Source organism: Mesoplodon bidens, assembly GCF_964165515.1.
Source record: "Mesoplodon bidens genome assembly, chromosome: 18".
NCBI classification, from domain to species: domain Eukaryota; kingdom Metazoa; phylum Chordata; class Mammalia; order Artiodactyla; family Ziphiidae; genus Mesoplodon; species Mesoplodon bidens.
Genome location: NC_138175.1, coordinates 50,392,037 through 50,680,394, shown reverse-complemented (window position 1 = coordinate 50,680,394; position 288,358 = coordinate 50,392,037). Strand labels below are relative to the sequence as shown.

Below are 288,358 nucleotides of genomic sequence, written 5' to 3'. Positions count from 1 at the left end.
TTGGGGAAGGGATTGACTGCTTAAGTAGGAAGAAAGAATGCAAATGGCAGATGTAATATCTAATAAGTCACTTCTCTTTCATTAGGGTCAAATAGCTTAGTCTACCGTCACTAGTGATATCATGTGAGTACTATGTAGCTCCTAATATGATGTGATAAAAAGGGCACTTCACCTCTATGGTATTTCTTGCCCCCCCCCAACAAACCCATAACTCCAGTCTAAGTATGAGAAAAACTCAGACAAACCCAAATTGAGGGACATTCTACAAAATATCTGACCAGTATTCCTCAAAACTATGACAGCCATGAAAAACAAGGTAAGACTAAGAAACTGTCACAAAGGAGATTCAGGAGTCATGAAAACGACATGTGATATGGTATCTTGGTTGCATCCTGAAATAGTAGAAGGATGTTAGTGGAAATATTGGTGAAATTAGAATAAAGTCGAGAGTTTAATTAACAATTACACGAGTCCCACTTGGAGGAAATAATCATGGCATGACAATTGCTAACATTTACAGAGAACTCAACTCTGAGTGGGGCACTGCTCTAAACACTTTACAGATATTAGTTCATTCATCCCTTCAACAGCCCTCTGAGGCGGGTGCTGCCATTTTCCTATTACAAAGGAGGAAACTGAGGCACAGAGAGGGTAAGCGTCTTACCCAAGGCTACACGGCTGGTGGATGGCTGGGTAGACCCAGCTGTCAGATTCTGGAGTCTGTGATCTTAAACATTATATACAACAATCTTTTAAAGTCATTTGCGGGGACTTCCCTGATGGTCCAGTGGCTAAGAACCTGCCTTCCAATGCAGGGGACTAGGGTTCGATCCCTGGTCGGGGAACTAAGATCCCACATGCCGTGGGGCAACTAAACCTGTGTACCGCAACTAGAGAGCCTGTGTGTTGCAAGGAAAGATCCTGTGTGCCGCAACTAAGACCCGACGCAGCCAAAAATAAATAATAAAGAAACAAAGATTAAAAGAAAGAAAGTCATTTGGGAAACTAACACATTGTAAATCAACTATACTCCAATAAAATTAAAAAAAATAAAGTCACTTGGGCTTTCTAACATCCTTATTATTGTTTTCATCTTTTCATATGAGGAAACAGAGATACATGGATGAGGTTAAATAAATTGTTCAAGGTCACACAGATGTAAGTCACATTCACCCCAAGCCAGCCTCACTTCCTTCCTCCCATCCTCAAGACAATGAGGCACAAGGTCATATCCTGTTTGCTTGGCTCCTTGAGTCCTTGTAGCATCATTTATTTCTCCTGCTCTGTGTGTGTGTGTGAGCATGTGTGTGTGTGATGGTGTGTTGGAGGGGAGCAGTAAAGCATCATTTTATTAATAACATGACAAATAGCCAATGCTGGGCAGTTCTGGACAGAATTGTAACAAAGCAGCTTGAAAGCCAAAAGAACTCCCTGTCCCACCAGGGGCTAAGTTTGGGTGGGGAAAGCCTTATCCCACATGTTTCACATTTCCATGGAGGGATGTCCTGTCATCTGTCAGAGGCATCCACAGCCCCTTCCAGGGGTTTTGGAAATAATCTGCTTACATTTTGGTCGTCACATGCCTGAGGGTGAAACAGTACTGACATTTATTGGGGTAAAGATCCTGCAGTAATAGTTGGGACTGTGCCATACAACAGAGACTTGTCTCACCTGAAAAGCCAACAGCACACCAGTTACAAAGGTGGAGTTAGAGTAAGGCTCCCGGCTTTTGTCCCCACCTTCCTGTTATGAGATTGATGAGTCTGGGAGAGGAAACTAAGCTTGCGTGGCTCTCTGTTTTTTGTCCTGTTTTGTGTCCCTCTCTGTTTTTGGATCTGCATATTTTGGTCTGTTGCCTCCTGCCAGGTGATAAAGAGCCTATTGGAGGTAAGTTTATAAGGAAGAGAAACTAGTGGTGCCCCCACAGCTGATCTGTTAGCCTCCTCTTTCATTTCATTTCAGTTAAAGAAATTTTAGCTGGACCCTTAGTTGCTTGGAATAAGGACTACATTTCCCAGCTTCCCCTGCAGCAAGTGTGGCCATGTGACCAGATTCTGGTCAATGAGATGTGAGCAGAGGTGCAGTTTTTGGGTCATGCCCTTAAAGGAAGAAGGCCTCCCTTTCTCGTTTTCCCTTTCTTCTGGCTAGAGTGGGGACATAGTGCGTTGGCATCCTGGGCCAAGGGGACAAGTGCAACAGGATGGAAGAGCCCAGGCTCCTTGGCACCTTCACAGAGCAGAGCTGCCCACCAGCTTGGGCTGTTGCAGGAGAGAGAAATACATCTCTGTGTAATTTAAGCTATCGTTATTTTGAATCTGTCACACGCAGCTAAATTTTAAGGTCTTCAGTTTGGGGGCAGCAGAAGGAGGGGGAGGTGATGGCAAACCCATTGGGTCACAGGACTCAGCCATGTTCCCTGCTATTGCTTATCGTTCAGGTAATAAATCCATCATGTTATCCTCTCTCTTGCTTACTCCTGCATCTCTTTCTCTCTCTCAATTGTTTCTGCCTGCAGACGAGGACAAGGGGTGATATTTACTGAGATCTTAAATCTCCACCCTGTTGCTGGTAGAAAAATAGGTGCGAAGAAACCAGAAGTCATCTGGACCTTCTTCTGCAAAGCAGGCCCTACCTACGCAGGGGAAAGGCCAGAAGTGGATTTCCCCCTGGATGTAGGAAGCTGAAGAGAAAATGTCCCAGGGGTTTTAGGTTGTGGATTCCTTTGCTCACCATGGGAGCCTTCCCCCTTCTGACGTGCCTTCCAGTACCACAGCTAAAACTACACTTCCTCACTCCCCTTGAAGTCAGTCTGACATACTTGCATGAGATTTGGAAATTGAAAGTGAAATGGAGGTTCTGCTTATGATGCTTCTGCCATGAATTTTGGCAAGCACAGTCACGGACAGGCTGCTGTTTTTTTTCTGAGGTACCACAAGTGACTGGCTTTGTGTGTTTTGAGAGGCTCTCACCTCTGTGAATCCAGCAAATGTGATGTAGTTCTGGAGCTGACAATTCCAGTACAGGCCTACTCGTTTTATTGCGCTTCATAGACATTACGTTTTTCACAAATTGAAGGTTGACAACCCTGTGTTGAGCAAGTCTATTGGTGCCATTTTCCAACAGCATTTGCACACTTCGTGTCTCTTGTGTCACATTTTGGTAATTCTCACAATATCTCAAACTTTCTCATTATTATATTTGTTATGGAGATCTGTGATCGGTGATCTTTGATGTTGCTACTACAACTGGCTGAAGGCTCAGATGATGGTTAGCATTTTTTAGCAATAATGTATTTCTAAATTAAGGTATGTGCATTTTTTTAGGCATAATGCTATTGCACACTTAATAGACTCCAGTATAGTGTAAACATAACTTCTATATGCACTGGGAAACCAAGAAATTCCTGTGACTTGCTTTAGTGTGATATTCCCTTTATTGCAATGGTCTGGAAATGAACCTGTAATATCTGCATGCCTGTAGTAACAGCTTTTTTTTTTTTTTTTTTGTGGTACGCAGGCCTCTCACTGTTGTGGCTTCTCCCATTGCGGAGCACAGGCTCCGGACGTGCAGGCCCAGTGGCCATGGCTCACGGGCCCAGCCGCTCCGCGGCATGTGGGATCTTCCCGGACCGGGGCACGAACCCATGTCCTCTGCATCGGCAGGCGGACTCTCAACCACTGCGCCACCAGGAAAGCCCGTAACAGCTTTTTGATTCCCCACCTTTCTGTGATGGTGGAGGCAGCAGCTCCCCCGGTGGGTCAGTTCTGCAGTTTCAGTTCCACAGTTGTGGGGTCTGATAGAGTCAGCTTCCTTTACCTTTTCCATTAGAGGGCACCTAGCTGTCTTTCTCTGGCATGGGTCTGTCCCTTTCAGCCAATTTAAATTAATCCAATCTTAAGTCAAATCATATGCACAAGAATGTCACAGCACCAGATCTATCCTCCCAACATATATTAAACACAAGTGAAATAGCATCTCTTAAGTGAAAGTAATTTTTCTTACCTTGCTGTTTTCAGTCACAGCCCATATAGCAACAGGAGGTAAAACATTAATTTAAATGACACAACACTATTTGTTTAAATAAAAGGACCTAGCAGAGTTATGGGTGTTGTTTTTAGCTCCATAAGGGTGGAAAAAGAGAGAAGTGACAATGAAAACCGGTCTTTGCACTTTTCAGGAAAAGGGAGTATCAATGTAGATATTATTATCAGGGGCAACAGATTATTATTAATACAGCCAGTCCAGATTTGGGAGGTATTAGCAACTAAATTGTATCACGCCAAATTCATATGTTGAAGTCCTAAACCCCCAAGTAACTGTATTGGAGACAGTTCTTTAAAGAGGTAATTAAGCTTAATGAGGTTATAAGGGTGGAGCCCTAATCCAATAGGCCCAGTGATCTCATAAGAAGAGGAAAAGACACCAGGGATGCCAGTGCACACAGGGAAAAGGTCATCTGAGGACACAGCAAGATGTCACCCATCTGCAAGCCAAAAAGGGAGGCCTCAGGAGAAGCCAACTCTGCTAACACCTTGACTTTGGACTACCAGAACAATGAGGAAAAATTTTTCTGTTGTTTAAGCCACCTAGCCTGTAGTTTATTAAGGCAGCCCTAGCAAACTAATACAGCAGGTTAATGAGGGCTTTCAAAGGATGCAGCAAACATCAATTTTTGAAGTCTGGGTTTCTTATAAGACTCCTTTATTCGAAATACATTTACAAGGAGAATTTCACGAGGCAAAAAGCCTCTGCTTTCCATAAGCTGCAGAAGATTTTCTCCTGTGTGTGTGTGTGTGTGTGTGTGTGTGTGTGGTACGCGGGCCTCTCACTGTTGTGGCCTCTCCCGTTGCGGAGCACAGGCTCCGGACGCGCAGGCTCAGCGGCCATGGCTCACGGGCCCAGCCGCTCTGCGGCATGTGGGATCCTCCCGGACCGGGACACGAACCCGTGTCCCCTGCATCGGCAGGCGGACTCTCAACCACTGCGCCACCAGGGAAGCCCCCATTTTCTCCTTGTGGCTGAGATTTTTGTTACCAGGTAGAACAGCCTAGAGTTTCAAGGCAGTCTTGCAATTCCACCCCCCTCGCTTTTTTTTTTTTTTTTTTAGTGTTAAGAGAACAAAGAAACAGCTTCAATATGGTCAAAACTTACAATGTAAAAGGAAATGGGAATAATATCATTAACAAATAGAACACGAGGCATGCAACGTTTTGCATCCATCAAAGTGAAGAAACGAAGTAGGAGAGAAAAGTAAAAATTTTAGTTTGAGCCGTTCCAGGATGGCTGTGAACCCAGGCCAGTCTTTTGGACTCAATAAACTGTCACTTTAAGCTGTAACCCATTTGGATGTTAATGGTGACATTCCGCTATCCCAAATCTTGGGGGGAAAAGCACAATCGCCTCACTTCTCAGAGAGTTGCATTTGAAAAACCTCTTGTCTTCTTGCAAACTTAAGAAGTCCACAATGGTGACAATTCCAGTCTTCAAGTCTTACTTGGGTTGTGGGTGGGGCTCTTCCCCTTAATGTGCATCTCACATTTTAAAACCTTTTAATAGACATTCCTTCTTGCCGCTCCTCACCCCATCTCACGGTTAATTGAGCCTGGACTATGATCAGTTGAGAAAATCAGCCTCCAAAATATCAGTTTAGATGCTTTTGGTTGCAAAAAATGGATAACCCAACTCAAAATGATATGAAAATCCGACATGTATTATTCTATGTAGCAGGAATTCCAACGAGGGCAGTTCTAGGTTGGTTAACACAGTGGTTCGGTGATAACACCAAAGACCCAGGTTCTGCATCTCCCTTCTCCGCCCTCAGCAGGTTGAACTCTGAGGTAGAATCCCTTCACGGTCCAAGATGGATACCACATGGGCCAAAAACAGCTTCCAAAGGCAGAAAAAAAAATCACCTGTTGCTCGTTCTCTTTAAGATACAGTAAAATCTTTCCCACCAGCCCCCAGGAGCCATCCTCTCATTTGATATTGGCCAGAACCAGGTCACATGTCTGTGGCTGGGAATAGGAGCATCATGATTGGCTCAGCTTTTGACCAATCAGGACTTGTCTTTTCTGGCGGGCTCCTTTCCTTAATTCACCGCCGAGGGTAGGGAGGAAGGTGGCCATTTTTCAGCTCTGCGGCTCCTCCAGCAAGGAACACAGGGAGGAATGGGTGGTACGGGGAGGTGCCCCACCAACCTCCACCAGTCTCCCACACCTGCTACATTTTAGGCGAGCATCCTCCTCTCCAAGCCCAGTTTACAGCCCTCCCTCCCCCCAGTTCCAGCCTCAGGCTCTTCTCTCTGCGTTTCCTCACACTTAAAAGCACCGCTCTAGAGAGGTCCACCTGGCGGGGATCTGAGGCTTCCAGCCAACATCCATGGGAATGAGCCATCTAGAAAGCGGATCTTCTAACCTTTAGTTCACTGCAGCTTCGGCCCTCATCTTGACCGAAACCTCACGAGAGACTCTGAGCCAGAACTACCCAGGTAAGCCGCTCCCAAATTCCTGACGCACAGAAACTGTGCGCTTAATAACTGTTGTTGCTGTTTTTAAGCCATGAATTTTTGGAGTAATTTGTTACACAGCAATAGATACAGTCCTTCACAGGGACACCAGGTGGATTCATAGGATTCAGCGAAGTAGTATCTAAGCACATGTGCTTGGCCTCAGTTTAAATGCTGCCTGTTACTATTTTTATTTTTACTGCACTTTATCAAATTTCCTCCAGTGGTTTAAAACCAATCTCTTTTACATGTAACGTTAGGCTGAACTGAGCCATGTACCAATCCTTGGGAAGTGGGTATCATTACAGTCTGAAGCAGCACTGAACAATGGAAATATAATGCAAGCCATGGATGTATTTTGAAAATTTCTAGGCGTTTCATTAAAAAAAGCAGAAAGACAGGATAATTATTTTCACCTGTTTGCCACTACCTACATAAAATTGGTTTCAGGTTGTCATTCTGGTGGATTTGAATTTATCAGTAATTGTAACTGAAACTAGATGTAGTTAATATAAGCTTTGAGAACCATGGAAAATTATAACTTGAAACTTGGGGATTATGAATTATCAGCTAAAGAAAAACTAGATGAGAATATGGTATTCTTATACATTTAGAGAGTTGCTGATTTAGTGTTTCTTACAAAAAATGGGTTGTCTTGACACATTAATAAAAGTGAATGGTGAATGGTGAATGGTGGAGCTTCCCTGGTGGCGCAGTGGTTGAGAGTCCGCCTGCCGATGCAGGGGATACGGGTTCGTCCCCCGGTCCGGGAAGATCCCACATGCCGCCGAGCAACCAAGCCCGTGAGCCATGGCCGCTGAGCCTGCGCGTCCGGAGCCTGTGCTCCACAACGGGAGAGGCCACAACAGTGAGAGGCCCGTGTACCACAAAAAAAAAAAAAAAAAAGTGAATGGGCACCGTACTCATAGAGATTTCTATCATGTGAGTCAATGCTAGAAAACAGTAACAACAAAGTTGGATGCTTCTTCCTTAAATTATTTTCTGTTGTCCAGAGGAAAACAGTGACATTCTTCGCATGGTATTTGAAGTCCTTCATATTCTGACCTCTACCAACATTTCCATTCTGACTCCCTACCATTCCCTCCATATACTCTCTGCCAGAGCATCTGGAGGCGTATACTCCATATATGGCTACAGCTAAAATAACCCAATTATTTGAGAGTTGGTAAAAATCCAACTCTTTTTTAAAAAAAGATATTTTATTGAAGTATAGCTGATTTACAATGTTGTGTTCATTTCTGCTGTACAGCAAAGTGACTCAGTTATACATATATACATTCTTTTTCATAGTCTTTTCCATTAGGGTTGATCACAGGATATTGAATATAGTTCCCTGTGCTATACAGGAGGACCTTGTTGTTTATCCATTCTATATGTAATAGTTTGCATCTGCTAATCCCAAACTGCTGATACTTCGCTCCCCCAGCCCCCTCCCCCTTGGCAACCACAAGTCTGTTCTCTGTGTCTGTGAGTCTGTTTCTGTTTCGTAGATAAGTTCATTTGTGTGGTATTTTAGATTCTACGGATAAGTGATATCATATGGTATTTCTTTTTCTGCCTTACTTCACTTAGTATGATCATCTCTAGGTCCACCTATGTTATTGCAATATCCAACTCTTCTTCAGGGGCCACCTCAGCTTCCTCCACGGTCTCTCTGGTAACCGTTCACCACTCTCTGTGCTCCCAAAGCACTGGACTCATACCTCCTTCCTAGTGCCCATCACGTTTAGTTGAGGGAACTCTGCAGCTACACTCTGTGCTGTCTGAGCGTAAGGATGCTGCCGTGTACTGTGTATCCCCAAGCAATGTCCCGTAGGCAGCACTGAACACGTGTTTAATGGATTGGTACAGCACTGCACACTCTATGTCAGGGAGGTACTTTTCACTCCTGTGTGTTATCAGAATCGTCAGCAGAGCTTTGTGAACATACAGATACCTGGGCTCCATACCGGAGCCACTAAGTATCTCACAGGGGTGGGTCTGGGTTTGTGCATCTGGGGCAGAAGCTCCACACAGATTCTAATGTGTGAACAATGGAGTTTGTAGAGAGATAGGTCAATATAGACTAGAACTGCCAGGGAAAGTTTGTGGAGGATGGGGCATGCACCAAACTTTGAAGTTTTGGGGAAAGATATACCAGGTCAATTAAAAATAAAAGACAAAAGTACAGACATGAAAGTCAAGATGACAGTAAGGAGACCAGATTTTTGAATAGATGGTTTGTGTGAGAGTGATACCTGCTAACTGTGGATGAGCATGGTAGGGCCAGATCGTGGGGGACTTTGAAAAGCTGTGCAGACTCCAGCAGTCAACAGAGGCTGACAGTCTCAGAGATGGTGCATTGCTGAATCTTGTCATGGCAGCACGTTTTCAGAAAGAGGGTAACTTGTTTATGAAAAAGGATGAGGAAGCCCTCATCCATAAAAAAATATTTCTCTGAAACCTTTCTTGAGAAATTTATCAATTAAAGAATCATAAAATTTTAGAACTAAAAGTACATATTTATCCCTTGCCTTTGAGTAGAATTCCACAGAAAACAAATTCCTCTTTGATAAAAAGAAATGGTTCCATGGTTAAAAGAATTTAGGTGTTAAAAAAACAGCAAAAATAAGCAGGTAAAATTAATTTTAATAGTATATTTTATTTAACCCAATATATCCAGAATGTCATTTCAACATGTATTCAATATAATAAATTACTAATGAGATGCTTTACATTCTTTTCTTCATACAAAGTCTTGCAAGTCCAGTGTGTATTTTACACTTATAGCACATCTCAAAGCAGACCACCTGCGTTTCAAGTGCTCACTAGCCACATGTGGACTGCTGGTAGTAGACAGCTCTGGGTTCTGAAGTATGTACCATAAAGCAGGATCAGAGAGGTTTGGAGTCTAGCTCAAGGGCACACAGCAGGGCCCAGCTCAACTTTCTTCTCAGCCCCTGGTTTTCCCTGGGAGTGGGGCCCAACCCACAGCACATTCTAAGCCAGTTGCTCTCAAGTTCTAGAGAATTCTAGAGCATTGGAGAATCACCTGGGGAGCTTGTTAACATTGTTAAAATGAGGATCCCAGCCCCACCCCAGATGTACAGCATCAGAACCTCCACGGGGGGAAGCCAGGGATCTGCATTAACCAACTCCCTGTGTTTCCGATGCACATCTGCAGGGCACACCTGGAGGACCACTGCTCCCAGACACTTTGGAATCATTTGGGGAGCTTATCAGAATTCCAGTGCCCAGGCTGCACCCCAGATCAACCTAATCTCTAAAGGTGGAGCAGAATACCGATTTACTTTTAAAAATCTACTTTATTGAGGTGTAATTTACAACCATTAAGATGCACCTATTTAAAGTGTAACTTTGTGGGGGCAGGGATAAATTAGAAGTTTGAGATTAACATATACACATTACTCTATATAAAAAATAGATAAGCAACAAGGCCTTGCTATATAGCACAGGGAACTCTACTCAATATCTTGTAATAATCTATAAGGGAAAAGAATCTGAAAAATAATATATATATACATATATGTATATATATATATCTGAATCACTTTGCTGTACACCTGAAACTAACACAACATTGTAAATCAACTATACCTCAATTTTTAAAAAAGTGTATGGCTTCCCTGGTGGCTCAGTGGTTGGGAATCCACCTGCCAATGCAGGGGACAGGGGTTCGAGCCCTGGCCCGGGAAGATCCCACATGCCGCGGAGCAACTAAGCCCGTGCGCCGCAACTACTGAGCCTGAGCTCTAGAGCCCGCAAGCCACAACTACTGAAGCCTGCATGCCTAGAACCCGTGCTCCGCAACAAGAGAAGCCACGAAAATGAAAAAGAAGCCTGCGCACCACAATGAAGAGTAGCCCCCGTTCACCACAACTAGAGAAAGCCCACGTGCAGCAACGAAGACCCACCCAACACAGCCAAAAATAAATAAATAAATCTTAATAAATAAATAAATTTATTTTTTAAAATAAATAAAGCCTGCCTGCCAATGCAGGAGACATGGGTTTGAGCCCTGGTCTGGGAAGATCCCACGTGCCACAGAGCAGCTAAGCCCGTGCACCACAACTTCTGAGCCCACGCTCTAGAGCCCGCAAGCCACAACTACTGAGCCCATGTGCCACATCTACTGAAGCCTGTGTGCCTAGAGCCTGTATTCCGCAACAAGAGAAGCCACTGCAATGAGAAGCCCGCGCACCACAACGAAGAGTAGCACCTGCTCGCCCCAACTAGAGAAAAGCCCATGCGCACCAACGAAGACCCAATGCAGCCAAAAATAAGTAAATTTTTAAGTGTAAATTTTGATATATTTAACCCACGTAACCACCACTACAGTCAAGATACAGAACATTTTCGTGACCCCAAAGATTCCTTTGTGCTCCTTTTGCAGTTAATCCCTCTACCTCAGGCAATCACTGATTGGCCTTTTTGTTTGTTTGTTTTTTTCAGAAAAAAAGGTTAGATTTGTCTCTCTTAGCATTTCTTATCAGTGGAATCGAGTACATTCTGAGCAGTCATTTCACTCAGCATAATGTTTTTGAAATTCAACTATGTGGTTGCCTGTCCCAGTATTTCATTCCTTTTTATTGCTGAGTACAGTTGACCCTTGAATAACATGGGTTTGAACTGCATAGGTCCACTTATATGCAGATTTTTTTCAATAAATATACAAGAATATATGTGTAGAACATCCTGTGCAAGACTTGTTTTGACTTGTTTACATAGGCATGAGGTGAATATATTTATATATTTAATATACAAATATATTTTATATATTATAAAATTAATGTGTTTTCGTACTGTTTTTATGACTTTCAAAGAATTACATTACAGTATGTCCTCCTCCCTCCGTCCCTCCCTCCCCCTCATAATTGGGAAACTGTGTGTCAGGTAAGTGAATTTAAAAAAATTGTGTCAGTGTTTCCAATACTGTATTATGAATATGACTGTAATATTTGTATGCCATTAAAATTTATTGACTTGGCTACCAGGAAGCAACCATATCAGTTAGGCTAGGCTACCATAAAGCAACCATATTGCTGCTGCTTCATTATCAATGCATGATTTGTTATGCCTGTAAGTAAATATGAATGTCTTTTTCACATTATCTTTTCGTTTTTGATGTTGTGTCAGTAAAACGTATAACATCTACACTGTTTTGTATACTGTATTGATATAGGTACTGACAGATGGTTTATCTTGTAAACAGACAGTGGTATCGATAAATATAGTACAGTATTGTAAATGTATTTTCTCTTCCTTATGATTTTCTTAATATTTTCTTTTCTCTAGCTTAGTTTATTGTAAGAATACAGTATATTAATATAATACATATAACATATAGAATATGTGTTTATCAACTGTCGATGTTATCAGTAAGGCTTCTGGTCAATGGTAGGCTATTAGTAGTTAAGCTTTGGGGGAGCCGAAACTTATACGTGGATTTTTGACTGCACAGGGGATCCGTGCCCCTAATCCCCACGTTGTTTGAGGGGCAACCGTATTCCATTGTGTGGATGTACCACAGTTCTCTTATACACTCATCAGTATTTGAAAGTCTCCTCCGGTGTTTCTAATGGATGAACAAGGTTGAGAAGTCTTGCTCTGAGCTTGGGGCTTTTAATCTATAAACCCACAATCCTATAAATGTATGGTCTCCTAAATATGGTCCTGATGTCTTCAACTATTGAGTGTGAGAAAGGCAGGGATGGGGGATGGGATCAAGCCTGTGCCTTCCAAAAGGTAACTCTCCCAGTCACATACCTGCCTTGTGGTTTGGGGATACCAGTGAGAAGGCTACACCCATGTCTTTGCCCCTGCTGGTCCCTTTGTCTGGAACACCCTTCCCATTTTCTCCAAGTATCCAAAGGATGCCTAGTGGTTTCTGCTCTCAGCCCACAATTCCTCCTCCCCAGAGAGCTGGTCAGAACCCTAACAAATATGGCGAAGGGACTAGTTAGTTCTGATAGTTTAGGATGTGCTGTCTGGGTCAGGGCACCCTCTGGTCTTCTCCCGGAGGCTCCAAGACCCCTCAAACTGGTCTGCCTATCCCCCCAGCTCCAGTCCATCATCCACTTGCTACCAGATTCTTCCTGTTGCTTGGCTATGACCCTGCCATACGGGCTGTAGCAGGAACTGTTACTTTCCACTCCATCCGCTCCGCCTGACCATGCTGTTCTCTGGAAGCTGATACGGGGGTGGGGGGTGGGGAATATACCCCCTCAATCTAGTTCTTCTACCCCCTCTTCCCACCCCATGAGGAGGTGGACCAGGGTGCCACTGCCCTGCATAATTCCATTGGATGTACTCCTTGTGAATAGTGCTTCCTGGTGGTAGAGGTGTGTATTTTGAATGACAGTGGTAGGATGGGTGTTTGTCCAGACAGTGGTGGGGGGCTGGGTCTTCTATCTCTGAGGGTTGCAGGAGGCCAGGGCCCCACCCCATTTACAGCTCTTGGGAGTCACAGGTAAGCACTCGCTGTGGTTGCCTCACGGGAAGACTGTATTATCGATTAGTGTCAGCTCCCAGCTTGTCAGGCAGGGACCTTGCCCTGGGTGGAGCAGGGATGGTTTCCTCTCTTGATAAGAAAGGACAAAGCTGGGTTCTAACAGGAGATCAACAGCCTTTTGGCCTTGTGCCTGCTTCCCGGGCCAAGACCTGCCCCCGGTGAGCTGCGTCCACTGGCCCACTGTTGATAGTTTCTTTTTGGTGGAATCAGTTCTCCGAAGGCCTGTCAGGAAACTCCTCAGTTTAGAAGGCTTTGGACTGAAGATGCAGGATGCCCTTCATCTCTGTGGAAGGATAAGATTTTGGAAGAGATTCCCCTGATATCCACAACCCTTTCTTCCTTAGTAATACAAACCTTGATTTTTAAATGGATATATTAGACCAGCAAAAATTACATTGTCTATGTTCCCCTCACCTAAGTGTGGCCAGGTGACTACATTCTGGCCAGTAGATACAAGTATAGAAGTGTTGTGTGGGACTTCTAGGGATTGGCCTTAAAGAGAATGTTTCTAACCCTTTCTTCCTTTGCATTACTGACTGGAATGTGGATGTCATGGCTGGAGCTCCAGCAGCCATCTTGGATCACAAGTTATGTACTGAAGATGACAGAGCAATAGTATGAAAGGAGGCTGGGTCCTCATGATTATGAAGCTGCCACATTAGCCCGGATGCCCTACCTCTAGACTCTGTGTATGTAAAAGTTAATTAAACTTCCAGCTTGTTTATGTCATATGATTTTAGGTTTTTCTGTTACTTGCAGCTGAACCTAGTCTTGACAAAATACTCTCTCATGGAGGAGAAATTCAGGGTACATCCTGTCAAGGCAGGTGTATCTCTTGAAATTCTTTTGGGTCCACATGGCAGGAACCCAACTGGAAGTAGTTTAAGGAAAAAGGGAAATTTGTTGTAAGGGAACTCCAAGATAGGACACCCAGAAACAGAGGCTGAAACCCCTGCAGGGATTTTTTTTCTCTCTCTTTCATGTCTGCCTCTCTCCGTACCCTGGATTCATTCTTCTCTCTTCTTACAGCCTGGCTTTCTCCATGGAGGCAAGAACATAGCTGCTCATAGCCGTAAGCTCTCTTGCATTTTTGGCTGCCCAGAGGGAGACACATTCTCTCAAGCTCCCCTGGTTGTGAATCCAGAGTGGGCACAGATGCAGCCCCTCATTTCAGCAGGGCCAGTGGTGTGCTGGAGGGGTGCTGACCTGAAGGCTTGGACCACTGGGAGGGTCTGAGCTTCCCCACATCGCAGCCTCCCAAGCCATGCCCACTTCCACCTCCAGTATCTATCTTCCCACCCCCACCCCCACCCCCATTCCTTTTTACTGATGTCCTTTGTCCTGATTGTGCCAACTGGAACAATCACGCAGCCACTAAAATCTGGGGTTGCTAGACAGATTGAACAATGGGAGGAAATGTTGGTGACATAATATGGACTGGAATAAAAGCATGTTAAAATTGCTTCCTCCTGAAACTCCTGAGCTCAGCTTCTCAATAAGATTCAATGATCTGAATTGAATTAAGGGTGGAGGATGAAGGCTGTGGGTGGCGTAGCCCAGAGGTTGAGGGCACAGCTTCGGAGCCAGCCTTCCTGGGTACCAGTCCTGCCTTCACCACTAGCCAGCTGTGAGCCATCAGGCAAGCTATTGTTCATTCTACCCATAGCTTCCCTATCTAAAATGGGAATAATAATAGAATCTACCTTGTAGGGTTGTTAGGAATAACAGTCCAAGGACAGTGCCTGCTGGGTGGTGAGTGGCTCAGTTTGGGAAGCTTCTGGGGCACAGCAATTAAAGTATCAACACTTATGCAGCCTAACGCCATACACAAAAATAAACTCAAAATGGATTAAAGATCTCAATGTAAGGTTGGGTACTATAAAACTCTTAGAAGAAAACATAGGCAGAACACTCTCTGACATAAATCGCAGCAAGATCTTTTTGGATCCACCTCCCAGAGTAATGAAAATAAAAACAAAAATAAATGGGACCTAATTAAGCTTAAAAGCTTTTGCACAGCAAAGGAAACCATAAACAAAAGGAAAAGACAACTCACAGAATGGGAGAAAATATTTGCAAACGAATTGACTGACAAGGGATTAATCTCCAAAATATACAAACAGCTTATGCAGCTCAATATCAAGAAAACAACCCAATCAAAAAATGGGTGGAAGATCCAATAGACATTTCTCCAAAGAAGACATACAGATGGCCAAGAGGCACATGAAAAGATGATCAACATCACTAATAATTAGAGAAATGCAAATCAAAACTACAATGAGGTACCACCTCACACCAGTCAGAATGGCCATCATCAAAAAATCTACAAACAATAAGTGCTGGAGAGGGTGTGGAGAAAAGGGAACCCTCCTACACTGTTGGTGGGAATGTAAATTAGTACAACCATTATGGAGAACAGTATGAAGATTCCTTAAAAAATTAAAAATAGAGCTACCTTATGATCCAGCAATCCCACTTCTGGGCTGAAAAAGACAAAAACTCTAATTCGAAAAGATACATGCACCCCAATGTTCATTGCAGCACTATTTACAATAGCCAGGACATGGAAGCAACCTAAATGTCCATCAACAAAGGAATGGATAAAGAAGATGTGGTACATACATACAATGGAATACTACTCAGCCATAAAAAAGAACAAAATAATGCCATTTGCAGCAACATGGATGGACCTAGAGATTGTCATACTGAGTGAAGTAAGTCAGACAGAGAAGGACAAATATCGTATGATATTGCTTATATGTGGAATCTAAAAAAATGGTACAAATGAACTTATTTACAAAACAGAAATAGAGTCACGGATGTAAAAATTTATGGTTACCAAGGGGGAAGGGGGGAGGGTTAAACTAGGAGATTGGGATTGATATATACACACTACTATATATAAAATAGGTAACTAATAAGGACCTACTGTATAGCACAGGGAACTCTACTCTGTAATGATATATATGGGAAAAGAATCTAAAAAAGTGTGGATATATGAATACATATAACTGGTTCACTTTGCTGTACAGCAGAAACTAACACAACATTGTAAATCAACTATACAAAACAAAACAAAACACGTATGCAACATCGCATCTGTCTGCTGGGTTCGAATCCCAGTCTTTCCACTTGCTGGTTGGTGGCTGGGGCTTTGAGTAAAGCCCCTCTCTGTGTCTCCACAGAGTGCATTGTAAGGATTGAACGAGATAGGATGCAATGCCGTTGGGACAAGAGTTAATGTTTGCCAGATGTTAATTATCAGGGTTGTTATTGCCTCCACCCCTTTCGCTGGCTGCTGGAGCCCGCTCCCACCAGCTTCCTTGAGCTGTTAAATATTCAGGAATGCCAGCTCGTTGTTCAGCCATTAATAGCTTGAAATTGGCCATGGTGGGAATATACACGCCATGGAAATTGACAAGCAGGACAAATCAGGGCTTTTACTCTTTTTTTCAGAGAACTAGTTTACTAGCACACACCATTGCCCCCTGCTCCATGTTTCCTGAAAATCCTTCTCTTGTCCACCTCCTTGCTGAGACCCAGAACAATCCATTCAGCTGTCTCCTGCAAGTTGCCATGTACAGACCCACTGGCCCCTCAAACCCCATGTGGGAACTCGACGTTGTCACCTCCACTCTGCCCTGCCCCCAGCACCTCTGTGGTTACCCTCAGCCCTCCCACACCTTGCAGTCATCCCCAGCTCCTGTATCACACACCCCCATCCAATCGGTCATCAAATCCTGTTAACTCTACCTCCAGAATATCTCCCGAATCTCCCATTGCTTTCCCTGTGCACCGCCCTCTTCCCCAGGCATCCACTGGTCAGCTTTCTGTCACTATAGGTTAGTTTACATTTTCTTATCTTTTAGGTAAATGGAATCACATACCGGGTACTCTTTATTTCCACCTGGCTTTTTTTTACTCAGCGTAACTATTTGGAGATTTATCCATGTTATTGGGTTATCAACAGCTTATTCCTTTTCATGGCTGTGTAGTAGTCCATTGTACAGACTTCCCATCATTTGTTTTATCCACTCCCCTGTTGATGGACCCCTGGGTCATTCCAGTTTCAAGAAACGAGGAATACCCTGGTTTGAGCCCTGTCCCCTGTAGTCTGGGTCATCGCAGTCTCCCTGATCTCCCTGCCCCTGCCGTCTTTCCCCCACACATAGCCACAGGGAGTCCATTAAAACAGAAGTCGTGTCTTTGCTCTACTCTGTCTCAAGCAGAGTAAAAGCCAAAGTCCTCACCTCACCCACATATTCACCCCGCCGCTCACTGTTAGCTTTCTGCCCTCATCTCCCACTCTCCCTGCCCCGCCGCCCCACTCATTGTCCTCCGGCTGCCCCCTCTCCTGGCTGTTTGTTCCTTCACCATGCCCTGCCATGCTCCGACTCCGGGTGGACCCCTATCCTCTGCCTGGGCTGCTCCCTCCGTCTGGATGCTCCTCTCCCAGATCTGCATGCAGCTCCTCCTCTCGCCTCCACTGGGTTCCTGCTCCAGCATCTCCTCCTTGGAGGGCCCCCTCCTCCCGAACTCCCAGCACTCCCAGCACTTCTCATCTCCCTTCTCTGCTTTCTTTTCTCCACAGCAGTGATCACGGACTCACCTACCCTATCATTTACTTATTTGCAATGTTCATTGGCTGCCTCCCTCCCCGCCATGGCACCTCCCCAAGGGCAGAGACTTTGCCTTGTTCACGGCTGCAGCCCCAGCACCTAGCACAGTGCCTGGCACATAGTAGCTGCTCAGTTGGTAGCTGTAAGATAGGCTTACTGGCATCCCAGTTCTGAGCAGTCTGAGACCCCACCCAGATCTTCCTTGCCTTCCCCAAAGACAGTCTGCTCTCTCTTCTCCTGGTGAAGCCGCCTCTCCTAAAAGCGCTCCCGAGCACCTAGTTGCTCCCTCCTCTGTGTTCCACGTTGTTTTGTTAATACTCTCATTAAAGCATATTTTCACACTGTAAAAAAGCAAACTATAAAGCTGCCTTCCCGTTGCTCTCCGGGCCACAAGGGAGGGGAAAACAATGTTCTGGGAGTCCTGGGCTGGGGGGTTGCCTCCTGTTTGGTGCAGAAAGGTGGGTCTTCAATCTTTCATTGATTCGTTCATCCATCCATCCATTCATTCACCATTCAGCCATGAAGTGTCAGCTGAATTTCCAGTGGCAGGAGGGGGTCGGGGGTGGAGAACGGGAGGGAGAGGCATCCTGGTGAAGGGAGCTGAGGGGGGAAGTGTCACTGTCAGAGCGGGTGGAGCCTTATCTGGAGGGACAGCATCAGACGGATCTCCATGAGTTCTATCACTGCCGAAACAGAGCTCGTCCTGTTCTTCTGCTTGAAACCCTTCAGTGGCTTCATCTTTGCCACTGAATCAGAATCAGGTCCATCTGTCCCCACATGGCTCCTGAGATCCTATAGGATCCTGGCACATGCACCAGACAGACTGAGCTTCTGGCATTTTCTCAAATGTGCTCTGTTCTTTCCTGCCCCTGGGCCCCGTTCACGGCCATCCTTCAGGTCTCCCCTGAATGTGACTTCTACCTCGAAGCTTGGCTTCCGCCCCAGGTGGGTTGGGGCATCCGCTCTGATGCCATGTCCTCTGTTTTCATGCCTGTCCCAGTTCTCACGAGCGTGTCCCGGGTGGCAAGTTTTCTTACCGTGCACCCACTAGCCTTTGAGAATCCTGAGGGTGGGGTTAGATCTTAGCCATCTTCATAGCCCCAGATGTGCCAGTGTGTCCGTGGGGAAGAGAGGCCAATGTGGACCCAAAGAAGTGAGTCTGGGTGCTTAGAGGTTCACCTTTGACACCTTTGATAAAAACACAACCACACGTAGTTTCCACTCATTTTGTGCCTGTGTAGTGGGTGCTAGGCTGCTTTCCCCAGAACCACTCTTTCAGGGCTGGCACACCATCCCAGCTGCCAGAGATGCCAGCTGCTGAGGCCTCCTGCTCCCTCCCTCCCTAGGAATTACCCCTCTGAAGGGAACTGCCTCGCCCAAGCTCATGCCCCTCCCAGGTGGTCAGCATCCACAGGTCAGTACAGGGGTGCCAAAGCCAACCCTCATATTAATTTCCTGGGGCTGCCGTAATGAAGCACCACCGACTGGGTGGCTTAAGCAGCAGACATTTATATGCTCCTAGTTCTGGAGTCTAGAGGTCTGAAGTCACTGTGGTGGCAGGGTTGGTTCCTTCTGAGGGCTGGGAGGGAGAATCGTTCTAGGCACCTCTCCCAGCGTCTGGTAGCCTCAGAAGTTCCCTGCCCCATAGATGGCGGCCTCCCTGTGTTTTCACTTCATCTTCCCTCTTTGGGTGTCTGTCTCTGTGTCTAAATTTCCCCTTTTATGAGGACACAGTCCTATTGGATGAGGGCCCACCCTAATGACCTCATCTTAGCTGGATGAACGTAAAGACCCTATTTCCAAATAAGGTCACGTTCACAGGTCCTGGGAATCTGGAACTTCAACTTCTTTGTGGGAACACAAGTCAACCCACAATAACCTTTTCGTTTCACTTTGGGCCAGCCCAGTCTCAGAGCTCCCTGTGGGGTCTCAGAGTGGACCGAGGCCTCACTTTCCATCTGTCAGTAGATCAGCTTATCTCTCCACCTAGCCCTGCCTTCCTCACCACCTCACGAGGCTGGATCTGAGAATACTCTCCAGGCAAACCTCTCGCATGCAACTTCCTGTCTCAGAATCTGTTTCTGGGGACCCTGGGGCAAACACAGGGACACAGAAACTCCCTGAATCAGCTTTGCTCACAGTGAAGGCTGATGAGGGATTCTGAAGGGGCCACACGTTGCGACCGCCACCTGGAGCCAGGCCTGTGCCATGTCCTGCTTCTGTAGCAGGATGGTGAAGACCTCGTACTGGATGGCCAGGGTTCACATTTCAGTCTTGCCACTTGTTGGCTGTGTGATCGTGTAAAATTACTAATACCTTCTTCCTAGGGTTAATGTGAGGGTTGAGTTAATCCAATAAAGCTCTAAGCCCAGCACACAGTAAGCACTCAATACATATTAACTTGCATTGTCCAGGTTTAGGTTGAGCTGGTCTGCAGACAACACTTCTACACACCCAAAGGAGGCAGGCTTATGGGTCCTAAACTTCTGCTTCTAAGTCTCTGGTGACTTCTCCGAATGACCAGCTCACCTTAAATTCAACCCCTCTGCAATGTATTTGCATCTGTCAGAGTGTTGTAAAATTTCACATTACATTTCATGGACGATGAAAGCTAAATTTAAATTTTGTTTTAGAAAGGAAAGGTGCTTAGGCGAATTGCTTCAGAAGTCCCCAAAGTCTTACCAAGGTCGATAAACTAGAGGCACAGGTGTGTAAAATAATCCAGTCCTGGGCTTCCCTGGTGGTGCAGTGGTTGAGAGTTCGCCTGCCGATGCAGGGGACACGGGTTCGTGCCCCGGTCCGGGAAGATCCCACATGCCACGGAGCGGCTGGGCCCGTGAGCCATGGCCGCTGAGCCTGCGCGTCCGGAGCCTGTGCTCTGCAACGGGAGAGGCCACAACAGTGAGAGGCCCACATACCGCAAAAAAAACAAAAAACAAAAAAACAAACCCAGTCCTTTGCAAGAGGCTGCAAATTTGAAAAAAGTTTACTGTAAATACAAAATTAAATCCAAGTGCCCTTCACATTGTTTTTTAATTATAACTTTCCATTTTGAAATAGTTTGACTCAAAAGAATTTGCAGAAATAGGAGCGAGAGTTCCTGTGTACACCCTTCACTTACTGTGGTGTTTTTACTCACAGCACTAATACTGAATGTGTGGTTTGCTTTTCTTATAGTGTCTCTGATTCTCTAACACCAACCAGTGTGTCCTGCAGTTCAGTTTGACAGTAGCTGCCCAGAGCCAGTGTCAGATTCCACAGGTTAAGGGCTCAGTCCCACAAGTCGGCCCTCACTTCACAGGCCAGTAGCAATCATTGGGTCCCCAAGTTACCAGAACTTGTGTCAAACTTGGCTACAAAGTTGGGGGTTTCTACACCCCCCCGCCTTTCAGGTTCAATCATGTGCCAGAACAGCTTACAAAACTCAGGGAGCCACTTAACTTGCATTTTGTGGTTTATTCTTTTTTTTTTTTTTTTTTGGCGACGCCGCATGGCATACAGGATCCTAGTTCCCTGACCAGGGATCGAACTCGCACCCCCTGCAGTGGAAGCTCAGAGGCTTAACCTGGACAGCCAGGGAAGTCCCTCTGGCTTATTATAAAGGATGCAACTCAGGAACAGCCAAATAGAAGAGATGCACAAGGCTAGGTATGGGTGTGTGTGTGTGTGTGCAGAACTTCCACACCCTCTCCAGGAGCACCACCCTCCTAGAACCTTGATGTCTTCCTCAACCCGGAAGCTCTCTGAACCCTGCCGTTTAGGGTTTTTATGGAAGTTTCATTACACAGGCATGATTGATTCCATCATTGGCCCTTGGTGTTAATTCAGCCTCCGGTCCCTCTCTCCTCCCCAGTGGTCCAGGGTGGTATGAGGCAGAAAGTTCCAACCCTCTAATCACACCTTGGTCTTTCTGGTGACCAGCGCCAATCCTGAAGCTATCTAGGGGCTCCCGGTGACCATCCACCTCAGCATACACAAGACACTCTCACTTTGGAGATTCCAAGGGTTTCAGGAGCTGTGTGTGTCAGGAACTGGGGTCAAAGACCAAATGTGTAGTTTTTATTGTATCACACCCAGCTTTCCACGATGCTCCTAGTTTATAGAACAATAGCACCTTGTCCCAAATCAGAAAATTGATCTTGGGACAGCACAATCAATTCAGTGTCACACTGTTGTTTAAAAAGCCTGTAAAGTACTTAGAAAAACAAAAAGGAAAGAATGAAAAACCCCTTTCAAGAGGGGGCGAATTGTAGGTACACTACGCAAGATCCTGGCTGGATCTTGAGGAAACCATCTGCCGGGTGCCAGGTTTAGGTAAATTCCCCAGCAGCTGCAGGCTGCTAGACCCAAGTGTAAAGCCCCAGAGGGATGTAGTGCTTGATTGTGAACTGCCAGATTCCTGGGGCCAGCCAGTCTGTCTGCCGTGTAGCAGTTTGATACGATTTCAGATCCATTTGTTTATGACAAAAATGAAGTTGTTTTTAAGAGTGAAGTTGTTTTCAAGAATGAAGTTATTGTTTTGATGTAAAAGTGAAATCGTGTGTCAGGATGTCACCATCTACATCTGTGGTTGCTGATAAGCCCTCAGTAGCTCAGCTGCTCGAGGAGCCCGCTGGGGGGCTTGTCAGTAAGAATATGTGAAAAAGCACCTATGCGGAGGGGGTGTTTAGAGTATAAATAAGCAGAGTTTGTGAGGACCATCCAAGAGTGTCCAGTCTGGGCAGTTACCCTTTGCTGATCTAAATAGCTATCTGTGGAATCTTAAAAAAAAAAAAAAGAGGGTACAAATGAACTTATTTACAAAATGGAAGTAGAGTCACGGATGTAGAAAGCAAACTTATAGTTACCAGGGGATACGGGTGGGGGGAGGGATAAATTGGGAGATTGGGATTGACATATACACACTACTGTATATAAAATAGATAACTAATAAGAACCTGCTGTACGGCACAGGGAACTCCACTCAATACTCTGTAATGGCCTATATGGGCAAAGAGTCAAGAAAAAGAAAAAAGTGTGGTTATATGTATATGTATAACTGATTCACTTTGCTGTACACCTGAAACTAACACAACATTGTAAATCAACTGTATTCCAATAAAAATTTTAAAAAAAGAAAGAAAGAAATAGCTCTCTGAAGACCTTGGGGCATTAGCTCCTGCCGTGGTAAAGGCAACTCTTTTCCCCACAGGGGCAAAAAGCCATCAGCAGCCTGGAGGAAGATCGTCCTGCCTGCCAACGCCTCCTTGGTTCCCTAGCAACGTGCTCAGCTCATGGTTAAGTTGCCTCTCCCGAGAACCAACTTGTATAAAGGTACAGCTCAACTAAATTTGGACTTTATTTCTTTCAACTCCCCTTGCCTGGAACAATAGTGTAGTTCATCTATCATTGATTTGGGGAAGGTTCTTTCTTTATTGGCTTCTTAAGAGACATTATCCTATATGCTACTGCCTTGTGAAATTATTATAATTCCCACAGTGAACCTGTGTTAGATAAAATATTGGTAAAGACCATCTCAGGCTCTAAGCACAATTTGCCCCAAACAAAACACCATCCCACCCTCACTTGCTTCTGAGAAAGAAAACATTTTGTCCCCAGACTGAGACTGAAGCCCACTGTGTGTTCTGTATCTCTGCCCACTAGAGAAATGTATAGATCACTGCTAGTGGAGCCCCTTTGCCTGACAGGCCCCCACCTGACCCTGCTGGAGATGGACTGTTAGTGCCTGGGCGCTAATTGGCTCCTGCTAGGGAATCAACTCCATTGCCTCAGGTTGATTGGCTTATGGTTTGTTTCTCAGAAGTTGCTTATTATTTCTGATTAATGTCTCCTGCCTAAAGATGTCTAACACTACCACTGATGAGAATGTGGTGCTTTGACATCCTCGGGAAATACACAAGACTGTGCCTGGCTGCCCTGCTGTCCACCAGGCTCACGCTATCTGCTGGCTGCCCCCGTTGGCGAGAAATCGACTTTGACACACGCTCAAGACTCATTTAAGAAATTTATGCCTAGCACCTTCCACTTGGATGGATTAGAAGCCTTGGGGTGGGGGAGGGAGGGGATTCTGAGTGCCCCCCTCTGAGTGCCCACACTACAGTCTAGGAAGTATTAGACCCCAGCCTCTGGAGCCAAATAGGTGTGGTTTGCTGCTGATTCAATCATGACTTAGAGCAAGTGACCGATACTGCTGAGCCTCAGTTTCCTCATCTGTGAGATGGGTATTGAATAGTACTTATCTGTGAATCTGTAAAATTGCTTTTGTTAATTAACTTCCAAGGACAAAAGGTAGAGAAACATCATTCTTTAAAATCAATTGTCAGAGACTTGACTATTTGAAATCAAATTAATGAGAATGGGACATCCCACTCTTGCCTGGGGGATCTAAATAGCTCTGATCTGGAGACACAGCCTCCATTCCCAACCCAGGTTCAGAGCTTCAGATAAGGGATTTCCAGACTCAGTATTACATATTTAGCCTAATTTAGTAGCTTCCAAGGAAACGGGGCCCTGAGTTCTCTTCACAGCCCAGGCCTTATTAACCCTCTTGCTCACAGGCCTGCTTTTCTTTGTGTCAGCCAACACCCTGTCAGGAATTCCCTGGTGGTCCAGTGGATAGGTCTCTGTGCGTTCAATCTCTGGTTGGAGAACTAAGATCCCACAAGACTGGGGCGAGGCAAAACAAACAAAAAAAGCCCCGTGTCATTTAAATTTCACCTACACCCTACCCCTTCACCACGTCTCATATAACACTGGGTCTCCTGTTTGGGGAGACAGCCTATGGGGATTCGAACTCCTTTGCTGCAGCATGAATAAATCTGAGTTGTCAAACTGCAGGAAATGTTCCCGGTGTCTTTATAAGATAAATATTTTAAAAAGGATTTATTTATTATTTATTTATTTTATTTTATTTTTGGTTGTGTCGGGTCTTAGTTGCGGTGTGCGGGGTCTTCGTTGTGGTGCATGGGCTTCTCTAGGTGTGGCGCATGGGCTTCTCTAGTTGTGGTGTGCGGGTTTTCTCTTCTCTAGTCGCGGCACGTGGGCTCTAGTTGAGGCGTGTGAGCTCAGTAGTTGTGGCATGTGGGCTTACTTGCCCTGAGGCATGGGGGGGGGTCTTAGTTTCCTGACCAGGGATGGAAGCCTTGTCCTCTGCATTGGAAGGCTGATTGTTTACCACCAGAACAACAGGAAAGTCCCTCAGATAAATTTGATCATGCCTTATATTTTGCTGTGAGGGCTAAAAGAGCTAACGCGGAGAAAGCGCTTAGCAGAGTTTTTGGCTCGTGGATTGTTTTAACTGCATTTAAAAGTTTTCTGTATTATGATGCACCTGAGGCCTTGCTGATCCTGGACGGGCTACAGGGTTGGCTGATTCCTAGAGATAGCAAATGACTTGCCTGCTAGCGGGCCTTTCACATGCAAACTAACCAAGCCAGAGCTCACTACCCCAGCTACTTTCTTTTTCTGGGACTTCCCAGTTTTGGGCCACTATCTCCCTGTCCTAATTACCCGAGGGCCAGGCATCAATGGACTAGGGACAGCCCCTTACGCCCCAGAGCCCACTGAAATGATTCAAACTAGCCAATTTTAAATGTGCTTAACCCTGCTCGCTCCCCACCCCATCCCCCACCGCCAACCCCGTTCCTTCCTGTAAAAACCACAATAAAGGCTCTCGCCCACTCACCCCCCTCCCCACCCAGGCCTGAGACCAACCTCACTGTTCTCTCCTGGGACCCTTCATGCTTGGATTATACCCCCCATCTTGGGACCTGTGAGTCATAAACTATCTTTCTAGTGGCAGTCGTCTCCTGACCTCTTGACCTCACCATGCCTGAATAAAAATAACATCTACATTGTAAAATGTCCCACCTGTGCTCACAGACCCATCGGTCGGCCCAGACTCCATTCGGGTGAGCTCCGATTTTCCCTCCGGCCCAGGATCTGCTTGTTCACATCTGCTCCCTGATGCCCCGCATCGACAGAGCCAGCATCCGTGCAGAAGTGCATCCTCTGGTCGCTTGCAGAGGGAAGCTGGGGGAGCAGCTAGATTCCTGTGGGAGGAAGAGGAAGGCCAGGAACTCTTGCCGGTCCTTGCAGAGCTGCCTGAGCCCAGAGTCTCCCAGGGGCCCCCTGGAGCCAGCTGTAGTTACCTGCTTCCATCCTTTCCCGGAGGAGGTTCATGCCCTGGTGAACTTAAGGGCTGGGAAATCTCTTCAAATTGAGTGGCAACTGTTGGGCGTATCTGCATCTTCAGCTCGGAGAGAGGCCTGGAGAGCTTTCTGCTGATTTTCCTAGGAATCTTTAACCCTCCCCAGAAGATGAACAATCTCATTTCAAACCTGCCCCGACGATGTGGTGTGCCTTTGGGGAGGAGGGTGGAGGTGGTGAGTCGGAGTGAGACACAAAGGCAGCCTCTGTCCCTGGCAGGCTCTAGCTCATGCTTACGTGGGTGTCAGCTTTGTGAGAATTTGAGCTGTCTCTTTAGGTCCTGCATATTTGTCCTCTAAATGCACGAGAAAAATTTTGGAGTGTGTTAAAACGGACGTGGCAAAATGTTAACGATTTGTGAAATCTACGTAAAGAGATATAGATGTTCCTTGTACTGCTCTTACCTGTGAGTAGGCTTGAAATCTTTCCTCATTAAAAGTTGGGTAGAGGGCCTCCCTGGTGGCGCAGTGGTTGAGAGTCCGCCTGCGGATGCAGGGGATACGGGTTCGTGCCCCGGTCTGGGAGGATCCCATATGCCGCGGAGCGGCTGGGCCCGTGAGCCATGGCCGCTGGGCCTGCGCGTCCGGAGCCTGTGCTCCGCAACGGGAGAGGCCACGACAGTGAGAGGCCTGCATACCGCAAAAAGAAAGAAAAAAAAAAAAAAAGTTGGGTAGAATCACAAAGAAACAAACACATACTACACTAAAACTAAAACCAAAAAGCTTTCCCAAAGGAGCAGGCAGGAGTCAGACCACCTTCTATACCCTTGTGTGTGTCTGTCTGTCTTGTTTCAGGGTTCATTCACAAAACTTCCATCCTTCCCTTTCAGGAGATCATTAAATCTGCCCCCTTCCCCAATCGTCACCACCTGCAATCCCCCAAAAGTCTTCCCAGCCCTGCCTGGGCTTGGAGCTTCAATATTTCCTAAGGCGGAAAACACCAGTCTTAGACTCGGATCTCAGTCCAAGCCTCAGCTCTGCCACTTTCTAGGTATATTCATTATCAATTGTTGTGTAAACAAATTATCCCCAAATGTAGTGGCTTAAATAAGAAGGAATTGTCTCACTGCTTGTAGGAGTGGCATGGCTGATTGCACCTGCCTGAGGGGTCCCAAGCTAGAACCACTCCACGGAGCCCTTCCTGCATTCCTGACCCATAGAAGCTGCGAGAGAGAATAATGTGGTTGTTTCAAGCTGCTTGATGTTGGGGTACTTTGTTTTGCAGCAATAGTAGCTGGGGCACTAACCCAGGACACCTTAAAACAGGAAGGAGCGTATCCTAGGACACAGCATATGTTGTGAGAGGGCTCAGCCAGGTCTCAGAAGAGAAAGGAAGCAGAAGTGGACAGCCTCACAGCCTCATCCAAACCCCACACTACCTCACCTCTATGTGTCTCTGTCCATCTTTCTTCTCCTCTCCTGCAGCTCTGCTTCCCCTGCCTCTCAGTGCCCAGCATGGAGAAAGGAGGCTGCCTTCCACTCCTGTTTTCACGTCCTTTCTTTAAGAGGCTGAGCCAGAGTCTCTTGGTCTTGGTCCCAGATTCCCTGGGAAAGAGACTCTTATCAGCCAGCGCTAGTCTGGTGTCCAGACTGGGATTCTGAAGTTGCATGAGATGTGCTTGCCCCTGCCCCAAGGGACGCTGGTATCTGACCACCCCCCTCTCCTACCGCCAGGCTGGGCATCTGGTCCAAGGCTGGAGGTAGGGGCACCGGGTGAGTTCAGGGTCCCAGAAGCAGCTCCTGTGACCACGATTCAAGGCTGTTTGGTTCAGTTGGTTGCACGATCCCAGGAAGCACCCATAACGGGTGGGGAAATGGGAGGAGAAGGAGGCAACCCTGGGGGTATATTGATGAGCAGGTCACTGCTGGGGACCTCTGAGAGTCACTGTGCAACATCCCCTCAGAGTTCCCCTCCTTGGGGGCAGAGCAGTTGTTATGGACCAAATCTTGTCCCCTGCCCCTGAAATTCATAGGTTGAAGTCCTTAACCCCCATGTGACTGTTATTTGGAGATGGGGCCTCTTTAAAGGTTCTTCTTTCCCCCTTTGTAATGAATAACTAACTAGTGGGGAGGTACTTTGAGACTATGTAAATATCATGTTCCTTATCATACATTTACTTTGTGAATGAATTAATTTATATAAATCAGTATTTATATGTCAGTATGGACACGTGGCTTCCTATTTATTCATTGCATTATAATGTTATTGTGTATCGTGGGTTGAGTTGTGTCCCCCTCAAAATTCAAAATCTATTGAAGTCCTAACTCCCTAGGGCCTCAGAATGTGACCTTATTTGGAAATAGGGTCATCGCAGATGTAATTATTTAAGATGAGGTCATACTGAAGTAGGGTGGGTCTCTACTCCAAAATGATTGGTGTCCTTATAAAAAGGGGAGATTTAGTCACAGATTCAGGGGGAGACTGCCATGTGAAAATGAAAGTGGAGATCAGGGTGATGCTTCTACAAGCCAAGGAAAGCAAAGTTTGCTTGCAAACCACCAGAAGCTGAGAGAGAGGCAGGGGGACAGACGACGCTCCCTCACAGACCTCCGAAGGAACCAACCCTGCCGACACCTTGATCTTGGACTCCAGGACCGTGAGACAATCAATTTCTGTTGTTTTAGCCACTCTGTGGCACTTGGTTACCTCAGCCATAGAAAACAAACGCGTTATCATTATTTATTTTGATGCCCCAATTATCCCTTTTTTGGCCATCAGGTGTCAGGTGGCTTCTGCATCCTGCCAACGTGGCCCCATCCTTCCTTGTGCATGTCTTTACTTTCTGGCACAACAAGATGTGACAGGCTCACCTTGAACTTTTGCTGCCCTGTCCTCAGAATGAGCCCTATCTTCAAAGAGCCCTGGTTCCTGTTAGTGGTTAATGGTACTTAGAAGCCAAAATCTGCGTGCTCGGTACCATTTCGTGCACACACACATTTATGTCTGCCTGTATCTCTGACTACCTGGGAAAACCTCAAGTACACACTGATGCCTTCAATTCCAACCCACTGCCACAGTGCCATGCTAGCTTTCTCCCTTCCTGTTTTTGGGCCTCCCCCCTCTGACACTGAGATAACCAGCTCCTGTTATCGTGAATTCATTTGCTTACTTGATGGACCCTCTTAGTGTTATGTGTAATCTTCTCCCATGTGTAACCTTCTCCCATCCCTGCCCCCACGTGTAGACGTCCGCTTCACCCTGGGCAGGTTCCGACTCCCTGCTCTGGGCCAGACAGCTCCCCCTCAACCCCTGCCTACTGGATGCCCCACCTAATGGTTTTTGTCCCAGAGCCTTCAGGGAGGGGCAGGGAATCACCATGGTGGAATCACCACGTCTCCCAAGTGGAGGTATCAGGATTCCAGGGGCACAAGCCCACTTCATATCTGTTTTTTTCCTTCCCCGTCCGTGTAGATTGCTATGTGGGCCAATTCTCCCATGCCCTTTGGACACAACTGCATCAGGCAGGACACATATGTTTCAGATCCTCTTCAGTTATAAGAGATCCTGAAGCCACTTTTTGTCCCAAGAGCTGTCTCGGTTCAGTAATGAAAGTATGCAGCACCATTTCATCATGAAAACTCAGAATGTTACAGAGATTCTTGCTTCCTCCAGTGAAGGCGTTTTCAGGCTGGGAAGCTAAGGGCAGAGCAAAGAGGGTGGGAAATTCTCCTCTATTTTCTCTGCTTGGGATTCTGACCCCCTCCCTCCTCACCCTCTCCCTCTTTTGGGCTGAGCCATGGAGGCTCCTGGAAAGCTCTCCATGGGTGGGCCCAGGTGGGGCAGACCCTGGCACTGCTGTTCTCCCCTCAGCGGTGGCTTTTGTGGGTTGGAGCTGAACCCCGGCATCCAGCACCGGAATCCGTGTGACTTCCTCTGCATGATAATCGCAATGATGAGAAGTGTGCCAGGTACTCTTCCGAGCACTTTACAAGTGTGTCTCAGGCAGGGTTCTCTGGCAAGCAGACACTGAGACCGAGTTAGTGGTGCAAGAGGTTTGCTAGAAAGGCACACCTGTGACAGGAGAGGAGAGGGGGACACACACCATGTGCTGACCTGACCAAGTCCCAGCCACCCAGGGAGGAGCTCTGGAGCCATGACGACCCCTTGGAGAGGTCCTGCACTGGGCAGAAATGTCTAGGCTCCAGTGGCCCCACCAAGTTCAGTCACTGAGGGGGCCATTCCCCAAATAGCATAAATGCAGTTCAAAGCTGAGATAGAGCCTCCACACGAAGACTTGGGCATAAATGTCCAGAGCACTATCTGTATGTTCATGCATTATTCATAACAGCCCCAACTGGAAGTAATCCAAATGTCCATCACCAGAAGAACAGAGAAACAAATTGTGGACCATCCATACAATGGAAGACCCCTTGGCAATAAAACAGAATGAGCTCTTTTTAAAAAAAATTTTATTTTATTGAAGTATAGTTGATTTACAATGTTGTGTTAATTTCTGCTATACAGCAAAGTGATTCAGTTATATATATATATATACATTCTTTTTCATATTCTTTTCCATTATGGTTTATTATAGGATATTGAATATAGTTCCCTGTGCTATACAGTAGGACCTTGTTGTTTATCCATTCTATATACAATAGTTTGCATCCGCTAACCCCAAAGTCCGAATTCTTCCCTCCCGCACCCCCCTGCCCTTGGCAACCACAAGTCTGTTCTCTATGTCTGTGAGTCTGTTTCTGTTTCATAAATAAGTTCATTTGTGTCATATTTTACACTCCACATATAAGTGATATCATATGATATTTATCTTTGTCTGGCTTACTTCACTTAGTATGATAATCTCTAGATCCAGCCATGTTGCTGAAAATGGCATTATTTCATTCTTTTTTTATGGCTAATATTCCATTGTATATATGTACCTCATCTTCTTTATCCATTCATCTGTCAATGAACGTTTAGTTTGCTTCCACATCTTGGCTATTGTGAATAGTGCTGCTATGAACATACGGGTACATGTATCTTTTCAAATTATAGTTTTGTCTGGATATATGCCTAGGAGTGGGACTGCTGGATCATATGGCAACTGTAATTTTAGTGTTTTGAGGAATTTCCGAACTGTTTTCCATAGTGGCTGCAACCAATTTACATAAAACGGAATGAGCTCTTGATCCACACAACTTGGATGCGTCTCAGATGCGTGATGCTGAGCAAAAGAGGTTGGACACGAAAGACCCCATGACATCTGATTCCATTTCCACGAACTTTCTAGAGAAGAGGCCTCAGAATGTCCAAGACTGGCACCAGCAGGCTTCAGGGAGAAGTGGTGTCTGGGACTTAAAACCAGGGAGTCATGCGCCCCCTGGTGGCTGACTTTTGGAGACAAAGTTGGGGTCTGCTGCAGCCATTTTCTCCTGTTGGTGGAGAGGGCTTGTCAGTGAGAGGATTTTATTTTATTTTTAATTATTTTTTTTTTTGTTGGCTGCGTTGGGTCTTTGTTGCTGCGCGTGGGCTTTCTCTAGTTGCGGCAAGCGGGGGCTACTCTTTGTTGCGGTGCGCGGGCTTCTCATTGCGGTGGCTTCTCTTGTTGCAGAGCATGGGCTCTAGGCGCACAGGCTTCAGTAGTTGTGGCTCACGGGGTTAGTTGCTCCGCGGCATGTGGGGTCTTCCCAGACCAAGGCTCAAACCCATGTCCCCTGCATTGGCAGGCGGATTCTTAACCACTGCACCACCAGGGAAGTCCCCAAGAGGATAATTAATATTAAGACTAATAATGCACGTTATACATAACATATATAATTATATGTTATAGTCGCACATAATATATACACATATATGATAACAAACCCAAAGCCACGCTGTGAGCCAGACAGTGTTCCCACAGGAAGGAAAGTTAATATGTTCCCTCTTGTGCGTGAGAACAAGATGAGGACACTGAGGGTCAGAGGGGTCACGCAACTGGAGATCACACAGCTTGTGGGGCATGAAGTGGGATTTGAACCTGGTCCATCTGAGTTCAGGGAAGTGGAGAGAAGCTGCTCTGAGGGTGTGGGGGGCCCTGGATGCTCAGGTGCATGAGACCCAGCCCCATCCTGTCTTTGTTTTGGAGGCAGCCTTTGACCTCTTGATAAAAAACCTCTTCACACTTGAATGATTTCATGTTGGGATTTCCTGCCCTTTGAGGCTAGCAGTGTGTTGGCAGTGCATGGGCCTCCTCAGGGGCCCCAAACCCTGACTTGCTTTGAGTGCCCTTCTTGGGGGTGGTTTGCTTCATTGAATATGGTGTCCATCTAGTGGGGCAGTTTCCTGCTGAGCCTCTTGGGAGTGGTTTTCCTCCCTCATGTGTGGCCTCCTTTGTCCACTGCCCATTGATATCTAGTTCATGTCTCATGACCAAGGGGATGAGGTGGGGGTGACCCACGACACAAAAGCTCAAGCAGAAGGCTCAAGCAGCCTCGGCAGGCACTAAGAGGTAGAGGGCTGTGCCTTTAGCAGTTCTCTTCCACAGCCTCAGGATTGTCACTGAACCAAACTTGGGTCTGCTCTCCGGCTTGCCTTAAAGCCAATCTCCTGACACTGGGTTGTGGTGAAGGAAAATGCAGTGTTTACTGCAGGGCACCAAGCAAGGAGTATGGACATCTAATGTTCAAAAGACCCAAACTCTCCAGTGGCTTTCAGGGAAAGGTTGTAAAGACAGGGTGAGGGAGAGTGTTGCGGGGTGCGTGATCAGCTTGTGGACATTCTTCTGCTTGGTTGGCGGTGAGGTAATTGGGAGTCAACATCATCAACCTTCTGGTTCCAACTAGTTTGGAATCTCTGTGCTTGTGGTCAGCATACAGTTAGCTTCTTCAAGGATATGGCTCAGGATATTATCTATAGTCCTTGTGGAGGAACTAACGGTCCTTGACTTTGTTTAATGGCTAAACTATTGTTGTTTTGTCTTGTTTGACTGTTTTCCTTTGTTTCTGCATTTTTCTCACTTCTCTGATTAAATTGCTCTTTGAAACTTGGGGAGGGCCTAGGAGGCTAAAGCTTTTCTATAAACAAGAGGCAGGCGGAGGACCTGGGGGGGGTGTCTGTCCCAGGAAGACCCCATGGGGTCCTGCTTGGTGAAAACCCCCCTTTCTTTGATACTCCTCAATCTTGATGGGGAGCAGGTTCAGGACAAGAAAGGGAATAAAGTTGTGGATAGACAGGTTAATTATAAACTGGACAGGGGGACTCGGTTTCAGGATCATTCAGACAGCTTGCATGAATTCTTATCCCATTTAGCTGGGTGTAATATTAAAAACGATGGGGGTTTAACATGTGTTTATCACTTAATTAAATGTAAAATTTAAGATGTAAGATATATCTAATATATCTCCATACAGCTTTCAATAGTGTAAATTGAACACTCAAATAACACAAGCTAATGATATGAATTTAAAAAGCAAGGGAAGGCTTAGTTCGTAAGGAAAATGACATTGCAAATGTGAGGTATTCTTTTAAAATACTATTTTTAAAGAGGATTTAAAATTGATTTATATGTATCTTTGATGGGAAGCATTCTCTAACAATTCAGCTAATTCTCAGAGTGAAATGTGATCTAATCACCCACAATCTTATACACATGTATATGCTGTAATGTTTTACTCTGAGACTCATGGAATCATATTTTACATAATTGTAAATATGCTGCCATCCTTTGAATAAAAATGCGAACTGCAAACTTTGATATAGGAAATTTTGAAGATCATAGTGTATTTAACAAGGTATCGTTTGAATATAATTTCAAGTTTTTCCTTTATATACTTATGCTCATAAAAGCGATCTCAAAATGTGGTATATTATTAAAAATACAACATTAAAAAAAAACAACAACAGTTGCAGCAGATGCTCTCAGAGCCTTGCCCATATCCCTCATATGTTCCGTGGCCCTCTAGTGGACTTCCAGTGTGCATCTTGGCACCTGTGAGCTATTTTCTGGAACCACAGAAGGCCACTCTGCCAGCATGGGCCAGACTGGGAGTGCCAGGAAATGAACACCCTGGGGGAGCAGCCCTCAGGTGACAACTGAGGGAAACTGGAGCAAAAACAGCGCCCTCGCCCCTCAGGTGTGCACTCTGTCCCACTTCCCAGACTCGCCCTGTTGGCTTGATGTCTGGTTACCTGAAGTGGCAGCTGGCTTAGTGCCACCCTTTATTATTTAATTTCCCTTCCCTGTATCACCTCCCACCATTGTTCACTGCACTTCCCAGACTAACTAGGAAGTTTCAGGGTCGTGTTCTGGGAGATTCTAAACTAAGACAATAGCTAATACTTTTGAGCCCTTTTTGGTGCCAGGTCTGGTTCCAAGCACTTATGATTTCATTTAATCTTCACCACAACCTCAGAGGTGGGTACTGTTGTTACCCCCATTTTAAGGATGAGGAAACTGAGTCACAGGGAGGCGACATCTATCCAACTGTGGTCGGCTGAGTAATGGTCCCCTAAAGACGTCCACGTCTTACTCTCTTGAACCTGTGAATATGTTACTTCACATGGCAAAAGGGACTTTGCAGATGTAATTAGGCTAATGATCTTGAGATGGAGAGATCATCCTGGCTTATGTAGATGGACCCAGTGTAATCACAAGAGTCCTTATAAGAGGGAAGCAGGGGATCTGAGTCAGAGAAGGAGGCATGATGGTGGAAGCAGAGGTCGGCGTGATGCGGGGAAGGAGCCCGTGAGCTAATCCAAGGAGTGCAGATGGCCTCTAGAATAGGGGAAAGGCAAGGAAGTGGATTCCACCCTAGCACCCGAAGGAATGCAGCACTGCCAAGCCATCGTAAATTTCTGACTTCCAGAACGGTGAAATAATACACTGATGTTTTCTTAAGCCGCTATGGCAGTTGGTTATAGCAGCCACAGGAAGCTAATATACCAAGAGAACTAGATGGAAGCTCCATGGCCTTTTATGACCTCACCAGGAAAGTCATGCAGCATCACTTCTGTCTTACATTATTGGTTGAAACAGTCCCAAGCTGGCCCAGATTCCAGGGGAGGGGTTGTGGTCCCCACCTCTTCGTGGGAGGAGTGACAAAGAATTAGCAGCCATTTTAATATCTTAACAACCTCATGATAAACATATATCGGGACTTCCCCGGTGGCTCAGTGGTTAAGAATCCGCCTGCCAATGCAGGGGACACTGGTTCGAGCCCTGGTTCGGGAAGATCCCACCGTGATCTTAGTTGCCGTGGAGGAACTAAGCCCGTGCGCCACAACTACTGAGCCTACGCTCTAGAGCCTGCGAGCCACAACTACCGAAGCCTGCATGCCTAGAGCCCGTGCTCCGCAACAAAGAGAAGCCACTGCAATGAGAAACCCGCACACCGCAACGAAGAGCAGCCCCCTGCTCGCCGCAACTAGAGAAAGACCTGACGCAGCCAAAAAAAAGAAAAAAAAAAAGTATATAGTAACCTCTATTTATCAGACGAGGAAATGGAGGCTCAGAGAGGTCTAGTAATTTGCCCAAGATCACTCAGCTGGAAAGCAGTGAGTCAGAATTCAAACCCAGAGCCCATATTTGGAAGCATTTCCAATTTGCTTTCTAAATCAGTATGTTCAGAGCCCTTTGCTTCCGGAAGCCAGGCTGTTGACACCTCTCACTTCCTTTTTTTAAAATTTATTTTATTGAAGTCTAGTTGATTTACAATGTTGTATTAATTTCTGCTGTAGAGCAAAGTGATTCAGTTATACACACACATGTATATATTCTTTTTCATGTTCTTTTCCATTATGGTTTGTCACAGGGTATTGAATATAGTTCCCTGTGCTGTACAGTAGGACCTTGTTGTTTATCCATTCTATATACAATAGTTTGCATCTGATAACCCCAAACTCCCAATCCGTTCCTCTCCTCTCTCGCTTCCTTTATTCCTTCCCTCCTAAGTGGATCTGGCCAGGTGCTGATGACACATGATTCTGATGTCAGTTCAGACAGACGAACCTCAATTCCACGTGTATTGTAGGAAAACTAACACTCAAAAGAGCTAACGGCACATAATAAAGAGAAGATGAATCACTATTCCAGACAGCAGAATAACTGGAGCAGACAGAACAAGAAGTGAAAATAAGCTTGATCTCCTCTGGTAGATGAAAGAGTATTGGAAGTGGGAAGCCAGAGGAGCACATTATAAAGACGATGCAACCAGAGGCATTCGTTGTGAAAAGTATAGCAGCTGAAATGAAAAGCTCAATACGTGGACATCATAGAATGCAGGCAGCTAAAGATGAGTAAGTGAGCTGAGATGTCAGGTCAGAGAACCTTCCATGAGGACTTCTGTGGTCTGGAAGCAGCAGTGAAGAGCAAAAGGGCCACCCACCTGCCTCTAATCTCGTTGGCAAAGGGCTGTGGGAGAGAAGAAAATAACCACCCCTAGAGAAGGCTGCGGGGAAGAGATGTTCCCTGGGGGAGAGCAGGTTTCCCTCGGAGCAAAGAGAAGGCAGAAGAGGTTGCCTTCTGTGATCTGGTTGGTACAGAACCTGACTTTCTGGGAGCTCAGTGGAAAGGTTTCAGGAGTTGTGGTGAGAGGTGGGAAAGTTGGGGATGGAAAGTAGAACTTGCTGAGTCATAAGGGGATTAAAGTGTAGAAGATGAAGGGTGATCTAGGCTTCTGGAACCCCTTGTGACTACCAGAAATTGGGATGAAGGTCAGAGTTAGTTCTGGTGGATGCAAAGTTGTGGAGAGAGGTGACTGCCAAGGCTGTGGGTGCTGGAGACAGGGAGGGGTGAGAGTCTGTAGCTTAAGGCCTGACAGTTGGGTTTTCTTTTTTTTGAAATGCAAGTGCCTGATTTAAGCTTTGATTGCTGAGGCATCCACTTCAAAGTTGGCTATCTGGACTAAAAACGTTACCAGCCACATAACTATTGGGTTGGCCAGAATGTTTTGGCCAACCCAATAGATAAGAGCCAGACTACTTCCACACCCCACCACTCTCACCCCACCTCCTGCCCCAGGCTCCTTTGTTTTAGAGATCTTGGTTGGTTTCCATAACTGACCATTCGGTCCACTTGTTTTTTCTCTTCCCATGCTTTAAATTCCCACTCTTGTGCTCTAAATTCACCAATAAAGAGTGAATCCACGAAGCCTTAGGCCTCCACCCTTGACCCCAATGAAAGCAGAACCCCAAGCCTGTGCTGGTTCCCTCTCTCTCTCTCTCTCTTTCTCTACCCATGACCTCACTGTGTGACCCCAGGTGTGCTGTGTAATTTCTAGGACCTGTAATAAAACTTTTCCCCCGAAGTTTCCTGAAGGATATTGCTGAAGGGTGTCTTGCAATCATAATAAAAAGTACAAGGGCCAGTCCGGCCACAGCATTGTTTGTCGATAGGCAAGACCAGCACACGACAAAGTCTGAGGTGTTTAGGACACACCTTCCTGGCCATCCCCGTGTCCTCCAGTTTGCTGGGGTCACCTTGCCCTCTAAGTTTTAACTGTAACTACAATACATTCACCAGTTGACTCAGTTTCTGGGCATTTATTCCACAGATACTCTTGCACAGGTATGAGCTTGGGAACCACTCAAATGTCCCTGCACAGGGGCCTGGCTATATAAGCTATGATATAGTCTTACAGTGGAACACTATGCAGCATTAAAAAGTTAGAGAAACCATGCACGATGTAAAAAAAAAAAATTGGTGTAGAGTAAGGGGAAAAGAGTAAGCTCCAGGACTGTGCTTATTAAATGTAGACCCTCGACGTGGCTTCTGAGCCCTGTTGGCTCAGTCGAGTGTAATCATGTGTCTCCCAATGGTTCCCTCCCTCGTTCCTACCCTGAGCCCACAAGATGGGGGTCTGGGCAACCTCCTGCCTTTCATACACCCCTTTGGGGTGATCAAAACCATCCCTCCACCAGGCTCATCTCCCCCAAACCTGGACCCCACTATTATTTTGTGACAAAGGCAACCCTGTTCTGGGGCCCCCTACGATCTTCAACTGGAAGCCCACCTTGGAGCCTGTTCCTCCAGGTGTCAATAAGCTGCTCAAAACCCAGAATAAATCCAGCCCTGCTTGGACTCACTAGAGTGGACTCTGTTGTCTGCAACTGAGAGCTCTGCCTGCTGCAGTAATAAAGGGGGTCGACATTCAAGAGCACAGCCCCGGGGAACCCTCAGCCTGGGCATCCACAGCGTCCGTCCCGGGGCTGGAACCAGGCTGCTACCTGTGCCTCTGCTCCCCACGTGAAGAATTAATCGTCCTGCTTAAAAAATTGTTTTTTCTTTTGGCTGCACCTCGCGGCTTGTGGGATCTCAGTTCCCCAACCAGGGACTGAAGCTGGGCCACGGCAGTGAAAGTGCAAAATCCTAACCACTAGACCACCAGGGAACCCCCTTGTCCTGCTTCTTTATGTCACTAGCTCTCAATTCAAAGTCCCAGGAGGGCAGGTCAGGTTGCCTGACTCCTGGTCGTGTGTCTGTTTCCTGTCTCAAGGGAGGCTGGGAAAACAAACATCTGAACTTCGAGGCTTCAGTTGGGAAGGATGCGCTCAGCCTATTCCCAAGACCCACATGGTCGGCATTTTTCCAAACAGAGGAAGGGGTGCCAGACAGCTAAAAATTCCAACAGATATACACCATATCGCTTATTAGTTTGGTGTAGATCTTTCTAGAGCTCTCAAAAAATGTTTACATAATCCCGTGGTGGTTGTTTTTTTTGTTATTTGTAGTTTTCTTTCCAATTAATAGTATGTTTTGGGGGATCTTTCCTTATCAGTAGACTTACCTAATTATTTGTAATGACTTTCTAATATCTCACAGTAGAAATTTACTAGCATTTATTTAATCACTCTTATCAATCAACATTCAGCTTGTTTCTAATCCTTTGCAATTAAGAACAAAGCCTCAGTGAACAACCTGGTACCTATACCTTTGTCCACATGTGTGACTATTTCTGTAGGATAGACTCTCAGAAGTGGAATTTCTGGATGAAAAGGGTACACGTATTATACATTTTAATAAATACTGACATCCCAAAGATTTTATCAATTTACTTTCTCTAACAGTGTTTGGAAGGGTCTCTTTTCCCAGTCCTGGATATAATTAATAGTTCACATTTTATTGCCCATCTTTGTGTGAACATTCATTCCTCAATATTGTTTTGTTTTGTTTTTTGTGGTACGCGGGCCTCTCACTGCTGTGGTCTCTCCTGTTGCGGAGCACAGGCTCTGGACGCACAGGCTCAGCAGCCATGGCTCACGGGCCCAGCCGCTCCGCGGCATGTGGTATCTTCCCGGACCGGGGCACGAACCCATGTCCCCTGCATCGGCAGGCGGACACTCAACCACTGCGCCACCAGGGAAGCCCTCAATATTGTTTTAAATTACATTTCTTTCACTAGTGAAGCTGCATCTCTTTTCCGAAGCGCTTTGGTCTTTTGAAGATGGTAGGCTTTGTGAATTGCCTAGCTGCATATTTTACCCATTAAAAAAATTGTGCTGTTTTTCTTTTTCCTATTGCTATTTAGGAGCTTTTTGTATATCAGGGATTTTAAGCATTTGCGTTTTCTAAGTGTTACCCTTGTCAACATTCACGTCCTGGGACACTAATGGGGCAGGGCCCGTGAATGGCCACCAGGGGTCGGAGCTGCCCTCAGCCAGGCATGAAAGACTGCCTTTTGGCATTGGGAGGGATATTCAGGGGATCTCCTTGCAGAAGGGCTTGCTCTGACTTCTTATATCCTTTGCTTCTTATCTTTGAGAGATTTCCTGGTTAACTAAGGGGATATCAAGGCGGACAGCCACTGGCATTTTCTCTGGGCCTCGGCAGTACCACCCCCATGTCTAGGGGCAGTATAGAATGGTAGTTAAAAATATGGGATTTGGGTGGTGGGGGGAGGGAAGGATTGGGAGTTTGGGATTAGCAGATACAAGCTACTATATATAGAATGGATAAACAACAAGGTCCTACTGTAGAGCACAGGGAACTATATTCAATATCCTGTGATAAACCATAATGAAAAAATATGAAAAAGAATATATGTTCTTTTATATATATGTATGTGTGTGTGTATATATATATATATATATATATATATATATAAAACTGAATCACTTTGCTGTACAGCAGAAATTAAACACAACATTGTAAATCAACTATAATAAAATAATAATAAAAAAAAGAATGTGGGCTTTGGCATCAGACAGATGTGGATGCTGCTCCCAGCTCTTCCCCTGCTGAGCTTTGTGTGACTGGAAGGTGACCTGGCCTCTCTGAGCCTCCATTCCTGTCTGTGTGCCATAGGAATGAAAACCCTCACTTAATTTGGATTAACTAAACTGCTGGATGGCAGGATCTCACACATTCAGTCATGAAATATGTATTGAGCACCTACTATATGCCAGGCACTGTCCTAACTTTGGGTGGATGACAAAACAGACAGAAATTCTGGCCTCCTGGAGCTGATTTAGGGGGAGGCAGATAATCCACAGAAAAACACAAGGCAGAGAGAGGGTGTCAGACAGTGATGAATGCTTCGGAGTGAAATCAACCAGAGAGGCGGGACACAGAGAGAGAGCTGGGGTGTGTAGAGAGTGGTCAGGGTGTAACGGGAGGAGACTTGTACCAAACCCAAGTTCAGCAGCTCCCTGCTTGAAAGGCCAATACTCAAGAGACAAGTGTTGGTGGAAAAGGAAAAGTTGCTTTATTCAGGAGGCTAGCAACCTGGGAAAATGTTGGACTAATGTCCTAAGACCATCTCCAAGTTGCCGGTTAGGAGACAAAGGTTTTTTTTTTTCGGCTGCATTGGGTCTTCGTTGCTGTGCGCGGGCTTTCTGTAGTTGTAGCAAGCGGGGGCTACTCTTCTTTGTGGTGTGCAGGCTTATTGCGGAGGCTTCTCTTGTTGCGGAGCATGGGCTCTAGGCGCGTGGTTAACAGCCAAAACCTGGAAATAAATCAAATATCCATCAGTGCTTATAGCCATACAGTTGAAAACTTCTAAGCAATGAAAAGGGATGATTTACTGATACATGCAGTAACATGTGTGAATCTCAAAATAACTATACTGAGTAAAACAAGCCAGATAAAAGGGTACATACTGTGTGATTCCATTCAGCTAAAACCCTAAAAGAGCAAACGGATCTATAGGGACAGAAAGCAGATCAGTTGTTGGCTGGGGTGGGCCTGTGGGGAAGGGCAGGAAGGAGGGATTACCGCGGAGCATGAGGACATGCTTTGGGGTGATGGGTGTGTTTACCATCTTGATTGTGATGATGGTTTCACTGGTATTTAGATACATCACAACCTATCAACATAGACACTTGACATGCAATTTGTTATATGTCAATTGTACTTCAGTAAAGCAATTTAAAAAACAAACCAACAAAAACAGGTCCCCATTTTTCACCTACTAAACTGTTAACATTGCTTGTTGTTGTTTTTAAAGATCACACCCAGGGTGGTTGAGTATGACGTCATTTCAAACACTGAGTTGTAAACTTGATAGAAGGCAACTTGGCCGTGTGTATCAAAACGCCTTGAAATTTACATTCATTGTGACCCGTTCATTCTACTTCTGGGAATATTTTCCAATCATAGACATGTAAAAGATAGAGCTACAAGGGTGGACATCATAGCCTTATTTCTTTTTTCTAAATTGAGATATAATTGGCATATAACATTGTATTCGTTTTCGGTGTACAACATAAAGATTTGATATACGTATATATTGAAGAATGAATTTGCAGTAAGTTTAGTTAACATCCATCACCTCACATAGTTAGAATATTTTTCTTTTTTTAATTAAAAATTATTTTTATTTTTATTTTTTTAACATCTTTATTGGAGTATAATTGCTTTACAGTGGTGTGTTAGTTTCTGCGTTATAACAAAGTGAATCAGTTATACATATACATATGTCCCCATATCTCTTCCCTCTTGCATCTCCCTCCCTCCCACCCTCCCTATCCCACCCCTCTAGGTGGCCACAAAGCACCGAGCTGATCTCCCTGTGCTATGTGGCTGCTTCCCACTAACATATATACAATGGAATATTACTCAGCCATAAAAAGAAATGAAATTGAGTTATTTGTAGTGAGGTGGATGGACCTAGAGTCTGTCATACAGAGTAAGACAGAAGAGAAAAACAAATACGGTATGCTAACACATATATATGGAATCTAGAAAAAAAAATGGTCATGAAGAACCTAGGGGCAAGACAGGAATAAAGACATGAACCTAGTAGAGAATGGGCTTGAGGATATGGGGAGGGGGAAGGGTAAGCTGGGACAGAGTGAGAGAGTGGCATGGACATATATACACTACAATATTTTTCTTGTGATATGAACTTTGAGGATCTAGTCTCTTAGCAACTTCCAAATATAAAATACAGTATTGTCAACTATAGTATATCTTTATTTCTTAATATAAAAATAATCAGAGCTAACAAAAACATCCAATAGTCTAACATTAAAGTGTTGGTTATATTAATTATTTTGCATCTACATAATAACATACTCTGAAGCCCTAAAATGGAATTATTGAACAATGCTTAATGACATAGATAAAGGTACCACGTCTGGTTTTTTTTTTCTTCTATTACCATGTCTGTTTTTTTTTTTTTTTTTTTTTTTTTGCGGTACGTGGGCCTCTCACTGTTGTGGCCTCTCCCGTTGTGGAGCACAGGCTCCGGACACGCAGGCTCAGCGGCCATGGCTCACGGGCCCAGGCGCTCCGTGGCATGTGGGATCTTCCCGGACCGGGGCACGAACCCGTGTCCCCTGCATCGGCAGGCGGACTCTCAACCACTGCGCCACCAGGGAAGCCCACCATGTCTGTTTTATTACTCATCTTCAATCACACTTGTGAACATCTTTTATTTTTATTTATTTATTTTAACATCTTTATTGGGGTATAATTGCTTTACAACGGTGTGTTAGTTTCTGCTTTATAACAAAGTGAATCAGCTATACATATACATATATCCCCATATCTCCTCCCTCTTGTGTCTCCCTCCCACCCTCCCTATCCCACCCCTCTAGGTGGTCACAAAGCACCGAGCTGATCTCCCTGTGCTATGCTTCCGACTAGCAATCTATTTTACATTTGGTAGTGTATATATGTCCATGCCACTCTCTCACTTCATCCCAGCTTACCCTTCCCCCTCCCCGTGTCCTCAAGTCCATTCTCTATGTCTGCGTCTTTATTCCTGTCTTGCCCCTAGGTTCTTCATGACTATTTTTTTCTTTTTAGTTTCCATATATATGTGTTAGCATACGGTATTTGTTTTTCTCTTTCTGACTTACTTCACTCTGTATGACAGTCTCTAGGTCCATCCACCTCACTACAAATAACTCAATTTCATTTCTTTTTATGGCTGAGTAATATGCTATTGTATATATGTGCCACATCTTCTTTATCCATTCATCTGTTGATGGACACTTAGGTTGCTTCCATGTCCTGGCTATTGTAAATAGAGCTGCAATGAACATTGTGGTACGTGAGTCTTTTTGAATTATGGTTTTCTCAGGGTATATGCCCAGTAGTGGGATTGCTGGGTCATATGGTAGTTTTATTTTTAGATTTTTTTTTTTGCGGTACGGGGGCCTCTCACTGTTGTGGCCTTTCCCGTTGCGGAGCACAGGCTCCGGACGCACAGGCTCAGTGGCCATGGCTCACGGGCCCAGCTGCTCCACGGCATGTGGGATCCTCCCAGACCGGGGCACGAACCCGTGTCCCCTGCATAGGCAGGCGGACTCTCAACCACTGCGCCACCAGGAAAGCCCCTATTTTTAGATTTTTAAGGAACCTCCATACTGTTCTCCATAGTGGCTGTATCAATTTACATTCCCACCAACAGTGCAAGAGGGTTCCCTTTTCTCCACACCCTCTCCAGCATTTATGGTTTGTAGATTTTTTGATGATGGCCATTCTGACTGGTATGAGGTGATACCTCATTGTAGTTTTGATTTGCATTTCTCTAATGATTAGTGATGTTGAGCATTCTTTCATGTGTTTGTTGGCAATCTGTATATCTTCTTTGGAGAAATGTCTGTTTAGGTCTTCTGCCCATTTTTGGATTGGGTTGTTTGTTTTTTAGATATGTGAACATATTTTAACGTAAATAAATGTTCTGCTTTAATTTTACTCCTCAGATTTGCAAAATATTCCATTGAATGGGTTTACCACAGTATATTTTCACAAATACTCTGTTTAGGTAGTTTCCATACTTTTTTCTTGCTATAAACAATACTTTTATGATTAGCCCAGAAGTAACTATTTTCATATATCTTGAATGATTGTCTTAAGATAACTATAAGAGGCATTGTGAGTTCAAAGAGCATGCACGTTTTCCTGGCTGTGGACACACCTTGCCTAATTGCTCTCCAGAAAGCTTGCCCCAAAGTACCCTCTCCTTATTCTTGCCAGTACTGGATGCTATCATTAAAAATTCTAAGTCAGTGGTTTTCAAACTTATTTTTTCCTTTGTTTTCTCCCCTACTGATCAGGTAATAATATTTGTCAACCCTCTCTGCAGCTTCACCTTGCTTCCCAAGCAGCCTGCATACTTGGAAAACTCAGGGTCAAGGTGATTTGAAAGCAAGTTTTTTTGTTTGTTCGTTTGTTTTTAATTTATTTTGGCTGTGCCGGGTCTTAGCTGTGGCACGTGGGATCTTTAGTTGCAGCATGTGGGCTTCTTAGTTGCGGCACGCATGCGGGATCTAGTTCCCTGACCAGGGATCAAACCCGAGACCCCTGCATTGGGAGCACGGAGCCTTATCCACTGGACCACGAGCGAAGTCCCAATTTGAAAGCAAGTTGCTTCCCTTGTCATCTCTAGGCCTTTGAACCTGGAAACTGCTGCCAGGCAGAATCTGAGGCGAAGAGGCCACCTTTACCTTTCTCTTGTTATCACTTTTTCTGGTAAGCTCCTGTGCACGGCCTTCAAGGCTGTCCAATGTCAGCACCTCCATACCAGGCTGCAGACGCCTAAGAAAAATTAACCCTGAGACCAGGCTTGTGCCAACAGCGCTGCAATGCCATGCAGGGCCAACACTACATGCCAGCCACACCAGTGGTACCTCTGGGACAACGGAGGCTACCCCGCCTGCCCTGGGGGCACAAGGCCACAAGCCTTGTCAGCAAATGCAGTGCCAAGCTGCTCTTTCTGACCTCGGCAGTGCTGGACCTGGGTAGCTGGGATGTTGCAGAGCCTAGAGGAATCTGCAGAGTTGATGAGACCGCAGCCTGTTGCGAGTGGACCCTGCCTTGCCCCTTCCAGATTCCCAAACCCCCAAGGCCCTGGGGTACTTCTAACTCTTACTGCGAAATCTGGGGTGAACAGGGCTGGAACTCGGGGAGCAGGACTGATGAGCTCTCCTTGGGGATGAGGGAAAACCAAGGACCCTGCAGGGGAGAGGGGCTTCTCAGACACTCTGGCGTTTCTTCTAGGCCTGGACTCTTTGACCGAGGAGACAGACGGACATCCCGAGGCCATCAGACCATTGAGGCATCAGGAAACCATGGCTGGCCCCTGGGAGGGCCCCGCAGAGGTGGTGGGCTTCGGAAATGGCTCTGTCTCACAGGTAACAGCTACAGGACCATAATTCCCGACTCTCTTCCCCAAGCTCCTAAGTCCCCCTGCCTCTTCACGCCTCGGGTATGGCACCTCCATCCTTTCAGGTGCTCGTGCCCCAAACCTCAGAGCCATCTCTGACTTCAGTCTCACACTCACACCCCACATCCTATCTGCCAGCAAATCCTATCGGCTTCAGATTCCCAATCTCACCATTTCTCAGTTTTATTGTTGCAACCGCTTTGGTCCAAATCACTGATGTCTCTTGCCTGGGTGGTTGCAGATACTTCCTAACTGGTCTCCCCTGTTTCTGCCTTGCCTGGAGTTGCCACGTATGGCTGCATGAGTTGTGCCCTGCACCCGTGCTGTCAGTACTGTTTGCATTAACTGTAATGTGAATGGCATTTCACTCTGTGGAGCTGAGTAATGTAGCAACTCTACCCTCAGACTCCGAAATCAATTCACTCTGCAGCCAGAAGGATCATTTCAGAGCAGAAGGCACATCGTGTTACCCCTCAGCTCAAAAGTCTCCAGTGGTTTCCTAAGTCTCTTGGAAACACAATTCTTAAAATGGTCTACAAGTGCCTAAATGAATTGTTCCCAACCAGAGCTAACACTGCCCCGCTGGTGGGTATTTGACAATGTGTGGAGATGTTCTTTGGTTGTCTCAATGCCTTGGAGGGAGGCTCAGAGGTGCTGAACTACTTGCAATGCACAGGACAGTCCTACCTGATGAATGACTGTCTTGCCAAAAATGCCAGTAGCATCCTCTGACCTTACCTACTTCCCTCTCTTTCACTCAGTTCCAGGCCCACTGATCTTTCTGCTGTGCCCTCAAAACAGCAACCTTATGCTGCCTTGGGCCCTGGCACATGCTTTCCCCTCTCTAGGTGTCGAACTCCTATGAGTGAGAATCTAAGAGGGGCTGATTTTAGTGTTGAATGTGGCTAAGTGTCTCCCTCCTCTCTCAGCCTTCTTTCTGAGCTCCTGCTGCAAGCAGGTGTCTGCCCAGTTGACCGTCACCTCCATCCCTCCCCGGACCATGGAAGGGAACAATATCACCCTATCTGTCCAGGGGCGCCCTTTGAATCTCATCTCCTACAACTGGTTCTGAGGAGCAACCACTTCCCAGTATACCCGGATCCTTAATTTTAAATTCACCAACCATGGCCACACTCCAGGACCAGCCCACACCAGCCAGGAGATGGGCAGTGCTGATGGTTCCCTGACCATCACTGATGTGCGAGTGTCAGATGACGGAATCTACACCCTGCAGCTCATCTCTGTGGATGGGACCAGTGGCCATTATGCTATGCTACTTGTCTCTAGTAAGGGCATTCCTGGCGGTGGGGGTGGGGGTGGGAATGCTCTCTGGTGGCACAACTGGCAATTGCAAGCATTTATTAAGTGCTTTCTGTGTACCTGATGCTATTCTATACCCTCTGGAAGTAGGAGGTCATGGGCCCCTCACTACAACTTTTAGACTAGATTATGAACAGGGAAGTTGAGGTTCAAGGATGCTTAACAACATGGCCAGTGGCACCTGTGGAGCTAGGATTTGAATCCAGTCTCTGCTTAACCCTAAAGCCCGTGTTTTTGAGTACTGCCTCAAAGTGTTATTACACATAAGTAATATAATATTACACCCTCTCCTTTATTAAGGTAACACACTCTTAACATGTTCTTTTTCTGAGGAATTATTTTGTATCATTCCCTGTACTAATACTTAATTTTACATAATTATCACATAAAATCCTTTATATACAATATATAAAGAGTTCCCACAAGTAAACAAAAGGGAAAATGCTGCAGTAGAAAAAGGAAGTGCAAGATTTGGATAATAGGTCTGTAGAGGAAGAAATATTAATGGTCAATAATGCTATGGGGCTTCCCTGGTGGCGCAGTGGTTGAGAATCCACCTGCTGATGCAGGGGACACGGGTTCGTGCCCCGGTCTGGGAAGATCCCACATGCCGCAGAGCGGCTAGGCCCGTGAGCCATGGCCGCTGAGCCTGTGCGTCCGGAGCCCGTGCTCCGCAACGGGAGGGCCACAACAGTGAGAGGCCTGCGTACCGCAAAAAAAAAATAAAAAATAAAAAATAAAAAAAATGCTATGAAACAATGCTCAATTTCACTAATAATAAAGGAAATACAAAATAAAGCAAGATACAATTCCTCACCCACAAGGCTGTTAAAATTTTTTTCCAGCTTTATTGAGGTATAATTGACATATATGACAGTATGACATTGGCATTGTGAGATGATTACCACAATCAAATTAACACATCCATAACACGACACATTAACACATAGATGCCTTGTGTGTGTGTGGTAAAATATTTAAGATCTATTCTCTCAGCAAATTTCAAATATACAATACAATATTATTAACTATATTCCCTATGCTGCAATTCAATCCCCGGAATTTATTCATCCTAAAACTGAAAGTTTGTACCCTTTGACCAGCATCTTCCTATTTCCCCCACTTCCTCAGCCCTTGACAACCACCATGCTATTCCCTGGTTCTATGAATTTGTCTATTTTAAATTCCACATGTAAGTGAGATCATACAGTATTTGTCTTTCTGTGTCTGGCTTATTCCACTTGACATAATGTCCCCCATGTTCATCCATGTTGTCACAAATGTCAGGATTTCCTTCTTTTTTATGGCTGAATATCCCAGTGTGTGTATGTATATATATATATATATATATATATATATATATATATATATACATACCACATTTTCTTTATCCATCCATCCCTTTCCATACCTTGGCTATTGTGAATAATGCTGCAGTGAACATGGGCACAGATTACTCTTCAAGATTGTGATTTCATTTTCTTTGGATAGATACCCAGAAGTGGTATTGCTGGATCATATGGTGGTTCTATTTTAAATTTTGGGGGGAAACTCCATACTATTTTCTATAATGGTTGAACCAATTTACATTCTCACCAACAGTGTGCAAGGGTCCCCTTTTATCCACACCCTCCCTGACACTTTTTATCTCTTTTCTTTTTGAGAATAAGGACTGTTAAAAAATTTTAAGGTGTGGAAATAGACTCATAGACACAGAGGCCAAGGGGTCGGGGGAGGGAGAGGGATGGACGGGGAGTTTAGGGTTTGTAGATGCAAAATATTACATTTAGAATGTATAAACAACAAGGTCCTAATGTGTAGCACAGGGAACTATACTCAAGATCCTGTGATAAACCATAATGGAAAAAATATTTTAAAAGAATGTCTATATGTGTATAACTGAGTCACTTTGCTGTACAGCAGAGACTGGCACACCATTGTAAATCAACTATACATCAAATAAAATTAAAAAAAAATTTTAAGTGTGATGCCAATCAATGTTGTCAGGGGCGTGGGAAGTGAGCACTCCCAGGCATGGTTGATGAGGGTGTAAGGGAACTTACAAAAATTGCAAAAATGTAAAAGAATACAAAGAGTGTCCATATATCCTTCACCTAGACTCACCTATTGTTAATACTTACCCCCATTTACTCTATCATTTGTGCTGTCTGTCTCTGTCTCTGTCTCCCCCCTTCCCCAGACTCCATCTAAAAGTAAGTTACAAACATCATGACCCTTCACCCCTAAATACTTCAGTGTGTATTCCCTAAGAACAGGGATATTCTCTTACATAAGCACACTTATGGACTTCATAACTGTACAGGGATGCAATACTTCTATCTAATAGTCCATCCATATTCCAACTTTGTCCATTGACACAAAAAAGTCCTTTTTAGCGTATTTTACCCCAACCAGTACGGGAGTACAGGACCCAGTCTACAGTCAGGTACTGCATTTTGTGTCTCCTCTCTTTGGCCTCCATTAATCTGGAAATTTTCCACTGCCTCTCTTTTTTTTTAAATTGAAGTATAGGTGATTTACAATGTTGTGTTAATTTCTGCTGTACAGCAAGGTGATTCAAAGTGTGTATATACATATTCTTTTTCATATTCTTTTCCATTATGGTTTATCACAGGATATTGCATATTATTTCCTGTGCTATACAGTAGGACCTTGTTGTTTATCCATTCTATATATAATAGTTTGCATCTGCTAACCCTAAACTTCCAATCCATCCCTCCTCCACCCCCCTCTCCCTTGGCAACCACAGTCTGTTCTCTATGTCTGTGAGTCTGTTTCTTTTTCGTACATAAATTCATTTGTGTCATATTTTAGCTTCTATGTATAAGTGATATCATATGGTATTTATCTTTCTCTCTCTGACTTACTTCATTTAGTATGATAATCTCTAGTTCCATCCATATTGCTGCAAATTGCGTTATTCTTTTTTATGGCTGAGTAATATTCCATTGTATATATATACTACATCTCCTTTATCCATTCATCTGTCGATGGACTTTTAGATTGTTTCCATGTCTTGATTATTGTGAATAGTGCTGCTTTGAGCATAGGGGTGCATGTATCTTTTTGAATTATAGTTTTGTCTGGATATATGCCCAGGAGTGGGATTGCTGGATCATATGGTAATTCTATTTTTAGTTTTTTGAGGAACCTTCGTACTGTTTTCCATAGTGGCTGCACCAACTTACATTTCCACACATCATTATCAGAAGAGTGACAGTGCCCTGGTTCCTCAGGGAGAGAACAACTAGAAGCTAGAGGGTTCCCTTTTCTCCACACCTCTCCAGCATTTATTATTTGTAGACTTCTTAATGATGGTCATTCTGGCTGGTGTGAGGTGGTACCTCATTGTAGTTTTGATTTGCACTTCTCTAATAATTAGCGATGTTGAGCATCTTTTCATGTGCCTGTTGGCCATCTGTATGTCTTCTTTGGAGAAACTTCTATTTAGGTCTTCTGCCCCACAGCCTCTCTTCATCTTTAATTGAATTTTTGAAGAACATTCCTCCCCCTTTATAAAATAGAAAATTTCTCATTTTGTGTGTGTCCAGTGTTTCCTCGTGATTAGACTGCAGCGGAGCATTCTTGATCTTGAATACTGCATGAGGGATGCTGTGCTCTTCTCAGGGCATGTCCGTCTGTCCATCATTGTTGATGTAATTTTGATCACCCAGTCAAGGTTTTGCCCACTTACACCACTGCATGAATACTGTTTTCTTTTTCCTCCCTTGCCACAAAAAAGCATTCTGTGGAAAGATACTTTAAGACCACATCCTATCCGTAATCAAAATTCCCTCCGGGATTTATCATCCACTGATGATTCTTGCTTTGGAGGTGTTTACTAAGAGGATTGCAAAGGTGGTTTTCTAGGTCCAGCACTCTTTCCACATTGACCAGTCAGCACTTGGAATTCTTCTGTAAGCAAGAGCCCTCTCCCCCTCTTTCCTATCTATCGTCTCTCATCTCTCTCTCTCTCTCCATATCTAACACCTACCTACGTTCCTACCTACTTATCTATCTGTGTGTCTACCTACCTGTGTATCATCAATCTAAATCTATCTGTCCGTCTATCTTATCTATCTATCTATCTGTCTCCATCCTATCTATCTGTCCATCCTATCTATCTATCCATCTATCTATCTATCTATCTATCTATCCATCCTGTCTATCTATCTATCTCCATCCTATCTATCTATGCATCCTATCTATGTATCTATCATCTATCTATGTAGCTATGTATTTATCCATCTATCTATGTATGTATCTATGTATCTATCTATCTACCTATCTATCCATCCTATCTATCTATCTATCTACACATCTATCTATCCATTCTATCTTATCTATCCATCTATCTTTATCCATCCATCCATCTAATCTCTCTCTTGCTATCGTCTCTATCATCAGTATGGACTCATGAATTTCTATTTTTTAATAGTTTATAACTCATCACTGTATTTAATATTTTGGTGCTTAAAATATTCTAGATTTGGCCAGTAGGAGCCTCTTTAATATTTCTTGTGTCATCCCCCCCTCCCCAGTTTTAGCACCTCTTTCGTTTCTGGCATAAGATATTTCAGGCTCATGTCCATATCCTGCTTCAGTCCTGGATCAGCCATTTTGCGGGGAGGAGCCCTGGTTCCTTTTAGTGGAGAATGGCATCAGGGTGTACTCATTACTACTGGGATGTCTTTCTTTCTAGGACATTTCGGAGAACAGAGCTAGGAAATATATGCATGTACACACACATACATACACATATACACACCTATACACATACATTATATACAAGTGCACTTATGCATACATATACACAAAATTATGCATATTTTCAAAATCATGAGTTTACAACAATACCTCAAATTCCAGGTTCCTTCTTACCTTCCCCCATCCCATATTTGTATGTTTCTTCTTCCGCAGTGAGAACGCTGGCTCCCAACAATATTAACACATTTTCTTATTTGTTCAGTATAATAATTTTCTTATTATAATACATCTAAAATATTTTTGAATTGCTTCACCTATACCACTACAAAAAAGTCCTACTAAAAAGATTTCTGAATGTATTTGCAGTTCTCCTGCCAAAAAGTGTGTGTATATAGACAAATAATATATTCACAAATTACTTGGGTTGTCTCTCCCCCCACTTCCTCCCTTTCTTTCTCCTCAGTATGATTTTGATATTCATTTGAAATACAACTAAGTTTATTTGCTTTAGTTTTCTTTTCAGTTTTATTTCTCCCTTTTCCAATTCTTATTGATTTAATATCTTGAATATGTAGAATAGTAACATGATTCCAGAAATCAACACTACACATAAAGATGTACCCAAAGAACTGTCCCTCCCTCTCAAACCTTTTCCACCTTTATGGGTAACCAACTTCATTGTCTTCTGGTTTATCTTTCCTATATATATATTTTTTTGTAAAAATAAGCAGATATGTGTATGTTTCTTTTTGTCTCATTTTTCTTAAACAGCATATAGTATACTATAAATGTTCTTTGTATTTTGCTTTTTTTCACTTTACAGAATTTCTGGGAAATCACCCCATGTCAGTTCATAGAGCTCTTCCTCATTTTTTTAATAGCTGCATAGTACTCCCTTGTGTAGAGGTACCATAATTTATTCAACAGCTATCCTATGCTTGGGCATTTAGGTAGTTTCCAACATTTTGCAATGATAAATAATGTTGTAACAAATAACCTTCTGCACATGTGTTTTCACATTATTGGAAGTGTTTCTTCAGGCTAATCTCCTAGGAGTAGGATTGCTGGTTTGAAAAGTTAATGCAAAATAACAAGCATTAGTGAGGATGTGGAGAAAAGGAGCCCTTGTGCACTGTTGGTGGGAATGTGAATTGGTGTAGCCGCTATGGAAAATAATATGGAGGTGCCTAAAAAAATTAAAAATAGAACTACCATATGATCCAGTAATTCCACTTCTGGGTATTTATCCAAGGAAAACAAAACACTAATTCGAAAAGATATATGCACCCCAGTGTTCATTGCAGCATTATTTACAATAGCCGAGATATGGAAACAACCTGTGTCCGTCGATGGATGAATGAATAAAGAAAATGTGATATATATGGAATATTATTCAGCCATAAAAAAGAAGGAAATCTTGCCATTTGTGACAATGTGGATAGACCTTGAGGGCATTATGCTAAGTGAAATAAATCAGACAGAGAAAGACAAATACCATATGATCTCATCTATATCTAGAATCTGTTGTGGTCTGAGCGCGGGTTGGAAAAGAATTTCCTAACACGAAGTATTTTAGAAAAGAGTGAGCTTATTGAGAACGAAGAGCAGAGTTAGTGAGGGGCGCTGCAAATACAGCGGGCCCACTTCCTGATAGACCAGGGAGAGCCGACCCCCTTTGTGGGCTAGAAGCCAACTTTTTTTTTTTTTTTTTTTTTTTTTTTTAGGGGTACACAGGCCTCTCACTGCTGTGGCCTCTCCCGTTGCAGAGCACAGGCTCCGGACATGCAGGCTCAGCGGCCATGGCTCATGGGCCCAGCCGCTCCGCGGCATGTGGGATCTTCCCGGACCGGGGCACGAACCCGTGTCCCCTGCATCGGCAGGCAGACTCTCAACCACTGTGCCACCAGGGAAGCCCTAGAAGCCAACTTTTACAGCCTTAAGACAAAGACAGTTCCTGCTGGCAGGGTGGCATTAGATGATTGGTCAGGATGCTACAGGGTTGCTACATGGTGAATATTTTACCTGCTGTGGAGTCGGGGGCTGTCCCGTTTAGATTAGGAGAGCCCATGGCAACGGTTGCTATGGGGGCTTGGTTAATTCCGGAGTTTTTGTCCTGTGTCCTTGATGTAGGGCTCCACAGAATCTAAAAAAATTTTTTTCAAGCTGAGCTACAGATATAGAAAACAGATTGGTGGTTGCCAGACGTGAGGGGTGGGGTGGGCGAAATGAGTGAAGGTGGTCAAAAGGTACAAACTTCCAACCGAAAATAAATAAGTCATGGGGATGTAATGTACAGCATGGTGACTATAGTTAATAATGCTGCATTGCATATTTGAAAGTTGCTTAAAAAGTAGATTTTAAAAGTTCTCATCACAAGAAAAAAAAAGTTTTGGAACTATTGTGGTGATCATTTCACAATATATGCAAATATCGATCCTTATGATATTGAGTTCTTCCATATTCTTGCTGATTTTTCTGTCTAGGTGTCCTGTCAGTTGTTGGGAGTGGTGCTGAAATATCAAATTATAATTGTGGATTTATCTACTTCTCACTTCAATTCTACGAACTTTTTCTTCACATATTTTGCGGCTCTGCTGTTTAGTGTGTACACAGTTACAGTTGCCATGTCTTCTTGGTGGATCAACTCTTTTATTATTTTGTAATGTCCCTCTCTGTCCCTGGTAATTTTCTTAACTCTGAAGTCAACTTTATTTGATATTAATATAGCCAATCTTCCTTTCTTTTTTTCCCCCTTGTGATGAGAGCTCTTAGGATTTACTCTCTTTACTACTTTCATGTGTAACATACAACAGTGTTAATTATGTTTATCATGTTGTACATTACATCCTTAGTACTTATTTATTTTACCATTGGAAGTTTGTACCTTACTCCTGCTTTCTTATGAATAACAATTGCATGTTATATCTTTTCCCATCTTTTTATTTTCAGAAGGATTATATTTGAAATGAGTTTCTTATAGATATTATAGAAGTGGCTCATTTTAAAAAATACAGTCCTCATTGGAAATGGACTCTTTTTAGTTTTCCCTTTCACAAACAATGCTGCCCAGGATATCTTTATAGCTAATTCTTTGTACAAGTTTTCATTTCAAAAGTGGAACCGGGTTTCCCTGGTGGCGCAGTGGTGGAGAGTCTGCCTGCCGATGCAGGGGACGTGGGTTCGTGCCCCGGTCCGGGAAGATCCCACATGCCGCAGAGAGGCTGGGCCCGTGAGCCATGGCCGCTGAGCCTGCGCGTCCGGAGCCTGTGCTCCGCAACGGGAGAGGCCACAACAGTGAGAGGCCCGCGTACTGCAAAAAAAAGTGGAACCACTAGGTCAAAAGGTATATATGTTTTAAAGTTTTTGATCTGTATTGCCAGAGAGAGGTTTTTACTCATTTGTAATCTAAGTGTTAGGAGTTTTCACCTCCAAAGCAGGTCCTCAGGGTGACCCACAACACCTGAAATTAGATGCAAATACATGTGCGCGTGTTTTCTGGGGAGAGGATTGGGATCCCCACACATTTAAGAGCCAGTGCAGTGGAGTGGGTGAGTCCTTGTCGTGTGTCTGTGAGTATGTGTGTGCTTCCATTAGAGGCTGGCGCCAGGCATGTTTATCTTGGGACCAGCAAAGCCAGCAGTGGGGTGTTTCCAAGGCCCCAGGGTATTTTCTGCTCCTGATCATTCCTGGAGCTTCAGATCCCCTCCTGACGTGTCACCGTCTGTCTCTCTTTTCTCCTGCCCAGAGGACCTGCAGCAGCCCTGGATGGCAGCCCAGAGCCTGGCTCCAGTGGAGCAGGTGGACGCGTTTCCCCAAACGGTAATGTGACAGTCTGGTGGTTTCAGACTCTCGAGGTGACTCGGGAGGAGGTGGACCAGCAATCCCCAGGGAGCGCGGGCCCTCGCCATCGCCACAGTCACACGCAGTAACCCTGGCACCCAGCACTGCGGGGCCAGGGGCCACCTGGGATCCAGGCTCAGTGAAGCCCTCATGGTTGACGTGGCCTGTGAGTCTGGGTTTCCCTGCCCCGTAACAGACCCACCTCTGACCCACACGGTACCTCCCGCTCAACCATCCACTGGTTCATCCACTGTTTATAGCTTAGAGCAGGGGCTCCACAGACTGCCTGGGTTCAAATCCTGACTCTGCTATTTCTCAGCTGGGTGACTTTGGGTACGTTACTTCACCTTTCTGTGTGCCTCAGTTCCCTCATCTGCAAAGTGGGACTCACAATAGTATCTATCTCTTTGGGCCATTGTGAGGATTAAATGAGTTAGTTCATATTAAGAACGTAGAACAATGCCTGGCACCTAAGTGCTCATGAGGTGCTTATTATTAACATTCTACAAGTTCATTAATCATTTATGTATTTAACAGGTGTTTATCGAGCCTTTACCATGTACCCATTTAGGGACTTTCAGACTAGCCCTATCTCAAGTCCAAAGTCGGGTGGAGGTCACAGGACTCCAATCTCCCAGAAATTCCAGACCCCAAAGCATAAATGTTTGCAGAACTGGGGCTCCCCTGGTGGCGCAGTGGTTGAGAGTCCGTCTGCCGATGCAGGGGACACGGGTTCCTGCCCTGGTCCGGGAAGATCCCAAATGTCGCGGAGCAGCTAGGCCCGTGAGCCATGGCCGCTGAGCCTGCACGTCCGGAGCCTGTGCTCCGCAACGGGAGAGGCCACAACAGTGAGAGGCCCGCGTACCGTAAAAAAAAAAAAAAAAAAAAAAAAAAAAATTTGCAGAACTGAAAGAATTTTCAGAGAGCCTTCATTTTACAAACAAGGAAACCAAGGATAAGAAAGGAGTTAATAACAACAACAACAAAAAAAGAACAAAGAAAAAAGAAAGGGGAGGATCTTGCCCAGTATCTCATAGTGTCAGGAGTATTGGCTATATTGGCTATATCAGCCATCTGATCTTGGACTTCCAGCCTCCAGAACTGTGAGATATAAATTTCTGTTGTTTATAAGCCACCCAGTGTGTGTTTTGTTATAACAGCACAAATGGACTAAGGTATGAAGCCAGGGTTGAGGGTTATTAGTTAAAGGTGAAATCTCCAAAATTAAAAAAAGAAAAAGAAACCAAGAGAGAAATCATTCCTTGCCCAGGACTTTGTCAATAGAGTTTTGTTTGTTTGTTTTGTTTTTGTTTTTAGGATTCTTTTCTTGGCTCTTCCACTTATCGATATATTCAGCAAGATTTCTCTAACCCATGTTATACAAAATAAGTTTTTACATTCTTAATCCAACAAAGTGACTTGTAATTGGTAGGGGCTGCTTTTTAAAAATATCACTCATATTTTGAGTAAATTGCACATTATTTGTAGAAAATGTAAAGTAGACAGCGGAGCTTCCCAGAGACAACCACATAGCTCCTATAATCCCCCTATTTTCATATCTACATTCAAATATATGTAGTTTTAAACAAAAATAGTATCATACTCTACTTACCATTTTAATTTGTTTTTAAAGTTTAATCTTCTAATCTTCAAAATCCATCTATGTTAATTAATATAGAGCCACATTACATCCTACATTTGGACTCTTTCTTTTTTTTATTTTATTTTTGCCCGCACTGTGCAGCTTGTGGGATCTTAGTTCCCCAACCAGGGATTGAACCCGGGTCCTCAGCAGTGAAAGCTTGGAGTCCTAACCACTGGACCACCAGGGAATTCCCTAGACTGTTTCTTTATTGAACACATACTATATATTCAGTGCAAAAAAAAGTAGACAATGGAGATACTTTTTTAAAGGAAATGAAAATGGAGGAAAACCCTACTATTCCAGAGGTGACCACTGCTCATACTTTGGTATATCATCTGACAGATTCTTTCCCTGTTCCTATTCCTATAAATTAATAAAGACACGTGCATTTTCTGCTACAAAAGGAGAGTGTACTATGCATACTGTTTTGCAACCAGCTTTTTTAGTTTAACAAAATTTCATGAATGCTGCTTTAGAACAATACATATTGATGTGCAGTGCAGCTTTTATATACTATGTATTTCCTTAATGGGTACGGGGCAACCAGCTCGGGCAGCATCCAGCCATAGACCAGATAGGCCACCCTTGTGGGATTTGTCTGGTCTTTCTTTTCCCATTTGTGTGACAAAATCATCTAACTTCAGAGTCTGAAAGGGCCATTCCAGCCCTGATTCAAGGCTGCTCTGCTTGACCTCCAATTTCATGTTTATTCAGTGTTTTTAAATTTCCAGAAATGTTTCATCTCTGAGACAGCACTCTCTGATCTCTTAAAAATATATTTATATAAAATCAAGAAGGCATCACATCCGGTTATCTGTCCTCCACCTTCTTTCTGGGGTGAGGTTGACCATTGTACCACACGAGAAGACCAGAATTTACCAGGAGCAGATTTTAAAAAAATGTTGGTATGAGAGTCATTTGGGGATAAATAATTGTTTTTCTCACTTATTGCACTTTCACCTTCTGAGATCCTTCATTTATTTGTATGTCGTGGTTGTGACTTAGGAGTGTCAAAGGATGTCATTTCACAACGCATCTCAGCATCCGTGTGGTTCAGAGAAGACACAAAGGATGCATCTCAGCTGTGTGGAAAGTCACCCTGGGTGTGATGTCGATCACGGATGAAGGAAAGGTGCATCTCTGAGCCTCAGTTTCCTCATTAACGAAAAGGCGATTTTAATAGCCCTGATCTCTTAGGGTTGTTATGAGGGTCAAGCAAGGTCACACGTATAAAGTATTTAGTACAAAGTATGTACTCGATATATGAAAGGTCTTCTTATTGCTTGCTCAGTTTTATCACCTGTAAAATGGGGTTAAAACCCATCCCTCCTGAAGTATAGGTGTGAGGATTAAATCAGATTATATCTGTAAAGCACTTAGCACTGAGCCTGGGGTGTATTTGGTATTCCAGAAGTGTTTATTTATTAAGTAAGTATATTAGAAGGGATGACCAATGGATGGATTGGTGGGTGAATGAATAAATGAATGAATGAGTAGATGTGTTCCTGTACTAGGTCATATGGACCCCCACTTGGGCTCTAACCAGGCTGAGACCCCCGCCTCAGCGGGGAAGATTCTTTTTCCATTTGGGCTTGCACAGCCAAAAAAGGAAACCGAAGCTGAGACTGAAGCAGCACAAGCTTTATCCAACAGCCAGAGACTGGAGAAGCCAGAACTTAGTTCACAAATCAACTTCTTAACCTTAATGGTGAGAGGGATTTGCCTTTTTTTTTTTTTAATGAATTTTATTTTATTTTTTAAACATCTTTATTGGAGTATAATTGCTTTACAATGTTGTGTTTCTGTTGTATAACAAAGTGAATCAGCTATATGTATACATATATCCCCATATCCCCTCCCTCTTGGGAGGGTGGGAGGGATTTGCTTTTAAGGAGTAAGGACAGTGCTGGGAGGAGTGAGACTAATGATGGGGAGGCATAGGCAGTAGTTTTCTGGGAAAGAGGCAGGGCTTTCCTGGAACGGGGGTGTTACCCCTTTACTGTCCCTTTTTGATCTATGCCTTCTGGTCATGGCTGTTGGGGTAGGTGTGTCATTTAGTTTGCTAATGTAGTAAATTCAGCATAGAATGAGACTCGGGTCTGTTGGAGGTCAGACTCCTCACCATCTTACTTTCATCCGGTTCTGTGTTTTTGTTTTTGTTTTTTTAAATTTTTATCAGAGTATAGTTGCTTTACAATGTTGTGTTAGTTTCTGCCGTACAGCAAAGTGAACCAGTTATACGTATGCATATATCCACTCATTTTTAGATTTCCTTCCCATTTAGGTCACCACAGAGCATTGAGTAGAGTTCCCTGTGCTATAAGTAGGTTCTCATTAGTTATCTGTTTTATACATAGTAGTGTATATATGTCAATCTCAATCTCCCACTTCATCCCAACCCCTCCCCCCTTGGTAACCATAAGTTTGTTCTCTACATCTGTGACTTTATTTCTGCTTTGCAAATAATAACATCGCTTAGATGAATTTATTTGGTTCTATCTGGTTTTTGGTTTTCTCTTCCTATAGCTTCCTTTCTTTGTGTCCAGACCCAGTGACTTAAAGCTATTATGTTAGTTCCTGTTCAAGGGAGGGGTAGGTGGGTTTTGAGCAAGGGTCTGGTGGCAACTCTGGCAACAGATGGATAGGAGCATGTATGGACGGCCGAGCAGGTAGATGGATGGTGGTGCTGGGCAGAGGCTGAATTAGACGTCCAGGGTTTTGTTCTACTCTTCCAGAAGAATTTGGCTGAGGAGTACAAAGGAAAAACACCTAGAGGCTGAGCCATAGAGAGAAACAAAGAAGCAGTTAATTTAGAAACGAAAGCACGCACCGAGGGAAGAATGTGGGCATCCTCCCCTGTGAGGAGCACCCAAGGGGCTTTCTGACCCCCCTTTTTATTTCATTTTAGTTCCTTGAATGGGTGGAGGTGTTTTCAGTTAGGGGTGGGATATTCATTGTTGGGAGGATGGGGTGGGATATTGATGGCACCTGGTTACACCAGCTTCCACTATTGCGGGTCTGGCTCCTGAAGCCACTGCACGGGAGCTCTAAAAGCCATTTTCCCTTAAATTTTTCCTGACTAGTCAAGCTCCGCACGTGGAAGCTTGTAGGGTGGTCATTTGCAGCCCGTGCATTTTTATTGCGCATGCGCGGCCATGCTCTGCAGGTTTTTATGGTCATGGTTCCCTATTCAGGTGTCACAAAGTTTAATCCAAGTCTAATTTATGTTCTTGTTGCTGACGCCATCCCCTCCATGCTTCATGATCCCGTTCAGTGCAAAACAAGGAGGTGCTTTTGGTTTTTTTGTCTAATGCCTATACATGAGGAGACTGTCCTTGGGCCCAGTCTGTTGCCAAAACCTGGCCTCTGTTCACTGGTGCCGAATAGAAATGCGGAGACAAGAGTTTTGGGTGAAGTAGAAAAGAGTAGCTGTATTGCTTTGCCAGGCAAAGGGGGCCACAGGGGGCTAATGCCCTCAAAACTGTGTGTCCCACCCTGGAGGAGGTAGTGTTGCAGCAAAAATAGACATGCAGTTTTGCCTCCCCTGAGAACAAGGAAAATAAAGGGAACGGTGAACAGGCTAGAGAAGAAACATAACCGGGCCTGAAAGAGTTCATCACTCCTAGTTTGTTGTTGTTTTTTTAAACTGTTACTAATGTGTGGCGTCTGCAACTAGATTTGTAATTCACAAAGCTAACCTATTACTCTTTAACACTATGTGAATTACATCCTGCACTCCCTTGTAGCAAATCACCCTTTGTAGCATTTGCATTTCAGAAAAAAGGTCGCAGACCTATAACACTGAGACAAACGGACCCCGTTACCGGGCTGCCTGACGCCAGCTGTGACTGTTTTGAAATAATGCAAGAAGAAGAAGAATGCAAGACCTTCACTACTTTGATCCTTATCATACACCCCTGACTTCGAGCCCCGCATATAAAATCTTCTCCGATTCCCAGAGTGGCGGGGCGGGGGCACAGTTCTTGAGGCGCTAGCCTGCCGTGTCTTCCCTTCTGCCTGGCAGAAAAATAAAGCCATCTCTTTCTTCCTCCAAAATCTCTGTCTCCGTATTTCTATTTGGCATCAGTGCACAGAGAAGCCGAGATTTCGGCAACAGTCGTGAGGAGTTTTCTAGTGTTCAAGGAGCAGGGCATGATCAGCTCGTGGACAATTCTCCGATTGGTTGGCATCAAGGTGAAGTTTCAAGCATCATCAACCTTCTGGTTTCAACCAGTCTGGGGTCTACGTGCTTGCGGCCGGCAGTTTTCATCTGGTGGAGTCTGCTTCCTGTAACAACAAAGTAGGAATGTGTGTCAGGCCTTTATCTCTTTCAGGGAACTGGGAGTTTGGTGATTCTGCAGTGTGGCTTGTTGAGAGTCTAATTTGTTACCAGTTCCCCAGTCAACAGCTATTCTTTGTTTCTACATCCTCACATTTCTCAATCATTAACTTTCTTTCTTTTTTTTTTTTTTTAGCTGCGTTGGGTCTTCGTTGATGGGGCTTTCTCTAGTTGTGGCGAGCGGGGGCTACTCTTCGTTGTGGTTCGCGGGCTTCTCATTGCGGTGGCTTCTCTTGTTGCGAAACACGGGCTCTAGGCGCGTGGGCTTCAGTAGTTGAGGCGCATGGGCTCAGTAGTTGCGGCACGTGCTCTAGAGCGCAGGCTTCGTAGTTGTTGCACGTGGGCTTAGTTGCTCCACGGCATGTGGGATCTTCCCTGACCAGGGATCGAACCTGTGTCCCCTGAATTGGCAGGCGGATTCTTAACCCCTGCGCCACCAGGGAAGTCCCCCCAATCATTAACTCTTGAGTCAGGCTTTTACTTCAAAGGACAAGGACACAGGGGCTTGTACATGGTTTTCAAGTTGTATCTTTTTTGCCTCAGTGGGACAGTGGATTTATGGGTAGGATGGAAGGGAGGGAGGGAGGGAGGAAGGAAGGGTGAACCACTGGGTGGATAGATGTATGAATGGCTGAGCTGGTGGGTAAACAGATGAACTTATGGACAGATGTATGGACAGGTGATTGGGTGGACAGGTTAGCCTATGATCTGTCAGGACTCAACATTCTACCTCTTCCTAATTTTCCTGCAGAGACACTTCCCCAGCCCAGTGTCACAGCCAATAACTTAGCCCCAGTGGAGGATGTGGAATCCATCAGCCTGCACTGCTTCCCCCCAGGGAGCACTGTGGCCCTCCAGTGGTAAGTCAGTGGCCAGAATCTCTTCACTGGAGGCTGCGGGGAGCTGTCCTCAGACCATAGGACACTGACTCTGCAAAACATCACGAGGAACAACATGGGGCTCTACCAGTGTGAGAGCTGGAACTGAGCCACCAGCAGCATCAGCAACCCCATTCTCGTCAAAGTCATTTGTGAGTTGAGGGCCTTGCTAAAGGATGGGTGGGGATACCACGGAGGTGTGGCTGAGGAGTGAAGCAGGGGCTGAAGCCCAGCTGGTTCTGTTGGCCAAGTTGGTGGTGTGTGCCCGAAGGCAGGGGACTTGTATTATTGGCATAAAGGCCTCATATTGGTTGGGGGTCCTGTTTAAGTCTCTCCAGGCCAGAGGTACCCCATCCCATTATGAGACATGTTACCGACTTCCCAGCAGTGGATCCAGCTAGGCATTTAGGAAAGCTTGCAAACCCCATGTGCAGGACGTGAAACCCTAGCTCCATCAGCAATATACAAACTCCACTGGGTGGGAGATTAGCTCACGGATCTCTTTTCAGCACCCAAGTAGGTCCTCAGTAAATATGTGTTAAATGTATGAATTAATGAGCGTGTGGCCTTGGGGAAGTGGTTTTTGTACTCCGAGCTTCCGTTTCCCTATTGTTAAAATGGGAATGATAAAACCTACGCTATAGGATTTGGTGGAGAGTCAAATGAATGCAAACATTTACAGTACCTGAAAATGTATCTGGCACATTGTAGGAGCATGGTAAATGATAGCTGTTGTCATTGCTAATTAACGCATGATGTTTGATTGACTCTTAATTATTCAATAAATTGAAAATATTTAGAGGCTGACTGTGCACCAAAGCACTGCGTTAGATCTGGAGTGTGCAACAGAAAACAAAGCAGATTCCTGGTCCTGTCCTCCTGGGGTTTCTAGTCCAGTGGAGGAGACAGACCTGTCCCAAGACAGTGGCAGCCCAGAGTGGGCAGGGCTGATACGGGGGAATCTAGGAGGCTGGAGGAAACCCAGCAGGGGTGCTTGACCAAGCCTGGGGGTCAAGGAAGGCTTCCTGGAAAAGAAGACCTGAAAGATGAATTTGGAAGAACCAGGTGACAAGGTTAGGGATAATAATGTTCTAGGTGGAGAGAGCAGCTTGTGCAAAGGTCCAGAGGCACAAAGTAGCAAGACAGATCATGGAAACACAGAAAAATAGGAGTAGAGGTGAATAGAGTGAAAGATGAGTCTGGAGACTCAGGGTCGTGTCATGCAAGGTCTTGAAGTCCTTGCCGGTGATTTGTTCTTACCCCTAAAGGCACCGGAGAGCTTTGGAAGGGTTTTAAATAGAGGAGTGACACGGTCAGATTTGCATTTTAATATTTGCATTTAAATATTCTCTAGCCTGTCATGCTGAAGATGGATTGGGGGAAATGAAAAGGCCATTCCGGAGGCTCAGTAACAATCAGGAGGATAGATGATAAAGAACGAACCAGGGTGAGGACCACAGGGAGGGGATGGAGGTGATGCATCCTGAGGCACAAGGGAGGGGGGACTGATGAGACTTCTCCATCTCTGGCCTTAGTGATGGGATAGAGAGCAGTGCCACCTTCTGAGATGGGAAGCCAGAAGGAGAAGCAGTTTTTGAGGGAAGACCCTGTTTTAATATATAGTATGTTCATTTGGAAATTTGAGGTTCCATAAGGCCAACAGATCTGGAGACAGTTGCCATTGACAAGGTAGTTTGTTACAGTTCACAAAAGGAGGGGGCACACTACACCATGAGGGCTACGTGGGGAAGCACCAGGGTCAGCCAGGAGGCAGAGGGAACTGCGAGCAAGATTCTTTACTGCGGTTTCTGTAGGAAGAAATGGGGGAGACAGAGTAAGCAGGTTTAGGATGGGCTAGTTGGAGTAATCTCAGTGGGTTCTGGGGGCATAGAGGCTGCCCCTCGTTGTCTGGGACCTGCCCCAGGGTGGTTAGGGCAGGTGGTTAGTAGCCTGGAGTGTGACAGATGATAAAGGAGGTGATTCAGGTGTGGGCTCTGGTTTGGTTGGTTTGCATTTGAAAAACTTGCTTGTGAGTAAGTTATTTAATATCTCTAGGAATTGGCTAGCCCTGGGAGGGGCAGTCCTCCCAGGATTCAAGTCCTCCCCCACCCCCCAAAAGCTCCAAGATGTCAAAGCATCAGAATATAAAAAAAAAAAAAAAGACATGGTAAATACAGACACCAAGTTCAGCATTGGACCTAGTGAGCTTGGGGTGCTAAGGAGACATCCAGCATCCAGCAAATAGATGAGTGTGAAGCTGAGAAAGAGGAGTTGACCGGAGAAGTCAGTTTGGGACTCAACACACTGGGGGTGGTGATTTTTTTTTTTAATTTAATTTTTATTTTATTTATTTATTTATTTATTTTTTGCTGTGTTGGGTCTTCGTTTCTGTGCGTGGGCTTTCTCTAGTTGCGGCGAGCGGGGGCCACTCTTCATCGCGGTGCATGGGCCTCTCACTGTCGCGGCCTCTCTTGTTGCGGAGCACAAGCTCCAGACGCGCAGGCTCAGTAGTTGTGGCTCACGGGCCTAGTTGCTCCGCAGCATTTGTGATCTTCCCAGACCAGGGCTTGAACCTGTGTCCCCTGCATTGGCAGGCAGATTCTCAACCACTGCGCCACCAGGGAAGCCCCTGGGGGTGGTGATTTAAGCTTTAGGAGTGCATGAGATTGTCTTGAGCGGGGGGTGTATAAAATGAGAAGGGTAGAAAGCCAAGGAGTGTGAGTCCTGAGGTCCACCAGACTCAGGGCTCCAGCGGAGGAAGAGGAGCCCACAGAGGGGTTGACGGGGTATTCAGGGGCAGGGAGTGGAGACTGGTATCTGAGCAGCCAGGGCGGTGGGCTTGAGAGTTATTTAACCAGCATGTGTTGAGCACCAGTTGTGTTCAGCTGTATGACCCTGGAGAAAAACTTCACTCTCCCCTCTGGGCCTCAGTTTCTTCATATAGAATAGATGAGAGCTAGACAGGAATCTCTTTTTAAACAGAGTAATCATTTTGAGTAGGCTTCTTCTCAAAGTAAGTTTTACAAGTTTTATTATCCTCTAGGACAAAGGGCACAAACCCCATGAACTCTAGGCTTCTAAATGATCAGGGTTTTCATCACAAGGTAAGCAGTTCCAATAAACATTTCCAATGGTGACTGGACAGGGTACCAGTTAGGATGCGTTCCACTGCAAACAAAAGATAACCTGGCTCACAGTGGCAAAACCCATAACTGTTACTTTACAAGGTGTCCCAGGCCTCAGTGAAATCCTTCCATTCATCCCTCCATCCTTAGTTTGTTGAATATCCTCCCCAGCTTGCTACCTCATGGTCTCAATATGGCTGCCTCAACTGTAGATATCCTGCCCTCACACCACATCATTGTGGTAGGCAGAAGAGATGCCCATGCCCCAGTCTGTGAATATGTTATGAACCTGTTACATAGCAAAAGGGACTTTGCTGGTGTAATTGAGGTTATGGACTTCAAGATAGGGAGAAGAGTAGCCTGGATTACCCAGGTGGGCCCAGTTGAATGACACGAGCCCTTCAAAGCAGAGAATTTTCTCTAGCTGGAAACAGTGGAGAGGTGCGGCGGAAAGGGAAGTGGAGAGATTCCAAGCGTGGGAGAGATTTGTTGCGTGCTGCTGGCTCTGGGACGCAGGTTTCATGTGCAAGGACAGGGGAGAAGCCTCAGGGGCTAAGAGTGGCCCACAGCTGATAATTGGCGAAATGGGGACCTTGGTTTCGCAACTCCAAGGAATTGGATTCTGCCAACAACCTGAGTGAGCTTGGGAGCAGATTCTTCCTACAGCCTCTACAAAAGAGACCAGCCAGCGATGGCTTGATTTCAGCTGAAGAAACCAGCTGTGCCAACCTGGACTCCTGACCTTCAAAACTGTGAGATCATGAATTTGTGTTGTTTCCAGCCGCTAAGTTTGTAATCATTTGTTACGTCAGCAGTAAGAAACTCATATGGTTATTTAAATGCAGGAAGCAGGGGATGGCTCCTTGGGACCCTGCCTCCATTTTTTCAGAAGTTAATTAATTCCCAGGAACCTCTAGACGTCTGTGTGTTTCACCCTTTCACCTCCTTCAGGTTGTTCTCGATACTGTATGAGGCCGACTCAGACCACCCGATTTAGTCCTGCATCTGGCATGCCCACCCCAGCACTCTGACTCCCTTGCCGGGATCCCCATCACTTTCTAACATCATAGATAATTCAGTTATTATGTATCTTGCTTACTGTTTGTCTCCCTCCATCCCTCCCCCATCCTTGCATAAAATGCAATTTCTTTAAAAGCTGAGGTCTATATTTCGTTGCTAAAAGCAGTACATGTTATCATCTAATTAGGACAAACTTAAAATTGGGCAAATGATGCATATTATATGAAATCAATATTGTGAGGCCTGCTTTTGTAATCAAAACGGAGAGATTCCAGAACGCTGTACCAGTAAATATCTCTCCCTTTTCTAATACCCTGTGTTAACCTGTTTTCATGGAGTGGCTATTCAGAATTGGCAGGTTGCCACATTCTATTCAATTTAACCAATATTGGCTTGTTTTTTTTCCTAGTGAAGGATCGGTTTTAAAGCATTGTGATACTTATACAGGGAACTTGATACAGTATTTGTATCTATTTTTATGATTTTTTTATTGGGGTATAGTTGCTTTACAATGTTGTTAGTTTCTGCTATACAACGAAGTGATCAGCTATATGTATACATATATCACCTCCCTCTTGGACCTCCCTCCTAACCTCCCCTGCCATCCCACCCATCTAGGTCATCACAGAGTACCGAGCTGAGCTCCCAATAAGCACCTAAAATAGTGCCTGGCACTAGTAGAGACAAATAAATCTTTGCTGAGTGAATGGTGGGGGGCAGCCCTAGGGTGGCAATATGTGTTGGAAGGTCAGCAGAAGTCGCGCATGGGAAGACACAGCCAGGAGCCAGCCTGCCCGGCTGAGACTGTTAGGTGAGGGTGTGGAGGCGGGAAAGACCTGGGTTTATTTTCACCTGTTAGAAAGAAAGTGGAAGTTGTGCGACGGGAAGGAAACAGAAAGTCCTTTCTTGGAGGGGCAGGAAAAGACAGAACCTGCCATGGGGAGGGGTGTGGGTAGGTGGGGATTTAGGGAGAGAAAACCTTGTTCCTTATGAAGGGGCAGATATAAGAAGCCCACTCCAATGGCAGCTGTGTCCTCTTGGGTGGGGCGGAGGGGAGGAGGAGAGGGGGCCCCAGGGCAGGTAGGACAGAGCAGAGGTAGTCGGGAGAGAAGCCTGGCTGAGGAGTGGGTGGGTGATCCGAAGACTCAGATTTTTGGGGAGGACCAGGATGGATGGTGGAGACCTTGAATGCCGACTTGTCTACACCAGGTGCCCTCAGCCCAGGAGCCATGGAGTTTGGGAGTGTGCTGGGGTAATGCGGTCACAGGAGTTGATGGATCTGGGTGTACAGAGGAGATGGGACTGAAGGTCTCCAGAAGCCACATTGGGACCTTGGAAGGTGGCACTCACGGAAGTTAAGAGCCAGGTAGACCAGAATCCCTGGCCTGAATCAGGCAAGTCATCACAACTCTGTAAGCTTCAGTGTTCTTAAATGAGATGGAATATTATCGCTTACCCTACTCTACTTTTCATTTTTCCGTAGCATGTATCATTTTCTAATATCTCACATAATTTACGTACTTGTTATGCTTATTGTTTATTGTCTCTTTACCCACTAGAGCAGTATTTTCTGTCTGTTTTGTCCCCTGCGTTCTCCCCAGAGCCTAGAGCAGGTGCAATTGGTGCTCAGGAAGTGTGTGTTGAATGACTGAGTGTATACCTTCCTCACAGGGGCTGCTGTGAGTCTTACAACCCGCAACAGTCAGAACACCTAGAGGGGATTCGCATGTACTGAGCGCTTACTCTGTGCCAGGCGCTGTTCCCGGTACTTTCCCAGCATTAACTCCTTTGATCCTCACAAGCTTCTTATGAGGGGAGATTGTTGTTTATCTCCAGTCTGCAGATGAGAACATTGACACACACGGGGTGACATAACTTTCTAAACAAACCACAGCTGGGGCATGGAGAACTCAGACCACAGCTTTCGAAGAGGTAAAACTGTTACCATCTCCACCTTATAGCTGAGGAAAGTGGCCACCAGAGAGGGGAACTGAGGTGCCCAAGGCCACACGGTTTGCAAGTGGAGGAGCCAGGATTCCAAACCCTGCAGTTTGGCTCCAGAGCCGGTTTGCTCAGCCTCATGCTTCATTGGAGCAGATACTTGGTGACTGCCTGTGACATGAATGAGATCCAAACAGGGGCAGCAATTCAAGGCAGCTGGGCAAGCCGAGATCTCTTTTCCTCCATGCCAAGCTGCCCCTCATGCCCTGTGTAATCACTGTAGAGTTTTCTCAGCCTTGTCTTGAACCACCTACCCTCTCACTCCCTTTCTTCTGGAACCACTTGAATTTCCTTCTGTGCCTTCAACTCAGCACCTTCTCATATGCCGCTCCCTCTGCCCACCAGAGATACCCCCTGGCTCACCCCTGCATCCTCCAGGTCTCAGCTCTGATGCCCCCTCCTCCGGAAAGCCATCTCTGATCCTCAGGCTGGGGCAGGCACCCACTCTGGGTTCCCCCACCCCAGCCCTGCCCACTCTGAGTCATCACTGACTGGGGACAGGTCTGTCTCCCCTGCTGGACCTTGAGTTTGTGCGGGCAGGGCTGGGGATTTCTTGGTCACTGCCGTGTCCCGACACTACTAGGCACAGGAATCAGCCCAGAGGAAGAGTTCGGGGAATATCTGTTATATGAATGAATGAATGAACGAACAAAGGTAAAAAAAAATGGATTAAAGGTAGTTCCCTGACCTGGTTGATTACGTTCAATCTTGGGTTTTTTCATGCTCCCAACAGCTTGCCTTGCCCAAAGGGATTTTTTTTTTCTAAAAAAGAAGAATTAACTGTCATATACTGAGCCTTTTTTATGTCCTCCAGGTCTCAGCTCAGATGTCTCCTCCTCCAGGAAGCCTTCCCTGCCCCCTCCCCACAGGCTGAGTCAGGCACCCCTTGGGGCTCTCCCCGCCCAGCTTGTTCTGTGCCATCCTGCCCTTTTGACTCCAGAGCCTTTGTTTATGACCAGGATTCCAATTCACAAGCATCACTTCAGCTCATTTAATATTTCTAGGTGCTCATAGTGAGCTTGGCACTGTTTTGTTAAGCTCTTGACAGCCAGGAGCCACCATTATTGATTTTATTGTTAGAGCTGTTGACAATGATAATCTTAGTTCCTGGTCCCTTAAACATTCTTGAATTGTCCCACCCTGACACCACCTCCCCCTGACTGCTCCCTCATCCTGGAAAAAACAGTGAGGAGGGGGGCTGGGGGTGGCCAGGGGCATAATTCTCAAGGGGATCCAGGGCCAGAGGGCGGGGCTTTCTTTTTTCCTTTCCCACCTTGGGGGAAACCCCAGGCTTCCCGGGGCTTCTGTTCTCTCTGTGCTGGGAGGAGGAAAGTGAGCCCTTGGGTGGAGGGTGGAGGTGGAGCCAAAGTCTGTCCGGGGAGCCACTGTCATCCAAGTGCCTGTGAGTTTGCAGCAGGGCAGAGGGGAAGAGAGGGGAGCTGGAGGGGCCGCAGCTGGAGTGAGGACGGCATCTGTGTGCACAAGCCGGGGGGACAGTCAGCTTGGTGCCCTGAAGTGAGCCCATGGGGTCCGCTGACCTATGGGGCCACCGCTGGGCAGGAATTCTGTTCTCAGGTGAGTACCCTGCTCCCTTCATGAGGGGCGCGGGGGGTGGGGCGGGGGTGTGTGTGTGTGTGTACATGTGCATGAAAGAGACACAGAGAGAGACACAGAAATAGAGACAGAGACAGAAATAAACACAAATACAGAAGAGATTGACAAAGGGAGACAGAGGCAAAGACAATGACATATGTACAGAGGGATGGAATCGGAACCACAGAACCAGATAGAATCAGAGAGACAGAAATAGAGTGAAAATAACACTAGAAACTGCACCAGAGGGAAAAACAGGGAGAGGCAGAGAGGAGAGAGGGAGACAAAGGATAAAGAGCAAGAAAACTCTTCAAAGACGCACAGAGAGAAATAGATTCAGGAAGAGTCAAGGCAGGAGAGACAGACAGAGACCCAGAAACGGAGCATAACAGAGAGATAGGAGTGAGACAGGCAGAGAGAGGATGTGCCAGCCCTGAGAGGCCAGGGCACGCATCAGGACGGGGGATGGGTGTGAAATTTATGCTTAAAGGGTATCTAAGGCAAAAGGGAGAAACTAGAATATTTTGATTAAAAAACAGAAACAGGGCTTCCCTGGTGGCGCAGTGGTTGCGAGTCCGCCTGCCGATGCGGGGGACACGGGTTCGTGCCCCGGTCCGGGAAGATCCCACATGCCGTGGAGGGGCTGGGCCCGTGAGCCATGGCCGCTGAGCCTGCGCGTCCGGAGCCCGTGCTCCACAACGGGAGGGGCCACAACAGTGAGAGGCCCGTGTAATGCAAAAAAAAAAAAAAAAAAAACAGAAACAGATTCACAGATGTAGAACACAAATTTATGGTTACCAAAGGGGAAAGCAGGGGGAGAGAGATAAATTAGGAGCTTGGGATTAACAGATGCACACTACTATGTATAAAAGACAAAAACAACGGGCTTCCGTGGTGGCACAGTGGTTGAGAGTCCGCCTGCCGATGCAGGGGACACGGGTTCGTGCCCCGATTCGGGAAGATCCCACATGCCGCCGAGCGGCTGGGCCCGTGAGCCATGGCCGCTGAGCCTGCATGTCCGGAGCCTGTGCTGCACAACGGGAGAGGCCACAACAGTGAGAGGCCCGCATACTGCAAAAAAAAAAAAAAAAACAAAGACAAAAACAACAAGGTCCTACTATATAGCACAGGGAACTGTATTCAATATCTTGTAATAACCTATAATGGAAAAGAATCTGAAAAAGAATATATATATTACACATATGTATGTATATGTGTGTGTATATATATATTATACATATATATGTATATGCGTGGGTATATTATATATGTATATGCGTGGGTATATATATATATATATATATATATACTATACATAAACATGTATATGTGTGTGTGTGTGTGTGTGTGTATGAATCACTTTGCTGTACACCAGACCGTAACACAACATTGTAAATCAACTATCCTTCAACTTTTATAAAAGCATCTTGGAGGCAAAGACGTGATTTTGCAATGTGTGGCATGCAGAGGTGAGGGCTCAGCCTGGCTTTGCCGTGTGGCCCTGAGACCAGCTCTTCCCTCCAGTCGGAGCTTCCTGGCTGAGCCCGGCAGGCTGCAGGGGCTTTGCAGTCCTCCTGGGGACGGGGGTCTGACATTTATCAGCCCCATCATCTGTGGGTTTTTCTTTGAAATTTGCCTCCTCCTGGAGAGACAGAAGGCAGGGCCCTCTGGGGAGGGGGCGGGGGAAAGGGTCCAGGTGGAGGACTTGCAGAGAGAGAAGTTTCCCCTTTCAGATGGGTATGATGAGGCCCACTGTTGATGCTTTCACTCACATTCTTTCATTTATCCTATGACAGTTATGAGGCGGGAACTATTATTACCCTTGTTTTACAAATGGGGAAACTGAGACTCAGACAGAGGACATCACTTGCCCAAATAAACAGCAAAGGTGGGATTCAAAACCCAGGGAGTCAGGCTCTGAGCCTATGGGCTTTACCTCTAATAGCACTGAAGATAGAGAAATACAAGCACAGGAAATAATAATGATAATAATAGTGATAATAACAATAGTATAATACTATGGGACTTCGCTGGCAGTCCAGTGGTTAAGACTCTGCACTTCCACTGCAGGGGGCATGGGTTTGATCCCTGGTTGGGAAACTAAGATCCTGCATGCCGTACAGTGCAGCCAACAAACAAACAAACAAACAATAGTACTAATAGTGACTGACACTTACTATGAACTGTCATATCTGATATCAGACCTCACAATAACCTGATAAACTAAGTTCTACGATTCTCCCCATTGTGCAGTTGAAGAAACTGAGGCTCACAAAGAGAAAGCCCCTTGCCCATGATAATAGAGAAAGTAAGCAGCAGAGTCCATATTTGCTCCCAAATATACTAAGAGCCCATGCCCTTAACCTTGACTGAGCAGGGGATGGGGCAGTGCTTGGGCTACACTGGGGTCATTTGAGGGGTAGAGAAGGGCGTAGCTGCCAGCCTCTGTTAATTGGGCTGATGGTTAGGGCAAGGGGGGAATGTCAAGGTCAGCTGCACACGGGCATGGCTGCTGGAGTTGAGGCTCCCCATCTATGCCCACCGTCTTTTAAGTGTCCACAAAACTGTGTGCAAAATGGCCACATGGAAAACTGGAAGCTCCTACTACCTTGTTCCCTTTTCTTCCCCTGTGCAAGGGAAATCTCTGCCTGAGAGCAAGTATGAGGAAGTACGAAAGGTTAGTTTCTCCCATCGAAGATAATAAGAGAAGTTCCCCTTTATCAGGGGTTGGCTCTGTGCCCATCCCTGGACCAGAGGAACTGCACGGCGTTGAGAGCGCAGTCTTTAAGGGCTGGCAGGCCAGGTTTCAGTTAGCTTTTGACACTTACTATCTGGTCTTGGAAAGTGACTTCACCAATCTGAGCATTTGTTTACCTCCCTGTGGAAGGGGGAGGCTGACCATGCATCTCCCACGGAGTGGGCATCGTTGGGGAGGGCACAATAACCCCCAGGAGACCCAGTTAAAGCTTGACCGTGTTCATTCCCACCCACAACAATCCTAGGAGGCAGATGATATTCCTATTTTACAGCTGGGGAAATTGAGGCTCAGGGAAGATAAAAACATGCCTCAAGTCACACGACCAATAAGTAATGGGTAGAAGTCAAGCCTCTAGGGGTGGAGGGCCCCATCCATGACCTCAGACCTCCCTCCACTTAGGAAGACCATAACTGGGCACCCCCAGCACACCTCTCCCTCCCTGAATGCCTCTTTCTCCTCCAGCCTCACTTTTGACCGTGTGGAGCCTGCCAGCTGCAGCCCAGCTCACCCCTGATGCCAACCTGCTTGAAGTCACCCAAAGTGAGAAGGATGTTGTTCCGTCTATATTTGGGACCCCTTGGTCACCCTAGACTCATGGTAGATTCAGGGCACAGAAAACAAGGCTGTCATTCTGATCTCTGTCTCCACACCTCAAGCGCCCATCAGGGTTCCATGCCCAAAATCCCAACATGACAAACCTGATTGGCTCACTCACTCAGCAGCAACTGGTCCGATCATTTGTGTCGAAGCTGGGGAGGGGGCGTGGTAAAGATGTGGGCTGTGGCTATCATGGCTGTGGGTGGGGAAAGTTGGCTAAGAAGTGGGTAGGGGGACCTGGCTGTCATCCATGTTACAAGCTTGATTTCTTTGCATGACCCATTATCATATCCCAGACCCTCCATTTTATTTGTACCATCCCATTTAATGGGCCTTGGAGAGGGGAAGTGAGTGGCCCAAGATCACACCTAGAATGAGAAGTGGATCCAGCATTTGAGCCCAGTCATGGAGCTCCAGGGTGTCTGCATGCAATTCCAATCCACCCTTGTTTCTCTGGGTCCCTCTGTGACTATATCTTGCTTGGTCTTCCTTTATCTGTGTCTCTGCCTCTTGTCTCCCTCTCTCTGTTTCTTCCTCTGTAGAATCGCTGGCCAAGCCCACCGTTTCAGTCAGCCAGGGCACAGCCATAGAGCACAGGGGAAATGTGACCTTCTACTGTGACACCAAAGATGTCAACATTACCATTTACTGGTTCTCCAACAATCAGCCCCTGGTGTTCCATGAGCGCATGCAGCTGTCCACAGATGGCAAGACCCTCACCATCTTCCCTGTCCAGCGCGAAGACACCGGGACTTACCAGTGTGAAGTTTGGGGTGTCCTCCAGGTCATAAGCAGCGACCCCACCCTCCTGGTTGTGATCTGTGAGTCCCTTTCCATTCTCCCAGCCCCTCCCCAGCACCTACTTCCTTGGTGATCTCATTCAGTCTCGCAGCTTTATTGTTTATTTATTTATTTAAATAATTTATGGCTACGTTGGGTCTTCGTTGCTGCGCGCGGGCTTCCTCTAGTTGCGGTGAGCGGGGGCTACTCTTTGTTGCGGTGTGCGGGCTTCTCATTGCGGTGGCTTCTCCTGTTGCAGAGCGCAGGCTCTAGGCGTGCAACCTTTAGCAGTTGCAGCGTGCGGGCTCGGTAGTTGTGACGCACGGGCTTAGCTGCTCCTTAGCATATGGGATCTTCCCGGACCAGGGCTGGAACCCGTGTCTCCCGCATTGGCAGGCGGATTCCCAACCACTGTGCCACCAGGGGAGTCCCCAGTCCCGCAGCTTTAAATACCATCTGAATGCGGACTTGTCCATGCTTTAATTCCAGATGTATAACTGTTTGATGTCTCTACTTGGATTCTCCTGGGAATGTCCAACTTGACATACCTAAAACTGAGCTCCTTAACTTTCGGATGTTTGATCCAAAATACTGCCTAGGTGGTGGTGAGAGAAGAGCATTTGCTGACATGCTTTAGATATTTCTTCCAATCCCGCTTTATCCAGGGGTGAAGCTGACATGTCATCACTGTCAGACTCTTGCATCTCCTTTTTTTTTCTTTTTGCGGTATGCGGGCCTCTCACTCTTGTGGCCTCTCCCGTTGCGGAGCACAGGCTCCGGATGCGCAGGCCCAGCGGCCATGGCTCACGGGCCCAGCCGCTCCGCGGCATATGGGATCCTCCCAGACCGGGGCACGAACCCGTATCCCCTGCATCGGCAGGCGGACTCTCAACCACTGCGCCACCAGGGAGGCCCTGCATCTCCTTTGTAATGTTTCCAGAGCTTGAGTGGGGAGAAGAGAAAAATTAATATTTATTGACTGTCTAGGTCCCCCCAAGAGAGCTGTCACTGATGCTGTTATTACTGCTACAATTGTTCTTGTCCTCCCAGATGGTCCTGACCCCGTGAAAATCAAGGTGGAGTCCGGTGTACCCAACGGGGACGCAGTTGAGGTGATAGAGGGCAGCAACGTGACCTTCTCGGTAGAAACTCAGTCTCTCCCACCCGCTGACTATTTATGGTTTTTCCCCAATGACTCGAAGCCCATCACGAGCTCGTTTCTCACCGCAAGCACATTTACCATCTATGCCGTGTCCAGAGAACACGAGGGCACATACAGCTGCTTGGTGTCCAACAGTGCCACCCAGCTGTCCCACAAGGCTACTCTTGAATTCCACGTCCTTGGTGAGTCTCTTTTCCCTATATTTCTCTCCTTTGTTTCTCTGAGAATCAGAGCTACACCAATATCCTAGAGTTTGAGGAGGACCCAGTGGAGTGGGGATTTCCCATGTGGCTGGTGGCAGATCGTGGCCCTGGCCACAGGCAAGGACCTGGGTCCTGGCTTGACACATCCTCTACAAGGCCTTGTAGGCTCTCTGTGGGGCGTCTGTCACTTGATTCTCTGGAAGTGGGGGAGGCGATTCTCTATACATACAAACACTAACACAACACTCACAGACCCCATACACACATAGGGACACACACACAAATAACAACCACACATGCAGGGGACTTCCCTGTTGGTCCCATGGTTAATACTCCACGCTTCTACTGCAGGGGGCACAGGTTCGATCCCTGGTCAGGGAACTAAGGTCCCACATGCTGCACAGTGCGGCCAAAAAAAAAAAACCAATCACACATGCATAGCACACTCACACATGTGCACCACAGACACATACAACTCACACACAACACACACACAACATACAAAAGCACAGAAAACACACACTCACACAAGATACATATAACACATACCCAACAGATACACACAATACATGAAACACACAGTCCATGACGCATCACAGACACATAACACATACACATACCATACACACAAACCCACAACATGTACATACCATGCACTCACACATATGCACAGCACATACACAATACTCACACACAAAACACAGACACATATCTCACATATGGAGCAAACAGTACCACAGACACACAACATTCTCCCATAAAACACATACACACATAATATGCACACAATAGACGCACACACACACATCATAGACACTCAACATTCTCATGTACAACACAGAAAACACCCCACATACCATGCATTCAACACCGTCAACACATGCACAATGACACAGAACACACACAATGCATAACTGTACTACACACACAATTTAGTGATACACAAAGCATATATGCACACAGTACAATATATACACATACCACATACACTACCACAGACACATAACATATACTCATACACAGAAAATATATACACACACAATACACACTCACTTGCACACAAAGTACCTATATATACACCACCATACCTCACAGTCACAAAACATATACACACAACACACACATATAAATAGACACAAAGCACACACACACAAAACACATCCACATACCACACACTCTCCATACACACAAAACCCATAACACATTCACGTAATTGTCACACAACACACACTCATACACAAAAGACTGAGATATACCACCCACACAATACAGTCATATGCAAAACACATATACACACATACACACCACCCACAACATACGCACACATCCCTGGAAAATTCTGCGGGCCCCATATGGGTGGGAGACTGACAAAGGGACCCTGGACCCCATCCTGTCTCTCTATGTGTTTCCAGAAAGGCTGACCAAGCCTTGCATCATGCCCCCGAACCAGACTCTCGTAGAGAACGCCGGCCTGGTGGCCCTGACCTGCCAGGCCACCCCTAAGGGAGCTGCAGTCCAGTGGTTCCTGTGGGGCCAGCTCCTTCTGCCCAGCAAGCACCTGGTGCTGTCAGCTGACAACAGGACCCTGGTCATCCATGGCCTTCAGCACAATGACACAGGGCCCTATGAGTGTGAGGTCTGGAACTGGAGCAGCTGGGTGCGGAGTGACCCCCTCAAGTTGAACATCAGCTGTGAGTCGCCCCGAGCCTGGGCCTTCTCCTCCTCCCTTCTCCCTCCCCTGCTTAAGTTCTTCCTTCCAGCCACTCACTCCATAATTACTGAATACCTGCTCTGTGCCAGGCATGTCTGGGCACTGGACAAGACAACCCTCATGGACCTTACGTTCTAGTGGGGGAGACAGACCATAAACAGCTAAGCAAAGGAGATTCCTGGTGTGTCAGATGGCACTAGAGGCGGCACAAAAGACAGGCAAGGCTGGGACACTGGGGAGGTGTTGCAGTCCTAGCTGGGGTGGTCAGGGGAGGCTTCCCAGAGGAGGGGGTGTTTCTGGAGGAGGAGGCCGGGAGTGAGCCGTGCAGCTAGACAAGGGAAGTGAGTTCCAGGGGAGGGAACAGCACGTGAGATGGGACTGTGCTTGGCACGTCAGAGGAATTCAAGGAGGCCCAGGTGACCAGAGAGGTCAATTATGGGAACAGAAGAAGCTGGGAGAGTGGGGTAGACCACACAGGGTCCTGTGGGCCATGGTGAGGACACTAGGGGCCACAGAAGGCTCTGAGCAGAGGAGAGATAGGATTAGACTTGTGTTTGCACAGGGTCTCTGTGGCCCTTGTCTAGGGGCTGGAAGCAGGGGAGAGGGACCAGGTGATAGAGTAGAAACAGTTGTGTTTGTCTGGGTCCATGGAGACAGATCTCAGAATGAGATGATACGTGCAAGGATTTTATTAAGGGAATGCTCCTGTAGGGAGGGAACCTAAAAAGGCTGGGAGGGCCATCAGACTGAGATCTAAGCCTGACTCCGAGTGAGGAAGAAAGGGAGAGAGGGTTGGATGGGAGTGTGTGGACTGCCATGTAGTCTAAGGAACATCGTCAAGACTCTCGGGGAGCCCATGTCTCCCAGGAAGTGGTCTGCCTTAGTTTCCCTGACACACTCAGGTACTGGCAGGATGCATCCCAGGAAAGGCCTGGGAGTGAATCTGGGGCTACAGCAGCTGGGCTCTTGGCCAATCACACTCTTACCATGGGAGGTCTGTGAGGCACCCTCTCGTGGTGGCCACAGTCATCCATCAAGAGATGATGGGGCTGAGCCAGTGGCAACTGTGGGTGATGAGAAGTGGTCCGCCGTGAATATATTTTAAATATCAAACTCACAGGATCTGCTGCTCATTGACCTGAAGCAAGAGAGGAAGGGAGGAGTCAGGAATGACTCCAGAGGTTTTTTGGCCTGAGCGACTCCCAAGGATGAAGAAGCCGTGGACTGAGCTCGAGAAGACGGGGGGAGAAGAGGTCTCTGCAGGGAGAGAAAGTAGGGGTCCACTTTACATGTGCACATTAAACAGCATTGCTTTCCCTTCCTTTTTTTTTTTGGCGGGGTGGGGGGCCGTGTTGGGTCTTAGTTGCAGCATGTGGGATCTTTCCTTGCAGCTCGTGGGCCTCTCTCTAGGTGTGTTGTGCGGGTTTTCTCTCTCTAGTTGTCGTGCTGGCGCGCAGGCTCCAGGGCGCGTGGGCTCTGTAGTTGCAGCATGTGGGCTCTCTAGTTGAGGCACGTGAGCTCGGTAGTTGTGGCGCGTGGGCCCAGCTGCCCCGCGGCATGTGGGATCCTAGTTCCCCCATCAGGGATGGAACTGGCATTGCAAGGCGGGTTCTTTACCACGGGACCACCAGGGAAGTCCCCTCCCTTCCTTTCTTGCTCTCTCCTCTTTCTTTCCGACTCTGGTCATGAAACCAAAAATGTCTACTTTGTTCTCTCTGTATGCTGAGCAACAAGTAAGGCACTTGATGAGAGCTGTGACTTTCAGAGCTCACAGCCTACTCAGGATTGGGAGATCAATCATCAGGCAAAGAAAATACAGTGTGATAGGTCCTGCCATGGGACCAGAGATTTGGGGAACCCAAAGGGAGCCCCCACCCAGTCTGGGGGATATGTGGGAAGGCTCACCATGAGAGGTGGTGTCTACCGCAAGACCCGAAGGACATGTAAGTTAGCTAGGTAGAGCAGACTCAGGAGAAGAGCATTCCAGAGAAGGAAGAGAGTATGCGATGACTCTGATGCAATGGAATATCCAAGTAGGATTTTTTTTTTTTTTTTTAAACATCTTTCTTGGAGTATAATTGCTTTACAATGGTGAGTTAGTTTCTGCTTTATAACAAAGTGGATCAGCTACACATATATCCCCATATCTCTTCCCTCTTGCGTCTCCCTCCCTCCCACCCTCCCTATCCAAGTAGGATCTTATTCCAGGATTGAAAGTGGGAGGTGTGGAGAAGTGAGTGGTGGGGCTGGAGGGGTCTACAGGGACCTTGTGAATGAGTTCATCAGCCATGGGCTTTGTCCCAAGGACCCTAGGGAGCTGTGGAAGGTTCTGAGCAGGGGAAGGATAGTGTCAAGCTTGTACTTAGGAAGACACCTCTAGCTGCTGTGTGCAGGATTTGAGACCAGGATGGGGAGACCAGGATGGGGGCAAATGAGGGATCCTGATGGCCATGGGGTTAGGATGGAGAGAAATGAACAGATTCAAAGGATACTTAGGGACAAGGGCAAGATTTTCCTCATCTCCTGGAATGTCCCAACTAGAACCTCTTTGCCTCCTTCTTTCCAGTAGTTCACATTAATTTCAATAAGACGAGACTCAAACTCTTGGTTTGCATGAGAAATCCAACAGCCATTTCCTTTGTTTCCTTCATGTCAGTGGGAGGAGAGCCAAGTACCATTGGTCCCCTTCTGGCTTAACAAAGAAAATCCACAAGCATCTCTACCTTTGTGAATACATGGAGATGTAAATTTAGATATTGTCACCGCGCTGTTTGTTATTAAGAGATTTCATCAGAATTGTAAACATTTTGGAAGTTAGGGGCTACATTCACAGGACACCGCAACAATTTCTGAAGCCTGAATGTCTTATAAGGCTCCTTTGTTAGAATTCACTTTTGCAATGGCAGAGTTTTTGTTTTTGATTTTAATTTTGTTTTGTTTTGAATTTTTCCCCCCTCCATGTTGTGGAATACAGTCTGTTTGCTCGGCCGCTAAGGAGGAAAGGGGAGCTTTTTCTCCTTCTTCTCTTGCTGAGATTCCTTTCAACAGCAGTTGAAGAGCCCTTGTTTTCCAGGCTACAGCCTGGAATTCCCTTAGTTAGAATTGAGAAGAAAAAAAAAAAGGCGGAACTTCCAATGTGGAATTGAATGGGATGAAACAGGACATCCCGCCAGTGGAGGGTGGGTGCATAACATTGGGATCTGCACACAGATGGCCCTGATCGGGTGGACATCACCAGGGGGTCGGCGTCCAAGGTGGTCAGCACCATCAAGGCGGAGCTCAACTCCAGCCTGACCCTGCAGTGTTGGGCTGAATCCCAGCCGGATGCTGAGTTTCACTGGACCCTTGAACCCTCCACGAGTGTCTGTACGGGGGAGCAGCTGGTCATCGAGGCCCTGACGTGGGAACACCAAGGGATTTACAGCTGCACAGCTTTTAACTCTCTCACCTACCTGGCCCACTCTGCCTCAGTCCTGGTCAGAGTGATAGGTGAGTCTTTCAGGTACACCTTCTCCTTGGGTCCAAGTGACTTCTCCTGATGCTGGCCTCAGCAATCTGATCTTCCCTTACCGTGGGCTGGGGTGTGGCAATGACTGTCCTGCAAGGGCAGGTTCCTAATCCACAGCCGTTGAGTCCTAACTGCTAACACTCAGGCTCTAGAACCTCTACTTCCTACCTGTGTGCCCTGGCAAACTCTCCAGGCTGCTCTGAGCCTCAGTTTTCCTATCTGTAAATGGGGTTTATGATGCCTACCTTTCAGAATTGTTTAGAAGTACAGTGAGTCAGGGAGATCACCAATGAGAGAAGGAGTGAGCTGTTAGGTGGGGTCAGGAATTATATTAATAACAACCTGGGTGTGACTGGCAGAGAGCCCCTGTATTTCTGCCTTGAGTTCTTGAGAGGACAACACAGTGTTGCTGTTTGCCAGTCGCTGTTCACATCCCAATGCTGTGTGACCTTGGGCATGCTACTTAACCTCTCTGGGCCTCTGATTCCTTGTCTGTAACACAAACATATTAGTTGTGTTTACATCAAAGCGTTGTTGAAGATTAATTAACATTTGTAAAGTTTTTATGGCAGTGCCTGGCATATTGTGTTTGCTAAATAAAACTGTTCTTTATTGAGCCAGTGTCACATTCTGAAGCAAGCCTTTCCATATATATTATCAGCAAACATTTCTTGGGTACTCTTTGCCAGTCAGCTATGAAGCAGGCCTGTTGGTATTTCCACTGTTCAGGAGAGATTGAGACTTCAAGACTAAAGCCCCATCACTAGGGTTTAAAAAACCGGCTGGCCATCTCAAGAGCAGTGTTACTGTTGTTGTTTGGCCTCAGGATCTTAGTTCCCCGACCAGGGATCGAACCCGGGCCCCTGCAGTGGAAGCGAGGAGTCCTAACCCCTGGACCGCCAGGGGATTCCCACAGGAGCAGTGCTCTTAGTTGTCTGCAAAGTAGAGCGCCCCATACAGCTTTCCAAATCACCTTGTTCAGTCTTCAGAACAACGCTCTGGTCTTGTTAAGATCATGTGATGGGTGAGAAACAGAGGCTCAAAGGAGGAAGCAGTGAGTTTGTTTGATGCTCACAGGGATGTTGTAGGGTTTGAATTAGATCATGTATGAAGGGCTCTTGGAGCTTAGAGCTTGGTAGATGGCAGCTTCTATCATCATCATCATCATCATCATCATCATCATCATCATCATCACCATCATTGCCTTTTATAAAGCACCTCCTAAGTGTCGGGCACTGTGCTGGTACTTTTACATGGGATCCCATTTAATCTTCTCAAAAGCCTGTAGGGTTACAGATTACTATGCTTGTTTGACATTTAAAGAAATGGATACTCAGAGAATAAAACAAAGAACTCCTCAGGCATCTAGGAAGCCCCCTCCTGCCCCTCCAAAGCAGAATCTTTCCCTCATACCCCTGACCCTTGCGTGGCTGCCTTCTTAATTCCTGTGGCTGGACTTCACCCCTTTGAGAAAGGATCTGGGCAAAAGTGGGATGGGTAAACAGTAGGCCAGTGTTCATGATAACAACTGCCATTTATTAATCAGTCACTGAGTGCCAGGCATGAGCATTCATGGTCTCATTTCATCTCTGCAACATCCTTATGCAGTAGGTACCATTTCCCCCACTTTGCAGATGAGGAAATGAGACTCAGGAAGAGTAGTTACTTTTGTCTGTGTCCACAGGGCCCCAGAGAGTCAAAGGTGACTCACTCGGGGGAAAGCCAGGTCTCTGGTTGCCAAAGCCCCTTTCTCTCTCTGAAGGCCATATTTTTTTTTTTTTTTTTTTTTTTTTTTTGCCGTACGTGGGCCTCTCACTGCTGTGGCCTCTCCTGTTGCGGAGCACAGGCTCCGGACGTGCAGGCTCAGCGGCCATGGCTCACGGGCCCAGCCGCTCCACAGCACGTGGGATCTTCCCGGACCGGGGCACAAACCCGTGTCCCCTGTATCGGCAGGCAGACTCTCAACCACTGCGCCACCAGGGAAGCCCTGAAGGCCATATTTGATCCATCATCCTGATTAGTAACATCTTCACACCAACATTGACTGATCCCTGTAGGTCTAAATACTTCACCTACATCGAACATACTGAACATTGCATATATTGAACATGAATACATATATGTTTCATCTTTTCAGCATCCATATAGAATAGGCTTCATATTATCTCTCTTTACAGAAGAGCCAACGGACACACGGAGTGGTTAAGTAGCATGGCATGGCCAAGGTCACCCAGCTGAGATGTGAACTCAGGCTGTTTGACTCCAGAAATGATTCTATTACTACCACAAACTTCAGCTTCCCAATGGCTGAAAAACAAGTGCTCATCAAATTATCAAGTGGAGATAAAGCCACAAACTTGGGAATGGGGCTGGGGACAGGGATGACGGTGTGTCATGCCCAGGTCCTGATTCTCTCTCCTTGCCCAGGTCCTGGGTCATCCCTCTCTGAAGGGGCCATCGCTGGCATTATCATCGGGATCCCGGCTGTCATTGCTCTGGCCGCAGGGCTGGGCTGTTTCCTCTACATCAGAATTGCCAAAGGGTAAACCTGGGAATGGGATAGGGGGTGTGGCCCACAGGGGACCTGACTGGCAGAAGTGTTCCTGACCTCGGTGCTGAGCAGCATCCATGGCACGTGGGGAATTGAGAGGGTTTGGCACATGGACCAAAATGTACCTGGGATATAGGCGGAGCCTGTGCAGATGGGCAAGGACTAGAGGCACAGAAGAACGAGGGTCTTGGGTTTTCAGGCCCTCAAGGAGAACAACAGAGGAATGCATCTATGAGGTCACGACACCCACCTCTGAAGAGGGTCACCTTGCAGAGCCCGGTCGCAGTAAGTGACTCCATAGCTGATGCCCAGGGCAGCAGTGAGGTCTGGAGAAGAGGCTGGTGCAGAGAGCCCAGACCTCTGCCCCCAGCTTACCCCCAAGTCACTCTGACATCACGGGCAAGCCCTGTACTCTTAGAGTCTCCGGGTCCCCATCTGGAAAATGGATGAGATTGGTTCCAACAGCCATAACGCAAATACGGCAACGTGCTGCCATTATTTTCTTCCACACTCTCAGAAAACTTTGTTAATTGAGTGCTATAAACAGAGAGAATCCACAACACTCCTCCCTGCTAAACTCAAAACCAGTCTCAAAGTCCATGTCAACACAGTGCCTCTGTCACCTGCTACTGATGGCTGGGAATTGACCAAAGGCAAAACGAAACATCTTTGTCATGTCTGGCCTACGATTCTGGTATGATGGGCTCATGAAGTGGATGTCCCCTGGAGACTCTCCACTTCAGCTCAGTTTTACAGAGAAGAAAACCAAGGCCAGGGAGGATATATGATAAACCCAGGCTAAAGAGGACCCTGGTACAACTGGGGCTAAGTCTTAGACTTCTGTCCTCATCTGTGTCATCAAACAGCCTTATCTAACCCAGAACTGGATTTCCAGGACATTCCTGGGTTAAGATCACTGGAGATGTGATGGGGAGTCCTGGGGAGAAAGGAAGGAAGGTTTCTGCCACACCCTGGGGATAGAAGTGACCTGGGCAAATTGCCCCTTCCCTCCTATCTCTTCCTAACTCCAGCCTTGGGCTGGCATTCACTTTCTCTAGACTGGTGCATGCCTATGTATGCCAATGTACCCGACACTCAAGGCCAGATCCAAGTCAAAAAGGTGGGTAATGCTCCAGAGGGACCTTTTCTGTTCCCCCGACTGTCGGGCCCTTTCCCAGCCCAGTAGGGCTGTTACAGTCCTACCTCTTGGGGTTGTGTGGGGTTCAGGCATATGCCCTTGAGGATGCCCAGTGGCAGCTTGGGTCTCTCTGCATCTCCTCTGCTTTCTCTGGGGATCTCAAGACCTTCCATGGCTTTTTCATCTCTTCTCCTTGTCTTCTTTCTCTTCAACATGACAATGCCTAACCTGGACCCCCTCTGGGAATCAGAAGGGATGTAACTGCCTCTGAGGCCTAAGCTGTTTCCAAGAACTTCCAGGGGTGGCCTTTATCCCAAGCCCCATGACCTCTTCACTACTTTCTTTTCCCCCAGGTGCTGCCACTAGACCCTCCAGAGCAGTTCTATGAGGTAGGTTGGCCCAGCTTGATTTTATTGATTTTATTAAAGAAGCTGCAAGGGAATACAATCTGAGAATGTTATATTTGACAAGTCTGAGAAGTCATCTTGTCTAGGGCCAGGAATGAGGCAAAAGTGGCTCAAAGCCTCACAGGGAGCTGGGTCAGATTCTAGGACTCTGGCTCCTATACTGTGCTGCTTCCACTTCCAGTGCTTGGAATTGGATTGCAAATGAAGTGGCACTGGCCTAACAAGTGATGGGGTGCAAAGGAAGTTTTGGAGTAGAGATTGCAGAGGTAGCCAGGTGAGAAGGAAGAGTTCGGGGCCAGGGGTAGGATCCTGGGTCCTAAACCTATTTCTGCTTCTGATCCTTTGTAAGAACCGGGTCAAATCTCTTTGTCTCTGGATCTCTGAAGGGTGAAAGTTGGCACTTTTCAGTTGCTGTGATTCTAAGGCAAACTACCTGTGGTCCCTAACTGATCTCTTTGTTCACTTCAAGAAGGAATCACCTTCCACAATCCATGGGGACTATTCTCGTGGCTCCAGGAAGCCATCGCCCAAGCTTGCGTTGCATCCCTTGGTCCCAACTCTACCAAAAGAAAACAGAGTCAAAATATGAGGTACTTTTATGTCACACTGAGTCTTTGGACAGATGGAGAGCTGCCACTAATCTGCTTTTTCCTCCTTGCTAAAGAATCTGTAGGATAAACTATCAAGAGATTTCCTTTCAAAAATCTTTTCAATCCCATTCCACCCATTTCCATTCTATCACTTTCTGGTTCATTTCTTTCCATTCCCTTCCAATCCACTCCATTTTACTCCATCCCACATTTCCATTACATTTATTTTCACTCCATCCATTTCCTTTCTATCCATTTAACTTCATTTCCTTCTCAATTCCAGCTATTTCCTCTCCATTCCAGTTAGTTTTATTTTTCCATTCCATTCCACTCCACTCCTCCCCACTCCATGTCTTTCCATAAAATTCCTCTTATTTCCTTTTCATTTCTTTTATTCCTCTTATTTCTTCCCATTCCAATCCTTGTCATCACTTCCCACCCACCCCACTCAATGCCATTCCTTTGCATTCCATCCCACTCCACTCTGCTTTATCTCATTGTGTTCTGTTCATCTCTTTCTTCTTTCATTCCTTTCCATTCTTTCCCACTCCTCCCTATTACATTTTATTCATTTCTATTTTTCCTTTTAATCCCACCCCATTCATTTCTTCCACATTCCATTACTGTCTATTTTATTCCTGTCACTTTCCATTTCCATACCATCATTTTATTTCATTTCCATTCTTTTCCTTCCCGTCCCATTTCGTTCCTGTTCTTTCCAGCCACATATTTAATCCACTCCATTCATTCTATTTCCTACTATTCCACTCCTTTCTAGTCAGTACCCTACTTGTTTCCATTTTGCATTTCCATTTGATTGGCTTTTGTTTCATCCCACCACGTTCCATTTCTTCTCATTCTGTATATTTCTTTTCCATTCACTTCATTTTCTTTCCATTTCCTTCTTTCTTATCTCTTCATTTCCCCGTCCTCATCCCTTCCCTTTCCATTCAATTCTGCTTCATTGTTTTCTATTTCCTTTCATTGCACTCTCTTCCCTTCTATTTCTACTTTTTAGAAAAAATTATCTTACTGAAGTATAGTTGATGTACAATGTTGTGTTAGTTTCTGGTGTACAGCAAAGTGATTCAGTTATACATATATATAATAGTTTGCATCTGCTAATCCCAAACTCCCAATCCACCCCCCCCACCCTTCTATTTCTTGTTCATTCCTCTTTAATCCATCTCACTCCATTGTATCACATTCCATTCTGCTCTATTACCTGTCAGATGAACCATTCTCAAAAGATGTGAATGTCTATATATCTTAAGGTTCTTTTTTTTTTTTTTTTTTTTTTTTTTGCAGTACGCGGGCCTCTCACTGCTGTGGCCTCTCCCGTTGCGGAGCACAGGCTCCGGACGCACAGGCTCAGCGGCAATGGCTCATGGGCCCAGCCGCTCCGCGGCATGTGAGATCTTCCCGGACCGGGGCACGAACCTGTGTCCCCGGCAGCGGCAGGCGGACTCTCAACCACTGCGCCACCAGGGAAGCCCCTTAGGGTTTTTTTTTTTTAATAAGAAAGGGCTTCCCTATTGGCGCAGTGGTTGAGAATCTGCCTGCCGATGCAGGGGACACGGGTTCGAGCCCTGGTCTGGGAAGATCCCACATGCCGCGGAGCAACTAGCCCCGTGAGCCACAATTACTGAGCCTGCGCGTCTGGAGCCTGTGGTCCGCAACAAGAGAGGCCGTGATAGTGAGAGGCCCGCGCTGCGCGATGAGGAGTGGCCCCCACTCGCTGCAACTAGAGAAAGCCCTCGCACAGAAACGAAGACCCAACACAGCCATAAATAAATAAATAAATAAATTATTTAAAAAAAAGAAAGACAACCCCCTTGAAAGCAGTTCAGTGTGCATTAATTGAGAGAACAGTGGGGAATCTCAGATAATTCAATGTCAGAAATTACTTGTGGGCCTCATGGGGACTGGAATCAGGAAGTTTCTCTCTTATGGTTGCTCATTTTTGCTGATCAATGAATTTGTTCCATTCTCTTTGGTCCAGATTTAATTCCTACACAAGCTTCCTGGTCACTACTCCTCTATAATTTCAGATTATGTATGACAACATCCTCTATTACTATTTAAAGTTTTCTAGGTTCAGATTTTTCAGAGGAGAAGCACACTTACTCCAGCCATTGTATGGATTGTGCTGACATTTGTCAGCTCTCCAATTAGCTGTGAACTGGTACAAATATAGCCTTCTAGGTCCCTCTCTTCATCAGGGTCTGGGGAAAGGAGTCGCGTTTGTTTCCTTTTATCAGTAGAACAAAAGCTCTTCCTGGAAATCTTACCCAATGCACTTCCTCTTGTATCTCCTTGGGTCAGAATGCTGTCACATGGTATTTCTTCTTGCAAGGAAAGCTGAGAAAATGAGATGTTATCCTTCCCAGTCTCTTCAATAGAAGCAGGCAAGGGAGAAGATATGGGGAAGAGTGTCAGGTCAGCCCCCTCAGTGTCTGCTACATTCTGAAGGGATGAGAAGGAGCAAACAATGCAAAGCGTCTGGAGTAGAACATTCTGAGTTGAGGGGCATCAAGTGAAAAGGCCCTGAAGTGAATGTCTTTGTTATCTGTTGCTGTATAACAGATTACCACAGACTTAGTGGCTTAAAATAACACACATTTATTATCTCACAGTTTCCTGGGTCAGGAGTCTAGGCACTGCTTAGATGGGTCTTCTGCAAGGCTGAAATGAAGGTGTTGGCCAATCTCAGGTCTCATCTGAGGCTTGACTGGGGAAGGATCCACGTCCAAGCTCGTATGGTTATTGGAAGCATTCAGTTCCTTGCAAGCTGTCATAAAGAGGGCCTCAGTTTCTTACTGGCTGTCAGCTGGAGGCTGCACTTTACCAAGTAGCCCTCTGCATAGGCAGCTCACAACACTGCATCTTGCTTCTTCGAAGCCATGACAGATGTCATGCTCTTATAGGACAGAATCACATACATGTAAGCATGTACATCCTGTCACCTTTGCCGTATTCCAATGGGTAGATGCAAGTCATAGGTCTTGCCTTCAAGGGGAAGATTACATAAGGGCATGAAGACCAGAAGGTGAGTATAATGGGGGTCACCTTAGAGTCTGTCCTCCACAGTGGGGAAGTGTGCGCCATTCCAGGAATGGAGAGGTGCCAGCATGGCTGACATACAACGAGAAAGGAGGAAGACCTTCAGAATTTTCACGGATGAGGAAGGAGAATGCCAGAAAGTTTGGGTTCCTACAGCAAGTAGCCCAGGAAAGCCCACCTAGAAATGGAACTTACCTTTTCTCTTTGTGTAATAGGTGCTTGTGAGTCCAGAACACAACATGTACTGCCAAATCAACCCCTTCATCTAACAGAAGCAGAGATCTTTTCTCCAGACATCCTAGAGAAGCCATGCTTAATCATACATTCAACGACATTTATTGCGTACATATTATATTCCAGCCATTCTCTTTGTAAACCTTGTGACATCCTGTTTCAGTGTGTTTTTCAGGCTCTGGACCCTAACTCCCACCAAATCTTAAGCTTTTGGCTCATGTTTCTTTAAAAGCAATAGAAACAAGGCAAAAGCAGCCTAGAATTAGAGGGCCAAGTTCTGATACCCAGAAGCAGGGGATGCCATAGTATTCGCTGCGTCCCAAACATGGGCAAAGACTATTGATGGACACAGCAACCAAGGGAGAAGCGTGAGTCTGAGTCAGCCAGAGTAGAGCATGGGATGTATGCACGGGTCAGACAAGCAGTGCCTTTTCAAATCGTGGTAGAGGATAAGGAACAAGGAGCTATTAAGAGATGACAAGAAAAAACATAGAATGAAGCATGGGAATGAGGCACCTGGGGAGGCGTAGACGTGAGATGCTTAGAATCCTGAGGGACTCAAGGATGGAGATGTGAGAATGAGATTTGCTAAAGGTAAAGAGGAGTCAAGGATGACCCCCAGGTTTCTGGCCAGAGCAACTGGATGGCTGGCAGACCACTTTCTGAAGCAACAATGGGGGAGGAGCGAATTTGGGATAGAGAGGGGAAATCAAGAATTTGATTTGACATGTCAAGCATCGGTTGGAGAAGCAAGCAGGTAAATGTTCATAAAAGTCTAGATAGAGCAGGGCTTGTCACTGGGATTTGAAGTTATGGGGCTAGATGAGATCTTGTGTCGGGGGTCCCCAGGACCACCCTCAGGCTCAATGATTTGCTAAAAGAATTCAGAGGACCTAGAAGTTGTCATACTCGTTGTTATGGCTTATTACAGCAAAAGGACAGAGGGTAAAATCAGCAAAGGGAAAAGGTGCAAATGAAGTGGAGTCTGGAGGAAACCATGCATAAGCTTCCAAGGGTCCTTTCTCTGGGGAGTCACATGGGGATTCCCACAATATGTGACAACACATGTGAAGTGTTGCCAACCAGGAAGGCTCACCCTGAATTTAAATGTCCACGGATTTTACAGGGGGTCAGTCACTGAAGCTCCCGACCCCCAGAAGGAAAGCAGGTGTGTTCACTATAGATCACATTGTATAACGATCTGGACAAACTGGTACAGGCACGCAAATACACTTCTACCAGATAGAACATTATAAAAGCTCAGTTCCCTGAAGCTGACCAAGAACTAGTCCTTTGAAATAGGCCTTTTTGGGGGAATGTGCAGGGTTTGAGCAACTCAGGCCTGCTGAGTTAACCCTTCCCCCTACAGATCCCAAAGAGACTAGATAATACAGAGAAGAGTAGGGGCTGACAAACTAAGCACTGGTCCCTCCAACATTTTAGTTTGAGGTAGAGGATCAAGCAAAGGAAAAGGACTGTCCTTTTTTTTTTTTTTTCCTGCCGAGGACTTCTTCCCAGCTTTCCTCCCGAATATCCTAAGGACAGGTCACACTCCCCCTCTCCCTTATCTTTATCTTTAAAGCAAATGAATTTACAACCTCCTTGCTCTTCAGTAGATGTTGAGTCCTCACCCAACTCCTTGCCAGTAGAACCTCAGTAAGAAACTTGGGTCTCAGCCAATTCCCAAACAACTGAGAGAGAAATCTCTGTGTTAGTTGGGCATCTTTGTAGAAGGAGTTCCTGTTCCACAGTAGTGGCTGTTCCAAAGTCCCTATAATATTCAGGTTAGGTCAGGGATTTGGGTGCTCCTGGAAGTAAACATTACCATTTGTTCATTTTGAAAGAAAAAAAAAAAGACCAAACAAAAGACAAAGTCAGTTTTAAGCTATATATTACTAATGCTTTAATGTCTGAATATCTTGAAGTAAACACACACACACACAAACAAGTGAACAGAAAAGAAGGAAGATGAGCTAACACTCAAAGCACCCCATTGTGATTTTGTCCTATTTGTACTGAATCTGTAGATTCTGCAAAATTTGACACCTTTACAACACAACCATTGTAATGTGGCATTTGTACATCTTTTATCTCTCTCAGTAGGGTTCTGAAGGTTTCTTCTAATGTCTCTATACACCTTACTAAATTTATTTGTAAGACTTTTTTTTGCTTCTGTTATGAATAAATGTGAGCCTTTGTCTTGTTTGCAAACGTAGCATTGCTTGTGTAGAGGAAAGATATTGATGTGTAGGCAAGGGGCAAAATAATGTAAAAGTTAAGAGCATGGACTCCAGAGTCAGACTTCCTGAACTCAAATACCAGCTCTGCCCTTACAATACAATCAAAGGTAATGTACTTAATATTATTAGACTTCAGTTTCATCTTCTGTAAAAGGGAATATCTGGTTTAAAATACTGTTAAGGAAGAGATGAAAGTATTATCTGTAGATGACTGTCTCACTAAAGAAGCCAGGAGAATCAAATGGAATACTGTAAGAATTCATAACATTTCAGTAGGTTAACCAGATACAAAATAAATATTGTTTAAAAAAAATCAACCACAATAACCAATTATAAGGAACTTTGGGGTAGAGATTACATTTCAAACAGCAATAATTTTTTCTTGTTAAAAGTCAGATCCACGTGAGGAAAACTACAGGAGTTCTTTGACAGCATTAAAAGAAAAAGCTTAAAAACACCCTGTTTTCATATAGCCGGGCTCCAGTTTTTAGCCTCCTCCCTGATGGGGTGGAAATAACCATCACAGTTTCCTCATAGGGTGATTGTGCTGGTTAACGCGATGATAAGATGTTAAAAGTGTTTAACGGGGGGCCAGGAACCTTTATTCAAAACAAAGTATTTGTTGAGCAGCTATTATGTGCCAGATACCTTAGGTGCTGGGGATACAGCAGTGATCAAAATAGATATAAATCCTTTCCCTTACGGAGCTCACGGTCTCGTGGTGAAGGCAGATAGACAATAGACCAAAAACAAGACCAAAAACAACAACAAAACATCTAAAATATATTCTACGTTAGTGAAAAAAATAACGGTGGGGGGAGGAGGGAGTACGTGGGGAGTGAAGAGTGAGTTTGCAAGTTTACAATGGTTGGTGGGGGAAATGCCTCAAGAGATAACATTCGCCTAACGACCAGACGGTGGGGGAATCCTCAAGAGGAAGAGCCTGCCAGGCAGCATGAACAGCACAGGCTAAGGTCCTGAAGTGGGAGCCTGCTGGAGTTGTTGGAGAAAGTGTAAAGGCCAGCGTGACTGGAACTGAGCCAGGAAAATGCTCAGGAGATGAAGGCGAAAAGAAAAGAGGAGAGGTGGGGAACAGATCCTTAAGTCCTTATAGGTAGGGGAAAAAAAAACCCTCAATTAAAAAAAAAAAGGATTCTTACTATTTTACTATTATCGACTACAAAAACATTTCAGACTCTTGAAGGGCTTGACAGGAGCTCCCTGGACTGTATAACGGGTTTGTAGCAACTATCTTTGCCCACGAGGACCAAAGGAGATGGTGAGCGCAAAGCGCCTGACAAAGGCAGCAGGCGCCCAGGAGGGGGTCCCCGCCGTTTCCCTCCGGATCCCGTTTTCACTGTCACTCCTGGACGTCAAGCCGAGCCCAGGGCCGGCCTTTCCCAAGTCAGCCACTCCCCACGCATCGGTGTCTTGGCCTCGGCCTCCGATCTGGCTCCTCGTCTCGGCGCCCAGCAAAAACTCGGACACGCACACTCTCAGCCCACAGCCGGGACCCCAACCCTAACTCTTCCTGTGTTGCCGCGTCCGGGTGTCCACCTTCCCTGAGGAGCTGGAACCCCGCCCAGTCACCGCCCGCGCCGCCGAGCCTTCTGGGAATTGTAGTCCAGGCTCGCCGAGTCCAAACGTACTTCCGGGTTCGGCCAGAAGCGCAGCCATTGTCCCGCGCGCGGATGTTTTTTGTCTCCGTGCACCTCGGCCCTTCGGAGGTTAAGCCGAGTGGCCCTGCGGACGCTGACTAGGGGAGGGGACAGAAGTAGCTTAACCGGAGTCTGTCGTGTGCAGAATCGGGGCAGAGAGTTGCTTAACCGAGCTCGTCTTCCCGTAGAGCCGTGCTGGTCACTGAGGCTGGGACAGGCCCTGCCTGGCCCTCGACCCGGTGGACGCCCAGGTTGGTGAGGGGCGGGGCAGCGCCGGTGTCTCGTGCGCGCATGCGCAGGGTCTAGGCGGGCCGCTGGGATGGCGAGTGTGGGTGGGCGATCTGGGACCTGCGTGGGCGGTGCTTCAGCTTCGGGTCACAGAAGTTGGTGGTGATTGATACTAGGGCCGCTGCAGATCACGGGACTGTGCTCTGCGCACGTGTGCGGGTACCTGGTCGGGTGTTGCTCTTAGGATGCTCTGGGGATGCCCAGGTTGGTGGAAGACAGGCTGTATGCGCGGGTGTGGGGGAAGATCCTGAGAACCCTGCCTCTCCCTCATCCGAGGCTGGAGGAGCTGAGAACGACTGGGTTGATGAAGTGCCCATTTGCAGATTCTGGTTCTCGGAGGAGAGGGGCTCTGTCATTATTCCTATACTCTTGAGCAGGTGTTTGAGCAGGAAACACGAGATGGGAGGTGAGATTCTGGGTAGTTGACTTTAGGACCCTGGAGCAGACACCACTCTTTTTGCAGACCTGGGGGCGCCTTGGGTAGTGGACAGACTAAGTGGGAGTTGCAGTTTCTTGTTTTAGGAGAGGCAGCGCTACTTCAGCGACCCCCCCGCCGTGAGACTGGCTGATGGACTGCAGACTCCTAGGTTGACGGAGAGACCAGAGCCTAGAGGCAGGTTCTAAGCAGAGGGCTTCCTACACATGTTGGAGATGTCTGAATGGAAAGCAGGAACCTGGACCAGTGATCCTGGGACCCACGTAGGAGAGTGCAGAGTCCTAGGACATTCAAGTTTGGTGAAGACACTGGGTGGCAGGTACAGATTCGGAGCCCAGGAATGACAAGCTGCAACCGCTGCCATCAGATTGACAGCTGTTTGGGAAGGAAGTAGGATGCTGCCAGCATGATTTTGAAGTTAGGTGTTCCCAGGACCTTTGCTTGGGCTGCCTAGCTTGCAGGCGTGAGAATGCTCCAGGTGGTAGAGGAACAGAGTCTGGGCTTCAGATTTGGACCTGGAAGGGGCTGGATGCTAGGTGGCACCCAGGGGTTGACATTTGGGTTGGAGGAAGCAAAAGGACCTGGTTCCCACAGGAGCTGCTCTGTCGTGAGTTTGAGAACCCCCAGGCTGGTGAGTGCCCAGGTCGTAGGCCTGATTCTGGAGTTCTCTGTTCCAGTTACTGTTTGGGTGTTCTGAAGTTATGGCGGTAAGCAGGCAGTGAGGCTGGGGACCTGAGAACCCTCACAGGGGCTGGTGGGTACTTGAGGCATCCCCGGGAGGTTGAGGAACAGATTGGGAAATGCAGCTTCTCGTCTCAGGAGCGGGAACTTGCACAGTGCCCCAGGCTGGCCGAGGGCCCAGGTCCTGGATGCAGATTCTGGGTGTGAGCCTGCTCTGCGTGCGTGGGTATGCCAGCAGGAGGAGGGAACCTCGATGGGTGGCCCCTGTGCGGTGGCTGCTGAGTAGAGGCCTGAGGGCTCCAGTTTGGAGCTTTGGGTTCTGAACTTGGGAGGGCCAAGGCCGCGCTCTGCACACGCACTGGCATTTGGGCAGAATGGGCACATGGGCAGTCCTAGGACCCTGGTACTGCCTGAGGATGTCCAGGTGGGTGGCGGGAGTAGCTGCAGTTACTGGGCTGCAGAGGGGTAGGGCTGTGCCAGGTGCCCTCTGTGCACATGAGCAGGTACTTGGGTGAGAAAGGAGGAGCTGGAGGTGGGTATTAGAGGGCGCTGGGGTCTTTGTGCCCCTGGCGCCCCGCTCACAGCCTGATGATGCCCAGGTTGGTGGAGAGACATGATCTCCCTGAGCTGCAGCTGCCCAGGAAGATGTTTGGGAGGAATCTGGGCAGGTGCGGCTCAAGCAGGGGCCTGGGGAGGTTGGTGGGGGAAGCAGTTTGGGTGCGGGTTCAGGGTACAGCTGTATTGTGAACTCACGCTATACTGTTTGAGTGAGAATCCAGTGGGGCTGAGGGGTGGGTAAGAGGGAGAGATGGGGCAGGGATGGCGTGCGGAGGGGGGGATTTGCCAGGGCCTGTTCTAGTCTCCGACCCAGAAACATCGAGTTGGTACAAAGACAACTGAGGTCCACATTCTGGGACCAGGAGGGGCTGGCAGGTGCTGGTGTTTGTCGGGCAGCCCCCGGTCCCACGTCGGCTTTGTTTCCGACTCAGGCCTGAGGACACCCAAGTTGGTGGAGGGGCCAGATCAGAATTACACATTCGGGGCCCAGGAAGATTTGGGGTGGGGGAGAATCTGGACTGGTGCTCTTCTGGTAGGAGCCCGCCCACCCTAGAATGGTTGACGGACCAGGTCCTGGGTGCAGCTGAGCTCTGTGCTTACACTTGGCTGTTTGAGCAGGAAGTGAGAGGCAATCCACCGGACAGGTGCTGGAGGGTCAGGCTTGTCAGTGGATCCTGGGAGAGGCGGGGCTACATCATGAACTTCATGCAATTAGTCACGCATGGAATTTGAGCCATCAAGCCCAGAGCCCTGCTGTTTGCCTTAGGAGGAAGTGCTGATTTTGGGCTGCAGATTCAGGTTGGGGGTAGCGGGTGCACACCAGGGGGTCCTTGATGTGTTGGGTGTTGTAGGGGTCCCAGGATCCAGTGGGATAGGGAGGGACTGATTCGTGCTGCAGGTTTTGGTGATGGACGGAAGGCCACACTTGGACATGTGTTGGGCTTCCAGGTAGGTGGTCCAGAGGCCCCAGACAGTGGAGGAGCTGCAGGCTAGAGCTGCAGAGCCTTGGCCTGGGAGAGGAACTGAGGGATTCTAGGTGCAAGCACAGCTATTCAGGCAGGAATCTATCTGGGCAGGAGCCTCTAGAAGCACAGTTGCCATGGGTACTGCATCCCGGAAGCAGAGACTAATCCAGGGAGGGGGGAGCCACAGTGGACCTGCACGAAGATGCTGTGCTCAGGGCTTCTCCCTTTGCAGCTCAGGACCTCAGGCCCCTGCCCGTGCCTGGAGGAGAGCATGGAAGGGCGGGATGAGAAGCCCCCGGGACCCCTGAAGGCCAGCGCGCAGGTGAGTAGAGCTTCCCTTCCCTTGGGAGACCCAGAGCTTGTCCCCACCCATGCCCCACAGCCTGATCCCCTGGGTTTGGGACACTGTCCAGCTCTCTTTGCAGTGTTTTGGGGGCTTCTGGTCCCTCCCGATCAGCAGGCTTCTAACACACACTATACATTTTATGGGGCTCCCTGCATTTCCTCACCCTCTTAACCCAAATAACTCTTTCTGGAAGGAATTTGGCATCCTGTATCCAAAGCCGTTAGGGTAGTGTTTATCCTACCCGGCCAGCGACTCACAGCTTTGCTTGAGAATAAGCAATTGGAAAGAATGTTTGAGAATGTGCAATGCAAGAGGAGAGTTAAATGAGTTCTAGTAAAAGACCATGAAATGGAATTCACTGTAGCTATTGTTAGAAAAAGATATTTATGATCTATGTTAAGTAAATAGCATTTTGAAATGATTAAAAAAAGGATGTAGTTTGCATGTGCATAGAAAATACGTTACAATATATCGGTTAACAAAGATTATCTGTAAGTTACGTTCCCAGTGACTTTATGTTTTTATTTACTTATCTATACTTTGGTACTTCTATACAACACATTTTAAGGTTAGGAAATTAATGATTTAAAGCATTTTCTTTGAGAACATTTCATTTCTTAAAGATGTTTCATTAGAATTTCACCTTTCCCTTCCTGGACAGTTCAATCCTGAAGCTGTTAGGTGGGGCAGAGCTAGGTAGGCGTCTGCAGTTGAGGGGGGGCTGCCTGCTGTGGGGCGGCACAGCCTCATCAGGGTGACGAGGGCATCCTCACCCAGTGGGGTGAGGTAAGTGTCCACACGGAGGAGGAAGTGCTGGTTTGGGGTGACAGGGTCAGCGCAGGTGAGAAGAGCATCCAGAGAGGGGATGCCCCGGTGTGGGCAGCCCAAGTGCAGTGAGGGTGTCCACGCAAGGGGTGGTCCAGCTTAGGGTGTCCGAGCCAGAGCCGGGTGAGACGGGCACCCGTGTTGGAGGTGGGGTGCATCCTGTTGTGGCGTTTCACAGCCTGAGCAGGTTGAGGGCATCTGCATGTGAGGGTGACTCGACGTGGAGTATCAGCTCAGGCGAGGGCATCCACACGGAGTCCAAGGCCAAGTGACTCGAGAGTGAGTCCCTGAGAAGAGGCCACCTGGCCTGCAGAGTCAGAGCCCAGGCAGGGTGACGAGGGCCCCTTGGCAGAGGCCGGCCCCGTGTGGGGCGGCAGAGCCCAGGTGGGCCGAGGAGAACTGTGTAGGAGAGGCAGTGGCGGTGGAAGTGGGAGATTAGTTACTTATAGGGGGGTCAGTCAGATAAACAAATCAAATAAGGGTCATGGTGAAACCGCTAGGTGGCGTTTTGCTGGGGCTTCTTGGAGCTCCAGTTCTTTATGTCTCAGCGCAGAAAGAATTCAGCAGGAGGCAAAGTAAGAGATGAGGAGTGATTAGAACAGGACGCTTGTGAGGCTTACAGGTGGGCAGGCAAGAGGGTGCCGTGCCCGCCAAATTTAGTGGGCTACAGTTTTATAATCAGAGGAAAAGTGGGGAGGGGGAAAAGCCCACCTTATTCCTCATTCTTTTCTTTTTTTTTTTTTCTGTACGCGGGCCTCTCACTGTTGTGTCCTCTCCTGTTGCGGAGCACAGGCTCCGGACGCGCAGGCTCAGTGGCCATGGCTCACGGGCCCCGCCGCTCCACGGCATGTGGGATCTTCCCAGACCGGGGCACGAACCCGTGTCCCCTGCATCGGCAGGCGGACTGTCAACCACTGCGCCACCAGGGAAGCCCCATCTTCCTCACTCTTGAGTAGACCTTCCTCCATGTCGGGCAGGGGAGTTTTCTTGTCCCTACGTGGTCAGGCCGGGACTGTTATGGCGCAGTAGAAATGAGCAAAAAAGGCAGTACATATGCTAAAAATAGTAAATCATCTCAGGTTTTAGTATAATGCCACCTTTTCCTCATTTTTTTGTTTTTAGTGCACACAGAGGAGCATGTCCTAGGAATCATTAACTTACTGAGCTCACTGGGCAGGCCGTGGGTCTCATGCCACCATTGTTTTATTGTTTGGGGGCATGTCTCATGCTTCTGTTGCGTGGTTTTGTTGCTAAGCGAGCCCGCTTGGTTTTGTGGTTAAGCAAACCTGTTTTCTTGAGTGATCATCAACTTACAGGGGTCTCCCATACTTCCTTCTTTACTTACAATCCCCTAGTGGCATTAACTATTTAATTACCTACTTTGTCCCTTTACTCTGTCCCTGTCAATCAATGGGAGGCAGGGTTCTTGCCGTCAGCTGTGGAAAGAGAGGACTTTGGAATGAACTTGGTGGTGATCAGTGGAATTGGAGGTATTGGGGTGGCTCCTGGTTTTCAGTATATGTAGATGTAGAAATACATACAGATGTTGTGTGCCTCTGTGTGTGTGTGTGTGTACACACAGTTATACACATATATATTCCCTGTCTCTGTCCACTGTGAGGGCCTGAGAGCAGTGACATTTTCATACCAGTGTGTACCCCTAATGCCCAGATCTCAACTTCTAAATATGCCGCAGGTTTTATGAGTTTACTGTTAATGGATATTTAGTGTTCAGTTTTTGGCTGTTATAGACAGCACTGCTATAAATGGTTTTGCTTATATAAATGATTCCTTGTACACGTACACAAGAGTTTCAGAGAGAGAAGTTAGGCAAATATAAGTGTACATACATTTGCATTCACATCTTTATCAAAAAACAGGTAAAATGAGTTTTGATGCGACCATTGGTACTGTACTTTAAGCGAGTAACTTCAAGTGTTTTCTGGGAGAATGGTCCTTTCACCATCTTCTATGTTATACAACTGAATTAGCAATCTACTCATTATGATTTTTACTTTCATCAAATATTTATTGATGGGCTAACCAATGTAAGGCCCTGTGTGAGGTGCTGGGGAGAAAGATGCCTTAGTTCTCACAGATGGAAAGGCTACCTAGATAGAAAAAGCAAAAACATTTTCCTTCTTGGATTAGTTATCTCTGGTTGCATCTCTCAAACTTAGCAGCTTAAAGCAACCAACATTTTTTATCTCACACAGTATCTGAGGGTCGGGAATCTGGGAGCAGCTTATCGGGATGTTTCTGGCACTCGGGCTCCCTGATGAGGCTTCACTAGGTTGTTGGCTGCGGCTGCTGCCTTTGGAAGGCTTGCCTGGGTAGGGGGTCCACTGGCAAGCTCACTCATGTGGCTGTTGGCGGGAGGCCTCAGTCCCACACCACGTAGACCTCTCCCGAGGGGCTGCTCACAACACAGCAGCTGCTTTCTCCCAGAGCAAATGATCTGAGAGAGATGAGAGAGAGAGAGAGGAAGGGGGGAGGGGGTGCGGAAGCTTGCACGCTTAATTGCACACAGCCAAGATGGAAACCACCGTGTCTTTCATCGTTTGATCTCAGAATGACACACCATCACTTCCTCTGTAGTCTGCTGGTCGCACAGACCCACCCTGGTACCAGGTGGGCAAGGACTACATAAGGCTGTGAATACCAGGAGGCGCGGTGGTCACTGGGGGCCACCTCGGAGGCTGGCTTCCACACTTCTCAACTCTGAACGGCCTCTAGTTCATTTTAATCGTTATCAGAAGACGCACGGGTGCTTTGGGCCTGGAGATGGTAAGCAGGGCCCTGACAGGGAGAGACAACCAGGGAGCCCAAGTCTTGGCTTTGAATGAGGGACACTCAAGAAGAGACTGTATTGGGACATCACCTGAGAGGTTTCAGTGACTTACATACCTGGAAGTAACTCGGCCTTGAGGCGACTCTGAACCCTGCCTGCCTTCAGGGTCCTGCCAGGGTGGTGGCGGAGCCTCGCCCGTTCCCTGCCAGTTTCAACATCAGAGTCGGGCAGGTTGTTGATCAGTTGGTGACCCCTTGCTGGAGGGTCTGTTCTGTCCATTTGAGGAAAGTTGAGAATTTTTCATAGTTAATGGTGTGGGATGGGAGAGAGAATTTTCTTGTGCATGAGAACTAGCGAGACCCTCCCGTCAGGAGGATCTCTGAGAAAATCAGGCAGGGGAACCTTCAGCTTTTGGTTTGAGTAGGGGTTGCTATTACTCCCTCTCAAATTAGTAATTAAGAAACTCTGTGCCCTCCAAATGGACCCTGTACATCACTTCCCTTGAGCTGAAATGTGAACTCTGCCCTACATCTCCTGTGGGCATAAGAGAAATTAACACACCAAGGAGAAATTAACACACCAAGAAATTAACACACCAAGGAGAAATTAACACACCATGAGTTAATATCCTGAACCTCCTCACAGATGTAGGAGTTTCCCAAATACAAAGCTTGGAGAATTGAGTTCAGTAATCATTCTGTGATTTGACTGGAGGCTTTGTTTTTTTCCCCCAAGAACCACCCCGCGCCCCCTGAGTTAGGTGTGTTTGGTCAACTCTTGTTTACAGGAGAGCGAGTAGCAAATAGTCCTAGGACTGATTTGAGCAAGGGTTCACTGTGAAGGGGACAGGCCACTCCATGAGGGCTGTGCTTGTCTCTCTTCCTCGGCCCTGGGTCACACATGGTTCCACTCATGTCGCAGAGAGAACGGTTGTTATCTTTTGCCTGTAACTCTTCTCCACATGGAAGTCAACAGGCTACTTCCTATTCCAATTCTGTAAAGTACACAAAGAAAAAGGAAGCCGTTTCTTCATTACATGGAGAGGTGATTGTTGAACAAAAGGGATACTTTTTAAAATGCTCCAGAAAGACATTATGCTAAGTGAAATAAGCCAGACACAGAAAGGCAAATACTGCATGATCTCACTTACCTGTGGAACCTAAAAGAGTCCAACTCGTAGAAGCAGAGAGTACAGTGGTGGTTGCCAGGCAGTGGGGGAAATGGGAAGATGTTGGTTAGATGTTGCAAAGGGTCAGTTACGTGGGATGAGTAAGTCCTGGGGAATCTAATGTACAGCATGGTGACTAAAGTTAACAATATTGTATTGTGTCCTCGAAATTTGCTGAGAGTTGATCTTAAGTGTTCTGACCATATAAAAAAATCGTAACTATGTATAATTTTTATTTGTCAGGTATACTTCAATAAAGTTGTAGAATAAAATAAATTGTAAATAGTGAAAAAGAATAAAAATAAAAATGCTCCAGAGCACACAGGAGTGGGGGTAAAGGCTTTTCATTCCAGTTATATATCCAAAACTGTGTGCTTATCTCTAGCCTTATCACATTCAGACAACTCACATTGTGCTCCTGGTCAGTACTGAGGAGAATACAAAGGTGGAAAATATACAGTTCTTTACAGTTTAGGATTCATGACCCAGGTATATAGACATGGAATTAATTCGAGGAGAATGATTTTACTGGTACAGTTAGGGTCCAATAAAAACAGCTAAGAGGGCTTCCCTGGTGGCGCAGTGGTTGAGAGTCCGCCTGCTGATGCAGGGGACACGGGTTCGTGCCCCGGTCCGGGAAGGTCCCACATGCCGCAGAGCGGCTGGGCCCGTGAGCCATGGCCGCTGAGCCTGCGCGTCCAGAGCCTGTGCTCCGCAACGGGAGAGGCTGCAACAGTGAGAGGCCTGCGTACCGCAAAAAAAAAAAAAACCAGCTAAGAAGCTAAGGGAAGAAGAGACAAGACTTTGTGCTATCTGGGAATGCTTCATGGAAGAGGTGGCATTTGCTCTGGAGCATGAATGATCAGATTTTGAGTGATGGGGCCATGGAAAGGGGAGGAGTTCACATCAGGCAATCAGTGTTTGGACCCTCTGTGGAGAACTCCATGGACTAAAGTGAGTTTACGAAACTTTATTACCATTTATTTCTGTGTGGGTAAAACTGACGTCACTCCCTTCTTCAAAAGAGTTTAGATAATCGTGTGAGATAGTCTGTGTTGAAGTACTCTGTGTGTTGTTAAACACACTAGCGAATGATAGGTATTACCTGAAGGAAACTGCAGGAGCTAAGATGTAAATACAGGAGACATTCCTAAAATGGTTGGTAATCCGAAGTGGATAGAAGGAGAGAGAGAGAGAGAGAGAGAGAGAGTGTGTGTGTGTGTGTGTGTGTGTGTATGTGTTCACATACTCTTGAGACAACACGGTGGTTTTGTTTTGTTTCTTTGGCCGCGCTGTGCAGCATGCAGGATCCTAGTTCCCCGACTAGGGATCGAACCCAGGCCTCCTGCAGTGGGAGCGTTGGAGTCTTAACCACTGGATTGCCAGGGAAGTCCCGACAACATGGTTTTTGAGCATTTAGTTTGAGAGAGTAAGTTGGAGGTAGGTTCTGGAGGCTGATGCTTTGAATTTTCTGAGAAGAAAGGCGCCCAACAGAGGTTTCTTCTAACCAGAGGAGGGACTTGAACTCAGCAAAGACTTGGTGCCTTTGGGGACCAAAGGACAATGTGAAGGCTCAGGTAGCACATTCCGTGTGGTTGTTTTACTGTCAACACACGTTTATGAAGTGGCTACTATGTGTCAGTACAGTCGGTCCTCCATATCCTAGGGTTCTGCAGATTCAACCAACTCAGGATCAAAAAAAATTTTTTTTAATTCCAGAAAGTTCCAAAAAACAAAACTTGAATTTGTTGCTTGCCTGGCAACTATTTCCATCACATTCGCATGGCATTTACATAGCAGTGACATTGAATAGGGGTATTATAAGCAATCTAGGAGATGATTTAAAGTAGACAGGAGGATATATGTTGGTTATTTGCAAGTACTGCACCATTTTTTTTTTTTTTTTTGCGGTACATGGGCCTCTCACTGTTGTGGCCTCTCCCGTTGTGGAACACAGGCTCCGGACGCGCAGGCTAAGCAGCCATGGCTCACGGGCCCAGCCGCTCTGCGGCATGTGGGATCTTCCCAGACCAGGGCACAAACCCGTGTCCCCTGCATCGGCAGGCGGACTCTCAACCACTGCGCCACCAGGGAAGCCCACTGCGCCACTTTTATATAAGGGACTTGAGCATCAGTGGATTTCGGTATCAGTGGGGGTCCTGGAACCACCCCCCCCGAGGACACTGAGTGATGACTGTGCTGATTGAAGCACAATGAAACCATGGTAAATAGGAGAGAGGAGAGCTCAGCTCTTACGGAGCCCACTCTAGTGGAAGTTGGATTTTTTTAAAAAGGTATAAATATATGTGTGATGCAAAGAAATGAAAGCGAAGTAGCGGAATTGACTGCTGGGCTGGTGGCAGGGAAGGACATTTGGTGCAGAGATGACCGTGAGCAGAAGTGATCTCCCTTTTGTTTTCCTTGTGAAAACTTTTAAATCAAAAGATGTTGAAAACAGTTTTGATTAAAGAGAAGGTGCATCCATATTCCCCAAGTAAAATTGTTTTAGCAGTTGTGGCAGATAAGGAGCATTTTGGGGTTTTGTCTTTACTAGTACCTCCTGAGTTAGAAACATGAAGTTTTTCAGTTCTTGGCATTGTTTCTTAACTGGTCTTAAATGTTAAAAACAAACAAAAACCGTGAAAGATGATGTAATAATTTAAAATACAGTCCAGTGTTTCTAGGTTTTCCTTTCTTGAGAAACTTCTCATTTCCCAGGTAGTTTTAGATTATAGGATGAGTTAACTTCTGGCCCTTAAGTTGTTAGAATTCAACGTCTGCCACTTTTGTAGCAAGAAAAGACACCTTTGGTGGTGTCACACATTTAGAATGCGATTTCTCTTAGTAGCCGAGTTTCCATGATACTTGAGTCTGTTAGCAGTTTGGGGTCAAAACTTGTGGCTCCTTGGGGCTATCTTTAATTTTGTTGTTGTTATTTTAGCCTTGTGAGTTAGATTTGTATGTTTTTGTTCCTTGGCCTTTGGAGCTATTTTGTAATGCCCAGGCAGCCATTTTAAGGCAGTTTAACCATCCTGGCATTTGTACTCAACAGTAATGCAGGCAGTTAGCGGTTAAGCTTTCACATTGGGCCACCTTTACAATGCGACAACTCCAGTTCATTAAATACTCAGCGCTACCCTCAGTACCTGCCCAGGAATTATAGAGAGGTGTTTTTAGGCTTGGAGAAATCCTTTTCTGACTTTAAGCCAGCCACTTTTCATGACCCTTCCCAATGCAATGGTGAAATTTTATCTAGGTTGATAAGGGAGGGAAATTGGCACACCTGTGAAAAGTACAGTAGTTTATCTCCTTTTAGTTTATGATTGAGACTGAATGATAACTGAGTTATAATCAAGAATCAACAGTAAAATCATCCCTTGGTATCTGAGAGGGATTGGTTCCAGGAGTCCCCATGTATACCAACATCCTCAGATGCTCAAGTCCCGTAGTTGGCCCTCCACATCTGTGGTTACACATTCACGGATTCAACCAACCAAGGGTTGGGTAGTACTGTTCGTACTTATTGAAAGAAATTCACATATAAGTGGACCCGGGCAGTTCAAACCCATGTTGTTCATGGGTCAACTGTACTTATTTCTCAGTGTTTGAAGATTTAAGAAGGAACAAAGTGTACAGGCATACGCTGGAGATACTGCAGGTTCGGTTCCAGACCACCGCAGTAAAGTGAATATCGAAATAAAGCGAGTCATGTGAATTTTTTGGTTTCTCAGTGCGTATAAAAGTTACGTTCACGCTATACTGTTGTCTCTTAAGTGTGCCAGAGCGTTATGTCTAAAAAATGTACATACCTTAATTTAAAAATACCTGTTGCTAAAAAATGCTAACCATCATCGGAGCCTTCAACACGTCACACTCTTGTTGCTGCTGGAGGGTTCTGCCTCACTGCTGGTGGCTGCTGACTGATCAGGGTGGTGGGCGCTGAAGGTTCGGGGAGCTGTGGCAATTTCTTAAAATAAGACAACGATGAGGTTTGCCTCATCCATTGACTCTTTCTTTCTCGAACAGTATTTCCATAGCATGGAGTGCTGCTGAGTAGCATTTACCCACAGTAGAACTTCCTTCAGAATTGGAGTCAATTCTCTCGAACCCCCGCTGCTGCTTCATGAACTACGTTTATGTCATATTCTAAATCCTTTGTTGTCATTTCAGCAATCTTCTCAGCATCTTCACCGGGAGTAGATTCCCACTCAGGAAACCACTTCCTCTGCTCATCCGTAAGAAACAACTCCTCATTCATTAACGTTTTTCCATGAGATGGCAGCCATGCAGCACATCTTCCGGCTCCACTTCTAACTCTAGTTCTCTTGCTGTTTTCACTTCATCTGCGGTTACGTCTTCCACTGAAATCTTGAACCCCTCAGAGTCATCCATGACGGTTAGAATCAGCTTCATCCAAACTCTTGTTAATTAGCAGGAACTCCTGTTAACATTAACTCCTGTTAATGTTGGTATTTTGACCTCTTCCCATGAATCACGGATGTTCTTAATGGCATCTGGAATGGTGAACCCTTCCCAGGAGGTTTTCAACTGACTTTCTCCAGATCCACCAGAGGAATCACTATCTATGGCAGCTATAACCTTATGAAATGCATTTCTCAAATAATAAGACTTGCCAGTTGAAATGATTCCTTGCTTCATGGGCTGCAGAAGCAGGCATCAAAACATTCATCTCATTGTACATCTCCATCAGAGCTCTCAGGTGAGCAGTAAATTTTTTTTTTTTTTTTTTTTTTTGCGGTACGCGGGCCTCTCACTGCCGTGGCCTCTCCCGTTGCGGAGCACAGGCTCCGGACGCGCAGGCTCAGCGGCCATGGCTCACGGGCCCAGCCGCTCTGCGGCATGTGGGATCCTCCCAGACCGGGGCACGAACCCGTGTCCCCTGCATCGGCAGGCGGACTCTCAACCACTGCGCCACCAGGGAAGCCCAGCAGTAATATTTTGAAAAGAATCTTTTCTTCTGAGCAATAGGTCTCAACAGCGGGCTTAAAATATTTGGTAAACCATGTTGTAAACAGATGTGCTGTCATCCAAGCTTTGTTCTACCATTTATAGAGCACAAATAGAGTAGATTTAACATAATTCTTAAGGGCCCTACAATTTTCAGAGTGGTAAATGAGCATTGGCTTTAACTTAGTCACCAGCTGCCTTAGCCCCTAACCAGAGACTCAGTCTGCCCTTTGAGGCTTTGAAGCCAGGCATTGACTTCTCCTCTCTAGCTGTGAAAGTCCTAGATGGCATCTTCTTCCAACCTAAGGCTGTTTTGTTTACATTGAAAATCTGTTGTTTAGTGTAGCCTCCTTCGTGAATTACTTAGCTAGATCTTCTGGGTAACTTGCTGCAGCTTCTCCATCAGCACTTGCTGCTTCACTTTGCACTTTTATGTTATGGAGGTGGCTTCTTTCCTTAAACCTCAGGAACCAACCTCTGCTGGCTTCAAACTTTTCTTCTGCAGCTTCTTCACCTCTCTCAGCCTTCACAGAATTCAAGAGAGTTAGGGCCTTGCTCTGGAGGAGGCTTTGGCTTAAGGGAATGTTGTGGTTGGTTTGATCTTCTGTCCAGTTCACTTACACTTTCTCCATATCAGCAATAAAACTTTCTCTTTCTTGTCATTCGCGTGTTCACTGGAGTAGCACTTTTCATTTCCTTCAAGAACTTTTCCTTTGCATTCACACCTTGGCTGACTGTTTGGCGCAAGAGGCCTAGTTTTCAGCCTGTCTCAACTTTCGACATGCCTTTCTCACTAAGCTTAATCCTTTCTAGCTTTTGATTTAAAGTGAGAGATGTATGACTCTTCCTTTCACTTGACCACTTAGAGGCCATTGTAGGGTTATTAACTGGCCTAATTAAATATTGTTGTGTCTCAGGGAATAAGGAGTCCTGAGGAGAGGGAGAGAGATGGAGGAAGGGCTGGTCAGTGGAGCAGTCAGAATATACACAACATTTATGGGTTAAATTTGCCCTCTTATTTGGACACAGTTTGTGACACCTCAAAACAATTACAATAGTAACATCAAAGTTCACTGATCACAGATCACCATGACAAATATAATAATAATGCAGAAGTTTGAAATATTTTGAGAATTAGCAAACTGTGACACATAGACATGAAGTGGGCAAATGCTATTGGGAACATGGCACCAATAGACTTGCTTGATGTAGGGTTGCCACAAACCTTCAATTTGTAAAATGCATATCTGTGAAGAGCAGTAAAGTGCAATAAAATGAGGTATGCTGGGGGAATTCCCTGGCAGTCCAGTGGTTAGGACTGTACCTTCACTGCTGAGGGCGTGGGTTCAATCCCTGGTTGGGGAACTAAGATCCTGCAAGCCGTGGCGAGGCCAAAAAAAAAAAAAAAAAAGTACGCCTGTCCTTGAACAGAGTGTCATTTGACAGGATGAGTCATTGTACTCGGTAGTAAAAACTTTGGGAAGCCACAAAGGAATTATCTTGTTTCAGAGTGATTTTTTCAAGAGGGAAACATTTTTTGCTGTTTGGTAAATACTGAATTAAGGAAAAGAAATGTCATTAAAAAATGGATACCACGTTGAAACACAGACTGTGAACCTGCACCTAAATTCTGCTTTTCCAAAATATAACTGCTTTTAATGCTTTTGAGACTGTCCTTCTGGACTTTTCTGGGCATGTTTATATTTTATAAAAATTTATTCATGGTCTATATACGGTTCTTAATTATTTCACTCCACAATATATTATAGACATCTTTCTGTCCTTTATATGCATCAATCCATGCAAATCTATCTTTTCTTCTCTTGGCTGCTAAATAATATTCAGTTATCTGGATGAAGCATAATTTATTTAACCAGGCACTTACTGATGGACACTTAATCCCCCCTCCCATTTTTGCTATGATAATGTAACTCTTTAATGAGATTTCTTGTACATACATCTAAGTGTTCTTTCTTTACTTCTTTCTCTTTTTCTTCCTTTTCTTTCTCTCTTTCCTTCCTTCCTTCCCTCCTTCCTTCCTTCCTTCCACATGGCTTGGAGGATTTTAGTTCCCTGACCCAGGATTGAACCTGGGCCAGGGCAGTGAAAGCGCTGGGTCCTAACCACTGGACCGCCAGGGAAGTCCCTAAGTGTACTTTCTGTCATTTCCTAAGGAAATACTATCAAGAGATAGTATTATCTCTGGGATAATACATTTTTAAAATATTGCCATTAAAAAAACAAAAATAAAAGCAAAGAGTGTATGTAAAAATGGATGAAATCTGCGTAAAGTTGGTACCTGAGTTAAAAATGTTGAACTGATATCAGTTTCCTGGTTTTGACAATGCACTGTGGTTATGTGTGATAGTGTCATTGGGAGAAACGGGGTGAAGGGTACACAGGAACTCTCTCTGTTCTGTTTTTGTAAATTCTTGTGAGTCTTAAACTATTTCAAAATAAAATGTTATTTTAAGAAATATATTGCCAATCCAGGGAGGTTGTATCAAGTTAAACTTCCACTAGGAGTATATGAAACTCTTGACCCGTGGACCACCAGGGCAGGAGTCATTAGCAACAGGCCGAAGAAACAGTCCATGTGGTTGGGATATTGGTTACATACAGGGGTTTGAGCAGATAAGTAAATATAAATAGGATAATGGGACCCAGAGAAGGAAGGTACAAATATAGAAAGTGGGAAGGCTGGAATAAAATGTGTTGTTGAATTGTAATTGGAATTATTGGTGTGAATTAAATGGTCTCTAATGTATAGAGGTGTCATAGAAATAGAGATGTGATTTTATCTGATTGAAAGAGATGAGCATCTTTTTGTATATTCACTGGCCATTTTATTTCTTCATAGTTGAGTTGCACGTGCATTTTCCTTTGTCTGTTTGTCTTTCTTTCTGATTTGGAGGAAATCTTAACAGCATAGATTCTTACTGGTGGTGCCTTTATCGGTGGTACTTTTTGCCAAACATTTTATGAAGTTAATTTGTTGATCTTTGTCTTTATCATTCTTTGGTCTTGCTGTATTATGTGTTATTTCCTTACAGTTCCGTGATCCAGGAATTCAGGCAGGGCCCAGCTGGACAGTTCTTCTGCATCGTGTCTGGGGTCACTCAGCTCTGTTCAGCTGGTAGCTGGGCTGGTCTGGAAGATGCACAAAGACATCATGCTGTTTCTGATGCCTCTTGCTCTTCCAGATGTCCCCTCTCTCTCCCCACATGCTCACCTTGAGCTTACCAGTGGGAAGGAGCAGAAGTTTGGTAGGTGGGATGTGTTAAAACAGATGGCCTGTCAGATCCTAGCCAACTCACAGTGGGAGTTTTGAGCCATGACTTAGCTCCCTGATTATTTTCCTTTTTCTCATCTGCTTTGCCTTCTCAGGACTGTCTCCTTCCTCAGGAGATTATCGTCAAGGTCGAGAGAGACGATGCTGGGTCACTGGCCGTTGCATCCCAGGTGAGTTGGACAGGGCGTCTCTCTTCACCTCGAGAAATGTACATGGCTGGTGGGTGGCAGAAGCCACATTGAAGTGAGCTGGGAAGTGAGTAGAAAATGGGGAAATAGAGATAAGAGTGGGCAACTTTTTACAAAAAGTTGGTTATCTATAAAAGATTGAAGAGAGTGATAACTGCAAGGAAATCTGAGGTTGAGGGTTGTTGTCTTTTATCCCCTAAAGTTTTGAAAGGATTTGGCTTGGTTTAAATGGTTGCAGGAAAGAGTAAGTGAAGGAAAAGAAGTTAACGGTCAGGAGAGAGCGGAGATAAAACTATAAAGCAGAACTCACAGATACAGAGAACAAACTAGTGGTTACCAGTGTAGGGGGGTGCAGTAGAGGGGTTGGGGGAGTGAGAGATTCAAAGTATTGGGAGTAAGATAGGCTCAAGGATGTATTCTACAATGCAGGGAATAGAGCCAATATGTTGTAATAACTGTAAATGGAAAGTAACCTTTCAAAATTGTACAAAAATTTAAAAAAATAATTAAAAAAGAAGACAAAAGCGATAAAGCAGAATTCTTGATTAGTGCCAGGGGAATTAATTCAGAGCATATGTGAATGCATTGACTCTATTAGAGGAAGAAGGGCTCATATAAGAAAAATGAGGTTGAGGGAATTATCTGAAGGCTTGTGTTTTTCTCTGTGAACAGTCAGGTGAAATTATCTATTGAGCATGTGGGTGGGACTTAGAATGGAGAGATGTTTGACTAGAGAAGGCTTAAAATAGTAATTTGGATTATGAGAGACAGGCTGCTCCAGGAGGTATAATAGGGTTGCTGGTCAGTCTGAAAAGCTCATTCTGAGATAGTGACTGTTTTTAAAATTAATTTATTTAAATGTTTATTGGCCGTGCCACACAGCTTGTGGGATCTTAGTTCCCCAACCAGGGATTGAACCCGGGGCCTCGGCAGTGAGAGCGCAGAGGGATTCCCGATAGTGACTGTTAATAATACTCTATCCAGCTGCTTTTGTGGGTTTTCTTTCCCTGTGGTGTTCCATAACCTACTTCCCATGGAGAGCAGATTTGACATTCAGATTTGTTTAGTTTTTGTAGCCAGGCTATATTCAGTGGAAGCCACATAGGTCAGGGTAATATGTGAAAGAGAATTTTTGAATATATCAAATAGAAAGATTAAGGTGAGTGATACACAGGCTCTCACCTGAATAATGAAGATGGGAAAGATAAAAGAGGATGCTAAACAGAAAGGAAAAGACTACAGACTGGAGGATAGTGATAGTAGATATTTTAGTAAAGGCCCCAAACCAGCAGAGAATGAGAGGAGTAAAGGGAGTGATTAAGCAAGTAAAGTGGAGAATTCTGATGTCATAATGAAAGAGTGAGCGCTTCTGGGTGTGTGACTTGAGAGGTGGAGTACTTTATGGTGATTTCAAGATATGCGGTCTCACACTAAGAGTGAGGGGCTGGGAGTTGGGCTGGCCATATGAGTTGATGACTGAGAACATAGTCTGTGATGTTAGGGAAACTTGAGGTTGCGTCCCAGTCACTAACCTTTGGCCTATGTGTTAATTTCTCTGACCTTCTAGCTCTTCATCTGAAAAATGATGCCGCTAATGGTATTCTATCATAAGGGGCCTTGTGAGAATTAAGTGAGTGATAATTTATGCAACATGCTTAGCACACTGCCTGACACCACACAGTAAGTGCTTCATGAAAGTCAGTTATTTTTATATTATTACCAGAGAACTCTACATGTGGATGCTATAGACTGTGCAAGACAAGACAGTACAAGTTCTTGAATTAGTGGATAAATCCTAGGTATTATAAATCTTCAGTGGTTGGGGGCATGGGTGGTGTTCAAGAAGTTGGTACAACAAAGCTCCAAGAAGTGAGGTAAATGGCATGAGTTTCAGGGTAACTGGGAGCACACACACCCTCCTCCCCCTCTGATGCTGAGACTCCTGGGATGGGAGAGCACGACCACCCTGAGCCTGTGAGGACTGCAGAGGAGGGAGTCCTCAGGGGGGAAGTGTAGGTTTCTATTAACACAGGGATGTAGAGAGAATATTTGGTGAAGATGTAGGATTTCGTTTTTTTTTTGTTGTTGTTGTGCTGGGTCTTTGTTGCTGCATGTGGGCTTTCTGTAGTTGCGGTGTGCGGGCTTCTCATTGAGGTGGCTTCTATTGTTGTGGAGCATGGGCTCTAGGTGCGCGGGCTTCAGTAGTTGCAGCGCGTGGGCCCTAGAGTGTGCGGGCTTCAGCGCGTGAGCTCAGTAGTTGTGGCTCGTGGGCTCTAGAGAGCAGGCTCAGTAGTTGTGGCACACGGGCTTAGTTGCTCCACAGCATGTGGGATCTTCCTGGACCAGGGCTCGAACCCATGTCCCCTGCATTGGCAGGCGGATTCTTAACCACTGTGCCACCAGGGAAGTTCCGGATTTTATTATAGAAGAAGAGTTCCCAAGGGCACAGTTGAAGGGTTTGGGAAGAAATTTTGAGGACTGGGGAGTAGGGGACAGGTGAGAGGAAGACTAGAATAAGAGGGATAGAAGTCCAGAAACAGCCAGTATCCACACGCTGAAGGACCTTTTCAAATGGGTACGTGATGGGCCTTGTGAGATTCAGGTGAGAGGAGAGGATTTCCATCAGAATTTGAACCAGGATTATTTTGATATATTACAGAGTCTACTGATATACTATTGATTCACTTACTGAAATAATTTACCAAATATATAATTAGTCTATACTATACACCAACACTATACTAAGCTCTGGAGTTACTGCCCTCATGGATTACAGCCTAGTGACAAAGATGACCATTATGCAAGTGATAAGAAAGTGTGATGAGTCTTACGATAGAAATTCCTGGAGCTTTGAGAACATAAAGCCTGGGGTGCAGTAGGGGGTGCTAATCTAGTCTAGTATTATTTATTTAACATTTGAAGAAGTTTGATATTAAAGGGACCTACATTAAACAGTGAAGGGGAGTGTTTATTAAAAGGAAGCATGGACTGGAGGTTGAAAAACAGTACGTATAGATCCATGTTCAACACGGGGCAGTTTGCAAGTGATATTTCTTTTTCTTTTTTTTTAAGTATTAGATCAATGTTTTATTAAGATCTTAAAAAAAATATGACCTGAAAGAATAACACATATATTTGTAGGTTCTTCTGGGTGAACTTTCTATTTCTTCAAACTGCTGCTTAAAAATATTTACATAATTGTTATTACCTATAAACAACATTGTGGTTCTGATTATTTTCTTTGACTCAGTTCATCCTTGTAAGATCTTCAATCCTGAAGAAATGGCACAAAACGAATAATGAGAAATAACAAATGATATTTCTGAATCCCATTTTGGGATAACTGTGAAAACCTTTGAGATTTTAGTGAAATTTATGGGCCACGACTTAGAAAAAGGTACAGCAGCATTTTGCATGGAGTTTCTTGGGATTCAGGGACTTTGTGTCCTATGCATGAACCACAGCTTAAGAACACCCCATCTATTTAAAAAGCCTTGGCAAGTGGCATTTGACTTCTGTGGTTTTTGCTGTCTTCGGGTAAGGACAGATCACCTCCAGCACTTTTTTGGAACAAAATTCCTGCCCAAAAGTCTTAGAAGGAGGTTCTTTCCTGCTTAGAGGAGGCAGTCCAAGAGACCCCTTTTACATGGCAGTAATGACAAGTCCTATGATGCAGCTCATAGTGTGGACAAGATAGAAATGTTTTCTGAAGACTTAAGAGTCCAGGATAAAGGTTTCATTGGCTGTCACTTATTTTTTGAGGCTTCTCAAACCTAATCATCCTGATAATAATTCCCAGCCTTTGTTTTTTTTAGTAAACTCTGGTAATGGCTTTTCATATATCATTACAATTAATTCACTCAACAGCACAATGAATTGGTATCATTAAGCCTAATAAATAGAAATGGAATGAACTCACCATTAATAGACAGATGATCAGATTAGATACATTTAAAAAAAAATTCAGACATAGGCTCTTAATAGATGAGAAAACCCACGTCTCTTTTCCATATCCAGTGCTCTAAACCTGTACATACTGCCTTTCATTAAGGCCCACATTTCATTTTCTGTCTCAGGCATCAGTAAAGCCTGTGTGTCAAATCTGGCCCATCACCTGTTTTTTGAAAATAAAGTTTTATTGTAATACAGCCACATCCATTTGTTCATATATTTTCTGTGGCTGCTTTCTTGCTATAGCAGCAGAGCTGAGTAGTTGTAATAGATAGAGACTGTATGGCTTGCCAAGCCTAAAATATTTGCTCTCTGACCATTGAGAGAAAAAGTTTGCTGACCCTGTTCTGTTAGTTTCTTGGGAATTTGGAGGGAATTCCTAAGTAGGAATTCTATATTCACCAATGCAAAAATCAGAATAAGCATTTTCTTTAAGGTCAACAAGAGAGAAAACAGTTTACGTCAGTTCTTAGCTAGTGTTCCTCTTTGGGGTTATATAAATAGGTCCAGCATCCAAAACCCAAAGGGGCTCACCTAGAAGGTACCTGTATCCCTTGACTAGAATCCTTTGAATGTTGATCATTTCAGGACAATTTCCAGGCCATCAGGTTTTCTTTCTTCCACCTGTCAAACCTTTCCTCTGTGAACATTGGAAGGAAATGATACCCAACTGAGCAGGAATGTGTGTCCTGTTTTAGGAAGGAGTGAACTTCCATAGAGTGACTGTGGACTTCACTCAGGAGGAAGAAGGCACTTTGAACCCTGCCCAGAGGACCCTGGACAGAGATGTGATCCTGGAAAACCACAGGCACCTCGCCTCTTGGGGTAAGAGTACAGTCCCCTTTAATGAAGTCTATGTATTGAAATGATTTCTCATTTCCATTGATCAAGAGCTAGGGAATTCAGAGGCCAGAATGATTTTGGCCACACATAGATTGCATTTGTGCTTTTTATTCCCCAGTGAAGATTTAGTTTTAATTTGTAGGGTAGCAAAGGTACAGATTCTTGGGTTTGAGCTCATGCAGTCTTCTTGGCTCCTAAAGGCCAAGGACTGGGACCAAATTCTGCAGTGATTTTCTTTTGTCCCCAGCCCAAATACCCAAAGTCCTGTATCTTTCCCTATCAGCTTTTCAAACCAGATGCAGTCTCCTAGTTGGAACAAGGAGATAAGTATATAAAAAGAGTCTCTCAACATGCATATCCAGGTGAGAAACAGACATTTGGAGTCATTACAGGTATAGAAGATTTGTTTGAAAAATCCCCATAGGGCATGCTGCATATTTCTCCATCTCCCACTCCTGGTGGACTATATACATCACCACTTTTTCCAAGTGTACTTTATATTGCCTGGCCTAATAGCCACCAAGGCTTCTGTTTATGAGCTAATCTTCATCCTCTCTCACTAGGAACTAAAGGAATTCATGGGGCCATATTAGCCCCTAAGGCATTTAGGGAACCTGGGATAACAGTGCCCCCGTTATTTTTTCCTGGTTCACGAAGTAGTTTGACCTTGTCTTACTAACACAGACTGTGCTAGCAAGTTTCATGCCTCCAGAAATTCCTAGAAATGTAGACACTAATTTCTATTTCAGTGAACATATATCTAGCAATAAAGAAGGTAGAAAGGACCCTCTATTTTTTTGCTAAGGATTGCAAAATTGTTTTGCAATTCTATAGATTCTGCATAGGGGATCTTATTTTGGAATATGGAGATATTTGACATCTAAAGTCTTTTTATTCAGCGACACTAAGATTGAAATAGTTTCATATTAATGCCTTGTTACGCTATTGGACTATGGTAGTTCTCTGCTTACTGCTTCATCCCATCCTTTTGCTTTCTCAATTCATGTTATAGGTCCACAGCTGAAAACAAATCCACATATAATTGCATACTTTCTTGTCAGCTTTTACTCCCCTATTCCAGCTCTAACATTTTTTTGGCTAGGGTGTTTTATTTTGCTTCCTTCCAGACTCGGCAACTGCACTTGGAAGAAGAGAATCAACATCAAAGCAGAGCATTTTTGGTGATGAACCATCCCACAGAGTGAAGATAGAAAGGTTGACAAGAGATGATCCTTGGTTATCTTCATGTGAAGAAGTTCAGGATTGTAAGGAGCTTTTGGAGAAGCAACAGGAAAAACAAGAGAGACTTTTGAAGGAAGTGACATTCACTCACAGAAAAGCTGTTTGTCGTGAGAGAGCCTGCAAAAGTGATGACCTTGAGGAGAAGCATGGTCCGAATTCCAGTCTTCTTTCACCACAGATGATACCCATTAGAAACCATTTTCATAAACATGCTTCACATGTTAAAAAATTGCATTATAATTCTATGGTAAACACTCATCAGATGATTAATGATAGTGAGAAACTCTGTGAAAATAAAGAATGTGGAAACCTCCCCCAGAGCATTCATTTTATTCAGTTTACAAAAACTCAAACAGAAGATAAATCCTATGGATTTAGTGACAGTGTTCAACATTTTAGCCATGACAAACCCCTAAATCTACATGAGAAAATACATGCACAAGGAAGATCCTTTGATTTTAAGGAAGGTGGGCAAGTTTTGAACCACAGCATATCCCATAATGAGCAACAGAGAATCCCTGTTGAAGAGAGTCAGTATAAATGTAATAAAACTTCCCAGAGTTCATCCCTTGCTCAAACCATGAGAAATCATTCTGAAGAGAAACCCTTTGAATGTAATCAGTGTGGGAAATCCTTCAGCTGGAGCTCTCATCTTGTTGCACATCAGAGAACTCACACAGGGGAGAAACCTTATGAATGTAACGAATGTGGGAAATCATTCAGCCGCAGCTCTCACCTCGTTTCCCATCAGAGAACTCATACTGGAGAGAAACCTTATAGATGTAATCAGTGTGGGAAATCCTTTAGCCAGAGTTATGTCCTTGTCGTGCATCAGAGAACTCATACTGGAGAGAAGCCTTATGAATGCAGTCAGTGTGGAAAGTCATTCAGGCAGAGCTACAAACTTATTGCACATCAAAGAACTCATACTGGAGAGAAGCCCTACGAATGTAATCAATGTGGGAAATCATTTATCCAGAGCTATAAGCTTATTGCCCATCAAAGAATTCATACTGGAGAAAAGCCCTATGAATGCAATCAATGTGGAAAATCCTTTAGTCAAAGTTACAAACTTGTTGCGCATCAGAGGAGTCACACAGGAGAAAAACCCTTTGAATGTAATCAGTGTGGAAAATCCTTCAGCTGGAGTTCTCAACTGGTTGCACACCAAAGAACTCATACTGGAGAGAAACCCTACGAATGTAATGAGTGTGGGAAATCTTTCAACCGCAGTTCTCACCTTGTTATGCATCAGAGAACTCATACTGGAGAAAAACCCTATGAATGTAATCAGTGTGGGAAGTCCTTCAGCCAGAGTTATGTTCTTGTTGTACATCAGAGAACTCATACTGGAGAAAAGCCCTATGAGTGCAGTCAGTGTGGGAAATCCTTCAGACAGAGTTCATGCCTTACTCAACATCAGAGAACTCATACTGGAGAGAAACCCTATGAATGTAATCAATGTGGAAAAACATTCAGCTTGAGTGCTCGACTTATTGTACATCAAAGAACTCATACTGGAGAGAAACCCTTTACATGTAATCAGTGTGGGAAAGCTTTCATTAATAGTTCTAAACTTATTAGGCATCAGGCAACTCATATTGAAGAGAAACCCTATGAATGTAACTAGTTTGGAAATCTTTCAGCCAGAGTATATTCCTCCCTCCTTCCCTACTTCTCTCCCTCCCTCCCTCCTTCCCTTCCGCCCCTCATTTCCTCCTTCCCTCTTTCCATTCCTCCAGGATTACATGTATTGGAAAGAACTACCATGAAAACAATGTGTGTGGAAAAAGCTTTCAGTTAGCTCTCTGTTATTGTGTATCTGGAAATTTGTTCTGGGGAAGAAATAGAGAAAAGCTATCACATATTTTACTTAGCAGTTCCATGTTAAAAAATCAAACTTGGCCCTTATAATACATTCCCACAAAAGTAATAACATTGGCACTTTTCCTTGCAGAAAGCACTTCGACCTGACTTTGAGAGAATTACCATTAAACAGGCAATATGCTGTGGAGTGATTGCCAGCGAGGTGGACCTCTTTTCCAATAAAGAATAAATGAGAATGCTAATACCGGTGGGCTTGTTGTTGAGAAGGTTGGAAAATTGCTGTAGTTATTAGAACTTAGACTGGAAAACGGCATTTCAGTGTATCATTTTCCAACATGATTTCCCTAACAGCTACTTAGTAATCAGTTTCATACAGCACTTTCTCTTATATGTGAAGATTTTGTAAAAATTAGGGAAATGGCTGTGATATGAACTGAAAAATGCAGTGCAAGAGTATAGAACATTCATTTCTAGAACCATCATGATAAGATATTTGTGTTTGGATCAGGATCTAAAGGGATTCTAGGTGTATCTGTTTTAATTTTAGGTTTGTGCCTGGTTTTTTTGAGTGTATGCTTTTTTATAATTCTAATAAGTGATATGAGTAATAGTCAAAAAAATACAAACATTTCCATCTCTTTGACCATTTAGGAAAGACCTGACAGATAGCAAAGATGCCTCAGGGTTCTGAGAGTTCCATTTGGATTAGCATGAACTCCTTAGGACTTAGATTCCCAGGAATGTTCCTCATTGAGAATAAAATATTTCCCTGGGAATGTGGAACTGGAAATTTAAGCCAGAGGGACTGAGAATGCATGGGCAGTATGGAGGGCATATGGGCTTTTTTTTTTTTTAACCCATATATCAAAAGCAGTATAAAGGAGCTCTATTCTTAAGGTGGTTTTTGTTGTTGTTGTTGTTCCCTCATGTAGTATTGTCTTTTTTTCCTCTGGGATATGTTCCCTAATGTGAAAATCCTCTGAGTGGGAAGGTACTGCCCTGGCTAAGTGCTTGCCATCTAAATTAAGCACACAAGAATGCTTTTAGTGAGGTAATATTTGTAGCTTCTCATTGGTTTTTTAGATTTGGTTCACAAGTCTTTCTGGCCTTTGCCCCTATATCATGAATTCTAATCCTATGGATTGTCATGGACTTGAAACCTCTGATCCCAGCGAGTTATTGAAAAGTAGGCTGAGAGTTGAACTGAGAGACCAGAGAATAGAGGTAAATTCCCTGGAGAAAAAAAATAAACAGCTAAAGTGATATCTAATAGGGGTTACTCTTAGTAAATTCTGTCCCCAGGATATGACCCTAAGTGGATTCATCTTTATGAGGGTTAAGCCAGAGAGTACAACATACCTCGAAGTGACTGAAGTTCTGGGGGAATGGTTGTTGATGGCTGGAAAACTGGCTGCCCACCCCAGGAGAATCTTCAGTCAGTCCATGAATGCGCAGATAGAGGAAGAGAAGGGGTTCTCCATGCACTGTCTTTGGCGGAGGACATAAAATTGTGAAAATGCTAATTTGGTAGTGGGACATGCTTAGGCTTCTTTTCCCCAAAATTATAGATAAAACCAATACCAGTGTTAGGTACAAGTGGATGCTTTTCACTGGGCATGTTGAATCTTACTTTGAACACAGGAGACAGGATTGTACAAATGAGCTTAAAGCCAACTGGGCTAAAAAGGAGGCCTGTGAAGATTTCAAGTTTGGGAAGGGATTTATCTCAAAGTAATCTTTTTAGTATTAAAAATATTTCATTGAAAATGAAATTGATAAAACTGCAATTTGAAGTGAGTATGTGTGGGATTGTGTGTTTCTTGGCCAGGTTGAATATGAGTCATCTGTGTGCACTAAGTCATAAGTATTACATCAGTTCCTAGGTGGTGAATTATGGTTGCCAAGTGTTTTGAAGTAAGGTAGATCCACTAAATAAACATGTTAACTTCATTATTTGCTCAGTAATTTCCCTTGTAGGAAAGGTATTCTTTTAAAAAATGGTCGGTCAATAATGAAGAGAAGTTAAAGTGACAGTGTGCTAAAAATACATAATTAAACCTCTGAACCTAAAATTTAGGTTTAAAAGGGGGAATCAGTAACTTGATTTTAATGACATATGTATGACACATATATAACCACATATGTCCCCTGCATAAAAATTTTTGTTTAAAATTCACAAAGTAAAATTGTACTTTGCCATAGCAAAATGTATAGAGATTTGACAGGCCAAGTTTCTTTCACCATACTCCAGTAAAATTAGAAATAAGTGAAAAGTGACCAAAGCGTTTTAAAATACATGGATGTTAAGGAATACTCTCTCTCCTAGAACTAATTTTTTAAAACATTTTTATAGTTTTATCGAGATATAATTGACATAAGTTTAACGTGTACAGCATAATGACTTGACTTACAAGTATTGTGAAATGGGGGCTTCCCTGGCCGTCCAGTGGTTAGGACTCCACACTGTCACTGCCGGGGCTGCGGGTTCAATCCCTTGGTCAGGGATTAAGATCCCACAAGCGCAGCCAAAAAGTATATATATATTGTGAAATGATTACCACAATGAGTTAACATCCATCATCTCATATAGATACTAGAAAAAGAAAAAAGTGGGGTTTTTTTTCCTTGTGGAGAGAACTCTTAGAATTTGCTCTCTTAGCAGCTTTCAAATGTACCATTCAGCAGCATTAACTGTAGTCATCATGTTTCCTCCCACACTCCTGCTTAGTCTTCAGTACTTTTGTACTTTGTCCACCTTATTTTGTGGTTTGATGTTTCAGTTTACTCCTAGGCCTGACAAAGATAAACGTGCTTTTACTGTTTTTGTTTGTTTTTGTTGTTTTTATAAATCTATTTATTTGTTTATTTATTTATTTTTGGCTGCGTTGGGTCTTCGTTGCTGCACGTGGACTTTCTCTAGTTGCGGCGAGCCGGAGCTACTCTTCGTTGCAGTGCGCGGGCTTCTTATTGCGGTGGCTTCTCTTGTGGAGCATGGGCTCTAGGTGCGTCGGCTTCAGTAGTTGTGGCATGTGGGCTCCAGTAGCTGTGGCTCACAGGCTCTAGAGCGCAGGCTCAGTAGTTGTGGCACAAGGGCTTAGTTGCTTTGTGGCACGTGGGATCTTCCCAGACCAGGGCTCGAACCTGTGTCCCCTGCATTGGCGGATGGATTCTCCACCACTGCGCCACCTGGGAAGCCCCTGTTTTTGTGGTTTTTTTGTCCAAAGAGATTTCAGCGTGGAGCGGGGAGGGAATCCAGACTTTTTGATGCTGTTTTCAGATATGCCTTTTATATTTCTAAATTTCTTTTGGATTTTGTACTTAATCAATACCCTTTATTTTGTATGTCTCATTTAATGTACTTGATAAGACCAGTTAATCTTACCTATGACTTTAGAACTTTATCTTGAGAAATCAGTATTCTTCCTGTTTGCTGAAAGAGGTTGCACATGGACTCAGTTTCCCTTTAGAAGACTTGATGAGTCACATCAGTAACTTGCATATTGCTCTTTACAAATTATAGCAGCCTGGGTTCTTAATTGGAAAGCACATGAGCCAGTTCTAACCAGCTGATTCAGAGCATACTAGGTGGCTTCAAGAACTGGCAAAAAAGACAATGTTCAGGGCTTCACAGAAACAATTGCTGAATCATGCTGCAGAACCATGAGCGTTCCTTAGTATTCCCAAAGTTCTTTGAGATATAGTAAAGAACTAACTATATCTTCGGATTCGAAGTCTGGGCAAGTGCCTGGTTCTGTTGGATCGTAGGCTGTGCCTGCACCTGCGTTGTGTGGAAGGTTAAGATGCCAGGGCCACCAGTGCCTAGTGTTTCCTGGAGAGTCCATAGTTGTAGATGGGCTCTACCTTCTACTCATACTAATTCTTTGGGCAGTTTGTCATTCATAGAATTGTTACTCATTTGCTAAGCAACAGCAAAGGAAAAAACAAAAGATTTCCAGTATAGCAGGCCCTTGCCTAGCCCATGTGTCAACATTTTCTTCACTCTCTACATTTTCACTTACTTTAATATGTATATGCAGCCTCCTATTTAACCTATCACGGCTCTCTTATAACCAAAAACGTGTACTCTCTTCCTCACCCAGGGCTTCACATCTTTGCTTCCACTTCCAAGTCTGGGATCTCTGAGTGGTGTCCATTCCATTTCTAGTGAAAAACTCCTCATGTAAAAAGATGGTTCAGATGCTGGGCATTTAAAAAGGATGGGGGGATTATAAACCAGGTCAAATTACCAAGCAAATATTCAGTAACTTTGGTTGTGAGTAGATATGCAAAAGCTTTCTAAAGCTGCTTTTGTAAAACCACAAACAAGTTGGTGACACGGGCAGTTTTTACTGCTTAGGATAGTTTAATCCTTATTTAGATTTGTTTGGGGGTCTAACTAAATCAATGTCTGTTTTATTATGCTTTGCAGTAAAAATAGTATTGTTAAATTTAAAAATACCACTTTTGGCATTTGCCAAGTGGATCTTCATGTTGGAACAGTAAAGTTGGACCTTCTATCTTCTGGCCAATGTGGTACTGATTTGTAATCCACTGAGGATGGCATTTCAGTGGAAATAGGTTGATAAATAGGATTGATAAACCTTTCCGTAGTAGTTTTATCACCTTTCTGGACTCTTTAACATCTTCTGTGTTCTATTGAGGTCATGACAGTTTTCATGATCACCTTCTCTCTTCTTCAGGGAGGACTCCTGGAATTTAACTGTTGGATCAAGTTTTTGAAACACATATTCCTTTTGAATATTGTTCTTCTTTTCTGCCCAGGCTCTACTAGTTATTCTCTGACAGTGTTTGCTTAGATCTGGACTGTTGATACCTATGCCTGTGGTTCACTGCACAACAGATCCAGCAAGTTGGTGATTCTTCTGACTGGAAGCTCTTCTTGTTCTATATTTGGTTTGTCCACATGTTTTCCCACCATTCCTCGCTTTCTGAAGGGACTAGGACCACACTACCCCTGCCAGATATTTTGTGGAATGCTGGAACTTTCTATGGGTGTAAGTTCCTGATTTTTCTGTACTCTTGAAAATCATGGACATGCCATTAACTTTAATTGATAATTTATTTTTAAGAAGTAATACGTAGCTGTGATCATAAGTGGAATGTGCTGAGATTTTAGTAGTGGGGATTAGGTAATAAAAGAACCAAACCTATGGAAAAACCAGAAGAGGGTTTTCTGATGAAATCTCAAAACTGTTTATCTGTAGTCTCTGGTATTACTATTCTCTACTAATTATATGGGGTTCCATCACTGAAACTCTCTGCTTTAGTATTTATGTTGCACTGGGTAGAGGGAGTTGGAGTCACTTTTTGTAATCTGGTGCTTTAATTAGATACAGCTGATAGTATTGATCATCTAGACCTGTATACAATACAGCCAGTTCCAAGATGTGTCCCCAGAAAACTGGATGCCCAGTCACCACAGGCTACACCCATCCCCGGGTGGTGTAGCCTCTACCTTGTATGAGTATCCAGTCATGGTTCCTATGTTCACATGGGAAGATGGGATGACTACTGTGTTTGGAGTATTGTTCTCTGTTACTGCTGGATAAAGTCCAGTTGCATTTTTTATACAAGGAAAACTGAAGTTTCTAGCTTTAAATGAAACTAAAATTGTTTGTGGGGGGGTGTGTTTATGAAACATTCAAATTGGTCAGAAGACACTGAATGAGAAAAAAAAATGTTTAAGTAAAAGATGGAGACTAGTTTAAAACAAGAGTTAAATTGAAAACAGCAGCATTAGTTCACACCCTTAAAAGCTGAGCAGCCTCTTGGGTTGCACATCGTCCTGGGGATCCATCAGTCATGCAGCAGCAATTTGAAACCAGGGCTCTTTGGTGAGTAGCTTATGTTCAGGCAGAAAGATAGAAATGGGCTTGTACTATCTTGTGGATAATAGGTTAAAAAACACTTTGAGAGACATTTGGGTGGTGTTACATATGCCACAGGGGCCACTAACCTGTGTGGAATTCCTGGCAGCCAAGCAGGAACACTTTGAGCATTGAGAAACCATTAGTCATAGACAGCTGGACCAAGGTAGGTCAATACAGAGCCATGGGTCTTTCGTGAGATGCAGTATCAAGCGTGCTGAAGAAAGGCATTCTTATTCTGTTCAGACTGCTCTAACAAAAATACTTTAAACTTGCTGTATCAGCGTCTGAGGACTCACTTCCTGCTCGTTAGCTGCACATCTTCTTGTTCTGTTCTCACAAGGACTCTGAGGTCTCTAAGGCCTCTTTTATAAGGGCACTAATCCCATTTGTGAGGTACCCTCATGACCTAATCACCTCCCAAAGGCCTTCACCCCCTAATATCACATTGGGGGTTAGGATTTCAACATATGAATTCGGTGAAGGGACACAAGCATTCAGTCCACAACAGGCACAAACTCAACTTCTAATAGCCTTCAAATAAAGGTGCATTATATTGGTCAGTCCCAATTGCCCTGCAGGCAAGTGTTGGTCATCATTAATTTTATAACATATGAAAAATAGGCTTATATGGAGGTCCATACAGAAAAAGGCACCTTCACTAGGATGAAGATCTGGAAACTACACATTTTAATCTCACAATGAAAGGCGCATCTAAAATTCCAGCTTAGGCCCCTCACTGACTGACACTGGAGGTTGATCTCTTCATTACTTGCCTCTGGTGGATAGGCCACGGGCTCTGTAAGGACACATAAATATGCCATTAATAAAGGAGCCCAGCGATGACGTAGAGGGGTGGGATAGGGAGGATAGGAGGGAGTCTCAAGAGGGAGGGGATATGGGGACACATGTATGTATATGGCTGATTCGCTTTGTTGTGCAACAGGAACTAACACAGTCTTGTGAAGCAATTATACTCCAATAAAGATCTATTAAATAAATTAAAAAGTAAAAAATAAGGGAGCCCAGCCCCAGGTGTATTTGGTCATGTTTATCATTGAAGGGAGCAGATAAGGGGGAAAAAGTGATTGGGATTAATGATAACTCACCTTCCATGAGACCCTCGTTTGCTCTTTGGTAAAACTTAGGAAGAAAACAAGAAAAAAATATGTAAATGAATATGGCCCATTTCATGAAATGGGAGTGGAGGTGGGGCAGGCAAAGTGTAGATTATTTATCCGGGAGGCAAACCATAAAGGGGGGGAAATACAAATACCAACTCTAAAGCAACACTAAATATATGGCCGAGGGAGGCTTAGGAACGAAATATCTAGGTAGAATTCTGGTCGATAGTTCTTTTTCTTGTGTGGTTTTCTTAATCCCCTTACTTTTTAACAGTTGCTTCCATTTTTCAAGGTTGGAGGGCCTCACATCACTCAGCCAGATGTGCTAGAACCTGATTGAAATATGGGCTCACTTCCTCTTGTGGAAAACAGTACTCCATCTACCAAACATCTGGGACAAATTAGACTATAATTGGTTTCCTACTGCCCCCCAATTTACACAAGTATAAACAATTTAGTATAATTTAAATAATTAGATGATCTAATAATCTAGAACCATCAAATTCCTAACCTAATCACCCGAGTGCAATCAATCCACCACCTACCTAGCTTCGATTTCCCCAGATGATAAGAACAAAATCTTAATTTATAAAACATATCTCAACTTAAAAAAAAAACACAACTTTTCCTTCACATAGGTGGTTCTTAAACTTTGCCATGCATCAGAATCAGAGGGAGTGCTTCTTATAACACAGATTTCTGGGTCCCGACCCGAGAGTTTCTGATTCAGTAGGTCTGGGGTGGAGTTTGGGGGTTTGCAATGATTCTGCTGGTCCAGGACCACAACCTGAGAACCACAGCGCTAGAACGGTTTTAAGTATTTAAATGGAATTCACTTATAATATGTCTGGCTCACAAAAGTTCTAAGTTCTTGCCTTAAATTGTGCCAAACTTTTAACTTTAAATTAGGAGAGGAAGTTTGTGCTGGGCAGAGTCTGGCAGCCAGAGCTAAGCGAGATGCGTGAGAAGGTGTGAAGCCCCGCCCCTTCCCCCGTCCCCGCCCCACCCCCACCCCTACCCCGCGCTCCTCCCTGGTATTTGAGCCCACCCCGGCTTCTCTCCGCTCAGATCTTCCCAGGGGAGAGCAGCGTTCAGTGTGGGTTGCCTGAGCCGCCTGCACTTGGTCCTTACAGAGTCCCCCCTGTGTGGAACCCGATTCAGAAGACAGAGGACAGAACACTTGGTAAGTCTGTGTCTTTTGTTTGTTTATTATTGCATTTGTTTCGAGACCGTGGTCCACCCACCCCCCCAGCCCACCCCCGTCCTGCCACACACACACAGCACACTACTCTCCATTTGTGGGGTGATAAAAAAAAAGCAGGAGGCTCTGGGAGCTGCAGGCTCCTCAATCATGTCTTCATCTAAAGAGAGTGAAGTCCCATCTGGCTTCTCCCCTGAAGGGTCCCCCAGCCCTGACTCGCCAAACTACATGCTACTCTCTAACCATCCCCACGTTTCTGCAGGAGTCAGCCCATTGCCCACAGGAAACACTAACTCACAGAACTCACCAGCTTCCTCCCCCATGTCCCTTATCTTTTCACCCACAACCCTCAGAGAATCCCCTGTGTCCCCCAGCTATTGTCACACACTTTGCCCGCAGAAGGGACACTTCTAATGGCCGACTTTACCACATTGGCCATTGGCAGCCCTTGGCTGGGCAGTGTGACCCTCCTGCCTGATTCCACAGAGGGTCCCTTAATCCAGAGAGCAGGTGGGAATGACAGAGGTAGGAGCACCTGATACCAAGTACCACCTCATCCTTCTCCCCAATACCGTGGCCTTGAAGCCTAGAACCACAGTGATTGTTTGGGCCAAATAGTAGAGATACATAGTACATACAACTCCAAATGTCATTTGTTGGAGGATGCAGATTACCATGTTAGGCTGACCAATGAAAAGTAAGGAGCAGAAGAAGCGGAGAATGAGAAATGAGCCGAAGGTAGCTGAGTACCCAGTTTTTGACCTTGACACTGGAGGTTTCTTGATCTTTCACAAAGATCCCGAGAATCACTGCTGTGAGTACAGACAAGGAAAGAGCAGTGCAGGCCAGCACCATCCCTACAGTGTCTTCAAAGGCCAGGAAGGTCACGATTTTGGGGAGACAGCGGTCTCTCAGCGTTTGTGTACTAATGACTTGAGCACGCCACACAGTGTTTCATATCTGCAAAAACAAAAGCAAAGAGGATTTCACATTGAACAATTCATGCTTATTCCCATGACATTATCACATTTTTTATCACTGAAAATACTGTCCACCTCTGACATGATTTTTGGACACAAAACTCATGTGTCAGGCCGGAGAACCCATGAGCATGATAAAGTAGTTGTTACAGAGACTATGTCAAGGTTAATACTGTCCACTTCTCTATCGGAAGTAATGCTTTCACCCACAATCATCAGAATGTTTTATTCCACATTTGGGGTGGCTCTTGCTGTTGTTTAGTTGGTGTGTTGGTTTAACAATATCATCAAGGTTCACTTTGATTTCGTCTCTCTGCTGTCCACAAGAAATGCTTCAATGTATGGTTTCTTCTCAGAGTTATGTGATGTGGTCTACAGCTTTATCATTACCATTTGAACTGAGAGAGAAAGGCATCCTGTAACTTTTCCAGAGGAGCAAGGAAGAAATTTTCTAAGAATCCTCTACCACCCGCATCCTTCAATGTGAGGGGCGGATGTAGATATCATTCAGTCAATGAATCAACCTTCAACCTCCGATTTTCCTGCACTCTGATGTTTCTGCGAGGGGGCAGCGGGATTTAGGGAAGAGAACACAAGCTTTGAAGACAAGAATTCCTGATTACAAATTCGTTTCAGCATTTCATTGGCATCTTACTGGCTATGTTACTTGGGTAAGTCATGGCAGATGGAATTAAGGTTGCTCATCTGCTGCTCTTAATGTAAGGAGATTGCCCTGAGTACGGGTGGCCCAACATAATCACAAGTATCCATAAATAGGGAAGAGGTAGGCAGAAGTGTCAGGCCAGAGTGATCCATTGTTGGTTTTAAAGATGGAGGGAGAGGGCCACGTCCCCTAGGCATCAAAGTGAGGTTTCTGAGAATAGGGAGTTAGTATAACTGATTGATACGGTTGCCATGTGGACAGATCCTCATTTGTATTCAAATTCCAAGTGGGCTAAATGGGAAAAGAAAGGGAAGAAAATATAACTTCGGGGGAAGCACCATATGGCAGATTATATTTTCCAACAAATCCTCTAAAATCCGTACTTTTCTTACACTGTGACTTTAACATTCCTCCCACTGAGAGGTTGGGGGAGGCGCATTGATCTTCTTTGCCCTTGAATCTGAACAGGCTTTTGATGATGATGACAGCAACACTATATGTGACTTTTGATGCCAAATCATAAAAAGTGATGCAGCTTTCCCCTTGTTCTCTTGGAGCACTCACACTTGGAACACAGCCGCCGTGCTGTGAAGCAGCCTCGGAAACCACATGGAGAGGCCATGTGTAGGTATTGTAGTTGACAGCCCCAGCTGAGGTCCCAGCTGACTGTCTCCATCAACTACCAGTCATGTAATTCCATTCCCCAGCTGTCAAGTTACCACCCAGCCTGTGGGTCTTCCCAGATGAGGCTCCAGACATCATGGAACAGAGGAAAGCCATCCTTGCTGTGCCCTTTCCAATTCATGACCCAGAGGACCCATGAGCATAATAAAGTAGTTGTTTTAAGGCACTAAGTCTGTGGTCATCTGTTAGACTATAGTAGTAAAGGGGACCTGCCACATAATCACTATGATATATCAGGTTCTTTTTCTAGGCACTCAAGTATATACAAGAAGGCAAGCACATGATCCAGCAGTCCCACTCCTGGGCATATATCCAGATAAAACTCTAATTTGAAAAGATACATGCACCCCTATATTCATAGCAGCGCTATTTACAATAGCCAAGACATGGAAACAACCTAAATGTCCATCGACAGATGAATGGATAAAGAAGATGTGGGGTATATATATATATATATATATATATATATATATATATATATATATATATAATGGAATACTACTCAGCCATAAGAAAATGAAATAATGCCATTTGCAGCAACATGGATGGACCTAGAGATTATCATACTAAGTGAAGTAACCCAGAAAGAGAAAGACAAATAGCATATGATATCACTTATATGTGGAATCTAAAAAAAATGATACAGATGAACTTATTTACAAAACAGAAACAGACAGACATAGAAAACAAACTTATGGTTACCAAAGGGGAAAGGGTGTGAGGAAGGGATAAATTAGGGGTTTGGGATTAGCAGATATAAACTACTGTATATAAAATAGATAAACAACAAGGTCCTACTGTATAGCACAGGGAGCTATATTCACTATTCTATAGTAAATCATAATGGAAAAGTATGAAAAAGAATATATATATACACATATATATAATGTATATTAATATGTGTGTATATATATATATATATATATATATATATATATATGAATCACTTTGCTGTATACCAGAAACTAACACAACTTTGTAAATACTTAAAAAAAAAAAAGAAGGTGCGAGAAGTCCTCTGTAAGGGATCTCAGCAAGGAGTTCGGATATTTGTTTTTAGCCACTCAGGACTTTTAAAAGGTGACCTTTTTTACTTAGGGCAAATGCAAAGACAGAGAAGAACAAATACTGTATGATCTCACTTACGTGTGGAATCTAAAAAGGTTGAACTCATAGAAACAAAGAGTAGATTGGTGGTTGTCAGGGGCTGGGAGGTGGGGGAAATGGGAAGATATTGGCCAAAGAGCACAAACATTCAGTTATAAGATAAATAAGTTCAGGGGATCTAATGGTCAGCATGGTGACCAAAGTTAATACTTTACTGTATACTTGAAATAAGCTAAGAGAGCAAATCTTAATGTTATCACCACAAAAAAGCAAGGTAACTATATGAGGTGATGGATGTGTTCACTAACCTTATATATCACAATGTAGACATATACCAAATCATGACATTGTACACCTTAACTTTACACGATGTTATTTGTCAGTTATATCTCAGTAAAGCTGGTTAAATACATAAACAAAAGACAGCCCCAACCAAAAAAAAAAAATCAAGTCAAGAGCACTAAATAGGAAAAGATCAATGTTTACTGGAAAAAAGTACCAACCATAATGCTTATATAAATATAATAATCATGAACGGTTAGTGATAGAGAAGAATTGGGGGGTAACCACACCTCTTGCATTCAGTAGAAAAAATAAAATACACATAGGAACTGATCCACATATTCAGTCATTTTCATACAATAACATAATGGATAAAATGGTAGAGCTTCAGGAGATGATAACTTATATTGAAATACATATGGCTTGTTTACAGTTTGTAGACCAGAGTTTCCTAAAACAGCCAATTTCAAATTTTCCCTGACTGTCTAAAATTATGCTATTTCCTGTGCCCTAGCCTAGGTTTGTGATTCAGTGGGATAAGAGTAGGACGTTGGGCTGGGAATATATATTTATTATAATTTCTCTGGAAATTCAGCTAAGCAGATTGGATTGTGATCTACTGTCTATGACCAAAAAGCAATGAGGAAACAAAATATTAAATTGTAAAATACACATATATATGTATATATACATATAACAACACAGAAATCATTCAGTTAAAATTTTTATATGTCAAGACACTAAAAATAATTAAAACCATCACTAGCAAGATTAAAATCTCTTACTATTTAATCTTGGTTTATAAGGGAATTTAAACTCACAAAGGATGTTCATGTAAAGTAGAGGAAAGCATCAATCTAAACAGGGAATATTAAATTTTATAGTTTGCCAAAATCTTTAGCAGTTTCCATAACCTTAAATGCTTGTTATCACAACAGCAAAATATAACCAATACATGAATCATAGAACTCAAATTGGGAAGTGGAATGAAAAATAATTGAGGATTAAGAAATCAGTAGGAATGGAGATAAGATGAAAGCAGGATAAACCTACAGGGGAAACAAAACAGAAAAAAAAGAAAGAGCTTAAAACCCAAACAGCTGAAATAATCCCTAGAAGAAAACAGAGCATTCAGAACGTACATTTGAGTATGAACCATAATTAGTATTTGACATGGTAACATTTCAAATCAGTTATGAAAACTGGGCAAAAGATATATAAATAGGCAATTCACCCACCACTGATATATTAACATCTATTCAACATCTCCATAATGAGACACTGTGTTTAGTTTATCAAATTGGGAAAATTTCAAGAAAATTATTATCCCTAGTTTTGATACACTAAGACTGGAAGCATAACTTCACTGGTGGACAAGGCTGTAGCATCTAAAACTAAACAATCCTAAGCAACCACTTAAAATTATTCCATTATTTAGTAATGTGGAAAGATACCCATGATATATAAAGTGAGAGAAAAAATAGTTCCAAAATATGCCAATTTTGTGGGGAGAAAAATATGTTTTAATACATATTTACTCTCATAGAGGATCGAGAAGTAAATGGGCCAAGATGTTAATGATGATTGTTTCTGGGTGCTAGGATTACAGATGACTTTAATTTTATCCTTTTTTCTTACATTTTTCCTTTTTTTTTTCTTACTTTTCTCCCGTGTTTTCTTAACATTGACCATGCACTATTTTGGAATTATATATATATATATATATATATGTAAATATGTAATATAATACAATATGTATACATATATAATACATGATTTTTATATGTGTTATATACTTAATACATATAAATATATAATAATTATATATAGTTTACACCAAAGCATCAGTAATGCTTTGTATCCCCTGTAAGGGAATGTGGATTTGTTGGAGAATATTGTCAGACTTCCTACAATATGAACATGTTAGTAGTGAGTGGTAACTTTTAAAAATTTATTTATTTATGGCTGCGTTGAGTCTTCGTTGCTGCGTGCGGGCTTTCTCTAGTTGTGGTGAGTGAGGGCTACTCTTCCTTGTGGTGCATGGGCTTCTCATTGTGGCTTCTCTTGTTGCAGAGCACGGGCTCTAGGTGCGTGGGCTTCAGTAGTTGTGGCACGCGGGCTCAGTAGTTGTGGCACGCGGGCTCAGTAGTTGTGGCTCGCGGGCTCTAGAGCGCAGGCTCAGTAGTTATGGCGCACGCGCTTAGTTGCTCCGTAGCATGTGGGATCTTTCGGGACCAGGGTTTGAACCTGTGTCCCTTGAACTGGCAGGCGTATTCTTAACCACTGCACCACCAGGGAAGTCCCCAACTTTTTTTGTTTTAAAGAAAGAAAAGTGTAGCGGCGCTCCAAAGCTGAGCGCTGCAACCTTGAGCGCCCCCTGCCCTCCGCCACGCGTCTGGCAAAGCTCCAGGTGGACGCTTATTTCCATCACCATCTGGACTCAAAGACCGAGCGCCGCAGAGGGTTCTGGGAAGTGTAGTCTGGGCCCTTCCTAGTCGCCCACTTCCGCTTCCGGTCGGCGCACCTCTGCCTTGGTTTCTTATGCGATGGTGAGTAGGGAAAGGAACGTGAGTGTTCTTGGAGGCCTTTGTTCCGGCCTCAGGCACAGGGGCCAGATCTCGAGGATCTGAGGGGGAAAGGGCAGCGAATGGCGGAGGGTCGGAACCAGGGAATTTCAACGAGCTCGGCTTGGCGAAGGAAGGGTTTGAGGAGGCGGGTCGCCGAGCATCCCGGGGTGGGATGGGGGGCGAGGCCCGGGCCGGCAGCCCTTGGTACCCCTCAGGCTCGGAAGGAACAGTTTGAGGCCGGCAGCTCCGACTCTGAGACGGGCATCTCCCGTTTGGGAGACTCCAATCCATGCAGTCGCGGATTGATGGTATCTTGAATTCTTTCACGGTAGCCACCCACCCACTTATGTACTAATTTCAGAGATTTCTGTCTGTGAAGGCATTTCTGTATAAAGAGCTGCGGAAGTTGAATCTTCATGTTCTGTATGTGTTCCTTAGAGAATTTTAAAGCACTGTGCAAGTTGTGAAAGATTCTTTTGCCGATGTATTGTTGCTGCATCTGGTTTTTGTCGCGTCTGAGGTACACACAGGTTGAATTCCACTCTGAATGTCACATAGCTGACTGATATAGAGACCAAACTAGTGGTTACCAGTGGGGAGAGGGGTAAGATTGGGGTAGGGGATTAAGAGGTACAAACTGTTGTGTATAAAATAAGCTACAAGGATTTATTACACAACACAGGGAATATAGCCAACATTTTATAACTATAAATGGAGTATAACCTTCAAAAATTGTGAATCACTATATTGTACACCGTGTAACATATAATATTGTACATCAACTATACTTAAATAAAAAAATCTTTCCTCCTCCCCCCAAAATTTAAATGTCACATAGCATGTGGGAGTCACAGCTCTGAATTCAATTCGAGACTGTGTCCTGATTCTTTTTGTCTCCTGGGAGCTACAGTGAGTGCAGGCTTGTAGACAAGGCGCAAAGCAGGACTGGCATGGGTCCTTCTCTCTGAGTCCTGTAGGGGGGGTCGTCCCTTTCCAGGACACCTGAAGGAAGTAATAGGAGTAGATTACAGGAAGGGTAGGTTAAAGGGAGGAGTAGATTACATCCAGCTGGTGCTCAGAGATTTTTCCCTGTGGTGTGTTGGGAATTATGACAAAATCATGTTATCTCATGGCTCATTTCTTTTCTTGCTCTCTTCCTTTGCCAGAGAGAACTGCATCAAAGAGGAAGGAATAATCCCAGGTCTCTTGCTATGGAGCTCCAGGTGAGTAGGACTTTGGTCTCTTGTTGTTTTATGTCAGTGCTTGCTGTCTTCCCAAATGGAGACCTGTTTTTCCGACCTCACTGTTTATCCCATGGTTTTGACACATGTCCCGTTCAGGCCCCTCAGGCTTACCGCCTTCACTCAGAAATGGGTTTCTTCTAAGGTTGGGGAATTTCCTGGTGTCTTATTAGTATGTTCTCTTCTTGGCTCCTAGCAGTGTTTCATTTGATCAGTAGATCGCTCAGGCTTAACACTGTTTCAAGGATGTGCTACGTATAGGAAAGAGGTAATAACAGTAACTAATGGTATGCATTAATTAAGCGCTTATTGTATGACAGTTATTATGTTGAGGGCTTTCACTGCTGTATCCCTGGTCCCTGGAACTGTGTGTGGCATATAGTAGCCTGCCAATAAATATTTGAATGAGTAAATTAAGTTTTCTATTTATTATTTATTTATTTATTTGGCTGCACTGGGGTCTTAGTTGCGGCATGTGGGATCTAGTTCCCTGACCAGGGATCGAACCCAGGCCCCCCCCTGCATTGGGAGTGCAGAGTCTTAGCCACTGGATCACCAGGGAAGTCCCTGAGTAAATTAATATATATTTAATTTGCTCAGCAACTGCAGAAGTTAGATAATATTAGTCCCACATTACAGATAAGAATACTGAGGCTTAGAAAGGTTAAGAAACTTAACAAGTGTCACTTGGCCAGATGTTATCACCAGAAGTCAGGGCCTTTGTCCTTGTACTTCCCTCTGTACTCTTCTCATGCCGGATCTTTACACAACTGATTTTATTTATTTATTTATTTATTTATTTGCTGTACGCGGGCCTCTCACTGTTGTGGCCTCTCCCGTTGTGGAGCACTGGCTCTGGACGTGCAGGCTCAGCGGCCATGGCTCATGGGCCCAGCCGCTCCGCGGCATGTGGGATCTTCCCGGACCAGGGCACGAACCCGTGTCCCCTGCATCGGCAGGTGGACTCTCAACCACTGCACCACCAGGGAAGCCCTAAGCCAGCATTTTAAACAGAGTGTGGCTGGGTCCCAGAGTGGTTCATCCTATCTGGTGCTGGCAGGAGAAGGCTTCGTTAGAAAAGGAGTTCTTGAACTCGAGTCCATGGTGTAATGCAGCAGGTCCATGAACTTGAGTGGGAAAAAAATGTATACTGCTCAAACTGAAAATTAGCATTTCCTTCCATTATGAATGTAGGCTGCAAACTGCAATAGTATTAGCAGAACCTGTGACTCTGTTATCCATGTAAATCATAGATATTCTTTTTTTTATTATTAATTTATTTGTTTTTGGCTGCGTTGGGTCTTCGTTGCTACACATGGGCTTTCTCTTTCTCTAGTTGTGGCAAGTGTGGGCTGCTCTTCGTTGTGGCGCACGGGCTTCTCATTGTGGTGGCTTCTCTTGTGGAGCACAGGCTGTGGGCACGTGGGCTTCAGTAGTTGTGGCATGCGGGCTCAGTAGTTGTGGCTCACGGACTTTAGAGCGCAGGCTTAGTTGTGGTGCATGGGCTTAGTTGCTCCGCGGCATGTGGGATCTTCTCGGACCAGGGATCGAACCCATGTCCCCTGCATTGGCAGGAAGATTCTTAACCACAGCGCCACCAGGGAAGTCCCATAAATCATAGATATTCTTATAATACAGTTGGTGTAGATGTTTCAAAATATTGCTTCTGCTCATTACTATTCTGAAATTACAGTAGTTGATTCATTCTTGATAATTAATAAAGAAGCACACACTTGATGTTTTAATATTTTTGAAGGTTGTCTTTCAGTGTAATTAGCTTTTAAAATCATCCTGTGTTTTATTTTATGCATTTAAAACATTATTCTGAACAGAAGTCCATAAATATCACCCAACTGTCAAAGGAGGTCATGGAACAGGAGAGGTTACAAACTCTGATTTAGAAGACATTTGCTCACCCATATCCTGATTTTTATTTTTATTTTTTAAATTTTATTTTATTGAAGAATAGTTGATTTACAGTGTTGTGTTAATTCCTGCTGTACAGCAAAGCAATTCAGTTACACATTCATATACACTGTTTTTCATATTCTTTTCTTTCTTTAATATTTATTTATTTATTTATTTGGTTGTGCTGGGTCTTAGTTGCAGCAGGCGGGCTTCTTAGTTGTGGTACGTGGGCTCCTTAGTTGCGACACTCAGGCTTCTTAATTGTGGCATGCGAACTCTTAGTTGCAACATGCATGTGGGATCTAGTTCCCTGGCCAGGGATCAAACCCAGGCCCCCTACATTGGGAGCATGGAGTCTTAACCACTGCGCCACCAGGGAAGTCCCTCATATTCTTTTCCATTATGGTTTATCACAGGATATAGGTCCTGTGATATACAGTAGGACCTTGTTGTTTATCCATTCTATATGTAATAGTTTGCATCTGCTAATCCCAAACTCCCACTCCATCCCTCCCCGCCCCCTCCACCAGCAACCACAAATCTGTTCTCTATGTCTGTGAGTCTGTTTCTGTTTCGTAGATAAGTTCATTTGTGTTGTATTTTAGATTCCACATACAAGTGATATCATATGGTATTTGTCTTTCTCTGTCTGACTTATTTCACTTAGTGTGATAATCTCTAGGTCCATCGATGTTGCTGCAACTGGCATTATTTCATTCTTTTTTTATGGCTGAGTAGCATTCCATTGTCATATCCTGATTTTTAGAATCCTTGAGGACAGGGATGTGGATTTTTTATTTTTGCAATCCCCAGACTGTTGCGTTAGTGAAGCTTTTACACTCCAGGTTTTCCTTCACAGGGCACAGGTCCTGTGTGTTTGTTCTGCTGCTGGGCCCTCCCTGCAGACACTCCTCTGACTGTACAGCCATCTGTGACATTCATGGCTCTCTGGACTGTGAGTTCCCCCAGAGCAGGGACTGTGCATATAGCCGCTCAGTACATGTCCTCTGAATCAATGGCATCCAGAGGGTTTGAACTTCGGGGCCAGAAGAAAGAACTCAGATAAAGTCAAGTTCCTTCTTGAGCCCACAGGTCTCTGGAACGTGGAAACCAAGAAGCAGGCTCTGGAGAGTGGAGGTGGAGGTAGGTACTTGGGACCCCAGGTATCCATCTGAAGCTCCTCATCAGAGCTTGGACAGTCTCAAGAATGAAGAACCACTGGATCTTCTGCTTCTCCAGTTTAGGAAGATCAGAGAATAAATAAAACTGCTGATGCTCCAGAAACCTAGGAGGGGTAACCATGGAGACTTTTTCCTCCTCAAGGCAGGAGGAAAGAGGTGAGAGCTTACGAAGAGTGGGGGAAAATCTAAGCCGGGTGTGGAGAGAGGAAACGTGAGGTGGATAAAGAGTTGCGTCCAGTGAACAGAAACCAGTCTGTAAGGGGACAGACATTCCTGAGGTCCAGGTGGGTAGTCAGAGTGCCCAGGCAGGCCCCACCCTTCTTAAGGCTTCTCTCTTCTCCTGCAGCTCTGCGTTCTCAAGCCTCAGCCCTTTCCCAAGATGGGGAAGACAAAACCAAGTTTCAGGTGGGTCGAGTTCTCTTTTCTCTCCAGAAATAACAACATAAGGCATCAGAGAGTAAACATACGTCCCTCACCTGGTAAGAGGAAAAAGAGGGGAAAAACACATATTAGGTGAGCACATTACATCACTCAGTGCATTTATGCCCAAAATAGCTGTGTGAGAGAGGTGGTATGATTCTGCTTTAGAGATGAAGAAATGAGTGGTGAGTCCTGGATTTGAGCCCAGGTCTGTAGGACTCTGTAATGTGCCTGTTTGCTCTACATGCGGCCTGTCAATAATGGTTTCATCTAAGGGCCCTGAGCCTGGGTTATGCAGAGAGGTGACTCCAAATAATGAATCCTCCTTCTCTGCCCAGGTTTTTCTCCTCAGTGGGCCATTTTTTCTTATTCATTTCCAGATGTTGTATTCTCCACGTAATACATGCTGCCAAAACTTATACCATGAACAAAGTTAAAAGACAGCATATTGGGTGAAAAAAGCTTCATGGACAACAAAATTTTAATATCCTTATTTTAAAAACAGGAGCTGGGAATAAAGACCTGAGCCTTCATGTTCAGGAAGGGAGAAAAGAGGAAAAACAAATGACCAATAATCATATGAAAAGATGATCAGCCTCCAGTAATCAAAGTGATGCAGATTGAAACAAGATGTGATTCTTTTCCTAGCAGATGACCAAAGATTTGAAAGATCGGTGTTCACTGTTAGCTACCATATGGAGAAAGGGGTACATCCACACAATTGCAGGGGCATTTCAGCCCTTGTAGAAGTTCTGCAAACCTCTGCTCCAGTATTTCCCACTCCAAGAATTCTAAGTCAGAGCAAGTGTTCAAAGAATGATCATCACAGCATTGTTTATAACAGCAAAAAAAAAAGAAAAAAGATGGTGGAGTGGACTCCATTTCCATCCATTGGATTGGTGTTGGATCGATGGATTATTGTGGTTTCATTCGTCTTCTTGTCTTGATCCTGTGCTGCTATCAAGTGAGATAAAGTGGGTGAAAATATTAGGACGTGGAAATACGTGCATGCGCGCTTTCTCTCTCATTATATATACATGTGTATATTGTAACTTACCTTTAAATTGGGGGAAGAGAAGTCAGAGTGAATGCAGAATTTTAAGTACTTTTTCCAATACATGATACTATTTTATAAAGCTTTCTCTAATGAAAAGAGATTATAGAAAAAAATTTGCAGGCATTCCCTGGCGGTCCAGTGGTTAGGACTTGGTGCTTTCACTGCAGGGGTCCAGGTTCATTCCCTGGTCAGGGAACTAAGATCCTGCAAGCTGGGTTGCATGGCCAAGAAAAAAAAATTTGCAAGTTTGAGTCATTTGCTTTAATTTTAAATATTATTGATGAACTCCCTGTAATGAGAACTGAAGAAATTAGCACTTTTACTTCCCACCGTCTCCTAATATATTATTATTATTATCATGGTTCCCTTCTCATCTGTCACCATCTATTCCCACCATTGGGCTGTCTCAGTTCTCTTTATATAAGTCGCTGCTCACCACTTGTCCTTTTACCACTGTTTCTTCATGCCTGACTAGTTTGATTTATCTGTCAGTTGGCTTAATTTCCTCCACAGTTTGTTGTCTTTTCCAAAGAAGACTTGTGGATGCCATATCCTCTGAGTTTTCCATGCTTAAAAATGTCTGTTGCCTTTATGCTTAAATGGCAGATTGTCTGGGCTTAGAATTCTTTTTTTTTTTTTTTTTTTTTTTTTTTTTTTTTTTTTTTTTTTTTTATTTATTTATTTATTTATTTATTTATTTATTTATTTATTTATTTATTTATTTATTTATTTATTTATTTATTTATTTATTTATTTATTTATTTATTTATTTATTTATTTATTTATTTATTTATTTATTTATTTATTTATTTATTTATTTATTTATTTATTTATTTATTTATTTATTTATTTATTTATTTATTTATTTATTTATTTATTTATTTATTTATTTATTTATTTATTTATTTATTTATTTATTTATTTATTTATTTATTTATTTATTTATTTATTTATTTATTTATTTATTTATTTATTTATTTATTTATTTATTTATTTATTTATTTATTTATTTATTTATTTATTTATTTATTTATTTATTTATTTATTTATTTATTTATTTATTTATTTATTTATTTATTTATTTATTTATTTATTTATTTATTTATTTATTTATTTATTTATTTATTTATTTATTTATTTATTTATTTATTTATGGCTGTATTGACTCTTCGTTTCTGTGTGAGGGCTTTCTCTAGTTGCGGCAAGTGGGGTCCACTCCTCATCGCGGTGTGCACGCCTCTGACTATCGCGGCCTTTCTTGTTGCGGAGCACAGGCTCCAGACACGCAGGCTCAGTAATTGTGGCTCACGGGGCTAGCTGCTCCGCGGCATGTGGGATCTTCCCAGACCAGGGCTCGAACCCGTGTCCCCTGCATTGGCAGGCAGATTCTCAACCACTGTGCCACCAGGGAAGCCCTGGGCTTAGAATTCTTAAGTTCACTCTCAGAACTTTGTATAAGTTGCTTCATTTCCTACTGGCATTAAATCCAGTGCTGGCCTTTTTATCATTCCTTCTCCATTCATCTTCTGGTGAGCTAAGTTTATTCTGGTCATTTTCCCCAGAAAGGTCTGTCGTGTTTATACTTGACAATATTTTGGCTGGGTGTCATCTAATTGTTTCCTATATGACTGGGAGCCAGTGGCAACTTCTCATCCCATCCTACTTCATTTCCTCAAAGCCTTTGGATAGATGATCTACTTGTTCACTTAGCCAAATTCTCTTTCTCCTCATAGGAGACAGGATGAAAAAGAACATTTCGAACCTTCAGGAAAAAGGGTTGAGTTACCTCTCACCAGAATGCTGTACTTTGGGCAGATTTGGAAACGAAGGATCAGTGAATTGAGTGTGAGTCAGGATTATGTCATGAATCTTCAAGGAGATTGTCCCCAATATTTAGAAGGAGATGTTTCCCTCTGTGAAGAGTGGGCAGGAGTGTCTGAAAATGAAAGGTATGTAATAAATGCCATTAATTTAGAAAATCAAGACATCACAGCTTGGAAAGGCCTGACACAGGTCCTTACCCCAGAATCTTGGAAGAAAGCCAACATAATGAGTGAGCCTGAGAATTCTCAGGTAAAGTATACAAGAGAATTCATATGGAAGAGAAATTGGATGGATGTGCTCAGTGTGATGGCAGCTCCTTTCAGACCTCACATGATTGTAATGATTTCCAAGAATGTAAAGGAGAGGAACCTTACAGATGCACCGGCTGTGGGAAACACTTGGTTATGAAGTCAACAGTCAAACACAGTCACGTGGTCTATGCAGTGTGGCAACCTTTCAGGTGTAATAACTATAGAATGGGTTTCATAGATGTCGCAAATGCTCATGTTCATCACAGCGCTCACACAGGAGAAAAATCTTATAAATATGACCAGTGTGGAAAGGACTTTAGTCAGAGCTCAGGACTTACTGTTCACTATAACACCCATTCAGGGGAGAAAACTTGTGAGGGTCAGGAGTGGGCTAAGGGCTGCAAACAGAGCTCAGACCTTCCCAGGAATCAGAAAGGCCCCTTGGGAGACAAACCCTATAAAGGCATTGAATGTGGCAAAGCGCAGTTCTCTTCACAACCATCACCGAGTCCACACGGGGGAGATGCCCTACACGTGTGACGTGTGTGGGAAGGGGTTCGGATTCAGGTCGCTTCTGTGTATCCACCAGGGAGTCCACACAGGGAAAAGGCCCTATATATGCACAGAGTGTGGGAAGGGCTTCGATCAGAGCTCCAGACTTGTCCATCAGAGGGTCCACACTGGAGAGAAACTACAAATGCAGCAAGTGCAGCAAATGCTTCAGCTCCAGCTCCGTCCTCCAAGTCCACTGGAGGCTGCACGTGGGGGAGAAGCCTTATAGGTGTGGCAAGTGTGGAAAGGGCTTCAGCCAAAGCACACACCTGCACATTCACCAGAGGTCCACACGGGGGAGAAACCCTACAAATGCGACGTGTGCAGGAAGGCTTTCGCCTACAGCTCGTTTCTGCACACTCACTGGAGAGTTCACACGGGAGAAAAGCCTTACACGTGCCAAGTGTGTGGTAAGGGCTTCAGTTACAGCTCCTATTTTCACTTACATCAGAGAGATCACACCCGAGAGAAACCGCATAAATGTGATGAGTGTGGGAAGGGCTTCATTCGGAACTCCGATCTTCACGTTCATCTCAGAGTCCGCACAGGAGAGAGGCCCTGTAAGTGTAAAGAAAGCGGGAAGGGCTTCGGTCATAACTCTTTATCCTCTTGCCCGTCAGACAGCACATAGGGATGAGATGGACTGTGCATGTCATGAGCATGGCAAGACTCGGGAAATATGTAGCTCAGACCTTCTTACTCAGCCAAGACTGCACAAGAGAACAGAAACATAAATGTAGTCAGTCTGTGTTCAATCAGGAAAACAGAAGCCACAGATGACAGAGGCTTACTCAGCCATTGGGAGGGCCAGGGGGAGCAAAGAACAGAGACACGACCACCCATGATGTCAGCTGGCAGCACTGAAGCACATGGTTCTTAAGGGCACTCCAGGAAACCACTGTGGATCTCAACACCACTGTGGATCTCAACACCTTCCTTGAAGCTCTCGTCAACTGCCATCTGCTGTCATGGCAAAGAAAGTGATTCTTTTTTTTTTTTTTTTTTAGGTTTTGAAGCTTTATTTATTTATTTACTTATTTTTTGAATTTAGAAAGTGATTCTTGACAAATGGGTTGTTTGTGGCAATAGTTACAGGTCAAGTTTCCATTAATGGGTATGCCCAGGAAGGAAATTCTAATTGGGATGAGGAGAGTAAGAACTTCAGTCCAGCCATAATCTTTAGGTGATTTTGTGTTTTTTTGTTTTGTTTTTGGAGTCTCCTCTAGAAAGATAGTCTCCGTTAAGAACATTCAAAATAATACTCAAAACATGAGAGCTATGTTATTAGTATGGTAAGAATTAGGCCATACTCAGGTTTTCAAATCCATTAGAATTTCCACACAGGAGAAGCTCTGTAGAAGTGATATTTTTAGGGTGTGGCAGAGATAGTGATACGTATTCATATTTGTACTGGTTATATTTCCTGGGCACATAGGAAGACTCCATTTCCCAGCAGGCCTTGCAGTTAAGGGTGGGCCCATGTGATTGAGTTTCAACCAATGGAGTGTGTGCAAAAGTGATATATGTTACTTCCAGGGCTGGCCCTTACAAGCATCTGGCGATGTCCTCCAGGCTTCTCTTTCCTGTCGTGGTGATTTTGGAGGATGTTTCTTCCAGACAGGAATGATGGGGAAGGTGGCTATCTGTGTTGGACTTTTTTTTTTTTTTTTTTGAGTGAGAAATAAACATTTATTGTGTTACACTACTGGGATTTGGGCAGTTTATTTGTTACAACATTGCCTAGGCTGTACTGCCTATTACAGAGGGATTTAATAGCAACATATTTCACAGTCACTGGCGTCCACATAAGGAAGCAACATTAGAATTCGAGTTCAAAACTTTAAAAATATACTTATTTATTTTGGCTGTGTGGGGCCTTAGTTGCGGTGCGCAGGATCTTCATTGTGGCATGAGGGATCTTTAGTTCCGGCATGCGGACTTCTTAGTTGCAGCATGTGAACTCTTAGTTGCTACATGCATGCGGGCTCTAGTTCCCCGACCAGGGCTCGAACCTGGGCTCCTGCATTGGGAGCGTGGAGTCTTACCCACTGGACCAACAGGGAGGTCCCTAAAACTTTTAAATCTTTGAGGCGCTCTGTGGCAGTGCAGGCATTTAAGTGGTGTAGGTAGGACTTTTTTTTTTTTTTTTCGGTACGCGGGCCTCTCACTGTTGTGGCCTCTCCCACTGCGGAGCAACAGGCTCTGGATGCGCAGGCTCAGCGGCCATGGCTCACGGGCCCAGCCGCTCCGCGGCATGTGGGATCTTCCCAGACCGGGGCACGAACTCGTGTCCCCTGCATCGGCAGGCGGACTCTCAACCACTGTGCCACCAGGGAAGCCCGGTAGGGCTTCTTTTTTTTTTTTTTTTTTTTTGTGGTATGTGGGCCTCTCACTGTCGTGGCATCTCCCGTTGTGGAGCACAGGCCCCGGACGCGCAGGCCCAGCAGCCACAGCTCACGGACCCAGCCTCTCCGCGGCACGCGGGATCCTCCCAGACCGGGGCACGAACCCGTGTCCCCTGCATCGGCAGGCGGACTCTCAACCACTGCGCCACCAGGGAAGCCCCCGGTAGGGGCTTCTTTAGTGAGAATCTTCATTCATTGGTCTGTACATAAAAGAGACCTGTTCCAGGTGGTGTGCATGTGATAAAACTTTACCAAAAATGCAATCTATGGACATAAGAAATCCCATGCAGTAGAGAACCTCCGTAACGTGTAGTGAAAAAGTTTGTCAGCTCACATCTTAAATGCAATTTAAAAAAATGGTGTCCTGCAAATAGTCTTAATAAAATTAAGTAAAACTAACATTTACTGAAGTAACAACTATAGAAGGCCAAGCCAAAGTGTTCATTGTCAGAAGCAGACACCACTGTTTCTCAGCAGTCTTGTTTAATGATGGGTTTTTAGAAGGCGCTCATTTTGTCAAGTTTCTACCAAAATAGTGATTTAGTTTCGGATTATAGTTGGATTTGGGAGGAGGAGATGCCTTTACAATATCTTTATTCATCTTCAATAACAATGTATTTTTTTGTATCTTAGTTTATTTATAGGTTTCTTCGTTTGGATCATATTCCTAGTTTTTCTTAACATTACATTTTCATACTAGTTATTGTCTGTATCGGAAACAGCCATTCAAATGCAAATAAAACCATCCCTGAAGTATTACTTTCTTACCGATTCAGGTGTGAAAGATTAACAAAGCTTATTGTCAGTAAGGGAGTAGAAAAAAGTTAGCATCCTCACTTAAGTTAGTGGGGGAAAAAAACGTGTAACATTTCTGGAGAGGATTTTGTATATATGTATCAAAGTGTATAAGGAGCATTGTCTTTGATCCACTAATCCTACTGCTCAGAATTTATCTTTCAGACATAATTGCACAAGTTGGAAAAGATGGTTTCAGAAGGGAACATCTAGGAATTTTGCAGTAATAAAAATTGCAAAGAACCTAAAGATCCATGAATAAGAGGTTGAGCAAGGATTTCCCTGGCAGTCCAGTGGTTAAGACTCTGTGCTTCCACTGCAGGGGATGCCGGTTCGATCCCTAGTCAGGAAACTAAGATTCCCACATGCTGCTCAGTGTGGCCAAAAAAAAAAAAGAGTCATATTTAAAAAAAAAAAAAGATTGAGCAAATTATGGCATCCCCATGTAATGGAATAATATACACCATTAAAAATGATCTAGACCTACAAATTTTTTTTACATATTGTTTGGAGGAAAAAAAATGAAGTTATAAAAGATCAAGTACAATCTGTGACTAATAGAAAAGATTTTTAGAATGCAGAGCAACACTGGGAACTATCCCCCTCCACCGCTCTAGACTTCACTTTTCAGTGTTGTAATGCTTTCCCCAAATTATTTTCCTCATCTGAAAAATCTTTGCTTTTATCTTATCCTGTTTAATATATGTGAAATTTCAAAACTGAGATTACCAAATATTCTTTTTCCTCTCACAAAGATAGAATCTGTTACATAGGAGATCATGTGATGTGATTTGTGATAGTGGTTTCCTTGTTTTAAGCCATGTATGTTTTTTTTACATATTTGCTGTTATGTCTTTTTGTTTTTCTCTTTGTTGGAGAGAAACTGGCCCAGGATTTGCAGTGGTTTTGGCTGAACGGAATGTTTCTGTTCAAATACTTTCAGTCCCTTCTATGAAGTATTCTTGCCAAAACAAAAACAAAAACAAAAAAGCCTGTATCTAATCTAGCCTTTAAATCAAAATTCTTCTTTACAGGAAATTTATAAGATAGAGGAGAAAGTATGAGAAGCCGTTAGAGAAATCCAGAATTCAGACACCTAACTTGACATCTTGATTTCTCCAACAGTTCAAGGACATTAAAAAATGGCAGTGCTTGTGTATGTATGTAGGATATAGTTCTAGAATAAATGAGCCTCAGCTGAGATAACAATCAAATATAATGAATTGATCTACTTGGATAGTGACTGGAATAAACCAGCTGTAAAATATTATTATTTTTAAGCAATAAGGTATTTAGAAGGAAATGATAATGTCAAAGACTGTTTTAAAATCCTTTAGTAACAAAATTTTAAAATGATAAGTGAAGCCAGTGTGGCATGTTGATAAGTTAAATTTAAGGTATATGTATTTAGTATTGATATTTCATATTACTATTCTCCATACTTTCATATTATTTTTAGAAGTTTCATTTTTAAAAATTATTTCCTGTCCAGAAGGAAAGCGGTAAGTACATACTTCCTGTAGTTTCACTTGTTATAGTTATATGAGTTCATCTCCTACATCAACCTACCTACCCCACAGCCTCAAATAATCATGACCTCCCTTTGTTTAAACAGATCTGTAGAAAAGAAATATTCTTAGCAAATAGATGATGTCAAAGAGAACAACACAGGAGTAGTCAAAGGGAAGCCTGAGTTGGAACTCAAAAAACTTCGAGGAAAGAGACCTTTTCCCTAAAACAATATTTTCTCCAGTTCCTTGCCAGTGGAACTCCTCTCATTTGTCAGAAACAACACTGCAGTTTCTGTTTTACGGCCTGAACAGTGCGTGAAACTCCTTGTGGATTCTTGGCATCTTGCAGTAAATAGTTTATACCAGACAGCAAAGTCAGAAGTAGATGAAGACAGGCATAAATAAAGAGACAATGGAGTCAAACCAAGTCTGAAATTCCATGTTCCTTAAGGTCGATATCCAGTGCAGCACAGACCAAGTCCCTTGTCTTTTGTCATAGGCATAGCTTTCCTGCTAAAATGTGTTAATTTTCTTTTAATGTGAAATGATTCTCTTTTTTCCCCCTAAATATCCATATTTCCTTTAAATTCCCACGTTCTAGTTTTTTCTTGGAAAAAAAAAAATACAAGGTTGAATTTTACCAAAAGAAATAGTGGAGGGAAGGCGGAAGCACTATCGCGCAGAGCATTCTGGGAGTTGTAGTCTGAAGCAGTTCCACCCCAGACAGGCAGGGCTGTAGACCCATTGGGAATTCTGGGAATTCTGGGAAGTGTAGTCCAGAAGCTGCGTGCAATCGACAACAGTTCCTCTTCAGGAGTGCGGGGTGCGGCCCCTCTCGGATGGTCTCCGGATCCAGGGAAGTGAGTTGCAGGAACATCCGCTCCAGGGGAGGTTGCGGCCATCATTCACCATGGGGAGTGGAGACTTGAGTCCCAGCAACTACTCCGAACCTCCTCAGCCTGGACGAGGGACCAACAGTGGCCCGGCCCCCTGCCTTGAGGAAGAGAAGCGATGGTCGGCGGAGGATAAGGGGTAGAGGTATTTGCGCCTCCCTCTCGGCAGAGCCTCCTAGCGTTTTCAGCGGTTAGCGCGTCCCAGGTTGGGGTAGTGCATCGCTGGTTTGATGGTCTGTGGGTTCTGTGCTGCCCCAGCCTCTCCTTGACTCGCAGTCAGCAGAGCCACTTCCTAGTGTTATAATTTTGGGCGAGTTAATCTCTCTGAATCAGTTGCCAGGGTATAATTATATAGTACTTACTGGGATTGTGAAAGTTAAATGAAATTAATACTTTTAAAACGTGTGGAATAGTAATGGAGCACAGAAAAGGTTGCTTGTTATGGATGCACAGAGTTCTAAGCAAAGCAAATATAACAATGATTAAGTCTGTATGGAAAAAAGTTAATTTCCCTATGTTAAAAAGGCAACATACATAAAGGTAGAAGACATAGTAAACTGGGCTGAAAATATTGACCTATTTGACATATATTGACATATATGCTAGAAAATGGCTTAAAATCCTTAACAGGAATCTTAAGATAATGAAACCTCAATGGGAATATGGATATGAATACAGCAAAGGATATGAATAGTCAAGTTTTTAAAAGAAGCAATCGCTATAGCAAGTAAATACATGGAAAAAATGTGATTAATTATCAAATAAGTGAACATGTTTAAACAAGTAGTTCTTCACTGATTCCTCTGGAATCGTGTGAAATATAATCTAGGCTCTAAGGGTAGTAGCCAACCTTCCGCCTTAGGAGGGCAATGACGTGAGGGTTCTGGGAAGTGTAGTCTAACAGCTCTGTAGGCGGCGAACTTCCGCTACAGGGGGGCGTGGCTGTGACTAGTATCTTGTCGGGAATTCTGGGAGCGTAACTAAGGATTGTGGGTAGAGTCACTTCCTCCAGGGAAGTGAGGTCGTGGCAGTCCTTCTGGAGAAACTCAGGCACGGGACGGCAATCCTTCTTTGCTTGGCTGGGGTCAACTGTGACATGTCCTTGGCCTTATGAGAGGGAATGTGCAGCCAGAGGCAGAGGGTGGGGTTGGGCCCTACTGGAGTGAGCCTTCTTGAGTGCCACGACTGGTGGTCGAGGGTTGAGTCTCCTGTATCCTGTGCTGTCTGTTCCGAATCGCCAACTGAGCCGGCAGCTCTGCCACCTCCTAGGGGTGTGAGATTAAGCAGCTAACTTAATTTGTTTGTGCCTTGCATTCCTTTTCTGTAAGAAGAGGGAAATAATAGTACTTACCTAATAGAGTTGTTTGGAGAGTTAAGTGGGATAGTCACAAATAGAAGGTTTAAAGCCAAAGGTAATTGTATCTTTTGGTTAATGTATTTAATTTCCTGAGAAATGTTCAGTTACCTGACAACTTACATGAGGCCAGGAAGAGATGAGTCCCACTTGCAGTGCTACCAGCCCTTTTCTCTGATCCCTGCAGGAATCCAGGCTATTCCTGAATTTCGTCTGGGTTCATTTTCTCTCTCCCTCTTTCAGAAGTGTGTGTGTGTGTGTGTGTGTGTGTGTGTGTGTGTTCTGTGATTCGTGCAGAAGGGAGACACAGTTCTGATTCCCCCAGCCTCCTTCCCAGCCTTAACTTTTTAAAAAATTAATTAATTTATTTTATTTTTGGCCATGTTGCTGCGCGGGGGCTTTCCCTAGTTGCGGGGAGTGGGGGCTACTCTTCGTTGCGGTGCGCGGGCTTTTCATTGCGGTGGCTTCTCTTGTTACGGAGCACGGGCTCTGGGCGTGTCGGCTTCAGTAGTTGTGGCACGCGGGCTCTAGAGCGCAGGCTCAATAGTTGCGGCGCATGGGTTTAGTTGCTCCGCAGCATGTGGGATCTTCGCGGACAAGGGCTCGAACCCGTGTCACCCTGCATTGGCAGGCGGATTCTTAACCACTGCACCACCAGGGAAGTCTCTCTTCAGACGATTCTGATACACATGACTTTAAAATCCTGATACCAAGTATGTGAATCACTGTCGCCCTCTATTGGCAGAGCCTAACATTTGGCAGAGCCTAACATAGACCCAGATGGCAAAGTAAAGAGAATAGCTGCAGATTTCCCTCTCATTCCAGCCCCATAAAGCAATGTAAAGAAGGTTGGGTTTGGAGCTAAGAGATAATTTATTGAATGAATACATGGAAATTTTAAAATTATCTTTTTGTTATTGATTTTTGGCTGAATTTCATTGTATTCAGAAAGCATTTAATTTTATTTCAATATTTTGAAATTTGTTGTTATTCTTTTGGGCGCACCCTATGACCCCTTTCTGTAAATATTTTATTTGTGCTTGAAAAGATCTGTATTTTATAGGTATTGCCGGCACCTTTTGTTCCCCTAGCCCCAAATGGGTGTCAAGAGTGCTACAGAGCTTCTAGGCTTTTCGGCTCTTTGACTAGACCATCACCCCAGGAGAAAAGCAGCCCCTAATACATGACTCCCCAACTTTTTCTGAATTTTAGTCCACTAACTCTTCATTACCCTGTGTTTTGATGCCTTCCAATACTTAAAAAAATGTATCCACCTTTCATGTGCCAGATGTTTGTCCCAAATTACCTATTTTCTTATTGCTGGAAGCGTAAGTATACAAAACATTTTCTTTATTTTGTCTAGTGTATTTTTAAATTTCCCTGTCATTTTATCCCCCAAACTTACCTTTTATCAGGTTGATCTTCCTTAATACGTAAGCTACGTATTAGATAAGTATTTTAAAAAAACATTTCCTTTTGGGAGAGGTTGTTAAAGAGTCACGTGGTATAATTTCTTAAAATGATCCCCTTCTTTAAACCACTGAGCATTTTCACATAGCGGCTGTTATGTTATTTTTCTTTTACTCCTTAGTGAGAGTACTTGCCCAGCATTAGAACTGGTTTCAGTTGGACACTGTATGGGACCTTGTTCAGCTATTTTCAACACCATATTTTCCTTATTCTTGCCAAAATCTAACCTTTAACCTCCAGTCCACAGAATATATCAAAGTTTCAGGGCAATAAATGCCAGGTCAAAAAAGCCATCGGACAAATGTAGAATGTAAGCAATCGTACATGACAACTGACCTAGTTAGTTCAGTAGGTGGAGGGCATACAAGAAAGGGGAGGGGGAGCTGTTCTAGATTACAAGAGGGTCAAGTGATATAACATCAAATACAATTAATGTACCAGTATAAAGGAAAATAATACGCATTTCTTTTTTTTTTAATTCATTTATTTTTGGCTGTGTTGGGTCTTCGTTGCTGCGCGCGGGCTTTCTCTAGTTGCGGCGAGCGGGGGCTACTCTTCATTGCGGTGGCTTCGCTTATTGTGGAGCACAGGCTCTAGGCACGCGGGCTCAGTAGTTGCGGCACGCGGGCTTAGTAGTTGTGGCGCGTGGGCTCTAGAGTGCAGGCTCAGTAGTTGTGGCACACAGGCATGTGGGATATTCCCAGACCAGGGCTCGAACCTGTGTTCCCTGCATTGGCAGGCAGATTCTTAACCACTGAGCCACCAGGAAAGCCCAAGGAAAATAATCTGTATTTCTTCCCCAAGAGAAGAGTGGACAATTAAACTTTCTCCTCTCTTTTTTTCTTTATTTCTGCTAGTTTTCTGATAACTTATAGTATTTATAATATCAAGAGCAGGGTGAAAATAGGTGATGTGATACTAGAAGCTCAAAAAAGAAAAAAATTCAAGATTTCATAAAGGATTTATCCCTTTCCATATTAGAATGTTTTATCTGTATCATTACAGCTCCTTCTATTTGCCTTATGACCCACATTTCATAGTAAGCAATTAAAGCCAAGGAAATGTGGAAAACATTTGCTGCTGCTGCTTTATGCCCTGGTCAGTGGTTGCATCTGCTTCTTGTGGATTCTTGGCATTCATGTCCATTCTTGTGGATCTTGGAATGAACAGCTCATGGGAGGTAGCAGTGTCAAGAGTTCTAGATGCATTCACACCCATACAGAATAAAAGAAGCAATCCAGTCAAAGTAAGGTTGAGATCCTGTATTCCTTACATTCAGTGCGCAGTGCAGGCAGCACAATTTCCTTTTAGTATTGCATTTTTTGCCTACAAATCGCTTTCTTTATATAATCTATTCCCTTCCTCCCTCCTTCCCTTTCTCTCTTCTTTTTTCACATTTCAAGATTCTCTAGTCTATCTTTATGGGTAGTTTCTATGGATAGGTAGGTGGATAGGTAAATAGAGTTTGCTCTGGTTGAGTTTGCTTTGTTTTGGTCACGTTAAAAAAATTTTTTTTTGTAAGAAAAAAGGGAGAGGAAGACCAAGCTCAACTAACAGTATAGAGTTGATTCATACTGGCTATCCTAAAGAGAATACCGACTATCCAAATACTGTCTACCCAAAAGAGAAAAGGCAGTCTTGCGGAAAGGGCTGCCCCCCAGGAGATTCGGTAATGGTAGCTCAGAAGATCCACAGAATCAGAGACAGTTACGCTCCGAAAAGGCGCCTTTAAGCAAATACAGAATTGTGTAGTAGAGCGCTCTAGGTTTGGAAGCAATTCGGCTCCAGGAAGGCGGGGTTACGAAATTCACTCTGGGACGCTGTGAAGTACAATCCACACGCTCAGTATAGCAGCCAGCACTTCCGCCCTGGGAAGGCGACGAGGTGCCTGGGAATTATGGGAAGTGTAGCCCGGGAACACCGTAGTTGGATAACTTCCGCTACAGGAGGATGAGGCTGTGTCCCTGCTCCCGTCGGGAATTCTGGGAAGCGTAGTCCAGGAGGTCTCTGTAGGCAGAGTCACTTCCGGCCCAGGTACGCGAGGCCGCGGCCTTCTTTCCTCTCGGAAAGGTGAGCCTTCCCTCCCCCGGGCTTCTCTCCCCGCGTCTACACTGACCTTTCTTCGCTTTGTTGTGGGCCAATAGCGACCCGGCCCTCGACCTTGGGGAAGGAATCCATCTGGGGCGAAGGGCGCGGTTGGTGCTCCCTTTGAATGAGCCTCCTGGAGCGTGGGACTGCTGGTGCATCTCTGGTGTAGGGGCCCGGGCCAGGGCCGTATGTCTCTGGGGTTGGGGGTCTCCTGGGTTCTGTACTTGCCCCCCACCCCACCCTTTTCGCGACCACCAGCCCGCGCTGCCGCTTCCTAGCAGTATATTCGGCGAGTATGTTCATGTCTCTGTCTCCTCTTCTTTAAAGTTGGCCTTAGTGTCTACCTAATAGGGCTGTTTTGAGAGTTAAATGAGAATGTACAGGAAAAGACTTAGAACAGAGGCTGGCTTGTGGTTAAAAATCACAAGATCTCTTGTTACTAGTATTTTTTAATTTCCCGAAAAGCGCTCAGTTCCTTGAAAGCTTTTGTGAACCCGGGATTGGGTCAGAGCTCTTGCTACGGTGTCCCTGGCCCTTCTCTGATCCCTGAAGGAATCGGGGCTGAACCCAGACTCCTAATTTTTTTAATTAAAATTTTTGGAGAGGATCACTTCTGGCTGTTGTCTGGGATGTGCCCTGTGATTTATGCGGGAGTACTGGTGAAGTTCTGATTTCTTTCAGCTTCCTTTCCTCTCCCAGCCTTAACTTCTTGCAAAAGGCTGCAGTGAGGAGGGAGTGACCCTTTGGCCGCAGGCAGCAGAGACTCACCTGACTAGGACTTAGCATCCTTCTTCCTCTTATGTCATCTCTTCGCAGGGGAGAAGACATTTCCATCACTCACGGGCAAATTCTGCTACAAAGATGCCCTGATATTTGTTGAATAAATGCAGGAAGGGATGGGGGAATACGTGGGCATGAGTAATAATGATAATGTTTAAACATTTAGTGCTAAACATTAATCTAGGAGCTTTATATGAATGAACATACTTAATCCTCACAAGAGCCCTATGGGAACTGGGGATACTGTTATTCCCATGTTAAAGATGAGGAAACAGACACAGAGCCTGTGTTGTTTATCCTAGGTCACAGCTAGTAAGAGGCTTAGCTGGGATTTGAATTTAGGTAGTTTCGATCTGCTGCCTTAGTTCTTAATGTGTTTAGTGTCAGGTTGAGAAGGCATGTTTGGATTTTTGTAGAGGGCCATGAAAAATTTGAGTTTTTGATGAGATTTTTTTCAGTTATTTGCAATTTAATTGAGTTTTATTTGAAATAATATAGTTCATATTCTGATTATAAAAATAATGATTGCATATTATAGAGAATTAAGAAAATTTATGAAGGATGTAGTACAGGATGTAGAGATAACAATATTAATATTTTCATGTTTTCCTGTTCTGTAGATTTATTTTTGAACTTTTACTTAAGTTTTTCAAAATAGGTATCATAGGTTTTATTTTCCCCTTAAGTTCTTACTGTGGAAAGTTACAAACAGCCAAATGTAATAAGAATAAAATAATGAACCCCTGTGGAACCATCACCCAAATTCAACCCTTGTTAACATTTGTCAGTCTTGTATCAACACACCCCTGCTCCAATTTTTTTGTTTCAGTATTTTAAAGCAAGTCCCCAACATTGAGTCAGTATGATAGTGATTGATTTATTGTTATAATTGCCAAAAATTGACTATCATCCATTGTTTATATCCAAGACCAAGAAAGGGAGATGTTAGCAGCTACTCCAAGGTTTTTATTTTTGCAGCTTGGAGAATGGCACTCATTTGAGAAAGCTAGGGGACACAAGAGCATTGCACTTTGGAGAGGGATGGTTCCAAAGTCCAATGCTCTTTGTTTTCCCGTGTACGGTGTGACTTACCTATGTCTTGGGGCTCTTTGTTTCTCATCTCTCTCTTTTCATACACTGAAAGTTCTTCTGTTGCTGGGACCATGTCATATTTTTCTCTGTGTGCCCGGCACACAGTACAAGATTGGCAGGGGTTTGGAGTTAGAGTAGCTACTCAACAGACTGCCGGCATCAAGAGTTTGCAGTGCAGAATTCCTGAAATTGGAATTAGGTAACAGAACAGAATAGAAATAACCCATGGAGATGTTCCTTAATCTTTAATGTTGGTGAGCTGTAGAATCCACCATCTATTTCAGATTGTTGAAATGCTTATGAGTAATTATTTTCATGATCTAAAACAAATTTCCTGAGAAATACATTGATAGAAATGATAACAGCTAACATTTATAGATTGTGTTTTATGACCAGACAGTGTTTCCAGTGACTTACAGATACTAACTTATTTTTCATAACAAACCTATCATTACCCTCACTTAACAGATGAGAAGCAGGTTTTTTAAAACAATCATTGTACAGTAAAATTAACTACTTTTTTCCTGTTTGGGGTACAATTCAATTCTATTAATTTTACCACAGGTGTAGATTCGTATAATCACCACTTTCATCAGCCACAGAACAGTTCCATCACACCAAAACATTCTCCTATTTTCCTTTTATAATCACCCCTCACCGCATCTGTAACCACTGGTGATCACTATAACCCTATAATTTCATCTTTTGAGAATGTCACATAAATGGCCTTATACCATGTGTAACCTTTTAGGGCTGTATTCTTTAACTCAGCATAATGCGTTTTTTTTTTAATGAAAAATTTTATTTGAGCCAAATCGAGGATTATAACCTGGGAACAGCATCTCAGAGAGCTCCAAGAACTGTTCCCAGCTTAATGCCTTTGACATTCATCCTAGTTGTGTATCAGTACTTTGTTTTTATTGCTGATTAATATTACATTTATGGATATACCATAGTTTATCCATTCACCCATTGAAGAATATTTGGAATGTTTCTAGCTTTTGGCATTTATGAATAAGCTGCTATAAATATTTGTGTACAAGGTTTTCTTTGCTTATTTTTCTAGAATTCATAACCAGGAATGGGATTGCTGGGTCACATGGAAAATGTATGTTTAACTTTGTAAGAAGTGGCCAAACTGTTCTCCAGGGTATCTACTATTTTGCATTCCCATTAATGATATATGAGAGTACCAGTTGCTCCACATCCTTGTCAGCACTTAGTATTTTCTGTTTTTGTTTTTGTTTTTTTAATTTTAGCCATTATGGTAGGCATGTGTTGGTATCTTATTGTGACTTTTATATACATTTCCTTAATGACTAATGATGTTCAGCAGATATACCTTTTTTTCAGCGTATTTATCTTCTTTACTAAAGTGTTTTGCCCAGTTTTAAATTGAGTTGTGTTTTCCATATTGTTGATTTTTGAGTTATTCATATATTCTAGATACAAGTCCTTTGTCAAGATATGTCCTTTGCAAACATTTTTTTCTCAGCCTATAGCTTATCTTTTCATTCTCTTAACAGTGTCTTTTGCAGAGCAAAAGTTTTTAATTTTGATGAAGTCTGATTTATCAGTGTTTTCTTTTATGAATTGTGCCTTTCATTTCTAAGAACTCTGCCTAATTCCAAGTCAGGAAGATTTTTCTCTTATATTTTCTTCTAGAAGTAATGATATCTACTTTTTCATTCCTAATATTGGTAACCTTTGTTATCTCTTTTATTTTTTGCCACTCTTGCTAGAGTTTTTGTTATGGTAAAAAAAACAACTGCTTTTGGTTTCATTGATTTCTATATTTACCTTTATGATTTCCTTTGTTTTGCTTGACTTGGGTTTATTTTGCTTCTCTTTTCTAGTATCTTAAGTGTAACTTACAGGTTTTCTTTTAAGAAGTTGAGCAAATCCCAAACAGGCTGAACTCATAGCAATCCAAGCCCAGGCACATTATAATCAAACTGCTGAAAACTAAAGACAAAGAAAGAAACTAGAAAGGAGCCCGAGAAAACTAGTGCATTACCTTTATGCTCTAGTTGTCATATATTGCATGTATATAACTTGAAAACCCTGTAGTGTTAGAATTTTTGCTTCCAATGGTCAAATATATTTTAAAGAACTCAAGAGACGAGTAACCTATCATATTTTCCCGGATATTTACTGTTCTTTTGCTCCTCCTTCCTGTATGATGCAAATTTCTTTCTTTTATTTCCTTTGAAAGTTCTCCTTCACCAGTCCTTTTAGAGCAAGTCTGCTCCCTGTGAATTCTTAGTTCATCTGAGAATATCTTTATTTCACCTTCATTCCTAAATATTTTTCTAAACTATTATCTTTAGTATACAATTCTGCTTTGACAGTTCTTTTCTTTCACTACTTTAAAAGTATTGTGCTACTTCCTTCTGGCCTCATGGCTCCTAATGAGAAATCTGGGTTCATTCGAATCATTGTACCCCTGTAGGTAATGCATTGTTCTTCTCTGGCTGCTTTCAAGCAGCATTATCACCTGGGAGCTCTATATAAAGGCGTGTCCTTGGGTCCAGTTTCATGCCAATTTATTTAGAATTTTGAAGGGGTGGGACCAAGGCTCTTCCTTTTAATAGGAGCCCCAGGTAATCTTTATTTACTTTAACATTGAACAAGTGGTTGTTGAACAGCCTCATTTAATTTTTAACGTTTATTGTTTAACCTACATACAGTAAAATTATTTTTAGTGTACAATTCTGAGTTTTGGCAATTGCATCACACTAAAAATTTGTGTGGAATGAAGATCTGCCTTGTTTTAACTTTTGACAACAATGGAAATTTATAAAGTAGCTTGGCACTACTTGGGATTCAAACAAAATTAGTTGTCATTGAAATGACTTTACTACAGTATAAGTGCTATTTTTGCCTTCTAGGTTGAATTCATTAAAAAAAAAATCATGAAGTCTGCAGCTAAAGCTAATTTCCAAAGCCATTCAGTATTCAGTAATAGTGGTGGAGGGCAGCTTTTCTCATTTAGAAAGCCCGAGACTTAAAACATCACAATAAAACTTGACTGCAGCTCAGCCATTGAACTGCTGGGTGGTAAGGCAAGTCAGGATATTTAGCTTCTGTTTCTGACGAAATTCATGAAGCTTTTGAGGATTAAGTCCATGAGAGTAATGAAGTTCACTGTTGATGCTACTGCTTCAATAGCACCTGATACATTAAAATATTTTCTGCAAAGTACCTGCTGATGAATAATACAATAAAGAACCATAGACTACAGACTTACATTTTTTCCAGCTTTATAAATTGGTAATCAGTTTTCACACAGTCCAGAAGATTACAGTTCAGGTTACACTGAATTAGTACGTTTTCAACTTCTTTGAAAATATTTTCAACTGTAGTTGTTCCACGCAGGCTCTTCTGGTGACTTACTGATTAGTCACTTCAAACTTGTCAATGATTCCTTCAATAAACAGTTACTGAGCAACATCTGTGACATGCTGAATTGCCAAGAGCCAAATAAAGTTTGTCAGAATTATTTCCCTTGTATTTTAATTGACTATAATGTTCCCATTGTATTCAACTCTTTGAGCAACGATTCTTGCCCAAAGTCTAATAATCTTAGAAAAGTTTATTTTTTCAGGACACATTTCTTTGGCTGCCACAGTCAAACATGATTTAATTAACTCATCATTGGTCAATTGCTTTATTTGCTTGGGGCAGAAATAGAAGCTGAATATCTGAATATCCAAAACTTATTTTGGTTGCAGCCTCATTTTCATTATTTTTGTGAAGAATATCTGTTCCAATGAGACATTTCATTAAAAATTTTAAATTCTTCTGACCGGTGCTTACTGTGAATTGAGCATATTTGTGATGAATGCTTAGTCTGCTAATGTTCACATATATTGTATTCTTTTAGCATAGCTATTGTTGTTGCTGCATAAAAGGCAAAAGGCTTTGCCATCTAATTCTGTAACAAAATATTTTACTTCCAAGTGCCTTAAAAGTGCAACATTTGAAGTCTCTTTTTCTCTTGTTTTGACATGATGAGTATGTGCTAGTAATAAAAAAATTTAAATGTTGTGGTCCATCATTACATGCGATACTTAAAAAAACACACATGATACTTGAAGTGCTGTTGAGCTATAGCTAGGTCACTATGATTTGTACTGTGTTTAGCAACAGTATAAAGAAATGAGAGGGGCACATACGGTCTCTGTTGTAACTACACAACTCTGCTGCTGTAGTATGAAAGCAGCCATAGGCAATATGTAAACAAATGAGCATGGTAATGTTCCAATAACACTTTATGGACATTGAAATTTGAATTTCATGTAATTTTTATGTGTCTTAAAATAATATTCTTTAAAAAAAATTTCCCAACCATTTAAAAAACTCAGTCCATCTCTAAGAATGTTAAAAACCATCATTAGCATACAGCCTATACAAAAACAAGTAGTGGACCATAATTGGCCATATTTTGCCAACCCTGATTTTGTCTAGTGTTTTCATGTTTTCAGTTACATCGATTTATGTTTTATGTTTATTTTGGATTTATGGACTTCTGTCTTATGTTTATTATTTCCTTTTTTTCTGTTTGTTTTAGGTTTAATTTATTTGCCCTTTTTCCCCTAGTTCTTAGCTTAGATAATGAATTTAAGACTCCTCCTGTTTTCTAATATATACATCATTGAATACATTTTTAAAAATAATATCTGCTTTGGCAGCATCTCATACATTTTGATATGTTGTGTCTTCATTTTCATTCCATTCAAAATATGCTCTTTCGTTCTTGGGTTGCGCTGGGTCTTAGTTGTGGCAGGCAGGCTCCTTAGTTGTGACAGGCGGGCTCCTTTAGTTGCAGCTCGAGGGCTCCTTAGTTGTGGCTGGTGGGCTCCTGAGTTGCGGCTCACCAGCTCCTTAATTGCGGCATGCAGTCTCCTTAGTTGTGGCATGTGAACTCTTAGTTGCGGCATGCTTGTGGGATCTAGTTCCCTGACCAGGGATCAAACCTGGGCCTGGGCCCCCTGCATTGGGAGTGCAGAGTCTTAACCACTGCACCACCAGGGAAGTCCCTGCTCTACTTTCTTTTGTGACTTTGTCCATTGGTTGCTAGAAGTATGCTGTTTAATTTCTGAATGTTTGGAGATTGTCTAGATATCTTTTTGTTATTCATTTCTTGTTTAATGCTATAATAGTTAGAGAAAATATCACTTCTGGATACATCATAAACAAACTTCTGAAAATTAAAGATAAAAATTCTTGAGTACACTTAGAGAACATATGTGGTAGAACAATGATTCATACATCTGCAGATTTCTCATTGGAAATCATGTAGGCCAGAAAACATTGGAACAGTATCTCTGAGGTGCTTAAACAAATCGTCAACTCAATTATATATCCAGTGAAAATTTCCTTCAGGAAGAAGGGGGGAAAATGTCACACCTATGCTAAAAAGGAGTGTTAAAGGAAGTTCTTTAGGTTGAACAGAAATGATACCAAATGGAAACTAGGAACTTCAGAAATGAGAAAAGAGCAACAAAAATAGTAAGTTTTTTGTAAATATAAAATATTGTTTTTCTCCTCTTAAAAATGCAACCGTTTAAAATAAAAATTATAGCTTTCTTGGCTAGAGCACTGTATATAGAGAATACATACTACAACTAATACAAGAATGGGGGAATTGGTAAAATAATAACACTAAGTACACTGTGAAAGATATGTATATTGCAAGCCCGGAGGAGGAAAAAAAAAAAAAAAAAACAGGTGATAATAGCCAAAAACTAATAGACAAAAAGAGATGAATTTAATTCTAAAAAAATTCAACCCAAAAGAGGGCAGAAAAAGGGTCATAGAGGAAGAAAATCAAGAAGGAAAAACAGGAAAATAATAAAATGGTAGACTTAAATCTGACCATATTAAAAATTACATGTGGGCCTCCCTGGTGGCGCAGTGGTTGAGAGTCCGCCTGCCGATGCAGGGGATACGGGTTCGTGCCCCGGTCTGGGAGGATCCCATGTGCCGCGGAGCGGCTGGGCCCGTGAGCCATGGCCGCTGGGCCTGCGCGTCCGGAGCCTGTGCTCCGCGGCGGGAGAGGCCACAACAGTGAGAGGCCCGCATGCCGCAAAAAGAAAAAAAAAAAAAAAAAAAAAAAAAAAATTACATGTAATGCTAATGACCTAAATATGCTAATTTTAAAAGATTGTTAAGATTGGATAAAGAACAAAAACTGAGTATATGCTGTCTAAAGGAGCCCCACTTTAGCTGTAAGGATATAGATATGTTAAAAGGATTTTTTTTTTTTTTTACAGGTTTTAAAGATTCTCCAGTAAGTTTATTTTGCAAGCCTTTTGTATTTTATGTTTGATTGGTATACACTGAATAAAGAGAAAAATGTTCATATAGACTCAGTTTTGAACACTGAACTGTTATCATCTTAAGATATATTCAGATTTACTTTATTTTTAATTGACCTTCAAACTGCAGCAGCTCACGAGGTTTAGCTGTAAGTGTTCTTGCCACCCCACCCTGTCACTGAGTCAGACATACACACATATAAACAGACACAAACAAGTCTTTTATAAAGTAAACAAGTCTTTTATAATGTAAATAATCGTTCCTTGTTGAAACTTTTTATACCCAGTTCCTGTCTTTTCTGAAATTGGGATATTCATATTTATAGAGAACAATATTTATAAAGTAAAGAGTTTCTCTTTGAAAACTCGAGCAATTCTTGACAGCAATAATTTTCTTATTGATCTAAAAAGCATGGAATATGGAAGACCAAAAGGGGAAAAATCACTTCAAATGATCAAAACAGAAGAGCACTAAAAAATAATATATTTAATAATGTAGAGAGAAATTTTTAAAGTACAGTTTCTTTTGAAAATATTGACATTCAAACGAACAGCTTTGGACTCACTGCCAAAAGCTTTCTCAATTAAAATTTTTAAATGTTGGTTTTATTGTAGGAAGATACATTAATTCTTTGAAGTCAGAATGAAAGGGTTGCACAATTTAATTTTTATATAAATGATTGTTTGAATATACAAAGTATCAAATAAAACAGTCGTGTAACAAGAAAATAAATTGGCAGAAATAATTATTCAACCAGTAGCAATAATTAAGACCACCATTTGAAAGATCTTCTATAAACAAAGAATGGAAAAATACTGTTATAAATTTTTACAGCACACAATTGAATTCCATTCTAATTCATTACTATTATACTTCCTTCTTCTTCAGTATTAGTGGACCCACATTATCTCCTGTCAATTCATTGTGTTTGTTATGTGAACCATCACAGGCAGGAAACGTCTTAGAACGCCAACACCTACAATAAGCTGCTTTAGTAAGACACAAATCTTCAATGTTTATCTCATTCACCACTTTGGGATTTTCCTTTTGTATTTTAAGATTAATCAAGCTATCCTTCTGTTGCTTTTTCTTCGGGAGAAATGGACGAACCGCAAGGTAGCCAAGTAGTGCAAGTACACCAAGGAAAGGCAATAATCGAAGCCATTCTGAAACTGTGAGCTGGGCGAACCCGGTAATGCTCTCGGGGACTGGGAGCCGCTTTAGATACGCGGGGAGCTGCACCTTCACGATGCGGGCCATGCTCTCCAGCACCATCCTGGCCAGCGGTGTCCGCTCCTTGCCCGACCCCCGCCGCTCTCCGTAAAAGGATTTTTAAAGTACCATGCAAACATCAATCAAAAAAGGCTGGAGTGACTATATTAAAATTAGACAAAATAGACCAGAACAAGGACTATTACCAGGGAGAAGTAGGGACATTACACCAAGCGTCAATTCACCACATAGACATAACAATCCTAAATGTGTATCCAGAAAACAACAGAGCTTCAAACTACATGAAGAAAATCTGACAGAACTGAAAGAAGAGATAGAGAAATCCACAATTAAATATGGAGATTTCAACACTCTTCTCAGTAATCAATACAAGCAGACTGAAACTCATTAAGAATACAGAACTGATGATTCCTACCTGAACAATACCATTAACCAACTTGACCTTGCTGACATTTCTAGAACATGCTGTCAGTACAACAGAGTGCACATTACTTTCATAAGCTTCAGTTTTAGCAACTTCTGTTGACCTGTCTGAGTTCACTGGAGTTTCTGCTCCTTGTTTCTGATCTGTTTCTCCCACTCAGTTGCAGGTTTCTGTGTAGCAGGGACTAGGTCAAGTTCTCATTGTGCTTATTGCCAAGTATAGGGATTAGCAGAAAAGAGTTATTCAGTATCTGTTTGGGGTTGGTGTAGTTTTCCAACAGGCAGCAGAAAATAGGAACCTTCAGCTATGTGAGATTGTATTCAAATTTTCTGAAAATGGATGTGGGAGAATAAACAGTGTAACTATTCCCTGTCCTTTATCTCAATAAGTTTTGGTGGGATGCCGAAGCCACTAGCTTTTTCAGAATATTCCAAAGGTAATATACACCTATTGATAATTACTACCTAAAGTAAATATACTTAGAAACAAACCAAGGCTAATGTGTGGCTTCTGTATATTTCATGGTGATAATGAGGATGATACAAATAATAGCTAACGTTTATTAGGTGTTTATTGTGAGCCTCACTGGCTTTTTAATGCTTTGGTGCATTAACTTACCTGTTCTTCATAATAACCCTATTTTTATTAACATTTTACAGATGAAGAAACAGAGGCATCAAGAGGTTAATTAACTTGTAAAAGTTTACTTTGCCAGTAGTGGCAGAATCAAGATTGAAGCTTGGTGGCCTGATTCTATAGCCTGGGCTCTTGGCCAAAGCCCTGTTTTTATTAGACTGGCAAAGTGGGTTTTAGGAATTAATAAGGCTGCAGCCAAACCTGTTAAAAGGTATCCTGGAGCAGCTGAGTGTTAAAAGCTAACAGGGTCAAGGATGCAGGTGGGCAAACTACTGCCCATGGCTTATTTTTGTAAATCCCCTTTTCCTCCCCAGCTAAGAATGGCTCTTATTGGGTTGGCCAAAAGGTTCATTCGGTTTTTTCCGTACGATGGCTCTAGTAGCCCTTAGTTGTCTTTAACTTCATTCGAAACAATTTTGTTAGATTGTGTGTGACAGCTGTCATGTCAGCGTGCGTTTTAAAAAGGACTTCTCAAAATTGGTGAATTCTTGTGTAGCCATTTTAATACTGAAGATGGAAGAAAAAACCAACATTTTTGGCATATTATGCATTATTATTTCAAGAAAGGTAAAAATGTAACTGAAACGTGAAAAAAGATTTTTGCATTGTACGGAGAAGGTGCTGTGACTGATCGAATGTGTCAAAAGTGGTTTGTGAAGTTTCATGCTGGAGATTTCTTGCTGGATGACGCTCCCCCCGTTGGGTAGACTGGTTGAAGTTGATAGCGATCAAATCGAGACATTAATTGAGAACAATCAACGTTACACCACTTGGGAGATAGCCGACATACTCAAAATATCCAAATCAAGCGTTGAAAATCATTTGCGCTAGCTTGGTTATGGTAATCGCTTTGATGTTTGGCTTCTATGTAAGTTAAGTGACCATATTTCTGCATGCGATTCTCTACTTAAACGTAATGAAAACGTTCCGTTTTTAAAACAAATTGTGACAGGCAATGAAAAATGGATACTGTCCAATAATGTGGAATGGAGGAGATTGTGGAGCAAGTGAAATAAACCACCACCAACCACACCAAAGGCCGGTCTTCATCCAGAGAAGGCGATGTTGCGTATATGGTGGGATCGGAAGGGAGCCCTCAATTATAAACTCCTTACGGAAAACCAAACAACTAGTTCCAACAAGTCCTGCTCCCAATTAGACCAACTGAAAGCAGCACTCGACGAAAAGCGTCCAGAATTAGTCAACAGAAAACGCAAAATCTTCCATCAGGATAACGCAGGACCACATGTTTCTTTGATGACCAGGCAAAAACTTTTACAGCTTGTCTGGGAAGTTCTGATTCATCGGCCATATTCACCAGACATTGCACCTTCAGATTTCCATTTATTTCAGTCTTTACAAAATTCTCGTAATAGAAAAAATTCCAATTCCCTGGAAGACTGTAAAAGGCATCTGGGACCGTTTTTTGCTCAGAAAGGTAAAAAGTTTTGGGAAGATGGAATTATGAAGTTGCCTGAAAAATGGCAGAAGGTAGTGGAACAAAAGGGTGAATACGTTGTTCAGTAAAGTTCTTGGTGAAAATGAAAAATGTGTCTTTTATTTTTACTTAGAAACCAAAGGCACTTTTTGGCCAACCCAATACATATGACAGGTTGTAAAAAGAACAAAAAGGACAGCATTCCACAGAGACAGTTTGTGGCCACAAAGCCCATGATTAGCCCTTTTTTGAGTTCTTTTTCTTCCACAGATGACTTTGAAGTTGCTTGGGAATAGTAAATAAGATAAATAACAGTAAATAACTATTGAGAACAGTAAATAACCTTGAGGAAGAACCCAAGAAATTAAACTCCTGTTCTCCAAATCCTCCCAAGGGTCAAGCAGTGAGCCAATGCTTTACACAGATATAGTAGCATCACGGGCTTCTTTAATCTTTATTATATCCATGTGGGAAGAGGGAAGTATCAATACCAGTTGAGCCTCCTCCCGCTTCAGGAGGAATATTCACCAGCCACTAAACTTTTCAGAAGGGTGGGCGCAGTGTCTAAACAAGTGTTATTATCAGGGCAACAACTTATTAAGTGAAAAGCCATAATCTCTGCCACGCAGATTTCTTTCAACCCCATATGCAAGGATAGTTTTATGATGTAGAATAGTATCTGCTTCTCTGCAGCTACAAGATAATAGAAAACATTGGTATAGCTACAACGGTTTTCCACTACTCACGCACATAATCCTAACAGCAATCTTATAATGTTGGTACTATTACGATCCCAATGCTGCAGCTTGCAGAAATGAAGCCTAGAGAGGTTAATTAATTTAACCATGATTAAAAATATATAGCAGTGCCAATATACAGCAATTTTATAGTAATGTGAGGTTTTGAAAACGAATTGTCCCCAGAGGCCACTTTTAACCAGTACCTCTCCTCTCCCACTTAACTGTCTCTCCTTTCCCACATTTCCCAGGATCAGAATGAGTACCTGGGGAACCTCGAGGTGTGTGAGAACTGCCAGGTATGGCGGTGCAGGCTGTCCCATGCTCGCGGGCATCCTGCCGGGATAGCCTAGTGGCAGCTGGACCCCAGCCCACACCCTGCTTGTGAAGGTGTGTGTGCCTGGGAGGAGGGACGCCTTTTTCTGATTTGCACAGAGATGCATTTCCCCCTCTCTCATGGCTTCTTTCTTTTTGCCTTTTGTGCCTCTTCAGGTCTCTGCCTTTCCCCAGGAAACGGAGAAGATGATCAAGTTCCAGGTGAGCTGGATTTTTATTTCCGTCACTTAACAGGTATTTCATTTCTCAGTAAGTGGACACCTTTTTTCTCTTCCTTGCCAAGCTTAAAGAATGACAGCAGACATTTAATACCATTTGTGTGCTGTGCTCTTTTGTTTCATTTTTTTAAAATTTCCCTTCTCAGTTTTTATTATCATTGTATTTCACAACTAATGGTGTGAAAGAGAATAGAAATTTTTAAAATGGGAAAGCCCACACATTATTACCCTGCTTACAAATCACCTGTGTTTTCCATGCTCATTTTTCATGTGCTATAACTATACTTGCAATAATAGATAAAATTTTGAATTTTTTTTCACTTAAAATTATAGCACTTAATTTTTATCATCTAATATTATTTCAATGAACTGTTATACACTCTCCCTCATTTTTTTTTAACTATTTGTCATTCACAAGCTTTTAAATTCATGAGGATTCTCACAGTTTTACACAACAGTATCAGTTTCTATACATCTAATCTTTACTCAAAAAGCAATTCTGAGAGAATTCTGATACTATTTGTCCTTATGTTCTAGGGACTCAAAACTTAAATTTTTTTTTTTCTTAAGTGGTACCTTTGTACAAAGACTACTTAAAGGATGGTTTTGTCTAACAGGGTCATACTGAGGCTGAACTCAGAAAAAAATAGTGTTAGCTGTTTTTGTTCAAAAAGAGCTAGATTCTTTCTTTCCAGGACCTGAAAGCTTTCTTTGTGTGTGTCTGTGTGCCTGTGTGTCACACCATTCATGAATTAATTTATTAGAGCATTACAGGTACTTACTTTTAAAATTTTAGTCATACTATAAGACACACATGCACTTTCCATCTGTCATGCTATTCACTGCTCTAAGAGGGACTTGGAATCATCTTCACTGTCAACTTGAAGATAAGAGGTTCATGTAAGTTTGAAGACCTGTTCAGGTTCCTGCAGTAGGCAAGTATCTGGCCAACTCCAAAGCCTTTGCCTTCTGGATTAAGAGTATCAGGCATACCATTTGGGTGGAAAGAGAGACAAAAACAACCCAACACCTGCCATTATGGTTTCAAAACTTTAAAGTTTGTTATTCTTCAACATTACCATTTCTACTTTTTGTAATTCATTTTAAGGAGATAACCAGCAGAGTTCCAGGGACTAAGGTCTATATGGAAAGATTTTTTGCAACATTGTTTATAATAAGTAATCTAAAACTAAGCATGCATTATTTAGATCAGTTCACTATATTCTCAGTCATCAATTTCTTGAATTACTATGCAGCCCTGAAGTGGGATGCCAGAAATCATCATCATCATCATCATCATCATCACAATAATAGTTATCATTTATTGGGTACTTACTATGTACCAGTCACTGTTCCTAATTGCTTTACCTATAGTCACTCATTTTATTACCAGTACCCTAAGGTACAGTTATCAGCCTACAAATGAAGAGAGGATGAGGACCAAGTCCAAGGTCCCACAGCAGAGCATCCTAATGTGAACACAGGCATTCAGGCTCCAGAGCTGTGCCCATAAATGCTGCACATCTAGGTGGGGCACAGAGGAGGAGCTACATACTCGAACAGTAAGGGTGACTCGTGCCCTGTAAGATCAGCACATTGAATAAGTGGTGTAAGTGTATAAAAGAGGGAAGACAGACTCCAGCACACGCTGTTGGGACTAAAGCTTTTCTAGCAGCCCACGCGATGCACCGGAGTTCCAGGGACTTACCTATAGGAGTACTAACAAAAGGCAGCAATTTAAAGTGCAAGGATTTCTTTTCCTGCAGCCCTTCTGGTGGATGGCATTGGCAGTGTGCAAAGCAAACAGAAGGCCGCTACTGAAATTTGACTCGGTCCCTCGGAATCCGAACAGCTTCCCATTCTTGACACTTTCTCAGTGCTGCCCCTCTTCCATAAACATAGTCTGTGTGTGTTTGGTGTTGTAGGAGCCAGTGTCCTTCAAGGATGTGGCTGTGGTCTTCACCGAGGAGGAGCTGGGGCTGCTGGACTCTGCCCAGAGGAAGCTGTACCGAGAGGTGATGCTGGAGAACTTCCGGAACCTGCTCTCAGTGGGTGAGGACGGGCGCCCTCTGTGACACAGTGTCAGCCTCCTGGGGTGTCTTTGTGTGCGCAGTTGATTGAAGCTCCGGGACTCCTAAAATCATTCTCTGAGCTTGGGTACCTACGAGTCCTCATAATCCCTGTGCAGCAGAGACAAGATGTTTCTGATGTTTCTGTCCAGGAAAAAGAATCTGTCCTTTGAACTATAAGTGGGCAGCTTGTGGTGCTGCTCCACTGGTTTGTCATAAAATCAGTTTAGTGAGTTGCTCCAGCTTCTTTGTTTTTCAGGGTTCCAGTAACTGTAGTTGTTTTTGTTTGGTTTTTTTGGTGTGTGTGGGGGGGGCACCACACCACACGGCTTGCGGGATCTTAGTTCCCTGACCAGGGATTGAACCTAGGCCTTCGTCAGTGAAAGCACTGAGTCCTAACCACTGGACCGCCAGGGAATTCCCACTGTAGTTGTTTATAAATGTGATTTTTCACAGGTATTTTGTTTTTTGCTTTAATGATGTATTTGTAAATAACTTCAGACTTACAGAAAATTTGCAAAAGTAAAAGTATAGAACAAGAACACCCATATAGCTTTTACCTAGATTCACCTATAGTAACATTTTACCCCATTTAAATTTTATCATTTATGTGCATGTTCTTTCTCTCTCCATAAATATTTATGTATATGTATGAAAACATATGTATATACCTAATTTTTTTTCTGAACCATTTAAGGGTAATTTACGTATGCCATGGCCCTATTATCTCTAAATACTTCAGTGTATATGCACAGTTCAGGAATCCCAAGACTACCCTTACTCTGACACCAGTTCCAAGCTCGGGGGGTCCCCTGAGCCTCAGTAATTTGCTAGAACTCTCAGAAGTCACTCAAAGCTGTTATACTCACAGCTACACTTTATTACATGGAAAGGATACAGGATAAAATCAGCCAAGAGAAGAGACGCCTGGGGCAGAGTCCAGGGGAGTTTCCAGCACAGACTCCCAGCTGTCCTCTCCCAGGCGAGTCGTGGACAGCACTCACTCTCCCCATCAGTGACGGGTGACCGTACATGCGGAGTGTTGCCAACCAGGGAGGCTCACACAAACCTTGGTGTCCAGAGCTTTAATTGCAGCTTGGTCGCATAGATGTGGTTGGACACCTGTGTGGCTGACTTTGGTTTCCATACGCCCCCTCACTTCCAGAAATCAAGCTGATACACATGGCCTAAAGGCCCCACCATAAATCACATTGTTAAACTCTCTGGTGTGGCCCAGGGCCTCCAGGTAAAAAAAGGACACTCTTATCAGGCAGTACATGGCCAGTGCTTAGTTATCATCTCCCAAGAGCTGAGGGCAAAAGCCAGACCTCTCTTTGGGCAAGGTTAATACTTCACTGGACAGTATATTTTGTAGAAATAGGAATATTTCTTACATATCCCCAGTGCAGATATAGCACTTTTATCCAATCTATCATTTATGCCCTAATTTTATCAGTAGAGCCAATTATATAACTTAAAGCATATTTTTCTGTCTCCAGGGCAAGATCCAGCCTAGGGTCTAGTCTAGCTGTCAGTGTTTCTTTAGCCTCCTTTAATTTGGAGCATTTTCACAGCATTGCTTTGCCTTTTAAGACTGTGACTTTTTAAGGAATACTGCTACTCCCTCCCCCCATTTTTAATAGAGCATTCCTAGTATTTCCTCATAATTAGATTCAGATGATCCATTCTGGCTGGAACTCTGCAGTTGGTAGTGGTGTGTCCTTTTGAGGGTATCACATCTAGAGACACACCATCTGTCCCTCATTAGTGATGCTAATTTTCATCACCCTGTCAAGATGTCCAATTTCTCCACTATAAGATTACTTCCTCTTGCAGTCACAGGGCATCACTTTTTAAGACCACACAAACATTTCCCTATAGACTTAGCATCCAATGATGATTCTTGCCGTATCCAGTCTCTACCATGATAGTTACCAAATGATGATTTTCTGGCTTCGTGCTTCCTTCACACGTGGCAGTGAGCACTTGGCATTCTGCAGAACGCAAGAGCCCCTCTCTCTTAACCATTTATTTATTTATTATTTGTAGGCACTTGTGAATTCTCTTATAAAAATGATTTGTAATTTATTACAATAATAATTATCTTGCTAAAGTTGTTCCAAATTTGACCCCTTTAAGCTGACTCCTTGCCCTTGTAATATGCCCCCAGCCTTTTTTTGAGCACTCTCTTATTTGGGGGCATAGCATGCTGTCCTAGGCTCATCCTTTCCTTTGCCCCAGCTCTGGAATCATTTATTTCATTTATTGGGGAATGGTATTTAACACCACGGTCTGGATGCTAGGGATTGTCCTTGCCACTGTGGTTTCTTTGTTTCCTGCTCTCAGGGTTTAGAGCTGGGAGGTGGGGATGTATCTGGTTGTGTATATTCATATACATACACATATACATGCACACATATTGATATAAATATGTATACATATGAATAGTTATTCCGTTTCATTCAAAATAAGAGAGATGTTAATTCAGATTATACTGAAACACCATTTTTCATCCATGAGATTAGCAAAAATTCAAAAACATAACACTATTTTTGGGGCAAAGCTGTGGGGAATAAAACACTTTCATGCATTGAAAGTAGGAGTGCAACTCGATACCACCCCTAAGGAGAGGAATTTGACAATATCTAACAGAACTATGGAGTTACCTTTTTCCAGTTCACTTGTAGGAATTTTCCCTAAAGATAACAAAGTGCAAAAGAGCATTAATAGTATACTAGTTTATGTAAGGAGGAAGGGAAAATAAGTAAATATATGAATATCTGCCAACCTTTATAAGAAGAAACACAGGAAGGGTTAATCAGGAAGTCATGAAGTTAGTTTTTTATAAGTGGGTGGAAGGTAATAGTGTGGAAGGGATGTTTGAGAGAGTTACACTTGTCTGGATACACCTTTTTGTCTAGTTTGGACTTTTGAAAATATGTTGGTTCAACACATTCTGAAACGTAAATCAAATAAGAAGGCAAAGGGATGATAATCTAAAAGAAAAATGAATTGTATTTGAAATTAATACCTTAACCACAATGAATAGAGAAAAGAAAGAATTCACGGAAGTAGCTAAGGAACACAGTGTATAACTCTATACCCTTAGTTTTTGGTACAGTGGGAGGGGGATGGGAGAATGACTTGCAATCCTGAACACTTTTTAGTGGATTTGTTTATTGCTCTGATATGGAATAAGCAATTCTGAGACTATTTTAGATGTACTACAGGTGCCAAGGCCATTCAATGGAGAAAGTATCATCTTTTCAACAGATGGTGCTGAAGCATTTGGACTTCTGTATGCATATATTTGCATGCCTCACACCTACCCAAAAATTAACTCAAAATGGATAAGAGACATAATGTAAAATGTAACTTCTAGAAAGAAACACAGGAGAAAATCTTCATGACCTTGGGTTAGGCAAAGAGGTCTTAGGCATGATCCCAAAAACATGATTCAGAAAAGAAAAAAAAGAAAAAAACACACAACTGGGACTTGGTCAAAATTTAAAACTTTTGCTCTCCTCGCCTTTTTACAGGGAATCAGCCCTTCAAACCAGAGCTTATATTACAGCTGGAGAGAGAAGAAGAGCTTTTGATGATGGAGACAGAGACCCAGAGAGATGGGTGTTCAGGTGAGAACCATCCAGCAGTGACCCAGAAGCCAGAGAGCCCTCCTGACACATGAGTCAGAAAATGTCAGCCCCTGAGGTGTCTGCCACCTCACCCCCTCTTCTAGCTCATTCCTTCTGTCCCAGCTGCACTGGCCCATTGCTGCCCATCGGACCTGTCAGAATTATGCTTCTGCTTCAGGTTACTTGGCTTGCTTTGCTCTGTGCCTTGACTGAGTGAATCGGTTAATACATGTGTGGTCTTCACTGTCTTCGGTCCTCCTTGAGGCAGCTAATAGGTGTGGAATAAATCAGTGGGATGGAGGGATACTCTAGAATGTTGTTTGTCAACTGATGAATGCCTGTCCTAATTCTAACTGTTCAGGTGTCCTTGAGTATTCATGGATAGGTAGCCATTATTCCTAAAAGATGAATAGCCAGTCAGCTAAAGGAAATACCAAAAATGATCAATGCCAACATTATAATTGACCCTTCCCATGCAGCAATTTCAAGTGAGACACTTTTGCATTAACTTCCTCATTCAGATGCCCAGCTCTTTATCTTCCCATCTGTCCTCTCTCTTCTCACCGTCGCATCCCCTGACACCTAAACGGTCTCTTGACCTAGCTACGGTTTTTAAAAAAAATTTTATTCAATTTACTTAAATTAAAAAAAAAAAACAGTTCACCTATTTTTCCCATCCCCCAACCCCTGCCTCTTGCAACCAACAGTCTGTTCTCTGTATCTGTGAGCTTGGCTGGTTTTGTGTGTTTGTTGCGGGGCGGGGGGTGGTGACTTTAGATTCCACATATAAGAGAGATCGAGCGGCATTTGTCTTCAAATACCTCAAGGTCTACCCGTATTGTTGCAAATGGCAAGATTTCATTTTTATTTATAGCTGAATTTTCTTTATCCATTCATCCATCAGTGGACACTTAGATTGTTTCCTTATCTTGACTATTGTAAATAATGCTGCAGTGTACATGGGGGTGCATATATTTTTTCTTTTTATGAATTTATTTATTTTTATTTATTTATTTTGGGCTGCGTTGGGTCTTTGTTGCCGTGCATGGGCTTTCTCTAGTTGCGGTGAGCGGGGGTTACTCTTTGTTGTGGTGTATGGGCTTCTCATTGTGGTGGCTTCTCTTTGTTGCAGACTACAGGCTGTAGGCGCGTGGGCTTCAGTAGTTGTGGCACGCGAGCTCAGTAGTTGTGGCTCACGGGCTCTAGAGCACAGGCTCAGTAGTTGTGGCACACGGGCTTAGTTGCTCCACGGCATGTGGAATCTTCCCGGACCAGGGCTTGAACCCGTGTCCCCTGCATTGGCAGGTGGATTCTTAATCACTGTGCCACCAGGGAAGCCCCATGTATCTTTTCGAGTTACTGTTTTCATTTTCTTCAGATAAATACACAGAAGTAGAATTGCTGAATCGTATGATAGTTCTATTTTTAATTCTTTGAGGACCCTCCATACTGATTTCCATAGTGGCTGCACCAACTTCCATTCCCACCAGTAGTGTACAAGGGCTCCCTCTCCTCCACATCCTTGCCGCCATTTGTTATCTCTTGTCTTTTGATAATAGACATCCTAACAGGTGGGAGGTGATCATCTCATGGTGGATTTGATTTGCATTTCCCTGATGATTAATGTTGAGCATCTTTTTATGAACCTTTTTATGTTGGCCATCTGTATGTCTTCTTTGGGAAAATGTCTATTCTGGTCTTCTGCCCATGTTTTTAATCAGATCGTTTGTTTTTTGCTATTGAATTGTATGAGTTCTTTCTATATTTTGGATATAACCCCTTATCAAATATATGATTTGCACATAGTTTTCTCCCATTCAGTAGTTTGCCTTTTCGTTTTATTGTTGGTTTTCTTTGCTGTGCAGAAGCTTCTTAGTTTGACTGTAGCCCCACTTGTTTATTTTTGCTTTTGTTTCTTTTGCTTTTGATGAAGGATAAAATGATTTTTATCCTTCATTTTGTTAATGTGGTGTATCACACTTACTGGTTTGCAGATGTTGAACCATCCTTGCATCCCTACAATAAATCCCATTTGATTTTGGTGTATGAGCCTTTTAATGTGTTGTTGAATTCAGTTTGCTAATACTTTGTTTAGGATTTTTACATTATGTTCATCAGAGATATTGGCCTGTAATTTTCTTTTTGAAGTGGAACTTCCAAGTTGGACATATATGCGAGTCCAAACATTTTAGTAATGTTTTTGAGTCCTCAGACCCTGGTGTCAGAAGCCATGGTCACACCTGTGTAGCTAAGGATGCTCCTGGGTGAGAAGGAGAGTCAGTTGAAAATTTCAAAACAAATTACTTCACTTCTATAATTTTTTGTTTCCATCTCAGTTAACATTCAGAGTCATAACAGGCAATATACTCTCTAGAGCAGGGGTCAGCAAAGTTTTTCTCTAAAGGTCCAGATAGTGAATATTTTAGGCTTTGCTGGCCATATGTGGTCTCTGTCACATATTCTTCTTTGTTTTTTCTTACACCATTTAAAAAAATGTAAAATCTATTCTTGTTCTTAAGCTACACTAAAACAGGTCTAGGGCCATAGTGTGCCAGTCCCCCTGCCTGATAGCATCAGTAGGAATGTAATGTCATATTTTAAAATATCTTTTTATTTAATTTTTTACATATAGTAACATGTATATACCTTATATTAATGCAAAATTTTGAAAATGTACATTCTTATTTTTAATATACTAATTTTTCTCCTTCATGGTACCTTGAGCAAGAAATCCCTCCCAATCTGAGATTATCTCTTCTTAAAAATAATCATCACTATATAATCCAGTATGTGACTATAACATGTATCATTTACCCATTTTTTAATTGATAGGCATTCATTTCTCCGCCGTCTCCCTTGTTTTTTTACTACTAATATAGAAAGTACAGCAATAAAAACCCCAATCCAAATGTCGTTGGGTACTAGTGATTTTATTTCTGTGGAATAAATTACCCGGTGACTCAGAGATTCAAAGAGAAAAACCATCCTACTGAGCTGTTTTTTTTTTTTGGCTGTGTTGGGTCTTAGTTGCGACACATGGGATCTTTTCATTGTGGCGCAGTCTCTTCGTTGCAGTGCTCAGGCTTCCCTCTGGTTGTAGTGTGCGGGTTTTCTCTCTAGTTGTGGCACGCGGGCTCCAGAGCACGTGGGCTCCGTAGTTTGCTGCACACGGGTTCTCTCATTGAGGCGGGTTCTCTCACGTGAGCTCAGTAGTTGTGGCGCACAGGCATAGTTGCCCCGCGGCATGTGGGATCTTAGGTCCCTGTCCGGGATCGAACCTACGTCCCCTGCATTGGAAGGTGGATTCTTTACCACTGGACCACCAGGGAAGTCCCCTTACCGAGCTTTAACTTTGGAGTTGTAACCAAGAGAGACATAATTATCCCCATTGACTTTCCTGCAGCCTCTAGGAGCTGACTTAATTGACGTGGGCAAAGAAATATTTTTAAAATGATAGTCTTACAACCACTCTGTTAGCGGAACTATCTCAATTTCCACTAGGAAAGAGAACGATGTCAATAAATAATGGCTTCTTTTTTTTTTTTTGGCTGTATTGGGTCTTTGTTGCTGCGCGTGGGCTTTCTTTAGTTGTGATGAGTGGGGGCTACTCTTCATTGCAGTGAGCCGGCTCTAGGTACATGGGAGTGGTGGCATGTGGGCTCAGTAGTTGTGGCTCACAGGCTCTAGAGCACAGGCTCAGTAGTTGTGGTGCACGGGCTTCATTGCTCCACGACATGTGAGATCTTCCTGGACCAGGGCTCGAACCATGTCCCCTGCATTGGCAGGCGGATCTCTAATCACTGCGCCACCAGGGAAGTCCCAATAATGGCTTCTTAACTGTCCATCTCCTTGCAAGATGTTCCAAGTCGCAGCCCATCCATCTCTCCCAAAGTCAGCATCTGCATAAATTTCCTAGTTTTTTTTCAGGCCAGGCAAGGAAGATTCAAGGTGAGAAAAACAAGAGTTGGGAAGACCAGCCCCTGTCTTTCTTTTCATCCCCTATTAAAAAATAAGTATATATTTCTTCATCTTTATTTCATACACGTTAGCCATTAAATAAACAAATGTTAATGTAGATTTTAGACAGTTTTCAAGCCTTCATCCCCATAAAGATCTAGTGTATAATTTTCAGCTGGTGACCATTATAACCTGAAAAAAGAAGTTGTACTCTCAGGTTTCATACATCCTGAGGGAAAGAAAGAATATATCTCAAGTGGTAATTTGTTCCCAGTATTCTTTTTTTTTTTTTTTTTTTTTTTTTTTTTTGCGTTACATGGGCCTCTCACTGTTGTGGCCTCTCCCGTTACGGAGCACAGGCTCCGGACGCACAGGCTCAACAGCCATGGCTCACGGGCCCAGCTGCTCCGCGGCATGTGGGATCTTCCCAGACCGGGGCACGAACCCGTGTCCCCTGCATCGGCAGGCGGACTCTCAACCACTGCGCCACCAGGGAAGCCCCCCAGTATTCTTAAACTTCAGTCCATGTAGGCATGAAACTAAGAGGTACAAACCTACCTATTGATATTTTTCCAAGTTTCCGCATTTGAACTTTGCATTTGAGCCTTATAATTGTTTCATTACAAGCTTTATACCTTCCTCAACTATTTACACCAGTGGTTTTCATACTTTTTGGGCCATGGCCTTCAGTGTGTAATGTAACCCAGTACAGACCTATGTGTGTATACATACCTGCAAGTCTGAAACAAGCATTTATGCCGTGATACCCTGACATGCAGTGCAACTGTAATATTTTCTGTCCTTTTTAAAATTGCATGTCACAATCTATTAAATTGATCTTAAGCCTCGCTAATGGTTTCCCACCATTGGTGTTCTTGTGCTGTTATAGGCTGTTCATTCCAAATACATTCAGTAATATTCCATAATCTGTTTTCAGCCTTCTCTGCCAGTGATTAAATTTTGTCTTCTATTGGAAAGTGATAAGAAAAATAATTTTACTTGGAGTGCAAAAGATGATTTGTAGTCCATGTTTACATAAAATCAGCTTGTCAGTCCACATAAGTAAACAAAATCTGTTTCATGGAATTGCCTGATTAATTTGATCAGAGGTGCAGAGTCAACAACCTTTTAGAGCCACCTGCACCTGTTGCTGACGTGAGGCATCACGATCCCCAGGGGCTCTGAAAGGTGATCCTTTACCAACACTATACCTTAATACTGCTGACTGCCGCTGATGCGATCTGAAACTCCCAGCAGGGATGGAAAGGGAAGTTTCTGGTCCATAGAGCCAGGCAAGCATCATTGCTGTATAAACCAAGGGCTTCTGGGCTTTTTTTTCTTCCCCATAGCAGATTATTCCTGTTTTTCATTTCCAGTGTTATCTCTAATTATAGCAAAACCATCTACTTCATTAACCAGGAGATACTTACTTTTAGTAATCTCCATCTTTCAAGTAATAAGGTGCTCCCTGCAAATTATCTTGCTTTTTCTTCTCTTTCCTTGGTAGTTTGCTGGTTCCAGCTAGATCTGAATACCATTCCTGTCAGTAGTTCTCATGTAGCTGTTTTCAGCTATTTCCTTTGATAATTTTAATTCCTTTATGGCTTAATTAGAATATCAAACATCACTGGGTTAAGAGTTGTTGAAGGCGTAACTTAACCTTATATGTTTTATTTTTACATCTTTATTGGAGTATAATTGCTTTACAATGGTGTGTTAGTTTCTGCTTTATAACAAAGTGAATCAGTTATACATATGTTCCCATATCTCTACCCTCTTGCGTCTCCCTCCCTCCCACCCTCCCTATCCCACCCCTCTAGGTGGTCACAAAGCACTGAGCTGATCTCCCTGTGCTATGCGGCTCCTTCCCACTAGCTATCTATTTTACGTTTGGTAGTGTATATATGTCCATGCCACTCTCCCGCTTTGTCACAGCTTACCCTTCCCCCTCCCCATATTCTCAAGTCCATTCTCTAGTAGGTCTGTGTCTTTATTCCTATCTTACCCCTAGGTTCTTCATGACATTTTTTTTTCTTAAATTCCATATATATGTGTTAGCATACGGTATTTGTCTTTCTTTCTGACTTACTTCACTCTGTATGACAGACTCTAGGTCCAACCTTATATGTTAACCTTAACTAAACCTTAAGTTTTAATGCAACGTTTCATCAATACCTTATGATATCTTACACATGCCAATCATGTTGATCTAGCATTACAATTCCTTGCCAGAATTTCCTTTTTAATAGAAAACTTACTACATTTGCATTAACTAACTGCAGACATAAAGTACATATGGGTAAAATAGCATGTTGTTAATAAAATATGACACATCTCTTTTTTAAATTATACATATGTTTAATTACTTTTTTCTTATAATTTTTAGATTACTTTTTTGATCATTTACAGTGGTGACATCTGATCTCAGGCTGTGATAGGCTGGCCATTTTATGCTAGAATAGTCTTTGCTTTCTGCATTTCACTTCTTCTGTCTCCACCCCTCATAACCCTGTTCTTGTTTTCAAACAGGCATATCTGAGAGATATTGCAGGTTCAGTTCCAGAGCACTGCAAGAAAGCAAATATTGCATATAAAGCAAGTCACAAATTTTTTGGTTTCCTAGTGCATATAAAAGTCATGTTTATACTATACTGTAGTTTATTAAGTGTGCAATAGCATTATGCTAAAAAAACAATTCACATACCTTAACTAAAAAATACTTTATTGCTAAAATATGTTAACCATCATCTGAGCCTTCAGTGAGTCATAGTAGTAACATCAAAGATCACAGATAACTATGACAAATATAATAATGAAAAAGTTTGAAATATTGTGAGAATTACCAAAATGTTACACATGAAATGAGCAAATTCTGTTGGAAAAATAGTGCCAGTAGGCTTGCTCAACATAGGGTTGCCTTCAGTTTGTAAGAAACTCTACCTGTGAAGCACAGTAAAGCAAAGCACAATAAAACAAGGTATGGAGTATATTTTTCCCTGTAGACTGAGTTAAAATGGCTTCTAAAATGATAGCTTTGTGGCATAGAGTTGGATGTTGTAGCCATTGTTAATGTACATGATTAGAAAGAACTCTTCTTCTCAAGCTCACATGGAACATTCACCGAGATAGACCATATTCTGAATCATAAAACACACCTTAACAAATTTAAAAGAACAGAAATCATGCAGTGCCTGCTCTCAGACTGCAATGGAATTAAACTAGAAGTCAATAAATCAAATAACTGGAAAACCTCAAATGGAGATTAAACAATACACTTCCAAATAACACATGGGTCAAAGAAGAAATCTCAAGAGAAATTTTAAGATATTTTGAACTACATGAAAATGAAAACACAACCTACCAAAATTTGTGGGCTGCAGCAAAAGCACTGATTAGAGGAAAATTTATAACATTGAATACATGTATTAGAAAAGAAGAAAGGTCTAAAATCAATCATCTAAGCTTCCACCTTAGGAAACTAGAAAAAGAAAAGCAAATTGTAAGCAGAAGAAAAGTAAGTAGAAGACAAGAATAAGAATTGGAAATAAGAAATCAGTAGAGAAAATCAATGAAACCAAAAGCTGGTTCTTTGAAAAGATGCCTAAAATGGATAAGCGTCTTAGCTAGGGTAACTAAGAAAAAGAGACACAAATTACTAATATCACAGAAATGCAAATTACTAATATCAGAAACGAAAGAGGGAACACGACTACAGAACCTGTGGGCATTAAAAGAATAAAAAAGGAATACTATGAACAAACTCTATGCCCACAAATTTGACAGCCTAGATGAAATAGACCAATTCCTTGAAAGACACATTTGCCAAAAGGAAAGTAAAGCTATTTACTTTATTTGACATGCCTCGTATTCTGTGTCCCTTCATTTCATTATTATATAAAATATTCATATAGTAATTGAAAGCTTTGCTTTTGAGAAACCTAAGACATCACTAGGCATTTTTTAAATTAATTTTTTATTGAAGTATAATTGGTTGGCATCTTTTTTTTTAAGTACTACTGAGATGAGTACTCATAGACATGCCATAAAGTGTTACCCTGCAGTCAGTGCACTGCCCCAGATCCTACTGCCACTCAATCATCAGTGTGGCCTTCTATTTTTAATTTTTTTAATAAATTGGTTATAGGGTGGGGCTACAGGTAAGATTTTATACAAGAAAAACTACACCATTTATTTTCAAAATTAAAAAGACACAATCCACAAGATTTTTGTGACCTTTGCTTTTCTCATCAGCAGGTGATATCTGAGTGTAGCCCTACCTCTCATACAGCCTTTCAACATTGCAGTAAAACTGCCATCACCAGTTCCTTTCCCATGAAAAATAACTTAACACATATATGCACTTTCAGTTCTGTGAGAATAACTCAAGCTGTGATCTATTCATTATGTGCTTATTGAGCAACTACTGTTTGCTAGGAGTGTTACAGGCAGTGAGGGTAATGCTGTGTACACAGCGAAGTGCTTGTCCTTGTGGGTAATCCACCCCAGTGTGGAGAGACAGAAAAACACAAAGAATTATTATGTTTGAGGATAATATTCAGGTTATGAAAAAAATCCTCTTTTACTGCTTTTTTTTTTTTCCCCCGGATGCTGAAAGAGAATTAACGTACTGCCAAGTGTTAGGAGAGTGCATGTTATTACTTCAACCCTGTTGGACCACCGGTCCTCAGGGAGTATACTTCTCACTAGGATATGAAGATCTGCTGCCTGCTGATAATCCGAGCTTTCATAACTAAGGGACAAGCCATTTTCACCCAAACATACCCATCTTCAACTCTTCTGGAGCCTCAAATTCCCTAAACATTAAAGTAATTTTCTAGCAGAATGGTGCAAGCCAAAGTCAATGTTCGTTGAGTTTAGTTTGTTTGATAACAGAGGACACCTACTGGTGCCATAAAACTTGCCTGTGCTTCCCTCAGCCTCCATTTTTTTCTGATGTCTTTGGAGTTGAATTCTGTCACCCGTGTTTTACATTCTGACCTGCACCATGGCCCTTGATAATTGCAAAATATCTTTTGAAAGGAGTTAAAGCTGATAATGGCTGACAGTGACTTAGAAGAGCTTATTAGTCTCATGAAGATAAAGAACGAATTAGAGATAGGCAGTTTGATGCCTCAAGCATAGATTAAAGATCTACTTTTACCTTCATCTGCACAGCATTTAACATGCAGTCTTCTTAAAAACAAACAAAAACGTTACCATGCCCATTACTATCAGGGCAAAAAGCATTTATCCACTTGAAACTATACTCTTTGCAATTTGAGACTATCCCCTTCTGTTTTCTTGAAATCTCCAGGCAGCCCATGATAATATGTGTATGGTTTAACTAGGCCTTTTGAACAGGGCACCATCTTCGATGTCCAGGTTGTGTTGCAAAGCCCTAATTTTGAGGCACGCAGATAGCCAGAATTCTGTGGATCCTACTTATATTCCTGGTGTAGCCAAAGATGAGCCATTTTCTAAGTATCATCAGAGGCAGTAACATGAATTTTCCTCCAGTTTATTGAAGTTGCATATCATCATCTAAGTGCAAAATCTTGAAATCTCGGAATAAAAGCATTCACTGTGTACACGTCTAAAATCTCTTTATTTTTATAGGAACCAAGAGTCAACATAATATGGAAAGTATTCAGGAAGTGGGATTAAGCTGCCTTTCCCCCAAAGAGCTTTCCACCTGGCAGACCTGGCAACAAGGTGCAGGCAGGTTAACTGGGTGTCAAGATTCCATGAAAACTTCTCAAGAGAATATTTCTCAGCTGCAAAAGCAAGGCGATTCCCCCTGCCAAGTTTGGGCAGGAATACCGATTCAGATTTCTGAAGATGAGAACTACGTATTGACTCATATAGGAGATGGTTCCCATGACCTAAAAGGTCAAGAATTTCCCTCTTGGAGAGCCCAGCATTCTTGGAGGAAAATGTATCTTACAGAGCCACGTAATTATCAGTGTAGATGTCAGAAAATTTCCATGAAAAATGATTTCTGTATGTCTGAAAGTATCCGTTGGATCTCACATCACAATGATAATCTGGGTGTACACAGAACAGAAAAAAACTATAGCTGCCATGACTGTGGAGAAGATGTCATGAAGGTCTCATTGCTTAATCAAGACTTAATTCAGACAGGGCAAAAACCCTACTCTGGTAATGAGTACAGAAAAGCCTTCAACAATGACTCCAGCTCTGAAGTTCTTCAGCAGTTACACTTGGAAGGAAAGCCCTGTGCATACAGTCCATGTGGAAAGGACTGTAGTTACAGTTCAGTTCTTCATACTCATCAAAGTGTTTGTAGAAGAGACAACTGTGTTTCTGAGAGTTCACATCTGCAATGCCATCAGAAAGTACATGCAGAGGAGGTGCCACTTAAATATGAATACGGTGAGACTGTCAATCAGTGTTCCTCTCAAAACACATATGAACTTACTCACACGGGAGAGGTGTCCAACAGATGCAACATTTATGAGAAGGGCTTCAGTCATAGCTTAGACCTTAGTAGTAGTTTTAGGGTCCATACTGAGCAGGAGCCCTGTGGATTTGAGGAGAACAGGAATGCCTTTAACCAGAATTCTTGCCTTCGAGCCCATCAGAAAATCCAAACTGAAGAGAAACTCTACACAGATGTGGAGTGTGAGAAGGGTTTCATTTGTAACTCAGATTGTAACATTCAGCACAGAGTTCACATGGAAGAGATTCCCTATAATTCTGAGGTGTGTGGTAATGGCTTCAGTCTGGCCTCACATTTTCAAGACCTTCAGATAGTCCACACTAGGGAACAACCATATAAACGTTATACATGTGGTAACAGCTTCAGCCAAAATTCATATCTTCAAGGCCATCAGAAAATTCACATTGGAGAGAAACCTTACAAGGAGTGTGGGAATGGCTTCAGTTGGAATTCAAAACCTAAAGATCATCAGAGAGTCCACACTGGAGAGAAGCCATACAAATGCAACGCATGTGGTAAAGTCTTCAGTCACAGATCAGTTCTTAATGTTCATCAGAGGGTCCACACAGGAGAGAAACCTTTTAAATGTGAGGAGTGTGATAAGGGATTCAGTCGGAGTTCATACCTTCAAGCCCATCAGAGAGTCCACACTGGAGAAAAACCATACAAATGTGAGGAGTGTGGGAAGGGATTCAGTCGGAGTTCATACCTTCAAGGCCATCAGAGAGTTCACACTGGAGAGAAACCATACAAGTGTGAGGAGTGTGGGAAGGGATTCAGTCGGAGTTCACACCTTCAAGGCCATCAGAGAGTTCACACTGGAGAAAAACCATTCAAGTGTGAGGAGTGTGGGAAGGGATTCAGTTGGAGCTTTAATCTTCAAATTCATCAGAGGGTTCACACAGGAGAGAAACCCTATAAATGTGGAGAATGTGATAAGGGCTTCAGTAAGGCCTCAACTCTTCTGGCACATCAGAGAGTCCACACAGGAGAGAAGCCATACCAATGTGATGAATGTGGTAAGAGCTTCAGTCAGAGATCGTACCTTCAAAGCCATCAGAGTGTCCACACTGGCGAGAGACCATATATATGTGAGGTATGTGGGAAGGGCTTCAGTCAGAGAGCATATCTTCAAGGTCATCAGAGAGTCCACACCAGAGTGAAGCCATACAAATGTGAGATGTGTGGGAAGGGCTTTAGTCAGAGCTCACGCCTTGAAGCACATCAGAGGGTCCACACAGGAGGGAAACCATACAAATGTGAGGTGTGCACAAAGGGTTTCAGTGAAAGTTCACGCCTTCAAGCACATCAGAGGGTCCACACAGAAGGGAGGCCCTATAAATGTGAACAGTGCGGTAAGGGTTTCAGTGGGTTTTCAAGCCTTCAAGCCCATCACAGAGTCCACACTGGGGAAAAACCATACAAATGTGAGGTGTGTGGTAAGGGCTTCAGTCAGAGATCAAACCTCCAGGCTCATCAGAGAGTCCACACGGGAGAGAAACCATACAAATGCGATGCATGTGGTAAGGGTTTCCGTTGGAGCTCAGGTCTTCTAATTCATCAAAGAGTCCATAGTGGTGATACATTCTATAAAAGTGAAGAATATGGTAAGGTTTATCTTTCTTCAGAGAATCCATACAAAAGTGAAATTCTGTAAAACGGTATTCTATTGCGTTCTGAAGTCCTCAAATGAGAGCTGAAATTTTCCATTCACTCCAGTTCTTAAAGTAGAAAAAGTTTCTTTCATGAAAAGGTAATGTTTCTGCCCAACATCGACATTCACAGTAGGAGACCACACAGCAGAGACATCTAATGAGAGGGGTTCCACATGGGATTTTGTGAGAACTTTAACATGTCATTGCACGTTACTTTAACCAGTTGTTGCACTAGGGCTTAAAAAAGATACGAGTATAGTCAGGATTTTAACAGAAGCACAGTAATGAGCATGCCTAAATCCACATCCACTGGAATGTAAAGTTAATGAGAGAAGGGGCTTCATGCATTGTTAAGTCACCAAAGCCACGACACTGCATAACTCAATATTAGGTGCTCAGTACTTTTTGCTAAATGACTAAAAGTGTGTAAAGGTATCATGTTTGAAATTTTTATTAAGCTGTTTTCCCCAAAAAGTCATTTAAAAATGTATTTGGAGGAGGAATACTGCAAGTAATGTAAGCACTTCAAGTAAATATTATTTGAAATGTATCAGCAATACTGCAATCTGAAATTACATGAATTTGGTTGTAGCCCTGTTGGGATTGGTTCTCTCCCTTTGTCCCTCGTGTAAGCAGGGATGAACTGAATTTCTTACCATTTGGTCTCTTTCTCTACAGTATACTATCCATTTAAGTTTAGCTGTGAGTATGTACACCTGTGTGCACTTTAAAGGACAGTACAAACTGATAAAACAACGTTTCTGGTTAACTTTACAAAAATGGAGCACTGCATTTCACATAATTGAATTTTTACTCCTGCCCTGTGTGTTAGGACAGAGTTTTACTGTAATATTTGGAAAGTGGCAGAAATGGTTACTAATGACAAATACTTTCTTAATAAATGTCAAAATTACAATACTTGGTTTTTTAGTCTCCATATTTCCATCAAAATCCTTTTGATCTGACTGATTTCTAAGAGTTATAACCTTTGTCCAATTCAGACCCCCTTAGGCAGGATCTGTGACAAGTTTGGAGGACTTTAATTTTGTCAAGTTTCACATCCCCATACTTCTTCCACTCACACAAAGAAAAATATCAATTTTTTTCTTTTTTTGCGGTACACGGGCCTCTCACTGTTGTGGCCTCTCCCGTTGCAGAGCACAGGCTCCGGATGCGCAGGCTCAGCAGCCATGGCTCACGGACCCAGCCGCTCCGCGGCATGTGGGATCTTCCCGGACAGGGGCACGAACCCGTGTCCCCTGCATCAGCAGGCGGACCCTCAACCACTGCGCCACCAGGGAAGCCCTCAATATTTTTTTAATTGAAGTATAGTTGATTTACAATGTTATGTTAATTACTGCTGTACAGCAAAATGATTGTTATACATATACAATCTATTTTTTATTATTTTCCATTATGATATATCAGGATATTGAATATAGTTCTCTGTGCTATACAGTAGGACCTTATTGTTTATCCATTCTATATATAAAAGCTTATATCTGCTAACCTCTACCTCCCACTCCCTCCCTCCCTCAACCCCCTTCCCCTTGGCAACCACCAGTCTGTTCTCTATGTCTGTGATTCTGTTTCCGTTTCATAGATAGGTTCTTCTGTGTCATATTTTAGATTCCACATAAAAGTGATATCATGTTATTTGTCCTTCACTTTCTGACTTACTTCACTTAGTATGATAATCTCTACTTACATCCATGTTGCTGCAAATGGCATTATTTTCTTCTTTTCTATGGCTGAGTAGTACTCCATTGTATATATGTGCCACATCTTTATCCATTCATCTGTTGATGGACATTTAGGTTGTTTCCATGTCTTGGCTTTGTGAATAGTGTTGCTATGAATATAGGGGTGCATGTATCTTTTTGATTTATAGTTTTGTCCAGATATATGCCCAGGAGTGGGATTGGTGGATCATATGGTAATTCTATTTTTAGTAAGGAAAGGAAAAATATTGAATTTTTCTAAACATTTTTTCAAGTGTATTGATTATTAGGATAAGATTTCCTTTTACTTGCTAGTCTCTGTCTTCAAGAACAATGCATTTTGTTGGAGGGAGTGAAAAATACAAGTTTGTTAGAGAAGAGTCATACAATATGTATCAAAATGTAAAGTGTACGTACCCACCTGGAAATCATAGAATAATAATTTAAGGTAAAGCAGTTTTAACAGAAAGGATGTGTACATAAGGGTAATTTTTTAAATTGGAAATTAGTAAGAGTTTAGATAAATATCTCTGTGTTCCTATAATATGGAGCTACAGAAAGTATGAAATCTAAAATGACAGAGAAGACTCACACATCTTGTTCAGTAAAAATGTGGATTGTACCTTCATAATATCCAGTTATCTTAGGTCTGTATACATATATGTTCAAATACATGCTTAATAGATTATCTGGGAAAGATTACTCACTGTCCTGTATACAGTGGTTTTCTGTGGCAAGCAGAATTTTGGCTTAGTCTTTCTTGTACTTTATTTTTTAAAATTCACAGTTAACATTTTAGCAGAGCAATATATTGAGATATTGTCCCTTATAGTTAAGAACTCATAATGTGATCACTCTGTTTCATTAGATGGCATCAAAAAGTCTCTAGAGAATACAGATAAATTAGATGTTAGCAGCTTTACCTTTCTATAAAATTTCTTTAGGTCTCAAAACCCATGCAGCCTTAAATGTCCTAGTACAATTCAGTAGTAGTATAAATTGGTGCACATAGTTTTTCTGTCAGATTTCAGCCCGTTGGATGAATGGGGTGACCAAGGCACTGGCTTAACCTGGCTTCCAAGGTGCTAGTTCAAGTTTCACAGTATCATCAGAAATTGAGGGCTTCTAATACATTTCTTTACTACAATCACTTCCACTGGAAGATCATGAGAGCTCATGGTGGTTTTTATCAGTTAGGATGCTTTTAGTTGTAGGTAACAAAATGTAGCTCAGAGTTGCTTAAACCAAAAATGTTTCTCAGTTCATATAAGTGAAGAGATGCAGGTAAGGTAAGACTTGGGTCTGGGTCAGTCAAGGAGACTTTATATTGCTTTTCTTTAAGTCTCTTACCTCTGTCCTTTTATGTGAACTCTTGTCTTCAGTTTGCTCACAAATGAAAGTATCACCTGCTTTATTGTTCACAGCCTAGAGAAGAGAGTTTGTCTCATTTTTAGTGTTACGTAGTCCTAGCTCCCCAAAAGCACAAGGTGTCTGATCTCTCCAATCCCCACTCAAGACTAAGACTAAACCAAGACAATACAGAACATCCCTGGTCCCCATAAACATGCTAGCTTTCTCCTAGTGACAAGCAATAGCAGGCTACATTGGGGAAAAGGCAAGAACATGGACAGAGAATCCTTCTGTGGCACAGGTGCATAGGGATAGCCAAAAGCTGAAGGTGGAGAAGGAACATTGAGGAAAATCCTCCAGCACTCCAGCCCCCACCCTAAGCACAAGGTAACATGAGAAAATTTTGAAGCAGTGTGCTGAAGATAACTATTGCAACAACAGAATCCAATTTCAACTTAACTCCTGACCAGACTGATTCAACACCCCACCCTAACATCCTAGCAGAACAGGTGTGCTCAGTTCCAGGCAAAAATACTATTTATTTCAGTCTCTGCTGATTGATACATGGTATCTTGCATTCAGTAAAAAATTATAAGATTTAAAAAAATATAACCCTCTGCCAAGAGACAGCAGACCAATCAATAAAACCACACTTAGAGAAGACTATATTTTGGAAATGCCAGAGAATTTTATACGACCGGTTGATGTGTTAAATGCTTTCATGAAAAGGGCAGACAATATACATGAACAGATGAGGGAATTTCAGTGGAAATTAATATAGAATCAAATGGGAAATGCTAGAAAAGAAAATGTATCACAAAGGATGATTTTGAAGGACTTGTAAGTAGGCTAAACACAGCTGAGAAAAGTGTCAAAGAACTTGAATAAAGGCTAATCAAAATCATCCAACCTGAAACACAAAAAGTGTGAAGAAAACAGAATAGAGTATCCAAGAACTATGGGGAAACTTTTTGTGGTCAAACTTACGTATAATTGGAAACCCAGGGTGAAAGGAGAGAGAGAATGAGAAGAAAAATATTTCAAGAGATAGTGGCTGCGAATATTTTTAAAATAATAAAAGACTTCACCGAATCCAAGAACTCAAGAATACACAAGCAGAATTTTAAAACAAACAAAAAACGCAAAAACCAAAAAACTAGGCACATTACTGCCAAACAGCAGCAAATGAACAATGCAGGAAATATTGACAGAAAAAGGCCACATTACATACAAAGAACAGAGATGAGGAAGAGAGGAGACTTCCCATCAAAAACCATGTAAGCCAGAAGGGACTTCCCTGGTGGTCCAGTGGTAAAGAATCCACCTTCCATGCAGGGGACACGGGTTCAATAACTGGTCAGGAAACTAAGATCCCACATGCCGCAGGGCAACTAAGCCTGTGCGCCACAACTACTGAGCTTGTGTGCCTCAACTAGAGAGCCTACATGCTGAAAACTACAGAGCCCATGCCCTCTGGAACCCACTTGCCACAACTACAGAGCCCACGTACCCTGGAACCTGTGCACCACAACTAGAGAATAGAAAACCTGCACACCATAACCGGAGAGAAGCCTGTGTGTCACAACGAAGAGCCCGCATGCTGCAACCAAAGATCCCACATGCCTCAACAAAGATCCCGTGTGCCGCAACTAAGACCCAACACAGCCGTAAATAAATAAATACATACATACATACATACATACATACATACATACATACATACATACATAAAAAAAACCGAGAGAGATTTCTTCTCTCCCCAACTTAAAGGAAAAAAACCAGGGGCTAAAAATCAGGGGCTTCCCTGGTGGTGCAGAATCCACCTGCCAATGCAGGAGACCCGGGTTCGAGCCCTGGTCTGGGAAGGTCCCACATGCTGTGGAGCAACTAAGCCCATGTGCCACAACTACTGAGCCTGCGCTCTAGAGTCTGCGAACCACAACTACTGAAGCCCGTGTGCCTAGAGCCCATGTTCCACAACAAGAGAAGCCACTGCAATGAGAAGCCAGTGCACCACAACAAAGAGTAGCCCCTGCTCACCACAACTAGAGAAAGCCCGCCTGCAGCAATGAAGACCCGACACAGCCAAAAATAAAGCCAGAAGACATTGGAGTAACATTTTTAATGTTCTGAAACAAAATACTGTGAATCAAAAAATTCCAAGCCCAATGAAAAAAATCTTCCAAAAAAGTATGCAAAATAAAGACATTTTCATATGAACAAAAGTTAATAGAATATACTGCCAGCAGATCTGCACTACAAGAAGTATTAAAGGAATTTTCCATAGGCTGGAAGAGTATCATACCAGAAACAGACGTGGATCTAATAAAGAAGTTTTAAAATGGTTAAAAAGGAAGTAAAACATAAAATAATTTTTCTTATTTCTAATCACTGGAAAATACAACTTCTAAAGCAAAACTAGGAGCAAAGTTTTGTGAGTTTATAGCATATATAAAAATAAAATGTAATGATACCACAAAACAGGGTGGAGAAATTGGAAGTAGCTGTCATATACTATGTGAATGGGCATCATATTATTAGAAGGTAGACTGAAAAATAATAGATGTATATTATAAGCCCTTGAGCAACCATTTAAAAAATTTAAGTGGCATATAACTAATAGACCAGTAGTGGAGATAAGTTGGAATTCTAAAGGATAATCCAAAAGCAGACAGGAAAATTGAACAAATAACACGTGGCATAAATAGGAAACAATTAGCATGATGGTAGGTTCAAATCCAGTAATAATCAAAAATTACATTAAATGTAAATGTTCTAAACACACCACTTAAAACAGAGATTGTCAGATTGGATTAAAAAGCAAGACCCAACTATATGCTTTATGTTTTCTACAAGAAACCCTTTTTAAATATAAAGAGATAAGTAGATACAAAGACTAGGATGGAAAAAGGTATGCCATGCTAAAATTAGTTAAAAGAAAGCTGGAGGGGACTTCCCTGGTGGCACAGTGGTTAAGAATCCGCCTGCCAGTGCAGGGGACACGGGTTCGAGCCCTGGTCTGGGAAGATCCCACATGCTGCGGAACAACTAAACCTGTGTACCACAACCACTGAAGCCCACATGCTTCGAGCCCGTGCTCTGCAACAAGAGAAGCCACCTCAATGAGAAGCCTGCACACCTCAACAAAGAGTAGCCCCCACTAGCTGCAAGTAGAGAAAGCCTGCGCACAGCAGTGAAGATCCAACACAGCAATAAAGGGAGGGAAGGAGGAAGGAAGGAAGGAAGGAAGGAAAGGAAAAAGAAAAGAAAACTGGACTAGCTATATTAATATCAACAAAGAATTCATACAAGGAGTATTACCAAGGATATACCAGGAAGACGTGCAGTGCCAAATGTGTATGCATCTAACAACAGAGCTTCAAGATTCATGAAGAAAAACCTGGTAGAAAACCACAAGTATAGTTGGAGACCTCAGTAGTTATCTTAGTAATTGATAAAAACAAGATGACAACATCAGTAAAGACAGAGAAGGCTTGAACAACACTTCTACCCAACTTAACTTATTTGCCAGTTAGAGAACACTTCATCCAACAGTGATCAAGTACACATTCGTTTCAAGTGCATTTGGAATATTCACCAAGATAAATCATATTCTGGGCCATAAAACAAGCCATGCCAAGTTTAAAAGAAGTAAAACTATACAATGTTCTCTGACCCAAAAGTAATTAAACTATATTGAGCAAGTGATACATGTTGCCTCCGACCTGGAGCAGCCGTCCCAGGGTGTCCACCCACTGCATGGTTTCTAGGTGTTGAGGTCCCCGTGAATATTAGGAACACCTTTGTGCCTATAAATTTGACAATTTAATCAAAATGTACAAGTTCCTTGAAAGACACAAATTACCCATGCATACACATGAAGTAGACAACCTGAATAGTCCTGTATCTCCTGAAGAAGTTGACTTTACAGATTAAAAACCAACAAAGACAATTTAGGGACAGATGGTTTTACTGGCAAATTCTAGCCAAACATAAGGGAAAAATGATTCTAATTCTACCAAAAAATGCTTCAAAAAAAATAGAAGTGAAACCTTTCTAAGTTATTTTACAAAGCTAGCATTACCCTGATAACAAAATCCACCAGTGACATTATAAGAACAGAAAACTATTGACTAATATCCTTCATGAACAAAGTCACAAAAATCCTCAATGAAATATTATCATTCAGAAATTTATAAAAAGTATAATGCATCATGAAAGTGGTATAGATTCTGGAAATGCAGATTGTTTCAATATATGAAAATCAAACTGCCTAATTCACTGTATCCACAGAAAAAAAGAAGAAATAGATGAAGGAAAAGCATTTGACAAAATTGAACATCCATTTATGACTTCAGACAAAAACAAACACCTAGGAATCAAAGGGAGCCTTCCTTGAGCTGATAAAGAATGTTGACAAAATACTGATAACATTTTTAATGGTGAAAGATTGAATACTTTCACGCAAAGTTTGGAAACAAGTCAAAGATTTCTATTCTCACCACCATGTCAACACCATACAGGAGCTAATAGCCAGGGCACTGAAGTGAGAAAAAGAAAAGATATACAGATAGGAAAGGAAGAAATAAAACTATTTGCAGAAGACAAGATTCTCTATGTAGAAAAGTCCAAAGAATCAACAGAAAAGCTAGTAGAAATGGTGAGTTTAGCAAAGTCATGGGAAACAAGGTCAATATACAAAATCACTGTTAGTCTTAAACTACTGGAAACTGAGATTAAGAAAGAAAAAAGCAGTACCAGTTCAGTAGCCCCAAATATATAATTTGTGTGTGTGTTGGTAGGTGGGGTGGGGGCGAGTGTGTGTGATCTCTATGCTGCATACTATGACATACTGATGAAAGATTTAGAAGACTACTCAAAGAGATGTGACCTGTTCCATGGAATGGAAGACTCAGTATTGTTAAGCCATTTATCCTAAGTTGATCTATAAGTGCAACATAGTCCCACTCAATATCCCAGCAGGAGTTACTGCAGAAATTGACAAGCTATTTCTAAAATCTACACAAAAAGCAATGAAACGAATAGCTTTAAAAATATTAAAAAATGAAGAACAATGTTGGAAGACTCATAATGTCTAATCTCAAGACTTACTACAGGACTTCCCTGGTGGCGCAGTGATTAAGAATCCACCTGCCAATGCAGGAGGCACAGTTTTAAGCCCTGGTCCAGGAAGATACTATATGCTGCAGAGCAACTAAGCCCGTGTGCCACAACTACTGAAGCATGCGTGCCTAGTACCCTTGCCCCACAACAAGAGAAGCCATTTCAACGAGAAGCCCGCCCACCTCAACAAAGAGTAGCCCCTGCTCACCACAACTAGAGAAAGCCCACACACCACAACGAAGACCCAATGCAGCCATAAATAAATAAATAAATGAACAAACATGAATCAAATATTGCACATGTAGATTAAAGGAAAGAACATATGATTAAAAAAAAAGACTTACTACAAAGTTACCGTAAATCAGGACAATGTGTTATTGGTAAAAGGATAAACACATAGAACAGTAGAACATGATAGAGTCCAGAAATAGACACACATGTATGGTCAATTGTTTTTTGAAAAACGTGCCAAGGCAATTCAGTGAGAGAAATAGTATTTCATTAAAGTGTGCAGGAATAATTAAACATCAATATGCAAAAGAATGAATCTCAACCTATACATCACACCATATAAAAATTAACTCTAGGGCTTCCCTGGTGGCGCAGTGGTTGAGAGTCCGCCTGCTGATGCAGGGGACATCGGTTCATGCCCCAGTCCGGGAAGATCCCACATGCCGTGGAGTGGCTGGGCTCGTGAGCCATGGCTGCTGAGCCTGCGCATCCGGAGCCTGTGCTCCGCAACGGGAGAGGCCACAACAGTGAGAGGCCTGCGTACCGCCAAAAAAAAAAAAAAAAAAAAAAAAAAAAATTAACACAAAATGGATCTTAAACCTAAAAGTCAATCCTAAACAATAAAAGTTCTTGAAGAAAACATGGGACAGTTTTCTTTGTCACCTCAAGTAAGCAAGGAGTTTTTAGTATGATCCATAAAAGAAGATAAGTTGGACTTCATCAAAATTTAAAACCTCTGCTTTTCTCTTTTTTTGTTTTTTGGCTGCACCGTGCAGCATGTGGGCTCTTAGTTCCCCGACCAGAGATCAAACCCAGGTCCCCTGCATTGGAAGCGTGGGGTCTTAACCACCGGACCACCAGGGAAGTCCCATCTGCTACATCCTTTTAAGGGCTGCATACATAGTATTCTACTATGTTTATGTATTATTACTTATGTCCTACTGATAAATGTTTGTCACTCTTCTAAAAAAAAGTTGAGACAACTGAGTATCAAATTTTTGGTGGAGATTTTTGAAAGCCAAGATTTAAGATTTCAGCTAATTTAAAGCTTCTCCTCAGGCTACAGAACTAGCAGAACAATAGTAGAGTTCTAGAAAATGAAAGCAAGAAAAGACACCACTCTTTGTTAACAGGAATTTTCCCTGAGATGTCTCTAAGAAAACAATTCTGTAGCCTCCTGTTCAAGTTGTTTAGGACTAGCTGATGTCCTGGCATTCAGGAAATTAAGAAAAGGGAAAGAACATGACCCGACAGCCTCAGTAGCAAGTGAGAGTCACGTAAGAGGCCAGGATAGGGACGGGAGGTGGCTGGAAGGTGAGAAAAGAGGAAAGGGAAACTTGGGAAGAAGGATGTGTAAAGAAATTTTACAGGTGAGAGACCAAATAGGCCCAGCTAGTTAAATGTTCTCATCCTACCTGTGTAGACCCTACCTAACTAACCTGGGTGGGGCAGGCAACAGTGATGTCATGGGTTTTTCCTTCTCCCTCAACTATGTTTCTCTTCAAAAATAGGGTATGTTACCAAGTTCCAGGTAACTTGGGATTTGCTTTATTTTTCCTAAATACAGTGTTCCTATTCTCATGAAGTGGACACATCCTGATTGCAGAAGTGAAAAAAACCAGGCTGAGGGAGATTAAGATGGCTGCTTTATTTCACAAAAATAGAAGAATTTGAACTAATTGGGCTCTGATTACTTTTTGAGTTTTTGCTGTAAAATTTTCCAACACTCAAAAAGAGTAGTAGGGGCTTCCCTGGTGGCGCAGTGGTTGAGAGTCCGCCTGCCGATGCAGGGGACACGGGTTCGTGCCCCAGTCCGGGAGGATCCCACATGCCGCGGAGCGGCTGGGCCCGTGAGCCATGGCTGCTGAGCCTGTGCATCCGGAGCCTGTGCTCCGCAACGGGAGAGGCCACAACAGTGAGAGGCCCACATACCGCAAAAAAAAAAAAAAAAAAAAAAAAAAAAGAGTAGTAAAGTGGACTCCCCTTTTCCCATCAGATTGCACCACGATAAAGATTTTTGCCACATTTGCTTTATCTATCCCTTCTTTCCCTTAATTTTCTTTATTTCTTTAGTTTTTTTTTTTCTGAGGTACTTTAAGTCCCCTTTTCCAGCTCCATCCTCTCTGAAATCCTTCTCCCTTTCTAGTTGGGATGTGGTAGGTGCTGCTTCTTTGCTGACTTTCACTCAGTGCATGTGCATGATGTGGAGGATAGTCAACAGGGCTCCACCTCACAGTCTCCAAAAGTCCTCGTAGGAAGGGGACTGTAGCCCCTCATTAGTGCAGGGCAGGAATGGAAAACGAGGCTCTGCCCACAGTCTCCAGGACAGTAGGGCTGAGTGAAGAGGGGAAGTAGTGCAGCTTTTTGTGGTTACCTGAAGGAGAATGGACTTAGTCAAAAGGGTTCTGTCCTGCAAAGGATTTGCACACCAACAGACACCAGGGAACTCGCCGTCAGGTTATTCCTCAAGTCCTGATGTCCCTAGCCAGTCTGAATCTTCTTTCCACTTTTCAGAATTTTATTAGTTTCCCTACGTTTTTTGTGTAGGGGTTTTGCTTGTAAATAGAGGGGGAGTAGGGTAGAATATGCTTAGTCTGGGACTTCCCTGGTGGCACAGTGGTTAAGAATCTGCCTGTCAATGCAGGGGACATGGGTTCAAGCCCTGGTCCAGGAAGATCCCACACACTGCAGAGCAACTAATCCCGTGTGCCACAACTACTGAGCCTGCGCTCTAGAGCCTGCAAGCCACAACCACTAAGCTTGCGTGCCACAGCTACTGAAGCCTGCATGCCTAGAGCCCATGCTCCACAAGGGAAGCCACCGCAATGAGAAGCCCATGCACTGCAATGAAGAGTAGACCCCGCTCTCCACAACTAGAGAAAGCCTGTGGGCAGCAACTAAGACCCAACACAGCCAAAAATTAAAAAGAAAAAAGAATTCATGGTTAAGATTGATTTTCTTAATTTATAGACATGCTACAATTGTCTAGTAAGGATTTCATTACTGATTTCTAGCTTTATTGCACCTTATCTAGAGAATATATATTATTAAAGTGTTTTGAAATTTGCTATTTATGCTTTATGGTCCAGCATATGGTCAAATTTTGTAAACATTCTATATGTACCTGAGCAGATGTGTATTCTACATATAATTAGATCAAATTTCCCAATTGGGTTAATTTTTCCATATACTTACTGTTTTTTACTGTTTGTATGTGTGTGTGTGTGTGTGTGTGCATGTGCACGCACGTGCGTGTATTTTATTAGGTAATCAGAGAGTATTTCTCCTTTTAGTTTTGCCAGATTAAAAAATATATTTGAGGATATTTATTACGTGTATGTAGATATATATTTGTGTTACGTTCTTGGATAATTTAATCTTTTATCACTATGATGTATCCTATAGTAGTTCCAGCGTAGTTTTTTGGTGTTAAAATTTACTTTGTCCATTATTTGTGTTGTAGCTTTTTTGTTTTGTTTTGTTTGTCATGCAGCATGCAGGATCTTAGTTTCCCCACCAGGTATCGAACTGGCGCCCCCTGCAGTGGAAGCACGGAGTCTAACACTGGACCACCAGGGAAGTCCCTATGTTGTAGTTTTTAACGTAGTGATAATTTGTAGCCAAGGATGATGATGTCTTTCTTCCACAGAAAATGTCATTTTCTTCCGACAGTTAGCTGTGAGGCCGTCAGCAATCCAGGATTTCCTTAATACACTCTCAGGGGATAAAGATGACTCAGAGTTGGGCTGAAAGTCTACTTCCCTTTTCACTCTTACTCTCAGTGTGCATTGCTTTGGAGTCCTCCACATAAAACAACAATTGAGGAAAAAGTTAAATGACAGATCCAGGAAGCTGTCAGACAGATCCACTATATGGGAATCCTATGTGACAACTGATATAATTTCTTCAGTAGGTCAAGAGGATGCAGGAGAGTCATGAGACTTATGCAATAGTCATGCAATGAATGGACGTGTTTTGATATTGATTCAAAAAAACCAAGTGTGAAAGACTTTTGAAAGAATTTGGGGCTTCAAATAAGGATAGAATAAATTAATATTGAGGTATTATTAATTTTGTTCAGTGTGATAATATTGTGGTTATGCAAATAAATGTCCTTATGTTTTTTTTTTTTTTTTTCTTTTTGCGGTATGCGGGCCTCTCACTCTTGTGGCCTCTCCCGCTGCGGAGCACAGGCTCCGGACGCGCAGGCCCAGCGGCCATGGCTCACGGGCCCAGCCGCTCCGCTCCGCGGCATATGGGATCCTCCCAGACCGGGGCACGAACCCGCATCCCCTGCATCGGCAGGCGGACTCTCAACCACTGCGCCACCAGGGAGGCCCTGTCCTTATGTTTTTGAGAAATATATGAAAATATTTTAGGGAGAAATGACAAGATGTCATGGATTTGTACTTTATTTCAGTAATAAAAAAGGAAGAAAAAAGAGTTAGATGAAGCATGTGGGGCAACACATCAATAACGTTTAATCTGTAAGATGAGTTTATGCACATTTAATTTTTTTCTCCATTGGTGTTTTTTAAAGTTTTCATAATAGAATATTTCATTCTTATCCAAGAGAAAAGTAGACAGGACAGCCTTTCTGGGTTTGGGGTTTTGTGGGGTTTTTTGTTTGTTTTGGTTTGGTTTTGGTTTTGGTGGTGGTAGTTTTTGTTGTTCTACAGTTTTTCTGGACTTGAGCCCATATCTCACAGGATAAATCATGGCCTCTCTGATTTCAGCTGGCTTGTGGAATACTAAAGCATGTTATTAATTTATTGGATTTACTGTGCAAAGAGCAGGTTGGTAGTAGGTGATATAATATCTGAAGATACACTCAAAAAAGAAATATTCTCAAGATTTTATATAGGATTTACCCCTTTCAATATTGCAGTGTTTATTCCAGTTCCCTGCCAGTGCAGCTTTCATTCACTTTTAAAGTGAGAAATTAAAACCAAGGAAATGCTGGAAGTTATTAATGTTTCTGCATTATGACCTGATGAACATTTGCCTTTTTCTGATTTCTGGGTACTTCGGAATCAACAGCCCACCCCAGCGGACACCGTTAAGAGTTCCAGATGCATCCAGGTACACATGGAACAAAGAAGGCAATCCAGTCAAGGTAAGACTGAGATCTTGTGTTCCTTAAATTGTTCAGTGCAGTTCAGGCCAATCCTCTTTCAAGATCTCCGTTTTTAACCCACACGTCGCTCCCATTCTATGATGATTTTTATTTTCTTTTCATATTTCAAGCTTCACTTTTCTCTCCTATGCAACATATTTCCTTGGCAACCGCTTATTAGTATAGTTATATGAGAAAGGGGGGGGTGAGAAAAAGAAAAGGGAAAACTGGGCTCAACCAGCGGCACAGAATTCATCCAAACTGAACCCAATTATTTGTAACACCAAAGGGCTGCATGGCAGGAAGCACCACCATGCAGCCACTCTGGAAAGTAGTCTAGAAGATCCAGATCTAGAAAAAGAAACTTCTGTCCAGGCAAGCAGGCCAGTGGCGCTCAGTCCACTGGAGCTCTGGGTTCTTTTGGAGACATTTGGGCTCCAGAACAACATGTCTATAGAATATTTTCCCCTCCAGGACTCTGGGAAATTTAATCTATGTACCCAGTGTAGTAATCCACATTTCCGCCCAGGAAGCCGAGGCTGTAGTCATTGTTGCCCTAGGGCACTGTAGGAAGTGTGGTCCAGGCGCTCCCAATGACCGCAAGCACTTTTGCCCCAGGTAGGCAGGACCGTGGACAGCGCTCCCCCTCGGCATTCTGGGAAACGCGTCTCAGGAGCTCCGAGTATTCGCAGGCACTTCCGCCCCGATGGGCGGGGCTGTGGATGTTGTCCTCCTCGGGCATTCTGGGAAGTGTAGTCCAGGAACTCCGTGTAGTCCCAGGCATTTCCGTTCCCAAAGGGCCGTGATGGGGAATTCTGGGAAATGTTGATCTAGGGCTCCTGGTAGTTTCAGGCACTTCCGGCCCAGGTGGGCGAGGTTATGACCATCTTTTCTCGTAATGATTGTCAGTTTCGCGTCCCGCCACTCTTCGGAACTTCCTCGAGTTGCTCTCGAGCAACAGCAACCCGGTTGTGAGTTTAAGGGGGAAAACGGATATTTGAGGTGTAAGGACGACAGTTTTAGTTCACTTAGGCGAAGTCGTCTCGAGTTTGGGGAGATTCTCCTGTCCCGGAGTTGGGCGCGGGCCCGGGTTGCAGTCTTTCCCGCGCTCAGCTCCCCGAACTCGCCTCCCCCACCTGTCAGCCACTTTCTAGCAGTATAACATTGGCCAAGTTATTTAATCTCTCTATGCCTCTGTGTGCTCATCTGTTAAATGGGTTGATAGCAGTACCTTCCTAATAGCTTTGGAATGTCCTCTGTAGTTCATTTGGGCAATGGTGATATTTCACAGCCTCCTTTCCTTCCCCAGCCCTGACTTCACAAGAAGGACTTGCACCGAAGTGCAGGGAGTAAGTAACCCCTTGGCTCCTGGCCCAGGGCCCCACGTGAGTAGGACTTGGCATTCTTCTTCTGTAAAAGATATTCACTTAAATGGGAGAAAAGGTAGGTTGTGTATTTATTTGGTTGTGAGTGATGCCAGTAATAAAGCCTTAGTTGTTAAGTTCCAGTCTAAGGGCTTTATACAAATTACATTTAGAGTGGCCCTATGAAAAGTGTATTTACTGTTCAGGAATAGTAATACTTAAAAAAAATTACTGTAAAAATTTTTATTAATTTTTTTTTTTTTTTTTTTTTGGTATGTGGGCCTCTCACTGATGTGGCCTCTCCCGCTGCGGAGCACAGGCTCCGGGCGCGCAGGCTCAGCAGCCATGGCTCACGGGCCCAGCCTCTCCGCAGCATGTGGGATCTTCCTGGACCGGGGCACAAACCCGTGTCCCCTGCATCGGCAGGCAGACTCTCAACCACTGCGCCACCAGGGAAGCCCAATCTATTTTTTAAAATAAATCTATAGCAGAACTAGCTTTTATGAGAAAACTATGTCCATATACATATTTAATGAGAAGAGTAGCGATGTTTTACATTTTTGCAAATCTCTTTAATTCTTGACTTTTTATAAGAAAAATAGCTGGATTTTCATATCCTCTTGGGCTGTCTGTTGTGAGATATTGTTTTGGTTGAAGTAATGAAGAAAATCCAGCCTCCCACAGTTATAGTTAGAAAAGAAAGGATTATTTTAATAGACTTTACAGATAATATTCTCCTTTGATACTGCACCCAAGAGCCACAAGTGATAGTTTCTTAAGATTATTGCGATGTGGAATCTGAAACCGTATCAGAGTACATTTTGTACTACATTACATTACAACCCTTTGGTCTGTTTTGTATTTTGTGTACTTTGAGTCTTTTATCCATTAATGGTTTTATGAAATGATGCATCGCTCATTTGGAAAATATTATTGGCCGAGTTTTACAGATATTTCAAATATTGACACATTTGATTTTACAAGATTTAAAAAATCATATTTGTCAATACCATCACCAGTCTCATCAGAAAAGTCCTGTCTCTAAAGACCTTAAGTCTTTAAGCACTGGGAGGCTGTCAAGCTCTCAGTGATACAAGTTTTCCAAAATTCTGATACTTTGCTGCCAGTAATTTTCTTTGAAGTAACAGGCTTGTTTTGCTCATTTCCAAAAGTTCTGCCAGATACCTAGATATGAGCAACCATAGTTTGTCAGTTGTTCTTTCAAGAAAAGGGATGTTTTCCAGAAAGAAATGCCTAATATTCCTGGTAACTCCAAGAATGGCCACAGCTGCCTTTTCTTGGGACAACCATTGTTGTCAGTAAGCATATGCAGTAAGTAAGCATAAATTTTACTGCAGACTATCACAAGGACGTACCCCAGGACTGAGATGCAGTAAAATTAATAACTTTTTTTTAAATTAATAACTTTTACTGTTTCATCAAGAACTTTCTTAAGTAAAACTATCACTGTTTTTACTATGAGTGAGAAGCAATAAAGAACACAGTGACTGCTCACATTTTTGGTGTCACTGCTTTGATTTATGCCAAGGTGCTAGCGATTTTAAACAACATTCTTTTGTACCATCATTGTGATTACAGACAGCAAAAAAGACAACCAGTGCCTTGATATTATTAGGAAAATAGTTTTGACCCTACGGACTCTCTGAAGGGGTCTCTGGGACCCCCAGGAGTCCACAGGCTATCCCTTAAGAACTGCTGCTTTATTTCTTGGAGCATCTGCCAACTTTTTCAGAATATTCAAAAGTTGACATATAATTATTGATAGTATTTTCATGATCTAAGACACATGTCTTTAGAAACAAACCAGCACTAAAGTGTGGCTCCTATATGTATCATATGGTAACTTTAATCATAATGATGATAATTATTAGCATCTATTGGGCACTTATTAACAAGGCAGAGACTCTAATGCTTTGCACGTATCAATTTGTGTATTCCTCATAAGACCCTATTGTTTTACAGATGAGGGAACAGAGGCACAGAGAGGTTCCTTGAACAATGGCTTATGCTGAGGGTCACACAGCCAGGAAATGGCAGAGCCAGAGTTAAGTCCCGGCAGCCTGGTTCCATTGCCTGGGCTCTTGGCCAGCATATTCTGCTTTCATTAGGATGTCAAGTAGGCTTAGAAGTTTTTGAGGATGAGGTCAAAACTAGGAGAAAACATATTGAAGCAGAGGATGTTTCAACTGAGAATAATTAAAGTCTAAAAGCTAGATGAGCAGGAAGAGGCCATGGTAAAAGAGGAACAGCCCAAGGAGAGGCCTGGAGGCTTTTGTGGGAAAGCAAGTGGAATACTAAGGCCAGAAATTTCGTGTGGTGAGAGGGAGAGAAAAGGTCTGACCTGGAAAGTTTCTGTGAATTGTGTGTTTATTTTAAAGGCGCAGGGGAGCCATAGAGGTATGTCATGCAAGAACATAACCACATTTCCATCTTAGGCAGAACCCTGACAATGAGAAGGAGAGCTAATTGATTAGGGGTAATATTCTGAGCACTTAAGGCTCAGACTCCAGATCCAGACCTGCTAGTTTTGAGCTCTAACATTTACTCAGTGACCTTGGGCAAGTTACTTAGTCTCTCTGTGCCTCAGGGTCAAAGATGTAAAATACAGACAGTATCATTACATATTTCATGAGGTTATTGTATGGGTTAAAAGAGACTATATATCATCGGTTGGATTATATATAGGTGCTGGAGTCTGGCAAAAACAAAATATATGTAAGACATTTTATTTTGTCATATCAAGCATGACAAAAGCAAGTTTTCAGAAGGAGTATGTGGAGCACATAGAAATACTTCAAGGTATCCTCTTCTCTCTCACCCCCTTCACTTTGAAACTTTGACGCTATCTTACCTTTGAACAAACATAAATATTCTATACGAAGGCTTCTTTTATTTTTTTAATTGAAGTATAGTTGATTTGCAATGTTGCGTTAGTTTCTGCTGTACAGCAAAGTGATTCATTATACATACATTATACATTCTTTTTCATATTCTTTTCTATTATGATTTATCACAGGATATTGAACATAGTTCCCCGTGCTATACAGTAGGACCTTGTTGTTTATCCATTCTATATGTAATAGTTTACAACTGCTAATCCCAAACTCCCAATGCATCCCTCCCCGTTGGCAACCGCAAGTCTGTTCTCTCTGTCTGTGAGTCTGTCTCTGTTTGTAAATAAGTTTATGTGTGTCATATTTTAAATTTTACATATAAGTGATATCATATGGTATTTGTCTTTCTCTGTCTGACTTACTTCACTTAGTATGTTAAGCTCTAAGTCCATCCGTGTTGCTGCGAATGGCATTAGATCATTCTTTTTCATGGCTGAGTAATATTCCATTGTATATATATGTACCACATCTTCTTTATCCGTTCATCGGTTGATGGACATTTAGGTTGTTTCCATGTCTTGCCTACTGAAGACTACTTTTTAAATATCTGCTTGGGAATTCCCTGGCGGTCCAGTGGTTAGAACTCCATGCTTTCACTGCCAAGGGCCCAGGTTTAATCCCTGGTTAGGGAACTAGGATCCCACAAGCTGCACAGCACAGCCGAAAAAAAAAAATCTGCTTAACATGATTTCTTTCTTTTTTTTTTTTTTGGCAGTATGAGGGCCACTCACTGTTGTGGCTTCTCCCGTCGCGGAGCACAGGCTCCAGACGCGCAGGCTCAGCGGCCATGGCTCAGGGGCCCAGCCGCTCCGCGGCATGTGGGATCTTCCCAGACCGGGGCATGAACCCGTGTCCCCTGCATCGGCAGGCAGACTCTCAACCACTGCGCCACCAGGGAAGCCCAACATGATTTCTTTATCCTTTGAATTCAGGATGTTTTGGCACAGGAAGGGGCTTATAAGAATTGCCTCTATTTTTTTTTTTAAGTTGATCTGGTAGATCTAAAATCAGGTCTGCCTTTCCACTCTGGGTATTTGCTTCCAGTGGCACTAAGAAACCATGATGCTTCTCTTTCTTCTTAGAGATTGCTCCACTGGTGTCTATAATGGAGAGAAGAGGGAAGGTGGAAGTCAGGAGGCCTGGATGCTGGGCTTAGCTCCCTTCCTGGCTCGCTGGGAGCCCTTGGGCAGTTAGTTCCCTTACTCCTAGTGAGGCAGGTTGTGTAGGGGCTAGGAGCAAGGACTCAGGCCACAGATCATCTGGGTTCATCAACTAGTGCAGTGGTTCTCAGCCCTGACTGCATCCTGAAATCACCTGGGGAGCTTTCCAAAATTACAGATGCCTTGACAGATTCTAATTTAGTTTTAGCAGGGCCTAAGCATTTTTTTTTTTTTTTTTTTTTTGCGGTACGCGGGCCTCTCACTGTTGTGGCCTCTCCCGTTGTGGAGCACAGGCTCCGGACACGCAGGCTCAGCGGCCATGGCTCACAGGCCCAGCCGCTCCGCAGCATGTGGGATCTTCCCAGACTGGGGCACGAACCTGTGTCCCCTGCATCGGCAGGCGGACTCTCAACCACTGCACCACCAGGGAAGCCCCTAAAGTAACCAATTTTATATCGATGGGCTGACATTTGAGTGGGGAACCTGAAGGAAGGGAAGGCTTCATCCATATGAGGGTTCCAGACACATTATAAGTCCATTTCCAGGGTTGGCTTTCAGAGTTTGCATTGAGCCCTGTTCTCTTCATTCTCCCAGACTCTGTCTCTGTTGTAAAAGATTAGCTTCCAGGTTTTTACTTTTTTTTTTCCTGGAATTTATGGAGCTCTGAATTGCTGCTAGGTTTTAAAACCATGTATGTTACCACATCAGCTTTCTTTCCCCTTAATTCTCATGGGAGAAATATCCCAGCAAGAGCTGAAGGACCACTCTCTGCTTTCACACTGCATTCCAGGCAGTGGGTGATAAAGGTACTTTTCTCCCAAGCTTGCAAGTTATTCCAACCATTCCAAGGCTTCACAGCCCCTTAGACATGAGCATAACTTTCCAATGTGATGTTCTAAGGCAAAAATGACTTTAAACCCTGTCTGAAAAATCCCCTGCTAATCCCATCTGTGAACATTTTATTAACTATTTCGAGTAGGGCCCTGGTGTCCAGATGTGTAGGTTGTGCAGCGTGGCCCTGATTCTGAAACATTCAGCTCGGCAGAGTTATATAGAGCCTGTTCATCAAGCCCCTGCCACGACAACAAAAGAGACAACTTTTTTTTTTTGAAGTATAGTTGATTTACAATGTTGCGTTAATTACTGCTGTGCAGTAGTACATATATATACATTCTTTTTTAAAGTATTCTTTTCCATTATGGTTTATCATAGGATATTGAATATAGTTCTCTGTGCTATACAGTAGGACCTCATTTATCCATTCTGTATATAAAAGCTTACATCTGCTAACCCCAGCCTCTCACTCCGTCCCTCCCCCAACCCCCTCCCCCTTGGCAACCACCAGTCTGTCCCAGAAGAGACAACTTTTTTTCTTTTAAAGATTTAATTTTATTTATTTTTGGCTGCACTGGGTCTTCATTGCTGCACATGGGCTTTCACTAGTTGTGGCGAGCGGGGGCTACTCTTCGTTGTGGTGCATGGGCTTCTCCTTGCAGTGGCTTCTCTTGTTGCAGAGCACGGGCTCTAGGTGCGTGGGCTTCAGTAGTTGTGGCACAAGGGCTCATTAGTTGTGGCTCACGGGCTCTAGAGCGCAGGCTCAGTAGTTGTGGCACACAGGCTTAGTTGCTCCGTGGCATGTAGGATCTTCCTGGACCAGGGCTTGAGTCCGTGTCCCCTGCATTGGCAGGTGGCTTCTTATCCACTGCGCCACTGGGAAAGTCCCCAGGAGAGACAACTTTTAATTGACTGTTCTTACAGGGAGGGAAGTGAAGTTCTCAAAACAATTCCTCTGAAATCACGTAACAGTGAATTGAAAAATTGAAAAAAAAACTCAAACGTTTAGATGTCTGTCTAAATTTAGAAACGTAGGAATCATAGTAATGATAAACAGTTTAGAAAAGAAATTTCTAAGCCTGAAATTATTTTGGAGGTTATCAAGAACTCACAATAGTTGTGAGACAACTTGTAGTCAGTATCAATCTAGAAAAATAGGACTAGGTGTCCAGAAATCTAGGTTGTGCAGAAATTTCCAGACATGTTTTAAATATCTAGATTTTAAACTTCTAGTTTTAAATATTGAATATTTAGACTATATAACATAAGCCCAAATGTGCTAGAGTATTGACTGTTATTGGTTTTCATTAAAATTTCCACTTAATGCAACTACATCATTTATTATGTAAGATTCTACAGGACTTTAGTGAAACTCAGTGAAAAAAAAAAAGAAACAAGTTATCAGTATGTATCAAACCCCAAACCTCTCTCAGTCTAAAACTGACACTTACACATAATACTTAATTCTCCCTTTTGATTTAATCTTTTCTATAACACAAACTCTTCTAAACTCTGCCTCAAAATATTCTCCATGAAGGAGCACAACCTCAAAATACATGGCATTTCCATCTGCTTTTCTCATTATAATTACATTACCATAAGGAGTGAATTCTTTTGCCAAAACTTGTGAAGTTTCAATCTTTATTGAGGTGGAATTTTTTGGTTGGTTTTTTTTTTCATTTGTTTGTTTTTGTTTTTAGTTGTTTGTTAGTGTTGTCTTTTTTGTCACTTTGCAGCCAACTGATTTTTAATTTGGTCTTCAGTGGGTCTCACTTAATGCCGAGTGGAGCACTTACTGGTTTCTGAAGCCTTGTAAATCAGAGAACATGTTACATGGTGAAAAACGTAAGCTGAACCTTCCCACAGTTTATTAAAATTTCCTTTTGTGTCCTAAGTGTGAAATCTTGAAATCTCTGAACAAGGCAGTCACTTGTCTACATTTCTGAATTCTCTGTCCTCATAGGAGGCAACAAAGAAAGTGAGGTGGAAACAAAGAGCTTTCCTGCTAGCAATTCTAGCAACAGCTTGCCAGTGATTTAACCACGTGTCAAAAGTCTATGATAGGGCTTCCCTGGTGGCGCAGTGGTTGAGAGTCCGCCTGCCGATGCAGGGGACACGGGTTCGTGCCCCGGTCTGGGAAGATCCCACATGCCGCGGAGGGGCTGGGCCGGTGAGCCATGGCCGCTGAGCCTGTGCGTCCGGAGCCTGTGCTCCACAACAGGAGAGGCCACAACAGTGAGAGGCCCACGTACTGCCAAAAAAAAAAAAAAAAAAAAGTCTATGATAGATTGTTCTCATTTCCAGAAATGAGGCAATTCCTCCTGTAAGTATAGGCAGGAGCACTAGCTCAGTTTTCTGAAGACAAAAATTACATCTTGAACCATAAAGGGGGTGGTTCCAATAATGTAAAAAATTCAGCTTCCCTCCTCGTGAGGCTCACATTCTTGGTGGAAAATACGTCTGACCAAAGCACAAGATAATCAGAGTAGATGTCAGCAAGTTCCCATGAAAAAAGAACCACGAAGTATGGTTGGTGTGTTGGCAGCTTGGTTGTATCTTAGACCACTATGACATTCAGAGAGTTTGCAAAAGAGAGAAATCTAATAACTCCAGTAATTATGGAATAGCCAGAATGAAGCTATTAACCAGTGATCAGCATAGAATAATTCACACAGCAAAGAAAAGCTGCCAGTGTCCTGCATGTGCAAAGGCCTTCAGTAATGTCTCCGACTTTGATCTTCATCAGCGAGTCTACTTCACAAAGACGCTTTACATATGTAACGAATGTGGGAAAGGCTTCTGTTACAGCTCAGCTCATTGTATTCATTGGAGGCTTCACATGGGAGGAAAATGCTTTAGGTGTGGTAAGGGCTTCGTTCAGAGCTCACAAATATGGGAAAGGCTTCAGCTGTAGATCAGCACTTACTGTTCATTGCAAAATCCAGACAGGAGAGAAACGCTATTAACTGTCGAGTGCGGTAGGGCCTTTGTTCACACCTTGCATCCTCAGGGCCATTAGAGAATCCACAGAGGAGAAACCCATCAACCCGGATGTATGTGGGCAGAGCTTCCGTCATACACCGCACAGAATGCTTACTGGAAAGTTCACGTGGGAGAGAAACTGTCCAAATGTGAGGAAACAGGAAGGGCTTCATTTGTAGCTCAAACCTTTACATTCATCAGGGGATTCCCCATGGGATAGAAACCCTGTAAATGTGAGGAATCTGGTAAGGCCTCAGCCAGCTCTAACACTCCTAGACCTATCATAAAATCCACACTGGAGAGCAACTGTGTGTATTCTAAGTAAGTGAAGAGGGCTTCAGTCTTCAGGCCCGTCAAGGAGTCCACACTGGAGAGAAACAAATATGAGCATGTGGGACGAAGTTCAGGAGAAACTCGCCTTCTGAAATCCATCTGGTAGCCCATACAGGAGAGAATCCCCCTATTTTTTAAAAAAGAGCTGCTTCTATCAATTCATATTTTAAAGTTCATCAGAAGACACCCAATCGAAGGAAACCTTATAAGCGTGAGGAGTATGGGCAGGGCTTGAAGTTGGAGTTTGCGATGTCAGGTTCAGTTTTCTCCTGGTGAGAAACCATACACATGTAAGGAGTGTGGAAAAGACTTCAGTCATAGCGAAGATCTTAAAATTCATTGTAGGATCCACACAGGACAGAAACCCTGTAATTGCAAGGACTGTGGAAAGGGCTTCAGTCAGGCCATTCTGGTCCATCAGAGAGACAGCAGTGAAGAGAAAACATTCAGATGTGAGAAGTAAAGGGTAAAGACTGTGTCAGAATCTACAGCCTCAAGCCTGCCAGAGAGCCCCTACTCGGGGTTGGGGGCATGGGGAGAAAACCATAAAATTGTGAGGTGTGTGGGAAAGTCTTCACTGGATTAATTGGAGGACCCACGTGGAAGAGAAACACTATGAATAGGGGATGTGTACTGAGTGCTTTGGTTACACCTCAAGACTTCAGCTGCATCATAGTCTCCACTCTGGAGAGAAACCATACAAATATGAAAGTATATAGTATGGTTTTCAGATGGTTTTTGTGACTTCAGAATCATCAGACTGTTCACACAGGAGAGAAACCTTACCATTATGAGCTATGCGGTCAGCGCTTCAGTTGGAGATCACATTTTATAAATCATCACATTTATCCAGGGTGAATTTTGAAGAAGTGATGAGAGCGGGAGGAACTTTATCAGAGGATCCACGTAGGGAAACAGTTCTATGAAATAGTGTCTGTCAAAGACTTCAGTGAGGTCTAAATTTATCTAATCCTTTGGTCCAATAGGAGGGAAGATATTTTCATTAAAGTCTGTTTCAGGGACTTCCCTGGCGGTCCAGTGGTTAAGACTCTGCGCTTCCACTGCAGGGGACACGGGTTCAGTCCCTGGACGGGGAACTAAGATCCCGCATGCTGCGTGGCCAAAAAAAAATAAAGTCTGTGTTTCAGCCATAGCTCGACACATCCCAGTGGTTAAGAGCCCACACAGCAGAGAACCCTCATAAGTGGTACACTAAGGACATCAGTCAGCACGGGGGCATTTATCACACATTACTCAGGAGGGAGGCCTTAGAAAGGATGACTGTGATCAGGTCCTTAGAAGTGTGGTCATAGACATGCCAAGACTGATTCCCACTAGGATGGAAGCTTCATGAGGGCAGAGCTTCTGTTCACTGCTGAAGCCACACAGCCTTACTAAGCATTGCTTAGTGCTTTGTAGGTGTGCTCAGAACTTGTTTTATTATATGATTAAAGAGAGAAAATGTATATAAAAGGGAGAAAATTGTATTAAGTTCATCTGAAAATTTTCTTATAAAATATATTCAGAAGAATCCAATGGTCTTAATAAAACGAATTCAAGTAGATGGTCAAAATGCAGAAGACCAATAGTACTACAATTCATCATCTAATTTGGTCTTACACTGGTATGTGATTGGCTCCTGTTCTCTCCCCAGCCTTTGTTCTTATAGTGAGTGGGAAGATTTCGGGGCTGATCAAGGAAAAAGATATGACCAGGAAGTGGCAGTGGTACCCAATCAGGTTCATTGGGATGGTGCTTTGATAAGATCGCATGTGTGAAGGGAAGTCTCAGAGCATGAGACCTTCCAGAGACTACGGTGGGTGGCCACCACCACCACTGACAAGAGAAAGAGGGCAAGGGAACTTCTGGGGCAGGTGGGGATTGGAGGGGGGTGCTTACAGGTCTAAGTGATGTCGCTCGGCAGTACAAGGCGGAGTCTTGGGGTCAGAGAACTCTGAAAGGCAGCAGCTGCTTAGGGTCTGTTACAGCGCCAGGGTTTGTCTTAATCTCTGGCTAGCAGATGTTGGATGCAATTTTGCAGAGTGTACAAAATAAGCAGGCTCCAAATGACTTAAAATGTGCTCATTTGGGCTGTATTAAAATAATTGATTATATGAGGATTTCAGTTTGGCACCAGCAGGCTTTTGAGCTCATGGTCCCAGGCGGCTATAAAGAAGTAAATAACATAGAACAACAAGGTCCTACTGTATAATACAGGGAACTGTATTCAATATCCTGTGATAAACCATAATGGAAAAGAATATGAAAAAGAAGATATGTATATATATATATATATATACATGTATAACTGAGTCACTTTGCTGTACAGCAGAAATTAACACATTGTAAATCAACTATACTTCAATTTTAAAAAAAGTAAACAACATAGGGCCAATAAACAGGGGCTATCGGCTAATTTACAAAACAGTTCTCAAATTGGGTTCTTAGTATTTGGGACCCTGTTTCGTATTCCATCTCTTGTAAACAATCTGAATTCAGCTATCCTTTATGATTTTTGTGATGGTATAGCCTGGCTAAAAAATCACTTTTGTTAATCTTTCACTAACTGGATACTCCATAACACTTAAATCTTTTGACCCCACTAGAGTGTTAAAGTAGAATTTTACTGTAACACTTAGAAAATGTCAAAAGTAGTTGCTAATGACAAAAGTTGTCACAGTAAACTTTAAACTGATAATTAGTTTTTTTATTCTTCATCTTTTCATTGAGGCTTTGATGTGATTATATTCAGAGCGCTATAGCATTTCTCCCATCAACGTTTGTTAGGTAGGGCTGTGTTGGATTTGAAGAATATTAATTTTGTCAAGTTCCCTATCCAACGTTCCTCCTCCTAATCCTGAAGAAAAAAAAAATTTTTTTTAATTGTTGCATGTGGTCATTTTATTTTCATATGTTTTCATTATTGGTGTAGGCTTGACAGTCTTACACAGTTTTCTCTATGGGTAGCTGTAAAAAATGTATAAATTTCAGAGAGGAGTTAGTATATTTTGAAATGTTTAATGTGTATCTCTCTTTGATCTGCAAATCTTAGAACAGGAATTTAAATTAGGAAATTTAAAGCATAGAAAATATAATTACCATGAATGATGTCACTAAGTTTTCAACAAATGGATATAACGAGTGTTCCTCAATAAGAATTTGAGTAAGATTTGATATACTTTGATATGCTTTTAATAACATGGAGCTGTTAAAATGATGGCACAAACATGACGGGACATAATCAGATTTACGGAAAATAGGTTCTGTCTACAGATTAATATAAAAAACATATGAACATATGTACATGTGTATATGTGCATCAGATAGCATGTGAAGGACACCTTGTTCTGATGAGGATTTTATGGAATGTTTCTTCTACTTTTTAGATTTTGCAGTGAATGTCAGTTTACTCAAGCAATAAACCTCTGTAAAATGGGATCTCTGAAATTATCAAGTAAACTCACCCACACTCTTTCAAGTGAGGTCATCCCCCTTAGAGCTACAGAGCTGTGTTCTTATGGCTGCCTCTCCTTCTGGGGAGAATCTTGCCACTGCCTAGATTCGGGGGCTGGGACAGTGACCCGCTTCTCATGGAGTGCGACCTCTGCTGGATGAGCAGGATACTGCACTGGTCTTATTTGCCAGCCTCTCCTGGTTGATAAAACGATGTTCTGGAGTTGCTGCTTCCTGATGATACGGAAATAACTGGAACCAGCACAGAATCAGAGGGCACCTTGGTTCCACCTAGGTCATGAGGCTGCTCATTCTCTTTAGGCTTATAGCTCTTAGGAGCGACAGCATTTGCTGCTTAGCAATTCTGTTTCATTTTGAGTATTTTTCTCCTGTGGGGCAATACTGTCTGAATTCATGCTCATCCTTCCTTTTGCCCTGACAAGTAAGTGATGTCTAGCTTCAGTACAGAACTGTTGGCTTGCTATTAGTAAGTAGAAAGTGCTTCTACTTACTTCTGTGTTCCTGTTTTGTAGAGGAAAAGTTCAATATCAATGGATTCTTTTGCTTTTATGAGTAGCTTGTTCTTTCTGCTTGGAGGGTTCTAAGATTTTCACTTTAACCTTAGAATTCCAGAATTCTGCCAAGATGGGAATTTTTTGTTTTCTCATCAATCCAGGCATGACCTTTGGTAGCCTTATCAGTCTGCAGCGTTGCTTCTTCAGATCAAGAAAATGTTCGTTCATTATCTAGTTCATTATTTTCTTGCCTCTGTTGTTTCCTTCTCCAATTCTCAGAATTCCTTTTACTCACATGATAGATTTCCAGGATATACGTTTCACATCTCCTGTCTTCCCATCATTGATTTCCAACTGATTGTATTTCTGTGCTGTATTTTGAGAAATTTCTTTCACTTAGTCTTTGAGATGACTATCTTTGCCCTCATCATTGGTAATCCTCCCCTTAAATTCATCTACTGAGACTTTTAATTGGTAAATTGGAGATGGGACTTAGATGAGTGTGTGTGCCCTTGCTCATGCACTTGTGCACACATACATACTGAACTTAAGTTTCCTTAAATAATCCTATTATCATTTTTTTTAAATTCAAGTTTCATCCCTCTCCTCTTGCAGCTCAGTTTCTGCAGGTGTGTGTTTTTTGTTCCAGCTAGTCTTCTGTCTTGGTTATTTGGATATCCTAGATGACAGCGGACATCTAGGTACTAGAAAATAGAATTATATCAATCCCCATGAGTGCGGTGACCCTATCTCCCAGTTGTCTATAATAGTGCCAAATTATATCTATTGCCTTAGTGTAATTAGGAACTGTACCCGTTTTCACTTTCAAAAATGTCCCAATTTAGGGAATTCCCTGGCCGTCCAGTGGTTAGGACTCAGCACTTTCACTGCCAGTAACTAAGATCCTGCAAGCCGCGTGGCCAAAAAAATAAAAATAAGACCACTGTTTTTCACATATTTGCCGTTATTTTTTTTTTTCCTCTTCAAAGGTGTTTTGCCCAGGATTTGTATTGGCTTCATTTGGTCTTTGTTCATATGTTTCCAGTTCTACCTATGAAGTGGTCTCTTTGTCAAAAGAGATGAACTTAAATCTAATCAGTAAGCTGGGATGAAGTGAGAGAGTGGCATGGACATATATACACTACCAAATGTAAAATAGCTAGTGGGAAGCAGCCGCATAGCACAGGGAGATCAGCTTGGTGCTTTGTGTCCACCTAGAGGGGTGGGATAGGGAAAGTGGGAGGGAGACACAAGAGGGAGGACATATGGGGATATATGTATATGTATAGCTGATTCACTTTGTAATACAGCAGAAACGAACACAACATTGTAAAGCAATTATACTCCAATAAAGATGTTAAAAAATTAGGACATTTCATATCAGGCCATTTAATAAATATTTTTCAAAATGTGAACTGCAAAAAAAAAAGTCTAATCAGGCCTTTAGATTTAAATTTTACTTGATAGGAAACACATAGGCTAGAAGAAGAAATTATTTATTGACACAAAAAATGAACAATGGAGTGAAACTGAGCAGGACCCTCTGGGGTCCTCCTGGGCACAAATGCCTTTCTGTCATCCCCATCCCCCCCTACTTTTGTCAATTTTTGAAAACTTTCATAATAAAAAGCTACAAAATATATTCCCTGCCTAGGAGAAAAACCATGGTTTCCTGGTTCACTTGGCTTATTCACTCACCAGACACTATTTATGTCAGGAGCAGAATAGAAATATGTACTAAAATGTCTGAAGCCAAATGAATTAGGAAACAATTCAGGATTTTATATATGCACACATCACAATATTAAATTCCCTGCAATGGAGCTGCTTTTGTTTGCCATAACAACCACTATGTTTTTTTAAAATGAAGTTCAAGATATTTTGCTTTTACAGCCTAATCGATGTGGGTTTAGCCTTTTTGCAAATTCTTAGCATATTGGAATGAACTGCTCATTCCACAGAACCCTCTCAAGAGCCCTTAGGTGCCTTGCTGAATAAAGGAAGCAAAGGAGTCAAAACACTTTATTCCAGCCTCTCCCCTCCCCCCAAGACAGACAGCTTGGAAACTGAAGACTGAGACTTCCTACCTACCTACCTTCCCTCCCACAATTTACTGTGTACATTAACATAACTATTCAGTTTTACTAGCATGCCTTTACTATTCCAGAAGATTCCTGCCCAAGTTGCTTGATTGTTCATTAAAGGAACTTCCACAAGCACCTGTCAACTCTTCTCTTTAAAGAACATCAATAGTTTGCACCTGTAGGTTCCTCGCCTACAAAAATCCTTGCTCTTCCCACCAATCCTGGACTGCAGCATCATGACCGTCATGGAATCCCATTCGTCTTTTGCACTGAAAGATCCCGCCTTAAACCACACTTCCAATTCTCAGTGAATTCCAGCCTTGTCTTCCTGGCTCCGCGGACACTGTCAAGGTGCGGAAGCTCTGTGGAGGTGGTGTCATCACGTAGCAATAAACTACGTTTTTGTCTCATTAACAGGTTTTATTGCTGATATTTGGGGAGTCAGCATTGGAAACAAGTTTGAAATCCAGTGTTCCTTAAGTTCTGTGTTAGGCAGTTCAGCCTAGGTCACTTTTACGTTTCTCACTTTTTAGTCTACCCTTTGCCTCCGCTAAAAATGTTGGGTTTTAACTTATTTTCGTAATACAAGCCTCTCTTTTCTCTCTTATACGGCCGCATTTTTTAAAAATTCGCAATTATTGTTACCCGAAAAACTATCTGCTTACGTTATTTTCTCATGAGCTTTAAGAAATGAGTAAAACAAAAGGAATCTGACAGTTCCACCAACAGTGACTAAATCCGAGCCCGCTCCACAGTCAAAACCCGAAACAGCTGGTGGGAAGAGCGGTTCTGCGAACTTCATTCTGGGAAATGTAGTCCAGGAGCTTCGTGAAATCTGAGGCGCTTCCGTCTGGGGATTCTGGGAAGTGTAGTCCGGGAACTGTGTGTAGCCCGGGGCACTTCCGCTCCGGGAAGGCGAGGTCGGGGCCGAGATTACTCCCAGGGAGGTGAGTTAACCTAGCGTCCCTGTGATCTCTCCGAGACTTCTCGGCCTCTGCGTGGGGCCACCCGGTCCTCGCTCCTGGGGCAAGGAAGCCGCGGCGAACGGCGGAGGGCGGGAGGGGGCAGCGGCGGCGGTGTGCATCCCCTCGGCGAACCTCCCGTGTCGGGAGCGGGCTCGCGTCCTACATTGAGTTTGACGGTCTCCCGCGCTCTCTGCTCCCCCAGCCCTCCTACCGCAACTACCGGCCAGCTATGTCTGTTTCTTGCGGTAAACTATTGAGCGGGTTGCTTAATCTCTCTCTGCCTCAGTTTCCTCCGGTTAGTTCCTTCCCATTGATGTTCTTTTGAGGATTAAGTGAGATTATATTTAAAAAGCTTTAAAACAGTGCCAAGTGTACGGTAAAATGTTGGATGTTACTATAAATTCAGTGATAATACTTAGGCTCCCTGTTGTTGGGAAGCTCCTGCGAGCCTGGGATGGGGTAGGAGCTCCAGCTGCAGACCCATTGTCCCTTCCCTGATCACTGAGGTGGGTTTGTTCTTGGATTCCTGGATTCTTTCTGGACGCTTGTTTAGGAAGGAGAGTTATCTTCAGCTGGATCCTGGGAAAAGTCCTCTGTGGTTTATCCCAGACAGAGAAATGATCGTGGTTACGGCTTTGCACAGTGCCTGCGATGTAGCCAGGCTTCAGTTAAAAATGTTCAGTATTGTGTAACAACCCCGTATTGTTAATTTAAATGCAACACGATTCCTCAGTCTTAGGTTTTTATTAGTCATTGTTTACCTTCATGCATATGCGAGGAGAAACTTCGTTCTTTCAGCTTAATAACACGTGCAAGTAGTTACACCTATTAAGGGAAAAAAAACCCGTGGCAATTTAACGTTCATTAACAACAGCACAAATCATCTGTGAGACCACCAGTCAGAATTAGGCTTTTTTTGGAGAGTAAGGGTAAGTAAAGGGACAGAGTCATCATCTCTGAAGTCTGTTTCCTAAGATTCATCTTCTGTAAAGCAGATTCGCAAAGGCAGTTTTATGAATCTTAAGAGCACCTACTTGTCTGAAGCTGCAGGAGGGAATTCTGGCATTATTATACCCATTTACAGGTAGACTGGATTGCGGCACAGAGAGATTAATAACTTGCTCAAGGTTTATGCGACTAGTAAGTAGAAAGTGATAAGTAGAAATACTAGAATTTGAACCCAGGCATTTTGGCCCTGATGTCAAAAGCTCAGCTTCTCTGTACACGGGTGTGGAATTGAATCTTGGAGACAGAGTTTTGGGTGAAGTAGAAAAGGATAGCTTTATTACTTTGCCAGGCAAAGGGGGACACGGTGGGCTCCTGCCTCGAAAAACTGTGTCCCCACTTGGAGAGGATAGTGGGAAGTTTTATAGTAATTGTTCAAGAAGGGCGTGATCAGCTCGTGGACATTCTCCTGATGGGTTGGCGGTGAGGTAAGTGGGAGTCGGCATCATCAACCTTCAGGTTCCAACTGGTCTGGGGTCTACATGCTTGTGGGCACCATACCATCATTAACTTCTCCCACCTGGAGGGGGTTTCAGTATCTGCAAAACAGCTCAAAGATATTGTTGTGTGTATCCATTGGTGGGGAACCAGGACCTTGCCCCAAGGCTGCACTATTGTTTCTCTCGACTGTTTGTTTGTTTCTCCCTTGTCTCGCATCCCCTCCCTTCCCTAATGAACAGCTGCTTGAATCTGCCCGTTGGAACTCAGGGTCATGGAGGCTGAATGAAGGCTATTTCCTGTAGTCAAAGAAATGGGGGACACAGAAAGGCTTTGTGCCCAGGAGCCCCACAGGGCCCTGCTCGGTATCAGCCCCATTAAGTTGTTGGTACCTCCCGTCTGCCTCTCGTTTCCTCTAATAGCCAGCCTCAGGAATACTCTGGGAGCTACAAGAAACATGTGGGTGAGGGCTGTTTATGGATTGTTAAGGAACTAAGGCAGCTGGCCGAGGAGGCCCAGGGGAAGCTGGAATCCAGCCCCTGTTCTCACTGGGTTATGTTGTCACTGCATTTGCCTAGAGAAAGGGGCCCCTCTTCCAGATCACGTGAAGTACCATGTGGACTAGCACTGTTCCCAGCATCTCTCTCATGATGGCTTTCTTTCCCTTCCCCAGTTTTGCCTTCGCAGAGCTCGGCGCCTTTCCCCAGCAGGAAGAGGAAAAAAATGACCAAATTCCAGGTAAGTCAGGTTTGCTTTTCTGTTTCTTAAAGTGACATCTCATTTCACAAAGACTGGACACATTTTTCTCCTGCTTGGGAAGGATAAAGGGAACCAAAGGCACTTGAGGAATTGTATGGCGGCCCCTTGCTTTTTGTTTATTTCCACATAATGATGTGAAAATTAATAGATAATTTTTAAAAATAAAAATGTTCCCATAATCAATTATACTCCAATATAAAACAAGAAGTTAAAAAAATAAAAAATAAATTCATTACCCAAAAAAAACCAGTTCCCACGTTCTAAACATGTTTACAAATCAGTTTTCATTTTCTGACATTTCTTTACATTAGTGTTTACGTGTGTTGATTTGTAATCACAGTTTTCAATACCATTTTGGATTTTTATTTTTTTAATTTATTTAATCTTGCTTTTTGGCTGTGTTGGGTCTTCGTTGCTGCACGCGGGCTTTCTCTAGTTGTGGTGAGCAAGGGCTACTCTTCATGGTGGTGCGTGGGCTTCTCATTTTGGTGGCTTCTCTTGTTGTGGAGCACGGGCTCTAGGCATGCAGGCTTCAGTAGTTGTGGCTCGCGGGCTCTAGAACGCAGGCTCAGTAGTTGTGGCGCACGGGCTCAGTAGTTGTGGCTCACGGGCTTAGTTGCTCCGCGGCTTGTGGGATCTTCCTGGACCAGGGCTCGAACCGGTGTCCCCTGCCTTGGCAGGCGGATTCTTAACCACTGCGCCACCAGGGAAGCCCCACATTTTGGACTTTTAAAATTGTATAGCTCCCACAACTTAAAAGGTCACATCATTTTCCATAGTTTACCTAGTATTTTTTTCTGTTGTCCATATTTATGTGGTTTATGAATTTTCCCATTTTAAGATGTTTGCAGTGACCGTTTTCCTACATATAACCTTTCTTCCCAAAAAGGAATTCTGAGAGTTCTGCCATTTTCTTCCTAAAAGTTTGGGAACTCAGTTGTTTTCTCATGGGGAGCCTCACGTTTTGTGGCTGGAATGTCTAAAGCATGGTTTCATGCAGCAGAGTCTAGCTGATACTGAACTAAGAGAAAATAATTTTGTTTTCAAACAAGAACTAGATTCTTTAATTCTAAGTTACACCACATATGTATTATAGTTAAGTATCTGTTTTGTTCACTGCTATGTTAGTATATTTTAAAGAGGTACACTGATTTTGAAAAGTCTAGTAGCAGCAGGGACTGGCCAGGCATCTACTTCATGGAGCAGCTGTGTAAGGATATAGATGGTCTTATCTGCATTTTAACAGAAACAGATCTGTGAACTTTCAGATACCTGTGAAAATCCACTCAGTCCCCAGCTGACGCTAAAGTTTCCATTGCCTGAGCCAGGACTTCCAGGTGTCCAGTGAGGATGATTGGAGAGACCAGAAGAAGAGTCTGCTCCACATGGGGCCCTGAGGCCATGCTGTATGTGTGCCTGGCGTGGCTGGAGGACTCCAAAAATAACACTGCCCTCAGTGTGTTCCTTTTCTTAGTGCCTGTCTCTTCTTTGCCAGATGGGTCAACTAGTTGTTTAATACACATATGCTCAGGACTCCAGTCAGAACAAATGTCGAGATGGGCTAAGTCTTTAGAGAACTTTTTTTTTTTTTTTTTTTTTTTGGCTGAGCAGCTTGTGGGATCTTAGTTCCCTGGCCAGGGATCGAACCTGGGACCCTGGCAGTGGAAGCACCGAGTCCTAACCACTGGCCTGCCAGGGAATTCCCTAGAGAAATAATTTTAATTGTCATAAAGGAAAACACCATATACTAAGGCATGAGACACAGGAAACAGGAGTGAGGGGTGCAGGTGGGAATTTGTACATGCTAGAAAAGGCTTAATATTCTTCATAGGAATCTTACTGATGCATCAGCTACCTCAGTAGGATTACAAGCAAGGCACATGAACAAGTGATATGTGGGGGGAAAATATTGAAAGAGTTGTTTTGATGAAGTTAAATAAATGGAAATTTTTTAAAAGAGCTGATTTTATCACTTACCAAATTACCCAAGATTTAAGAAGTAAAATAGGGCTTCCCTGGTGGCGCAGTGGTTGAGGGTCCGCCTGCCGATGCAGGGAACACGGGTTCGTGCCCCGGTCCGGGAGGATCCCACATGCCACGGAGCGGCTGGGCCCGTGAGCCATGGCCGCTGAGCCTGCACGTCCAGAGCCTGTGCTCCGCAATGGGAGAGGCCACAACAGTGAGAGGCCCGCGTACCGCAAAAAAAAAAAAAAAAAAAAAAAAGAAGTAAGATAATGTCCAGTTTGGGCCAGAGTATGGAGAATCAGGAACACTTTTGATCTGTGACAGGAAGAGTTAATTGGGAGAATTGCCATTTTACTAGCAAAGGTGCATATTTTTTTTGACAGTGCAGTTGCCACTTCTTGGAACTTAGCCTAAGGAAATAACCAGACAAGTTGGCTAAGATCTATGTGAAAGTGCGTTTTTTGCATCATTATTAGTAAATTTTAAATCTTAAATTATTGTACTGTTGTTTATTTGGAATGCTTAAATGTATATTTTTTCACTTTTATGAAATACCATGCAGCCGTGAATAATGATAATAGTAATAGTGATGGCTGACATTTTTTGAGTATCTAACATGATACTCGCTGGAGGTCCAAGCGGTTAAGACTCCACGCTTCCACTGAATGGGGCATAGGTTCGATCCCTGGTCGGGGAACTAAGATCCCACATGCCGTTCAGCGAGGCGGGGGGGAAAAAAGTGTCAAATATATCCTAAACCCTTCGCATATTCTCATTTAATCCCATCAAGTACCCTATGATGGTGTGCCCTTGTATAGATGGGGAAATTGAGGTATTGAGAAGTTAGGTGACTTGTCCAAGGTCACAAAGGTAGTAATGGACAGAGCCTTAGAGTGTGAACTGAGGCAGTCAGTCTCCAAAGCCTGTGCTCTTAACCTTGACACTGAATGCTGCCACAGTTGACAGGTACAGCATGTACCTGAGACAGAATGAACTACCTACCTCCCCCCACGGAGGTACTGAAGGCTGGTTAGATTGGCAGTCATTGACAAAATAGTGGTACTGCCCAGTGAGAGAAGGAGATAGGCACTATTATTATAAATACCATTGGGACTACATTAACTCAACATTTCTTACAGAATTTGGCACTTTCAGTGAAATTGTAAAATGCGTGTATGCCTTGATGTAACCGTGACAGTTTTAGAGACACCGCTATATAAAGGGCACCGTGTTGCACGTATATAAGGTGTTAAAATTTTTTCTTGTCGTTCCTTCCTCCACCGACCCCACCACGCCAGCATCTTTGGTGTGACTGTGGAAGGGGAAGAGGAGACGGTGTCCTAAGAAGAGTGGTTCAGGCTGCTTAGGATCTGGAACCAGCCTCCCACGTGCCTCCTCCACCTTCCCAGTGCTTCCCTTCTCCCAGGGGAGGTTGGTTGTAAGATTAAGGCTACCTGTGTTTGGTGTCGTAGGAGGCGGTGACCTTCAAGGACGTGGCCGTGACCTTCACGGAGGAAGAGCTGGGGCTGCTGGACTCCACCCAGAGGAAGCTGTACCGAGAGGTGATGCTGGAGAACTTCCGGAACCTGCTGTCAGTGGGTGAGGACGGGCGCCCTCCCTGTGACTTGGCCTCATCCCCCATGGGCAGGGTTTCCCAGCCTCGGTACTACTCCCTTTTGGGGCCAGATGGTTTCTTTGTCATGGGGACTCTCCTGTGCATTATAGGATGTTTAGTAGCATCCCTGGCCTCTGCCTGTGACTTCCAGGCTTTGGGACTTCTTAGAGACCAGAGTTTTCCAATCCCTTTGGAGCATGGAGACAAGATGTTTCTAGTCTTTGTTCCAAGGTGAACGTTTGTCTTTTGTAACTGCGCTATAAGTGAACAGTTGAGCTTGGCTGCACCTGGCTCCTTATTTTATATTATATCTTTTTTTCCATCCCAATCTCCTGATTTATCCCTCTCTCCCCCACTTTCATACCTTTTTAAATTTTTTTAAATTAATTTTTATTGGAGTATAGTTGCTTTACATATTATATCTTTTTTAAATTGGTGGGTCATGATCCATTGGTGGGGCATGAAATTAATTTAGTAATAAGTCTTGTAATAATGTAGAATAAAGTAGCAGTGTCAGAGCCCCTTAGCAAGAACGGTGCACATTGTAGCAATAACTGCAGCGCTTGCAGTAAATATAGTGAGACTCTGCAAAGGACGTGATGACACAGGTCATTTAGCCTTTTGTTTCAGTGATTCATGGGGGTAGTCACGTGTTTCTAACGAGAATGTATTTCTCACAACAAGTCTGATCAAAAATGTTCAATAAACTTTGGGGGAGGGGCGGAGCCTTCCATCATGGGATTGGAACCAAAATTGTTAAGTACTTTTTTTCCCTTTAATGTTTTCTCAGGGCACCAGTCCTCCAAGCCAGATATGATATCCCAGTTGGAGAGAGAGGAAGAACTTTGGATGACGGAGGTCCAGACCCAGAGAGGTGGGCATTCAGGTGAGGACCTTGCCGCCAGAGTCCCATTATCCTGCCTCTGTTCTGGATAATCTGTCTCTTCTTTGTACAGCAGGCAAAGAGGCCCTTTGAAAACCTCAGTCACATCACACTCCTCTACTTCAGGCCCTCCCCTGGCTCCCCATTTCACTCGGAATAAAATCCAACATATTTAAGGGGCCCCTGAGGGCCTGTAGTGGTGTCCGTTCACCCCGCCTTAACGGTCCGCATTTTTCTCCTGTCATTTCCCCCTGCCTTGCCCTCTGCCAGCCCCACTGGTTCCTCAAATATGAGGATTGCGCTTCTGCGTGAGGACCTTTTCCTCTCTTTTCTCTGGCTGGGAGGCTGCTACCCCAGAGAACTCCAGCCCCTGTCTCTTATTCATTCATGTCTCTGCTCGGAAGTTCATCTCACCCACGGCCTTCCTTGACCACCCTTTTAAAATACCATTTTCACTCCATAACCTTCATTTGTGTCTAAGTAGTGCACCTCCAGACTTCCTAGCATATATATTTTTTTAATTGTAGAAAAACATAACAAAATTTATCATTTTAATCATTTTTAAGTATACAGTTCAGTGGCGTTAAGTACATTCACATTGTTGTGCAACCATCAACACTCTTCATCTCCAGAACTTTCTCATCTTCCCAAACAGAAACTGTCCCCAGTAAACAAGTGCTTGTTCTCTCCTTACCCCCAGGCCCTAGTAACCGCTGTTCTACCTTCTGTCTCTGTTATACAGTATTTGTCCTTTTGTGTCTGGCTTATTTCACTTAGCATGGGATCTTCGAGGTTCGTCCATGTTACAGTGTGTCAGAATTTCCTTTTTTAAGGCTGAATAATACCGCATTGTATGTATAGAGCACATTTTCTTCATCTGTCGATGGACGTTTGGGTTGTTCACAACCTTTGGTTATTGTGAATAATGCTGCTGTGAACATGGGTGTACAGATATGTGTTTAAGTCTCTGCTTTTCATTCTTTTGTGTATATACCCCGGGTAGAAATGCTGGATCATGTGGTAATTCTCTAATTTTTTGAGACACTGCCATACTTTTTTCCATAGTAGCTGCAGCATTTTACATTCCCACCAGGAATGCAGAAGGGTTCCAGTTTGTAGCATCCTCACCAATACTTGTTTTTTGTTTGTTTTTTATAGTACCCATCCTAGTGGGTATGAAGTGGTATCCCATTGTTTTTGATTTGCATTTTTCTAATGATTCATGATGTTTAGCATCTTTTTATATTCTTATTGGCCACGTGTTTATCTTCTTTGGAGAAATGTCTATGCAAGTCTCTTGCTCATTTTTGAATCAGGGTGTTTGTTGTTTTTAGGAGTTCTTTGTGTATTTCGAATATCCCTCATCAGGTATATGATTTTTCAAGTATTTTCTCTCATTCTATGTGTGGCCTTTTTACTTTATGGAGAAAGTCTTTTTTTCTTTTTTTTTTTTTTTTGGCGGTACGCGGGCCTCTCACTGTTGTGGCCTCTTCCGTTGTGGAGCACAGGCTCCGGACACGCAGGCTCAGCAGCCATGGCTCACAGGCCCAGCCACTCCGCAGCATGTGGGATCTTCCTGGACCGGGGCACGAACCCACGTCCCCTGCATCGGCAGGCGGACTCTCAACTACTGCGCCACCAGGGAAGCCCGGAGAAGGTCTTTTAATGCACAAAAGTTTTTAATTTTCATGATGTGAAATTTGTCAGTTTTTTTTGTTGTCACCTGTGCCTTTGGTGTCATATCTAAGAAACCATTGCCAACTCCAACATCATGCAGCTTTTACTGTTTTCTTCTAGGGGGTTTATAGTTTTAGCTCTTATGTTTAGGTCTGATGCATTTTGAGTTGATTTTTGTGTATGGTGTAAGGAGGGGTCTAACCTCATTCTTCTGCATGTGAATATCCAGCTTTCCCAGAACCATTTGTTGAAATGATGGTCCTTTCCCCATTGAATGGTCTTGGCCCCCTTGTCCAAAATCATTTGACCATCTATTCAGTGGTTTATTTCTGGGCTCTCTGGTCTGTTGCCTTGGTCTGTTTGTATGTCTGTCTTGATACCAATACCACACTGTTTTGATTAGCTTTATAAATTTTAAAATCAGGGTGTGAGTCCACCAACTTTTTTCTAATTTTTCAGGATTGTTTTGGCTATTTGGGTTCCCTCGAGATTCCATATGAACTTTAGGATGAGTTTTCCTATTTCTGTGTTGGGATTTTGACAGGGATTGAGTTGAATCTGTAGATCCCTTTGGGTAGCATTGACAAAGTAATATTAGATCTCCCTGTCTGTGAACATGAGATGTCACTCCATTTTTTTAATGTCTTTAATTTCTTTTACCAGTGTTTTGTAGCTTTCAGTGTACAAGCCTTTCACCTCCTTGGTTCATTCCTAAGTATTTTATTCTTTTTGACGCTATTGTAAATGGAATTGTTTTATTTCATTTTCAAATTGTTCATTGTGTATAGAAATGCAATTTTTTTTAATTGAAGTATAGTTGATTTACAATGTTAATTTACTGCTGTAGAGCAAAGTGATTCAGTTATACATGTATATACGTTCTTTTTCTTAAATATTCTTTTCCATGATGGTTTATCACAGGGTACTGAATATATCAATAGTTCTCTGTGCTATATAGTAGGACCTTGCTGTTTATCTGTTCTATATATAATAGTTTGCATCTGCTAACCCCAACCTCCCACTCCATCCCTTCCCCACCCCTCCACTTTGGCAACCACCAATCTCTCTCTGTGTCTGTCATTTTGTTTCATAGATAGGTTCATTTTTTTTTATAGGTTCATTTGTGTCATTTTTTAGGCTCCATATATAAGTGATATCATATGGTATTTGTCTTTCTCTGATCATCTCTAGTTCCATCCATGTTGCTGCAAATGGCATTATTTCGTTCTTTTTTATGGCTGAGTACTATTCCATTGTATACATATACCACATCTTCTTTATCCAGTCATCTGTTGATGGACATTTAGGTTGTTTCCATGTCTTGGCTATTGTGAATAGTGCTGCTGTGAACATAGGGGTGCATGCATCTTTTTGAATTGTAGTTTTGTCTGGATATGTGTGCAGGAGTGGGATTGCTGGATCATATGGCAACTCTGTTTTTAGTTTTCTGAGGAACTTCCATACTGTTTTCCACAGTGGCTAGAAATGCAACTAATTTTTGTATGTTGACATTGTATCTTGCTACTTTTAATTCATTTGCTGGTTTTAACAGTTTTTTGTGTGTGGAATCCGTATTCCCAGCCAGGCAGTCATCTTCTCTGCCATTTATCTTATCCTCTCTGCCCCTCTCCCCTGATACTTAAACAATCACATGACCTAGGTGAAGTTTTCTGATAGACATTTCAAATGTGATTCTATAGACGTCACAGATGCAGCTGTGTAGACAAGGAGAATCTGTGTAGGAAAAGAGAAGAAATTACTGAAATGAACCTTTTGCAATTCTGAGTAAGTTTAATTTGTGTAATTTGGTATTACTCTTAACTCATTTATCATAAGTATTAGAAGAAACACCTTGGGAATTCCCTGGCAGTCCAGGGTTAGGACTCTGCACTTTCACTGCTGAGGGCCCAGGTTCAATCCCTGGTTGGGGAACTAAGATCCTGCAAGCTGCCCAGCACAGCCCCAAAAAAAAAAAAAAAAAAAAAGATGAAGCAGCTTATACATTTAATCCTTGCAATAGTCCTGACCACCTGGGTGATTATCTGTTTTTTATGGGATGAAACTTATGCCTTTGAAAATGTCATATAGCTTGTAAGTGGGTGAGTCAGGCCTTAAAGCCTGTTTGCTCTTATTAGAGGCGCTGATTTAAACCTGTTAACGTTTTTGTGGACCCCCAAACTACCAATTTGCCATTTTCCTGCAAGTGCAGGATCTACTACAGAAGTGGAAGAATTTCAGAAACGTATAAAACGTAGAAAGTTAGTTAATCCTAAAATTGTGTTTGTGCTTCATTAAGATAATCATGTAATAAACCACCAACCTGGGGGCATACGTGATTAAAAAAAAATGATCTCATGGGATCCCATGGGTAACCCCACAGTTGAGTTCAGTTTTAACATTCATCTTCATGTTTTTTGTCGAAAATTGAACTGACGATTTAAAAAGTTAATTCTCTGCTTCTCCGCCTTCCCCACATACACACACCACCTGGATGATCTGGTTTTTCTCCTTTCCATGGCTTTAAACGTTTTATTTTGGAAATATTAAAATGCAAAAGTAATGAAAATAGTAGAGCACAGTCTGTATGTTCATACCGTCTCAACAGTCGTCACTTTCTGCCATTCCCGTTTTATGTATCCTCCCACTCCTGTTTCTGCTGGAGTATGTCACATCACCCACAGATACATCAGTGTCTCTCCACAGCAAGAACTCACCTCATGCCTATCCGGTGATCAGTATGGATGCATGTATATTTATTTTTACTTTGCGTTATATCCAACATGGCATCGTCTATTTTGCTGTCACATTGTTCCTGCTTTGACCATTGGGAGCTCTTTCAGGCTGGCTCCTATACCCCTGTGCCTCGCCCCATCCTTTTGTGTTTGGAGCGTTTCCTTTCCTTCTGACTCTACAAAGTCCTCCCTGTCATCTTGTATTTTTCTTACCCAGCCTTAGAATCAGCCATCTGCCCAAGGACTCCTGGTTCCTTTTAGTGGAGAATGGTATAATATTTGTGCACTAATCAAAATGCTTTTTAGTCAAAATGCTTCTTAATCAACCTTACTGAGAAACAACTTACATAAAGTAAAATTCACCCTTTTTGAAAATTTATAATTTGAGAGTTACAGAAATGGTACGTACATAGTGTAGAAAGTTCCTGCAAATGCCTCACCTGGTTTGCCCATTGTTAACAGCCTACCTGACCAAGGTAAATTTGTCAAAACTACAAATTTCACATTGGTATAGTACTTTTTTTTTTAATCTAATTGGCCTTATCAAGCAATTCTTTTTTAATTTTTTAAATGTATTGAAGTAGAGTTGATTTACAGTGTTGTGTTCATTTCTGCTGTACAGCAAAGTGATTCAGTTATATGTATACATTCTTTTTCATTATGGTCTATCACAGGTTACTGAATATAGTTCCCTGTGCTATACAGTAGGACCTTGTTGTTAATCCATCCTATGTATAATAGTTTGCAAAGCAGTTCTTGAATAGAGCAGCATTCTACCTAGCAATTAAAAGGGCACCCCAAGGAGCTGTACAAAATGGAAGGTTTTTTATAGGCAGAAAGGGAGTGGGGGAAGGAAGTTGTTAGCAAAAGAAAAGAAATGTTTTAGGCCAGCTCATCTTTTTAGGGAGGCATGCGTCTTCTTATGCAGGTTACCTCACTGGTGCTGATGTGGAGATTTCAGAGTGTCTGTTTAAAGGTCACCTTCCTGAGAGGGGTTGAAACTGCAGTTATGTCTTGGTTTGCTGTCATGGGGGCAGATGACCCCATTTGGGGCTTGTTATTTCTTAAACTTTCCCCCTTTTAATCAAAGTCTCAACTTATCTGAGAGATGTCATCAAAATGTAAGGCAATAATGCCATTCTCCGCTACTGCCCTGTGATTCTTGCAACTTTGTTGATCCCTGACGTGGGGTCCATAGGTCGTGGTTTTATTTAATCCCTGTGACATTCACAGGTCATGGGTTCCAGATACATAATCCTTAAGTCAGTCACTCTTCCTTTTCCTTGTAAATTTTTTTAAAAATGTATTTATTGGGCTTCCCTAGTGGTGCAGTGGTTGAGAGTCCGCCTGCCGATGCAGGGGACGCAGGTTCGTGCCCCGGTCCGGGAGGATCCCACGTGCTGCGGAGCGGCTGGGCCCATGAGCCATGGCCGCTGAGCCTGCGCGTCCGGAGCCTGTGCTCCGCAACGGGAGAGGCCACAACAGTGAGAGACCTGCGTACTGCAAAAAAAAAAAAAATTATTTTATTTTTGGCTGCGTTGGATCTTCGTTGCGGTGCGTGGGCTTCTCTTTGTGGTGGCTTCTCTTGTTGCGGAGCACAGGCTCTAGGCATGTGGGCTTCAGTAGCTGTAGCATGTGGGCTCAGTGGTTGTGACTCACGGGCTCTAGAGCGCAGGCTCAGTAGTTGTGGTGCACGGGCTTAGTTGCTCCGCAGCACGTGGGATCTTCTTGGACCAGGGCTTGAACCCGTGTCCCCTGCATTGGCATGTGGATTCTTAACCACTGCACCACCAGGGAAGCCTCTCTTCTTCCTTTTCTGATGTTTTCATCTTAGGGAAATCATATGCTTGGCAGTCAGCAGCTGTGAACACGCATTTAAAGCTTTTGAGAGAATCCCATGAGCCAGAGTGATTTTTTTTTTATAACTATATGCAGGATAATTTCCTCTGTTTGGATATGCTTGGAACCATGGTCCCCAAGACCCAAACCAGTCAAAATCAAGTAAGTCAAAGAAATGCCATTGAAAGAGTCTTTATTTTCTTTAAAAAAATTTTTTTAAATTATTTTTTAACATCTTTATTGGAGTATAATTGCTTTACAATGGTGTGTTAGTTTCTGCTTTATAACAAAGTGAAACAGCTATACATATACATATATCCCCATATCTCCTCCCTCTTGCATCTTCCTCCCACCCTCCCTATCCCACCCCTCTAGGTGGTCACAAAGCACCAAGCTGATTGTGACCGCCTGGAGGGGTGGGATAGGGAGGGTGGGAGGGAGACGCAAAAGGGAGGGGATATGGGAACATATGTATATGTATAACTGATTATATTTGTTATAAAGCAAAAAAAATTTAAAAAAAAATTAAAAAAAAAGCACCAAGCTGATCTCTCTGTGCTATGTGGCTGCTTCCCACTAGCTAACTATATTACATTTGGAAGTGTATATATAAGTCCAAGACACTCTCTCACTTTGTCCCAGCTTACCCTTCCCCCTCCCTGTGCCCTCAAGTCCATTCTCTACGTCTGTGTCTTTATTCCTGTCCTGCCCCTAGGTTCTTCAGAACCTTTTTTTTTTTTAGATTCCATATATATGTGTCAGCATACGGTATTTATTTTTTTCTTTCTGACTTACTTCATTCTGTATGACAGTCTCTAGGTCCATCCACCTCACTACAAATAGCTCAATTTGGTTTCTTTTTATGGCTGAGTAATATTCCATTGTATAAATGTGCCACATCTTCTTTATCCATTCATCTGTTGATGGACACTTAGGTTGCTTCCATGTCCTGGCTATTGTGAATAGAGCTGCAGTGAACATTGTGGTACATGACTCTTTTTTTTTTTTTTTTTTTTTTTTTTTTTTTTTTTTTTTTTTTTGCGTTATGTGGGCCTCTCATTGTTGTGGTCTCTCCCGTTGCGAAGCACAGGCTCCGGACGCGCAGGCTCAGCAGCCATGGCTCACGGGCCCAGCCGCTCCGCGGCATGTGGGATCTTCCCGGACTGGGGCACGAACCCGTGTCCCCTGCATCGGCAGGCGGACTCTCAACCACTGCGCCACCAGGGAAGCCCACATGACTCTTTTTTTTTTCTTTCTTTTTTTTTTTTTTTTTTTTTTTTTTTTTTTTTTTTGCGGTAGGCGGGCCTCTCACTGTTGTGGCCTCTCCCCTTGCGGAGCACAGGCTCCGGACACGCAGGCTCAGCGGCCATGGCTCACGGGCCCAGCCGCTCTGCGGCATGTGGGATCTTCCCAGACCGGGGCACGAACCCGTGTCCCCTGCATCGGCAGGCGGACTCTCAACCACTGCGCCACCAGGGAAGCCCACATGACTCTTTTTGAATTATGGTTTTCTCAGGGTATACGCCCAGTAGTGGGATTGCTGGGTCGTATGGTAGTTCTATTTTTATTTTTTTAACGAACCTCTATACTGTTCTCCATAATGGGTGTATCAATTCACATTCCCACCAACGGTGCAAGAGATTTCCCTTTTCTCCACACCATCTCCAGCATTTATTGTTAGTAGACTTTTTGATGATGGCCATTCTGACCGGTGTGAGGTGATACCTCATTGTAGTTTTGATTTGCATTTCTCTAATGATGAGTGATGTTGAGCATCCTTTCACGTGTTTGTTGGCAATCTGTATATCTTCTTTGGAGAAATGTCTGTTTAGGTCTTCTGCCCATTTTTGGATTGGGTTGTTTGTTTTTTTGATACTGAGCTGCATGAGCTGCTTGTAAATTTTGGAGATTAATCCTTTGTCAGTTGCTTCACTTGCAAATATTTTCTCCCATTCTGAGGGCTGTCTTTTTGTCTTGTTTATGGTTTCCTTTGCTGTGCAAAAGCTTTAAGTTTCATTAGGTCCCACTTGTTTTTTTTTGTTCTTATTTACATTTCTCTAAGAGGTGGGTCAAAAAGGATCTTGCTGTGATTTATGTCATAGAGTGTTCTGCCTATGTTTTCCTCTAAGAGTGTTATACTGTCTGGCCTTACATTTAGGTCTTTAATCCATTTTGAGTTTATTTTTGTGTATGGTGTTAGGGAGTGTTCTAATTTAATTCTTTTTTAAATTATTTATTTTATTTTTGGCTGCGTTGGGTCTTTATTACTGTGCGTGGGCTTTCTCTAGTTGTGGTGAATGGGGGCTGTTTGTTGCGGTGCACAGGCTTCTCATTGCGGTGGCTTCTCTGGTTGCGGAGCACAGACTCTAGGTGCACAGACTTCAGTAGTTGTGGCACACGGGCTTAGTTGCTCCGTGGCATGTGGTATCTTCCCAGACCAGGGCTCGAACCCATGTCCCCTCCATTGGCAGGCAGATTCTAACTACTGTGCTACCAGGGAAGCCCCTAATTTCATTCTTTTACATGTAGCTGTCCAGTTTTCTCAGCACCACTTATTGAAGAGGCTGTCTTTTCTCCATTGTATATTCTTCCCTCCTTTATCAAAAATAAGGTAACCATATGAGCGTGGGCTTATCTCTGGGATTTCTATCCTGTTCCATTGATCTATGTTTCTGTTTTTGCGCCAGTACCATACTCTCTTGATTACTGTAGCTTTGTAGTATAGTCTGAGGTCCGGGAGCCTGATTTCTCCAGCTCTGTTTTTTGTTCTCAAGATTGCTTTGGCTATTCGGGGTCTTTTGTGTTTCCGTACAAATTGTGAAATTTTTTGTTCTAGTTCTGTGAAAAATGCCATCAGTAGTTTGATAGGGATTGCATTGAATCTGTAGATTGCTTTGGGTAGTATAGTCGTTTTCACAATGTTGATTCCTCGAATCCAAGAACATGGTATATCTCTCCATCTATTTGTATCATCTTTAATTTCTTTCATCAGTGTCTAATAGTTTTCTGCATACAGGTCTTTTGTCTCCTTAGGTAGATTTATTCCTAGATATTTTATTCTTCTTGTTGCAGTGGTAAATGGGAGTGTTTCCTTAATTTCTTTTTCTGATCTTTGCTTGTTACTGTATAGGAATGCAAGAGATTTCTGTGCATTAATTTTGTATCATGCTACTTTACCAAATTCATTGATTAGCTCTAGTAGTTTTCTGGTAGCATCTTTAGGATTCTCTATGTATAGTATCATGTCATCTGCAAACAGTGACAGCTTTACTTCTTTTCCAATTTGGATTCCTTCTATTTCTTTTTCTTCTCTGATTGCTGTGGCTAGGACTTTCGAAACTGTGTTGAATAATAGTGGTGAGAGTGGACAGCCTTGTCTTGTTCTTGACCTTAGAGGAAATGGTTTCAGTTTTTCACCATTGAGAATGATGTTGGCTGTGGGTTTGTCATATATGGCCTTTATTATGTTGAGGTAAGTTCCTTATATGCCTACTTTCTGGGGGATTCTTATAAATGGGTGTTGAATTTTGTCAAAAGCTTTTTCTGCATCTATTGAGATGATCATATGGTCTTTCTCCTTCAATTTGTTAATATGGTTTATCACATTGATTGATTTGCGTATATTGAAGAATCCTTGCATTCCTGGGATAAACCCCACTTGATCATGGTGTATGATCCTTTTAATGTGCTTTTGGATTCTGTTTGCTAGTATTTTGTTGAGGATTTTTGCATCTATGTTCCTCAGTGATATTGGCCTGCACTTTTCTTTCTTTGAGACATCTTTGTCTGGTTTTGGTATCAGGGTGATGGTGGCCTCGTAGAATGAGTTTGGGAATGTTCCTCCCTCTGCTATATTTTGGAAGAATTTGAGGATAGGTGTTATCTCTTCTCTAAATGTTTGATAGAATTCGCCTGTGAGGCCATCTGGTCCTGGGCTTTTGTTTGTTGGAAGATTTTTAATCACAGTCTCAATTTCAGTGCTTGTGATTGGTATGTTTATATTTTCTGTTTCTTCCGGGTTTAGTCTTGGAAGGTTGTGCTTTTCTAAGAATTTGTTCATTTTCCAGGTTGTCCATTTTATTGGCATATAGTTGCTTATAGTAGTCTTTCATGATCATTTGTATTTCTGCAATGTCAGTTGTTATTTCTCCCTTTTCATTTCTAATTCTATTGATTTGAGTCTTCTCCCTTTTTTTCTTGATGAGTCTGGCTAATGGTTTATCAATTCTGTTTATCTTCTCAAAGAACCAGGTTTTAGATTTATTGATCTTCGCTATCATTTCCTTCATTTATTTCTGATCTGAACTTTATGATTTCTTTCCTTCTGCTAACTTTGGAGTTTTTTTGTTCTTCTTTCTCTAATTGCTTCAGGTGTAAGTAAGTTTAGGTTGTTTGAGCTGTTTCTTGTTTCTTGAGATAGGGCTGTATTGCTATAAACTTCCCTCTTAGAACTGCTTGTGCTGCATCCCATCGGTTTTGGGTCGTCGTGTTTTCATTGTCATTTGTTTCTAGGTATTTTTTGATTTCCTCTTTGATTTCTTCAGTGATCTCTTGGTTATTTAGTAGTGTATTGTTTAGCCTCCACGTATTTGTATTTTTTACAGATTTTTTCTTGTAATTGATATCTAGTCTCATAGCATTGTTGTCAGAAAAGATACTTGATATGATTTCAATTTTCTTAAATTTACCAAAGCTTAATTTGTGACCCAAGATATGATCTGTCCTGGAGAATGTTCCATGAGCACTTGAGAAGAAAGTGTATTCTGTTGTTTTTGGATAGAATGTCCTATAAATATCAATTAAGCCCATCTTGTTTAATATATCATTTAAAGCTTGTGTTTCCTTATTTATTTTCATTTTGGATGATCTGTCCATTGGTGAAAGTGGGGTGTTAAAGTCCCCTACTATGATTGTGATACTGTCGATTTCCCGTTTTATGGCTGTTAGCATTTACCTTATGTATTGAGGTGCTCCTATGTTGGGTGCCTAAATATTTACAGTTGTTATATCTTGTTGCATTGATCCCTTGATCATTTCATAGTGTCCTTCTTTGTCTTGTAATAGTCTTTAAAGTCTGTTTTGTCTGATATGAGAATTGGTACTCCACCTTTCTTTTGATTTCCATTTGCATGGAATATCTTTTTTCCATCTCCTCACTTTCAGTCTGTATGTGTCCCTGGGTCTGAAGTGGGTTTCTTGTAGACAGCATATATATGGGTCTTGTTTTTGTATCCATTCAGCCAGTCTATGTCTTTTGGTGGGAGCATTTAATCCATTTACATTTAAGGTAATTATCGATATGTATGTTCCTATTCACATTTTATTAATTGTTTTCGGTTTATTGTTATAGGTCTTTTCCTTCTCTTGTGTTTCCTGCCTAGAGAAGTTCCTTTAGCATTTGTTGTAAAGCTGGTTTGGTGGTGCTGAATTCTCTTAGCTTTTGCTTGTCTGTAAAGGTTTTAAGTTCTCTGTCGAATCTGAATGAGATCCTTGCTGGGTAGCATAATCTTGGTCACAGGTTTTTCTCTTTCATCGCTTTAAATACGTCTTGCCACTTCCTTCTGGCTTGCAGGGTTTCTGCTGAAAGATCAGGTGTTAACCTCATGGGGATTCCCTTGTATGTTATTTGTTGTTTTTCCCTTGCTGCTTTTAATATGTTTTCTTTGTATTTAATTTTTGATAGTTTGATTAATATGTGTCTTGGCATGTTTCTCCTTGGATTTATCCTGTATGGGACTCTTTGCACTTCCTGGACTTGATTGACTATTTCCTTTCCCATATTAGGGAAGTTTTCAACTATAATCTCTTCAAATATTTTCTCAGTCCCTTTCTTTTTCTCTTCTTCTTCTGGGACCTCTATAATTCGAATGTTGGTGTGTTTAATGTCCCAGAGGTCTCTAAGACTGTCTTCAATTCTTCTCATTATTTTTTCTTTATTCTGCTCTGCAGTAGTTATTTCCACTATTTTATCTTCCAGGTCACTTATCTGTTCTGCCTCAGTTATTCTGCTATTGATTCCTTCTAGAGAATTTTAAATTTCATTTATTGTGTTGTTCATCATTGTTTGTTTGCTCTTTAGTTCTTCTAGGTCCCTGTTAAATGTTTCTTGTATTTTCTCCATTTATTTCCAAGATTTTGGATCATGTTTATTATTACTCTGCATTCTTATTCACGTAGACTGCCTATTTCCTCTTCATTTGTTTGGTCTGGTGGGCTTTTACCTTGCTCCTTCAGCTGCTGTGTGTTTCTCTGTCTTCTCATTTTGCTTAACTTACTGTGTTTGGGGTCTCCTTTTTGCAGGCTGCAGATTCATAGTTCCTGTTGTTTTTGTTGTCTGCCCCCCCAGTGGGTAAGGTTGATTCACTGGGTTGTGTAGGCTTCCTGGAGGAGAGGACTAGTTCCTGTGTTCTGGTGGATGAGGCTGGATCTTGTCTTTCTGGTGGGCAGGACTGCGTCCAGTGGTGTGTTTTGGGGTGTCTGTGAACTTATTATGATTTTAGGCAGCCTCTCTGCTAATGGGTGGGGTTGTGTTCCTGTCTTGCTAGTTGTTTGGCATAGGGTGCCCAGCACTGTACCTTGCTGGTTGTTGAGTGGAGCCGGGTCTTAGTGTTGAGATGGAGATCTCTGGGAGAGCTTTTGCCATTTGATATTTCATGGAGCCGGGAGGTCTGTGGTGGAACAACGTCCTCAGCTCAGCTCTACCACCTCAGAGGCCCAGGCGTGACACCTGGCCGGAGCACCAAGACCCTTTTGGGAAGTCTGAGGTCTTCTGCCAGCATTCGGTAGGTGTTCTGTAGGAGTTTTTCCACATGTAGATGTATTTCTGATGTATTTGTAGGGAGGAAGGTGATCTCCACGTCTTACTCCTCCACCATCTTGAAGCTCCCCCGCTCCTTTTTTAAAAATTATTTTGGAGTATTGATTTACAGTGTTGTTAGCTTCAGGTGTACAGCAAAGTGATTCAGTTATACATATACATATATTCATTCTTTTTCAGATTCTTTACCCATATAGGTTATTACAGAATACTGAGTAGAGTTCCCTGTGCTATACGGTAGGTCCTTGTTGGTTATCTATTTTATATATAGTAGTATGTGTATGTTAATCCCAAGCTCCTACTTTATCCCTCTTATCCCCCACGTTTCCCCTTTGGTAACCATAGCTTTGTTGGATTTTAATTAATTAATTTATTTTTGTCTGCATTGGGTCTTTGTTGCTGCGCGCAGGCTTTCTCTAGTTGTGGCAAGTGGGGGCTACTCTTCGTTGCGGTGCGCGGGCTTCTCATTGCAGTGGCTTCTCTTGTTGCGGAGTACAGGACTAGGCGCATGGGCTTCAGTAGTTGTGGCCTACAGGCTTAGCTGCTCTGTGGCATGTAGGATCTTCCTGGACCAGGGCTCGAACCCATGTCTCCTGCATTGGCAGGCAGATTCTTAACCACTGCACACCAGGGAAGTCCTCCATTTTTCTTTGTCAGGATTGCTTTGGCTATTCAGGGTCTTTTGTGTTTCCATACAAATTAAAAAAAATTTTGTTCTAGTTCTGTGAAAAATGCCATTGGTAACTTGATAGGGATTGCATTGAATCTGTGGATTGCCTTGGGTAGTACAGTCATTTTGACAGTATTGATTCTTCCAGTCCAAGAACATGGTATATCTTTCTGCCTGTTTGTGTCATCTTTGATTTCTTTCATTAGTGCCTTAAATACAGTTTTCAGAGTACAGGTCCTTTGCCTCCTTAGGTAGGTTTATTCCTTGGTATTTTATTCTTTTTGATGTGATGGCCAATTGGATTATTTCCTTAATTTCTCTTTCTGATCTTTCATTGTTAGTATATAGGAATGCAAGAGATTTCTGTGTATTAATTTTGTATCCTGCAACTTTACCGAATTCAGTGATGCGCTCTAGTAGTTTTCTGGTAGCATCTTTAGGGTTTTCTGTGTATAGTATCAAAAGAGTCATCTTCTCAAGCAAAGTGCCTCCTCAGTGAACTTCTGTACCTGAGTTTCAGCTTCCTCAGAAGTGTTAACCCAGGTACAACAGGTGGTGTTGGCCACAGCACAGGCACCTCCTCCTTCAGCTAAAAGATAATCAGGGGCTGTCCTGTTATCAGGAATGGCCTTGGCCAGAGGGTCCACATATTTCTGCTGGGCAGCTAATGTCTTAGCGATGGAATCTGCAGTCTCTTCAAGAGTTAAGGAGTTGTTTCTGATGACAGCCTCATTTATATCTACTCCTAATCGGGGAAGTAGGGCCCTACCAAAGGAAGCGAACCCTGAATCAGGAAAAGCCTCCTGGTAGGTCCTTTCTAGAACAGGTAGGGGCACGGTTAGATAACCAAGAGGCATTGCCCAGCTGTGCACCAGCCATCTAGGCATCCGTAGGCCCAAGGAGAAACATAACCATCGCAGACAAAGATAAGTCTTGTCAGGGCACAAACTACTTCCATGAAGGTGGCACTGTTCATGGATACATCTGTAAGAATTGTTGTGTGTGCCTATTCAAGCCAGGGGTCAGTTAACTTATATTTCAGGCTGGGAGAAAATCTATTCTAAATTCCAGAGGTTAACCCCCTTAGCAGTGGCCTGCGGGATGCAGATGAGGGCATAATGTCTCCAGGCCAATGCCAGAGTAAAGGAAAGAAAGGGTTTCACGGTTAGTTAAAAGTCTGGATCTGGCTTCTTGGGCAGAAGCAGTCTACCTTGGTGTCAGCTCCTTCTCGCCCGTCACCTTGATTTGGAGGTCCCCAGCATCTGTATAGGACCTGGTGTCGGGTGGGGTGTCTTTTTAGCTGTGGGATGTACATCCAGGGTTCAGTACCTTCTAGTTTCCCTGCAGTGTCAGTGGGCAGGAGCACTTGGTGAGGTCCCTTCTGATGGAGCTCGAGGGCTGCCTTCCTTCTTCCTGATTCCAAGTCAGAAGGGTAGGATGAAATTGGAAGTGTTAGTTTGGTGAGTCAGAGCCAGATATTTGAGGAAACTAGAAAAAATTCAGGATCCAGTCCAGTTTATAGATAACATTACCTCCAAGACAATTAGCAGGACTAGAATCTAATATCTACAAAGGTGGAAACATAATTTTTTTCTCTACAATTAACTCCACCTCCCTTTTTTTTTTTTTTTCTTCCTTTTTGTGGTATGTGGGCCTCTCAGTGTTGTGGCCTCTCCCGCTGCGGAGCACAGGCTCCGGACGCGCAGGCCCAGCGGCCATGGCTCACGGGCCCAGCCGCTCTGCGGCATGTGGGATCCTCCCAGACCGGGGCACGAACCCGTGTCCCCTGCATCGGCAGGCGGACTCCCAACCACCGCGCCACCAGGGAAGCCCACACCTCCATTTTTTTAGAAAAAACAACAACAACAAAGGTTTGTATTAAATTTGGCCTGATTATTTAAAAACTCTTTTTTAAGATTCGTTTCCTGGAACCGTGTATGCAAGGTACCAGTTCGATTTTTCCAAGCAGTTCCTTGAAGCTCTGTGGTCATATATGAGTCTATGCATATCTCAAATATGACATTTCAGTCAAAACCTTGGTAATACAGCCAGTGTTTCTAATTGTGTCCTGTCACAAGGAGAACAGATTCTTACTGAACTTATGTGAACAAATATACTATCAGGAAAATAAGGGTACTCACTGAGACTTTCTGAATTCTGGAAGGGTCAGGTAGGGAGAAAAAGTAGATGTTTCATCTTTGCTCACAAAGGTATATTTTACCACATTTCTGTAAGTCATGTATAACTTAAGAGAATAGGTCTCCTTAAAATGGGAAAACGTAAATATCAGAGCATCCTCCCCAGTTCATGTCGTCCCACGTAATTAACACTTATTTTGCTTGAATCTGTTTTTTTCCATTAGTTCTCTTGACCTTGCCTGATGATTGAAGCCAATAGGGCAGTGATCATTCCAAGAAGTTTACAAGGTTTCTGTGTGATATATCCGGTGAAGCAGGTACCTCAATCACTGGAGATTGTGGAAGGTGTACCCCAAGCAGGAAACACCTTCTTTAATCGTTTCCTTGCCACCATGAGGGCATTGGTCTTGCATCAGGGAAAGGCTTTACTATCTGGAAAACATCCAGACTGATGACCCATACTGAGTGGCACTTGAATGAAGTCCAGCTGCAGAGTATTCAAAGGGTCCAGAAAGAGTACGCCTTCAGGGACAAAGATAGTTTTTCTTTAATTTTTAAAATTGAGATATAATTAACATATAACATGAATTTCAGATGTCCAACATAATGAATCAACATGTGTGTGTGTCGCAAAACTATCACCACCATGAGTCTAGTTAACATCCGTCGCCACACATAGTTATAATATTTTTTCTTGTGACGAGAACTTTTAAAATCTACTCTTAGCAGCTTCCAAATATGCAATACAGTAGTATTAACTATAGTTGCCAGGCTGTACAGAGAGTTTTGACTTTAAAAAAAGGTTTTTTTTAATGCACTGTGGTGGGTGAAGGAATGCAAACACCAAAAAATGGGGTTTGCCAGGGAGCTGGGAAGAACCAAGTGGCCATATATCTTGGTTTTCCCAGAGCCCCGACTGTTTGTTGAATTTACAGCCATTGTTTACCTGTCTCAGTTTATCTGATACAGGAGCAGACTGTTGCCACGTGACAAGGACATCGGCGTGGCAAAAGTTTGGCACTGAGGGGTCTTTCTTTGCAGAGGCAGAACGGACTTCATCCACATGCCCCACAATCTATACATTCTACTGCTGCTACCTTTGCTTGAGAAGCGAGGGCAGTTCCCTGATGCTAGGGTTCAGTCCTTTTGGTGTGAGCCTCAGTTTCGGTGAGACATTTTATAGCAGGAGATATCACACAGTTTCTGAAACACTTATGACATGTACCAGCAGCCCTCAGAAACGGCAAGAAAGACTGAACTCAGAATGGTTCTCCAGGGCGCCGTGCCTGTATTTCTTCTGAATGTGCTCAGTAGTTCCACTTGGGATCTTGTCACTGCCACCAATCTGATAAAAAAACAAAATTCAACTGAGTAAATTTGAAGATCTGGTTGGCCTTAATCATAGGTTCAGCCTCCCAGGGCTCACCATGAATAAGAAGACACCCATTTCACCCTTAGGGCTCTGAAGCCATTTCAGGAACAGAGGATAAATGACTAAATATTAGAACAAAAGATGTTCCGATTGCTCTTATCTCTCAGGAAATTCCAAGGGTTTTGGGAGCTGTGAGCCAGGAGCCATGGAAGAAGATGAAACATTTATTATAAATCAAAATGTCACCTTTTATAGCATGTAGCTTATAGGAATTGTATCTCTAATTTTTCAGAAGTGTTTTATTTTTTGATGCTATATAAATGGAATTAATTCTGTTTTTTAATTATTTGCTTCTATGTCAGAATACAGTTGACTTTTGTACATCAATCTTATAGCCTGCAATCTTCCTATATTCACTTGTTCTAGAAGCGTTTTTGTATATTCCTAAAGATTTTTCTATATAGAGATTTATAACTTCTGCAAATACATTATTTTACTTCCCTTCCCAGTCTGTATGCCTCTTGTTTCCTTCTGCCTGAATGCAGGTAGACAGCATTCAGTCTTTGCTCACTGAGCATGGTGTTAACTGGAGGTGATTTTTTAGTGTCCTTAATGGACTGAGTTCCTTTCTCTTCCTAATTTAATGCGCATTTTAATCATGAATGTGTATGGTAATTTGTCAAATGCTTATTCGCATTTTTTCAGACAATTGTAAGAGTTTCTCCTTTATGCTGTTTTTTTCTGTGTAAATATGTTTATTGATTTGAACCCTCTCCCTTTTTTCCTTGTTGAGTCGGGCTAAAGGCTTATCAATTTTGTGTATCTTTTCAAAAAACCAGATTTTAGTTTCATTGATCTTTTGTTTTCTTCGTCTCTATTTATTTCTGATCTTCATGATTTCTTTGCTTTTACAAACTTTGGGTTTTGTTTGTTCTTTCTATAGATGCTTTAGGTGCAAAGTTGGGTTGTTTGAGATTTTTCTTGTTTCCTGAGGTAAGATTGTATTGCTATAAACTTCCTCGTAGAACTGCTTTTGCTGTGTCCCATAGGTTTTGGATCATTGTGCTTTCACTTTCATTTGTCTCTAGGGTTGTTAAAAAATTTCTTCTTTGATTTGTTCAGTGATCCATTGGTTGTTTAGTAACGTACTGTTTAGCCTCTATGTATTTGTGTTTTTTATAGTTTTTTTTCTTGTAGTTGATTTCTAATCTCATAGCATTGTTGTCAGAAAAGATACTTGATATGATTTCAGTTGTCTTAAATTTACTGAGACTTGCTTTGTGGCCCAGCATGTGATCTGTCCCAGAGAATGTTTCATGGGCACTTGAGAAGAATATGTATTCTGTTGCTTTGGGATGGAATGCCCTATAAATATCAGTTAAGTCCATCTGGTCTAATGGGTCATTTAAGGCCTGTGTTTCCTTATTGATTTTCTGGCTGGATGATCTGTCCATTGATGTTAGTGGGGTGTTAAAAGTCCGTCACTATTACTGTGTTACTGTCAGTTTCTCCTTTTATGGCTTTTAGCATTTGCCTTATATATTGAGGTGCTTCTATGTTGGGTGCATATATATATTTACAATCGTTATATCTTCTTCTTGGATTGATCCCTTGAATCATTATGTAGTGTCCTTCCTTATCTCTTTTTTTTTTGAGGTACGCGGGCCTCCCACTGCTGCGACCTCTCCCGTCGCGGAGCACAGGCTCCGGACGTGCAGGCCCAGCGGCCATGGCCCACGGGCCCAGCTGCTCCGCGACACGTGGGATCCTCCTGGACCGGGGCACGAACCCACGTCCCCTGCATCAGCAGGCGGACTCCCAACCACTGTGCCACTAGGGAAGCCCCCTTCCTTATCTCTTGTAACAGTCTTTATTTTAAAGTCTATTTTGTCTGATATGAGTATTGCTGCTCCAGCTTTCTTTTGATTTCCATTTGCATGGAGTATCTTTTTCCATCCCCTCACTTTCAGTCTTCATGTGTCCCTAGATGTGAATTGGGTTTCTTGGAGACAACATACATTGATATCCAGGTCTTGTTTTTGTATCCATTCAGCCAGTCTGTGTCTTTTGGTTGGAGTATTCAATCCATTTAGGTAATTACTGATATGTATGTTCTTACTGCCATTTTGTTAATTCGTTTGGGACTGTTTTCGTAGGTCTTTTTGCTTCCCTTCCTCTTTTGTTCTCTTTTCTTGTGATTTGATGACTATCTTTAGTGTTGTGTTTGGATTCCTTTTTCTTTTTTTGTGTATCTATTGTAGATTTTTGGTTTGCGGTTACCATGAGGTTTTGATAAAACAATCTTGTATATATACACAGACTGCTGTAAGTCGCTCGTCTATTAATTTCAAATGCTTTTCCAATATTCTCCATTTCTACTCTCCTCTTCACAATTGCTGGTTTTGATATCATATTTGTGTGTGGATGATATCCTACCTTTACTGTATGTTTGCCTTTACCACTGAGCTTTTCCATTCGTAGTTTTGTTGTTTCTAGTTGTGGGCTTTTCTTTTTCACCTAGACAAGTTCCTTTAACATTTGTTGTAAAGCTGGTCTGGTGGTGCTGAATTCTCTTAGCTTTTGCTTGTCTGTAAAGCTTTTGATTTCTCCATCGAATCTGAACAAGAGCCTTGCTGGGTAGAGTATTCTTGGTTGTAAGTTTTTTCCTTTCATCACTTTAAATATATCCTGGCACTCCCTTCTGGCCTGCAGAGTTTCTGCTGAAAATCAACTGATAACCTTATGGGAATTCTCTTGTATGTTATTTGTTATGTTTCCTTTGTTCCTTTTAATATATTGTCTTTGTCTTTAATTCTTGTCAGTTTGATTAATGTGTCTCGGCTTCTTCCTCCTTGTGTTTATCCAGTATGGGACTCTCTGCGCTTCCTGGACTTGAGTGTTTCCTTTCCCATTTTAGGGAAGTTTTTGGCTCTTCTCTCTCTCTTTTTTTTAATTTAATTTATTTAATTTATTTATTTTTGGTTGCATTGGGTCTTCGTTGCTGAGCCTGGACTTTCTCTAGTTGTGGTAAGCAGCAGCTACTCTTCGTCACGGTGCGCAGGCTTCTCACTGCGGTGGCTTCTCTTGTTGCAGAGCGTGGGTTCTAGGCACGTGGGCTTCAGTAGTTGTGGCATGCAGCTCAGTAGTTGTGGCACATGGGCTTAGTTGCTCCACAGCATGTGGGATCTTCCCGGACCAGGGCTCAAACCCATGTCCCCTGCATTGGCAGGCGGATTCTTAACCACTGCGCCACCAGGGACGTCCCTTATATCTTCACATATTTTCTCAGGCCCTTTGTCTCTCTCTTCTACTTCTGGGACTCCTATAATGCAAATGTTGGTGCATTTAATGTTATCCCACAGGTTTCAGACTGTCCTCATTTCTTTTCATTCTTTTTTCTTTTTTTTTTTATATCTTTATTGGAGTATAATTGCTTTACAATGGTGTGTAAATTTCTGCTTTATAACAAAGTGAATCAGTTATACATGTACGTATGTTCCCATATCTCTTCCCTCTTGCATCTCCCTCCCTCCCACCCTCCCTATCCAATCCCTCCAGTGAGTCACAAGGCACCGAGCTGATCTCCCTGTGCTATGCGGCTACTTCCCACTAGCTATCTACCTTATGTTTGGTAGTGTACATATGCCCATGCCTCTCTCCCACTTTGTCACAGCTTACCCTTCCCCCTCCCCATATCCTCAAGTCCATTCTCAAGTAGGTCTCTGTCTTCATTGCTGTTTTACCCCTAGGTTCTTCATGACATTTTCTTTTCTTAAATTCCATATATATGTGTTAACAGACGGTACTTGTCTTTCTCTTTCTGACTTACTTCACTCTGTATGACAGACTCTAGGTCTATCCATCTAATTACAAATAGCTCAATTTCTTTTCTTTCTTTGGCGGAGTAATATATTCCAGTGTATATATGTGCCACATCTTCTTTATCCATTCATCGGATTATGGACACTTAGGTTGTTTCCATCTCCGGGCTATTGTAAATAGAGCTGCAATGAACATTTTGGTACATGACTCTTTTTGAATTATGGTTTTCTCAGGGTATATGCCCAGTAGTGGGATTGCTGGGTCATATGGTAGTTCTATCTGTAGTTTTTTAAGGAACCGCCTTACTGTTCTCCATAGTGGCTGTACCAATTCACATTCCCACCAGGAGTGCAAGAGTGTTCCCTTTTCTCCACACCCTCTCTAGCATTTATTGTTTCTAGATTTTTTGATGATGGCCGTTCTGACTGGTGTGAGATGATATCTCATTGTAGTTTTGATTTGCATTTCTCTAATGATTAATGATGTTGAGCATTCTTTCATGTGTTTGTTGGCAGTCTGTATATCTTCTTTGGAGAAATGTCTGTTTAGGTCTTCTGCCCATTTTTGGATTGGGTTGTTTGTTTTTTTTGTTATTGAGCTGCATGAGCTGCTTATAGATTTTGGAGATTAATCCTTTGTCAGTTGCTTCATTTGCAAATATTTTCTCCCATTCTGAGGGTTGTCTTTTGGTCTTGTTTATGGTTTCCTTTGCTGTGCAAAAGCTTTGAAGTTTCATTAGGTCCCATGTGTTCATTTTTGTCTTTATTTCCATTTCTCTAGGAGGTGGATCAAAAAGGATCTTGCTGTGATTTATGTCATAGAGTGTCCTGCCTATGTTTTCCTCTAAGAGTTTGATAGTTTCTGGCCTTACATTTAGGTCTTTAATCCATTTTGAGCTCATTTTTGTGTATGGTGTTAGGGAGTGATCTAATCTCATACTTTTACATGTCCCTGTCCAGTTTTCCCAGCACCACTTATTGTAGAGGCTGTCCTTTCTCCACTGTACATTCCTGCCTCCTCTGTCAAAGATAGGGCGACCATATGTGCGTGGGTTTATCTCTGGGCTTTCTATCCTGTTCCATTGATCTATCTTTCTGTTTTTGTGCCAGTACCATACTGTCTTGATTACTGTAGCTTTATAGTATAGTCTCAAGTCAGAGAGCCTGATTCCTCCAGCTCCATTTTCTGTTCTCAAGATTGCTTTGGCTATTCGGGGTCTTTTGGGTTTCCTTACAAATTGTGAAATTTTTTGTTCTAGTTCTGTGAAAAATGCCAGTGGTAGTTTGATAGGGATTGCATTGAATCTGTAGACTGCTTTGGGTAGTAGAGTCATTTTCACAATGTTGATTCTTCCAATCCAAGAACATGGTATATCTCTCCATCTATTTGTATCATCTTTAATTTCTTTCATCAGTGTCTTATAGTTTTCTGCATACAGGTCTTTTGTCTCCATAGGTAGGTTTATGCCTAAATATTTTATTCTTTTTGTTGCAATGGTAAATGGGAGTGTTTTCTTGATTTCACTTTCAGATTTTTCATCATTAGTGTATAGGAATGCCAGAGATTTCTGTGCATTAATTTTGTATCCTGCTACTTTACCAAATTCATTGATTAGCTCTAGTAGTTTTCTGGTAGCATCTTTAGGATTCTCTGTGTATAGTATCATGTCATCTGCAAACAGTGACAGCTTTACTTCTTCTTTTCCAATTTGGATTCCTTTTATTTCCTTTTCTTCTGATTGCTATGGCTAAAACTTCCAAAACTATGTTGAATAAGAGTGGTGAGAGTGGGCAACCTTGTCTTGTTCCTGATCTTAATGGAAATGCTTTCAGTTTTTCACCATTGAGGACAGTGTTGGCTGTGGGTTTGTCATATATGGCCTTTATTATGTTGAGGAAAGTTCCCTCTATGCCTACTTCCTGCAGGGTTTTTATCATAAATGGGTGTTGAATTTTGTCGAAAGCTTTCTCTGCATATATTGAGATGATCTTATAGTTTTTCTCCTTCAATTTGTTAATATGGTGTATCACGTTGATTGATTTGCGTATATTGAGGTATCCTTGCATTCCTGGAATAAACCCCACTTGATCATGGTGTATGATCCTTTTAATGTGCTGTTGGATTCTGTTTGCTAGTATTTTGTTGAGGATTTTTGCATCTATGTTCATCCATCAGTGATATTGGCCTGTAGTTTTCTTTCTTTGTGACATCCTTGTCTGGTTTTGGTATCAGGGTGATGGTGGCTTTGTAGAATGAGTTTGGGGGTGTTCCTCCCTCTGCTATATTTTGGAAGAGTTTGAGAAGGATAGGTGTTAGCTCTTCTCTAAATGTTTGATAGAATTTGCCTGTGAAGCCATCTGGTCCTGGGCTTTTGTTTGTTGGAAGATTTTTAATCACAGTTTCAATTTCAGTGCTTGTGATTGGTCTGTTCATATTTTCTATTTCTTCCAGATTCAGTCTTGGCAGGTTGTGCATTTCTAAGAATTTGTCCATTTCTTCCAGGTTGTCCATTTTATTGGCATAGAGTTGCTTGTGGTAATCTCTCATGATCCTTTGTATTTCTGCAGTGTCAGTTGTTACTTCTCCTTTTTCATTTCTAATTCTATTGATTTGAGTCTTCTCCCTTTTTTTCTTGATGAGTCTGGCTAATGGTTTATCAATTTTGTTTATCTTCTCAAAGAACCAGCTTTTAGTTTTATTGATCTTTGCTATTATTTCCTTCATTTCTTTTTCATTTATTTCTGATCTGATTTTTATGATTTCTTTCCTTCTGCTAACTTTCGGGTTTTTTGTTCTTCTTTCTCTAATTGCTTTAGGTGCAAGGTCAGGTTGTTTACTCGAGATGTTTCCTGTTTCTTAAGGGGGGATTGTATTGCTACTAACTTCCCTCTTAGAACTGCTTTTGCTGCATCCCATAGGTTTTGGGTCGTTGTGTCTCAATTGTCATTTGTTTCTTGGTATTTTTTTATTTACTTGTTGATTTCTTCAGTGATCACATCGTTATTAAGTAGTGTATTGTTTAGCCTCCATGTGTTTGTATTTTTTACAGATCTTTTCCTGTAATTGGTATCTAGTCTCATAGCGTTGTGGTCAGAAAAGATACTTGATACACTTTCAATTTTCTTCAATTTACCAAGGCTTGATTTGTGACCCAAGATATGACCTATCCTGGAGAATGTTCCATGAGCACTTGAGAAAAATGTGTATTCTGTTGTTTTTGGATGGAATGTCCTAGAAATATCAATTAAGTCCATCTTGTTTAATGTGTCACTTAAAGCTTGTGTTTCCTTATTTATTTTCATTTTGGATGATCTGTCCATTGGTGAAAGTGGGGTGTTAAGGTCCCCTACTATGAATGTGTTACTGTCGATTTCCCCTTTTATGGCTGTTAGCATTTACCTTATGTATTGAGGTGCTCCTGTGTTGGATCCTGCATAAATATTTACAATTGTTATACCTTCTTCTTGTATTGATACCTTGATCATTATGTAGTGTCCTTCTTTGTCTCTTCTAATAGTCGTTATTTTAAAGTCTATTTTGTCTGATATGAGAATTGCTATACCAGCTTTCTTTTGGCTTCCATTGGCATGGAATATCTTTTCCATCCCCTTACTTTCAGTCTGTATGTGTCTCTAGGTCTGAAGTGGGTCTCTTGTAGACAGCATATATATGGGTCTTGTTTCGTATCCATTAAGCCAATCTGTGTCTTTTGATGGGAGCATTTAGTCCATTTACATTTAAGGTAATTATCGATATGTATGTTCCTATTCCCATTTTCTTAACTGGTTTGGGTTCGTTTTGTAGGTATTTTCCTTCTGTTGTGTTTCTTGCCTAGAGAAGTTTCTTTAGCATTTGTTGCAAAGCTGGTTTGGTGGTGCTGAACTCTTTCAGCCTTTGCTTGTCTGTAAAGGTTTTAATTTCTCCATCAAATCTGAATGAGATCCTTGCTGGGTAGAGTGATCTTGGTTGCAGGTTTTTCTCCTTCATCACTTCAAATATGTCCTGCTAGACCCTTCTGGCTTGTAGAGTTTCTGCTGAAAGATCAGCTGTTAACCTTATGGGGATTCCCTTGTGTATTATTTGTTGTTTCTCCCTTGCTGCTTTTAGTATGTTTTCTTTGTGTTTAATTTTTGACAGTTTGATTAATATGTGTCTTGGCGTATTTCTCCTTGGATTTATTCTGTATGGGACTCTCTGTGCCTCCTGGTCTTGATTAACTATTTCCTTTCCCATATTAGGGAGGTTTTCAACTATGATCTCTTCAAATATTTTCTCAGTCTCTTTTTTTTCTCTTCTTCTTCTGAAACCCCTATAATTCGAATGTTGGTGTGTTTAATGTTGTCCCAGAGGTCTCTGAGACTGTCCTCAGTTCTTTTCATTCTTTTTTCTTTATTCTGCTCTGCAGTAGTTATTTCCCTTCTTTTATCTTCCAGGTCACTTATCTGTTCTTCTGCCTCAGTTATTCTGCTATTGATCCCATCTAGAGCATTTTGAATTTCATTTACTGTGTTGTTCATCGTTGCTTGTTTCATCTTTAGTTCTTCTAGGTCCTTGTTAAATGTTTCTTGCATTTTGTCAATTCTATTTCCAAGATTTTTGGATCATCTGTACTATCATTCTGAATTCTTTTTCAGGTAGACTGCCTATTTCCTCTTCATTTCTTAGGTCTGGTGGATTTTTATATTGCTCCTTCATCTGCAGGGTGTTTTTCTGTCTTCTCTCTTTGCTTATCTTACTGTGTTTGGGGTCTCCTTTTTGCAGGCTGCAGGTTCGTAGTTCCCATTGTTTTTGGTGTCTGTCCCCAGTGGCTAAGGTTGGTTCAGTGGGTTGTGTAAGCTTCCTGGTGGAAGGGACTAGTGCCTGTGTTCTGGTGGATGAGGCTGGATCTTGTCTTTGTCGTGGGCAGGTCCATGTCTGGTGGTGTGTTTTGGGGTGTCTGTGGACTTATGATTTTAGGCAGCCTCTCTGCTAACAGGTGGAGTTGTGTTCCTGTCTTGCTAGTTGTTTGGCATAGGGTGTCCAGCACTGTAGCTTGCTGGTCATTGAGTGAAGCTGGGTGCTGGTGTTGAGATGGAGATCTCTGGGAGATTTCTGGCGTTTGATATTATGTGGAGCTGGGAGGTCTCTTGTGGATCAGTGTCCTGAAGTTGGCTTTCCCACCTCAAAGGCACAGCACTGACTCCTGGCTGCAGCACCAAGCGCCTTTCATCCACACGCCTCAGAATAAAAGGGAGAAAAAATAGAAAGAAAGAGAGAGAGAGAAAGGGACAGAGGGAAAGAAAAAGAAGATAAAATAAAGTAAGATAAAATAAAGTTAATAAAAAGAAAAAAAATTTTTTAAGAAAAAACAAAACAAAAAAACGGAAAGATAGAACCCTAGGACAAATGGTGGAAGCAAAGCTATACAGACAAAATCTCACACAGAAGCATACACATACACACTCATAAAAAGAGGAATAGGGGAAAAAATAATAAATCTTGCTCTCAAGTCCACCTCCTCAATTTGGGATGGTTCGTTGTCTATTCATGTATTCCACAGATGCAGGGTACATCAAGTTGATTGTGAGCTTTAATCTGCTGCTTCTGAGGCTGCTGGGAGAGATTTCCCTTTCTCTTTTTTGTTCTCACAGCTCCTGGGGGCTCAGCTTTGGATTTGGCCCTGCCTCTGCGTGTAGGTCGCCGGAGGGCGTCTGTTTGCTCAGACCAGACAGGGTTAAAGGAGCCGCTGCTTTGGGGACTCTGGCTCACTCAGGCCGGGGGGAGGGAGGGGTACAGAGTGTGGGGCGAGCCTGCGGCAGCAGAGGCCAGCGTGACGTTGCACCAGCCTGCGGCACACCGTGCATACTCCCGGGGAAGTTGTCCCTGGATCCCGGGACCGTGGCAGTGGCGGGCTGCACAGGCTCCCTGGAAGGAGGCTGTGGATAGTGACCTGTGCTCGCACCCAGGCTTCTTGGTGGCGACAGCAGCAGCCTTCGTATCTCATGCCCGTCTCTGGGGTCCACGCTTTTAGCCGCGGCTCGCGCCCATCTCGAGCTCCTTTAAGCAGCGCTCTTAACCCCTCTCCTCGCGCACCAGAAACAAAGAGGGAAGAAAAAGTCTCTTGCCTCTTTGGCAGGTCCAGACTTTTTCCCAGACTCCCTCCCGGCTAGCCATGGTGCACTAACCCCCTGCAGGCGCCGCCAACCCTAGTCCTCTCCCTGCGCTCCAACCGAAGCCCGAGCCTCAGCTCCCAGCCCCGCCCGCCCTGGCGGATGAGCAGACAAGCTTCTCAGGCTGGTGAATGCTGGTTGGCACCGATCCGCTGTGCGGGAATATCTCCGCTTTGCCCTCGGCACCCCTGTTGCTGTGCTCTCCTCCGCGGCTCCGAAGCTTCCCCCTCCACCACCCGCAGTCTCCGCCCGCGAAGGGGCTTCTAGTGTGTGGAAACCTTTCCTCCTTCACGGCTCCCTCCCACTGGTGCAGGTCCTGTCCCTATCCTTTTCTCTCTTTATTCTTTTTTCTTTTGCCCTACCCAGGTACGTGGGGAGTTTCTTGCCTTTTGGGAGGTCTGAGGTCTTCTGCCAGCGTTCAGTAGGTGTTCTGTAGGAGTTGTTCCACGTGTAGATGAATTTCTGGTGTATCTTTTTCTTTTCCTTTGTGCTTATTCTAGTTTCACCTGCCCATAGGCTGCCACATGCAGAGGTCCTGTACCCAGCCCTTTGGACCAGAGTTCCTAGAGCCATACAGCTGCGCCCGACCCCTCAGGTCCACGGCCCCGTGCAGAAGCACGGCGCACAACACTAACTCATTCTTTTTTCTTTATTCTGTTCTGCAGCAGTGATTTCCACCATTCTGTCTTCCAGCTCACTTATTGGTTCTTCTGCCTCTATTATTCTGCTGTTGATTCCTGATAGTATATTTTTCATTTCAGTTATTGTTCATCTGTTTGTTCTTTAAAATTATATCTTCTTGGTCTGTGCCTCCATTCTTTTTCCAAGATCTTGATCATCTTTACTATCATTATTCTGAATTCTTTTTCAGGCAGATTGCCTATCTCCACTTCACTTAGTTGTTCTTCTGGAGTTTTATCTTCTTCCTTCATCTGCTACGTATTTCTCTTCCATCTCATTTTGTCTAACTTTCTGTGTTTGTGGTCTCCATTCCACAGGCTGCAGATTGTAGTTCTTCTTGCATCTGGTTTCTGCCTCCTGGTGGGTGGGGTTGGTGCAGGGGCTTGTGCAGGCCTTTCTGGTGGGCAGGGACATGTAAAAGGGTGACTGTGGGCTCAGGATGACTTTAGGAAGCCTGTCTGTTGATGGGTGGGGCTGTGTTCTCACCCTGTTGGTTGTTTAGCCTGAGGCATCCCAGCACTGGAGCCTGAAGGCTGTTGGGTTGGGGCAGGGCTTGGTGCCAAAATGGTGACCTCCAGGAGAGCTCACACTGAGGAATGTTCCCTGGGGGCTCCCCCCCCCAGGACATAAGCCTGTGTCCTTGCCCCTGCAGTGGATCACAGCTGACCCCTGCCTACTCAGGAGACCCTCCAAGACCCACAGGTAGGTCTTGCCCAGGCTCCTATGGAGTCACTGCTTTGCCCTGGGTCCCAGTGCACATGCGACCTTGTGTGCGCACTCCAAGGGTGGAGTCTCTGTTTCCCCCAGTCCTGTGGAGCTCCTGAAATCAAGCCCCACTGGCCTTCAAAGCCCAATGCTCTGGGGGCTCTTCCTCTTGATGCCAGACCCCCAGGCTGAGGAGCCTGCCATGGGGATCAGAACTCTCACTCCTGTGGGAGAACCTCTGTGATATAGTTTGTTTCCAGTTTGTGGGTCACCCAATCGGCAGGTATGGATTTGGTTATATCACAAAAACGCCCCTCCTACCATCTTGTTATGGCGGCTTCTTTGTCTCTGGATGTAGAATATCTTTTTTCATAGGTCCCAGTCTTTTTTGTTAATGGTTGTTGAGAAGTAATTGATTTTTGGTGTTTTCATGAGAGGAGGTGAGCTCAAGTCCTCCTACTCCACCATCTTGTCCTCCTTCTGCTTTATGCTGTTAAAGGAGCATGAAGCACTGATGATTTCACGTGTTAAAACCACCTCACATTCCTGGGATTAACCCCACTTATTTATTATGTAGTACCCTTTTATTGTGTACTATAAAAAACAAGATTTTCTCTTTGTTTAGGATTTTTGCACCTACATTAAGTAGGGATTTTGATCTGTAATTTTCTTTGTACTTAATGTCTTTGTCTATTTTGATATCAAGGTAATACAGGCCTTATTATACACAATACCTCAGTGTAGGACTGGTATTATTCCTTTCCTACGTGCTAAATGGAATTCACCAGTGAAGTTGTCTGGTCCTTCTGTGAGAATGTTTTTATTTATGATTTCAGTTCATGAACTACTTATATATTTTGCTTTTCTTGTAACAGATTTGTATGTTTCAGGGAATCGGTATATTTTATCTAAGTTGTTGAACATACCCCCTTATTCTAATGCCTTTTATGATCTTTAGTAATATCCCATCTTTTATGCCTGATGTTGGTAGTTTTTGTTTTTTTTTAACATCTTTATTGGAGTATAATTGCTTTACAATGGTGTTTTGTCTTTTCTATTTTTTTTCCTTGATTCAGTTTTTGTTTTCCTTGACTTTCCCCCCTTGTTTGTTTAATTGCTTTTCACTATTTCCTTCCTTCTTAATTTCCTCTTCTTTTTATGGCTTCTTAAAATGGAACCTTATGTTATTGACTTTAGGCCTTTCTTGCTTTCTATATAAATATTTAAAGCTATAAATAATCTGAGTGCTGTTTAACTGCATGCCAGAAATGGTGATAGTATTTTCTTTCATTATTATTTCAAAATTTCTAATTTCCCATGTGATTTCTTACAGGCGTTTTCTGGGTGTTGGTTTTGAATTTAATTCTGCTGTGGTCTTTAATTTTCCAATCTTTCGAAATTTGTTTTATAGCCCTGGGTATGGTTTATCTTGATGGATGTTGGCATATGTACTTGAAAAAAATGTATGTACTGCAGTTAGGTGCAGTGACCTATAAGTTTCATTTTGGTTATAGTGGTTCAGATCTTGTATGGCTTTGCTGATTTTTTTTAATGGTCTAATAAGTGTGTAAAAAATCTTCAATTCTGTAGATTTGTCCATTTCTCATTTTAGTTCCCTCTTTTTGTTTCATGTATTTTGGAGCCTTTATTAGATACATACACATTTGTAATTGTTACATCTGCTAATCCTTTTGTCATAAAATGTCTTTGTATCTAATAGTGCTCTATTTTGTAAAGTCTTTTTGTCTGATATTTGTTTAGCCATTCCAGTTTCTTAGGCTTTGCATGATATTTGTATGATACATCTTTTCCTACCCTTTTTCTTTTGCTTACTTGTATTTAAAATATATCCCTTGTTGACAGCACGTGGTTGAACCTTGCTTTTTATATTCTCTGCCAATCTCTGCCTTTTGATTTTAGGGGAGTCCACTTGCACATAATATACTTACTGAAACCGGATATATTTGCAATTGCTTTTGTTGGGGGAGGTCTCATCTATTTTGTTCATCTCTTTGTCCTTTTCTGCGTTCTTTCGGGTAGATCAAATATGTTTTGGTATTACACTTCCACGCCTCTGCTGGCTTTTAGCTGCTGCTTTTCCGTCCAGGTCCTTGGTCTTTCCCATGTCTGTATCCTTAAGAGATCTGCCAGGGATATGGGCAACCTCACTCTGGACTGATCCCGAATATCCTACCTTTTCAAATTTGGCTTTTTTCTTGATTGGACGTTCTCTTGGTTGCTGTAGACCTTTGTTTTTCAGAGTTCCTATGAAGTCATTTTCACTGCTCTCTAGTTGTTTATGTAATGTTTTCAGGGCAGGAGCAAAGGCTTGGAGCTTCCTCGTCCAGCATGTTGCTGCCCTCACTCTCCGTCCTTCATTCCTTCCTGTTTTCCTTTCAGGAGCCAGGAGTCACAACGAGATGGAGGCTCCTCATGAAACAGGAGTACGATTCCTTTCACTGGGAGCGGTTTCTTGCTGGCACATCAAGAGACACGTTGTGAGCAAATCAACCAACAGTCAGGACTCCGTGCTAAGTATTCACAGAAAGCATACTCAGTCCCCCAAACAACATAATTCCCCTGCAGGAGTGTCCATTCAGGCTTCTGTGGAAGACACCTGTTTAATGACTCTTCTAGAGGCTCATTCTAATGTTATTGAAAATCAAGAATTTCCAACTGGGAGAGCTCAGAATTCCTGGAAGACACTCTATCTGAATGGGACTCAGAATTATCAGAGAAGTTGTAAGCTGACTCCAGTGAAAACCAAGTTCTGTATGTTCGTTCCATGTGCTGATATTTTCAGTTGTATCTCCCCCCACCTCGATGATGACATGGTGCACAAAAGAGAGAAAGCTCAAGGCAACAGAGAGTGTGGTAAAGATCTCTTAAAGGCATCACCTCTGGCCCCATACAGTATCATTCAAACTGGACCAAAAACCTACCAGTGTAACGAACGTGAGAAAGGATTCAGTGACCACACCAGCCTTGAACTTCATCAGCAGGTACACGTGGGCAGGAAGTCCCCTACATACAGGACACCTGAGAAGGACAGCGGTTATAGCTCAGCTAGTCCTATTCAACAGGGTGTCCTCCCTGGGAAGAAACGCTATTGGTGTCACGAGTGCGGGAAGGGCTTCAGTCAGAGCTCAAACCTGCAAACTCATCAGAGAGTCCACACAGGGGAGAAGCCCTATTCATGCCACGAGTGCGGGAAGAGCTTTAATCAGACCTCACACCTGTACGCCCACCTGCCCATTCACACTGGAGAGAAGCCGTACAGATGCGAGAGCTGCGGGAAGGGCTTCAGTCGTAGCACAGACCTCAACATCCACTGCAGAGTCCACACGGGAGAGAAACCGTATAAGTGTGAGGTGTGCGGGAAGGGCTTCACTCAGAGGTCCCACCTTCAGGCCCACGAAAGAATCCACACCGGAGAGAAACCATACAAGTGTGCAGATTGTGGGAAACGCTTCAGCTGTAGCTCAAATCTTCATACGCACCAGCGCGTCCACACTGAGGAGAAACCCTACAGATGTGAGGAGTGTGGCAAGTGCTTCAGCCTGAGCTTCAACCTTCACAGTCACCAGCGCGTCCACACAGGAGAGAAACCCTACAAGTGTGAGGAGTGTGGGAAGGGTTTTAGTTCGGCCTCAAGCTTCCAGAGCCACCAGAGGGTTCACACAGGAGAGAAGCCATTTCGATGCAGTGTGTGTGGGAAGGGCTTCAGCCAGAGTTCCTATTTCCAAGCCCATCAGAGAGTCCACACTGGAGAAAAACCCTACAAGTGTGAGGTGTGTGGGAAGCGCTTCAATTGGAGCCTGAATCTTCATAACCATCAGAGGGTCCACACGGGAGAGAAACCCTATAAATGCGAGGAGTGCGGGAAGGGCTTCAGTCAGGCCTCGAATCTTCAAGCTCATCAGAGTGTCCACACAGGGGAAAAGCCCTTCAAATGTGATGCGTGTCAAAAGCGATTCAGTCAGGCCTCCCATCTTCAAGCCCATCAGAGAGTCCACACGGGAGAGAAACCATATAAATGTGATACGTGTGGTAAGGCCTTCAGCCAGAGGTCGAATCTCCAAGTCCATCAGATAATTCACACTGGAGAGAAACCATTCAAATGCGAGGAGTGTGGGAAAGAATTCAGCTGGAGTGCCGGGCTCAGTGCTCATCAGAGGGTCCACACAGGAGAGAAACCCTATACATGTCAGCAGTGCGGTAAGGGTTTCAGCCAGGCCTCACATTTCCACACCCATCAGAGGGTCCACACTGGAGAGAGGCCTTACATATGTGATATATGTTGCAAGGGCTTCAGCCAGAGGTCACATCTTGTTTACCATCAGAGGGTCCACACTGGAGGGAACCTGTAGAATTGGAAGGTGAGGAATGGCCTCCAGATAATCCACATCTTCATCTCTATTGGAAAGTCTGTGCTGGTAGTTGTGGGAAGTTCCTGCAGAACTTGGAAACATCAAGGAATCTTCATGGGAAAGAAGTTCTATAAAATGCTGTGTTTTTAAAGATCCAGTTGGGAGGTGAACTCTTTATACTAACATCCGGTTTCACAGAGGAGAGAAAACATATTCTATAAATATGGTCAGTGGTTATATCAGAGCTCTGAATGCCCCGATTCTCAAGATGTGACACAAGAGAAGAATCATTGGCATCTACCCAGGAGAGAAGGCTTATACATGAAGGTTATGGGCAGGACTCGAACAAAAGTATAATGATGGACAAACAATTGGTGTCAACTGCAGTGTACCCTCCACGTAGGGAGGGCTGTTTTTCACCATTCTATCTCTACCGTGTAGAACTGTGCTTGGCTCCTAATAGGTGCCTGGCAATTACTGAACCAAGGGGAGGAAAATCCCTCTAATTAGGACAAATATTTGAAAATTCTGGTCAGCTTCCTATCCTAAATTCATAACATACTCAAGAGGAATCCTGCAAATCGCCTTAATAAGATTGTACTTCAATTAATATTTCCTAAAATCAGAATCATGTAATAGCCATCCACAATAGTACAGATTTGGACAAGGCTTATGAATGGCTGCCACCCTCCATCCAGCTTCAGTTATATGTACAGAATCACCCATTGTGTACAGTGTAATATTTAGCATCATTAGTTTGTATTTTATAGACTGAAAGACTTTTTTATTAATCTAATAACATACTGCAACTTATATGATTGGAAATTTTGAACACTAATTAATTCCTTAATTCCTTAGGGTTTTACTGTAACTCTGAAAGTGTTACAAGTAGTTACTAGTAACAAAAAGTTTCTTAGTAAACTTGAATTGTTAATAATCGGTTTCCTTGCATTATTTCCATTCAGGCTCAGGTCACATTGCCTTTTCTATGCATGGTCCTTCATCCAGACCTCTTTAAGCAGGAGCTTTGGGAGAAACCAGGGATATTAATTTTGTCACATTCCACCCCCATTGTTCCCCCTCTAAAAATGGGGTGGGATAGACAAAAAACCTGTTGGATTTTGATTGAGATTTCATTAAAGTTATCAGTTTAGACTGTCATATACACAGCATTCTGTGTTCAACACCTATTAGTAGGAGTGAACATTTGCTGGTCAATATGTATCAAAATAGTCTGCCCTGGCAAATCCTAGCATTAGAGGTTTTGCTTAGGAGATTATAGCAACAGTAAGGAAGATTATACACAAAGATGTTTATACTGAATTTTTAAAAAAGGAAATAATTATCAGCAAAATATTTACATAAATGTATTCTAATATATAGCCATGAAAAAATATGATACAGATGTATAATGACAGGAAAAACTTTGTCATCCACGAGAAAACTAGGTTAGAGACTTCCCGATATAATTCAAGTAATAAGGGGACGTGTACCTGAAGATGTGATTATGTGCATAGCACTAATAGGTGGAAAGATGTAGTTTATTTTTTTTTATCTGCGTTGGGTCTTCGTTGCTGTGTGTGGGCTTTCTCTAGTTGTGGTGAGCAGGGGCTACTCTTCATTGCGGTGCATGGGCTTCTCATCGTGGTGGCTTTTATTGTTGCGGAGCATGGGCTCTAGGCACGCAGGCTCAGTAGTTGTGGCTCTCAGCCTCTAGAGCACAGGCTCAGTAGCTGTGGCACACAGGCTTAGTTGCTCTGTGGCATGTGGGATCTTCTGGACCAGGAATCAAACCCATGTCCCGTGCACTGGCAGGCAGATTCTCAATCACTGTGCCAGGAGGGAAGTCCCAGGTGGAAATATATTAATATGCTACCTGGTTTACTCTGGCAGAGAGGGTTCGGATGATTTTTCTTTACCTTTTTGAAAAATTATTTACAGTGGCCATTATCCGTTTTACCAAAGCAGTAAAACTGGGACAGTAAAATTAATGAAAATCCCTTACAGCTAAATCTTAACTGCTTTATCTCATGGCCTGTAAACTTGTGTTACGGATGTACATAAAGCATGTTCACCATTGCATTATTGGTAATAGCACACTTTGCATTCATCAGTTGGATCTGACAAAAATAATTTGTGGCTTAGCCATTCAGTGGAATACTATGCAGAATCAAATGAGAAAAGGTAAGTTCATAGTTATCAACATTAGTAGATATCCAGAATATGCTGAGGAAAGTGGTCAGACATAGAATTTTTTATGAAATGATATCTAAATTTACTGTGATGCCCTCCCTTTAAAAGTAACCAGATCATAGCCATACATATGATATCATACATGTATGTCATTATGTATATATATATATATATATGTGTGTGTGTGTGTGTGTCAGATACATAAGGGCATTATAGTAATTTTTTTTTTGGCTGCACCTCGTGGCTTGCATCTTAGTTCCCTGACCAGGGATGGAACCTGGGCCACTGGCAGTAAAAGTGTGGAGTCCTAACCACTGGACCACCAGGGAATTCCCCATTACAGTAAATTTTTAATTTTTTGAAATGCTTTTATTAGTTCATTTTATTAGTTCATTCTAAACACTCAGAAAAGATGTAAGAATAATAGAATTCCTTTATATCCTGTGGGTATCTAATGTGATTACAAGCAGACCTGTTTATCTAGTACCTGAACTGAAAACCCAGACAGCTTTGGCCTGTCTTTACAAACCTGTGTGGCCTCCAGCATGATAACTTCATACTAACTGGACACTACATGATGGCTCAAAAGTCTGCCAAGAAATACCAGCGAAAGTACCGTGGCCTTTGCTAATCTCACCTTGGAAGTAACAGTCAATCTGCCATTCAGTCTATTGAGACAGTCACAAAAGCCTATCCAGGAGCAAGGGGAGGGACGTGGACCCTACTTCATGAGAAGAGTGTCAAAGAATTTGCAAACATATTTTAAGACCGTCATACATTGCTATGATATTTTCTAATCTACAGTTTATTCAAATTCCACAGTTATCCCAATATATATATTTGTAGCATTTTTTTTCCTATATCAGGATCTAAAGGTGTGTCATAACCTGCATTTGATTGTCATGTTTCTTTAGTCTTTAATTCTGGATCAGTTCCACAGCCTTTCTTTGTCTTCCATGAAACTGGTAATTTTGAAGAACACAAGCTAATTATTGTGTAGGGTGTCCCTAAATGGGGGGTTTGACTCATCATGATTAGATTCAAGTTAACTGTGGCATGAGTGTTCCATGAATGATGCATGCTTCTCAGTGCATTAGAACAGGAAAGATGTATTTGTTTCATTGGTGATGGTGGCTTTGATCACTTGGATACACTGAGAATTACTAAATTTCTCGACAGTAAAATTGCTGTTTGCCTTTGAAATTAATAACTAATTTGTGGGGAAATCTTGGAGACTGTGTAATAACTGCTTCATTATAACCTTCACCTACTAGTCTTAGCATTCGTGGATATTCTGTGAAACAATTATTACTGTCATGATTGCAAAAGGATGACTTTCTTGCTCCATCATCCCTTCTATATTTAGCAATTGGCTTTCTACTGTTAGAAGAGCTTTGCCTTCTCCCCCACGTCTCTTTCTCTGTCATCAGTATGAACTCTTGTTTTCTGATACAATAATATATTGGGTTTATCTTGTATATTGTCTGCTGCAACCACAGATTCTATAGAGCCCTGAATCCTTTGGGGAAACCAAGATCTAGGGGCTGTATGTTCTCCTTGTTACTGGGATAGCAATCCTTCCTGTATATGTGTATGTGTAAAATACTGGTAGCTTCCATTTCAAGTAACTATTGCGTTCTGGTCTTTCCCTATTCCATATTTAGGTCTTCAGTAGTTGGAAGTAGGCTCCCAGTCATCAATCTGCTTACTCATTTGTTCAGTCCTCCAATATGCAGCAAGTAGCTTTAGAGTTGCTAAATAATGTCACTGCAAAACACACACCTGGTTGTGTTCAGGATTTTTTTTTTTTTTTACAGGTCTTTTTAGATCATATGTAGAGATGAAGTACTCTGTTTAAAAGTTACATCACCTAGTTCTTTTTATCCCCATTCAACCCAATTATATGATTCATTTGAAATAAAGTTAGATTCTTTTTTATGTTTATAGTCTCTTTCAGGTTCCCATCCCTCCCCATCTTTTGATTTACAAAAATTGGGAAGTGGATTAAATTAAGGTGAAACTAGAATTCCCTAATATATTTCATTTGCATTGATTCCTTAGATATTTAAAATATTCTATTTACCTCCTTGGAAATACACAGTAAGTGCTTTTCACTGTTCCACATCCTTCATGAAATTAATCTTTAATGACTGCATTATGTTCCTTTGAGTAGATACACCACAGGAATGGAGAGATTGTAAAGCATGGTGGAAACTGGGTGGATTTACAAAAGCTGGACGGCTTATAAAAGGATATTTGTTTTATTCTTATATATTTCTTTATATTTGAAATATGCCAGGAATTCTAAATATATAAAATAAAGAGAAAGATCTAGTGAGTGTAGACATTTAGGGTCAGAAAATTTACAGCAGAGCTCTGTAGTTGATGTGCTTGCTTTGAGACTTTGACAATTTACTAATATACATATTTATAAATATTTACTTATGTTAGTATATATTAACAGTATGTACTTATATGTTATTCATACTATATATTATATATTCCTGCCTGTGAGGCATTCTTAATAAATACTCTGAAATTTCAATGAAGAAAGTTGCTTCCCCCCTCAAGGACTGTCTTTCAAATGGTCTTCTGTGTTCTCTCTCACACTCCTTGTACCACTAGGCTTGGACATGGGGTGGGTGTCTTGTTAATTCCCCTTCCAAACTATTATCTCCCTCTTCTCCCTAAATTTCAGCCCCCACCCCCCCCCAGCATTAATTTTCATGTCATCAAACTACCCACTGTTCCTTCTCCATCCAGTCACCTACCAGTCTGTTCATTTCTGTATTTTAAATGTGTTGACCAAGTAAGTTCCTACTGTACCAAAACTCCAACACATAGAAGGTATTAATTCTACACCAAATATTAAAAAATTTAATTTAAAAACCATCCAAAACTGGCGACTTCCCTGGTGATCCAGCAGTTAAGACTCCGCACTCCCAATGCAGGGGGCCCGGGTTTGATCCCTGGTCAGGGAACTAGATCCCGCATGCCGCAACTAAGAGCCTGCATACCACAAGATCCCGCATGCAGCACCTAAAAAGATCCTGCATGCCACAACTAAGAAGATCCCATATACCGCAACAAAGATCCTGTGAGCCACAACTAAAGACCCAGTGCAGCCAAATAAATAAATTTAAATAAAAATAAAAACACACTATCCAAAAGCATTGGTGAGTGAACAAAAGTGGGCAGATCCTGGAGATAGGTCAACGCTTAGAAGAAGGAAACGACAGGGTCGGTTTTCTGCTTTTTATGGCTTTTATCCTGAGAGCAAGTCCCAGTCAACTCTGTTTAGGGCAGCTAAAATTTTGGATTGTATCTTGGGCAGTACCATCTGGAAAACCACAAAAGAGTTCAAGGCCGATACAACTGCTGCTGGAAGATGAGGTGTGTAGGATAGCCTTGGAAAGAAGCAAGCCAGAGAGGGAAAGCCCCAAATTCTGTGTATAAGCATTTCCCAAAAGTCTGGCTGATTCTTTAACTATATAAGGCAAAGGAGACTTAAAGCTACCAAGCCAATAGAACTGAATTGAAATTTGAGCTGTCACCCACAGGAAAGAAACAATTTTCAGTCTGAATCCAGCTAAATTAAGTGACTAATAAAAATACTTCTTAAAAAAAGAAAATCAGTACCCTTTGGAGGAACATAATGGAATCCAGGTTCCTCAGTATATTAATGACAATATCCAGGATATAATCCAAAGTTACTAGACAGATGAAAGAAACAGGAAAATATGACCCATTCTCAAGAGACAAGAGATCAATGGAAATCAGCCTTGAAATGATTCAGATGTTGCAACTAGATAATGATTTTTTTTTTAAATTTTTGGCTGTGTTGGGTCTTCATTGCTGTGCACAGGCTTTCTCTGGTTACGGCAAGTGGGGGCTACTCTTTGTTGCGGTGCACAGGCTTCTCATTGCAGTGGCTTCTCTTGTTGCAGAGCACGGGTTCTAGGCACACGGGCTTCAGTAGTTGTGGTGTGCAGACTCTAGAACACAGGCTCAGTAGTTGTGGCGCACAGGCTTAGTTGCTCTGCGGCATGTTGGATCTTCCTGGGCCAGGGCTCGAACCCATGTCCCCTGCATTGGCAGGCAGATGGTTAACCACCGTGCCACCAGGGAAGCCCGATAATGGTTTTTAAAAGCTATTATAAGGACTTATCTGGCGGTACAGTGTTTAAGAATCCTCCTGCCAATGCAAGGGACACAGGTTCGATCCCTGGTCTGGGAAGATCCCACATGCCATGAGCAACTAAGCCTATGTGCCACAACTACTGAGCCTGTGCACAACTACTGAGCCTACATGCCTAGAGCCTGTGCTCCACAAGAGAAGCCACCGCAATGAGAAGCCCTCACAGCACAACAAAGAGTAGCCCCCACTTGCTGCAACTAGAGAAAGCCCACACGCAACAATGAAGACCCAACACAGCCAAAAAATAAATAAAATTAAAAAAAACACTCTATTAAAAAAAAGCTATTATAACTATTCTTAAAATGTAAAGGAATGTATACTCACTGTGAAGGAAAAGATAACAATTCTCTGCTGAGAAATTGGAACTCACAGAAGAACAAAATAGGGCTTCCCTGGTGGTGCAGTGGTTGAGAGACCGCCTGCCGATGCAGGGGACACGGGTTCATGTCCTGGTCTGGGAGGATCCCACGTGCCGTGGAGCGGCTGGCCAGTGAGCCATGGCCACTGAACCTGTGCGTCTGGAGCCTGTGCTCCACAACGGGAGAGGCCACAATGGTGAGAGGCCCGTGTACGGCAAAAAAACAAATAAATAAAAATTCTAGGGGCTTCCCTGGTGGTGCAGTGGTTAAGAATCCACCTGCCAGTGCAGGGTCACAGGTTCGAGCCCTGGTATGGGAAGATCCCACAAGCTGCAGAGCAACTAAGCCTGTGAGCCACAACTACTGAGTCCGTGTGCCATAACTACTGAAACTGACACGCCTGGAGCCTGTGCTCCACAAGAGAAGTCACCCAATGAGAAGCCCATGCACTGCAAAGAGTAACCCCATGCGCAGCAATGAAGACCCAATGCAGCCAAAAATAAATAAGTTTAAAAAAATTCTAGAACTAAAAAATATCCTAAGTTAACAAATTTATTAGATCACTGTAACAAAAGTGAAAATGACAGAGAAAAGTGTTTCAGTGAAATTTAAAATAACTTAGATGAAATGGAGCTATTCTTTGAAAGACACAATCAAGAAAAAAATAGATAATCTGAGTAGGCCTATATCTATTAAAGAAATTGAACCAGTGAGTAATTACAAAAAAGAATGCACCAGACCCAGAGAGTTTCATTGGTGAAATTCCCAAATGTTTAAGGAAGAAATTGTAGAAAATTGGTATTATTTCTTCCAGAAAATAGAAGCAGAGGGAATATTCTATGAGGCCAGTATTACCCTAATATCAAAACCGATAAAGATATTAGAAGCAAGAAAACTACAGACAAATATCTCTCATGGACAAAGGTGTAAAAATCCTCAACAAAATATTAGCAAATCAAATCCAACAATGTATGAAAAGAACTTATACCACAATCAAGTGGGATTTATTTCAGGTATACAAGGCTGGTTTAATATTTGAACATTAAAGTAATCCATCACACCAATAGGCTAATTAAGAAAAATCATGTGATCATATCAATAGGTGCAGAAAAAGCATGTGACAAAACCTAACTCACATTTGCAACAAAAACTCAGTAAACTAGGAATAGAACTTTCCAAACTTGATAAAGAACATCTACCAAAAAACCTGCAGCAACATAATACTTAATGGTGGGAAACTGGATGCTTTTACCCAAAGATCAAAGACAAGGCAAGAATGTTCACTTACACCATTCCTAGTCAACATTTACTGGAAGTCCTAGCTAATGTAATAAAATAAGGGAAGCTTGGGAAGAAAGAAATGGAACTTTGTTCACAGATGATGTAATAGTCTGTAGAAAATCCCAAAGCATTGACGAGAAAATAATAACTCCTGCAAGTCAAAGTGATTATAGCTAGGTATAGAATACAATATACAAAATTCAACTGCTTCCCTATATACCAGCAGTGAACAACTGGAATTTGAATAAAAAACAAAATACCATTGACATTAGCTCCAAAAATGAGCAATATTTAGGTACAAATCTAACAAAATATGCACATGATCCATATGAGGGAAACTAAAACCTTGATGAAAGAAATATCTAAATAAATGGAGAGATATTCCATGTTCATGGACAGGAAGACTCAATACTGTCAAGATGTCAGTTCTCCTAATTTGATCTATAGACTTAATGCAGTCCCAGCCAAAATCCAAGCATGTTATTTTGTTAATATTGACAAACGGATTCTAAATCGTATATGAAGAGGCAAAAGATCCAGAATAGCCAACAAAAGAAGGTCAAAAGACCTGACTGTATATAAAGGTATAGACTTACTATAAAGGTGTAATCAAGATGGTGTGGTACTGGCAAAAGAATATACAAGTAGATCAGTGGAACAGAATAGAGAGCCCAGAAATAGACCCCCACACACAAATACGAATCAACTGATCTTTGACAAAGGAGCAAAGAGTCTTTTCAACAAGTGACACGGAACAACTGGACATCCACATGCAAAAACAAATTAAAAAAACAATCTAGAGACAGGCTTTACATACTTCACAGATCACAAACTTCAACGTAAAATGCAAAACTGTAAGACTTCTAGAAGATAACAAGAGAAAATCTAGATGACCTTGGGGTTGGCGATAAGTTGTAGATAGAGCACTTACCATATGTCCATAAAAAAATTAATATTAGACTTCTATAAAATTAAAAACTTACATTCTGCATAAGACACTATTGAAAAAAAGAAACCACAGACTAAGAAAATTCTTACAAAACATATCTAATAAAGGATGTGTCCAAAATATACAAAGAACTCTTAAAAGTCAACAAGAACAAACCAACTTAAAAATGGACAAAGGATCTCAATAGACATCTCACCAAAGAAGATATACAGATGGAAAGTAAGCATATAAATATACGTTCTACATCATGTCATCAGGGAATTGCAAATTAAAATGAGATACTACCTATCAGAATGGCTATCAAAAAACTGACAACACAGGACTTTCGTGGTGGCACAGTGGTTAAGAATCCGCCTGCCAAGGTAGAGGACACAGGTTTAAGCCCTGGTCCGGGAAGATCCCACATGCCGTGGAACAACTAAACCCATGCACCACAACTACTGAGCCTGCACTCTAGAGTCCAGGAGCCACAACTACTGAATCCTGTGTGCCTGGAGCCTGTACTCCACAGCAGGAGGAGCCACAGCAGTAAGAAGGCTGTGCACCGCAGCGAAGAGTAGCCCCCACTCACCACAACTAGAGGAAGCCTGCACACAGCAATGAAGACCCAACACAGCCAAAAATTAATTAATTAATTAATTAAATTAAAAACAAACAAACCCTGACAACACCAAATGGTGTTAAGAACATGGTGGCAACAGGGACGATTTTTTCATTTCTGGTGGGAAAGCAAAATGGTGCAGCCATGTGGAAAGACAGCTTGGCAGTTTCTTATGAAGCTACACAGAGTCTTTCCATACGTACTGCAATCATGCTTCTAGGATCCTACCCAACTGGGCGGAAAACTTATGTATAATCAAAACCTACACAAATATTTATAGCAACTTTATCGTAATTGCCAAAAACTGGAAGCAACTAAGATGTTCCTTCAACAAGCAAATGGATATACAGTCTATGGTTGTATAAGTTAATTAATGTAAAAAAAAATACAATACTTCCGGGGAAGATGGCAGAAGACTAAGACGTGGAGATCACCTTCCTCCCCACAGATACACCAGAAATACATCTACACGTGGAACAACTCCTACAGAACACTTACTGAACGCTGGCAGAAGACCTCAGACCTCCCAAACGGCAAGAAACTCCCCATGTACCTGGGTAGAGCAAAAGAAAAAAGAAAACACACAGACAAAAGGATAGGGATGGGACCTGCACCAGCGGGAGGGAGCCGTGAAGGAGGAAAGGTTTCCACACACTAGGAAGCCCCTTCGTGGGCGGAGACTGCGGGTGGCGGAGGGGGAAAGCTTCGGAGTAGTGGAGGAGAGCGCAGCAACAGGGGTGCGGAGGGCAAAGCGGAGAGATTCCTGCACAGAGGATTGGTGCCGACCAGCACTCACCAGCCCGAGAGGCTTGTCTGCTCGCCCGCCGGTGTGGGCGGGGCTGGGAGCTGAGGCTCCGGCTTCAGTCAGAGCGCAGAGAAGGAACTGGGGTTGGCGGCGTGAACACAGCCTGCAGGGGGTTAGTGTGCCACGGCTAGCCAGGAGGGAGTCTGGGAAAAAGTCTGGACCTGCCGAAGAGGCAAGAGACTTTTTCTTCCCTCTTTGTTTCCTGGTGTGCAAGGAGAGGGGATTAAGAGCGCTGCTTAAGGGAGCTCCAGAGACTGGCGCGAGCCGCAGCTGAAAGCACAGACCCCAGAGACGGGTGTGGGATGCTGGGGCTGCTGCTGCCGCCGCCAAGAGGCCTGTGTGCAAGCACAGGTCACTATCCACACCCTGCTTCTGGGGAGCCTGTGCAGCCCACCACTGCCGGGGTCCCAGGATCCAGGGACAACTTCCCCGGGAGAGCGCACGGCACGCCTCAGGCTGGTGCAATGTCACTCCGGCCTCTGCCACCACAGGCTCGCCCTGCACTCCGTGCCCCTCCCTACCCCCCAGCCTGAGTGAGCCAGAGTCCCCGAAGCGGCTGCTCCTTTAACCCTGTCCTGTCTGAGCGAAGAACAGACGCCCTCCAGCAACCTACACACAGAGGCAGGGCCAAATCCAAAGCTGAGACCTGGGAGCTGTGAGAACGAAGAAGAGAAAGGGAAATCTCTCCCAGAAGCCTCAGAAGCAGCAGATTAAAGCTCACAATCAACTTGATATACCCTGCATCTGTGGAACACATGAATAGACAACAAATCATCCCTAATTGAGGATCTGGGTGGATGAAAGGCTCTTGGCCCTGCAGCCAAGAGTTAGTGCTGTGCCTGAGGTGGGAGAGCCAACTTCAGGACACTGGTGCACAAGAGACTTCCCAGCTCCACATAATATCAAACAGCGAAAATCTTCCAGAGACTTCCATCTCAACACCAGCACCCAGCTTCACTCAACGACCAGCAAGCTACAGTGCTGGACACCCTATGCCAAACAACTAGCAAGACAGGAACACAATGCCACCCATTAGCAGAGAGGCTGGCTAAAACCATAATAAGTCCACAGACACCCCAAAACACAGCACCAGACATGGACCTGCCCACCAGAAAGACAAGATACAGCCTCATCCACCAGAACACAGGCACTAGTCCCCTCCACCAGGAAGCCTACACAACCCACTGAACCAACCTTAGCCACTGGGGACAGACACCAAAAACAACGGGAACTACGAACCTGCAGCCTGCAAAAAGGAGACCACAAACACAGTAAGATAAGCAAAATGAGAAGACATAAAAACAGCAGATGAAGGAGCAAGGTAAAAACCCACCAGACCTAAGAAATGAAGAGGAAATAGGCAGTTTACCTGAAAAGCAATTCAGAATAATGATAGTAAAGATGATCCAAAATCTTGGAAATAGAATGGAAAAAATGCAAGAAACATTTAACAAGGGCCTAGAAGAACTAAAGATGAAACAAGCAACGATGAACAACACAATAAATGAAATTAAAAATACTCTAGATGGGATCAATAGCAGAATAACGGAGGCAGAACAGATAAGTGACCTGGAAGATAAAATAGTGGAAATAACTACTGCAGAGCAGAATAAAGAAAAAAGAATGAAAAGAATGGAGGACAGTCTCAGAGATCTCTGGGACAACATTAAACACACCAACATTCGAATTATAGGGGTTCCAGAAGAAGAAGAGAAAAAGAAAGGGACTAAGAAAATATTTGAAGAGATTGTAGTTGAAAACTTCCCTAATATAGGAAAGGAAATAGTTAATCAACTCCAGGAGGCACAGAGAGTCCCATACAGAATAAATCCAAGGAGAAATATGCCAAGACATGTATTAATCAAACTGTCAAAAATTAAATACAAAGAAAACATATTAAAAGCAGCAAGGGAAAAACAACAAATAACGTACAAGGGAATCCCCATAAGGTTAACAGCTGATCTTTCAGCAGAAACTCTGCAAGCCAGAAGGGACTGGCAGTACATATTTAAAGTGATGAAGGAGAAAAACCTGCAACCAAGAGTACTCTACCCAGCAAGGATCTCGTTCAGATTTGATGGAGACATTAAAATGTTTACAGACAAGCAAAAGCTGAGAGAGTTCAGCACCACCAAACCAGCTTTACAACAAATGCTAAAGGAACTTCTCTAGGCAAGAAACACAACTGAAGGAAAAGTCCTACAATAATGAACCCAACACAATTAAGAAAATGGGAATAGGAACATACATATCGATAATTACCTTAAAGTAAATGGACTAAATGCTCCCACAAAAAGACACAGATTCCTGAATGAATACAAAAACAAGACCCATATATATGCTGTCTACAAGAGACCCACTTCAGACCTAGAGACACATACAGACTGAAAGTAAGGGGATGGAAAAAGATATTCCATGCAAATGGAAACCAAAAGAGAGCTGGAGTAGCAATTCTCATATCAGACAAAATAGACTTTAAAATAAAGACTATTAGGAGAGACAAAGAAGGACACTACATAATGATCAAGGGATCGATCCAAGAAGAAGATATAACAATTGTAAATATTTATGCACCCAACATAGGAGCACCTCAATACATAAGGCAAATACTAACAGCCATAAAAGGGGAAATCGACACTAACACACTCATAGTAGGGGACTTTAACACCCCACTTTCACCAATGGACAGATCATCCAAAATGAAAATAAATAAGGAAACACAAGCTTTAAATGAAACATGAAACAAGATGGACTTAATTGATATTTATAGGACATTCCACCCAAAAACAACAGAATACACTTTCTTCTCAAGTGCTCATGGAACATTCTCCAGGATAGATCATATCTTGGGTCACAAATCAAGCCTTGGTAAATTTAAGAAAATTGAAATTGTATCAAGTACCTTTTCCGACCACAACGCTATGAGACTAGATATCAATTACAGGAAAAGATCTGTAAAAAATACAAACACATGGAGGCTAAACAATACACTACTTAATAACAAAGTGATCACTGAAGAAATCAAAGAGGAAATTAAAAAAATACCTAGAAACAAATGACAATTGAGACACAACGACCCAAAACCTATGGGATGCAGCAAAAACAGTTCCGAGAGAGAAGTTTATAGCAATACAATCCCACCTTAAGAAACAGGAAACATCTCGAATAAACAACCTAACCTTGCACCTAAAGCAATTAGAGAAAGAACCAAAAAACCCTCCAAAGTTATCAGAAGGAAAGAAATCATAAAAATCAGATCAGAAATAAATGAAAAAGAAATGAAGGAAACGATAGCAAAGATCAATAAAACTAAAAGCTGGTTCTTTGAGAAGATAAACAAAATTGATAAACCATTAGCCAGACTCATCAAGAAAAAAAGGGAGAGGACTCAAATCAATAGAATTAGAAATGAAAAAGGAGAAGTAACAACTGACACTGCAGGAATACAAAAGATCATGAGAGATACTACAAGCAACTCTATGCCAATAAAACAACCTGGAAGAAATGGACAAATTCTTAGAAATGCACAACCTGCCAAGACTGAATCTGGAAGAAATAGAGAATATGAACAGACCAATCACAAGCACTGTAATTGAAACTGTGATTAAAAATCTTCCAACAAGCAAAAGCCCAGGACCAGATGGCTTCACAGGCGAATTCTATCAAACATTTAGAGAAGAGATAACACCTATCCTTCTCAAACTCTTCCAAAAATATAGCAGAGGGAGGAACACTCCCAAACTCATTCTACGAGGCTACCATCACCCTGATACCAAAACCAGACAAGGATGTCACAAAGAAAGAAAACTACAGGCCAATATCACTGATGGATGAACATAGATGCAAAAATCCTCAACAAAATACTAGTAAACAGAATCCAACAGCACATTAAAAGGATCACACACCATGATCAAGTGGGGTTTATTCCAGGAATGCAAGGATTCAATATACACAAATCAACCAACGTGATACACCATATTAACAAATTGAAGGAGAAAAACCATATGATCATCTCAATAGATGCACAGAAAGCTTTCGACAAAATTCAACACCCATTTATGATAAAAAACCCTGCAGAAAGTAAGCATAGAGGGAACTTTCCTCAACATAATGAAGGCCATATATGACAAACCCACAGCCAACATCGTCCTCAATGGTGAAAAACTGAAAGCATTTCCACTAAGATCAGGAACAAGACAAGGTTGCCCACTCTCACCACTCTTATTCAACATAGTTTTGGAAGTTTTAGCCACAGCAATCAGAGAAGTAAAGGAAATAAAAGGAATCCAAATTGGAAAAGAAAAAGTAAAGCTGTCACTGTTTGCAGATGACATGATTCTATACATAGAGAATCCTAAAGATGCTACCAGAAAACTACTAGAGCTAATCAATGAATTTGGTAAAGTAGCAGGATACAAAATTAATGCACAGAAATCTCTGGCATTCCTGTACACTAATGATGAAAAATCTGAAAGTGAAATCAAGAAAACACTCCCATTTACCATTGCAACAAAAAGAATATCTAGGAATAAACCTACCTAAGGAGACAAAAGACCTGTATGCAGAAAATTATAAAACACTGATGAAAGAAATTAAAGATGATACAAATAGATGGAGAGATATACCATGTTCTTGGATTGGAAGAATCAACATTGTGAAAATGACTCCACTACCCAAAGCAATCTACAGATTCAATGCAATCCCTATCAAACTACAACTGGCATTTTTCACAGAACTAGAACAAAAAATTTCACAATTTTTATGGAAACACAAAAGATCCCGAATAGCCAAAGCAATCTTGAGAACAAAAAATGGAGCTGGAAGAATCAGGCTCCATGACTTCAGACTCTACTACGTAGCTACAGTAATCAAGACAGTGTGGTACTGGCACAAAAACAGAAAGATAGATCAATGGAACAGGATAGAAAGCCCAGAGATAAATCCACGCACATATGGTCACCTTATCTTTGATTAAGGAGGCAGGAATGTACAGTGGAGAAAGGACAGCCTCTACAATAAGTGGTGCTGGGAAAACTGGACAGGGACATATAAAGGTATGAGATTCGATCACTCCCTAACACCATACACAAAAATAAGCTCAAAGTGGATTAAAGACCTAAATGTAAGGCCAGAAACTATCAAACTCTTAGAGGAAAACATAGGCAGGACACTCTATGACATAAATCACAGCAAGATCCTTTTGGACCCACCTCCTAGAGAAATGGAAATAAAGACAAAAATAAACAAATGGGACCTAATGAAACTTCAAAGCTTTTGCACAGCAAAGGAAACCATAAACAAGACCAAAAGACAACCCTCAGAATGGGAGAAAATTTTTGCAAATGAAGCAACTGACAAAGGATTAATCTCCAAATTTATAAGCAGCTCATGTAGCTCAATAGCAAAAAAACCACCCAATCCAAAAATGGGCAGAAGACCTAAACAGACATTTCTTGAAAGAAGATATACAGACTGCCAACAAACACATGAAAGAATGCTCAACATCATTAATCATTAGAGAAATGCAAATCAAAACTACAATGAGATATCATCTCACACCAGTCAGAATGGCCATCATCAAGAAATCTAGAAACCATAGATGCTGGAGAGGGTGTGGAGAAAAGGGAACACTCTTGCACTGCTGGTAGGAATGTGAATTGGTACAGCCTCTATGGAGAACAGTATGGAGGTTCCTTTAAAAACTACAAATAGAACTACCCTATGACCCAGCAATCCCACTACTGGGCATATACCCTGAGAAAACGATAATTCAAAAAGAGTCATGTACCAAAATGTTCATTGCAGCTCTATTCACAATAACCCGGAGATGGAAACAACCTAAGTGTCCATCATCGGATGAATGGATAAAGAAGATGTGGCACATATGTACAATGGAATATTACTCAGCCAAAAAAAGAAACGAAATTGAGCTATTTGTAATGAGGTGGATAGACTTAGAATCTGTCATACAGAGTGAAGTAAGCCAGAAAGAGATAGACAAATACCGTATGCTAACACATATATATGGAATTTAAGGGGAAAAAATGTCATGAAGAACCTAGGGGTAAAACAGAAATAAGGACACAAACCTACTTGAGAATGGATTTGAGGTATGGGGAGGGGGAAGGGTAAGCTGTGACAAAGCGAGAGAGAGGCAAGGACATATATACAGTACCAAATGTAAGGTAGATAGCTAGTGGGAAGCAGCCGCGTAGCACAGGGAGATCAGATTGGTGCTATGTGACCGCCTGGAGGGGTGGGATAGGGAGGGTGGGAGGGAAGGAGATGCAAGAGGGAAGGGATATGGGAACAGATGTATATGTATAACTGATTCACTTTGTTATAAAACAGTAACCATTGTGAAGCAATTATACTCCAATAAAGTTGTAAAAAAATAAAAATAAAAAATACAATAACTGAAGTAAGTTCACTAGGTTACTAAAATAGAATGAAAAAAACAAAATTGTCAGTGGCCTTGAAGATACATTAATAGTAATTATCAAATCTGAACAACACAGAGAAAAAAAATCACAAAATAATTGGAGAGAACCTCTGAAATCTGAAGGATAATAAAAAGGTGTAATGTGTGTGTATTTTGTTTTTTGTTTTTTGGGTTTTTTTGATGTACGCAGGCCTCTCACTGTTGTGGCCTCTCCCGTTGCGGAGCACAGGCTCCGGACGCGCAGGCTCAGCGGCCATGGCTCACAGGCCCAGCCGCTCCGCAGCATGTGGGATCTTCCCGGACCAGGGCACAAACCCATGTCCCCTGCATCGACAGGCGGACTCTCAACCACTGCGCCACCAGGGAAGCCCCAATGTGTGTGTATTTATAGTCCCAGAAGGACGGGTGAGGGGAATGAGGCAGAAAAGAATTTGAAAACATAAAGACCAAAAATTTGCCCTATTTGGGGAAAGATGTAACTTTACAGATTCAAGAAGCTCAGTATAAAATGAACTTATCTACAAAACAGAAACAGACAGAGAGAGGACAGACTTGTGCTTACCAAAGGTTGGGGGAAGGGATGGATTGGGAGTTTGGGATTAGCAGATACAAACTCATACATAGAATGGATAAACAACAAGGTCTTAACTGTATAGCACAGGGAAGTATATTCAATATCCTATGATAAACCATAATGGAAAAGAATATGAAAAAGAATATATATATATAATATATATATGACTGAATCACTTTGCTGTACAGCAGAAATGAACACAACATTGTAAATCAACTATACTTCAATAAAATAAATTTTAAAGAAAGCTCAGTGTACTCCAAATAGGAAAAACAGACCTATATACAACTGTAGTCAAACTGATGAAAATCAAGGATAAAAGTCAAAGCATGAAAGCAGCTAAAGAAAAATGATATTGCAGAGGGAAACAATGATTCAAATGACAGCTGATATTTGAAAAAAAATGCTTCACCAGAAAAAAAATCTAGGGCAGATAAAAGAGGAGCAATGTCTTTAAAGTCTTGCAAGAAAAAAAAATCAAACCAATCCTATTTTCAAAGGAAATGTTCTTTCAAAATAAAGGCAAAGTAAAGATCTCTTCAAATAAAGGCAAACAGAGAATTCACTGCCAGCAGAACTGCACCATAATAAATGCTCGGGGAGTTTTTCAGTATGATCAGAAATGACACTGGAAACATGGATCTCCAGGAAGTAAGGGAGAAAGATAGAAATGGCAAATATGTAAACATAATATACTGTATTTCTTCTTCACTTACTAATATACATATGACTGATGATGCAAAATATATAACGTATGTTGATGCAACACATATACATTATTTGCTTTACATGAAATGACATTATTAACTGTGAAAAATTATGAAGAACATTGTAATCACTAAAACAACTGTTAGTTAAATGATGCAGCAGTACAGCCAAAAAGCCAATAGATAATTAAAATGGAGCACATAAAGACACTTAATTAGGACTTCCCTGGTGGCACAGTGGTTAAGAATCCACGTGCCAATGCAGGGGACATGGGTTCAAGCCCTGGTCTGGTAAGATCCCACATGCTGCGGAGCAACTAAGCCCGTGTGCCACAACTACTGAGCCTGCGTGCCACAACTACTGAAGCCCACACGCCTAGAGCCTATGCTCTGCAACAAGAGAAGCCACTGCAATGAGAAGCCCATGCACCACAACGAAGAGTAGCCCCCACTCTCCACAACTAGAGAAAGCCCGCACGCAGCAATGAAGACCCAATGCAGCCAAAAACAAATAAATATATTTATTTTTTTAAAAAAAAGATACTTAATTAGTCCCAAAGAGAGAAGGAAGGGGAAGACAGAGGAACAAAAAACAAGAGGGTAAAATGTAAATAGTAAAACAGTAGCCCTAAATATAACCACATAAATAATTACATTAAATCTTAACTATACAAAGGCAAGGATTGAATGGATTAAAAAGTAACTATATGCTCTCTTCGAGAAATGTACCTTAAACATCAAGAGCCAGATGGGTTGAAAGTACACAGATGGAAGAGTCCATATGACTTTTCCCATAAGCATGAGAAGGCTGGAGCAATTATATTAATATTAGATAAAGTAGATTTCTTTACAAAGACTCCTACAGAGCTAAAACAGGGAATTGTTTTCAGTGATAAAAAGGTCAATACATCAGTAACATAAAAAAAAACTTTAAAACAATTATGTGGACCATTTTTAAAGTTTTTATTGAATTTGTTACAATATTGCTTCTGTTCTATGTTTTGGTTATTTTGGCCACGAGGCATGTGGGATTTTAGCTCCCTGACCAGGGAATGAACCTGCATCCCCTGCACTGGAAGGTGAACTCTACCACTGGACCACCAGGGAAGTCCCAATGACATAATTTTTAAATGTTTATGGGACAAATCACAAAGTTTTAAAATACATGAAGCAAAACTTATAAAAACTAAAGGGAAAAAAATAGGAAAACCCACCAGAGGTAAAGATTTTTAGCCTCTCTCCCAGAAACTGTTAGTACAACTACACAAAATCAGTGAAGACAGATATTAACAATATCAGCCACCTTGATCTAATTGATATTTACAGAACCCTTCACCCAAGAACAGCAGAATACTGTTGACTGTTAACTGAGAGTTTAAGAGAATAATTTGGTGACAGAAAAGGAATCTATATTAATCTGGGCATGAATTAACTTAGTCACTTCATATAAGAAGACCCAAATCATATTCTTTTGATAAATATGTAATAACTTGCAGTTTAATAACATTTCTTTTAAATCATTTTGACAGTTTATCTTGACGGAAGTATGTGAATAACAACTGAATGATTTTGGGGACTTTGCTGGTGGTCCAATGGTTAGGATTCTGTGCTCCCATTGCAGAGGACACAGGTTTGATTCCTGGTCAGAGAACTAAGATCCTGCATGCTGTGTGGCACGCCCCCCCCCAAAAAAAACCGCTGATTTTTTAAATAATAAATCTAAAAAGTTTCACAAGGGGTGGGGTGGATAAAAAGGAACTGGAACAAGAATTAAAAAAAAGGGGGGATCCAACTTCAGACAATTATGCAATTATATTGTAAAAGGCTAATAATGTTCTCTCTTCAAGAAGAGGGAAGAAAGTTTAGATGTAGAAAAAGATTTGAACATAGAATTATGTCCTTTGGGTGGGTCTATGTACATAGAATTATGTCCTTTGAGTGGGTCTATGTTTGGGTACAATTAATCTTATGTACTAGTAGAAAGAGAGAAAACAAGACCAAGGCTAAAGGTATTACTGGTTTAAAAAAAAAAAGCAGCCATCACTCAGATCAGTCAGGAGAGGGGGAGGGTTGATCATTTTTGTTTGGATAATCATATATTGTCTCTGTTGAGACGTGATTGCAGAATGGTCTTGTTTTTGCCTTGATGTATCATGGTAACAAAGTGGCCTTGTCTGACCTTGATTTTCTGTGAAACTGTTTATGTCAAAAAGACTCAGCCCGTCCAGCCACTCCTCCTCAGGCCAGATGCTCTATATCCTAAGAATGTCTCCAACAACTAGACACAAAGTGTGCCCACCCCTTTGGGAGTCCACCTAGGCAAATAGTGTTAGGGCAAGAATTTTGTTTTTTAAGTGCATACATAATATCTTAAATTTTGCCTCTTGGCCGACAAAGCCTAAAATGTTTACTATCTGATCCTTTTCAGAAAAAGTTTTCCAATATTGGTCTCAGGAAGAAAACACTTTATCTTTTTTTTTAAAATAAATTTACTTATTTATTTATTTATTTTTGGCTGCATCGGTTCTTTGCTGCTCGCGTGGGCTTTCTCTAGTTCTGTCGAGCAGGGGCTACTCTTCATTGCGGTGCACAGGCTTCTCATTGCGGTGGCTTCTCGTTTGCGGAGCACGGGCTCTAGGCGTGTAGGCTTCAGTAGTTGTGGCACACGGGCTCAGTAGCTGTGGCTCATGGGCTCTAGACCGCAGGCTCAATAGTTGTGGTGCATGGGCTTAGTTGCTCTGCAGCATGTGGGATCTTCCCGGACCAGGGCTCAAACCCATGTTCCTTGCATTGGCAGGCGGATTCTTAACCACTGCACCACCAGGGAAGTCCCTATCATATCATTTCAATTGACACAGAAAAGGCATTTGACAAAATAAAACATCCAGCAATGATAAAATATCTCAGCAAACTAGGGAAAGAAGAGAACTTCTTCAACTTGATAAAAGGCACATAGAAAAAACCAGCAGGTGACATCATACTTAATAAAGACTGAATGCTGGGGCTTCCCTGGTGGCACAGTGGTTGAGAGTCCACCTGCCGATGCAGGGGACACGGGTTTGTGCCCCAGTCCGGGAGGATCCCACATACTGCGGAGTGGCTGGGCCCACGAGCCATGGCCGCTGAGCCTGCGCGTCCAGAGCCTGTGCTCCGCAACGGGAGAGGCCACAACAGTGAGAGGCCTACGTACTGCAAAAAAAAAAGAATGTAAAAAAAAAAAAAAAAGACTGAATGCTTTCCCCATGTGACTGGGAAACAAAGCAAGGATGTCCACTCTCACCACTTCTATTCAAAATTGTACTAGAAGTATTAGCCAGTGCACCAAAGCAAGAAAAAAAAAAGGTATACAGATGGGAAAGGAAGAAATAATTTTCTACCCAAGAAAATTCTAAGGAATCTACAAAAACCTAGAATTTTAAGTAGTTTATCAAGGTCATTCCATATGAAGGCAGTACACACACACACAAATCATTTTTCAATATCCTACCAATGTACAATTTTTAATAACCCTAGTAATGTATAATATTTCTATGCCCTAGCAATGTAGAAAATTTAAAAACAATGCCATTTACAAGTGTGGAGACCTATATCGAGGGCACAGGACAAAAATCTCCGGAATTAACTGAGCCCCCATAGCAACCGTTGCCATGGGCTCTCCTGACCTAAACCGGACAGCCCCCAACTCCATATTAGGTACAATATTCACCATGTAGCATCCTGACCAACCACCTAGTGCCATCCTGCCAGCAGGAGTTTTCTTTGTCTTGAGGCTATAAAAGTTGGCTACCAGCCCACAAAGGGTGTCAGCTCTCCCTGGTCTATCAGGACGTGGGCCCGCTGTATTTGCAGCGCCCCTCACTAACTCTGCTGTTTGTTCTCAATAAACTCACTCTCATCTAAAACACTTTGTGTCTGGAAATTCTTCTTCCAACCCACACATGGACCACAGTATGTTGGTGGCCCACACGGGAATGCTCAGGCCCCCCCACCACACTCCCGTTTCTTTTTTCGAACCCTCTGTGAACAGGCGAGAGGCACCCTCTGCTGTGTTCTGAAGGCCTCACAACCCATTACGCCCCAGTAGCTGCCACCCAAGCGGGTGAGGCCTCTCCTTTCCTCTTTCTCTCTTGGGCTCAGGACCAGGCCAATTAATATCGTACGGGCACAGGTCAGGCACTTAAAAGCCATTAGGGCGCCTGCCGCTTGAAGACTCCCGTGAAAGGAAAAGGGGGTCACAGAACAGACCAGGCTGTTAGAGCATCTGCCCCCAGCAAGACAACTTCCGTGCACCGTGAGGCATGTATTGGTTCAAGCAGAACCCTGAGCCCCCTCCCCTTGGCCACTGCCTTCCCGGCAGGACTACAAGGCCAATTCCTCAGCCTGTCTTCTCTGTTACTTTCACCTTTTTCTCGGGCCAGATTGATTTACAGGAGCCCCGGTGTTGCCTCTGAGCCATCCCAGGAGTGCTTTTCACATTTCAGGGAATCGCCAAACAGGGAGTCACCCGGTGGGTCCTGGGAATCTCTCTCTCTTTTCTTTCTTTCTCTGCCTGAGCCACGCGATGCCTTCCTCACATGGTTTGTGCCTCAGTCTCACACTCAGGGGTCACCTCTCATGGTCAGATGCGACTGTTTGGATGGTCGGCCCATTTTGTGCCTTAGTCGCATGGAGAGATCACTGGGACAAAGGGGACGCCTTTCTGTCAGCCGCTGACTCTCAGTACCCCCCTTTCTATGCCACACAGGCTAAGAACGGGTTCTGGTATGTCTCAGGAGCCTCCCTCAGACTCACCCCTCAGCTGTATCCTCAGGAACTGGAAAACATTTGACTGTGAAAATCTCAAAAAGAAGAGGCTCATTTTCTTTTGTAACACAGCGTGGCCCCAGTATAAACTGGGGGACCGAGGACAATGGCCTGTTAATGGCACACAAAATTATAACACGATCCTCCAACTTGATCTCTTTTGCTGGAAGCAAGGAAAGAACTCAGAGGTCCCTTATGTCCAGACCTTGATGGCCCTTAGTCAGAATGCAGCTCTGAGGGACTCATACCGCATGTGTCTTTCAGTTGCCAATTCTCCCCCTGCCCCCTCTGTCTCCCTCTCCATCAGATCTCCTAGGCAACCCTCTACACGACCTTTCCTGTCCCCACCCAATCAACCCCCTTCGCTTCAGCCCCCGCCCCTGCCTCAACCCACAGCTCCCCATCAGCCACCCCCTTTATCAGGGTGAAAGCCCCCTCTCCCCTCCCCACACAAGATCAAGGACTGCCCAACGCCAGGAAACAGATTCTAATATGCTTCCCTTAAGGGAAGTAGCAAATGGAGACATGGGCACTATTAGAGTCCATGTTCCCTCTCCCATGTCTGACATTTCCCGAATTCAAAACAAGTTAGGTTCCCTCAGTCAGGACCCCACCACCTTTATTAAGGAATTTCAGGCCCTCACCAAAGCTTTTGACCTGACCTGGCAAGACATTCACGTAGTCCTGACCCCTTGTTGCACTCATGAAGAGAAAAACAGGATATGGGCATCAGCCCAAGCTTGGGCAGACGAGGCACGTGCTCGAAAATCCCCATGAAAATCAAATGGGAGCAGATGGGGTCCTGAGACCTGATCCCAGATGGGGATACCAGGCAAATGATAAAGGGCCAGCAGGGGGACGAACCAGGAGAGACTACATGATCACCTGCCTGCTAGAGGGCATGAGGAAAGCAGTCATTACACCTGTCAATTACATGAAGCTTAGGGAAGACACTCAGGATCCTTCTGAGAACCCAGCCCTTTTTCAGGCCCAGCTAGCAGAAGCCATGAGAAAATATACCAACTTAGATCTGGATACTAATAAAGGAAGAGCAATACCTGCAGTCCACTTCGTAAGCCAGTCAACCCCAGACCTTAGGCAAAAGCTCCAAAAACTAGACCAGGGGCCCCCAAACCCATTTCCTGTGCTACTTGATATGGCTTTTAAGGTTTTTTAACAACAGGGAGGAAGCCTCCAGGAACAGGAGGGAACAGAGAGAGAAAGAGAAATTAAGAAAACATGCTCAATACGTGGCTCTTATTCTCCCCCAGTCCCACTCGTGGCAGGGTAAAACGGGGGCTCTTCCTCCCGGTCAAAAGCCACTGATGACCTGCTACCAATGCGGTCAGCCAGGGCACACCATCAGGAACTGTCACACCCCACCGCTTTATTCCCCTTGTCCTATTTGCCAGCAGATGGGCCACTGGAGAAGGAGCTGTCCCTCCCGCCCTGAAGCCAGTGGGCCAGCACCCAAGGCTCCCAGTAACAAGGGTATGATGGGGCTCAGCGCCCCAGGCAAAGTTCAGACCCCACTGCCATTATTGGTGATCACTGATTACCAAGAACAGGAGCCAGGCAGTCTCCTGGGTCTCGACATCCTAGAGGCAGACGACCGACGGTGCCCGGGGCTTAACATACAGGCCCCTGTGGTTCCCGTAAGACTGGAGGAGCCCCAGGTAACTCTGGATGTGGCAGGGGCTGCCATAACCTTTCTGACTGACACTGGGGCCACTTATTCAGCCCTAACTTCCTTCTCTGGTCCTACCCTCTGTTCCTCGATCCTTCTAACAGGAATAGATGGACAACACCTTAGCCTTGGCCGATTTACACCTCCACTGCCATGTTCCCTTGAAAATACCCTACTCTCACACTCTTTGTTGGTTCTTCCGGCCTGCCCTGTTCCTCTGCTAGGCAGAGACCTCCTGACAAGACTCAGAGCCACCCTATCTCTCACCGCAACCACTATGGCTTTAAACATTGAATCCATTCCGGACACTATTCCACCCCGTATTTACCAACAGGTACCTCCAATAACATGGGACACTTCCACCGCTGGCAGACCTCCTACCGCCCCCCACCCCGGTAGTTATTAGAAGACCTGAACTCGGGCTTCCCCGGTGGCGCAGTGGTTGAGAGTCCGCCTGCCAATGCAGGGGACACAGGTTCGTGCCCCAGTCCGGGAAGATCCCACATGCCGCGGAGCGGCTGGGCCCGTGAGCCATGGCTGCTGAACCTGCGCGTCCGGAGCCTGTGCTCCGCAACGGGAGAGGCCACAGCAGTGAGAGGCCCGCGTACCACACACACAAAAAAATAATAATAATAAAAATAAAAAAATAAAAAATAAAAGACCTGAACTCCTTTCCCAGGGTCCCACAATACCCTCTTAAAGAGGAAGCTTAAAGGGACCACAGCCCCTAATTTCTAAGTTTCTCAAAAATGGCCTTTTAATTCCCTGCAACTCCCCATGCAATACTCCGATTCTCACAGTAAAAAGTATCTGATGGCACATACCGTTTGGTCCAAGATCTACGGGCAATCAACCGGGCTGTGGTCCCCATCCACCCTATAGTCCCAAACCTTTACATCCTCCTGAGTCACGTTCCACCGGGGACCCAATGGTATTCAGTCCTGGATCTAAAAGATGCCTTATTCTGCATCCCAATCCATTCTGACTCCCCATTCTTATTTGCCTTCGAATGGAGTGAGCCAGACACTAAACATACTCAACAACTCACATGGACAGCGTTACCCCAGGGGTTCAGAGACAGCCGCCACCTATTTGGCCAAGCATTAGCAAAAGACCTCTTACCTCTACGATTGGAAGGTGAAGGCTGCCTGCTCCAATATGTAGAATCTCTTGATCTGTAGCCCCGACAGACAAACCTCAGACAACAACACTGTTTTAGTCCTTAAACATTTAGCAGAAAGGGGATACCAAGTATCCCCAACCAAAGCTCAGATGACTTCCCAGCAGGTTACCTTCCTAGGGTTAATATTAACCCCGGGAGGAGAAGTATTTCTCCACGCTGAAGGCCTCTAATCCTAGATATGGCCCTGCCAGCCACTAAACAACAGCTCAGAACCTTCCTGGGTATGGCTGGCTTTGGCCGGATCTGGATCCCCACCTACAGCCTGTTGGCAAAGCCACCCTATGAGGCCCTAAAAGGACCAGAAAATCTCCCTCTTGAGTGGACCACTGAGATGGAGACAGCCTTTAGACAGATGAAGGAGGCTCTTTTTATGGTCCCAGCCTTACGCCTACCAGACTTAACCAAGCCGTTTTCTGTTTTCACTCACAAGAGGAGAGGAGTAGCCCTTGGAGCACTAACTCAATTTCTGGGGCCATCCCAGCGCCCTGTGGCATATTTATCTAAAACATTAGATGTGACATCCCAGGGGTGACCTCCCTGTCTTTAGGGCACTGGCCGCCACAGCATTACTAACAGAAAAGGCTTCCCAACTCACTACGGGACAACCCCTTACAGTTTGTACTCCACATCAGGTCCTAGGTGTTCTCAACTCCAAAGCTTACCACTGGGTTTCAGACAACAGAATTCAAAAATACCAAGCTTTATTTCTGGAAAGATCTGAGACATCAATTAAACCTTGTAATATATTAAATCCTGCTACCTTTCTGCCTAACCCAAATCCTGACACCCTCCTATTACACTTTTGTCTAGAAACACTAGACCAGAATGACAGCACCGGGGCAGATCTCTGGGATGCACCTTTGCCCGACCCAGATGCAGAATGGTTCACAGACGGCAGTAGTTTCATGAAGGAGGGGACACAGGATCTCAGGCTATGCCACTGTCTGTCAAGAAAATGTCATAGCGTCGGGCCCACTCTATGGGGCCACCACTTCTGACCAAAGAGTGAAACTCGTTGCCTTAATTAGAGCCTTAAAACTAGGAGAGGGGGCTTCCCTGGTGGCGCAGTGTTTGAGAGTCCGCCTGCCGATGCAAGGGACGCGGGTTTGTGCCCCGGTCCGGGAAGATCACACGTGCTGCAGAGCGGCTGGGCCAGTGAGCCATGGCCGCTGAGCCTGCGCATCCGGAGCCTGTGCTCCCAACGGGAGAGGCCACAACGGTGAGAGGCCCAGGTACCGAAAAAAAAAAAAAAAAAAAAAAAAAACTAGGAGAGGGGCTCTGAATAGATATTTACACAGACTCAGCTTATGCCTTCCATGTAGTCCGTGCTCATGCCTCCATCGGGAAAGGGGACTGTTAATAACACCCCAATTAAACATGGGCCAGACATTCTAGACTTGCTAGAGGCAATAAAACTCCCTAAGGAAGTGACCATCATCCATTGAATGGCACACCAAAGGGACTCCTCGGAGATAACCAAGGGTAACAAGAAAGCAGACAGGGAAGCAAAGAAAGCCGCTCAAAGAACATTACAAGCTCCCTTGATCCCAAATTTAAAGCCTCCCTATCCCAGTATTTTGATCTAGAGCTAAAGGAAGGGAAGAGTCAGGGATTCACCTTAACTCCTGAAGGATGGTTACAAGGCCCAGAAAATAAGCTCCTTCTACCAGAAGCATCTCAATGGAGGGTCTTAAACCATTCTCCACCAGGCCACCCACCTAGGGGCCAAATCTCTCTTTAAATTAGCCAAGACTGTCTTCTCTGGAAATTGAATTCTCTCGGCACTTCAGTCCATATCACAGGCTCACCCGGTATGTCACCAGGTTAACTCAGAGGGAGCCATAAGACCCCCCAGTGCTGCTCAAGCCAGTCCAAAGGTGGGGGAACCAACCAGGGGAAGACTGGCAGGTAGATTTCACTCACATGCACACCTGCAAGGGTTACAAATGTCTCTTGGTTATGGCAGACACTTTCACAGGGTGGAGAGAGGCATTCCTGACTAAGACAGAAAGAGCCTCAGAAGTCACCACGGCCTTAGTGGGACATATCATACCTAGATTCAGACTCCCAAGGTCTCTACAATCGAATAATGGGCCCACTTTTATTTCCAGCTTAACTCAGGGCAAAAGCAAAGCATTACAGATTAAATACTTTCTCCATTCAGCCCGGCAACCCCAAGCGTTCAGAAAAGTAGAGAGAGCTAATCAAACCCTCAAAAGGTATTTAACTAAACTGGCTATGGAGACCCCTCAAACATGGGTTACACTTCTCCCCATCGCCCTCTTGAGAGCCTTAAATAACCCCAAAGTCTAAGACCCCTCTGAGCCCATATGAAATCCTATATGGGAGGCCCTTTTTAAACACGGATCTCCTGGTCAATCCAGAAACTCACTACCTGGCTCAACACCTCCCAGTGTTAGGATTAACTCTCAAAAATATATGGGGAGGCGGAGTCAAGATGGCAGTGTGGAAAGACGCGGAGTTAGCATCTCCCCACAACTAGGGCGTCTGCCAGCCGCTGGTGGGGAACTCTGATGCCCAAGGAGACAGGAGGAACCCCAGAGTGAACTGGTAGGACATAGGTGGGCCGAGGGGGGAGGAGAAGTGAAGGCCAGACAGGATTGGTGCCCCTGAGGCCGGGGAAATCAGGAGAGGCAGGTGGGAGGGACTCTCCAGGAAGACCAGGAGAGGAGAGGAGGGCAATCTCCTGGCCCACTCGGAATCTGCTGAGCTCCCAGGCCAATCCCCTGCCTTCCAAGGCCCCCTCCAGGTCGCGTGGGTCCTCAGGGGCATAGGAAGGAGGCCAAGGGGAGGACAAGAGAGGCAGGTGGGAGGAGCCCTCCAGGAGGAGCAGGAGAAGAGCAGAGGGTGATCACCCAGCCCACTTGGGAATGGGGAGCCTGCTGAGCTCCCAGGCTGGCTCTCTGCCCTCCAAAGTGCCCACCCTCCCCCCCACCCCCAGCCGCACTGGTCCTGGGGGCATAGGAGGGAGGCCAGGGTGATCAGGAGAGGCAGGTGGAAAGGGCTCTCCCAGACCCCAGACTGGAGGAGCAGGAGAGGAGAGGAGGGCGTTTGCCCTGCCCACTTGGGCCCAGGAAGCCTGCTGGGCTCACAGGTGAGGTCACCCGCCCTCTGAGACCAGGGGTGGGGGGCACGCCTGGGCCCCTTCTGTTCCTTGAGCCTAAGCCCCACCCCCCACAACCCTCAGGGCCTTTCCCAGCCCTGTGGGTACTAAGCATTGGCCCCACCCACCACCAAACCTTGCCTTTGCTTAGGCCCCGCCCTCCACAGCCAAGGCCTCCTCCCCACTTTGTTTTTTCTTTTTTTTCTTTTCCCTCCTCCTTTTCTTTACTATTGTGGTACTAAAGATATACCTTCTTATGGTTAATTCATGTATATTTTTATTTTTACATTCTTTCTAACATGTCTGTTAGTTTCCTAGTCTAATATTATTTTTTACTTTTTTTTTTTTTTGCCACCCCACTCGGCTTGTGGGATCTTGGTTTGCGAGCCTGGGGTTAGGCGGAAGCTCCTGTGGTGGGAGCTCCGAGTCTGACCACTGGACTAACAAAGAACTTCAGACCCCAGGTAATATTCATTGGAGTGAGGTCTCACAGAGGTCCTCATCTCAGCACCAAGACCCAGCTCCTCTACCCAATAGCCTACAAACTCCAGTGTTGCAAGCCTCAGGCCAAACAACCAGTGAAACAGGAACACAATCCCACTCATTAAAAAAAAAAGAGAGAGACGGCAAAAAATATATGTCACAGATGAAGGAGCAAGGTAAAAACCTACAAGACCAAATAAATGAAGAGGAAACAGGCAATCTACCTGAAAAAGAATTCAGAGTAATGATAGTAAAGATGATCCAGAATCTCAGAAGTAGAATGGAAGCACGGATTGAGAAAATACAAAAAATGTTTAACAAAGACCTAGAAGAACTAAAGAACAAACAGAGATGAACAACCCAATAAGTGAAATGAAAAATAAACTAGAAGGAATCAATAACAGAATAACTGAGGCAGAAGAATGAATAAGTGAGCTGGAAGAAAAAATGGTGGAAATAACTGCCAAGAAGCAGAATAAAGAAAAAAGAAAAGTATTGAAGACAACCTCAGAGACCTCTGGGACAGCACTAAATGCACCAACATTCAAATTATAGGGGTCTCAGAAGAAGAGAAGAAAAAGAAAGGGTCTGAGAAAATATTTGAAGAGATATAGTGGAAAACTTTCCTAACATGGGAGAGGAAATAGTCACCCAAGTCCAGGAAGCACAGAGAGTCCCATACAGGATAAACTCTAGGAAAAACACACCAAGACACATATTAATCAAACTAACAAAAATTAAATGCAAAGAAAAAATATTCAAAGCAGCAAGGGAAAAACAAAAAATAACCTTATGGGGATTCCTTTGTATGTTATCAGCTGATTTTTCAGCAGAAACTCTGCAGGCCAGAAGGGAGTGGCTGGATATACTTAAAGTGATGAAAGAGAAACACCTACAACCAAGATTACTCTACCCAGCAAGGATCTCATTCAGATTCCATGGAGAAGTCAAAAGCTTTACAGACAAGCAAAAGCTAAGAGAATTCAGCACCACCAAACCAGCTTTACAACAAATGCTAAAGAAACCTCTCTAAGTGGGAAACACAAGAGAAGAAAAAGACCCACAAAAACAAACCCAAAACAATTAAGAAAATGGTAATAGGAACATATATATTAATAATAACCTTGAACGTAAATGGATTAAATGCCCCAACCAAAAGACACAGACTGGTTGAATGGATACAAAAACAAGACCCATATATATGCTGTCTATAAGAGACCCACTTCAGACCTAGGGACACATACAAACTGAAAGTGAAGGGATGGAAAAAAAATATTCCATGCAAACGGAAATCAAAAGAAAGCTGGAGGGCTTCCCTGGTGGCACAGTGGTTGAGAGTCCTCCTGCTGATGCAGGGGACGCAGGTTCATGCCCCGGTCCGGGAGGATCCCTCATGCCACGGAGTGACTGGGTCCATGAGCCATGGAAGATGACCCTGCGCATCCGGAGCCTGTGCTCCACAATGGGAGAGGCCACAACAGTGAGAGGCCTGTGTAACGCAAAAAAAAAAAAAGAAAAAAAGCAGGAGTAGCAATACTTATATCACATAAAATGACTTTAAAATAAAGACTGTTACAAGAGATAAAGAGAGACACTACATAATGATCAAAGGATCAATCCAAGAAGATATAAAAATTGGAAATGTTTATGCACCTAACATAGGAGCACCTGAATACATAAGGCAAATGCTAACAACCATGAAAGGAGAAATCAACAGTAACACAATAATAGTAGGGGACTTTAACACCCCCACTTACACCAATGGACAGATCATCCAAACAGAAAATAAATAAGGAAACAGAAGCCTTAAATGACACAATAGACCACATAGATCTAATTGATATTTATAGAACATTCCACCCAAAAGTGGCAAAATACACTTTTTTCTCAAGTGAACACGGAATATTCTCCAGGATAGGTTACATCTTGGGTCACAAATCAAGTCTCAGAAAACTTAAGAAAATTGAAATTGTATCAAGCATCTTTTCTTACCACAGTATTATGAGATTGGAAATCAATTAAAGAAAATAAACTGTAGAAAACACAATACATGGAGGCTAAACAGTGCACTACTAAATAACCAAGAGTTCACTGAAGAAATCAAGGAAGAAAATTTAAAAATACATAGAAACAAATGACAACAAAAACACGACGACTCAAAACCCATGGGATGCAGCAAAAGCAGTTCTAAAAGGGAAGTTTATAGCAATTCAACCTCACCTCAAGAAACAAGAAAAGTTTGAAATAAACACTCTAACCCTACACTTAAAACAACTAGAAAAAGAAGAACAAAGAAAACTCAGTCAGTAGAAGGAAAGAAATCATGAAGATCAGAGCAGAAATAAATGAAATAGAAAAGAAGAAAACAATAACAAAGATCAATAAAACTAAAAGTTGGTTCTTTGAGAAGATAAACAAAATTGATAAACCTTTAGCCAGACTCATAAGAAAAAAAAAGAAGACTCAATCAATAAAATTAGAAGTGACAAAGGAGAAATTACAATTGACACCGCAGAAATACAAAGGATCATAAGAGACTACTAGAAGCAACTATATGCCAATACAATGGACAACCTGGAAGAAATGGACAAATTCTTGGAAAGGTACAATTTTCCAAGACTGAACCAGGAAGAATTAGAAAATATAAACAGACCAATGAAATTGAAACTGTAATTAAAAATCCTCCAACGAACAGAAGTCCAGGACCAGATGGCTTCACAGGTGAATTCTATCAAACATTTAGAGAAGAGTTAACACCTATCTTTCTCAAACTCTTGCAAAAAAGTGCAGAGGGTGGAACACTCCCAAACTCGTTCTATGAGGCCACCATCACCCTGATACAAAAACCAGACAGAAATATCACAAAGAAAGAAAATTACAGACCAATATCACTGATGAACATAGACACAAAAAATCCTCAACAAAATACTAGCAAACTGAACCCAACAACACATTAAAAAGATCATACAGGGACTTCCCTGGTGGCACCGTGGTTAAGAATCTGTCTACCAATGCAGGGGACACGGGTTCAATCCCTGGTCCGGGAAGATCCCACATGCCGTGGAGCAACTAAGCCCGTGTGCCACAACTACTGAGCCCATGCTCTAGAGCTCACGAGCCACAACTACTGAGCCCACGTGCTCCAACTACTGAAGCCTGCACACCTAGAGCCTGTGCTCTGCAACAGGAGAAGCCACCACAATGAGAAGCCCATACACCACAAGGAAGAATAGTCTCAGCTCGCTGCATCTACAGAAGCCTGTGCACAGCAACAAAGACCAACACAGCCCAAAATAAAATTAATTAATTAAAAAGAAATTCAGTAACCATTTCTCTGTTTAAAGTAATTCACCATGTTAATAAGAGACTTAAAAAAACGACCATATGGCCATTTCAATAGCTATACGAAAAGTATTTGACAAAACTGAACAACCATTCATGATTAACACTCTCAATAAACTACAAATAGAAAGGCGACGTCCTCAAACTGATAAATGATATCTATAAGAACGCTACAGCTAGCATCTTATTTAATACTGAAAGAATGAAGGCTTTTATGATGTCCAATCTCACTACTTCTATTCAATGTTGGACTGAAGGTCCAAGTTAGTGCAAAAACTAATAGGTGTACAAATTGGAAAGAAAGAAAACTACTTACACATGACATGATCATGTTTTAAAATACAGTGTGTTAATAGAAAAGTTGAAGTACAGTAAGGCCAACAGATCAGGAGAAAATTGCCATTGAAAAACTATAGGCAATTAACATCTTGGTGTGTTTCTTGGGTCAAGGTGGTAGGTAAGACAGTTGTGCTCTTGGAGGAGATGAACTGATACTTTGATATGTAAAGATTCGTGATGTTTGTGGGTAACTGAGGAGGAGGTTTGTGTGCAAACTATTTCTGTTGCAAATAGGTTTTAAACCATATGGCCTGATTTGAGTGTATGTCATTAACACATCATTGACCGGGGGATCTTTGCAGAAACTAACGCCTGTGGCCGTAATACATCTCTGGTCAAAAAATGTGTGAATAAGGTGTCAGGTCATTTGCCAATGGAAGTATCCAGCATTAGCCTGTAGGCAGGTCCTCCAATTTGACCAGTTACTGTGGTCCCTTGACCTCAAAGGCAAAAGGGTTGGTTGGTGGTAGGCAAGCTGGCAAGGTCTTTGGATCATAGGGCCTGTATCACCAAAACGTGATGGCATGCAGGCCTCAGCATTTGTCATGTGTGGTTGAAACAACGGCTTCCTTGGAAGGTGTGAGTCTCTTGACTGCATACCAATGAAAGCCCTGAAACCCACAGTAACCAGACCAACAGTCAACAGTAGGGTGTGCAGCTGCACTTGAGAGGCTTTGTCGTATGATGTTGAGTTTCCTTGGCACATATAATGATCAAGGAATGTTTGTCTGGCTTCATCATTATCTGATATGGTGTTGTTATGGGTGTAATTGTGTTCACCCTCTTCCCAACAAATTCATGTTGAAGTCCTAACATCCAGTACCTCAGAATGTAACCCTCTTTGGAGAGAAGGTCTTTAAAGAGGTGATTATGTTAAATGAGGTCTTTGGTGGGGGGGGCGTCTGAACACAATATGACTGGTATCCTTATAAGGGGAGGAAATTTAGACACACACAGAGACACCAGGTATGCATCACACAAGGAAAAGGCCATGTGAGGACACAGCAAGAAGGGGCCATCTGCAAGGCAGAGGGAGACATCCCAGAAGAAGACAGGCCTGCCGATACTTTATCTTGGACTTCCAGCACCCGGAACTGGGATAAGATAAATCTGTTGTTTAAGCCACCCAGTTTATGGTATTTTGTTAATGACAGCCACAGTAAATTAATACAGTGTTGAGTAAATGATGTCCAAACTTGATTTTTTTAAAATATACTAAGTGGAGTTTCTGTCTCCCTTTTTTGGTAGTCCACTCTGTCTGTGGGGATGGCCCTAGATACTAATTTAACTTCCTGAAGAGGATCAAAGGGAGAACACAAATTATCAACCCCTTATAACCGGAACATTTAGCAAAGTTTTGGGGTGGTGGAATTTTAGGCTCAAATGGGTCCCAGGAGAGTATGCACCCTCAAGCTGGTTTCCAGCCCTTATTGGGTGGGGGGGCAAGATAAAACATTTATAAAGACGGGGGTGATACTATTAAAGGGCCTCATATATAATGAGTCTTTATATACATGGAGGTCAGACATAACCCATTTTTTGTTTTTTTTTTGCCACACCACACAGCGTGTAGGATCTTAGTTCCCGGACCACAGATTTGAACCCATGACCCCTGCAGTGGAAGCGTAGAGTCTAAACTACTGGACTGCCAGGGAAGCCCCCATAACCCACTTTAAACATGGGAAAGGGCGCTGAGAAAGGTTTTTAATGTTGCTGTGAATCAGCCAAGGAGCTCTGAATTAAGATAAAGTAAGGTCTGGGACAAGACAGAGACCCATTTATGAATCCATTTGCTGAACTGGAATTTGAAAAGGAGTTGTCTGAGGTGACCTTTCTGTCTTTGAATTAAATGGGCTATCTGGGACCCATCAGGGACATGAGTTCCATTGAAAGCCTTTTCCAGAGCTAGCAATGTGTATTTTGGAAAGTGAAAGATGTGTCTTCATTACTATCAGTAAGTTTTATAATTCTGAAGGAGTACCCTGGCAAGGCCTTGTAAAGTGGCTTTAGTGTATGTAGAGACACGTGTGATTCTAATTATGTCCTGGGCATCTGTAAGGCAAGAGATTCACAGAGTCCTTTACCCTAGTGCAAACAATTTTTAGGCAGTGGTCCAGCAGTTTGATAAATGTGAAGATGGTTCCATTTGTTGGCCAGGGCATCCAGCACTGAGAAGACTGCCTGAAGTTGGACCAAGTGTGTTGATGCTTGGGTCCCATCCTTCATCAGGGACTTCCTGGCTAAGGGATGGAAAGCAGCAGCATTCCCCTGAGCCCCGTCACACGGGTGGTGGCAGCACCCTCACGTGGTCCACCATCTCCCACTGCTGTTCACTCAGTTTATCCCAAGGCAGCCAAGGGATCTGGCAGGTGATGGAGGATAGGGGAGGTCACCCCCTCCTATAGGTGGAATATGACAGAAGACTATGCTTTGTATCCTATGTAATACACTAACAGAACTTAAAGAAGACTAGACCTACGTAAATGGAGAGATGTCATTTTTCTTGGATAAGACAGATTGTTAGAATGTCAATTCTCCCTAGATTGATCTATAGCTGGGACACAGTCACCTTCAAAATCTCCTCAGGCTTTCCTGTATATGTTGACAAGTGGATTCTAGAATTTACATGGAAAAATTGGGACTTCCCTGGTGGTCCAGTGGTTACGACTCTGTCCTTCTACTGCAGGGGGGACCGGTTCCATCCCTGTTCAGGGAACTAAGATCTCACATGCCACAACGTGTGGCCCCCCCAAAAAAAGGCCATTGATTGTTGATTCATAAACACACAAGCCCAAGCTATGTAGGGGGCAATGTTGGGTGACCCATTTATAGAAAAGACCACATCATTTACTAAATAAATAGGGCTTCCATGGTGGCACAGTGGATAAGAATCCACCTGCCAATGCAGGGGACACGGGTTCAAGCCCTGGTCCAGGAAGATCCCACATGCCACACAGCAACTGAGCCCATGCGCCACAACTACTGAGCCTGTGCTCTAGAGCCTGTGAGCCACAACTACCGAGCCTGCGTGCCACAACTACTGAAGCCCACGCGCCTAGAGCCCGTGCGCCACAACAAGAGAAGCCACCGCAATCAGAAGCCTGCACACCACAACAAAGAGTAGCCCCCACTTGCCCCAACTAGAGAAAAGCCCCCATGCAGCCACGAATACCCAACACAGCCAAAAATAAATAAAAATAAAATATTTTTAAAATAAATGAAAATTTATATGGAAAAATCATAGGATTTAGAACATCTAACAATTTTTTAAAAGAAAATTAGAAGACACACTGCTTAATTTCAGGACTTACTCTAAAGCTATGGCAATCAAGATAGGTTGATATTAGGATGGAAATAGACATATAGCTCAATGAAACAGAGTAGAAAATCCATAACTAGTATCACATATACTCTCAGTTAATTTTTGACAAAAGTACCAAGATAATTCAATGGAGAAAGTTGTTTTTCAACAAATGGCACTGGAATAATTGAACAACCTTATGTCAAAATATATGAGCCTTGATCCTTTGTACCATATTCACAAATTTACTCAGAATGTATCACAGACCTACATGTAAAACGGGAGCTATAAAGCTTATAACATAGAAGAAAACCTTTATGAACACGGGTTAGTCAGATTTCTTATATTGGACACAGAAAGGATGAAATCAAAAGACCACAGGAGTACACTACTACACACCTATTAGAATGGATCAAATTGGAAGGGAGGGAGGGAGGGAGGGAGGGAGGGAGGACAGTTTATTATCAAGTTGACTAAAAAGTACCCTAAACCCCAGCAATCTCACTCCTAGGTAGTTACCCAAAAGAAATGAAAACACACATCCAAAAATCTGTATGCAATGTTTATAGCAGCTTTATTCGTAAGTGCCAACTGAAAGCTCCATCAGCTGGTTAATAAACAAATTGAGATAAATCCATACCATACTATGGAATAGAATTTTAAGAGGAATGAATATTAATAAAACATTGATGAATATCATTTATGTTAAATGTAGTAAATCATACTTGAGAGTATAATTCAATTATGACATTTCAATTGTATGATTCAGTTCATGTGACATTATAAAGATATGAATCATCTGGAAATCTCAAACGTTTGTATTGTAAGTGGTACAACTTCGGGGGGAAAAGGTCTGGCCGTTTTGGTTTTTTTTTTTTTCCGGTACTCGGGCCTCTCACTCTTGTGGC

At 43.0% G+C, this 288,358-nt stretch overlaps 6 protein-coding genes across 15 annotated transcripts; 5 read left to right on the top strand and 1 right to left on the bottom strand.

Annotated features, from left to right (window-relative positions):
* Nucleotides 1–69,815: 69,815 nt before the first annotated feature.
* CEACAM20 (CEA cell adhesion molecule 20) lies at nucleotides 69,816–92,352 on the top strand (the record flags this gene model as incomplete). The annotated part of the gene is made up of 8 exons (XM_081216049.1): nucleotides 69,816–69,867; nucleotides 73,106–73,183; nucleotides 73,783–74,061; nucleotides 75,071–75,364; nucleotides 76,798–77,076; nucleotides 80,307–80,585; nucleotides 83,032–83,146; nucleotides 92,073–92,352. 8 exons carry the CDS (start codon nucleotides 69,816–69,818, stop codon nucleotides 92,350–92,352), a joined length of 1,656 nt encoding a protein of 551 aa, XP_081072175.1.
* Nucleotides 92,353–92,386: 34 nt separating this feature from the next.
* Nucleotides 92,387–118,651, top strand: ZNF180 (zinc finger protein 180). 4 transcript variants are annotated; one of them, XM_081215380.1, is made up of 6 exons: nucleotides 92,387–92,736; nucleotides 93,283–93,840; nucleotides 95,646–95,735; nucleotides 108,899–108,973; nucleotides 113,641–113,767; nucleotides 114,913–118,651. In XM_081215380.1, the coding sequence occupies exons 2-6, from the start codon at nucleotides 93,679–93,681 to the stop codon at nucleotides 116,655–116,657; spliced, it is 2,199 nt and encodes a 732-aa protein (XP_081071506.1). In that variant the 5' UTR covers nucleotides 92,387–92,736; nucleotides 93,283–93,678; the 3' UTR covers nucleotides 116,658–118,651. The 4 variants fall into 4 exon arrangements, with proteins under 4 accessions (XP_081071506.1, XP_081071508.1, XP_081071507.1 ...); XM_081215382.1 differs by lacking the exon at nucleotides 93,283–93,840; XM_081215381.1 differs by lacking the exon at nucleotides 108,899–108,973.
* Nucleotides 118,652–131,346: 12,695 nt separating this feature from the next.
* Nucleotides 131,347–142,120, top strand: ZNF285 (zinc finger protein 285). Of its 4 annotated transcripts, none has more exons than XM_081215401.1 (6): nucleotides 131,347–131,659; nucleotides 132,518–132,574; nucleotides 135,360–135,455; nucleotides 135,593–135,643; nucleotides 136,028–136,086; nucleotides 138,892–142,120. In XM_081215401.1, the coding sequence occupies exons 1-6, from the start codon at nucleotides 131,432–131,434 to the stop codon at nucleotides 139,388–139,390; spliced, it is 990 nt and encodes a 329-aa protein (XP_081071527.1). In that variant the 5' UTR covers nucleotides 131,347–131,431; the 3' UTR covers nucleotides 139,391–142,120. The 4 variants fall into 4 exon arrangements, 3 of the variants coding, with proteins under 3 accessions (XP_081071527.1, XP_081071529.1, XP_081071528.1); XM_081215403.1 differs by lacking the exon at nucleotides 138,892–142,120 and adding an exon at nucleotides 136,607–137,237; XM_081215402.1 differs by lacking the exon at nucleotides 135,360–135,455.
* A 3,197-nt stretch (nucleotides 142,121–145,317) lies between these two features.
* LOC308605397 (uncharacterized protein) lies at nucleotides 145,318–182,192 on the top strand. 4 transcript variants are annotated; one of them, XM_081215351.1, is made up of 6 exons: nucleotides 145,318–145,534; nucleotides 163,217–163,355; nucleotides 163,458–163,502; nucleotides 165,445–165,571; nucleotides 169,128–169,223; nucleotides 178,797–182,192. In XM_081215351.1, the coding sequence occupies exons 3-6, from the start codon at nucleotides 163,488–163,490 to the stop codon at nucleotides 181,295–181,297; spliced, it is 2,739 nt and encodes a 912-aa protein (XP_081071477.1). In that variant the 5' UTR covers nucleotides 145,318–145,534; nucleotides 163,217–163,355; nucleotides 163,458–163,487; the 3' UTR covers nucleotides 181,298–182,192. The 4 variants fall into 4 exon arrangements, with proteins under 4 accessions (XP_081071477.1, XP_081071479.1, XP_081071478.1 ...); XM_081215352.1 differs by lacking the exon at nucleotides 145,318–145,534 and adding an exon at nucleotides 150,245–150,283; XM_081215353.1 differs by lacking the exon at nucleotides 163,217–163,355.
* Nucleotides 159,220–159,807, bottom strand: LOC308605411 (CDGSH iron-sulfur domain-containing protein 2-like). Its single transcript, XM_081215404.1, has one exon. The coding sequence runs from the start codon at nucleotides 159,770–159,772 to the stop codon at nucleotides 159,365–159,367; it is 408 nt and encodes a 135-aa protein (XP_081071530.1). The 5' UTR covers nucleotides 159,773–159,807; the 3' UTR covers nucleotides 159,220–159,364.
* Nucleotides 182,193–195,735: 13,543 nt separating the features above from the next.
* ZNF235 (zinc finger protein 235) lies at nucleotides 195,736–253,384 on the top strand (the record flags this gene model as incomplete). The annotated part of the gene is made up of 5 exons (XM_081216048.1): nucleotides 195,736–195,808; nucleotides 213,559–213,623; nucleotides 217,082–217,208; nucleotides 218,015–218,110; nucleotides 249,110–253,384. 5 exons carry the CDS (start codon nucleotides 195,736–195,738, stop codon nucleotides 251,077–251,079), a joined length of 2,331 nt encoding a protein of 776 aa, XP_081072174.1. The 3' UTR covers nucleotides 251,080–253,384.
* Nucleotides 253,385–288,358: the final 34,974 nt, after the last annotated feature.

What these genes read in the sequence shown, in the direction of transcription:
- ZNF180 (XM_081215380.1), top strand. Translation starts at nt 93,679, where the DNA reads ATGCTCCAGGTGGTAGAGGAACAGAGTCTGGGCTTCAGATTTGGACCT. An exon ending in GTTTGAGAACCCCCAGGCTG is followed by an intron (nt 93,841 to 95,645) that starts GTGAGTGCCCAG and finishes CTCCCTTTGCAG; the next exon opens with CTCAGGACCTCAGGCCCCTG. An exon ending in CACTGGCCGTTGCATCCCAG is followed by an intron (nt 108,974 to 113,640) that starts GTGAGTTGGACA and finishes GTCCTGTTTTAG; the next exon opens with GAAGGAGTGAACTTCCATAG.
- ZNF285 (XM_081215401.1), top strand. Translation starts at nt 131,432, where the DNA reads ATGGCGGAGGGTCGGAACCAGGGAATTTCAACGAGCTCGGCTTGGCGA. An exon ending in CTCTTGCTATGGAGCTCCAG is followed by an intron (nt 132,575 to 135,359) that starts GTGAGTAGGACT and finishes TTTCCTTCACAG; the next exon opens with GGCACAGGTCCTGTGTGTTT. An exon ending in CATTCATGGCTCTCTGGACT is followed by an intron (nt 135,456 to 135,592) that starts GTGAGTTCCCCC and finishes TTGAGCCCACAG; the next exon opens with GTCTCTGGAACGTGGAAACC.
- LOC308605411 (XM_081215404.1), bottom strand. Translation starts at nt 159,772, where the DNA reads ATGGTGCTGGAGAGCATGGCCCGCATCGTGAAGGTGCAGCTCCCCGCG.
- LOC308605397 (XM_081215353.1), top strand. An exon ending in CCGGAACCTGCTCTCAGTGG is followed by an intron (nt 165,572 to 169,127) that starts GTGAGGACGGGC and finishes GCCTTTTTACAG; the next exon opens with GGAATCAGCCCTTCAAACCA. An exon ending in CCAGAGAGATGGGTGTTCAG is followed by an intron (nt 169,224 to 178,796) that starts GTGAGAACCATC and finishes TTATTTTTATAG; the next exon opens with GAACCAAGAGTCAACATAAT.